Source organism: Nyctibius grandis, chromosome 14 (assembly GCF_013368605.1).
Source record: "Nyctibius grandis isolate bNycGra1 chromosome 14, bNycGra1.pri, whole genome shotgun sequence".
NCBI classification, from domain to species: domain Eukaryota; kingdom Metazoa; phylum Chordata; class Aves; order Nyctibiiformes; family Nyctibiidae; genus Nyctibius; species Nyctibius grandis.
Window position 1 is genome coordinate 10,315,798 of NC_090671.1, and position 288,358 is coordinate 10,604,155.

Below are 288,358 nucleotides of genomic sequence, written 5' to 3' on the forward strand. Positions count from 1 at the left end.
ACAGCAAATTACTACTGGTTTTGTGTAGAGAAAAGCTTACAAAATAGCAGCAATAGGAATTAGTATTACAACTGGGCAATCAAACTGTGGTAGTGGCTCATGCAAGCCCTCACCTGAAAAAGAAGTTCAAAGCAAACAAGAACAATTTATATTAGTCACTTGATTGGCTATCTTTAGCTTAACACTTTGTACAGAAGACTTAAATAGCTGTATCAAGGAATTTCCTGATGCTTCAGAGTATGCATGATCAGTGATTTTGTCACTTAGACAATCACAACAGGAAGGACACTGGTTAGTTTTCTTCTTAGATATTATTGACCACAACCTTACAAGCTTCCTGTTTATGACTGCCTACTCCACACTTAAGAGCTTTTGTTGTAGCTGCCCTTTTCAGTCCTTATTAATGAAGGGTCAACATGAACATAGGCAGAGTAAACCAAGCTCACTGCCTCCTAGTAACCTGGGACTATATTGATGAATTTCGATTTTGAATGTTTGCATTGAATATATTAAAACCATGACTTCAGAGATAGTGTATTGAACATAAAACTTTTGCTAATGTTATATAACATATGAAATTCTGTTTATAACATTATTTGGGGAAATTCATCTTCGTATTTTAAATTTTTTTTTTCCCCTCAAGCAAGTAGTAGAAATACAGCAATGTGATTCTTTTAATCACAGAATTCCAGGATCACAGAAAGACAGACATCAACTATGACTACACAAAATAAAAATCAAACAACCTATTCCTATACTGAACTAGTGCCCTAATACAAACATGGGCCCATTTCAGTGATGCAGCTTGTAGAACAGTAAAATTCTGGGGAAGTGTCATTCACTCATTGAACAACCTGTTCACTTTGTGAACTAGAAGAGAAAATTAACCACATGATTCAACTAAAAGTATTTGCCTTGTACACTCAAATCTGTAACCTAAGATGATTTAGGCTCTGCGCTAGAGCCTTAGTATAAATAACATGCCTTACACTTCAACATTCCAACAATTATTCAATAATTAGATATATAAAAAGACTATTTGGCTGATCAGTAAGTCTCACTAAGTCCGTTAAACAGGTTATCATAGTAAGCCTTCTCTTCAAGCATAAAATTCTTTCCAGTTTAACTTTACATTATTTATCAGGCAGCGAGTGAGCTCTAAATCAGAGAGAGGCATCAGTCTTTTTTTGTCCTCTTTGCCAGAAAGGCAATAGCTTGCACCAGAAGGATGGGTACAAACAAGCCACAGAGCAATAAAGACTCGGAATCACTACAGTTCTTTCCAGTGTTATGACCCGGGTGCTGTCTGAAAAAGCTACTGGCCTACAACAGCACAGTTACTGATCTTCTCCCAACGCAAGTCCCCAGCTGAAAATGTTTCCCAATTTTGGCCGCTTCCAGAGATGATTAAAAGCATTACAGGACACATGCAATGAAGAACTCCTTGACATGTAGCAGCTTGTGCTAGGAAAAAGATTCTTAAAGGGAAGCTTTTCAACTCAGCGCAAAAATCAACACACACAAACAAAACCAGCCTATAAATTAATGCACCCATACAAAAACAAACTGACCAAAGCAGCAGCAGATTTAGCTTTTCAGTTACTTGTAAGACGTTGCTACCAATCATGGTTTAAGTGGGCCCAATCAACTGTTGGCAAAACTCAGGTGAGAGAAAGTGACCAGTACTACAGTCCAGGTCAGGAAAACAACTGGCTTCAATCAGACCTTGTATTTCTGTTTTAGGAAGGTGAAGGCAGAAAAACAATTTGTCTCCACTAGCTTAGACTAAGGCTGTATTAGCAACACAACAGAACCATTTCTAAAGGAAAAAGATAAAATTTATCATACTGTAAGTTGCAGGTACAAGAGGGGCAGACTTCAGCCTTCTTGAAATGCAAATTCCCAGGTGTTGCAGAGAAGTGTTCCCCAATGTTTCTAAAAAGATTCTCTGTTAAAATCCTGAGAGATTCAAGTGCAACCCTAGCTTTCCGAAGGGGGCCTTTACCACTCCCTCAATATAAAGCTTCAGTGAGAAGTAGCAAAATATTTCCTCTGCCAGGTTCTTTAACTATTGCTTTTGCCTTATCTATTTAGCACATGCACTAGCTCAACCACTAATACAACCCTCTGGGCTTGGACACTTAAAAACTTACAGCTTTATCAAGGAACTAGGAACAGTAAATGGCCTAGCACGTTGTCCTGCCTTTGAAAGTTAAAGCTGAGCATGGTCTGTAATGTACTAAATACCCATCTGATACCAGAGACCTTAGAGTGGGAAAACTCACCAGTGTGTAGGGAACACAAGAACTCCTATAATTAATCTGATCTACATCATACAGCAGTCAAGCAAGTAGAACAAAGTAGGTATTGCAAGGAAGGATTTCAGTCTCATCAATTGTCCTGATAATGGTAGAGCTAATACAGACTGATGTGACTATTTAGTACAGAGGTTCTTAGAACACAAGTTTTATTTTGTTCATTACTTGACTAAATAGATAAAATTTTATTTTGCCTAAACCCAACTAGTGAAAGCCTCCTTAGAGAAGTGTTATAGTTTAGGAACTTCCAACTGAGGAATTTGCACATGCATATTAAGGCTACCTGCATTATTTATAATCATCAATTAACAGGGCCTAAGTGTGATAAAGCAAGTATAATGCTGCAACAAGTGGACTTAATCCCACTCCCAAAACATTTCAAGTTAAAGAGATTACAGGAGGACTGGTATTACTGCCTAATTCAAGGACGAGTTTTTTGTTGACTTGAAGTAACACTGAAGATTACAAAGCCAAGATCACAGCAGTTGTACTAGCCTTTAAACAGCTACTTCACTTTTTATAAATCTTTTCAGCTGTTTTGTAGGAGTTCACACTAAGGCTAGTACCTGTGTGCAGCAGGCAAGTTGTAAAGATGACACCATACACACACTGTGAAACAATACAAATGCAACTTCAGTGCTGCTGTTTTTTCTTCTTAAGGCATACCAATACTGCAGAACTATTGGAAGTTTTCTGTATCAATTTGTGTTTTTTAAGCAGTGCATCTTCAGAAGCAAGACAGCTTGAAGGCCAAAAAAAAAAGCTACTACACCTAGTAAAGCAGCAGCAGATAGTCAAGCTAGAGTATTAACCAAGATATGCACAGGTAAATTAGTAAACACTACAGGCAAGAATCTTACACTATGGGGTTAAAGCAAGATGATGGGAGAGCAAGAAGATTCAATGGAATATTAGGTGGGAGTTTTGTCTTTTTTACAAACTAAGTGCATGATATTCCTTATTTTCATTAAGGAGTTCCAGATCCTAAATACCACAACTCAGCTTCTCATTGACTAGCTAAAAACAAACACACACCAAACAAAAACCACAGAACTCCAACTTGCACTAACTTAAAAATGATTCCTTTACAACAGTATTTCAGAAGTAACAATCATAGCCCACTTTTTTTGCTATCATGTACCAGAACAGTTGAATAGTTAAATATTCAAGTAGGAGTTATGTACACAAACATGCAAGTTAAAAGGAATAAATGAAATGCTCCACTTTATTAAGAAACCAAAAATACAAAACTGAAAAGTTCAAGGCTCCATGTACTCAAACACTACTGAAAAACGGCATCTTCAACTTAGTTTTGTTTACTAGCAGTACTAATATTGACCAAAATTAACCTCTACAGGATAGTGTTAAGAGTTGACATTTTCCACCATTTGTGCTCTAATTAAAGCTAGAGTTTCAAATTAAGAACTTGGTGCAGTTAAAAGTCTAGATATTTAAATAAATGTGGTTTTAGTTAATAGCTGTTTTGTAGCCAAGAGCTTTTTAGCTCAAACTACAGCTGTTTTTAGTTAGTGAATTTTAAGATGCTTGAGAGTTTGTTTAATCAGCTATAGCTCTACTGAATGATGTTCCATGCAAAGATACAGCTTTTAAGTCACCCAACAGACCTAAATGCCATTTATTTCTGGCTACTAAAAATAAAGAGCTCTGTGAAGGTATATTGTAGAACATATGAAGTTAGAGAGTTGAGAGACCGTATCTAATGGTAGCATATACAAGCTGAACTACACACTTTTCTCTCAAGACACCCTGTAGACCATAAACATTCCCATTTGCATGGGAATGTTGATCCAGTCACACTTACCAGTCAAGTGTTCACTGCTTTAGTTTCACCTGACAGTTAGTTCAGCTTTCCTCAGGTGCTTTAATTATATGCTTCAGGAAATCGAGGGAAGGTTAACTGTTAGCTCTGACTTAGCAAGAGGAGCATAACATGAGAAGCAGGAGGGAAAAGAACAGAGAAATGCAAGATGCAGTAGACAACCAAGTATTAGCCTCAATTGAAGAGCAGAAGACACTTTGAAGAGTTTTCCTAACAATGCATGAAAGTTGACTTACTTAAAGATACTTGAAATACAACTTTATTATCTAAACAAAAAAGAACAGGAATGACAGAAACAAGATTTACCACTTAACACTCTGATGTGACTGCAGCAGTCTTATATTTGAAACTCAAAAGGGGAAGTAATTGCAGTCCAAAAAACAATTCCAAAACATGAAGTTTTTTGTTTTGTGTTTTTTTTTCATTTTGTTTTGCTGCTTCTTTTTTTTTTTATTTTTAAACTGCCACATTCACTCCGAAGCCCATTCATCTCTTTCAGCATCCCAAAGATTAAGCACATGTTCTGCTCAGCTAGATAATAAAGTGGCAAACACGCTGCACCACTGACATCACAGGACAGTTGCCTATAAAACTAGACTTCTGACGCTGGGCTCCAGCTTCATCCCTTACAGGTCATCATCTTCATCTGGCAGTGCAGTGGTTTGAGCAATCTGGAACAAAGAAGTTACACTTAAGAACTGTTCTTCAGTTACTTGCCCCAGGAGTCCAAATACTAGTTATCAGGCAATCATTTGACCTTCGTGCCCTTTCTCACTTACCTGTAAGTCTTGCTCATACTGTGCTGCCAGTGCTGGGTCCATAACAACTTCAGGTGGTGCAAGAGCAGGCATGGCAACAAACTCCAAGTTAGGATCACCAATTAGCTTCCTAGCAAGCCAGAGGAAAGGCTTCTCAAAGTTGTAGTTACTCTTAGCTGAAATGTCATAATACTGCAAAAAAATACATATTATACATTATTAAAAACAAAGACATCTCTAACTGATATTTAGGGCATACCAAGATTAACATGCACATAATCAACTCTACTTTTACCTTCGTATTCTTTTTGACCATGACTTCTGTTTATGCTCTCAGAAACAGTTACAATTTAAGCGTCTAGAAACGTACAGTTTCAAGCAAACAGACAGAAACTGATAACTGAAAAGGAAGGTATCTAATCTGATCAAAGATGGAACTTTCAGGAGGCAATCATGCATCTATCTTTCCTGTGACTTGATCTACTTTAGTCTCACTTCTCTGTCATCGGATGAGATTCTGAGCAGTGAAAGCCAAATGCACACAAGCTCTTTAAGAACTTATCATAGCTTCTGCTGAAGACCACAATGGTCATCTTTAACATTACCACTTCCCCCTTCCCTGAAGTTAGGTTCAAACGGCCAATAGGATGTAAAGTTGAAATATTATAGCCCGTAGTGACAAAGGCAGAACACTCAATTACTGCATAGAACCCAACAGCAGTCAACAGATACAACAAATTCGATTCCTACCAACTCATGCCAACACACCTGGAGATTCTTCTTCCTGTGGAAGACAATGGATTTTGCCTTGACTTTTCTGTCCTTAATATCCACTTTGTTGCCACACAACACTATAGGGATGTTTTCACATACTCGTACCAGATCTCTGTGCCAATTCGGTACATTCTTGTAAGTAACTCTTGATGTTACATCAAACATTATGATGGCACACTGAGCTGCAAGAAAAGAACAGTCAAGTTACATCAGGAAGAGTAAGCACTTGCTTACAAGATCGGAGAGAGGAGGTACCCATAGAAATCCCACATGAAGGTTAAGCATCTGCATTAACTTTTCCCTTTCGGCTTCACAGCTGAGAGCCCACGTTCTGTTAACCAGTTCAATGCATGAGGCCACAGAACTCAGCCCATAACCATGCCCTCTCGCATCTTTAGTGCCAAATCTTAAACACCAGCTAGTTTTATCAATGCAACTGTCCCACTGAGTAACATGGTGCTGCACGGTACGAGAATATACAAGGATTACAAAAGTCAACTTTGATTTACACAAATATTTGACAGAAATTAGTTAACGCCTATTCAATTAATCTTGGACATCCTATTGAGGCTTTCAGGTAGGTTGAGAGCTTGTAGTCCACACCTCACGATGCTCTTGTCCAGAAGCGTTTTTCAAAGAACACACGCGCTTGACTCAATCCTGATACTTCTAAAGGAAAGGCAACAATGTCAAACTCCAATAATCCCTTGCAAAATTCTAAAGCTATGCAGGTGACTGAAGTACACAGAACAGAGCTTGCCCAAGCAGAAGAAAGGGACTCTAATCTGTACTTCTTTAGAAAGACAACTAGACTCTGGCATGGAGATGTACAGCTTCATCACATGTAAAATTTTACAGTTTGGGTGTTCCAAGCCCTTGCCTCAGCACAATGCGTTAATACAGATATAAATTCATAATAACTGAAGCACATACTTTCACCTTGTAATCACTGAATTTCATCAGCAATATCTTGTCATTTAAGGTGCACCCTTACTCTTCATTAAGAGCAAAGCCTGCAATAGCATACTGAAACACAATCTTAGAATATTCCTACATAAGCACAAGTTGCCTAGCAAAGGAAATGATTGTATCTACATAAAGAGTTTGAAGACCCAGAAACCAGTTCACGACTGCAAGCCACACTGACGGCTTTCAGAGTGACCAACACGAATAGAATGAAGGATTGAACTGCAAGAGGTACAGAATATTCCCAAATATACAAGCATCTTACCTTGGATGTAATAGCCATCTCGCAGGCCACCAAATTTCTCTTGGCCAGCTGTGTCCCATACGTTAAATTTAATAGGGCCTCTGTTAGTATGGAACACCAGAGGATGAACTTCAACACCCAGCGTTGCTACAGTAATAAGAAAAAGCAGTACATTTAGCAAGTCATGAATTGCAATTCTAATTGTAACATATTAAATCTCAAACGTTTCTTCAGACATACCTACATACTTCTTTTCAAATTCACCAGTCAAGTGACGTTTTACAAATGTTGTTTTACCAGTGCCACCATCACCAACCAGAACAAGCTGTTGACAGATAAAGGCAAAAAAGTCAAAGCAATACACTTCTAGAGACATTTATTAGTCATTTTAACATAAATACTAATTATTACTACAAAGACCTTAGTCCTACAAGATACTGCAAATGAAAGACTGAATTCCACATGAAGCAACTCACTGTACTAGGACCCCCCTATCACGCTGTAACTCTAGTCAGACTTATCTAGTTCCTGTAGCTGAAAACTACAATACACTGTGAATATGGTTCTACTAAACTATAAGTGACTGAATTAAGATTATTTGGGGGTTTCAACCTGAATGTGACTGTATTTGGAGAGGAATTCATTTAAGCACCCAAACTGGAGAAACTCACCATAATCTTACAATTTAAAAAAAAAAAAAAATACACCCCAAACAACTGCATTACTACCAACTGGAATACTCTAGACAAATACTGTAAGAAACACAAGTAACAGTCTTTCATAAGGTGGTCTTAAGGACTTCTGGCTGTTAACATAGCAACAAAAAAAAAAAACCCCACACAAACCACCAGAAACAGTTCTGAAACATTTAAAGTTTTCTTCCCTTAGCAATTAATACACAACAGAAACCAGACTATTCTAATTCACTCTACACACTATTTGCTGTGAACTTCACTTCTGAAATTTAAAAAACATTCTATAGGCAAAGCATCACTAAATTTTATTACACTAAATTACAAAGAGCATCAGATTGACACAACGCAACAGAATCTTTCTGTACAAGTTATATGCACTACTACAATAAACTAATTGCACCATTAAGGAGAGACCAGCACTTCAAAACCAAACGTACCAGCCACACCGGCACTCGACAGTCGCTCGTGCTACTTTCCTACTGAAGGGAAAAGAAAAAAAGAAAAAAACACGCAAACCACTCCCTTACCTTAAACTGCACTTGGGGCTCTACTTGGCTGGCCATGTTGGGTCTGCAGGGGAAATGGAAGCGTGTGAGCTCACAACAGGCGAGCCGACTCAAGGCCCAGCCGGAAGGGGCCGGGCGCCCTTTTCAGTTCCCAAACCGCCTCCCCAGGCGCGTGCTCTGCGCGCCCGTCAGCACGGCCGGCGGCGGGGCGGAGGCTGGGCCCACGCCGCACCCCCCCCGCCATCTCCGGCATTAGGGCGCGCGTGGTCCCGGGCCCATTCATGGGGCAGGAAGCGCCTCCTCGTCTCCCCACATGCGGCGGCAGGGCGCGCGGTAATGGCGGCGGCGCCTCCCCGCCCACCCCCGTAACGGTAGGCTGCCGCCGCACCCCTCCGGCTTTCGGGCTGGAAAGGGGAGAGACTGAGCCGCGGCCGCCGAAGGACACCTCAGCGAAGGCCGACCTCCGCCGCGCTCCACAGAAAGTCCTCCCCAGCCCACCCAGAATCAGTATCCCATCCCTCACGAGAAGCCCCCTTCTATTCGGGAGAGCCCAGAGCGAGTCCTCTGGGGCTCCCGGGCGGGGCCTGCCCCTGGCCGGGCCCCAGCCTCCCCCCAGCCCCCACCAGCGGGCCTAGCGCGCTCTCCCCGCCATGAGCCACCATGACTGAGCAGCGCGCGCCGCCTCCCCTCCCCCCCGCAGGCTCAGGCCGTTGGGGGCCCCGCTCTCTTTCTCCCCCTGAGTTCCGCCCGCCCTTTTATCGGGGATGGAGCAGCGCACAGCTCCTACCCGTCTACCTCTCCCGGTCCGAGGGGCGGGGGAGGAAGGACACCACACAAGTCAGGTACCACAGCTACAACGCTCACTCAGGCCTAGCCTTACTGCAACCCAACCCGTCTCCTACCCCCGCTCCTAGGCGGTAGCTAACGGTGACCGCCATCTCCACCACTCACACTTTTTAAAGCGGCCACACTTCCTCCCACCCACCTCTAGAAAGAAGAAGAGGCCGTCCCGACCCCGTTACCTTTCCCGAGGCTTCTCGCCGCGTCGCTCCCCCTAGTCACTGGGCGCTGGGAAGATGGCGGAAGCGCGGTTCAAATACCCGGAGAGCGACGCCGCGCGGCCACAGGCAGAGGGAGGGGTCGGCCGTCACGTGGTATGGGCCGGGCGGGAGGGAGCCGGCCGCGCGGCTTTTCGGAGGCGCTGCCGGCGGCTGTGGGTGCCGGCGCTGAGGGGGCCTGTGCTCCGCCCGCCGGGCCCCTCCGCCCGGAACGGGGCGAGCAGCTCGGTCCTGCCCCTCCGCGGGTGACAGTGGCCTAGCAACATTAGCCCTTTGGATAACCAGGAGCGGGGGGGGAGCGGTGCCTTTGTGACGCGGGCAGCAGGGCGCGCACGCACCGCGCCCGGCGGCGGCGAGTTTCCAGCCCGCTGGATTGCCCGGCGCCAGCCCTGCGTAGCCCCCGGCTGTTAGCGAGGGGACTGACCCGTGGTTCTAAGTAGCACCTTCTGTAAAGCCCGAGGTGTGCTGGTGAGGGTTGAGGCAGAGCCTCTGTGCCAGGCGGAGCTGCTCGGGGCGCTCGGCAGCCTCACGGTTTAATCATTAAAATCGCATCAGAAAGTGTTTTAGTCAGCTGATTATACTCCTTTCTGCGGACAAAGTTTAAAAACTGCATGTAGTTACTCAGAAAACCTACTAAACTGCCTCCAGCACGGTTTAATAAAGTGGTCTTTAAAAGCAACAGGAGAATTTAATTCAACAGCTTTCAGGTAAAAACTGCTGTGTTCAAAAGGACTTTCCTTAAATGTACCTCATTATTTTCAGTTCTTACACACAAACTGATCTACATTCACTAGAGAGTGCATTAATGAAAATAAAAGTTGTTTTGTAAGCCCTGGATTTAGAATAGTTCTCTAAGCTCTCAAGTCCAAACTTCAGTAGAAGTTGTTGAAAAACTGACTTTCAAAGAACATAAGTGTTTTGCATAGGTCTATAAATATCGAGTTCATGGGTTCACACTGATTTTTAAGATCTCTCATTTTTTTTACTCCAGTATACTTAAACAACTTTTATATGGTCTGCATAATGTTGGTTGGTGCACCCCATAATCTAGAATAAATGATTTTTTAAAAATATCTCTGGATTGAATTAACACAGAAAATATTTCATGGTGGGTGATATATACAAACATGGCTTATTTCTTGTTCATTCTCTACAGACATAGAGGCAATGTACACAGAAAGTGTTACAAGAGTTGTTGCACTCTGTTGCAATTTTTGCTTATTTGATAGTGTAACGCCAATACAAATGTTGCATAAGATTTTCTTTGTTGGAAAAATCACTGGCTTGTTGATCTTGCTTTCCCTTTTTTGGATGAGTTGGGTTTGTGGGTTTTCGAGCATTTTTGCTGCTCGCCTCTAGGTGTCAGGAAGGACATTTCTGAGAATATGTAACTCATCTTAAATTTTTCTCAGCACAATGCTATCTTTATAAAACCCTTGTGAATTGCACCTCTCTTTATAAACAGGCATGCATTTATAAATAGGAGCCCATAAAGCCGAATTAGTGGAGCAATCTGTAACTGTGTATAGAACACTCAGTGTGCTTTAGAAACTTTTCAATATTGTTACAAATCTATCAGTAAACTACTTTTTTCCTGCAAACAATACGGTAATACTATCTCATACTTTAATTTGGAATAGTTAAAATAGATTTCTAATTACAAAGTCCCCTATCATAGCATGTGAGCTCCTGACAAATATTTCGTTGTTATGAAGATAAATTACTACATGGAATCTAGTTTTTGTCATCTGTTTTAACATTATGTAAAAGTAAGTGTTCAGTTCAGAGGATCCACAAAACATCTGCTCCAGATAACCTCATTCAGCAAAGGCAACAAAACACTTCCAAGCACTCATCAGCAGTGTTAGATCACTATCTAGAAGATTAGAGTCCATAACATCACCAAGTAATCAGCAGAACAATTACTTTTAAAAGATCTTTACATTTCCTATATCTTGACTTAAGTCAACTGTGAACAAACGTAGCAACGCACTGATGCAGATAAAAGCACAGAGTAAAAGGCAGCCCTTACTAAGTAAGTGTCTGAGATGTGAATGAGGAATGGTACAAAAGGCAGTACTGGAGACTGACAGAGTCACAGAGCCAAACTGTGTATTTGAATATAACTGCTATATTAGTAGGAAACAAAATCATTTTGTAAACTGTAAACAAAGGCAACAATATATGCAGGCAAGCAATGAAAAGGAACATAAATGTACTTGCCAGTTAAAGCAGAGTTGCGGAAGCGTCTCTGGAATATGAGCTCAAGCAGGAATGGAGGTCTGCACACTGGTGTTCAAGGCGACAGGAAATTACACTAAAAGGTTTGAAGAGGAAATTAGTCACTTTCAGCATGGATAGGTAAAATGGATCATACAGTAGCAAAATTCAATCAAAATAATTATTCAAAAGACATACTTTATTCATTTTTTCACTAAGTAAAACATGTCTGACTGAAGGCTTCATTGAGAGACTACACTCTTAGAAGATAAGCATTGACTAGGTTAATGATGAAGGGCAGATGTAGATCTAAATTTTTTCAGAAAACAAAAATTAAGCAATTTACTCTCATTAAAGCGGTTTACATTGCTAATTCAGGATCTTTAAATTCCTGATCTAGCACTGGAATAAAATTCTTTAAATACATGAGGAAAATTACGAATTGGATTATTATGCTCAGTATCCAAAAGTAACATTTTTAGAATTTACAGTTGCTGAACATGTAATCTAGGAGATAAAGTCTGTATATGATAGAACTGAGATGCTAATAATTGCAGGTAATTGACTGTAGTCTGAGGCAGTACTTTTTAGCAAGCACTTTTTAGCAAGCAAGAACACATCACCACTGAGGACTTTCTGCCTTCCAGGGTATGTGTATGCTCCATTTCCTAGAAACTCCCAGGCCTTTAAGACATACCTGTTATTGTATACGTTTAGGACTTTGGCAAAGTTTTGGTCTTTTACTAGAGCCCTAAATATCACTTAACAGGCAACGTGTGTCAACACATTTTAGCTGAAGAGTTAAAGTAAGTCGATGGGTCACCTGCTCCATGGAGTGAGAGTGTGCAGCTTTCTTTTATTTTCTAGTCATGATACGGATCACTCTTAGCAGTTCTGTGGGTGAAGAGCAGACTGCAAAGGCATAGCTTAGTATAAAACGGCAAAGGGATGTGTCTGTGGCCTGTGATGAGCAAAGTGTCAGCGAGAAGAGGACACAGTCTGTACATTTTGGACTAAACATGAATTACATGAGGTTGATTGCAGCTTACCCACATCACGTACCACAAAAGAATAAAATTCAACTAAAAAATAATCCTATCACGACTTTTTACAACTCCTTCTCTCATGACAGTCTCCCAAAATTGCGTGTGTTGTAATTTCTTGTTGGGATGCGTCTAGCTGCGCCACTTCCTTGGGATGGGAACTCCCTTGCAGGGCCCCGTTCAGACACCTCAGTTCTCCAAGTATTTCTGTCTTTTGAGGAGCCTCTTTTAAGGATTTATGTGGCAACACTCTGCTCAGTCATACCTTCCTGACCGCTCTCGCATGCCGCCTCCCACAGACTAGGGCGGCCGCCTGCTCCCTCACGGCCTCTTCCCGCCGCCGCTGAGCGCGGAAGCTGAGGCGCAGCTGAGGAATTACCTCAGGACGGCGGCACAGCTGCGCCCGCCCGAGCAGCCGCCTCGCCGTGACGTCAGCAGCGCGAGGCGGGCTCCCAACGGGGATGGTTGCCGCGCCCGCCCTCTCCGCGCCCTCGTCCCTGCCCGCTTCCCCGCATGCGCGGCGCGGCCCGCCGTTGCCATGAGATTGGGCGGGGGTGGGGGCGTGGGCGGGCGCGGGGGTGGGGGCGTGGGCGGGCGCGGGGGGCCCTCGGCAGCGGGCGAGGAGTAGCCGGGGAAGCCTTGGGGAGGCGCTGAGCCGCTGCGGGGATGAAGGACCGTCTGGCCGACCTGGCAGAGGTGAGGGCGAGGGCTCGGGGCGGGTCAGGAGCGGCGGGGCGAGCGCGGAGAGCGGGGAGGCTCCCGGGGAAGCGGGGCGGCGGGCTGAGGCGTGGGGCGGGCGGGAGGGGACAATGGCAGCGGAGCGCGGGGGGCCGAGGGCCGTGCGGGCCGTTATCGCCGCCTGAGGAGGTGGCCAGCGGCGGGAAGGTCGATGCTCCGCCGTGGGCTCCGCGGAGCCAACGCCTCGGCCGCGTCCCTGGGGGCGGGCGGGTCTGCGGCTGCCGCACGCCGGGTTCCAGCTCCCTTCTCGGGGAGCGGGGCGGCTTCCTCCCGAGGGCCGACGGGCCGCGTCGGAGCCTGGGCATCTGGCAGCGAAGTTCGAGCTTCTCCGGTTTTTATAGATCACCTTGCCCCGCTTCCTCCTGACCTCCAGCCCGTTTCAGGCGTTAACGTTTTGAATGGCAGATAATCTGGGTAATAATTTCGTTTTCGAACTGCCCGTGCTGTAGTGGGATAGATTTTTCTGCTTGGGAACTGTTTAAGCAGTAATGCGTCAATAAAGCTGTCCGCAGGTTTTATTTTCTGCGTGTTTACAAAATGGTAGCTGGTTATGTTTATACGGTCTTTTCCTTTCCCTTATTTGTGCTTTGAAAGCAGTATCCTAAAAAAGAAGGGAGAGTTGGAGGGAGGTACCATCATGTCTGTCTTCAGCAGGATATGGCTTGGTTAAAATAAAAGGATATTCGACGTTTTTTTTTTTTTTTTTCCTGAAAAGAAGTGGAAATGGAGAATACACAGGAGTTCCTGTGCTAGTTCTAGGACTCCACATATATGTAGAAGTTGGCCTGTGTGAGCTGCATGCAGGTTTGGGGGTCGTTTGTCATAAAATTAAGTTCGTATCTTCTGGATCACACAATACATTTTAGAAGCTCCATCTCTAAGTGATGGAATCACCAGGCTTTTTATCTTCTCCTCCAAGAGGATGAATTGGCATCTGAAAAGTTTTCGCATTATTAGATTACAGTATCTTTACCAGGAAAGATGTTTTGGAATCATGCCAAAGAAATGTGTAATTTCTTTCAGGTATATTTCTTCCCTTTTCTGTTTCTAAACATGTCCAGGTTGTAGGAATACATGCCAGATTTCAGTGATGGTACATGCTTCCCAGAAGGTGGAGGCAGCAAACAGTGATCACAACTTGCTTTTTATTTTATTATCCTAAACACATAGGCTTCATTCTGACTGAGGGGAAGCAGCAGTGGTCTATTGTATGGGGTTTTTTAATTTAAAAAAAAAAATAACCAAACCGTAGCCACCCCCTTAAATATTGTTAAAAGTTTTTAAAGCAACTGTACATAGGGGTTTTTAAGCTAGATTTAGTATTTGACATCTGAAAACATTACTGTACTGCAGCAAGTTACTACTTTAACTGAAACATTACTGCAGCAAGCTGATACTTTAAACACAATAGTCAGTATTGCTGAAGTGCTTCGTATGTTCATCTACATAATTTTCACTGCCTGTAGAATTAACAGATAGCTTAGAGACTTAAAACTGAAGTTTTCTTCTAAACATCAAATGAAGGTAGAAGTTATTCTATTGTGTTACATGATGGTGGTCAGTTATTATCCTTGCAGCCTGCTACAGGGACATGTGTGAGCTGGACTGAGAAAAAAATAACCTTGATTGGAATTTCAAAGACAAGTAATAGTTGTGTTTTTAGGTCAAAAGCTGTTTTCAACTTCAAAGTTCAGTAATTAATTTGGTAAGACATCTCAGGCTAGCCTTATTTCTACGATTCTATAAGGTATGGGGAATGTCAGAAGTTTCGTAAGCCATCAGGATAGCTCCTACTTGGAGCTGAGAAATTATATTTCTGTGAATAGCTGGATTGTGTCATATAAACAAACTTTTGAGGGAACTTGATATAAGTCTGTGAATGTTTATGGAGTTGTATGGCCCGGAATTTCAGTCGCAAGGTCAAGGTATGAGCTGCAGACAGACTTCACTGGATTGCTCTTGGCATTGATGTGAAACTTATTTTCAGTTTTTTGTGATACTGCTTGTACTGAGGAGGGAAAGTCTAGGAGAAACAATATGTTTCTGCTAAACTCGATGAGAAAAGTGAGTTCTTGGTTGAATTGTGTGCTTGTCAAAAGAAGGTGCATCTCTTAAGTTGAAAAGAGTTAGCAAATAAGCTGTATTTTAGGTAAGTGGTGATTTAAGAATGTAGAGAATAGAGGTTGACAAGTCATCAGGTGTCTTTCAAGTGCTATTGTTCAAGGAAGGCTGTCCATAAATCCTTCAACAAATTGTAGACAGCAAATTGATCTGTCATTGCTGTTGTTGCAACCAAATGTGAAAGTGAAATGAGCGTGGAAGTGACTGCAGGGTGGGTAATCACAATTGCTTCCTTCCAGCCTGGCATCCACAAACAGGGCTTCTGAGTAAGATTTTTGTATCTTTCATTTGTTTAAGATTCACTCAGAGGTTCAATGTTTTACTAAGATCATCTGACCAAACTACAGGCTGACATGTTGAATCTCTTAGCTGATACTATTTTCATTGTTTTTAGTTCAATTAACTAAATACAGTATGTGGTTGTAAACAATTAGAAAGATTATTCTTTACTTAGTAAATGTAAGTAGAAGGTGTTCTTTTACATAGATAATGAAATTAAATGTCTTTAAAGTGTAGCTCATTCTTAAATATTAACTTATAACTGGTAGCTTTGTAGCAGTGCAGTCTCTGGTATGGGTAAAAGTTGGGTAACTTCATTGAGGCACAGACTTCCTTGCTTATTTGTATTAAGCAAGACTGTTGAGTACATTCCCTAAGGACAGATTCTTTAATATTGAGTTCTAGCAACCATCTTCCCCAAATGACAAAAAGTCTTTAATGGCACACAGCATTATGAGTGATTGGAGAGTGGTCCAGGAGAGCAGTAACATCTGAATTTCTTTTATTTCAGTTGAGGCATTATGGTTCTGCTGAGCATGAAAACCAGATGATTTCTGACAAACATATTGTCACAGGGCTTTATGCAGTCCCTGAATTTGCAGGAAAGGAACTGTCACAAAGTATAAGTAATAACTTTCCTTGAAGATTTGGGGCAGTCTTAGTAGATTTTGGTGCATAGATCATAATTGAGTATAACCTTTATTAGATAATAGCAGTGTTTGACATTGGATTAAATTGCAGAATTGTCGTGCAAATAATACACATTTCACGTAATTTAATAAAACCAGAAACAAAGGGCTTATTGGGTAATAGGGTCAGGGTTTAGGAGCAGAAAGTGGGTGTTAGAAGATCAAAGGCAGAGGGGCTTTTAATAAAAAGGAGTCTTGGACATGGAAATCCCTTAATGATACCTATCTTGTAGTTGTTTTTTTCTAACAGATAACCCATTGACTATATGGTAGAATAATATTGTATTCTAATTTTGGTTCAATGCAATTCAAACAGTCTGTGCTCTACAGAGGGACCTAGAGAACAGGGAAGGTGGAACTCTTTACCTTTATATGATGCATGTTAATTCTCTCTTGCTTTGGTAACATTTGAATCTCAGATAATGTCAAGATCCATATATTCTGCTGGACTGGCTCAAGGGTTAGGGAAGTGTGACTCGGGGAACATATTGGGCTGTGTGCCCTGGAGATCTGTGAGAGCCTGTCAACTTGAGCTTCTGCCTCCTTGGCTGCAATTCTAAGGGTTTATCAATTACATAATGCATGTATAGTAGTGTAGCATAATTATGTCTAAATTGGTGTGGAATGGCAGCCTTGAAAACACCCAAGGGCAAAACTAGTAAGCAGATGTTGATAGCTTTTTGTTCTAGTTTTCATTAGATGTTTACCTTATTGCATCACAAGTCAGTAGTCAGCACCCCTCTTAGTATTTCTTTGAGAGGGTTTGATTTACTGTCTCAGTAAACCAAATATTATTTTCAGTTCATGTAGGAATCACTGGGGAAGTATCTTTATGCTGTGAGAGAACATTTATATGCAAAATGGTGTTTTAGTAATGTTTATGACAGGTAATGAAAACTGTGACATCACTTACAGACTGGCTCTGTCCTGAATTTGTTTACAGAGGAGTACATGCCTTAGCATTCACAGCTTGTGGTATTTGGGTGACTTTCTTTGACCTCTCTGCTTATTTGTCCTCAAAAGAGGAAAACTAATTTTTTGACTTTGCAGACTATTGACAAAAATGCGTATGCAGTAGCAATGTGGAAGAAGTCATAATTGTTTCTGAACAGTATCCTGAGTTTTATTTCATAGATATGTTTTGTTGTCCTTTACAGGGTAAAGGAAATGAAGATGGGGAGACAGTTGTTGTTGAAAAGGACCATTTTATGGATGACTTCTTCCAACAGGTGAATGAATAGTTTTCACTGTACATTAAAGACTTACAGTTTTCTCTCCATGCCTTTTAATTTCTGTAATTAGGATTAACAATTCATCTATACCCCCCCCCAATATGCTTTGTTAATGGTATGTCAAATGTTGGTAACACATTTGCTTGTTTATTTCGGGGTATATTCTGTCTTTACTGCATAGAAGTGTTTTTAAACTACCTGTTGACAAGGAAATTGCTTATAGAATTTTAAAATCTTTTTTATTAAGAATAGTAGCACTTGAGTTTTTGGCCATACAGAATATATTTGCTATTAAGAATAGCATTTTTTCTTTAAAAAAAAAAAAAAAAAAGAGAGGCAAGCTGTTTAAATGTCAGCATTTCTGCTGGGACTTCTGTCAGATACTTACAAATGTTGCAATGAAGTACTTTGATTTTTATTACCAACAATTTTTTTTTCCCAAAAATCTTTGCCCTGAATTATTCTAATGTTTTCTTTGCCATATTTCTCTTCCTCTAGGTTGAGGAACTTAGAAATAATATAGCAAAAATAGCACAAAATGTGGAAGAAGTGAAGAAGCAGCACAGCATTATACTGTCAGCACCAAATCCTGAAGGAAGTGAGTATCATTTCTTTAGATTTCACGTATATGTGGCTAGATACTCTGAAATAATTCTTTTTGTTTGTTTTAGCTATCTATAGGAATAGAACTTCAAGTGTTCAGAATGCAAAATGTATCACAACTTGTTTCTTTACATATTTCCATATTTAATATTGAATTAATATTTTCATTTGCTTATTTTTACCTTTTTTAACTCTCATTTGAATAAATACATTTTCAGAATATTTGTTGCATCATTCAAACCTTTGCTAGACCAAAACTCGGTTTAATATGGTATCTTGAAATTGATACCATATTAATTCATTAAGTCTTCAGAAACTTAGAGGCTACTTGCATTTCTTTTAATTAGTGAAAATGTTGAAGTTGTCAACTGAAGCTCACACAGTAGAGCCATAGTCTTCCCTATATTCTTCAGCAGGGGCAAGATCCTGTCTAGCACTAACTTTAGCAGCTGCTTCAGTGGTAGTAAGAGTTCCATGCTGGCGCCCTGTCTTTAGCAGCTGTAACCCCAAAGCTGAAAGTGAAGATGTGCTTTCTGAACAGAGAACTCGAAAGTTTAGGGAACTTACCCAGAAACATGGAACCTTCTATGTTCTCAACACTTCTTTATTCAAGGCATGCCTGGGTTTGTGGGCAGGGTCTAAAGAAAAGGGAAGAAAGGATGCTGGGGTATTTTTGTGGAATGTTGCAATGCTAACTTAACATTTACTGTCTTGTTTATGAAAGCTTTGATGTTAGTTTTTCTTTTCCCCCTATTTTCTTTGTTTGTAGATGGGCATAAGTTTGTATTCTTATAAATGATTTTGCAGACTGCTTTTTGTCTTAACAATCGTATACAGTCAATGACACTCAGGTTTAATAACAGTTCATTTGAATGTTTAAATCTGTGGTCTCGGCTCACTTATCTTGTGTTTGTGCTAAAAATTGTGCTCATTAGTGCATCTGAACTGTGTAGGAACATGATATTGCTTGTAAGTAATGTACGCTCTTGTGAATCTAGTGTCTTCAGTAAACCCAATAAAAGAGATCTAGCTGAGTTCTTAATGAACACTCTATATAATATTCTTCAAAAAATGTAGGTAGTGCATGGTACGGTTATGTTAATAAGGGTAAAAGCAAGGACTCCATGGGGAAAAAAAAAAAAAAGAGAAATCTGTATTTTCACTTGATAGACTTCAGTGAACTTTCATTTTGACCAGCAAATGAGTATTACCCTAAAAGTGTTACGTTAAGAAAAAACATGGAATATTTTATCGCCTGGTTTAGTTGGTAATTTGGCAATAACATTTCCCAAGTGTAAGGGCCTGTCATAAGAAGCAGGAACCTGATAGTATGCTGTTGCAAAAATTGTATTTAAAATATTTAAGAGTATAATAAACCACTTCTCTGCATGGTTGTACTGAATACAATTATGAAATTGCAAGGTAGAGTTGTAGATCGTTGCTGGCTAGCTATTATCAATCATTAACAGTTCTTTAAAAAAAAAATTTTTTTTTCAAGGAACAAAGGAAGAACTTGAAGAATTAAATGAGGAAATAAAGAAGATTGCTAATAAAATCCGAGCCAGGTTAAAGGGTAAGTTGTGAGGAGAAATAAAACTACTGATGCTTATAATGGTTTGGGATGGTAGCAGTGTTACAAACTTAAATGCGTTGCACCTGAACTCCTAAACTTTAAAAGCTCCATTTTGTATGTGTAAATTGTATTGTACAGCTCTTTTTTTTTTTTAAAAAAAAAAAAAGTGAACCACCTCCCTGCCAACTAGTTTACAGCCCATGTCAGTGACAGTATCATCCTCTACTTTATTGCTCGTTGGCAAGCTCCACTGCTGATAAATACCAGGTCTCAGCACGGCCTAGTTTGTGGAACAGCACAAAGAGCTTGCTTGCTTTCGGAAACAACCTAGAGAATTACAATGCAAAGTAATTCCTCTGTGTAGAAATGTATTCTGCAACTGAAATGCTGGTTTTTGGTCATGATCTTTTGAAAGATTAACTGCAAAAAGACAGTCTCCATGGTATATATGTGTATATAGGGAATTGCTCTAGAGCACCTATTGTATTTTAAATTCAGACTAGCTAGTTTTGCTGTGGCTTTCCACTGTGAGTATGTATTAATTGTTTAGCATAGGTTTTGAAATATATTGAGTGTTTTAATTTTACTGTGTTATAATTACTATATGCTTTTGTTCTTCCATAAACACTAGGGTATGGTGTTTATTGTTTAAACTGTAAGAGCAGCCCATTTTTTTATACCCTTTGAAATTTTTCCAGAGTAGTAGACAGTAGTGTAACTCTGTGAAGAGTATTGAAGTAGTTACTGTGTTTTAAGATCTGTACCAACTATAAAAATTGTTTTCAATTTTTATATGTGTGTATATGTATATATATCACTGCCACCCCTTCCTCCCCCTGAAATGTTAAGCATGTCTGTGGGGATCTTGTACGTGAAAAAAGTAATAATAGTATTTACAAAGTAACTGAGCTACACTGTTAAATAATTATACTAAATATTGACTCATAATATTCTTGTGTTGTTCTTAGCTATTGAACAAAGTTTTAATCAGGGTGAAAACGCTAATCGGACATCAGTGGACCTCAGGATAAGAAAGACACAGGTATGATCACTTTCTAAGTTTATAGAAGACAAAAGGATTCTAGTAAGTCAGAGAATGAGTTTCACTTTTCTGAAATAGTTTCAAAACTTAATGTTCTGTTTTGTTGGAATGTAAATAGTACTTTCAGTTGTCGTGCCAGTAGTATTTGCTGTATCAAAAAAAATAAATTTTTTTGTTCCACATTTTTAAATCCTCAAAAAACAGCACTCTGTATTAGCTCACAAGTTTGTGGAGGTCATGACGGAATACAACGAGACCCAAACTCTTTTTCGAGAGCGCAGCAAAGGTCGGATACAGAGACAATTAGAGATAAGTAAGTGACTGAATACACTTTTTTTAAAAAGTTGAATTGTATTGTTAGTACCTCCCTTGTTTGTGTTTATTTAAAGATGGTACAAAGCATCACACATCTTGGACATCTTCTTGAATCATGTGAGGGAAAAGAAACAATTTTGCCATATGGCAAGAACTCTTTGATGCTACTCTTCAGAACAGCTGTAAAGCAAATAGAGAAAACTCCCTAAATTTTTTCTTCTATCTTGAAAATTATTAAGGAAAATATCTTTTTCCTTTGTTTCATTTATTTCCGGTGTTGCCACTTTTAAACAAAACATTAAGAAAAGCTGCATTCTGAATATAGCAAGTGCCAGTAAAAGCCATTCCAAAATTAACATGCTAAAAAGGACAGCATCTCTTTTTTTATGCTATGCTATTTTTGCCAATAAGAACATTTGTTAAATTCAGCTGACAAAATCAGTGCTGCTGTTAAATGTACTCTTAATCATTTATTGACTGACTCACACTTGACTTATTTAATCATTGATTGTTACAAGGAATATCCAGAAAGGTACCTGACTCTGAAATACAGTGTCTGAGGTGTCTAAAAAAAATCCATGACATCTTGTACCCAAAATTAGCCTTTTTTAATATCTCCTGTAAAAGCAAATATATTGTTGAAATAGGAAATGCAAACAGAAGAGTTTGCAAATTATAAGAAGACTGCTTTTCACATGCTTCTCAAATTTCTCATTAGCCTCTTATGCTAATGGTTCATTTCAGCATTTCAGTGAAGTTTATCAGGCAACTTAAATTCTTCTTACCTGTATGTTTGAGGGGAGGCACCCTAATACCTCAGGACATGGTTCTAAAGGTTTTAAGTTAATGATTTTATGACCCAATTAGAGCCTTCAGCTTTTCCTCAGCACTAAAAATTTTCAAGCAGATTTTGCAGCATCTTGTATTAACTTTGGAAAGTAATATTCAAACTGTAACTTTCATCTGATAGGACGGGATCATGTAAGTTATTACAGATATTCAACTTATTTTATTTTGGAAGAACGGGGCTTGATACGTAAGTTTTAAAACTGTACAATACAAATCACTTGAATGTGTTGTGTAACTCATAACATACCTGTGTCATCAATAAGATTCAGTTTGCTTAAATATGCAATGATAAACTACATAAATTGTTAGATGTATTATGAAAGTAGAAGTGAATATACTCTGTAAGTAATCATCTTCTCTGTGTGGAATATGAATGTAATCCTGTGTTGGTAAAATCAAATTTATGTAAAGATTTTATTGCCCACACAGTGGTGGGGAGTGGGCAAATTAGGTGCCAGTGTGACATGACTGAAAAGGTAAATATTGAATGTTACATAAATACTCTGTATCTCAAGTTCTTCCTTCTGAAGAACACTCCACTTAACAAGGTTGGTATGTACATTGTAAATGTTTCTGATCAAACTCTTCAATTGGACCAAAAAAACCCCAAAACCAACCAACAAAAAAAACCCTCACCAACCAGGAATTCTTCACTGCAGCTTTGAATCTACATTTGTTTTGACTATTACTTGATATTTTCTCTTTTTCATATGCAAAATGACAGTAATGGCTAAACACTGCATTGTTTTATCCTGAAAAATGTTCAATACAAGAATTTTCTTTGGATTGTCATCCTTCTGGTATGGTAAAATTTTATGTTCCATAATGAGTAAGTGATGTTATGTGAAGTACTGTTGTTTTTATCCTAGCTGGAAAGACGACCACTGATGAGGAACTGGAAGAAATGTTAGAGAGTGGTAATCCTTCAATTTTCACTTCTGATGTATGTATTTCTGGTCCAGTTATGTCTCTTCTATTCTGCTGCTTCTGCTATTTAGAAGTGTGTCAGTACATACTTATTTATGTCCATATCTTTTTTTCGTTCTCCTGAAGATTATATCAGACTCTCAAATAACTAGGCAAGCTCTGAATGAAATTGAGTCACGTCACAAGGATATTATGAAACTGGAATCTAGCATACGGGAACTCCATGAAATGTTTATGGACATGGCAATGTTTGTTGAGACTCAGGTAAATTGAACCAATTCAAACACATTTACGTAAGTGGGATTTTTTTTTTTCCCCAGTCGTCCTCTTTGAAAAGTGCAGAAACAATTGCTTGTATTCAGATAGTACAGACTTTCAGTGGTTTTTGACTGTGATTAGAATATATGAAAGTTAATCACTAAAGATTTTTCGTTTTGTTTTAAACAAATGTACAGTCTAGATGTACTTGTATGCTATGAATAACTAAGCATAGACTTTCTTTTCAGTTGATATACTTAATGTTTCTTCAATATGCTTATATTGCAATATGCTTGACCACTTTGTGCATGTTTAAGAACAACTCTCTCCTGGAATGTTGGCTAATATCTTAGGAATTTAGGATTCTCACAGATGTGGTAAAGGCCTACTGTGGTAGAATAAAATGAGCGTTAGCAAGGATGTACGCAACTTGCACATAGTACAGAGGTACGATTATTGTTGTAACTAACATGAATGTAAAGGGATTGACAAGTCATTCAGGTAGTCTCTTATATTCATAAGCTTTGGCTTGACATGTATGTAAATTCATTCTATTTGTAGTCTTTATATACAATTATCTGACAAAAATATTTTTAACTTCTGTTCTTAAAATCCTTTGAATTATGCAGGAAAGCGAAAAGAATAATGTTCAAGGGAGAAACTTTCCTGAAAAGGACTGTGTGTTTTGTTGGGGTTTTTTTTGTTGGGTTTTGTTCTCAAAGCCCTGTGTTGCTTTGATATTAAATATACAGCCAAGGCAAATTAGTAGCAGTTTTCTTTTGAATTAGAAATGAACAAAAGTTACTTGTGCATCATTCTTTAATGCTTTGCTGTTTACTGCTGCTGATTATTTCTTCTGATGGACAGAAACACAGGTAATAGACTTACTGTAATTTTTCACCAATCCTCCATTTCATTACCAAATTTCATTCATCATAATTAATTTGAATGTTATGTATTGGCATTTTAAACCCTCAATTCTGAGGAACTTTTGAAGTTGCTATTATGTGTGTGTGTTTTCTTAGACAGCTGTTGAACCTTGTGTCAAAATAGTCAATATCCTTTCCCACTTCCAGGCACATCAGGGATTTCTGATCTCTTTAGTATGTCAGTTTTAGTTTTGGCTGTTAAAACATACCTCACATTCAAAAGTATGTTTTCAGGTGTTCAGTATTTGTTCCTGCAAAGGGAGAAATATGCCTGCCCTGCCCATGAGTGTTCCTTGTTTAGTTAGAACTTTGAGCCCTTGCTTCTCATTCCCTTTTTCCTTTACACATCAAAGAAGAAAAAATGTCAGCCACTAATATGTACATTACTCACTTGTTTAAAATAATTGTTGATGTTCACTAGCCTTTCTTCTCTTAGGTTCATTAAACAAGGATCTCTGGATTCCAATAATAAAATTTTTTCTTCAAAATTTCATTTTAAGGGTGAAATGATCAACAACATAGAAAAGAACGTGATGAATGCTTCAGATTACGTGGAACATGCAAAAGAGGAGACAAAAAAGGCAGTTAAATATCAGAGTAAAGCACGAAGGGTATGCTATCTTTCCGTAATTGTGCTAGTCAGTGTATTAACTTAGCACACTGTGAAGTGACCTTCAATTTGATTTTTTGTTGTTGTAGTCAGTCCTTCAAGGCAGAATTAATACATGCATTTTACTTTTTTGTAGTTGTGATATTTAAAATTAGATTAGAAAACGTAGTTATAAATTAGTATATGACAGAGGAAGATTTACCAAAGGATTTTAGAAATAAACAAAAAAAACCCATAAACCAGAAGAAATCAGAACATTTCCAGTGTGAATTAGTTTGTTAATATTAAAAATTGATATTACCAGTAGAGGACAGAAACTTCTTGTACTACAAAAACAGAGAAGCAATTCATGCACAGCTAAGGCTATGTTCACAATTTTCTACTTTAAAAGCTGTTGTTACAGAGTGTAAAAACCCCAAAAGAATTTAATATATTATGCTAGTAGATAAATTCACAGGTTCTTCTTATCAACTACCATGATACCTTAAATTATTCAGACTCTAAATAAGCCTAAAGGTTTTTTGGATCTTTATCACTGGTAAACTTACCTGGATTTATAGCTATATCACCATGTTAGCAGGAAAAATAAAATTACTGGTTTTGCTGAAGCACACTTACCCCCTTAGAATTCCATCTGTAATTACTCTTTTTACAGATAACTACTTTTGTCCTCTTGTAAATGTACTGTATTAGGGGGATCTTCCCTCTGGAAAGGGTGATGTTAAAGCATGACATTCAGTTTTGTGGAGGAATTGAGTTCAAAGTAATGTTCAGGCATTTTCCATTGGCATGGAAACTTGTTTTGTGTTGTAATATCTTTCTTCCCCTCAGAAAGCCATATAATGTATTCTGAAATCAAACTAAATAATTTATTTATATATTTTGTAACTGTATTATTGCAAAGGGAATGAAGTGTTCCTCTGACATTATAATTTCCCCTTTTGAGATGCTGTGCAATTTTGTGAGGCTTTTTATGGCGAGTTTGATTTGAGGGAATAATATATCTTTATATAGACAGATATCTACATATAGATAATATGCCTGTTACATTTAAAAAATTATTTTAAGAAGTGTCAAAAGAGCCCACTTAATGTATTTGTAAATGGTGGTCTTCTCATCTTTGATAACTATGTAGGTATTAATCACACTAGTTTACCTGTAAACACTGTTGTAAAATGTTTATTATGCATGCAAGAGTATACAGATAAATTTATCTCAATTTGAGAATACTGCAGGCTTTAGTAAAAATGAGTGTGGGTCTAAAAACTGACTATTTTAAAAATTCTGAAAATAAATGCAAGTCTTAATGTTTTTAATATTAAAATAATAATGCCTTGTTTTTTGACAGAAAATGTGGATAATTATCATTGTGTCATTGGTGTTGATTGCCATAGTTGGTCTAATTATTGGTTTGTCTGTTGGTATTCGGTGATGCTTGGATAACCTCAGCATGCATGACTTCCTGCCAGTGTGGCAGTAAGTAACTAATCAACTAATTTTGCTCTTTTTTTGCTCTGGTCACTTGTACTGTTCTACTAACCCTAATCTCTGCATACTATAAAAGTGCTAAGCCTGTGAATATTGAAAATGGACATCTAGTGGTATGCTGCTAAATTTACAGAGTGCAATCACTATGTAAGACTTGTAAACACAGAAGGAAATAAGACCAAAAAGTCCAATTACTGTCTCGCAGTCCTTTAAAATTTTTTTTAATACTGAAAGTTCACATCAGCAAACAATCTGCACTAGGATATGGAATACTAGTTGCACTTGGAACTTCATCAAGTGGGGTTTTCTATGGTTTTAAGTAGAGCTTTCATAAAAGTAGATGTCTACAACCATGAAGCTAAAAATTTCCTAAAATTTCTTACTTCAGATCTGTTTATGAATACTAGACTAAATGAAACATTGGGAAGTAACAATGTATTTGTAAAAGGAAGTCTGTAAAGATTCTGACTGGAGTTTTAGGACATAAATTTGAGATTTCTTTCAATCTTCAGATTTTTGCTGTACTAATCTACCATTTCTTGTGCAGATAACACCTATTTAGGCTAAGTAGAAAATAACAGTTAACTCTTCTGAGTGCAATAGAAACTCAACTTTCTTCAAACTATATAAGTATCTTCAGACTATATATGAAGCGCTGTGAGCAGGGTGTCATTTCAGACAGCTAATCAGGAATTCGGTTTTCTGTACTAACACTTCTTATATTGAAGTTTTTAGTTCTGATGTTAGTTTCTTCTCAGCTTTGATTTATGGGTAGATAACAGGATTTACTGTATTATTGCGTGTAGTCAGAAATACCGGACCTAACGGCAGACTTTGATGCATTTGCATAGAACCCATTTCTTTTTTTTGCTTGCAGCTCTTCTGAGCTATTACCTACACAGTGTTTTCAGTGACGTTTTATTGAGTTCCATTAAGTGTACAATTGTAAAGGTTTGAGCAGGCTACAAATATTTATCCAAGGAGGGTGGCAGTAAGCAATGTTACTGTACTTAGACTTGACCTTGATAAGTAAATGTTCCCTATTGCATCTGTTTCTGTACGTAATGATGTTTACAGAAGTTGGGTATGAGTAATAACAATTCTGTGAAGCAAAATACAGAAATGTTACACAGATAGCTCTGTCTTGTAACTATGGTTACATGTATGTTAGAAAAGAAAGATCAACAACAGGAAATCATAGCAGTAAGTATTCTTTAGAAAGAAAATCCAAACACTCAGGTATCAGTATTATTAATTTTCTGTGGCTATGCATGTATTTAAACAGTTCTGTATCTGACAAGGTATTTCAATCTCAACTTTTCTCTCTTTTTTTTTTTTTTTTTTTCCAGAAATTGTTGTTCATAATTATATGTGTAACTGTACTGATTCTGATACTTGGAATTATCCTAGCAACAACACTATCATAGCAAGCACATTCCAAGAGTTACGAACCTTCAGGAACTCCAAAATACATCGTCAGTAAAACCAAACCTTTTTAATAAATGATGCCTTACGCTGTTCCGTGATGATGACCTATCACTAATGGTTAAAAATGAAAACAAAATCACTCTTAATGTTTACTCATAAATGAAGATCAGAATGTATTAAGATATGTATAGATTTTCATCATAAACTATACATTTGTAAGACTTAAACTTACTCTTAATTGTTTTGAACTAAAGTAACTTAGGATTTTTTTAATGTCTCAGTGTTACAAACAATTTAAATAGGGAGTTGAGAGACTATTGAGTTTTGCCTGTTTGGCGCTTTTTCCTATTGCTAATATAATTCTAATCATGTATTTTAGTACCTTACCAGTGCTGCTTTTGTTAGCACTCTTGTGAACATTTTTGAGATGTAGCCTTGTCTTTAAGTGTATTAATTATTTAGTCACCTTAACCTATGTAAGCTTTATACTTAAATTTTTTTCTCCAACAAGTGCTAAAATATTTTATCCTGAAAAGACTACTTATTTAACTTGTCTGCCTGTTGCATTACACTTGAGAAGAAAAAAAAAAAAAAGCAGCTTTTTTGCTCTTTCCAGGTTTATTTTTTTCTTTCAATGTGACTAAGGTTAATTGCTTTAAATACTTCCTTGCCTTTATAATAAAAAGTTAGTTCCAACATTTCTGGTAAAAGAATGCAGTAATGAAACACACCAAATTTGAACTTGAGCAGATAATTTTACAAGTAACCCTTGTGCAAAGAAAAGTGATGGATCAGTTTAGCCTTATTGTTCATGTGACTATGACAAAAAACACACTTTTTCTCTATAAAGTCAAGTCAAGATTTCTTATTCAGAAGCTTGCTCATGCTGATGTGTGAATATAGCACATAGGGAAAAACTCCCTCAGAAAAGTCTGAAACATAGTACAAACTAAGACACTGATTTGTTATGGAATTTGTGGTATATAACATATATGAAGTGTTTTAGTATACATGTATCTGTTGTAATGCTAGCTTGCAAGACTTGAAAGCTTGAAAGACTTCAAATGTAACCAAATAACCGCATTTAATGTTATAGGTTATTTTTGTATTTTGTGTGTAAAATATTTGTAACTTGAATTTTTGACTTATTGTTTAAGGATATTCATGTAGATATGTAGATATATTTACACTGTAAGAGAATTAGAGGAAAGTGTAATATGTGCCTTTTTAAACACAGCCTAAAATTTTACTTGTCAATGTTTGCAAATACTCTGCTGCAATGTTTAACTGCAATAACTCGGTCCTGAAAGGTTAGAATCCTTAAACTTCTGTTTTGTGGAAATATCTGAGATCAGAGTTACTCAGTAAACTATAGTTCAGTCTGTTGACGTAATGAACTTCAGCAAAGTTTACAGTTTATATTGTATGTATGAATATTATTGCTTTGCTGTCCAAATATACTGTGAATGTGCTGGAGCTATTCAGATGTCAAACATGTTTAAAAAAGAAAAAATATTATTGGTCCTTTTGCAAGTCAGCCATAAAGAAGTTGCTTGAAAAATGTTGTCTTTATTAATGAACAAATTTCTTTACCTCTAAATCCAGAACACTCACTGATGTTTGTGAGGAAGTTTACATGCAAAGTAAGGAAAGACTGGTTGCCTTACTACTTGTTCTAGGTAAAATATATTTTTATTCTATAGTTCTCTAGATTTTTATCAGTAAATATTATTTATACAGATACACAAATTAGATTGGGGGGGAAAAAAATCAGTTCTGCTGTTTAACAGCTGGTTACCTAAAATGACCCCCAAAATCCTGTCATGTTGAATTTTTTTATTTATAATGCAATAATTTGCCCATCAAGACCGGAAATTTGAATAGGCCACTCCATACTTTTTACTTGTTATATAGCTGCCTCAGTGAGTTTGTTTTAAAACAAAACTTGTTTTTCGCATGAACCTCTTTTCTGTTAACATTGGAGGGGAGTAAATCTCTAACCTATGCACTAATAAATTTATCTAAGCAAGTATCTTGTGGCTATTTTTATATTCATGATGTTATTGTGACCTTGGTGAATATTTCCAGTAAGTGTTTGAATAAGGCTGGTAGGTTTTTGCAAGGACATAGGTCAAACAACTGATACCTGGGTCTTAGAGTAAAGGTCTTAATAGTGTATTTCCTGAAACTTTTTACAAAAAAAGCTGTAGAGATGATCGAAGTATGTGTAGAGATAATTATGAAGACATTAATGAGATTTATTAGTTTAAGCTGTGCCCATGGAATTTTGCTTTAATATTCAACTTGAAGAATATGGGAATTATTTATTTGGATAAAGGTATTCATGTATTCTCAAAAATTCCTCACACAAGTGCATCTTTCACAATGCAGAATTAAAATAACTTCCTCTTACCTGCCTACCCTGGAACTGGAAGTTCTGGAATAGATTCTGAGTTAGATACAGGCGGTAACCGGAGTCATTCCCCCTGTGCTGATGTTTAAACTTAGATTGTCACTCTCACAGCTTTTTGCCGGCGTGGTGTTGAGCGGTGTAACCCAAGTGGTGATGCTGTACCTGTCTTCTCTTGGTCACCTCACTGCTTTCAGCTGCAGCCAGCTCCCTGCAGCACTGCTGCCTGTCACCTGTGCTCCGATCTCCTGCAGCGGTGAACAGGAGCGAGCAGCCTGCTCGGAGCTGACGTGAGCCTTTCATGTGGTTGGTGCTCTAGCAGATATAATACAAGTGTCAGTGTAGCGCTGTGCAAGGGGAAAGGTTTGTGCGCTCTTCTTTTTGCGTGGGGGCTTTTTCAGAGAAATTTGGAGAAAGAATGCCCAAGGTTTCATTTGCTTTCATTTGAGTCAGTGCTATCTTTGTACAGAAATAAATTGTCATTATAACTTTTGTAACAGTCTAACACTGATGAGGATATGCATGCAGAGCTAATACCAAATCACTTAGTAGTTGGGAATTGGTCAACTTATGACTAACTGTAAGATAATTGAACAGTTATGCTTAGTTCAGTATTTCTTTGTGGTATTGGGAAAATCAGATAGGAGTTGGGAATATTGAACTTAGCAATTAATAAAGCAAACTTGTCCATAAAGGCAAACCAAGAAAGTAAAATCCTAGCGTAGGGAAAATGCTAAATGGCTGTTCTTACAAAGATCTGTCCAACCAAAATGCTCAGGTAAGTGTGGGTATCTGCTGCTTCTCACAGTGGTGCCATAGCACCTGTGGAAGAAGCACCAAATCTGAACATAAACGAATTCAGTAAAATGGACTAAAGCTGTTTCAAAAATTAATCTGGCTTTATTTTGCTTCTTTGCTCTCTAGTGTAAAACACAGAACAGACATTGCTAGGCAATGCAGGATTTGTTTAGTGTGGCACTGCATGAGTTTAGAGGAATACAAGCCTGAGAAATAAAAATTAGAAGACAAAGGGAGATGAGGGAACTGCTGCCTATGAGGAAGGATGTTTTTCTGTATAAAAATGGTATTTTTTAAAAAAACCCACCCTTCCAGGCAGATGTGCTTAGCGTAGCTTTGAGAGAACAGGTTGGATGGGGGGCAGGGGTGAATAGGGGTTTAAAGCCTTATGTTACCTAATGTTAAATTTGTTTTGATGTGTTCATGTGGGTTGTATGCAACTTCTGAAAATAACCGTGGCATTCTGCCTCATCCTGCAGTCTGTGGGACAGCCTTTGCACCTGTGAATCGGCTCACTCTTCCCTGTCATGTACAGTAATTGGCTGCTCAGTGATGTAGTGCCATTTGCAGCCTCTTTTAGCTACCTCTGTCAAACACACACAGTCCTTTTTCAGTAGTAAAGCACTTAAAAATGAGCATTTTGGAATAAAAAAGAGCATTTTATAAGCACTTTTAACTAGGTTCTGGAGAACAGAAGTACTTCTGGAATAAAGGTTTTTACAAAGGGAAATATATAGAAATGGTAAGTAATTCCAAAATAATTGTGTTTGTGTTGTAAAGAATGATTGCTTTTATTGACTGCATTTGAATCTGTTTTACTGCAAAGAGGGGGAAAGAAGGATTTTGATGTTCAGGAGCAAATAGTTCTTAGAAAATGACTAAGTTGTGATACAAATAGCTAACAATATATAGCAGACTTTGAATTGGGAAGAAAACAAGGATTATTTTGCATACAAAATTATATTTCCTATATCCATACTTTAGAGAGAACATGAGACTGTTGGGTCAGCACATGCCAGTTACTGTCAACTGAAAGTAAACTGAGCTGGGCAACATTAAAGTAACACAGAGTGCAGCTTGGTTTAGGGAATACATCAGGATGAATACGGACTCACCAGGGGTGCTGTTTATGTAACAGCTCACTTTATAGTCCTTTTGTGTAACCTTACAGAAAACGGAGAGGCAACTTCAATACATATTTGACAAAGTTATTTGGTACTATTGCACAGAACTGTTAACTTTCTGTAGTTACAGGTTTTTACTTTACAAACATTGCTGAAGATTATATAATAGTATCGGATAAGTCTGTTAATTTTTGAAATGAGATTTGGAGGTTGTAGATGAGAAGGCATACAAGAATTAATGTGTGTATCACAGTATTTACAGTTTGTTGTAAATAAATCTTTGGCTTCTTTTTTTAAGCTTCCTCTTTTCTTGAATTGTGACATGAGCCTATGGTGAACATTTATAGAGCATAGAATCAGAGAATTACTCAGGTTGGAAGCGATCTCTGCAGGTCATCTGGTGCAATGTCCTGCTCAAAGCAGTGTCATTGGTGAGATCAGACCAGGTTCTCATATTGTGCTACATCATGCAATGAAACACCTTTGATTTTGATTAACTGAATCTTTTAAATATAAGCATGAATTTATTTTTAAAAAAAAATCATGATTTTTCTGTCATGACTTCCTATAGTAGAACAGTATCTATAGCTTTTTCTATAGGAAGTCCATCAAACAAAATAACATTTTGCTAGTCTAAAAATTCATAAGAAGAGAATCTGGCCTTGAGAAGAATTTTTTCCTTGGCCTGCTTGTGGAACAAATTTCTGTTAATTAAACTATACAAATGGTTATTTTGAAGGGCAGACTCTAGACTAAATGTAAAATATATGAGCTTTAGACAAGGGGCAGAGGGTGACTGGCTATGGTATTTCACGACAAACATAACTAGACAGTGGTTTCTTCATTGTGAGTAGTTTCATACTACCTGAAATTCGTCTTCCTCCAGTCAGATATTGCTCAGTAGGAGGGAAGGAATTGCAACTGTTTGAAAGCCTGGTTGAGGCTTTACTTGGCTCCCATTTGTAGGTCACTGTAGAATCAAACACTCATCGGAGTTGTTCTGCTTGCATGTAGAATTGGAAGATTAAGTCCTAGTTCGTCCAAGTCACTGAAATGACTTCTCTGAGATCAGACAAGATCTGTGTGGCCATGCACAGTATTTGTACTCAGGTGCCCATTTCAGCCTACGAGACTCTGTCTTTGGTGTGTGCATGAGAGAGTATTAAAAGAAATACTCCTAGGAAACTTTTAAAAGTTCATGCTATTTGTTTACTGTTACTGTAAAAATTTTTAAATGGGATTTATGTTTTGCCGTCTTTTTAGACAGTGAAACTTCATAAACTTTTTATTTGAAAAATGCATTTTTTTTTTTGAGATTATTTTAGCCAGAGGAGGAAGCTACCTGTAAGATTTTGTAAGATCAGTGAGTAACTCTGCTACAGCTGAGAATTTTTTTCAGCTATTTGGCAGTGTTGAATTGCCTAGTTCTTATCTAGAGCATGGTTAAGTAGTGGATGTCCAAATTGGTGAAGACAGCTTTAAAATCTCAGGTTTCAAACTGCCTTACAGAAATTCACAACACTATTGTGGAAAACATCGTTTGCACTTTATAGATGTGGGAAGTGATTCAGGGAAGAAAGTTGAACTGAAAGAACTAGTATTGACACCTCAATTTTCTGCACATTTTGTTCTTTCAATATTAAAAACTTCGGACCATGTATAACCCTTTGCAGTCATGAGTTACACCCACTGCTCTAAGTGAGGCTTAAATTTGGTTCCTCATTAAAAGTGACAAAGGATTCCTACAGAAGAAGAGAAACTGCCATTGCAGCCTTGCACTCCAGCATTTGAAGTAGCTTGGGAGTAAGAGATGCCCCATCCTGTGGGAACGTAGGGATGCAGGAGGGAGTCTTTTTTGCTCAGTAGTTGTAATCCTGCATCGATGCATTCAAAAGTGACAAAACCCTCTACTTTTAGTCCCATTCATTCAGTGGTATGGAAGAATGCTATTTCACTTCACAGTTCATCTTCTAAACAATTTTATACGATTAGTTTAATCATCTTAATCAGCATTTCTCTCTGCAGACCTTTTCATGAGAGTTTTCCAGTAGTTGGTATTCACACGCACCTCCGGGAATTTGGCCACAATATAGATGCTGTGCGTTGGCTCAGATACTGACTGACTTGGCAGGTTGACTTGTGTTCTGTCACTGTTCCAAAACAGCGGGCTCCTGGTCATGAAAGGTGCTATCATTTAAAAGTATGACTAAACCCTGTTTTGTTTTTAATTTATTGCTAGGTTTTATATTGGTAGAGTGGAAAGCAAATCCTTTGAACGCTGACAATGGGGTAGACAAAACCATTTCATTTAGAGCTCCCTCACAACCTTGTTTATTTAACACTGTAAATTTCAGCTGGATAGAAATGCTCTCAGAAAACACTATTAACTCCAGTTTTATTCTTCCAGGCTGTTCCCTGGGTTTTCTGATTTAAGCACAGCCAGCAATCTGGACCCAAGTCTAGGGAAAAGATCTGATACCTGGAATCTATTTAGTGTGAGTACTGAAGCTACACTACCCTCTGCAGAATCAAGTTGAAGCTTGAAAAAAAATATTCCAAACAACTGCCTTGGCAGACGCAGGTCTCTTGCCTCATTGCTCTGACTTATCTGAGAGCTTTATGGTAAACTTTGGATGAGTAGGGGAGTAGTTTGGAGAATGGTGCTCTTGAAATTGTTGGGTGCTACACCAGGCCTGCTTGAGTTGATGCCTACTGTGCATCTTATTTTTCTAACTCCCTTTTCTTCTAAAGTGTCACAGGCAGCAGCACAGGTACCTCACTGAAACACCCCTGCTGCAGCCATGTGTGGGGATGGTCAGGTGACAGATCTTGCAGATCTGCATCACATCTGTGAGAAGAATTGGAAGTTTTGAGGGAAAGGAGTTTAAGCCTAAGGAGAAAACCCCGTGTCTTCTACATTTACAGCAAATATCACGGGACCTGTGACATCTGCTGAAGCAAGACATGACCTTATTACTATAGTCATTTTATTAAAAAAAAAAAAAACAAAAAAAACCCAAAAAAAACCCAACCAAACCTTTGTACAAGGGTTTTGTTTTGTGGGTTTTTTTAATTAATTCTGAATGTGAAAAGTTTAGTTACTGAAAAATGCATGGGAAACATCAACAAGAAACAGATACAAACCAATGAAAGCAGTATTAGTCAGCAATGAGGATGGTTTATTTTAATTAAGTTTACTAATGTGAACTACCTAGGTCAGATCTTCAAAAAATGAGCAAATTAAGTCACCTATGTAGGTGTGGGATGCAAGGAAACATTTTCAAGGTTTAAATCCATATGTACTTGATAAGGTTAATTCTGCTTAGCCCATTTTGTAATGGGCTAATGCCTCCTGTTGACATGAAAATGAATTGTGTTGCTTAGGTTTAAAAGAAAGGACCAATTTGCACACAGGTGTATAAAAATTCAAAACAATTTGAATTCAGTATTGGTTTGTTATACATGCATCTTTATTGGAGTAGTAGACTGACTTGCTTAGAAATTTAGTCTGTTGTTGCTGTAAATCTAAGCGAAGCTCAAGCTCTCAGGCTGAAGCATTCAAGTTTTGTGATTAGCTAAATACAAGGGGGAAATAGGGGTTTGTTGTCCCAGTGTATTATATTTCAAGCTGTGAAGTTCTGACAGCTGAAGGTACCACATGAAGATGCATCTGCAGGTAGACAACTTTGAAGTAATTTTACTTCACAAACAAGGAAGCCAGTGGGGAGTTAGGAGTCAAATCATCTTGTTATAACTGAAAGAGCATTATATATTAGCTTTAAACTGTAATCATTAGAGTATGGTTTAACAAAGACAACATGATGTCTTATGCATTGACTGCAGGAGTACCATAGCCTCTTATTAGGCGGTCGATTCCGTAGTAAAGCGGGAAGGGAAGACAACTGGAAACTGCAGGAAAACAAGTCGGCATTTACCAGCCTCCCGTAATGATGGGCTCTTGCAGGGTTACTGCTCAATCCGGAATTCGCCACCGTGTGGAAACTGCTTGTAAATGCTGACATGGCAGAAAAAGTGGGTAGTGTAGAGGAATGCTTCATTGGATTTGCGGTTTGTGGGGGTTTTTTTATGTAGCCTGACTAGCAGTGCTCAGCTTCTGACAGTGACTGAAAGACTGGAGAAAGAAGTAAGATCCCCTTCCCCTATACTATTCACTTTTTCTTTTTTTTTTTTCTTAAAAAAGTTTTACCAATTACTCTCAGGTTTGGAAACCAATTTCTGGGATGCATTTTTTTCTAGTCTTTTGGTGGTGATTGATTTATGCCTAGTAACAGCTTTAGGATAGCCTGCTGCATATTGCAATAATATAATCTATTTAATGCTTATTACTTCAATCTTTATACACCACAGCATTGTATCAGGGCACATATCAGTCTAGTCATGCATATTTACCTAATGTTAGCTTTCTAGCCTCAAATAATATCTATATAATGTCCGTTAACGTAAATAACTTCAGTTTCTCTGGGTTGCCTCTTTGAAGAGGAAATTGTGTCCTAAAACTTGCTTCTTGCTTCTTCTAACACCAGCATGAGTTTATTTAAAAAAAAAAAAAAAAAAAAAAGCATCTCTGCAAATAGGCTTTTTGGTTGCTGCTGATCTCCCTTTTCAAAATTTCAGTGACCACCTTTGTGAAAATTGATTCTCTTGGTTTCAAATATTGATGATTTGTTGACACTGCCTTTTCTATGTAAAGGACTGGATGATTGCTAACGTGCTCTGCAGACTTAGCATTTTCCTCTTGCTACTTAATTTCTTTAATGGACTTTTGGCCAAGGTTTTTTAAAATACCATGACTGGTAAGTATCAGCCCTCTGCGGTGCTATAGATTGACTTGGGACCTGACCAGGAAAATATTTGCCACTTTTTCATGCCATTACTTCAATTTCTGGCAGTACTCACAGGATGATGTTGAAACAAGATACTCGTTTTTCCAAATGCAGACTTCCTTAGCTACTGAGCCACCTAATTGCAGGTCTTAGATCTTCTGCCCATTTCTTCTCTTGGTCTTTTGCTTTCCTTTTGTTTACGCTGTTGCTTTTAGAGGCATAGCCTCTTCTATTGTTGAATCTGCTTCATGGTATTTGTAGTGAAGGAAAATGGCAATAAGTATGTTTAGTTAAGAAGGACAGTCATCCATGATATAGGCTAATCTGGGTTCTATCCACACTGCTGTCAACCATCCTTAAATGGATAAATGTAGCTGCTAGAAAATGAATCTAACTGCATCAGAAAGCAATCTGAAGAAAAAAAAATACATACATTAAAAAAACCAAACTGCTTTTAACCTTCTGAAAACTTGCAAAAAACATTTACAACGTCCTGGGTTTCAATCAGTTCATACAAGTATGCATTGCACTTCCAGCTCATGTGCTTGCTCTGCTTTTGATTTTCCCTTTTGGCAATTTATTCAGAGTAGAGTTAGTGGATGGAATCTCAGAGGAGAATAAAAGCCAGTGTTTTGAGAACTAATGAAGTAATTATCTAAAGCATTATTTACAATGATTATTTAGAAGATAATGAGACCCTTTAATTATGTTTGTTCTGCATAGCTAGCCTTTCAATAATTCGGGGTATTGCTGTACAATTTACTCTATATTTACTTTGCACATTTTTCTTTAGAAAAATGTCACAGCTGTCTGTAATGCACAAATATGGGCCCTCATTCAGGATATCATTTCTCACATGAGAATCACCTCATTCTGGCTGGAGTAGGAGGCCTTTAGGTTTGGGCTTCTTCAATGTGATGTGGAAGAAAATAAATTATGGGTGAAATAGAGCTGAGCCTATTAAAGGCTGTTATGGCTTTATAGGAGCACTACTGTAGTATTAACATATTAGTCTAGTGATGTTTCTGTTAGCATTTTTCTCAGTAGAGGTGAAGTTTGACTCTCAGTTTATTTTCATTTTGTGAGTCATGATAATTTGGTTTCAAATGTAAGTTTTTTAGAAGAGTCTTACTCATTTATGTGTAAGAAAATCAGAGCATCATTAGCATTTTAGTAGCTAATAAAAATTTCACCAGTATTTTCATAAGCATCTGTGAACTTGCTGCTAAAATAGACAATTCTACTTAAGCACATCATTAGCAATGCCTAAATAGTATATAGTCCCTGAGGAGATGCATCTTTTGTCACAGGCTAGATCTTCATTTGGTACACCAATGAAGCATTGCTTCGCTGACTGCAGTGATGCTACTCCAGGTTACAATGGCTGATGATGTAGTCCTTGATGATTAGAAGTAGATAAGGAAAACCTTAATCTCAGAGAGAGTCTGAAGGCTTGGAGTTTCTGTTCCAGTATGGCTGGCCATTTTTTTAGAATCAAATCATTTCCTGTAGGAATCTTTCCACTGACTTCAAGAGATGCTGCAAAGGGCAGCTGATCTCCTACATACCTTCTGTTCCTTCGAGGCAAGTAGACAGCATGAGGAGGAGTATACTTTAATTTTACTGGAGTATATTTAAAATATATAATATAGGACCATTCTAGAATATGGTAGAAGTTAAAAAGGCTTATTAAGCAATATAGTCCTGGATTTCACATGGTTGCAATGAAATAAAATCTAGAAGTAATGCATTTAAATAGTGGGGAAGACTACAAGTACTTTTGAATAAAGAGACAGCTAAGTGAGCTTCTGAATTACCTGTACATGTACAAATGAGCTGCTTCAATCTAGTTGCTCTGCTGGCCTCTGTCTGCAGAAAGGACTTGAACAGCCTCTGTTATTGAAATTCACAGCAATGCTTCTGTTAGCTTCAAAGGTACTTGCTTCAGGGCTACATATGAAATAGATTTAAACCTGTGATTCCTGAGATGAATAATTTGTGCATTAATCTATTGTGCTAATAAGCACAATTCTAATTTAAATCACCTCATTCCCCCCAAACTTTTTCCTTCTGTTAACCACAGAAAGCACATCTTTTGCCCTTCTGAGTTGTGTAATACAAGTACAGACTGCAGATGAATGCCAGCAAGGGTATTCACACCATCATTAAACGAGCAACACGGGCATTAGCGAACTTGCATCTTCAGTATGAATCTTTTAATTTGTATCCTGTAGACACCAGCTTTTCAGTCCCAGCGGGACACCCCAGAATACATGAGACAGAAAGCTCTGTGTGGCGCTCAGTAGGAGCAGTCACGCTTCTGATGGCTTTCTCTGTTCAGCTGAGGCAGGAAGCTCAGATGGAATTCCTCTGTACAAGTGTTGCAAGAATAACTTCTCTTAACGTGGGTTTAGATGTTACTTAAATATTAGGGTCATAAATGGACATACACAGCTAAGTGGCTTGGTGCCCAACCCATGATTTTAGATAAGGGAAGTGATTTTTCTTTTAGAACCGAATCATTGATTCTGTACTGAATTGCTGGAATGTATAGCTGTTTTTGTTCCCAGGAAAGAGACCTTGTTTCTTTCCTATTTTTCAACTGTCAATTTTCCTGTGCACTTTCCGTTTTATTTTTGGTTATATTTTCACAATAAAATAACACTGAATTTCAAAACTCAGTGAGTTTTGTATGTTTTACATGTCATTTGCAGATACATGTTCCTTTTAATTACTTTTTGATGGATTTTTAAATAGTCATTTGAAAAATGTTGTTGAAACTAAGTAGTCTATGAACTGACTGCGGTGAAAGCTAGATACTATCTTGTCAGGATATAAATGCATCCCAGCTGATTGGGCGCTGCATATTGTATTCTGACTCTTGAGCTCTTTCTTAATCGTGGAGAAATGTGATGTTCTGTCTGTAGAGAGATTTCTCCTGAAATCTGTTCTAGGCTTTTTCATCCTAAATTGGGTCACCGTGCCCGCGGTTCAGAACAAAGCAGAGGGGCAGGTGGAAAGCAACATCTCCTTTTGAGGGCAAAACTTGCAGCCATCAGACTACCCCATTCTGAAACTGTTTGAAATATCAAGTGTATGTTTTCAGTAGAAATTTACCTTTAATTTTTAAATACGATTAAAGAAAACTCCAGAATATGTTGCTAGGTGTTGATGTACAGCATTTTGTTTTGCCTGATATGAATCTTTTGGATTGCTGTCCTAAGAATATGTTATTTACCTCTGTCCCAATTCTGGATGGGAGGAAAATTACTCTTTCTAAAACACTACCGAAACTGTAAGATTCACTCCATCTATGACTATGCCTTTAGCTGCCACACACAGCTATGTTGTATGGACATTACACTCAGCTGTTATAAATACCCAGGTAAGAACAATCTGTTAATACTGGATATAAAACACTTCACTGTTCCCATTGGGTGGAGAATCTCCCGCGTGCTGTCAGGAAGCTACTTGCTCTCTGAAAGGAAAGGCACAGTGCTGCTGCTTTTAAGGGGTTTGACTGTTGTCTCGCAATGCCTCCCAAACACATGGGAGGCTGTCTTACTGAAAGCACTAGCTTCCAAGGTTCAAAAGCACTTTGGCTGCTCATCTGCAATAAAGCTCCTTAGAGGAAAAGGGAAACTTTGAGCCATGCTTATTTCTCCTGTGACTAAATATCTTGGTTGTTTTTTGAAAAGCCCTGGGAGGAGAAAGGGAAAGGCAATTTCCTTTACAGGAGTGTCAGAATACCCACCCAGCATCTCCAAACCTTGAATGAAAGATGCAAGACAGGTCATGAATGTTTTGGAAGGGAAGGAGAAAACAAAGGCATATAGAAAGGAAAGAAGAAATATCCCAAGTAATATGTTTGTTACCTTGAAGTTGTAACTAGGGAAATGGTGCTGGCTGACTTTTAATAAAGAAGTCAGAAGTCCTATAAGCCAATTTAGGCTTATCTCTGGAGAGTTTAAACGCTGTCAAGCTACTTTTCCCTCTGTTACAGGAGAAGGCTATTAGTTGCATTCCGGATCATGGCTATTCTGTACTGGATTCCCCCAAGGCAAATCAATCATTTTCAAAAGTGGATAAGCCCTTGACTAAAGAACAAGAGGAAGACAGAGTGGTGAGTAACAATTTCCAATCCAGGACGTGCCAGAATTTGTCTGAAAACTTGCCTGGGTTGTTTTTTTTTTTTTGAGGGGTGGGGTTATAAGCAAGTGTTTAAAATAAGCATTTTTTAAAATCTTGTCATATAGAGGAAATACATAAAGCCTTGTTAATAAAAAGCTTTATATTGTAGGATATGCCTCTAGTATGCAAAATAATTAAAAAGCAAAAATGCTACTCTTTGGTAGACAGCTCAGAAAGTGGAGATGTTTTTTTAAGCAGAAGGTACGTGGATGTTAAGCACAACCAGAATGCAGCTTCTTTGTGAGCTCTAACATTTACACACCTCCTTTGGCTACAAAAATGGGGTATTTTGGTTATGCTGTGGCTGTAATCATGATGCCAATTCTATCAAAGAAGAGTTGCTCTAGAGCTTGTGAAACTTCTGATAGCAGGTAAATTTTGGTGGCCTGGTAAATCTGAAGTAAGTTGTAGATCCAGGTTTTTGAAAACCAAGCTCGTAGTCCCAGGAGGCCATGGCTGCTCTTTCAATCTGTTTCTATTTCTTGCAGTTCTGTTGAGGAAATATTTTTATCCCCACAACAAATAATTCACATTAATAATTCTAGTTCAGTATGTGCCTCTATCTCTCCTGGGTTTGCCGCAAGGAAACATAATAATGATTTCTACAAAATGCTTGCCTGGTCTGTCTTAACTATATTACCCACATGTGATATCACCGTTTGTGGTGAACTGATGTTATTGTCCCAGATGCATACATTTTAGGCATTCATTTTTAAAATAATTGCAGCTCCTTTTCATGTTCCCCACATAAAAAAGTCTCTGCTTCCTAAGCCGCCTACCAAGTGGTACATTTATTTTTAAAGAAATTAATTTGCATTGTAGAAGAGTACATTTAGTCTACTCCTACAATATAAAGCTATTTTTCACCACGTATTTACACAGTTCCTTAATAGTTACTGATGGCAATATTTTAAAAAAAGTTCACCTAAAATTAGGTTCAGAACCCTTATAAGAACTATAGCAAGTTTCTACAAAAGTCTTTCAAAGTTCTTAGCAGAATATTGTGCGATCGGCATTTCTGAAATGCACTTGGATAGTTTACAGCCTATGTATGAATTTAGGAGGCTAATTTTAGGTTACAGTAATCTTGCCCTGTGCCTGAAGACTTGATCGACCCCAGAGAGTCACCCACTCTGTCTGCCAGGACAAACTGGAGGAAAAGCTCTGATGTTCTGCTCAGACCCAAAGCATGACAGCTGGGCACACTTGCGCTCACTTGACTTTGAAGCTATTTATAAGGCTTTTGTCAGAGTTCCCATTTATACAGTTTCCCCTAGTGTATTTTTGGGTCTGATTTTCCTTCCAATATGAGGCAAATAAAACCATGGAACAAATCAGTCTTAGAAAGAAAACAGATAAAATCACAAGATGATAAAATTCAGGAAGTGTTGAAATGTATTTTTAATTACAGCTGATATAATATTGCTTTTCAGTCCTTAGAAATAACAGAAATTACTGTGAACTTCAAATGAATTTGAAGAAAATAAAGGCAACGTCTCTGTTTCCCTGTAATCCAACTGGATTCACATATCCATAAACAAGAGTTGGGTTTAGATGACATATTTGCTCTCTACACTTTTTCTGATCTCAGTTGGTTCGTTGCTAAGCTATAGGCAAGCATGTGCTGTGCAGAATGACTCAGGCTTGTAGGTCAGGATGCTTTTCTTGGTTTTCCATTGAGCATTCTTTATATCCTACGCAGATATAAATAAGTGCCCTCATTGACTTCCCTATCATTTAGTACTAGGAAAGTAAATCTGAAATTATTGTAATTGCATTAAAATGTTTTCTATGATTACAGTGTGATTAAAGAACTGTTTCATTACCATCTGTTATAAAAGTTCTGTGCTTACATATTGATATACGTATCTCCACAACACAATATAGTAACATACAGAAGAAAAATAAAAACTGAACTGAATTGCGGTAAAATAGTGGTTATTTAAAGTAAAAAAAAGAATATGTATGTAATGCTCTTATTAAAATGAATGATTTTATTGCAGTTTGAGAGAAATCTGACAGCTTTAGGAGGAGGCAGTGAGGTTTCACAGACCTCACTGGTTTGGAAATGAGAGCTTGGAAGGGAAAATGGTTTTCCCATTTCTTCCTCTACTCTTGGGAGGTGAGATAGGCGATAGGAACAGAAAGGGAAAAAGGTGTGAGCAAGGCCGGGAAATAGAAGGGCTGTTTGAGCAAGCCTTCACTTCTGTTTTTCCTAGGAGTGGTAGTCTATGGCGTCAGTGCCAGCCGCTGCTGCTCTGAAAATTGCTCCTGTTAGTATTAGCAGTATCTCCCTTCTGCCCTCACCATCATCAGTCGCAATGAGCTGTGCCAACTTTATATACACCTGGGGCCAGCTCTGGTTCCAGCCAAGAGCTCATTCAGTTTTATTTCTTTTTTACTCTGGTTTTATTGTCCAGGTACAGTGGTGAACTAAAGAAAAGGTATTCATACTTGTCTGCTGTACCAACTGGGCTTATACAGATGATCTTATTCAGGGTCCAGCCACGACTTTTTTTTTTTTTTAAACGTCTAATTCATATCAAAACACTTTGGAAGATTATTTCACATGCAGTAAGTTTCTTTGCTTACAGCACCCTCTGCTCTTCCCTCTTGAGTATGTTTGCATTTGTTACGTGTATTTGCTAACCCTCCAGTTTCAGTGGCTTCTTAGATGTGGTGGGTTCCCACCAGTGGAGCATCAGGTGAAAACAGGAAAAACTTAAAGAATGTGAGGGAGGGGACATTGCTTTAATTTTTCAGAAAAGACTTCTGGATTCCTCCCAAGCATTCTGGCCTATAGCAGAAATCATAACAGCTAAAACAGCGACAGATGGTTGGTGTTTGTAGTATAAGCAGTTCTAATGACCACCTTTGGTTCACAGACAGTGGCTGCAGAACAGCTACATAAATAAAAGGTTTCTTTTCCATTCCAAGCAGCTATCTGCTTTATTAGAACCAATTGTCTTTTTCTTTCTATTTGGTTTGTTTTGTTGCTTCTTCCTTGTACCATCTTCTGCTGGTGGATAATTAGATAATTTTGAGGGCTGATTGGAGAAAAGAATAGACTCTGAACTTCCTTTTCCAAATACATCTCCTCGCTTGGTATTGCAAGGTTCAACTTTTTCTCAAATATGAAATCCACACCTCAAATAATACAAAATGCCAATTCATGCTGGCCCTGACTAACCATCAGCAGAGAAAGGATGAAAATAAGGGTAGTGGTGTTTGGAAAAACAGAGATCTCAGTCACTTTGTTTACCCTCTGGGAGTGGTCTTGGTTATCCAAGATTAAATGTTACGTAAAGTAAAAAAAAAAAACCAGCTGTTTTGCCGGTGCTTATAGACAGCACACAGAGTGGGGGACAACAGGAAACTCCATTATGAAATTGCCCTTAAACATCCATGAACAGAGGAAAGAGGGATCAACCTTCCTAAAAGAAAGAGTACCAAACTACCTTGAAATGAGCAATATGGTGTGAGGCCCATTCCCTAGCTGCTTTATGTTGGTTATTTAGGTTTGTAAGTTCTAGGATTGCAGTGGTATCTAGTCTCTCATTCTGTAGCATCAGCACAGTTCACACCATGCTCAGCACCGCACAGACACGGGACTAGTAACTGAGCTCTGCCACGGAGATGTTATGTCCTCTGCTGTTGACTGAATGCCACATCTAATTTGTTCCATTAGCCCTCTTGAGCTTCAGTTCTATGTGCTTTACCATGCAAGAACAAATTGATTTAAGACCAACACAATCACTGAGACATTTTAGATGTGTTGTAATATATTTTAATGAGCTATCGATGAATTTTGTTCCACAGTCCAAAAAGGGCAACAAGAAAGCAAAACAAACATCTGAAAAGCCTCCACACTGCAGATCTGAGGGCAGAAGCAAACAGAAAAGTAGCTCAATAACTGTTAAGAAGAGCAAGGTGAGTGTTACATGTTCTAAAATCTTCCCGTGGCTTTACTGCCAATTGCTGAAACAGCTGTCACAGCGTTGGCCCGAATCAGAAGTGACTGCACATCGGGTGAAACGACCGTCTGCACCCTCCCCATCACCGGACGCACTGACATTTATCTCACGTCTCGCTTCCCTGATATGTATGTTTTGGTTTTATGGTCCACCACAAATTACTTAACTCTGCAGTTTTAGGAGTTATGCTATGAATGTTAACCAGTTACAGGACTACACCACCATGATTTTTTTTTATTTTAACTCTTCTAATTACAGTTATTTACTGCTTTCATTGTCAGATACCCAATTGAAAATATTGGTCAATTTGAAGTAATCCCCCAATAAAAAAATTACACACTGATTTCCAATTCCTTTTGTCTTGATTCCGGCATATTAGTTTGCACACGAGGCTTGCAAAAGAGGGGGATCAACACCTTTCCAAAAAGCACTGAGTCTGAGATTGGCATAGAAAAAGGAAGTGGTGAGGATAACCTGAGGATGCCCTTGTGATCGAGACAGAGTACCCTGTTTATCTACACAGAAACTGCTTTTCCAGTGACATTGGGGGTACATTAGAGATAGGGAACTTTATCTGATATTTACTCTGATTCATCTTTTCTGTTTGCTAATGGATTTGCTCTCCAGAGCTTTCACTGCTTCTCCCTTCAGTAGATACAAACACGATAAAAATTGCTTTAAAAAAATCAATAAACACTTAAGTGTTTGGCAACTCAGACTTCTTACTGTATCATTTACTCAACAGTTTAATCCTTAATAGAAGAAACTTGCTTGTTAAATATTCATGTGCAGATTTAGCAGATATAACACACCACAGTTTGATTCAGTTTTTTTAGCTCTTCATTCATGACAAAATTAATTGTTTCAGAGCACAGAAATGGCATTTGCTGGAGAGTAACACCTGATGTACTTGTTCGAGGTCAGTGTCAGGATCTATTTGTGAGAATCTGCCAGTATTCCAGTTTGGGGCTGTAAAGTTTTCATCACTCAAAGTTTGGAGCCTTTTTGGCTTTAAAAATGAAAAGTCAGTTCCAGTTGACCCAGTTTACACAGCTGTATCTCGTTTATGTCATGCACTGCCTCCCTCACCCCAGAGACTGGTTGCTGTGCTGGGGATCGGCTTTGATAGGGGAGATGAAGAGTGCTGCCCGCTTCAGCAGGGGTTGTCGCACGTACCAGACGTCCATGCCCAGAAGCTGGTGGCGGGAGCTGCAGGGGCCTCTGTGAGGAGAGGCCGGGGCTGCCCTGCACCAGACACAGCCGGTTCCAGCCCCCCCAGCGCAGGGCACGGCTGAGCCCTCAGCCAGGCTGGGGGGGCCTCTGGGAAAATACACTTAAGAAAGGGCAAAATCTGCACAGAGTGAGGGGAAAAGTGTGAGAAAGAGCCCTGTGAGCACCCACGTGCGAGCAGGGGGAGAAGGAGGAGGTGCTGCAGGTGCCAGGCAGAAAGTGCCCTGCAGCCATGATGGAAGGACCACGGGGGAGCAGATATGGACACTGCAGCCCAGGCCAGAGCAGATTTTTCCTGAAGGGGAAGGTAGAGAAGTTGGGAATGGAAGTGTGAAGTTGAGCCTGGGAAAGGCAAGGGGAGAAGTCGTCGTTTTAGTTTTGTCTTTTGTTTCTCACTACCTAAACCTATTTTAATTGGTAATAAATGAAATTAATTTTCCCCAAGTCAAGTCTGCTTTGCCTGTGACAGTAAATGGTGATTTCCCTGTCTCATCTCAACCCATGAGCTTTCTAATCTTATTTTCTCCTCCAATCTGTTGAGGAGTGAGAGCAAAAGAGCAGCTGGGTGGGCATCTGGCAGCCAGCCAAGGTAAAAACATCACACTGTAGTAGAAAGAATTAATATAAATTACAATCATGCTGACTTCTAGGAATGCCTTTTCTTTTAGCAAAATGGCGGCCTATTCAGCAGCAGAACTTCAGTGAATGTCTGGAGGACTGTGAGGCTTTTACACTGAAGCACTTAATATCTGTTTGTTTTAACACTACAGGTGGATCCTCCTAATAAAACTAAATTTAGAATCATAGAATCATAGAATGGTTTGGGTTGGAAGGGACCTTAAAGATCATCTAGTTCTTAATTATCTGTGTGATACAATGCTAAGTGAAGGACCAGAAGCAGTGGCTGAGCAGCAGAACTATGTTGCCATCAAGTGGTAAATACATCGATATCTACATAGTCAGAGTGATCATGGCTGTCTGGCATCCACTGAATGAAGAAAAAAAAAATATGAAAAGAAATTGTCTGCTTTTCATTTCTTTGTGTTATCCTTATCTCTTTACTGGTGATTGATCAAGTGAGATTGTCTCTTGCTCACTTACTGTTTGAACAAAAGGTCTGAAGAAGGAAATTTTCAAATAATGCACTTATGGAATGACTTTTGAAAGAATTTGAATTATATGCTTTCCCTCAGACACAGCTTTAGCAAAAATGACATGAAAAATGTATTTTCTCTTTACTAGGATGTCAGCCCTTCAACTTCATTGACATTGTCATCCAATAACACTGCTGTCATCACAAAAACAATTACCAGAACACTTCCTCTAAAGCAGAAAATGCATTTTGTCAATGTTAAGGCCCAGCATCTGCAAAATATCAACAAACAATCCAAAAGTATAAAAGATCTGGAAATCCAACTGCTGCAAGTGGAGTGCGAAGAACTCAAAAATCAGCTGGGATGCCTGAGGGTAGGTAAAAATCCAGTTCTGTTCTTAATATCTAACTCTCCTGGTAAGCAGTCACATTGAAAATAGTTTATTCATAGAGGTGTTAAAACCAAGTAGGAAAAAAAATGTTTTTCTGCTCAGTTTTCATCCAAACAGGTAGATTATTGATATTAAATATTTTGTAAATTGTCATGTGTAGAAGAGAGTTTGGGTCTGAATTCACAATACTACTGGTTTAGCTTCAAGTTAAGACTTTCACTAAGGATATAGACTTGTACTTTGGATTACTGAGTGGCATTCCTATACTTTTTAATTACTAGCATCAAGGTCTTCTCAGCATTATCTTCTACTAGTTTTGTGCCCTACCGGCAGCATCACTGAGCCCTTTGTTACAGCAACATATCATGTAAGAGGAACTTCTTTCAGTTCCCAAAGGGTGGAATTGCCCATGTTGTTTTCTACCTCAACCTAATCTGGCTTGATTAATACCCAGAGGAAGTTTACTAAGCATGAAACATTAGGGTATTCAAAGTGTAGGATGATGTGCTGCTGATGCTATGAAGAGACATCTTGCTTTTTGGGTGGCAGAGGATTATTAAATTAAGCACAAGATGTCACATGAATAAATATAGATACATTGCTATAGCAGATATTCTTGTTTAGTTAGAAATTCAGCTATGACAAATCATATGTTACTATCATCATATATTTGAGAAAACAGAAACTAAAAATTTCTTGTCATGCAGGAAGGGCTGATGGGGCAGAAGCCAGGTGACACAGAGGAGTTACTGAAACAATCTCAGAAAGAGCTGTTGTGGCTTCAGAGGCAGCTGTCCTTTATCTCCCCAGGAGGCCCTGTGTGTGTTTTGGCAGCTAGCAAGGTAAGCTCCTTTATTAGTTTTTCAGTCTATCTAATGTACAAAGTGGAACTGGGAAAGGAAGTGTTTATCATCATTTTGGCTTGTTTTATTGAAACAATGCACTGCATGATTTATTTTTCATACTAAGGGTCCTAAGAGGAAAATTCATCTTTTAGGATGTATTTTAAATAATTGTTTCATGTAACTCAGAAAGACTGGAAAGAACATGAAATTCATTGTGGCCTGTGAAAGGTTACATAGTTAAAATCGCATTTCATAGAGCCCTATCGTATACAGAAAGATGTCTTATGTTCTTTCTCTTTTTCTAAGGAAAACTGTCTATCAGAAGGTAGGATCATTATATTGGGATTGTTATTCGGGGTGGATTTCCTGTCCAGGCATACAGAACTGTAACTCCCTTTGTTCTCTCAGCAGCACTATTATATATGCATTCCTAGTTGCCAGCAGCCCATCACCAGCATAACTGTACACAGCCCTGAACAGGCAAAAATTACTATCAAGCTATATACTTGATGCTGGTATTTGGCCATATAAACTACCAAATTAATAATCAACTGTTTATGTTAACAATGTCCTAACATCTTGCAGTTCCAGTAAAATGTGAGTTCTCATCTGCTGTGGCATAACGTGTTGAATATGGCAAGTTTTGATGACTCAAGTTTCTGAACGTTTACTTGAGATAAAGAATACGTTTTAAAACCTTCATAGCAGTGAATCTGTGCTGATATTTTAAAAAATCAGTTGCTATTTTATTTTCAGACTGACTTAAATTTATTCAAATAATTTTCTATATTTTTAAAACAAGATTTCCAGAAAGTTTATGATAATTTACGTATTTTATACATATACCCACATACACCTGTGTACAGCTATACATGTTATAAATCCGCCTATGAGAAGGAATGAGAAGAGTTGGTTTGGTTCAGTGTAACACATTAATAATGCCATTTTACAGTGATCTGACTTATTTTCAAGTATTGAGTTGGCTTAGCAAATTTTTGTCCTGTTTGTACAAATGTGCATAAAGCAACAGATATGTTCATCTAATCTTCAGCCTGGACAAGATAGATTTCTAAAATGTGTCACCTGTAATCTTCTGGTATCACTTTGTGTCATATGTTGCAGTTCTGCTTTTGTTGCTGAAGCACAGTATGGTAAGTGCTGATATAGTCATAGTCAGAAGGAACGTTTGGATTTGAAGCTTGCACGTAGCTTAACTGAGAAAAAAAAATCTAAGTTGCCAAAATTAGACTTTTTTTTAAAAAAATGAAAAAAACCTTATGCCACAAACTGGTTATAAAAGTAAGAGTTCACTTGCCTTATGATCGAAGCCATAATCTAATCTGGGAAGGAACATATGATCCTGAGTAGGAACAGCTTTTCTCTCCTAAAATACCAGAGTTTTGTTGTTCCCCCTACAGTCATGAGTAATCTCAGGGAAGGACATTTGGGGCTGAGATTTGCACAAAAGAGTGGTTTTGGATACCTTTAGATGTTGGACTTCCCAGTCAGAAAACTGTAGTCTTTCTAGAATGTGCCAAGGTAGAACTTCAGGGAAGAAAGCACACATTGTCTTACAACTCTATTCCTCTTTTTTTTTTTTTTTATTTTTGCAATATCACAGAAACAAGGATCGGATTTTTAGCTGTTTCATTTGTATAATGAGGGACAGATTTTTCAGAAGCAAGCAGTTACTTTGAAGATCACACTGTCATACTCTCTACCATACTTTAATTCTAAACCTCTAAAAAGAAATGCTTTTCATCCAAGTGAGAGTGGTGGTACTCAGTGTTGCTAGAAGCTTTGGGGTTAATGATCTTAATTAGGTGCACAAATAGATTGATGCTTGGGAACTGGAATATCCAGAAATATAGGCAAAGCCATTTTGGAAGGATTCCTTAGTTTGTTAGTAAACATCATGGTTCAAGGTTCACATTCATCATGGACTGGAAACCCAGATAAGACAAAACTTGAGAAAGAGATCATCTGATGAGTCCCGCTTCCATGGCCCTTAATACCTTCCAGTGAAGCATCTGGTGCTGACAGTTTCTGGAGATCAGGGTGCTCTCCATGTGTTTCAACTTCATAAAGAAGTATTAGGCTTTGGGGGAAATCTGGCTCCATTTGTTAATGGCAAACTTTTCTGAAAATTCTCCTCCTTTTCCTCATTATGCCTGTTAGTAAAACTGTGGGGGGAAGACTGATATTTGAAAAGGAACTGTAAATTCATATAGCCCGTTTCAGTTGAATGGACACTTAATTTTGGGGATAAAGAGGAGACATCAGTAAATGGAGAAACATATTTCTGCAGATACTTTAACAGTATTCAATAAAATAGTGCCTTGAGAGTGCAATATTTCCTTCCCCTGTTTAATACTGAAAGGAAAATACAGAAGTTCCACTCAACATAACTTCTTAAGTTTTCTTGATAATTTAAGCTTTATCAGCCTTGAGAATTCAGTTATGTTATAGTCAATGAGCTCCCAAAATGGTCAGATTCTGTGAGTCAGATCATCTGTGCTGGGGGGAATAATAAAAAAAAAAAAAAAGAGGGGGGGAAAGAAGATTAAAGCTAGATTTTTTAAAAAATTATTTATTTAAAATCTTTCCCTGTATCCCCTTACAGTGTCTCCCTCTAGTTGCTGGGGAGATGGTCGTTGCATACTTAGAAGTTTTGTATGAATATACTGTATACAGTTTTCTTGAGAAGAGGAAAGACAGAATGGTTAGGATGCTCCAGGTAATCTGTCTTAATACCCTTCTGCATTTGAGTTTCTAAGCCTTCCATTGGGCAGGCTTGGGAGTGAAAAAAAAAATTGCGGCTCACATTTACAGTTCATTGGTTCGTGCCAGTAGGCCACAGATGACCTACTGAGAAGATCCTGTGACAGCATTACTTGGAGGTAAAATAAAATCTCCCAACACCCGCCTACTCCCCTGCCCCTCCTCACTGAAGCACACCCTTGCTGCGATCCCACTTGCTGCTTGTCAGCTCCTGTCCGTGCTCCCTGCTGCTGTGTCGGGGTTAATACTATGTGAAAGAGAAACTGGCAAATAGGGAAAGCCATCTTTGTGTGCGTATGTGTGTGCGAGCACTGCTGTTTCATAGGCTCTGGCAGCTGCTGCATGGCCGATGATGCTTGCTCTCTCTTTTTCACCCTGCCTCTCTGCAGACAGCTAATGAATCATTTCTAGCCTGAATGCTAGCAGTGCAAACACACCAATGCTACTGCTGCCGACGCTGCCGCCTTCCTCTACAAGGCTGTAATTTGACACAGTAGACTGCAGTTCTCTCTCGGCAATGATTTTGCTGAACATCGGAAGCACTTGATTTGAAGGTATGCTGAGATTTCACCCTTTCTAAAAATAGCTATTTCTGTTAAATGCTTTACAGGCCAAATGAGGGTGGGAGGGCTGAAGATTTGTAGGCGTTTGTGGGGGAGAATCCTCTTTTTAGTTAGCAGTAATGCAGCAGTAACTCTTATTGGAGGCAGACAAACTTTATTATTCTGCTGCAATTTGCTGATGCCCTTCACTGGATCTTTTCTCCTAGGTGCTGCTTAGAATAATAAAATGTGTTAGTATCGTGCACGAGCACTAGGTAAAGGGATTAAACTCTTGCTAGATTATTCCATGCTCCCTCCTATTGATGTTTAATCTGATGTCATTTTCCAGTCACTTTTAAGGTTTCCAATAAAATAAATACTATCTTGACAGGTTTGATGGTGCCATGTTTCTTTTCTGTGTTGGTGTCTGTGGGCAAAGTTAGTAATCATGCCGTCTAGCAGCTCTCCCGCCCCCCAAGCCCCCAAGCACGGTGCATATTCACAGTATCTGTTTGCTTTGCAGATGTGTATTGTCGTGTCACAGCAAAGTCATCAATGTGACAATTCTTCCATACAGACATTGTTAATGAAATTATATGTGGCATTTGTCTGGCATCTAATGCTAAATTAGACCAATTGCAAGTAAATATCTCATGCTTTTTTGGTAGAAGGGAGAGATCTTCTGCAGCTATATATATATATGGACACACTGTACGTAGCAGTATTTGTGGGAAGTATGTTATGTATATGAGTATGTCAAACACAATAATAACATTTTATTATAGCATATGCATATAAATACTAGATAATTAGTTAGCAAGTACCAGTATGCTGTGCTCAGTATTATAGGGGATACTGCAGGTTTTTTTATCAACCTCTTTTCAAAATCGGCTGTTGCCTATAACGTTAGGCAGAGAAGGTATGCCTTTCCATGAGTGATGTGGTGGTCGACATTACAGTTGTACATGGTCTTAGTACAATTTTAACTGAGGAAAATGTAAGTGCATATGAAGGCTTTGGTTTTTCTTTTTAAACTGTCTGTTATTTTAGTGGTAAAACACTGACTGGGCTTTTTTGTCCAGGGCAGGTAGTGATGCAGAGTTTATATATAAAATAACTCAGCAGAATAACTTATTAATGAGTCTTGTCACCGCATCTAGTAAATACAGAGTCTGCTTCTTAAGTGATTGGATATATTTTGAAGAAATACCTACAGTCAAAGCCATTGATCTTAGCATTAAGAATTGCACCAGGTATGCTGAGACAGGGAAAGAATACTATGATTGCCATCATCAAAATACAAATAAGGACTATTGCTTAGTAAGATAGAAGAGCTGCCTTAAGAAAACAGCATGAAATACTAAAACACAGACCAAGTGGTACAGTGGAAATTAAAGCATCTCTATAAATTCAATACAATAAAACACAGCAGTATACATGAGCTGATATGAAAGTTACCGTAGTCACTTTAAATTTCAGCTTTTTCGATCAGGAGGTGTTACATTTTTATTAGAGGAGGGCTTTCAAGTCTACCCAGCTGACAAATGAGGAAGGCAATTCAGATCAAATCTTAACAGATATCAGCCACGATTCACCACTGTAGACATCCTTTGAAATGCATATGCATTACTTCTAGTACCTTAAAGGAGGGTGTTGGGTCTTTTTTAGGTGACTATGATTTTTGTTAAAGAGATCTGGTGGTCCTGAACAGTGGTTTTGTGTGTACTACTTTCTTTTTAATAGGAACAAGACCTACTATAAATGAAACTAGTGAAGTGGTCATGCTGCCTGCAGACTAGAGAGCAACACTGATTTTTCGTAGCTATATATCTGAATGGGTTCCAGCCTGCTAACATACAGCACGACTGTATACTTGAGGCAGTGAACAGAGGTGCAGTGTTATTACATACAACTTTATATATTTGAGTGTACCTGGAGCACCTTTTTGAGAAATTTAATGTGTTGAATTTTCTAGAATTATAACCAAACTACAGCTTTAAAATGGCACATGGTTTTTAGGGGTAGGAAAAGTGAGATGGAACAAAATATGGGACAGTGCAGTGCCACAGATTTCTGCATGAAAATGATCTGAATAGCTGATACATGCTGCTTTAGTTAACTGACAATTACAAGCTCAGAAATCTTAAGCATCTCTATATGTGGCCAGTCTTGTACTGATATAAGCTAGGTATGTGCTAGGTATATACAAAATATGTACCTCTGAATGTCAACTCGTTCTATTTTAGATATGTGTTAGATGTGCGTACTCATTGTAGTTTAGATAGGTGTGTGATATTGAGTATGAAATGAATGTATAAGCACAACAATGTTCATTCTGGTAACAGCTCGTTACAAAAGTCCGAGCCTTTCTGGATTGCCAGGAGTGGAAATAAGATGCCTGTGATCACTGGATAATTTTCCTTTATGTGTGTCAAATGTCCCACCATGTATCAAAATTAAATATCCAAAATCACACTGACTTTATTCTGAAATAAGAAACTAGTTGGTCATGCACCGCTGTCCTGTCCTTTCAATGTTTGTGTTGAATGATGTATGGTTTGAGAGTCAAGGCTGTTTTTTCATTTAATTGAAATTGTTATAGGCCCTTGTCACTACTACAAAATACGTCAGAGTAGCTGACTGTTGATGTTCTAAGCTGACTGTCCACCACAGATGAGAATTATCATGAAGCATTGCTGACAGTAACATTTGCTCATTACCATTAGAATTGAAAGATATATACCAATATCATGACTAAAAATAGAATTGGAATGTAGCCACGGTGCTGGAAAAATGCAGCTCCTTCAAAGCAACGTGTCATGAAACCAGTTTCTGTTCACCGGTGAAAAAGAGGGCTTTTGTCGGGCTTATTTGCACAGAGTGGGCTCTTGGGCAATGGTGGTGAGAACATTAGCCTGGGAGAACAGTTAATGATCTTCTTCAGCAGCTGGTTGAGACTAAAGTTTGAATGTGGTCATTGAGGGTTTCTTTGCTGACTGTAACCATCCTGTTGAATAACATGTTGGAGTCATGTTCATTCTGTAAGGTATGATTGTAAAGCTATCTGTGGTTAGCATTTTGGTGAGGAAATTAGAGTGGCTTATAGGCTTGTGGCTCAACACTTTGGCTTGTGATTGTGACGTGACACTTAATAAGGAAATCAGAGTGTGACTTCCAGCTCTGCTATAGATTCTGGGAGTGTCCCTGGGCAAAGCACTTAGTATCTCTTGGGCTCTGTTCTCTTTCTGTAAATTGGAATAATAATGAACCCTTTTCACTACATTCTACTTATTTTATCTGCTTAGAAAATGAGATCTTCAGATCAAAGATTGTTTTCTCCATCGGGATGCTAAATCCCAAAGGAGACTTCTAGATGCTACTGTAAATCACTTGACAGTCTGCATTGTATGTTGTTGATCTATAGAAAAATATTTCCAAGTGTCAGAAGAATCTGAATTGATTCCAAGCTTTTTAGAATAACAACTGATTTGCTAAACTTTCAGTTGTGCTCATGGGTATGTTCAGTTTGAAGTGAAGAGTCTAGTTTCCCTGATGATGGCAGCGGTTTGGTAGAAACATTTACAGTGCAAAAGTCAGGACAGAGGAAGTGGGACTGTAGGTCCTATGTTGGTTTCTTTTTTTGATTGTCATAAAGTCTTGTATTTTCTATGTTACAAACAGTATAACACTTGGTATCTAAGGCAATAAGTATTACTATGCCAAATGTTTGATGTTGATTAGCAAGCAGCAGCAGTGCATCATATTACTGTGAAGAATCAAGGGGAAGGCATTGTGGATATAATAGTATGGCACAGTCTCTGTTCTCATCCGATGACAATTGGAAACTATTTTCCATTTTTTCTTTCAAGATCATCCTCTAGCAAGATCTTCAGTGTGAGACCTTCCTTAAGGCCTGATCTGAGGACTGATTTTTTTTTTTTTTTTTTTGCTGAGGAGCATAAATATTTTTTAAATTAAGTATTTACAGTGGATATGTGGAGGAAAAAAATGATAATAATACCCCCTCTTGCCAATTTTGGAAGGAAAATAAGCCCTTTTTGAGCCAGGTTAACTTGTTTAGGGTTGACTTACAAAAATCCTCCATTGAGACTAAATTCCTTCAGAATCAGGAATTTACTTTGTGGCTTCACCATTTCAGCTCCTGCTGAATATTTCTGTACCTCCTTTGAATACAGTTGGAAAATATTATTTGCTACTTCTGTTTGGAATATCATGGTGCCTTTTCACTGACATGGGAAGTGCATTTTTGGTAAGAACATTGTCCAACTGACTTAAAAATATTCTCTGATATTAATCAGCAGGGACTTTTATAGATCTGTGCCAGTTTACACCAGGAGGGATAGCTCAGCACAGTATCTCTGGGAGTGTGCTAATGGGCTAAACTCTTACTGAAGATGGGTAGAGTTGATGGTGCTTAGAATCCAGCTCAATGAAGCTCACAGTTGTCACTATAACAAGCAGTAAGTGGTTGGATCTGTCCCGTTTACTGCATTTTCCCTCTTCTGTGACAGTCACTGTTTTACCTATTCGTTAAATCCTCATTTCTGTTCTCCTCACTTCCCTGCCCTCGATTCTGCATATCGTTTAGAACATTAACAATATTCTCTGTCAATTCCAGGAGTGTATTTCTTCCTTTCTCTCTTGTTTACTGCTTGCTAATTGAATTTTGTAGGTGGCAGTTTGAAATCTTAGTGGGACGTGTCATGTGACTGCTAATGCTCTGCAGATCTCTATTACATAACCTTTAAGTAGTTTGGGAAAATGTGCTTGTGTCATACTGGGCCTGACATAAGGCTCTGTCTGAAGCCAACAGCCTGATCAGGTTTTTTCTGTACAATGACTGTAGAAATCTTGTGGATGGTTTGTTCTGGCACAAGATTTGTGCCCTTGGTTGTCAGGCCAATTGTCTTATTTCCCTGAAATGCTTTGCAGTCTGCACTGTCTGCCTTCCCTGCAGGGCAGAAGAGGGGAGGGGTTAGATTTAAACACTCTGACATGCCAGGTAATGATCAAATGAATATTAAATGCAGTATGCCAGGATCCCTTCTGGTTTTCTGATAGGTTTGTTCATTTTAGTTTTGAAGTGACCAGAGCACAGAACAAACGTAGAAAACCTCTCAGTCTGTCCCCCCACCCCTTCAACTCCTACGGGTCTTAATTGGGCTCTGGTGCATTATGCAAAATGAAAACGTAAATCAATACAGCAGTTTAAAAAATGCGATATAGGGACGATCAATTTTTAATGCATAGTAATTCATTAGGTTGCTGATTTGCAAAAGGACCACTTTTGTAAGTGACAGCAATGTATCCACTCACAGAATAATAGCTCCTCTTGCTTTTCTGAAGCAGCACTATCTTTTGGTCCTACTTCACATACAGTTTCACATTTTTGTTGCCTAAAACATATTTATACACTATCCAGTGCAGCTTAAGCACTCCATTGTTGATGGATCAGTTCTGTGCGCTGAAGAAAGTAAGTCTCATTTTGGTTTCCTGGCCAGGATATGGGCCTTGGAGGCTAGGTCTTGTCTGTGGCTCTGACATTTGACATGCTGTGTGTTCTCAACTACATCACAGGAGATCTTTTCGCCTCAGTTTCTTTATTTGCAGGTAAGGCTCAGTGGCAATGAGCTGCTGTAACCTTGCAACAGAAGTTGCAGTTAGAAACTAGGAACAACTAGATGAAATCTTGGGTGTTTGTTTTTTGTTTTTTTTTAATGAAGTCAGATTTTCAAGATTATAATTTCTTACTGAAATCTGTGACTATGTGAACCTGCATTTTGTTCTAGAGTAGCCCTTAGTTTGTAATAGCAATTTTCAGTAAAAGCTCTTTACAAAGTGCTTAAGAATGATGGTTGGTATCATTCTATCCATTTTGCAGAAGACAAATTTTCAGTGTGCTTCAGGTTTATTTGCCCAAGATCATTCAGCGGGGTCAATGCAAATCTATGGATATTGTTTGCAGAGTCCTGTCCAACATGTTATCCATTGTATTGCTTCTTCTAATTAAATGTTGTATAAGAAGAGAGGAGGGGGAAGTAGTGATCTTCTAAAAACAGGCTTTCTTTTGTTTTACTTTAAATTAACTGACTGCATATGTGCTACTCATAGCAAAGAGTTTGTGACTGTATAAATTATTTTTAAAATTGCTACTACCATAAATCATTGTGGCTATAGTCAGTTTGTCTATTCTTCTAATGGCTGCCTGCTTACTTACTGGGTATACCGAAACGACAAATGTTTCATTGCTGGCAAGGGTCTCTGCTGCTCAACAGTCTTAAATCACCTATACAAATGTATGTACCATACATTCCCTGCGATTCAGTAGATTTGACTTATTTTGAGATTAAGTAGGTACAGTTAACATTGCTGTGTTATCATGATTGTTGGCTGCTGGATGAATTAGGATGAGAACAAAGAAGCAACTGTAAAGCAGTTTCATGTTTGTGTGGTAGGGCAGATGGTAGAGCTAATGCTTTTGTGTTTTAAATGAAACTTGTCATTAAGGCAGTTGTTTCTGTTAATAATGTGCATAGATGAGCTCTTTAGTATCTGGACCTCTTCCAGTTAATGTGCTTTACAGTCACAGAGTGAGAAGAGAGCTGTCACCCTGGCAAGCTCCATCCTGAATTGTTTCAGGATGCAACAAGTGGCTGACCCAAACAAATGAAGGTATGAAACATGAAGACTTACAATAGAAGATATTTTCTTGCACTATCAATTAGCAATAATCCAATGTCTGTCTTATCTGCACTGTCTGTGCTCTGTGGTACCTTGACAGTGATGAGTGTAAGGGAGCAGCAGCTGTGACGGTCTTTTGTTCAGGATTCCTACCAGGGAGGAAATACAAGAGTCACATTCTGTATAAACACTGTCAATAAGGGAGAGGGGATATGGAAGGAAGGGTAGATCCTTCATGTCATAGCAACTGTCATAACTCTGATGGCTCAAATGAACTTAAGCTTGTTTCCTGCAGTGGTGCTAGGTCACCCCTTTTTTTATAGTTCCGAAAGGTGAAGTATCTCATGCAGCCAGAGTAAAACAGCCCTGCTCAGTGACTTCTTTGTAGATTTATTGATCCCAGCCGTTAGATGCAAATGAGAGTTTTGGCAGCTTTGATATTGATAAGTACTAATTATCATAAACCATAAACCTTATACTTAGCTTGCAACCTTTCTAGCTTTCCTTTTGGAAAATTTCTATTTAATTTCAGTAAATACTGTTAAAAGGAAATGAAGTATAAAGAGCTCCAAGCTGCTGATATTTCTGTGATCTAATGATAGAAGTTTTGTAAATACATAATTTTTTCTTGATATATGGATTATGGAAATTGTCTTAAAATAAGACAGAACAATTTAGAAAACAGGACAAGACAGGAAGAAAAGCTGTCTATGATGATAAGAGCTAAAAGAATCAAATAGTGAATGAGGTCATTGTACGCTGACACCGATGGTGCAACACTCGTGTCTATGGGGCTCAGGTGGTTTTATTGATTCTTTGTGAAAAACTGCTCTGAGCACAGAGCAGTAAACATTACTGTAAGCATAATATTTGTGTACTATAAATAAATACCCACATTACATTAAACATAACTGTCAACATCGATGCAACAAGTGTGTGACACTGAAGAACTGAAGCATTTTGTATTTCTGATCTGCAGGAAGAGCTGCTGGCCAGGTTCTGACTACCAGCCTCATTGAACAAGGCACTGAACACGTATGAAAGGGCTGTCAGTCCAAATATACAATTGGACATAGCAGAGTGATGCAGCATTTGAGGGAGCACAAAGGAGAAACCTCCTTCTCCTTCCCCCTTACCCCACTTTCTAGCCACTTTCTGATGTGTCTTCTTTCCCCCTCTCTCCTCATATTCTGGTTTGTGTAACTAAGATTTAGTCTGTTAGGTAAAAAGTTACCAGCATATTTAGACAAACAATGCTGTTGATTTTTAATACCATTTTATTTAATAGCATTTAAGAGACTGTGCTGCTGTTGATAAGGATATTTTCTCAGCTCTGTTTTCCTGTAACTAAGTAACAGGAAATTTTTCCTAACATGACTGAGTTATATACTGTAATGTGTGGATGGAACTGGACTGTAGTTGAATTGGAGGGAATGTTAAGCCCTGTGTACTTTGGTGTTTTGTTAGTATTTATCATATCTTATTCCAGGCCCTGTAGAAGACTAGGGATTATACTACAGGAATTTACTGTGGTTTTCTTGTGCCTTATTCTGAAGGATCTAATATCCAGTTTTGCCTGGACTGCATGGGTCTGGAACCTGATCTAGTATGGCCGTTTCTGTCCCTTTTCCTTACAAACTCAAAGAATGACTTTTAGAAAAGAATCTTGCTCTACATTACTGTTTGAACAGAGTTTGTAAATTTTTTTTTAAATGGAAGAAATTATTTAGCCACAATAAGGAAAAATCAAAATAAGAGATTAATTTTTCATTTTACTTTGTTTCAGGAGCTGAAGGTAATGGATTTGTGGTTCTGGAGAGGTTATAATGCCATGGATAGTTTTTAGTCTTCTCACCTAAAAGAAATTACTGCTTGAAGGATAAAATGCCATGCAACCCCTTAGGAGAAATCGTTACTAATATATGTGTTTTGTTCTGCAAAGGAGAGAGGTCTTTTGTACACAAGGAAAGGTGTCTGGAGCAAAGCATTTACATGCACTGGTGTTCTTTTGGGTTTGAACCAGCTTTGTTTGCCTGCTTTGTAGCTCTGTGTACTAGTTCTTTGTAGAAGTTAGATCAGATGCTGTAGGATTTCCCAGGCAATTGAATGAGGAAGGAAGAAGTGGAGAGGCTTAAAAAAAAAAACACAGAGAGAAGGTAGGGTGGAAAATTAAGGAAGTGAGGTAAATAAGAATCTTGATGATAAACCTACAGAATTAAAAGGTAATATCCATTTGTTTTTCAAATGCATGAAGAGTTTCTCCTGGTGCCTGTCCAGACTTGCATATTATAATCATTTCATATACATGATACCTTGGTCAATTTAATACTGAGTTCAGAAATTATTTTTATTAAATACTGATGAATGACAGTATCCTCCTTAATTCCTTGTCATTGGTCCTGTCTTTGTCCTCAGTAATACACTACAATTTATCTTTTTGCAAGCTTATAATTTGTGGACGACTGCCCCTTCAAAACTAAAATCCACAAGTGAGGAAAATGGGACTGTCCTTGACATCAAACCTGCCTTGAGGATAAAACTTATGTTTTGTTTGTGGTGTGTAATAATTGCCAAGAGGGCAGAATTTTCATAGCAATCATGACTCTTAGAGAAATACAGATTTGAGGCATGTAGCACTATGTAATTTGTTTTGATTATCTGCAACATTTATTAAAAGTATAATTGCTGGCATTAACTAGGAAGAATAATGCATGCCTGTGAGCTGCAGTGCTTTTAAAGGTCCATGTTGTTCCTGTTATCAGAATCTCTTAATTTATTGGAATAACTTCAGGGTTGAAAAGTTTTTCTTTCGTAATGGGTCGGTGCAGTATATCTTTTCAGGTAAGTGGTAAATCTTCTCACGTGCATGAATCCCACTGTTGTAATCCAGTACAAGCGTGCATGGGAAGAAATACATTTGGATTTTTGTAGTCCCATCAAACCTGCTTTATGGAAGAAGGCCTGCGAAGTCCCACAAGAACATTTAACTATCACTATCCATCAGTATTAGATTGATAATAGACTACTATTACATAAATAATACAAACATCAAGTAAATACTTCAGGGGAATCATCACAACATCCTACTCTGTATTGCATGTCTCTTAAAATTACCATACACATTCAGAAGGAAAGGAGAGCAATGTAGGAAACAAGGCCTATTATTTCCATCATGAATAACCGAAACAATTTACATATACTGTGAAATACTTAAAACACATTTTAAAGCTCTACCTTTTTGTGTCAGTGTAGGGTTTATGTTCAAGAAAGATGAACTGGAACAAGCAAGAAGAAAGGGCCATATGAATAAATCAGGAATTTGGACAGCTTACAAAAGAACACTAAAAGAACTTATTCTTTGTAGTCTAATAGTGACAAAACAACTAGATAATAGTCTGTTTTCATCACTAATTCTGCCTCTTACAATTTTTAAAGTTAAGCATATACTTAGCACTTAGTGCTCCCGTTAAAGCACCAAAAGATTGTCAAGATGATAGAAGTGTTCAAAAATGTTATAAAGCTGTTCATTTTTAGTGTAATTTGTCAGTAGCATCTGTCTGTTTAAGGTTTAACCTAGCTTCTGTTTTTACCTTATATAAGTGCTTCATGGACTTATTTGCTGTCTGAATTCAGTAATTCTCAATGAACCCTTTCTTCAAAGTGCTACATGAATGCTATTTATGTAAGAAAAACCCTTTTACTTTTGCAATCTTTACATGGTACCTGTGGTATTTTTCTCAGTGTAGGTGGCTGAATATTTTAAAATGCAGAGTTCCTAACTAAAAGATATGTCTGCTCTGGAAGCTCTGGGTTTTTCCTAATTTCTCACTGCCATAATATTTGCTGTATTGTGAATAGTTTTGCTGTTCACTTTGGGGGTTTTCCCAAAGGTGTTCCTGGGAAAAGCAGATTCTTATTTCAAATTGTTATTGCTGTGGGGTCAAATATACTGGTTTATTATTTATACTATCTGAAGAATACCTGCTCTATGTTTATGCCACATGAAAGCCAATCATGAAGATAATTGGGGCAAGGCGGGGAGTATCCAGGGAAATTTAACACCTTAATAGCAAACCCAGAGGGGAACATCTGTTATTAAATTGAAAGGATGAGGAAGTGATTTAAAGAACATGGCAGCTGATAGAACTCACTAATAGCCATGTAAGTGTAATTTAAAATGTGATGTGTCTTCATGCCAACCAAATGCAAGGCATCAGCAGTCTCTGCACGAAAGGCAATGAATAACTGGCTAGTGCAATTCTCCACATACCTTAAGCTCACAGAGCTCCTTTTTCTGGAAGTGTAGCAACAAGGGCAGCAGAGGTTGTGCTCTGACCTGGATGGCTTACCCATTGGCTCTGTCTTAAATTCAGGCCAGTTCTTGGAGGGCCACATAAGCAAAACTCCTGATGAGTTGATGCACACAGATTTTTTGCCTCTGCTTTTTCATCATTGTGGTGGGTTGTGTCTGGCATGGGGCAGCCCCAGCCTCTCCTCACAGAGGCCCCCTCAGACCAGGAATTTTTTTTTCGTATTGGTAGTATTTAAATGATTCCACCTCAGTGAGGTGAAAGAAGGTTTGAAGGCACAGAGTCCCTAGTTTTATTGGCTTCTGGCTCTATGTATGCAAGTCTGTTTAGAAAGGGATGGCAGTAGTTTGCCTTTGACAAGCACAGGATTAATGGTTAAGAAGTGTTGAATGCATTGTTCCATAGATACATTATTGTATGTTTTATGGATTCATATGATGCACTTTGTGTTTCATCTTGGGATTTTGAAGTACTTACAGACATTAATTAACAGTGTCTTACGGCGTATCTGTTTGGTAAGAATTATTATTATCCCCATTTTGTTTAGAAGGGCACATGATTTCCCCAAGTTTCTGCAATGAGTCAGTGACAGAGCTGAGAATGAAATCTGGGTGTTCCGCCCACACCGAAGCCCTGCTCCACTGAGTAAACTTACTGGTAAATGTGTAGATTTCTGTAAAATATATATGAAACTTTTTCAGTTTTCAGTCATTTCCTGATACAGAAATTTAACAAAACAAGCAAGCAAACAAAAAAATACAGGAGTTGTATAAGCAGTATACAACTAGTAGTCATAGAGGGTGAAGTGACAAAACCTCATTTTGTGAAAAGACACAGATACTTTTATTGACTGCTTAACAGGTGCTTGTAGTTCCCTACAGGAAGATAGTAACTATGGCTGACTCACTCTGCAAATACTCCTTTTATTGCCTTTCTGGATACAGTGGAAGCGAAGTGAAGATTTAGGGCTAGCAGGGAGCTGTTCCTGTCGCAGAAAAGTAAACTGCATTTATTACAGTTGCTGAAAGAGGTATTCATTGTTGTTGGTTCAGAGAGACTGGTGAAGCAATGTGGCTTGTAATACATTGCTTAAAATTCTCCCTTTGTGTTGCTAGCAACCATTTTTGCCTGTTTTCCAAATATGAAGGTATTCTTATTTGTTTGTTACATAACAGAATTCAATTATTCCCCATCCTTATTTGATAATGCAGTAGTTTGTAAGATATACTCGGGGTTGTGTGCAACTCAATCTGATCACTTAGGGTTCTGTTTATTTTGGAGTTGACCTGAAGATTTCTGGACTGACCTAGGATGAGCTAAATATGTCTCAGATTGTAAATCATTGCTGATGACTTATTCTCTTAGCTTGAATAGTACAGGTGTATGCTTTTGGCCTTAAAGTCTTCAAACTGTAATTTGTAGGGATACTATGACTGGGATCTGAATTATGCAGATTGATAATGGATAGGAATGTTAGATCTGCTGCTACAACCTTACAAATAAAGGAAAAAAAATTCTTTCTTTGGCTGTTAGGGGGTTCTCCTGGTTCTAAAAATCCTGCTGAGAATTAAAAGGTTGCTGGAGGTTTCTGAGGAATGGTTCTTCCTGAGAAAATCAGACCAGAATTTGCCTTTTTATTTAGAAATTAAAAGAGAAAGTGTATTTAAACACTTCCATCCTCTTCCTATATGAACAGTGGCTAGAGTTTAGCATGCTGTCTGCACTAGAAGTTTATTAATGTAATCACTCAAGATGCAGATAGTTAAAACATTGAAGGAATCAGGCTGGCAGCAAGCCTAATCACTGTGCAAAAACAAGCCATACCACAGCAATATTAACCTTTACCATCTGGAGCATTCTTAGTTTCCCTCTAGTGTGCTTATCTAAGCTTGCCAGCAGAACATGCAAGGTAAAGACTTAAAAAGAGATGTGATGTGGGTTTTTTGTTTGTTTATTTTTATTCATGTATTCCAATCTTGGCAGTAATGGCTTTTAGGCAGAATTAAAATAGAATGTGCACTAATCTGCTCTGCGGAAGGTAGAGAGGTGGAGGTCAGTGGAAAGATTGTACTCTGATTCCTCTGGTTGTATTGTTCTTTTACTCCAGGAAGGAAATGGCAGTACAAGGCTCAGCAGCAAGTCACTTGGAGATAATGTAGTGCTCCTTTTAACATACCAGAATTCTGTCCAAACAAGGGCTTCACAACCTATTTACAGATCTCTCAAATCTGTCACAATGGAAGTGAGACTTTCACAAGCTAACTTAACCTCATTCTTTTCTCTCACCTATGGCTGTTTCTCTGTTGTTTACAGCATGACATGGTGTGTTTCATTGATGTCATAAACTAAGTGCATCTTATCAGCCTGACCTGCTTCTTACTTCCTGCATTCTTGAGTGTCATGAATGGGACTATGGAGCAGAGGAGGGTCCACGGGCAAAAAGACAACTAGGAATGTGCTAGCTAGGAAGACCTTTTTCAGAGGAATCACACAGATATACATTAGCCAGCAGCAGCCTTGGACTTTGGCCTTTCCTGTTATGTGCCCTGGTTATCTTGCTCTTCTCGCTAACTCTTGGAGAGAAGCAGCATCTTTCTCCTTATGTACACGTGTATGGTCATGTCATGACTGTGGATTCCATGTTCTGGTAGAGGAAGGATAGTGTCCTGAACTGCTTCGGTATTGACCTACTAGATGAACCATTAACTTGATGAAGACTCCTTTTCATCTGTTTTAGCATGTATGAGGTCATAGTTTAAATGCTACCCCAGTACTTGCACCAGTAGTTAGAAATACATGATACTTGGGTAAGAGAGAGAGAAAGCAAAAAACTTTTCAACAAAAGTTTCTATACAAATTCAAGCCGGAATTTAAGTTTGTGGAGCTCAGTCAGTCTAGATTGCTTTAGACAGAAGACTTATATTGACAAGTTATACAGGCAGTGATAAAGAAATAAGATATCCAGGAGAAAAAGAATCTGATTGTGTGAAAAAATATTGTAAGCTTCAAGGAATCTTCAAAGTAACCACATTCCTTGAACGATGGAAAGGAGAAAATTGGAATGAATCTCAATTTCATTAACTGGATCAAAGAGGAAGATAGATGTGACCTGCATATCATCAGTTCTATCCTTTCACTTATACAGGATGCAGATGGAGCCTGGAGAAAAAGAAAATCCTTTAATTAATCTTCATATAACTTAATAGGGAAGTCAAAGTAAATTGATTCTCACTTCCTGGGCTTAATTCTGGACCTGTGATAATTTAGTTATTTAACTTGCCTTTATTCAAAGAGCTCCCCTGAAAAAGGGCAAGTGTCAGCAGCTATTATAGGCACAGTTTCATTTGAAATGAAGGTGTAAGCACAGATGTATATGGCGTTCAGGTGATCTGTTAAATGACTCATAAGAAAAGCAAGTGGGAGGTCAAGGTAAATTGGCTGTAAGTCTAGCCAGAGAAAGGACCAGTTATAGCACTGTCACAGAGAGACCATGACGAATGACTAGTGCTTGGGCAGTGCTTTAGTAATAGGTTATAAAAATCAGATAGAGAAGGAAAGCTTTCTATTTTTAGTACGTCTTAGAGTGGAGATAAATTACATCTTAGAAGTGCCCATTTTTCCATTGACTGTAAGAGGGCCCAGACAACTAGATCAAGTGTAGGTGTTTAGATACCTCTAATGACAAATAAAATCATCCCAAGAAGATTTACATATTCAATTTTGTATTAAAATGTGATTAATTTTTAATATTAAACACCTTTAATCTCTGTAATTGGAATAAATTTTGAAAAATGTTTAGTTCTGGTAGACATTGGTGCATCATTCATAATTTCTATGTAGATGATCCAAAATTCTTACAATCTGAAAAAACAGTTGTGTTTCTTATACTAAGTGGTGGCTGAGACCTGAAGGCTCGAGTCTGATGTTGATGCATCTCTCTCTGATTTCAGAGTGAAGCAGTCCCATTTTATACTCCACAGGCTGAAAATCTCTTTTGATTAGCCCATTAGTGCATGGCCAGAATGACAGATTATTCACCTGTAGAGCTAAAGCTGTGGACTGCAGTGTTTTTGGAACGCGGGGGGAAGCCTGCAGTGCTCAGGTGGCTGTGCTGTAGGGCTAGTCTGTTTGCTAATGTTTTTGGCTGCATATGTAGGCACAGATCCAGCAAGGCTTATGTCAAAGGCTTGCATTGGAAAAAAATGCTTTCTCTCTGCAGGTTCAATTTCTGATTTGGCAGGTACATTTAAACTTGGTCATGAAATCATTTGTAATTATCAACAGAGCCCTGATACAAGGTGATCAGAGAATTAGCAGTGGTACTGCTGTTTACCACAGAAGTCATATACGAGAGGATAGAAAAATCGTGGACTTTACAGTACAGGTTCAAGATGCTGTTTGTCTAGTGATGGGATATTCTGTTTTTGCCAAAAGGATACATTTGCTATTGCCAAAATAGGAATGTCAAACTCAGATGGTTTGGCTATCGAAAGATACCAGCTGTTATCTGATGCCTTCTGGCTTTTGTTTGGGTTTCAGAATTCTTTATAGAGATGAATCTTTAGCTCTTGTCCTGTTGTTTATGTCAAAGGGAGATGGTTTTCCTGACTGTCATTTTCTCATAAAAAGCCACCCCAAATCCTTTTTAAAGGATTTACATTTTATGTTGATAATACTTAGGGCTTAAAGGCCTGATTCTCCTTAGACTTCTGGTAGTATCACTCAGGCGTAATGCCAGTGAGAAAGATATTAGTTACATGACTGCAAATGAAAGAAAAATTGGTCTGGCTGATACATAACTAATTTAAATAAAAATTAACAGCCCCTTGGAAAAGATAGGTATTATTTTTGCCAGTGTGAGGTTTCTGCAGAGTGATAAAGTAGCTTGTGCATGCATGTTGCCAAAAATTGAGGTTTAAATGCTTTGCTGAATGGGGATATAGCTGTGACAGCTCTGATCTGTTGTTCATCTCTTAACATGTGGACCATGGAATCCTTTGTACTTTTATAAAACCTGAATGTGAAGTATGTATTAATGCATGATGTTGTGAATTTTCATATTAAAACAAATATTTTAGAAGTTTTAACATTGATGGATATCTGGTTTTCATAAAGACATTTTTTTTTCTTCTGAGTTAGTCAGGAGATTTATACAGATTTGAGTTGATAGCTAATGCAGATCTTCCTTATAGTCTGTGAAAAATAGTTACGGGCACATTTATCACAAGAGTGATTTCTTATACCAGTTTTCCAGTACACAAAAGTTGTCCATATTTGTAGCATGAATAAACTGGAGAAATCATTCAGCCTAATGCTAAGTAAGCTTTTTCTAATCTGTACATTAGGTAAATTATTTGATAGTCATACTTCATTAAAGAAATGCTTGGTAGTATAGAGATGTTACTTGCTTATTTATCTTAGTTTATACTTGTAATTTTTATCTCAGAATGTTAAAAAAAAAAAAAGCTAAAATTTCATCTACATAGCCAGATTGGTATTTTTCCCAAGAATCACATTTCTTGCTCTTGCCAGTATTTACTGACATGCTCTGTGATGCTGTGGTTTTTGAGACATATAGTTAGGAGTGCTTTTTAGATGTAAGACACAAATACATGAATTGTTTCCATCAGGACCTCATGTCCAGAAGGTACTGAAGGAAAATGGCTTTGAATTTGTCGTAAAAACATTGACAGCAGAATCTCGCATTGAATTTAGAATAGATTTCTGCAGTTAGGTGTTTAACTAATTAAATTCAGAGCAATTTGGTACAGTAGCTAAAAATACAAGAACCCTCAAGACTGTCGTGCTTTGGAGAATTGATGTCAGCTAAAGCAAGAGCCATTAAGAAAATTAGAGTGATTGAGAATGTTTTAAGCTAAAGGGCAAACCAATGTAATATTGAATGCATAAAGAAGAGTAAAATTAAAGCAAGAATATGAGAAGTCATAAGACACTTTTGTAAATATGAATTTGCTCAGTGCATCTCCCACCAGTGCTAGTTTTTGTGAATAGTTACCAGTTTGATGGAGGAAGTGTATGTGTTCTAAGGTTTCAAATATCTGCTTCAAAAAGTGAAGAGGGAGCACAAAGTGATCGTAATCACTGATAGAAAGAAGTGTGGAAGAGTGGTCTGGAAATTGCTTTAACATAGTTGTTGAAGACTGTACTGCTAATGGAGCAGTAACTTCAGATTTGTCAGCTTCTTAGGGAAACAGTTGGCTTGTTTAAAATGGTCATTGCAATATAAACTATTGAAAAGGCAGCCTGCATAGTTGTTGGGCTTGAGATGCACAGTGGACTGGGAAATAGTACCAAAGTCAAAGTGGAAATGTGCAAAGATTTTTTGCATCTGATGATCCTGGTTCTGCAAGCTGGGATGCATCATGTTCTAGGAAGAGTTTTTCAGGGAACACACAAACTCAAATCTTCAAAGGTCTTCAAGGATATGTGTTTCAGGTGGCTAAATGTCTACAGTTTGGCATTGCTTTCCTCTTCAGGAACCTAAATGAAAGTTAGATTTTTTCCAAAAGCACTGAGCAGGTATCATGGCTTCAGTGTACTGGGCTTTTAGAAAACAGGGCCACAAATGATCACTGAATTACACTCTGGAGGGCGATATTACACAAGGGGAATATTTCAGCCCTTGCAAATACATATTATGATCCCAATCAAATGCAAGTCTCTGCTTATTGGCTGAGACAGAAGATGCTAGTATTTTCCCCAGGGTAATATAAAGCTGGAACCCTTCAGTGAGGATAATGTTATACAGTGAATGCACTGATAGTGCTCTATGTGGGAGGTGAACTAACTGGGTGGAAATGTAGACCAATTCCATACCATTGTATCTCCCACACACCTTTCCGTATAACAGCTGCACGTGCTGGAAAGCATACGTACTGTCTTAGCTGCCCAGTGTCCTATTTGGGAGAGGAGGGTCAAGCTAGGTTTGTCACAAACATGACCAATGTGTGATTGCGTAGATTACTGTTACTTAACTGCCATGTACCAGATAAATGGGACAAGAGTAACCCAATTCTTATAGTTCCTATGTTTATTGATTGTTAAAATACAGCTTTGGGGCTGTGGTTCAACTTTTTGAAACAGTTGAATGGAAAAGGGATGTCACTTACCTGTGTTATAGGAAGGGTAAGTAAGTAAGGTAGGAATAGATCCTAGGGCTCCTCCAATGCTATACCTGGTGTCCTAAACTGTGCTATCTCTCTGTTAAAGTTGTGTGGTAGCTGTAGGGTTTTATTTTTTTAATATTTATTATTCTTATTTTAAAAAAAGCTCAAGCTTTAGCTTTTTGTTATGTTCATTTGGAAGGAAGTAGTTCACTTTGCCAGGTAGTTCAGTTATCAAATCAAAATAAATAATAAATTTTTCTACAATTTTTCCCATTGGTTGGGGTGTGCATTCTATTGCTTATCAAATGTTTTCTTGTGTCAGCTGTCTGTTTTTGTTTTATCATTCTGGTGATGTAGACTATGGGGTGTTTCTGTTCCAGTGCTGTGATCGCATGCCTGGATAGCCTCCAGTACAGCCTATTGTTCTTTCTTACTTTGAGTTGCAAGTGACAAGTGAGCTCTAATTTTTAAATTTATTTATTAAAAACTCTGAACAACAATCTTCCCATTCACAATCAAGATCACCATTCATCCAAAGCTGGATCTGTATAATTACCCTCAAGCTAAACTTAGCATTTTCAGTAGTGTTTCCTATTTCCTGTCATAATGGGAATTGTTCAATCTAGCTAAAATTGGAAAGATATTTGAACAGAGATATAAGGAATCAAGCACCATCAGTGATGCTTTTACTGATATGGACAATTAGGAATCACTTTTCCAACTTATGTATCATGCCCGAGTTCTTTTACCTACTGAGATACTGTGGTTCCATGTCAATAATATAGTTTATTCCCAAACTGCTTGGCTTGAACAATTTTTTTCCCTTTTACAAAGAGACTGAATGAATTATCCAAGGTCAGAGGCTGAGTCTCTGGAGCTGGGTAGTAGATCTGCATCTGCTGAATCCCATTCTTGTGCTCTGATGACAAACATTTCTTACTCATTTATTCTTGATCCTATGGAAGAGGTGACAAAGTCACCAAAGTACTTTTCATTAGCAGCCCAAGCTAGCGGAGGAAGCAATATTATTAAAGGTCACAACCTTGCCACAGCTAGGCCAGAAAATGAGTCTGTGATCACATTTTAAGCTAGATTGTTTTGCATCTCACCAGAGCTCATTTTCAAAAGCAAGAAGTGTGGGGTTTTTCAGCTGAAATCAACAGGGTCTTCATGTTGTCAGCTTCTTGAAAAATTCAGGTTACCTTATTGCCACCAGTTTGTTGTCACACTGCTCGTCTTTATTGCATGACAAGCATAAAAATAAAATGCAAGAACACTACCTTGAAAATAAAAATCAAGAGCTGTAGAGTAGTTGCCAGTTTCCTGATAACCCAGGAGAGTAGGAACAGACGTCTGTCCCGTTCTTATCGCATCCAGAAGAGGGCAGTGGTAATACACCAGTCAGTTCGTGTTACTCTTACAAAAAAAATGCATGAGGGTTTCTTTCAAGATGGCAGACCTTGTGGAAGACCTGTCTAAAATATCGAGTACTCAGATGGATTTTATAACTGAGTTAAAGTGTGTTGATAGGAGGTAGGGTAGATGTATTGTTACCAAAATCTGAGCCAATCAGGAGCCCAGTAATTCATGGGAAATGCAGATCCTAACGGGGAACCTAACCTTAAAACTTCTCTGGCACTAGCATCTCCCCACGTAGAAAAAGAGTTCACTATATCATCTAATTAGAGCTAGGTAAAATATTGTTTTTTTCCTTCAATCTCATTTTACCTCATTCTCACTGCAAAAATATTATTTACAAAAAAAAAAATGTAGATAATCAGTTCTTTACTTCACTAATATTCCAAACTCCTTTTTGTTTGCTTTGAATGACTAATGACATAGGTAGTTTTATTGAAAGAAATGCTGACATAAAAGGAAGGTTTTATATGGCCTTACATGAATAGGCTTTGAATGGATGTTCCAGCTAGGAATGCTGAAATGGCAATCTTGAAATACTCTCATGCTTCACAACCCCAAACTGGAAACAGAAACACTGAATAGAATAATGAATGTTCAAGTAATCACAGTTTTTAAAGCTAACAAATGGTATGAGTGGTAATGATGGGTGTAGTAATATAAGGAGCATGATATAACATAATTCTAAGAACATAAAATTACTTCAGAAGAAAGGTCCGCTTAGTTCAGTATACTTTCTTCAGCTGAGATCAGCAGTCTGCTTGGACAAAAGCAAGAGCAAGACAAATGCATAGTTATATTATGTGTGCATATTCTTCCAGTCTCCAACAATTTGCTGGTGAGGAAACTTTCTGAACAAGAGGTGGTGCCCATAATAGCTCTTAGTGGGTATTGCATATAGCACATGCTAAGTAACTTCACACAGCAATCTTTTTCTTAAGCAGTCTCTTCACACACAAAAAAATTGCTTATATGAACAGATGTGAACCCACTAATTGGGATGCTATAAATATTTACCTCAATTTTTGTCCTGGCTGACACTCCAAATATTAGTGAAGTGTGAGATCTTAACACTTTTTGATGAGCTTGCTCATGGATCAAATGTTTAAGTTTATTTACTCTGGATCAATAACTTTGCTTGGTAATGATGCCTTGCATCTTCCTAACTATGTTCTAGAATTTAATTTATTCTTTTTTGCCACTACACCAAGAAGTGAGATTTGCCTGTCTGAATCCTGTGGCACACAAACATTTTCCTTTGAAAGGCCATGAACACAAAATGGAATTAAAGATTTCATACTGAATTCAATGTGTAATGTGGATCCTCACATGACCTGTTGTCTTAAAGATTGATAACCTGGTTGCCTGTAGTCTGAAATGTATTCAGAACGCCGGTGGAAATCACTGTGCAACTCCACCAGGTGTCATCAGTGGAATATTTTGGGATGTTGGCTTGTTTAACCAATGAACACATATGCTCAAAAAAAGTTATTTAAGAAGTTGTGATTCTTTCTTTTGAAACCCATTGTATGTTTTTCAAAGACAGTTTGGTTTCAAAACTTTCAGTATCACAGAGATAATTAGTTAGAGACTATGCAGGTAGTCATCCTTTCTAAAAAGTGGTGAAATGAGCAGGACCAACAACAGAATATGTTTGATCTCAGCCTGGTGCTCATGAGACTGCTTGTTTCTTAAGTCTAAGCTAAATACTCATTCTCTTCAGATGTTTTAAGAAGTAATCCTATCAAGCTTACTCTATATATTTTTGATAGAAATAGTTTATATATTATTTATCTTGCAATTTACATCCATTTCGAACATCCAGTTTATTGCAAGATCTTTAAGCATCTTTGTCTCAAAATATGATCTCACCTGCGTATGCATTTGATACTCTGTCTTTTAGTTGCTGTGGTCTGCAGAACCTCTTTTTGGAGTAATACTGGGGCTGGGGCTTCATGTGCCTGGAAGGTAATTTACTAAATGACCAAAACGGAAATATTCTCCATCGTGTGTTTGGAGCACATTTGGGCTTGTGAAAAGAAAGGGAGCACAGATAAAGGATGGCAGAGTGGACCATAGGCATAGTGCATCTTGCTGGTATGTTGTAGGCTGGTCACCTTGATTCATATTGTCTGGGGTTTTGTACAGGAAGAATTGACTGTGAATTCTCTGAGCTTTCTTGTTTTTCTTGTGGTGCCAAACAGAACAAATTGCTTGAAAAGAATTTTCAATAAACTGGATTTCAAACGAGAGGGACAAGTGTAAATTTAGTTTAATTAAAGGCACTAAAATCATGCAGGAAGGGAGATTATCTAGCAAGAACCCTTAATCTGTTGGGAGATAGCTCTGTTGCTAGTAGCAAGCCCAGTTAATAGATGCAGCAGAGGCTGGAACGTTTTCATTTGCTCTCTCTACTTTGTCATATATGCAGCTGTTTCTTCTCCCTTTTTTTTTCTTTTTCTTTATTTAATTAAAAAATAATCACAAAAATGAAATGTGATTCCATCTACTGCTGGTTGTGCTGTCATCATTTGCAACTTTTTTTTTTCACCAGTTTTCAGTGGCTAGTAAGAGTCTGAATTTCTCTTCTGTGTCTGTGTCCCATGACAGACCCCAAAAGTAACAGGTTTCAGGTCACCTTCTTATGTGATTAAAATGCCACGTTAGTACTCTTTTCCTTCACCCAAATTTTCCTTTGGTGGAATATCTCCCATGTCATGAATATTTTCAGTTTCCTGTATTGTACATGCAGAGCTGTCTCACAGCTCTCAACCTGCAATTACAGCTCTCCCTTATAAATATTTAAATGGCAGTTCAGCTTTCAGACAGAATACACCAGTGACAAAGATCAAGCTTTCTGACCTTTTGTTAATCTGCTCAGTGAAACAGGATTCTCTTGGTCTCATTTTTTGTATTTAAGAGGAGAAATTTGCATGCAGAGAGGGTGTTGGCATTTCTCATTTTTGTTGCTAGTTTACTTTTGGTGCACTTATTCTGGTAAGTCTTAAAGAAAAACGTTGCTAGAAAGTTTTACCAGTTATGCATGAGAATATGAAATATAGAATTTAAATAAAATAACATTTAGGCTCTTTATCAAGAAATGACAAGAAATTTTTGTTATACCATGATGGAAAAGTTCAGCAAACAAAGCAAAAGTGGAAATGTGTCTAGACCAATAGGAAAATTCGCTACTCCAAAATTATTTGGTATTTCATAGCCCTTTGTATAGGGCTGTTTGGTGTTTCATAGCCCTTCCTGGGAGTTCAATTCCTGCTTAGCACATCAGAAAAGTCAAAAGTAATTTACAAGCAAAGAGTACAGTAACAATAGCTGCTTACTTCACAGATGGAAAAGGGCAAATTGTGTGTTTGGGATGGCAAGGATTTTGCCTTAATCAAGAAACAGTCTGATGAGAGCCTGGCAACAAGTTTTGGGAATCACAGAGATTTGAAGGGACAGGGGGCAGGTTAAAAAAGAAGGACTCACTGTGTGTGATGCAAAGTAGAAAGAAACGGCAAAAATAGCTCTCAAGTTGTAGGATCTAATGACTGGGAGGATACAGCTGTGTTATCTGCAACATTGCAATAAGGAAAGAACATAGATTAGCTTTTAGCTCTCTGAGAAAAAAAAAAAGATTTGGGTAGAGCTAGGTAAAGATAACAGAAGGACAGAGGCTATTCCTAGTCATTCAACTCTCCTCTTTCACTGAAGGTCACTGAAGACCAGCACCTTTCCCTTATGCCCAGTTTAAAAGTGTCAAATACTTAAAAGTGCGTCTTAGAAACACCTTAGGAGACAGAGCCTCTCATGTCTCTGATCACATGCCCAGCATATAAGAAAGATTCTGCAGGTTAATGGAGAATATTTTAATTTTTTCTTGAAATAGTACCATTGTTGCAAAAGGATTATTAATATTTTCTATTAAAATACCAAACAGTAAAAAATTAAATTATTTGATTGTTAATTATGGTATTAGATATTGATATTGAGCAATTCTGTATTGAAACGCTTCTCTTTAGATCCCGTAAGTATTTCTTACCATGAGAATGCTTATGTGTTAGTATATTTATGGAGTGAATATTTAGCTAGCAACTCCACTGATACTCATTCAGAGATAATGCTTTTTCTTGAAAAGAAGGCTCTTATTTGCTGCATATGTGCCTTCAAGAGAAGTGAGTTTGCAAGTATTAGCAGAGAGCTGATTTTAAGAAAATTATATCTGATTTGAGAAGTATGAGCAACGGTTTTGTATGAATCAGAATACTGTTCTTTTTATTTGAAACAGTAATTTGTTAAAAAAGAATACATCTCCTTGTGCAGATGTTACAGAGATATGAGGGTGTGCAAAAAATGAGACTAAATTTGGGCTTTCCTGGTCAAAGGATTGAGGTCGGGATTTACATAGAGCAGCGTGAATTTCAGAATGCGTCTGTAATAGGTTTGAAATGGCAAGAACATTAGGGATGGCAAGTATTCTTTAAGCCAATGTGTTCTGGAAAATGTAAATGTTTAGGTCTTCACACCTGATGTAGACAAAGGCATATACAGTGCCAAATCCATCTGAACTTCAAGGAATGTTCAGAATCCTATTGAACAGAAATTAATGTAAGATATATGATGGAATCTTTTCAACCTCATGGGATCAGTCAGTGGCTCAAACACTTACTCCTAAAAATTGGAATTGCATTTTACTGCAAACTGTGTAAAGGGAAAGTATATCTTTTCATTCATTAATGAAAAGCACTTAGAGATATATATATTGGAACTTTAATAATATTAACAGAAAAAAATTGTCAATACAAATATGTACATGTATCTATATAGAATATGTTAATAAGTGGGGTGAATGAATCTGAACGACCTCCACATCTTCTCAGTACAGAATGGTTTAAAAGGGCAGCTTTCAAAGAAAGCAGCATATTAATTTCATGCCATAAATTGCAAAGCACTTTGCTCCGGAAAGAACCACAAACTCTTTATGATAATAGTAAAGCATGAAGTAGGAAAATCTCAATTATTGTTTTGGAAATTAATTTATCTATTCTGAAAAATATAGCACCTGCATACCCTGAAAAGTTAATGTTTCAATTATGAAATAGAAAATTTGTGCAGAAATACAGGATGGACTTTCTGCACCCATTGAAACAAATCAGTGAAAATTCCTACAAGTATTTGTGTATATAGATGCAGCTCTCTCAGTGAGAAACAGAGGCTTATGTAAATCCTTTTTATATAGGAGTAAAGGGAGACTTAATATATCTGCAGGATTTTTTTTGCCAAACAGCCCCTACTGATTGTTTCAGATTCAGATGTCATAGATTTGTACAACTGAATTTGAACTTGCAGACATCGTGAAAATAGTTTTGCCAACCTAGCTGTACCTCTCCGATCAGTTTACCTTGAGCAGCTAAGCTTCCTATAATACATTATCTATTCTGCAACTGACACTCCTTTTCTCAATATTGATTCGTGTTTTCTGTGTCAGGACAGAATATCTAAGTGTATGATATATGTGATGTAAAAATCCCGATGCACCCTCACAGTATATAGATAAAGGACCTGCCATCTAAACTTAGCTTTTGGGGTAACTAGAAAACTGTGACCAAGCTACAGATACTTAAAATTGACAGAAAACTAAACAATGGAGTATGTAACTATAATCTCTAATGAATTGGATTTTCAAAAATGTATCAGTCATGGTTTTGTAAAACCTAGCTAAAATTTTTGTTTTCTTTGTATTTGTTATGAATTTATTATAGATATTTAAAAGCAAGAAATGCTTGCAATTCTTGGAGCAGAGGTTAAGGCCAGCAAATACTGTGAAACCTCCTGTGCTGGCCGTATAATTTTGCAAGTTGCTCTTTGTTTCTTATTTTATATACAGCTATAAATGAATGGACATGGCTATAAAGTTGATTAAAGGAGGGACTTAATTAAGGGTTGTAATTAAACTAGTGGAGGAAATTACAATGGAATTCAAAATTCAAAATGAGCCTGTGTGATGTAAAGGCTAATGGTGTTAAGGCAGTAATCTCTATGAAATAATTGATTGTGTAGCCATTAGTCTTTTCTAATGAGATTAAGGACGAGGTGGCATGATCTTGCTAATTAATTTGTTTTGTGACTTTGAAATATGAAGTAATAGTACAAAACTGGAGATTGTTTAATACACCAGAAAGCTCTCAAATCATAGGACAAATATCATCAATGTATTTCCATATTCTCAGTTGTAATCAGGATGGAGGATAATATTTGACTTAATACTAGAAAATTAAAACAAACATATATTGCATGGTTTAGCCCTACTGATGGAGAGATATCAGGAGATGGATTCTCCAGATGGCATTTGAGATGTTTTGTGAGGACTTTATACTAACCATTACTGGCACCAAGCCTGGTGTGTGGACCATTTCTAAGAACATTAGTGTAGCACCTTTTAAAATTTTATTTTTATATTAAAATGAGCCCTTGCCTGTTAGGTGAGTATCACCTTTGAGCTAAAAAGAAAAAAAAAAGAAAAGAAAGAAATGCAAGAATATGGAAATAAAATTGTTTTCATTTCTTCTTAAAGAAACATCAGTTGTTTCTATCACAGTGATGCAGAGGTTCTTGTATTTAAAGACATTGCTTTCTCAGGCAAGACACTTCATATCTCTTTCCTCCCTCTCAGATTTCTCCATGACAGCTCCATGTTTTCAGTGAACTTTATACTGACACTTCTCACCTATGCAAGAGCTATTGGAGCACCTGTGTCACGTTTCCCTGATATATTCTAATCTGACAGAAAACATCCCCTCTTTTCTTGCAGTCAAGTCCTGGTCTTAGAGTGCAAGATCAGGGGAGTCATGCAACAGAAGAGCAAAATACATTCAGAGTAGAAAAATTAGGTCTGCAGTGTTGTTTTTTCTTCCTTGAACAGTAATTTTCATGATTCCTCAAGGCTTGCTTCTTAGGAGGTACTACTATTTGAAAAGCTTTTTGGTGTTGTAGAAAGCTTGTTACCTCTTCTCCAATCTCTCCCCTGTTCCTGTATATGTAATTTCCAGTTAACCTCAGCCATATTCCTGTGTCAGTGGCTGTGCAGCTTGGATAGCTGATTTGGATAAGATTTGGTGGTAAAGCAGAATTGTAATGATTTTTTTTTTCTGTGAAAAAGTAAAACATGAAGTAAGATTGCAAAGCACATGAAGTGTTTTTTCTGCTGTCAAGGCTGTGTGAAGAGTAAAGTGTGTGTTTATGTGTGTCATTCGTAAAGGTGGTTGCCTGCAGCCTAATCACTACACTGTGACCCTTTCAGATGTTGTAAGCTACACAAGGTCAGGCATGGGCCAGTGACATGGTAGGAAACTAAGGAACCATCCCTGGAAGCTTCAGGCAGTTGTGCTGACAAAAAAAAAAAAGCATTTTATGTTCCCTTAGGGTTTGATTTTTTGAACAGTTCTTTGTTCTAGATGTAAGAGGAACAGTGGGGGCATTCTGGAAGTAGTGATGGTGCTGTCTTTTAGGTAAGATGCAGTACCCTGTCATTTTTTTTTATGGTCATAAAGATCACATTAGTTTTTGCACATAATGTAGTGCTATTTCAATGTCACAATGGTTTCAGTTTTTCTTGTTGGTGAAAATATGCAGGCAAATGTAAAATTTCAGTTTTTCATTTTTTAACACGGATGCCATGTGTGAACTACTATGGACAAATAGAGATTGTAAGCTTGTTGGGGCATGCAATATTTTTCTGTACTGTGAGTAGTACAGTGTGCCATGTCCCATCACTGACAATCTGCAATATTGTATTGCATTACAGCAATACAGATAACAAATTTGTTCTCTATGGTATTTTTAATTTAAAAAATTAAGAGCCATTTCCACAGTGCTGCTAGTCCAAGGTTTGCCTCATTGTTACCTACTTAGACTTAATAAGACAGTCATAAATTGTAATAAATTAATTATAGACGGTCAATACATTGTCTTGCTTAGCATGTGTATTAAATATATCTTTCTCTGCACACATGCATGCACCCACACAGAGAGTAGAGCTGCATAATTATTATACATTGTAATACTACTGATTATTTCACTAATACTGAATATTTCTCTGATAGAGGCAGAAGAAAAAGGGCATGTATTAAAAGCAGAGGCAGGTCAGGGTAATCCTTTCAATTTAAGAGGAAAGATTGAAACGCATTTTGTGAAGGATTTATTGAAGTATCTTACATTACAAACACAACATTTAAGAACTGCTTCAGCAGACTGATAACTTTATACTTGTTGACACTTTGCCTTCTATGTTGAATATTATTGTATTTCATGTAACTTGGCTACTGATTCTTCAATCACAATGCATTTGTCATTTGCAATATAAGATCAAAGTCGATTGCTGAATTATTTTTAATGTACAGTTAGAGATTTTGAATATATGACACGATGACAACATCTCTCAAATTAATTTCCAAAACACTGTTTCACAACCCTGTCAAGTAAGGAATATTAATGTAATTTGGGTGTGTAGCTATATTGTTTTATCTTCAAAACTGATAAAGTATTTGTACTTCACCAATCAGAAAAAGTTTAGCTGTCATAAAATACATTGGATATTGTCATCTGCATGAAATACTGTTTTAGACTCCAATGTTACAGAGTTTTAAGGAAACTTTAATGAAGGTGTGACTTTATAGATGCTCCTCAGAATGTCAGTACTCAGATTTAGACCTCTACCTTTTGCTGACATTTGCGTTTTGCTGATTTCAGCTTGAAAAGAAATATGTGAACTGATAAAGACTTAGATCTCCAATTGACCATGACAAAAAGTCTCATTATATGCTGCACTTTTATGTATCAATACTTTATATCGCTGTATTATGAAATAGCATAATACCTAAGTAATGTTAAAGTTTAAGTTACCCCAATGCAGTTTTTGAGACTTGCATATTTCTTTTGCTTCTTACTCCTTTTTGGAGGTCAGTCACCCTAAAATTCAGAACTGTTGCTTATGGTAATGTCTGCTTTCATTTAACAGCCACTAATGAACCATATGTATTTAATCCCTTTTAGAATACATGATGAATAAGTATAAGCAAAAGGTTTTGCATAGGGATGGGGTGAGGAAGAGGATTAAATTAGTTAAGATCGCTGGAATACTTGCAGAAAGATTAGCTATAAAAGCAACACCAAGAAAGAGTTTTAAATTGATATAATAAAGGACAGGAAATGTTGGAAGGCAAAATCTCTAAGAAAGTGTTTGTCAGGAAAGTGTCCATGGCCAGTCAGCTGAACACAAGGAGAGAGTCTATTTAGATTTATTTAAGTAGAGTGAATGTATTTTCATCTCCGCACTCATGTTTTGTAACCATCAGTTTTCATGTTGTCTGTTCCAGTGGTCTTCAAAAGTTCATTTAGTGGGAACTTCCTGGTGTTGTAGCTGTAATATTATGTGCAAGGCCATGCCTAGCACACTTTTCCTGTGAACTGAAGTGATACCTATCCTCAAAAATTGATACCTCCCAAGGGCCTAGAGGGAAAGAGGAATCATTATTTGTGAAATAATTTCTGTTTCAAACTGCTGTCAAGTGCAAACAGAACAGTAAACTAGATAACCGCATATCCAATTGAGGATCATGTTATAAATTGCAGGGCTTCACACCAGTGGGACAGAGAAAGAGCTGGAATGTCTTTTCTCCTCCTTCCTATGACGGAGATAAGTCTTAGTTTTAAATTACAATGAAGATCCCAAAATATCAAAGCCCTAAATCAAAGGATGAAACTTAAAAGCAGCCATTCTCCAGGGTTCAGAAAACCCTGAGGGAATGCACACATCCCAGCTCACCTGTTTTTTTGTATTTGTTCCGTATTTATAGTGGAGGTGATGTGAAAATGAATGTAAAAACAGACTTATTTGCCATTATGAGCATAACTCCTCTGTATTCTGCTTCCTTTGTAAACCATTACTGTGCTCTTTTGGCTCCAAACAGAGCTCTTAAGCAGTGGCCAGCAGTAACTTCAGTCTATCACTTGACCTCCTGTGCTCTGCCTCCTAAGTGATTTTTCTGGAACCACTCTTCCAGTTCTTGAGCTGACTTTTATATAGTGTATGCTATAGCAGTGATCTCTGGAAAAGATCTGTTTGTAAAGCGACAACTGTTCTTGCTGTTTCTGTTACCTGAAACTTTCCTGAGTGAAAACTCTCGAGTATTATCATAAGCCTATAGCTTTAAGAGGTCATTTTTTACCTGCATTTATAGTAATACTGTAGATACTAGAGCTGTAGACTTGCAAAACTCCAGTGGACTCCTTGTCGTTTATACTCAGCCCTTTGGAAAGACTAGAATTACTGAGGAATGGTAACAGCCCTGTTTGAAAAGGTGAGTGCAAATCCTGTGCTTGAATATCAAACCTTGAGCACTTTAGACCTGTTCCAGTGTTCCTGCAGCTGTAAGCTTACATTTTCAAAGCCTGTGCCTGTAAAACATCCTATTGCCCATAGACATAGTCCTTGCAGCAAAATGTTACTGTTACAGGTATGAATGTGCTTCACTTTGTTTATGTTTATAAGAAATAATGCTCTGTCTAAAAAGTGAACTTTGGTAAACTCCTACTGCATAAAGTGACTTCCCAAAACATACCTTCCCCTAACAAAAGGCTTTGTTATTATGAAACAGAGTTCTTTAGCAGTCAGCTTGCACCTTAATGAGTCATTCAGATAAACAGGTTCCAGTGAAGATTGAATTACGATCCTATTCAGCTGACACAAAGCAACCAGTAGTTCTTCTCAGGAAACTCATGAATAAATAAAAATCCTGTGCTTCCAGGCCCAAGCCCAACAGTAATGTAAGGATGTATGCTTTTCAGTGTGATTTCCCATGTCCTCCAAATACAGCCTTGATGTTGCTATCAGAATTAGATTGGTGCTGATGAAGACATCAAACATTATGTAAGTAAAGACATTTAAAAATAGATGGAAATGTGGGGGTATGAGTGGAAGTATCTCTCATTAACTCTGAACAATCTGTTAGTCAATAACCTCTGATATTTAGCTTGTGTATATAGGATGCAATTCATATGCCTTGCCATTTTCTGTGTGGAGGGACACCATCCAAAGTTTTTTTTTAGAATTTCATTTTAGTGAAAAATATGAGTTTTAAAGTCTGTGGAAAAACTTAATCATGCTTATCATCTACGAAGGCCAATAAACATGTCAGCTCTTCTCTGTTGTTACATTATGGTTTTTAGCACAAATTCAGACTCCAGAGAGTGTTGTGCCACATACATGTAACAACAAGTATGATTTCTCTGAGATATTCACAGTTTAGCAGGTGTTATAAGATCAATAAGACAGAAAAAAGGAGTGGGAGGAAGTCATGGAACAACACTGGCGGGGATGAGAGTAACCTTAGTGTGGCACCTGGCTGAGTGTTACTTAGTTTTCATAGGTGCAGAAGCAACCCAGAATTTTAACAACAGCTGGATACCTTTGACAGATGCTCACAGGGAAGTTTTTCTTGAGCATAAGGAAGAAGCACAGAGATGCTTATGTGGAAATGTGGCTATTGAGGGATAAGAGGTGGAACTGTTGGCTGAAAAGAGGAGGGAACTGATACCTTGATAGTTTTTAACAGGGTGTAGACAGGACAAGATCTAAGTGCTGTTTACTGGGTGGAAGGAAGCTGCTGTCGTATTTCCTCTACTGACTGCACAGTTTGGTATGTTGGATCCTGAGCACACTACACCATGTGGGCTGCATTTGAGCATTTCTGAAATTCTTTCCTACCCTCTCCCAGTGTAGCTGAAATGAAGCCATCTCTGCAAAGATGGGGGCTCATCTGAATTTAATTTGCTGAACTTAATCAGCAAATCTTTCTACTCACTTTTTTTATTTACTAGTTTTTGAAATGCAACCCAAATCAAATATTATGGAGAGGTGCCTTACTGCTTCACAGCTGTGGTTGCAACACCATTTTTTTCTAAAACTGTTCTTTCAAGAGCTCTAACATCATTGCACACGGTTATTTCGACCTGAATACTGCAAAAAGAGGAATGTGAAGATAAAGCATGTGTTTCAGAGTTGTGAAGACTTTGTGCAAAACTGAGGACACAGTGAAATTTCTTACAGAAATTAACTGCAAAACACCCTCTGTTTTCTGCAGGAGTATGTCTGATACTGGTTTCAGTTTACAGAATCTTCCAACTAGAAAAATACTAGAGGAAGATTAAATTACTGCCTATCAGATGTGCCATGGTAAAATTTAGTAAAAACATAGTTATGGAAAGGTCAACAAGGGTGCTGAGGACCTCAGATTGGTAAATCTTTTATTTGTGGGCATAAACAAATCTAATGGATTAGAGGATTGATCTCCATGAAATACTTGATTTAAATACATGACTCCCTTCAGAGGAAGTTATAAAGTTTTCTGTTGAGAGTAATGTTTATATGAGGAAATAAACATAAACATAATACTCTGTATTATTAAATACTTACAGGCGTGCTGTAGCTATACAATTTATTTATTTATTTTCTTTCATTTTTTTGCTATAGTCCTGCCTAGAAATCTCATTCAAAAATCAGGTACTCAGTGAACAGATTAGAGTCCTGACTTAGTGACAAGATACAATATAAAAGCACAGATGAGCAAATGAGTGTCTCAGCATATGTTAGCTTTTGTATTTAGTCTTAAAAGTGAGAAATTCTGAAAAAGAAATTATCTTTACACTTGTATTTCTTCTGTTCTTTTAATCAATGCACCTAATACTGTTGAATAATCAGTCTTTCCAATGTATGTATGTGACGAGTAATGCACTGTACATGTTTTAATTCAAGGGGTAGCTTGTACATAGGCATATAAATCTACTGGGCCCATGCACTGCTCAAATGCTTTATATTGTGCATCTTTTGGAAGTTTTGAGTTGGAGTTTTAGAGGGAATTTAACCACACCAGTAGAATTTTATTTCTTGCACACATTTGCATCCTGTCTTTCTAGTCAATTCATTCTATGACTTGAATTATAGCCTGGTAAATTAAGTCTTAACATTTGCAGGTTTTTGTGACAGACCTACATCTGATTCTTATGTAGTGGAAACAGCCACCTACTCATTTCTGTCCATGAAGTGGACAGTCACATAGGTATCTTTATATGTAATCATGGTGATTTGCTAAGCTGCTTCTGGGAACAGGAAGAAGTTAATTGCATTTCATGCTAGACTTTATATCAAACTTTGATTCATTTAAAGCTGTCACAATGCTGATGCTATGTTACATTATTTTTAAATAATTTTTTATTTTTAAAAAACTTTTTCACCATTTTTCCTGTTTCCTGACGAAGCAATTTAAAATGCATATGATTCTTACTTGCTGTAGGTGGTATTAAAATTGGTTGACTTATGGTGTAAGGAAGGGAAGCTAATTTTGCCTGAAGGGAGAACTGCTTCATTGGATCTTTTCTTTGGTTATGAAGCGAAATTATAAACAATTAGGATCTTACTCAGTGAGAGTTTTTCTGTTGGTTTCAGTGACTTTGGCTTGTGCCTATCTCAATAATTTATGGTCTCTATTGAGTCATTTTGCAAATGGTGTTTGGTTTTTGGCCAGAACAGAAAAGCCTAAGCAAAGGATTAAGTAATTTTGAACTATTCCAAATTCAGGATCTTTTAAGGTTCCTCAGAAACATGTGCATTTCAAATTATATTTACATGAAAATGTAGTGTATTTAAGGTGGTTGTTCCTGAACCTTCTTTAAAAAGGAATTTGAGAGTGTTGACTTCGCTGACTCCATCCAAAAAAATGTGCAATATCAAAACTAATGATCCCTCTTAAGCTAGGGAGCACTGTGAGTTGTGTGGGTGAACTGGCAGAAAAACCCCAGGATTTCTAGTGGTACTTTGTGTAAGCTTTGCTGGAACTTTGTTGTTAGTATAAAGAGATATTCTGACAAACTTGCAGACTCTAATGATAAATATTAGTCAGAATTTTACTGCTTGGTTATATGTCTCTACATTTTATAGAGAAAATATTGAAACTGATTTTTTTCATTTACCCTCTGAAATTAATTCCCTGCAAAGGACCATTGGCCACACTATTTAAGTCTTATTTTGGAGGTCTATGTTGGACTTCAGTCTTGTTGCCTGCCCTGACAAAACGTTTATTCAGCAAGGCTGAGTTTATTAGTTTAGATTGGCTTCTATTGTATGTAATGTATATTTAACCATCACTTTCAAGCAGCTGTTGGGGGCACATGCAATGAAAAAGCTGTTAATGAAACATGCTGTGTTGTAGGAAGAGTAAGTGCTAGTCAGTTAGTATAAATGCGGTGTTAACAAACTGGTCACTTGACTTGTTTTGTTTTATTCTACACAGTTTGGAAATGATCCATCATGTCTGCAGCCTGCAACATCTCAGAAAATATTTGATAAGACCCAGTTTTTAGAAGAGACCCAGGTTTCTAAGTCTCATGTCACCACCTTAAATCAAGAGCATCATCACTGGCAGTTTTTAGTAAGTCCTGTCTTTGTTTCTACTATTTTATGGCAACTGATGAATTTAAAGACAAGTCTAGTTTTGCAGTCCATGCTGCTTCTTTTGTTTGGATGGGTTTTTTTGTTTGCATGTGCACTAACATCAGGGGATTGGGGTTTTCTGAGGGGGAGTGTTTGGGAGAAGGAGCATTGGTGAATTTAGCTCCATAAGATACTGTGATTTATTTTTCAATGATGAGTTCTGAGGAGCATTATGTTGGTCAGTTATTTGATCCACATCTCTCGGTGACTGAGTTATAAGATGTAGTTCATATATCACCTTTGATCTTCAAAGCACTTTGCACCCAATAACTAACAGAATAATTTAAAGAAAATTCATAAAATGATGCCATTTTTAAACCTAATGTTCTCACTATTCTTACACTGTACTTCACTGAACTGAAAGTAAAGGCTTAAAGCTTTGCTTTCAGAGCCTGATACTTGAAGCTTGAGGTTCTAAATTTGGTACTGGATTTGTCCATTTGAATGATATGAATTTGATTGCATCAGAAGTAATTATATTTAATACGGCAAGAGAAAAGTGCATAAATGTGATATTTTGAACGGCTGTTAATGCCTTCTTTGCATCTCTGCTTCTGAAAAGAATAATTACATAGCTGTGATGTGAACTGAATATTAAGGTCTGGTGAAAGATGTTTCTGGTAAAAAAAGTGAAGTCAATCTTCTAACGTTGTGTGTAGAAGTTTCCTTAACAGATGGTATTTGAGAAGTTGGGTAGTTGTTTGTAGACCCAGACCCAGTACACTTACAAAAAAACAACATGAGGCAAAAATGGGATGCCATTGAAATTAGTGGGAATTTCAACACAAATAATTCATGCTTTCAAGAAGCATAAAGTTGTGTTGTGAAACAAAATGCAGTGATTTGGATTAGGGTCTTGAGAATAGAATTGAGAAATGATTATTTGCAGCAGCCTGTTTCTGTCCAGCATAGACTGTATCTTTGCTCGGTTTGTCAGTATTTAAGGGGAACACAAGAAATCTAAATGGTTGCTGGGCTGTAGTGGCCTTCTGGATAAAGGGTAAACTTTGGACACCCAAACCAGCCTCTATTTAAAACACTATTGTTTACATAGTATTGCAGTACGGATAGTGAGAGAGCTAGATACTCTGATGCCAGCATTAAAATTTCCTAACAAAATATTAAATATTGTTTCTTTCATACAGTAGTTACGCTACTTGGGGTCTAAATTTTAACTTGCTGTTCATTCCTATTTAATTTTTAATGAATTGCCACAGCTATTTGGGTAACAATAACTTTTTATCGTTTATACTGAAGATCAGAAGAAATAAGTGCATTTTTTCATTCTGGTGCTGTATGTTTCAGCAGTGGTTTCACTGCAAGAGGAAAATCCTGGGGTTTAGTAAACAGAGACCAAATTTTTTATCTACAGACAAATGTTCCCTTCGCCTTCTGTCATTAGCTTTCCATGTACATAAATACAAGACTTGCACCAGTTACCTGTTAGTTACCAGGCAACAGCAGCATTTGACACTGCCTGCAGCTGCAGTGAATGACGTGCAGCACCCTGATTGTAAATTAAAGTGCACTGAATTTTGAACTGAGGTTGATAAAAAGGATATTAGTGTGAGTATAATGCCACTTTCACCGTAGTAACAACATGTCAGCAGAGTTTCTATAACAACAGCAGTTTGCTGAGATATAGCCCTCTATCACATGTTCACGATGGAAAAATTGTAATTGCTTTAGTCTTTTGCGATACATAGTTTTCTCTAAAATACACACTACTCCATTTAAGCCTTTTTGCCTCTGTGCAAAGCACAAATCTGTCATGCTTCCCAAACATTCGCCTGGATTCTTTGTTTACTGAGGTCAGAGCACTAGATGTTTATAATAGGCAAAAACTGGGCCGACATTAAAAAAAAATTATTTTTAAATTTGTAAATATTTTGAGTATTGCTTGCTATTCAGAGATGGTTTGCAGTGTCTTGATGATGGCAGAACAATGAGGCTGGATATTAGTATAATGATCAAAAATGTGAATGCTTCTGATATAATACTTACTGTTTAGCCTAGATAGCTGGCTCTATGAAAGGAACTTTTTAAGGTTACCTGTCTTTCCTGTGCTCTGTATATGTGTGAGATTTTTAGCAATGAAAGCAGCAATATCTATGGCCAAAACGAGTATCTGGATTTTGATAAATGCTGAAGTTAATAATAATATATTTAAATTTTTATCATTTGGGATCTCTTTTGAGCGTTTATAAACATATGGCACTGAGTGCTAATGAGCTATTTTAATAGTTTATTTCCCTTTACCATTCCATCATCAGTTTTCTTCTCCATATCAATGGAATGACTTATATGCCCTTCCATTTCTAGTGATATTTACTAGATTAATTATTGCCTGTGCAAATGCAGAATTCTGTTTTTATTTTGTTGATATAGTGCCAATATAATAAAAGCCTTTCCTATCTGCAGGCTGTGAAGAGAACTTCCACCAAAAATAGATCTTCATGTGGTTTTAAAAAGCATTTTTTTCTAACCAGAGTTCAAGCAGGTTGTTGCATTCCTGAATAAGTGAAAGCAGTAAAAGATATTTAAAGGCTCAAACAATGAGACATGTCCACTATAAGACTGGATTAAATTAGTAGCCATGAAAGCAGGCTGACCTTTTTTCTTTCTTCCCCAGGACATAATATTCTTACTCCCTCCGTTTAAAAAGATTGTTGACTCAAATATGACATTTTAATAAAAACACTCTTGTGACACAGTTTCTGTCTTTTTTCTTTTTGGCAGACTAGTCAGAGCCATAGTCAGGATAGGTCAAGAGGGGCACCAGCTAGGAGCAGCTACTCGCAAGCACTCTTGCTGCCTGGGATTGAGCGGTTTACACGCATGATGGTGGCTGTTAAGGGAGCTCTGGAGAGATGAGGCGTGCTCAGATGTTCAAACGAGCATAGGTGAGTCAGGCCTTTACCAGACTCAGAGCAGTTTTACCTGTGCTGGATGCAATACTGCCTTGTTATAATTCTGGAAAAAATATGCTACGTATTTTTCAAGTTACAGGTCTGTAGTTCTGATTTCTCTCATGAATGCATCCATTAATCCTGCTGGATTATAAAATTCAAATGTAAGGCCTTCTGATAACCTTTGTCGTATATGATATATTCAAACCATGCAGATTCTTATACTAAAAACTAGGCTTTCATGACTGCAGATTTAGGAGACATCCCAAAATGATCTCAGTACAACTGAGATAACTGAGCAGTGAATCCAGTCTAAACAGACAACAGCAATGAAACATTCTTATCTCTAGTCATCTATAAGGAGCAGAACAAATGAGCTAATTGATATCTAAAGAAAGCCAAAGATAGATTTAGGAACTGAGGGCAGATTTTCTCATTCACAGGTAGTGCTTGCAGGGCATGATTTTTCTTTTTGCTTTTTGTACTCTGTCATTTAAATACATCCAGCCAACAGCCAGTGATGCAAACCTTCAAAGATTCCACCTCCCCTAAAACAATTATTTTCTCAACCTGGGATGTGAGTTGGGATTCTGTTTAAGAGACAGTGTATATATTTTTTTTAATTTTGATTTTGTGTTTATGGATGCAGTCTATATTTTCATAAATCTCGCTACTCAGTGTTCTGTTCATTGCTCACTAAAAGGGCACCATGTGCATAAGCCTAGCTGTATGTATTATCTTTCTGCTAAATGTACTGTCTGTTGTCACAGTCCCAGCTTCCTTCTAAATTGACTCAACAAATCTAATACTTGTATCAGACAAGAAAGCTAAAGAATCTCAATGCATTATCAGTTACAGCAAAACAAAAGGCTCACGGAGCAAGGTGATTTATTACTTCATTTTTCTGAAACACATTATAAGATTACTTTTTTTGCTTATACTTTTTCCTATCTGAATTACATTTGCATCTTGTTTAATCATCTTTAAGACAAAACAGTACATCTGAGGAGAGAACATGATTTAATTAACTTTTGTCCTAATGAATCAGAGTGCAGAATTTTGTACTAGCTTCATTTGCAAGGCTTCTTGTTCAGTAAATTGGTTGGAGACAAAGTATTCAGCTGATAGTAAAAAATATAAGCCTTAAATTTAAACCCTATACTAAAATCTTTAGGCTCAATAGTGTTACTACAGAATTCAGAGGCGAATTAGGTGACGGCTCTCTGATTTTGGCTTGAGATTTAATTTACAAATAATTTAAGGGACTGATTGACTCTTTTTAAAGGATGTATGAGCATTTATATTTTACCTTCAAATAGTTATTATGTCAAAGCCAGATGACGAAAATGATAGTGCATATCAAAGCTTTCTCCAGTAGGAACAACAGTAACACCTCTGTTGTTAGTTGTTTCGTATTCAGGTGTAGAGCTGTTTCAGACTCTCTGCTGAGGCTTCCAAATAACCAACCATTTAATACTAATTTTGCTGCTGGGTTTTACATTATGCAACAACTGGTTCTTCAACTTCTAGTTGTCTTCTAGTTCTTGAACTGAACTAGACTGAATCCTTTAGTGCATTTCTAAGAGACTATTTAGCAACCTTCATATGGCCGAAGATTGCAATCAGTACTCAAATGAGCGCCTGCGTGGCAAAAAAACCTCTGTTCTGTTAGGACTGACGACCTAAAGCCAGAAGAGTCTGTATTTCATTTCTAAATATCTGGAAGTCTTTTTGCTAGTGTTGATGTTCATTTTTTTTCACATAGGCCAAATTCTGATTACCAGTACTACCACTGAAGTCAGCAAGGCTAGTAATGAGTAGTGCGAGCAATATACAGCCTTATCTGTATGAATTATCAAATTGTTCTCTAACAGCATATAAACGTAGACTGGATCATTATTTGAACAAACTTTTCACTCTGTTTCCTGGAGAAGTACCGTTGATTAGATCTGCAGCAAGAAGGCAGCTCAAAGCTACCAGACTTGCTTTTTACTGGCTAAAAACTACCAGAAGCGTTGGAACAAAAATCCCATTTATATAAATGCTGTACAAAGTGTATAGCACTTTGTAAAGCCAGCACAGCTGGGAGAAAGACATTTTAAATGAAATCCGTTTCTGAATACGGATATTAGAGCCTATGATGAGCCCACGGCTTGGTGATGTGCATCAGAGATAAAAGGCGTATTGGGGAAAAGTGTATTGAAGGTCAAAAAGATATATAAAAGTGTATTTCTGAGCTGTCCTCTTTCATCAGACATAACCAGAAAAACTGAGGTATGTGAACAAGAGCATATTAGTGTGTGTTGAAGTTTACAAATTCCTGTCGTAACCTGTGCTTAGCACTCATGCATATTTTATATGCACAGATTCTGTATTTGCATCTATGTTTGGGGATCTTAGTACAGATTCCAAATGCAAAAGACACTTTACTGACAAATGTTGGCTTAAAAAAAAAAAAAAGAAATAAATCCTCCTATGGAGAGTTTAACACTGACAGGGTAAGTCATGGAGAATGTTTGTGTTTTGATCAAAAGTAACTACATAACTTCAAACTACAGTCCCAGAATTTTTAATTGTTATGGTAAATTAACCTGAATTTAAAATTGAAAGTACTGTAGTCCTCAGCATTGTCCTTCAGCAAACACTCCTGCACCTTGGAACTTTTGCTTTCTATTGGGAAACAGTGCAAGTTACTTTCTCAGTGTGAAGCACCATGTTGAGAATAGAATGAATTTGAGAGTTGGACAAGACCAGTTTACTAAAGGCATAGAAACTTCTGCTTGTCTGTTTAAATGGTTTTGAGACTGCATCTCTGAAGATGCATGTGCTGGCCTAAGAGTGATGTGTGCTGCTGGATTTAGATGTGTGCTACAAAGCAGCTCATGGGCAGCAGTCCAATCCCAGAAATGCCTTCCTTTCTTTGATTACTTTCTCTGCTAGTAAAAATAAGAAACAAGGCCAAGGATATGAGCAGACAGAGTCAGACTGTGACTTAGAGATGTGATGTTGAGTTTTTTTCTTTTTCTGTTACGGATTTAAATGGAGATGTACTGGAGGGAAGCTGGCCCAGCTACTGCCCTGACAGTGCCTTGTTTTCTTTGTGGATTAAAAGGGAACTCCAATCTCCAAGGCTGTCAATCTGGCCCCTTTCATCAGCACTGAATCACTTTAAAGAGAAAAACAGTGCATGTGATTATCAAAAGCATTTCCATTTATAACACACTGTGGCAATTCAGCTCAGACGCCAGAAAATAAGAACATTATATATTAAAAGGATGTTGAATGTGGAAATTTATGAAGTATATAATGTAGCAATAAAATATACATATTACTGTCACTTTATGGAGTTGTGAATACCTATTGACACTTTAAATGACGGTGTTCCCTTTGCTTAGCCTGTCTGTGGTATGTACACGTCAGGAAAGACATTAGAGACTGGAGTCCAAAGAAACAGTGATTAGCATATTTTAAAGTTTCCTGCACTGACTGCTTAAATATATCTGCATTAATAGAAAGATGATACTCTTCATGATGTTCTCTGTGTGACAAAGGCTAAAAATAGTTTTATTAGAACTTCGGCTGCAGTTCTACTAAATTTTAATGGTTTGGGGGAAAGGAAAACACTTTTGAAAGGTTATAATTAATGAGTTATGTATGGTTGGTTTTTTTAAAGCATACCAAAATAACATGAAGAAATTGGGACAAGCATGCTATTTTGTGCCTTTGGCATTTTGATGGTGTGCAGCCTAGCTTCCCACCTGCGATGGGGATGGGCTTTGCTGTTGCCTGCTCTTAGCAGCTAGCCCTCTGCAGCTGGTTAGAAAGGAGTTCGGTGTGTAAATGTGAAGGTGATTGCACAGAAAGAAAATCCTGCCCTGAATTTACAAAGCAAAGCATTATTCGTACCACTCTGTCATGTTTAAAGGAAATCCAGCATAGTGTAACTTTATTTGAGAGCGCATAAATTGTGTTTAAATAGTTGACAGTTTAAAAATTTAGATCAAGGTCCAGAAAAATGTAAGGTTTGAAAACATCCAGTTTCCTGTTGTGATGGGATCAAAAAAAGTCACCTGTGGCAATACAGCATGCATGTAATGCCAGGCATACTGTTGTGGAGAGAAGAGAAACAAAACAGGCTGCTGATGTGTAAGTAAGTGAAGAAACCAGCATGAGGTCATGCACTGAAGTTGTGATGTGTGGAGTGAATTTTTAGGCCTGCTAGTTCCATTAAGTGCTGTCTGGGATGAGAAACGGGAGTTTAGAAAGTAGGAGCTGCTCTTTTCTATTCACTGCTGTAATTGTAAATGGTATCGTAATGGGCAGGGAGATGATTATCAGAACAACTGTAACAACTGGAACCCAATGGTATTGTCACTGCCATCGTTGCTGCATGCGCTAAGATCTGTACATGTGCTCTGGTAATTTGCCGTTTCTGGATGAGCATGACCACCCTAGCACATGCACTGTGTGGACAGAGGAAAGATATAATGCTGTAAAAGAGAATTTTCCATGTTTTTTATGAATGAACATTCTGCTTTTCTGATGAAGTATACACTTATTTGTTAAGATGCTGAAGAGTTTAACAACTATATTCTCAGCCATCTCTGGAGGCAAGCCCATTTGTTCAGAGAACAAATGCTATAATACTTCATAACATATGCTTGTAATACACAAACTATAGAACTTAAAACAGATTGTGCAGGAACCCTCTAGAACTAGAGTAAAAAAGTAGAGTTTTCTTGCTTCTGAAGAAGTTTTCATGGTATGAGAAACATGTCCTTGCAGAAAACTAAACAAAGCAGTGTTGTCAAATATATAGGAACAATGCATTTGTTAAGAAAACGATGTATCAGAAGTTCAGTGATCTATGCAGATGTTAAGGAATATTATTAGCTGGTAACTCAGTTGAGTGGATGCGAGGCTAGAGGATTAAAGGTCAATCTTACAAATAAAACCTAATTAGTGTTTTTAATTAAGGTACAGACACTTACAGTAATTTTCTCATAATTTTCTCCTTTGAGAATGGATGTGGTCAAATGCTTAATGAGACGTTTCTGGATGTCTGACTCCATGTTGCAGTACTCTCAACACGCTCATTAAAGGACTTACTGTCAAGTTATATATTGTATGTAAACTCAACTGAGAAATACTTACTACAGGAGGGACTTCTTAGGAATGACAAGCTATGATTTAAGGCTTTGGCTTTTTTTCTTTATGGAGATGCATCCCTCCTCTCTTTAGCTTGCCTCCTGTATTTAAAGAATTACACTATACAAGTGATCACTACTCAAACATCCATCCACAGTATTACGTTTAACATGTAGTTCATCATGTCTGTGCATTTTGGGGTTTTTTGGGAGGCTGGTTTGGTGTTTCAGAATTCTGATTGTTTTACCTTTGGTGCATGCTTGAGTTCTGACAACACCATATTCATTAACCTAAATACTACTACAAGAGTTTGCTATTAGCTAAGATTTTTCTTGATATAAGCAATTCAATGAACTTAAGCTTGGTATTTTCTAGACTTGTACTAGATCTTCACTTACACATAAGTGTCATCATTTGCAACCCATGAGTTTCATTTAACCATAAATAGGGAGTGTACTCTTTCACCACATGTGCACGTCAGCTTTTGGTGAAGGACTGCAGAATGGTCCTGTCTGTACAATTCTGAATGTATCCATGTTCATTTTCATACTTAGGAGTTAAGAACCAAAACTTCTGCATCCATGTTTGTTAAATTCAGTATATAAAGTACCATTCCACATGGTGATGTAATGCTTCTTTAGAAGTATTGTATATTACTCTGTTTTGAGAATAAATGAGGCGGAAAAGCTTTGAGGTTATTTTTTAAAAAGGGGAAAATGAAAAAAATGGGAAAAAAAGGAGAGAAAAAAAGGAGAAAAAAGAAAAAAAATAAAGAAATTTTAAAAAGCAGTCCTCAGTGCTGCAAAAACAAGCATTTAGATGTACTAATAGCATTATGCCAGATGTGCTGTAAATTTGGATGGGTGACAGAATGGGAGATAATAGGATGACTCATAATCTTAGCAAGGAAAAAGTAGTAAAATAGGTAAGTTGCTGTGATGGTGTGGTGTTCAAAGCACTTCTAGGAGTTTCTCCCAGGATATTTTGACAACCGATGATAATTTGCAGAGAGTTTGGAATATTTCAGCCCAGTTAAATACCCCATGTGAGAAGCTTATTCATATTTTTTTAAAGGTTGGAGCCTCTGAGATCATTAAAATTTGGCCTTGAAAGCTCAAGAGAATAGATTTTATCCTCCTATTACTGGCATAACATTTTCTATTTCAGCGCTTAGACTTTTATTATTCTATCAGCTGGCTTCTAGCAGAAAATGCGGATTGATTTTGTTTTTAAAGATAATCAAGCTCTTTTAAATTTCAAAATTTTAACAAACAAAAGGCTCAGTTCAGAGCTAATTTTATCTCAACTGTGATTTTCAAAGTCTTAATCTCTTATTTCTATCTTCAGCTATGCTCCTATAGAAAGAACTCTAATCATACTGGCCACTGTAGGGAGAATTCTGAATAGAGCGAAAAGAAGTGTTTATGTGTTAAAACCTTTTGTCTTTTTTTATTAACAGTTTTCTATACTTGCATTATGATTTGAAAAGACAAGAGAGAATGTGTTAGTCACACACTGGCCTGTATTTACATGCTAATCTTGGTATTCATGCAAGTACGGTTTCTTTGGGAGATTTAGCTGGAAGAGGAGGAAAGAGTCAAATATATGCACTGAACTTCAAACCCATGAGCTATAACTTTTTAATGTGAGTAGTAAGCTTGCTGCAGGCAGTTCCTGATTATATGAGAGAGATGTTGGATTTGCTAGCTGATGATTATGTTATGGATCTCTGAAACCTGTCTTTAGATGCAGCAGGCTCTGGGGCAATATTAGGCTCCAGAGCTCCCTACCAATTTCATAGCAAACTTGATTAAGCCATTAAATTGTAGATTATTGCTGACAGCAAATTAATTCTTAATCCGAGTCCTATTCTGCACTACATTGGGAGACTTTTGCCAGGAGGCCAGTGGCTTGAAAATGGGTAATTAAATTCTGCTGTAAATACATTTTTATCTACCCTTCTGCTTCCAGGAGCCAGCAAACAAGCGAGAGCCATTAATTAATACCTGTAATTTGGTTTAGTGGAATAAGCCCTGCTCCTGTCAGATTCTGAAATGTAAACCAAGGCTACGAAGGGGAGAGTAAGTAAAAGATAAAGAAAGCTGACAAAAATGTGTTCATAAGAGAATCTATTCTTATTTCTCTCTGTAAAAACTGTTGGCTAGTTTGCAAATTTGGCAATACTTTGGTCTGAAGTCAATGTAGAAAAGAAAAGTTAAAAAACCCATAAATATAGGAAAAGTAACAATAGTGGCAAGACGTATTCTGAGCATTTCTCAATTATGTAATTAATCCCTTATGACCCAAATTTACAACTTCAGGAAGTAATTTTAGCAGGTTGATCATCCCTGGTGCACATGGAGTTGTGCATTGGTTGTCACACAAGGTTTTTTTTATTGTTTGGATTTGAATCAAGAAGTATTGTTTGCAGGTTTTATTCAGAAGTATCAGAAGGAAACTAGAACCTTGTTTGCTAGCACTGTATTAATGCTATTCTCTTTCCATTCCTCTAAAACAAACTGTTTTCCTAGTTTTCTTGCATAGTTTTCCCATTTCCTTAATGTCCTGAAAGTTGGACAATTATGAGACTCAATTCTTTGTTAAGGAAAGATGCCTCCTAATTCTTGTTAAGGAGAGAAGCAACCTTCTCCACATTATTTGCCTATGATAAATAACTTCTAATGTCTGAAGAGTTCAGAGGTACTAGCTCTCCAAACTGGGTTAAGTCTTTCATAGGGAGTCTGACTTTCATTTACGTACTCCTAAGATTACTATCAGAGGATTGAGGTTCATCCAGGGCTCAAATGGAAAGTAACATAGCAAGAGGGAGGTCAAAATTGTGACACATCCTTTTGAAAGGATGGTGTGAGTGACCAGGGGGAAAAGATGCCTGAGAAAGGATTGAGCATGAGCGGTTGGGTGTGTCCGTATCTGAATAGTGGAGGGAACTATCTTCATTGCTTTCTAGAACTCTTCTTAAAATTGTTTCAACTATTTTGTAATTGTGTGAATCATTTCTAGAAAAGAAGGAACAAGAAGCCTGTGGGGATGTTTTAACAGCATTACTGGCTGGCTGTCTTTAGCTGTGAGTCAATCTGAATTATAATCAAGGTGTCTCTTGGCAACCTAATGACATTAGCAATGTTGTGGCTCATTTACTCTTTTGTGGTTAACATTGAAGACAGACCTGGTTTTGAAAATAGATGTTTGGAAACTTCAGAAGGTAAAAGTTTTGCTTGGCAGCAAAGATGTCTATAAACTTTATCTCAAATGAGCAGGTCACATAAAATGGAAGATATCTGATAGTCACACCACCAGGAAAATTTCGTTTTTGTGGCAAAAATCATAAGAGAAAGAACTGTAGGTCAATAAAAAATAATGTTGCTATACTTAACCTCCCTCTGCTTTCTAAGGTTAATAAACCCAGAACAAAGGTAGAATTAATTTTAAGATCTAGCATATAAAGTTGGGTAAGTTGTTAAAATGCAAGTTGGGAAAAAGTCCTAAGAGAGCACCACAGAGAGACAAGGAGAGAGCATAGGTGCAGCTTATCTGTTTTGGGCAATAAATGTTATATTTAATGATCTCCAGTGCCAACTAAAACCGTAGAATTGCAAGGTATTGACATTTGAGAGTGTAGTAAAAAAAAAAATGCAAACTGGTTGTTTGGCAAGAAATGCTTTTAGTTGGACAAGGTTATGCTGGCCTTTTACATGAATAAAATAGTTTACTTCATATGAGGTTTTTTTTGTAATGAGTGCTTTCCATTAGAACTATGAAATAGGTAGCGAGCAAGCCTGTTACACCACGATCTCTAGTAGCCTCACCATTCTCCAAACTGACAAAATTCCACAAATTAAAGATATGGTAAAACAGGCTCTTTAGGGGTCTGTGTAATCATTTTTGTTCAAGCCTGTGGAACCATAAAGCCTTCTGAGCTTAATCTCTTTTTTTGCCTTCTGAACAGCGTGATCATGAGATTTCATTAAGGATATATGAATGAAAACATATATATATGTTTTTATGTTTTATATATTTTCTATATATAGAGAGAGAATTTCATACATATTTATATATACTGTATCTATAAACACACATGCATATAACAATGTCTACATTTAAAATCCACAGTCTGAGATTTGTTGCTTTGCTTTCCAGTGTTATTAAAAATTCAACCATGTCTCCAGCTGAGACACTTTGTCATTTTGAGAGCAATGTAAATGTTAATAATTAAAAGCAATTAAAAAGTGTGTTAAAAGTCATGTAATTTTTATAGTTTGGCTGACTGAATAATGGATGCCTCCTAGATTTTCTAGAGTGCCAAAGCATTATTAAACAAAGACTTCTCCCATCCTAGAAGTCCTGTAGGAATGAAATAACTTATTTTGTCAATTTGGGAATCCAGCTGAGGTTTTGGAGCGAAATTTAAGCATAGGCCTTGTGTAAGTCTTAGATATGTAATCTTTTTACATTTCCCTGAAATCCCTGTATGAAGGGTACAACACAGGATGTAAGTGCTTCTTACTGCTTGTCCGTTACATCACTGTCTGGCACCACTGTCTCTTACAATGAATCTGTGCCCAAGAAACATTGAGTTAAGCCATGTTCCAAAGAGAAACTCTTAGCTATCACAACAGGTTCTTCCCTAAAACCTTTCTGTCTCACAGTGCTGCATATTTACTACAGTTGCTTCGTTCAGAGCTGAACAGGACAGGAGGCTGCAATACCACCCATACTAAGGGTAGCACTTTAATCCCGGATTTCCCGTAGTGTAAACATTCTCCAAGCACACTGACATCAGTTCCAGAATCAACATGCAGGCTGCCACTGCACTGGGTCCAAAGTTTTATAGAAACATGAATTTTACTTTATTTACTACTTTATTTACTACTGCAGATATTTTCTAAAACTTCAGATTCTTGAAGCAGTTTTTGAGTAAGAATAAGAGAACTTCTGCAGGACAGAAGGAAATTGGGCTTCTCTGATAAGGAAGAACAGGTGACCTGATGCATGGCTTATGCATTTCTGTTGTATGTGAGTTCATATAGCTGTGGAAGAGTCTTCCTCAGTTAGGTTTGTGAGCAGGAATGTTGTCACAATTGTTAATGGCAAAGCACTGACTCTTTAACCATTTCCAGAAAGTGATGTTAAATAGCAGCACTGATCAATCAGTAAGAGTAGTTTCACTGAGCATACAGATGGATGATTTACCATATTCTTGTTTTACATGGCCACTGTCTTATGCATTATCACTGGAGTTGGATTGTTCCAGGCTGTAATTGCTTCTATTATTCCTAATGGATAAAAAAATCCCTTGGTAGTCACCAGTTGCGGAATGCAACTGGAAAAGAAAGAGCATTTACTCTGATTTTCTGAACAGAATTGTTTAAAAGAGTTCTGTGGCCCATTCTCCTCTACTGCTCCTAAAAAGTCCTTGGTGTTGGAGGTTATACACTGGGGATGGTCCTTTGAGCTCATACCTTTTGATGTACTTTGTGCTGGTGGGAGAGGACTCAAAAATCTCTTCTGGTCTGAGCAGTATTTTGAAAAAACAGAATTAATATAAAGGGAAGAGTTGTTTGTTTCTGAGTTATTTCAGGCCTCTGAACAAACCACATATTTATTCAATTGAAACCTCATCTCGTTAATTTAGTAGGATAGTTTATATTTTGCAATGCAGCTAAGCATTACCTTGAAAGAGAAAAATGTTCTTTTAGCTCTTCACTTACCAAAGGGAAATGATGGAAATTAGTTCAGAATTCTGCCTGGGTTTCTTCATGTCCTTGCAATGTCTGCATGCCATGTAAACTCTGTCTGCTTTTATGTCTGCAATGAAACCATTGCCAGCCTCAGAGGTAGAGACGTGTAGATCATGATTTAGAGAACACAAAAATATGGTGAATCAAATGCTTGACTTTGCTAGTTATTTTCTGTGAACTGCAATTGATGTATTTCTCCTTGGCAGAAAACTGAGGCGAGAAACCTACTTTTGCAAAATATCACCAATAGAGAAAATCGTTGCATTTTCCCCACCCTACTCCCCTTTCCTGCTGTATCAGTGGCGTTTTTTTGTTTGTTTTGTGGGCTTTTTTAACTTTAGTTTTGGAATTTAGTTTCAGTTCTGTTTCTTGGATTCTAGCCTTGTGAGTGCACCTCCTCGTCACAGGAACCAAATTAGACTGACAGATGAGCGGGGACATACTCTTTACAAGATCTCAACTATTCAGATTCTGGAAATAATTTTCCTGAAATAGGACTGCCTCCTTATCTACAAAATGAATAAGACTTCAGTCCTCCCATGTAACAGCATTTTTAGCACATTGCCATATAATTAAGTTTAAAGCCAAGACAAAACCCTCAAGTGTGACTGGGAATTCTCTGCCTCTGGGAAAAAGTAGCACCATCTTTAGTAAGCTAAAAAGAATGGTTGGGAAGGCACTGTAAAAATTTTGTTAAACCAAGTAGCTGAACACCATGGGCTGTTAGCTAGGTGTGGTATTTTACCTAATATTATAGGGACTGAAGCCCTTTTTCTTCAGAGTCAGTATTAACCATTTGAAACCACTCAGGATGTTAATCTTGCTACTTTGGGTGATGCATAATGTCCTGGTTTGGCCTAAACCAGGCCGATTTTCCTTTCAGTGATTTTTCCTTTCAGCTAAGTCTCCTCTAAGTAACTGCACTTTCTGAAACTAACTGCATGTTTTTGCAGACAGTGTCTGCTTCCAGGACTGATAACACTCGAAGTTTGTAGTTATCACTGAGGCACTGGTAGGGATGTTGTGCAGAAAGGCTCTTGCTGTACTTATTCTTGAGAGAAACCAAGGTCACTGCTGAATTCCTCACTGCTTACGAGTGAAAAGCCGAAGGGGGGTCGCAGCTGCAGGGGGGAGCGGACAGGGCAGGTGACCCAAAATTGACCAACAAGGGTATTCCATCCCATACACATCATTCTCAGTATAAAGCGGGGGGATCAAGAGGGTCTCGCTCTCTTTCTGCTATGGCCGGTGTCCAAGGAGGACTCCGTCTGTTTTCCTGCTGCCCCCGATCCCGATCTGTGCGTTCCTGAATCCAGCTCTCGACCATCGCTAGGCCCAGCCTGGGCCTTCCCGGAGCCTGCCCTGCAGTGCCGGTGGTGACGTGGCTGACTTCAGGGGAGCTCAATCTTGGTTTTGTATATATATTTGTATATATTTGATTATTTCTGTTATTGTTATTATACTCTTTTTTTTTTTCATTATTATAGTTTATTAAAACTGTTTTAATTTTCCAACCCAGAAGTCTCTCTCCCTTTTCCCTTTCCCTTTCCCTCTGGGGGGAGGGGGGGGGATAACAGAGAGCATCTGCCGCAGGTTTAATAGCCAGCCCAGCTTTAAACTGTGACACATAAGAAAGTCACCTGTGCTTTAGCAGTCTAGGTATATTTTGGACTGCAATTCCTCTTACAGAAAGCATAGATTGGGTAATGTCAGAATTTTCTGTGAATTCTTGTCAGAAGGAGGAGTTTGATAGAGCTAACATTTAAAAAAAAAAATTTAAAAATGTTTAGTCATGTCAAGTTGACAATGTTTAGTGAAATTTGATGATGTTTGAGTTCAGTGCCAAATTTCATTTGCAGATTCTGATTTATACACTTCTGATTTGTTTAAAGTAATAGATATACAATGGTCAATACTGAAGAAAAATAGGATGATGACTTTGAAGAAAAGCAGAAGTTTTTTCAAATTTTAATTTTGGCAAATTCAAAATAACTGTTTCAACTTGAATAATAATTTTTAAAATATCCTGAGCTATCTAAAAATGTATTTAAAGGTCTTAATTTTGCTTCTATACTGCAAATAGTACACGTGGTGTTTTGGGAACCCTGTGTTAATGGATACTTGGTACAAAAATGAAATTTATTAAAAAAAAGAGTTCCATAGTTTTGAAATGCTGATGAAATAGGAAGCTACAGAAGCCCTATAATAATGTGTTTATTATAATTTTCCAAGGCCAAGTTGCCAACTGTGATCTGTGAATCATTAGAAGTCCTCTGGGCGTGTTGCTGATTTCTCCATCTGGTTTCCATCAGTCATGTTCTTCTCCAAACTTCATAGTTCTAAAAGCATCTGTCAATGAAGGAGAAGGGAGCTTGTGTCCCAGTCAGCAGTTGCAGAGATCTGATCCAACTGTGAATTGGATGATCATGAAGAAGCCAGGGGGTAGGGGTGGGGTGTTCCATGCAATAGCAAATGAATTAGTAGGGTTCTGCAAGAGAATGATGGTTCACCCTATGTGAAAGTGTTGCTTGCCCATAGTCTCAGCCCATTAATGGAATGAAAGATACAGACATTTGATAGGAATGACTACTATGTATAACTAGATTGCACTTTAAGTGGTGCCTTAGAAGAAATGGAGAGTGTTCATTTTTTTTTCAGTTGCAAACGTCAAGTTAGTGAATAAAAGTGAGATGGTTATTTCTGCTAGTGAACAAGAGCTTTAATATTTTTCTTTCCCATTTTCTTCCCCCACGGTTCCTGTTTTGAATCTTTTCTTTAAAATATGGCAATAAAAATTCTCAGGCAGGTTTGATTCAAGTGACATTAATGTCTCCCACCCTGCAAATGCCTCTTCTGGATCCTAAACAGGCTGAAAAATCAAAGGCTGGGTTGAGCTGTTAGAACACATGCAGAGATCTGTGAAGAAAAATTAGCCTTCTCACAGACTGCAAGAATAGCGAAAAGAAGAATAATGACGAAAGCTATTGCTGAACAAAACAAATTATTTTTAGAAGCCCTGTTCTCTTAGCTCACTCAGTTGAAAAGAGAAGCCATTCTGTGCCTATGTGTCTGCCTGTCACTGTATAGTGTAGACACACTGAGTACGTGTAATAAAGCTTTTTCAGAAGAATAGGAAAATCCCTCTATTACTCTTACACTATCTGTTCTTTTGAAGAGTCACTGATTAAAGAGCAGTGAATTTTAGGTCACAGTAACCTACCCTTCTTCATATGTTTAGAAAAGGTCGTTTCTGTGTTACAAGAGTGTATCAGCACTTTGTTTCTTTGTTCATGTTTTTGAAAATCTAAGAGATTTTGTATTTTATTTAATTTGGAAGTTGGGGCTGTATTTAAAATGTAACCTCTCTTTTGCATAGTCTTCAAAAATCCATCGCTATTGTCATCTTTAAATTTTTAGCGTACAGGAGGTTTTAAAGATCATGAACATTCTCATTTCTGAGGATTCAGGTAAAGTCCCATGGAAAAATTTCCAAGAACAAAGATGGATGTTTCACTTCTTTCAATACTGATTTCCTGTGTAGTTTCACTTATGGACTCCTCTGCAGTGTCACAGTACAGCAGTATATCAGAGTTCTAATGCTATGGAAATTAAGTTATTAGATCCCAGGCTACCAGAGATTAGTGAGAGCAGTAGTGAGACTTCAGGCTCCGGATTAAACCTCATGGGAGCTATGCGATGTACCTTGACTTGCCGGCAAACCGTGAAGTTATACCAAATCAGACTGAGAATCCATCTCAGTGCCAAATTCGGTCTATAGGAGGAATCTGCTTTGAATCAGAGAAAGGTTGTCTCATGGATGATTAAGGTGCAGTCGGTTCCCTGTATGACAGCAATGACCTCTGGTTAGCTGCCTCTTCTATCCAGAATTACTAAATCTGCAAATGCTTTTGTCACTTTAATCCTTCATGTGTTGCCTCTCAAACACTTTGTATGCAGTAACAGCTTTCTAATTCTGCTGGTTTTGTGATTATTTGCCCTGAGTGAGGCAATATTTGTTACTCTGTTATTCTTTCCCCTCCTCTCTCTCTATATATATTTTAGAGTGAATTTCAGTCAGATAAGATTAGAGCCATCCCCCAAAACTAAGGAAAAAAAGAAGTGATTGCATTCATCTGGTAAAAGGTTTCAGGTACATACTAATGACCCAATTAAAGATCTTAAATTTTCAGGATTTACTATGTGTAGTGGACTGGGGTTAATGCCGGTAAATGACACTTGAACGGTCCTCAGGTAGATCCTAATATAAAAACTTTTTAGTATAGTTAAAAGAAACTCAGGAGCTAAAAAAGCCCCAACCAAACAAACAAAAAAAGCCAAACCCCAGAAGTCCAGCAGATCCTAAACCGCAATGGTCTAATACAGTTCCAACTACTTTATTTATTACAGGATTTTCATATCTAAAATTAACCCTTTATATATCCCAGCACTGAACAGGAATGTGATAGGTTAACAGTTTTGCATAGCTATTGTAGTTATGATAGGCACAACATGATTATGTGGCCTTGGGTTGTTTGTTCATACTGATCCTCTAGTCTACAGTCAGATAATATTGGTAAATTTTGAAAACAGTGAGGACTAAACCAGAGAGCTTACTTTAAGCTCCACAGGTATTAGCCATTTTTTAAACTGAGGAAAAGAGAAAGATTCAGAGGAGGAGCGTTAGGGGTTTCTGTCAAGTTGGTGGCCTGAAGTTTGCAGTGTACTGAATGATTTCCACTTGCTCTTCTCCACGAAAATGTATGAAAAAAAGTGGATAGTTTGGCAAATGAGATGAAATCAACTGCATGCTTCTTTTGGGGGTGCTAATGAAGAGAGATGTACTTAACATGAAGTGGAAGTGTAATCATATCTCCTTTTGTTGAACATGTTTTCTTGTATTTATTTGTGACACTGTTGAACTCCCTAACACAAAATTACTGTGTATAGTGGGGTTTATTTTGATTTGCTCTATGGACCATTTTGGTAATACTCATATTTACATTGGCTGATACTTTCTTAAAATCAGGAAGGATACTAATTAGCTGGTTGGGGATTTGGCAGTGTATTGGAAATCCACATTATAGGGCTACTGAAAGAGTAATTTAAATTGGCAGATGGCAAACTATTCTTGTTGCCAGCTTGTGTGCTTGGTTGTTCACTCTAGTCACTTTCAGATTTTAGAAGCTAAGAGTGCAGTCCTCTGAAATTCCTGAAATCAAAGACTTAGGGCTCGCGAGATTCAAGCTGGCAAGGAACTGCTCTAGGGCAGTGTCAGCTAGATTGTATTTTAAACAAGAACCTTTCCTTCCTTTCATTTGCACAAAGAAGTTTGAAATGTCAAGTTTTTGTTCAGAATTCTAATAAAACCACAACTGTGAAATTCAGAATCCTCCACGAAAAGGAATATTACCCAAGAGAACAGTGTAGTTTTATTTGCAAAGCACTTTGTAACGATGTACTGGATGACATCTAAGCACTGATTACGGTTATTTTGATCGTGTTGTGATACAGAGCAACACTGATGAAAACAGTGAACTGCAACAATGGAATTGTACAGCTTCAGTTTTTCCAAAGGTTTAGTGCTTGTGTTCACTGAAGTCTGAATTGGTGTTTAAAATGAGGACTTGCCTAGAGGAGATTATTTTTTTAGTGTACATTTCACTGGACAGCAAGGCAATTACTTCCTAAATTTAGAAATTATTCTCTACCACATTATAGCAGGATTAGACATATCTTGGCATTTGAGCAACTTTCAACACACATTTTGCACATAAGAACAAATCATGCCATTTGACAGTCTGACAGAGAAAAAATGTTCAAAATTTGGATTGTTTTCCAACCTGCCCAGGGAACAGGACAGGGATTTTCAGGTTTTCTATGGCAGAGATGTAGATTGCCCTAACATTCACTTTGCCATCTTCACTCTGCAGAGGCGTATCACTTCATTGTGGGCAACTTGGGGCCCTCAGAGAAAACTTCTCTTTCATTTTCAACATGTAGTTCAGCTAGCAATGGTTGAGTTAAGAGACTGAGTTAAGGAGACAGTATTAGCTGAAATCCAGTCATTCTCAAAGAAAGAGTAAAGTGATGTTAAGTCATTTGGTTAATTATGCAGTTAAAGCCCATTTAAGGTGATATAGTCTTGGCAGCACCAAGACTGAATCATGCTGAATTATGCTGAAAACAGTAAAGGCCCAGATTCTGATCCTCTGAATCAGGCACAAAAACTGAATACAAAACATGCTGGCAGTGAGTTTCCTCTGGGTAAATAAAGCATCATCTGAGTGTTTGACAGCCACAGTCGTTTGCATTTGGTCACGCTCCTAATCAAGTGGCAGTTTCCATTTTGACAGGGACAGAAACAGAATCATAAGTTTGAAGAAATGGAGTTAACAAGCTTCCTTCAGCTGCTGCCTTTTCAGCAGAAAATAAAAGGAGAAAGGTAACATGGATTCTCTAGCTACAGTGTCAACAAAAGATGTAACTCAAAATTTCCCCCTTGTAGTTCAATTTCACTACCCTTTTTTTTTTTTTTTAAACCACCCTAAGGCTGTATATTTTTTGTCCTGACTCATTTTCTGCTTTGTGAAGAGCTTCACAGGTCTGTTAAGCAGAACTAAACTTTGCATAGCTGCATGAAATCTGAAATGCTTGAGTGAAAGAAATGGATTAAGCAGATAATCTCCTATCATGCTTCAAACAATTTGAAGCATAGAGGTTTAAAAAGCAATAATTTTATATGGAGAAATTTTTTTTAAAAAAAAAAAGGTTATATTCATGGTATACTGCCAATAAATAATAATTTTCTGTTCTTAAAAGAATTTTAGACACTTTAAAAGAGTAAAGGAATGTCTTTATACGTAGGCTTGGCCATAGGTAGATTGCTTGTCCATAATGAGAATAATTAATTCTACATCTAGTTCAAATGACTGATACTGATTTATTTCTAGTTCTTCTGTCTGTTCTTCACCATTTGCTAGTATTATTTGGGAAAGAAGGAAACATGTGAGGACTTTGTGCCTTCTGCCACATGCTGGGTGTAGTACTGTAAAGGGGAAGTAGAAAGGAAAAGAAATCATCTTTTGTGTAAATGTCAATTCTGGCCTTCACAAGTTGTTCCAGATCAAATTTTTTCTTTGAGAATTAGCCAAAGACAGACAGGAAGAATAATCCTCTGAACTATAATAAGCATAATCATCAGAAATCAATCTTAAAAATAATTTCCACCATTAAATGTAGTGTAAATTGAAGGAGAAGAAAATGTGATTAAATCAGGCATGGAAGAGAAAGCCTGTAACATCTTTTTCTATGGAATTCAATTTAGTGTTAATTTGCTGGAAGCTTACAAAATAGAACCACAGTAAACCACTGATAGAGGGAAAGGATCGCTAATGAGGGGATGTGCAAATTTCAGAGTAAGTCAAAACTCTGTCATTGCTGTTGAGGTAAATGAAAAATTAAATGCTAGGTTCTGTATTCACACCCTGCACTCTAGAAAGTTTCATGGGGGCTTTCATGGAGGGAGAGAGAAAGCATATGTCTTTCATCTTGCAGGTAGAGACAGGTGTCATTCTTCAGTAGATAGTTGGAAAGAAGAGTCAGTGATATGAAATTTATGTTTTAGAAAACTTCATAAATGTGCAGCCGTCTGAGGCTATATTTAATTTTCAGTTTCATTCTTCAATTTGCTGATAGCCATATCAGAGAAGATTCAGTGATGCTCAACTTCATTTAAACCTAGTGTCAGTATGATGAGATTTCATCTAGATCTTAAGAAGAGAAGCAGCTTGGCATCATTTGCATTTGACGTCCTTACACTATAACATTTAAAATGCATGCATAACTATTATGACAGTCTATTTGAAAAATGCAGAGGGTAGCTAGCTGCTTTTACTTTGTGTTAAAGTGACAAATGAAACGCCATGCAGTGTCCCTTGGAAGCACAGGGGCAGAGTTGATCTTCAGCTAATATTATTGATACTTTTGAATTAATATGTTCAGAAATGCAGCTAAGCTATGTTCTTTTGAATATTCCCTGCTATCTTGCGGTCTACTTTTATTTTTCATGAGGTTTTCTGGTAGCCATCATATGAACACATGCATTTCATTGTCTTTTTCAGTTCTTCATGTACCTAGAAATGCTGCCTCATTTCAAAAACATAATTCATTTGATCAACCCTCTGTTTTGAAATTCAGCCCTTTGCAAATCAGAAGCATCACTTAAATTTGTTATCAGTTAATATTTAACTAAAACTAACTTATTTTGGCTTTATTAGAGCTAAGTACTTTGCTCTAGGTCTGAAGTTCTCTCAGCATTCCTTGTTACAAATAAATACATCAGGAAAAAAAAAGACAATAATTAAAATTTACTTCAATATGAACAAAAAAAAGTTAATGAAATTCATAATAGACAGGTAGAAATAGAGTTGACAGTATCTGGTCTCAAGTGTCTGAAGTGCTGGAAAATTTAGTGTAGTTTTTAAATGTTCTCCCAGGATTGGTTTTGTGTAGAGAATTATAATTACTTTGCGAGAGATCTATTTCTGGTATTGATTGCAATCCTAACACATTAGGTTTTACACCAAATCATCCTTTATTAAACAGACTAATGATTTCATTAATCTATTTCTCAAACTGGTCTTTTACTTGCTTAAAACTTGGAATAAACCAGATACCAGCCTTTTGGTCCAATCTGTACAGGCTTTGAATTATTTTAAAAGCTCTCCAGTGATTCAAACCAGATCAGAGATATGTACTGCATCAGTTATTTACAACTCTAAATTATTTTTAAAAATACATTATCAATTTAATAATTAAAAATATATTATCAATTAAACTTTCTTTGATCAGTTGGTCAATGTTGATACAGTCTCCTGAAAAAACTTTGGCATTTTGAGGTTTCTAGACCAAAGCGGAATGATAGCTGAATGATACCTGAATGATAGCTGAATGATAGCTGAATGATAGCTGAATGATAGCTGAATGAAGGTATTGTTCAGATGAAGAGCCAATCAAATGCAGGTATGGAGAATATTACCATTAAAAGCATCCTAATTTCTGTTGCAAAAGGAAGCCCAGAAACTAGTATTTGAACTGTATTTGTTAGCGTATACGAGTTGGCAAGATCTTTCAGTTAGGTTACTGTGAGAATAAAGTCATAATTCATTTAGAAGTAAATTTTAAAATGCATAACTATAGGATCAATTTTTTTACATTGTTTTGGTGAGTAGCAATTTGAAATAGCGAAATTAAAACATTCTTTTTGACTAGTGTTTTATGTTTTTCATTATTCCTCTTTCTCTTTCTTTTTTTTTTTCTTCCTCCTGCCCCCATCCTCAGAGCCTTCCTGGGAACTTCCACAAAGCTTTAAATTTGTATCTGCCACAACAATTGATTTTTATGAACTGAAAAAATTAAATACAACAAGCCTTGAAGCTAAATATTATTAGCATTGGAATTACTTTCTTTTTGATCTTTAATTCAACATGAGAAATTTTCAACACTTAATTTTGTAAAGTGGAATACTATATTCCAGTAGTAGTAGTAGCAGTAGTAGTAGTAGTAGCAGCAGCAGCAGCAGCAGCAGCAGCAGTAATGCTTTACATTGTCCCACCATTTTCAGAGATTTACTTGAGTACGGTTATTTCCACTGTCCAGAGTTTATTTTTTTTTTTGTATTTTCCTGTATATATCATTTGAGTCAAGATTTCTTTTCAGTCAGTTCACAAATCAGAAATATTTTGCATCATTATTCCTCCCCTTTCCGTGTCTCTCCTTCAGTAAGATTATTTGCTAATCAGCTGGTATTTTATACAGAAGATGAAGTCTGTGCTCTGATTAAACTCTTTCTGGTTGGTTGCCCTAATGATCTTCAGACTTATGAGCTGTTTTCAGGTTATTTATATTTTAAATATAAAACTTTCATTAAATATCAGCAAATGTACATATCACAACAACAAAGATTGTATATGTTTTTAAGGAGGACATAAAATAATGTGAATTTTGTACAAAGTGAGAGCGAGAAAGAGATTTTAAAAGCTGTATTCAGGATATGAGTAATGCATGCTTATATTAAAAAGGTTTTATGGGCAAAGAGAAATTGAATTTCCTAGTGCTTAGATTGTTTTGAGTGACAGAATGTAAAATCCTTTTGCAGTTTCTGTAACTATTTTACACATCTCATTTAATAAATAAGCAAGTAACAAAAACATAAACTCTGTGCTTCCCATGCGTCAAGGTTTTATCTTGGAATCAACTACAAATAAACTTCAGTTTTTTAAATGAATAGAAATGCCTTAAGTCCCAGAATGTCCTAGTCTAGTTCAGGGATATAGTAATAGCAAGCTGGATACAGAAACTGAGTGAAGGCTTACAGAATCTTTGTGTTCAGCCTCAAGCAGTTAATTACGTATTTTTAAAGAATAAACAAAAATGTAAATATTTACTGATGTTACAGATCACAAAAAGCTTCCCTGCCTCAGGTACTTAAGGAAGCAAGAAGCTGGGCATGGCTTGCCAGCCGTCCTTGTATAAATAATATTAATCATATCTTACCAAATTACCCATTTTAATGTGCTTTTGCCTCAGCTCATCTGGTGGCTGAGAGGTGTCAGGCACAAGAAGGCCCTCCCCTTGAACAGCCCCCGGGGCAGTGATGTTCTCTTTCCAGGCAGTGGCTAAAAGGTCAGCCTCAGCGAGTAAGGAAGATTAAAATTAATTTAACAGTATGATGTGGTACAGCTTGAATGAGCAGAAAGAAACGCTGTCTCTTTCTGTTTGCCTGTGTCATTGAGGAGGGAAGATGGATGCAATTGCATATATACAGGATTGCTTTCCAAGTAAGTGAGGGTAAAATACATTTTGCTGCTACCACATGTAACTCTAAGTAATGAAATGATTAATGGTTTAAGACTGAGGGTAATATATACCTAATTAGTCATGTTGAAGGAAATTTAAGATTAATTGGAGATGCCAAATAATATGTTTGCTAAGACTTGGAAATAGCAAAGAAATAAGTCTGATTGCAACTTTAATGCAGATTTCCAGCTGATGATTTTCTACCCTGTTGAAAGCAGTCAGGACTCTGGATTCGTGTCAGAGTTTAATGAAGGGGAAAATACTAGGGCGCTTGGATAAATTGCTTCAAAATTCCACTGCTCTTAAGCAGTTAGTTCCTTGCCTGAATTGGGGCCTTGATGATTTAGTTTTCTTTTGATTTTATACTAAGCAGAATAGTATGTAAATATCTTCCTGGCACCATTAATTAGATTTAGGAAAGAAAAGATAAGGAAAAGTGAAATGGCAAATATATTGTTTAGATTATGTGTTGTTTCTTACAATACGTTAAAACAAAGTATTTTGTCTGTGTTCTGGTCTCCTCAAAAATGCCTAGAAATTGTCCTAGACTACATAGATGCAGAGCAGATTTATTACAGCAAAATAAGAAGTTGTGGTAGTTCTTAAAGGCTTAAGGTCTTGTATGTTTTTGTATAGTGTAATATACAGGAGGATTGTTGTGTCAGTATCTGTCTCTGACTCTGCTTTCATGTTGCTGTTCAGTGCCAGTCGAATCACCTAAGACCACATTTCCAAAGTGTTTGTTGCTGGTGACTGCCCGGGTTTATCAGGGATGTCTACAATCAGCAGAGGAATCCAAAATCAACATACATTTTTTGGTCTTAATTACTGAGTTTCTCTTTGTGAAAAACAGGTATCATGTATTTCTCCCAGATTTACTGTACAAACTATTGACATCCTCAGCATGTACGTATATCAATATATATAAGTATTACTCTCACGGAGATACTGCTCTCATCCTCTTCATTTGCACTCTGTAAAATAACCTTTCTTGATATCATTTTTGCAACTCCAAGCTGCAAAATGTCTTCAAACAGCTGCTGTTTAAAAACTGTGAAGCTACTTTCCTTTTTCCATATGCAGAGAATTTCTTGCCTCCAAAATTATGTATTAGTTAGACTTGATTCTAGCCCCTATTTTGTCTTATGCTTTAAAAAATAAAACATAATATATTTAGGCAGGGACTTGCTTATAACTGGGTAGTGCCTAATAACAAGTTTGGTACATTACTGACATTCAAGGCTGGACTGAAGTTCAAGTAATAAAACAATGGCATATTATTAGAAAAAAAAAATATTGGTGAATTCTAGTATTTACTAGCTATTGTATTTCTCCTTAATGTCCTTGTGACAGGACTTCAGATGATATTGAGTAGAAGGATAAGAAACAGCATTGCTGTTAAGGAAGATTTGGTTGGACCATAAAAGGACCAACGTACAGTTTTTTACAGCTTTTCTTAAAAATTCACACAGGGAAAGCAGTGGCCCATAATACTTTGTTCAGGTTAACTCACAAATTTGTCTAGTGGTTATATATACCATCTTAGCTTAACAGAAGATGAAAAATTGATTGTACAGTCTTACTTGAAGGCTGTAATATTATCTGTTCTGAAAACAGAACTTTTGGAGCATGAAGAGCTGGTTTTGAACGATGCTTCTGGCATCTAACACTTAAAATTATTCAGCATATTTTTCTTGTCTGTCTTGAAATGAAAAATTATCTTCTGTTTTCAAGTCACTTATAATTTTTAAAAACTGTGCTAAATTTTCAATTGAGATTTCAAAATTATGCAACATATCAACATAAATTTCTGCCTAATAAAATTACTCTGAGACAATTGAATAATTCCTAGTGTCACCAGAGTTCACATTTTTTTTCACATTTGCCTCTCTGAGTGTCTTGCTTAAAAATATGCCAATCTATGAAAAAACATTTAGCTTCTTGAGCTTTAGTTGATGTTATGCTTAGGTTCAGTACATTTCATCCTTTTTTAGTGCCACAGGACTGAGTTTTTCACCTGCTGGGGCATGACGTTACCATGACAACAGTTGATCTTGTTTGCTAGTCTCTGTTTTGTGCATGACAAAAAGGAAAGCTTTTTGAGAAATATTTGTGAAAGCTGATCTGACTAATTGCATTTTAATGATCAGTGAAATAGGACAAGAAATGGCTTGCTCTATTTCAGTAAGAATAAGAAATTTCTATTATAAGAAATAGCACAAAGAACTTCACAATTTAATCAAAGTTGACAAGATCTCTCCATGAGCTATTCCTATATAAAAGCATCTGCAACTGGTTGTGTTAGCAGAATACTAACGTACCTGGTCTTTAGAAGATCCTATAAGGTATTCTACTGACCGATCTCCAAGTTCACATTGCTGCTCACCAGTCTTCTGTGTATGTTCTGTTGATCAGCAAATGGAAACCTTGACGCCTTAGCAGATAATTGAATAGATGATTTTTGTTGCAGCCTTATCCCTAATGAGCTCCAGTGGTGATCAAAACAACTTTGTTCATGTTTTTTAGCTGATGTATTTTATTTGTTCTGCCACTAGTGAAATCGAAGTAAGTGGAAAATGTGGATAGCAAGTTCCTTATGAATTGTCACAAAGTGTGAGTGGAAATTCATGCATGTGCAGAAACCACTAAAACCACACTAAGCATTTTAATTATTTTTAAATATTTGGTGGCATTTGGATTGATCTACATAAATAAGTTAGATCTTTGACACACGCACTGGACTCAAGACAAACGAACAATTTACTACCAGTTGGAGATGTGAAATAAAAAATATGTAGTATGATGGTAAAATAAAAAGAAAAGATTTGTTAAGGGGGCAGTAGGGAATGTCCCCTTCAGACAGTGCCAGCTTCATACCAGCATTCAAATGGGGTTAATGTTTAAGCCATGCTGTGTTTCCTTTGTGCCTTAATACAAGACCAGGAACCTTGTTCATTCCTTTCTCCCTTAGCAGTGGATAATTTAAGATTATTTTTTTCTTTCCCTCAGGTATAAGTTGTACCTGAGGGAACTAGAACTGTGCCATGGCAAATGAGAATTAGACCCTCTGCTTCTCAGATACATGAAATAATTCATTGCATTGAGGAGTGAGTGTAAAATAACTGAAATAAAAACCCCTGAATAAATATTGATTTTGCTTCAGCCCACAAATCAAATTGATTACCTTTCTAATACTGTCTGAGGGAAAACACTGCTGTAATAGTAAGTTTAAGATTAATTCACTATTAAAGGCTGCAGAAATCTATTTTTACTGTATCTTTGGCTGTTTGTGTTTCCAGAAGCTGGATGTTATTTGAAAGGTGGAACACAAATGTGCTTGTTTTTTAAAGGAAATACTAAGTAGTAGTTTGGCTAACTTGAGGTGAGGGGGTATCTTCAGGAGGGTAGCTGGAACAAAAGCTGAAGCACATTGTACAGGTGCTCTGGGTGGCTAAATTAGGAACAGTTGTGTTATCAATGGTAAAATTACTTTGGTACAAAGCTTATATTAAAACATGCCTATCAAAATAATTTTTATATGGTCACTGATGAAAGCATTATCAATATTGCATAATTTTAGTTATTGGAACAGCCTTAAACTAAAAGTATTACAGTTTTAACATACATAAGTAACTCATTATTGATGGGAATTTACCTCTCCCTTACCCCTTGTTTTTCTTTGAAGTTGATAGGCCAAAAATTACCTTGAATTGATTCTTCAGTTAGCAGCTATACATTTGTGTACTACTTTTCCACAACAAGATGATGTATTATTTTGTCATTAAGGAATTAACCAGCTATCCAATAATAACATTTCATTGCAAATGCTGAAAATGTTTTAAAAATTATACTGAAAAAGTAAGTTATACAATTGCTGTCTTTGCTTGTTGGGATAGTGTTTGATACTTTCTGCAGAAGTTAAGGAGAAAAAGAGTAATGCCACCTACTGCCAGTTAGAGGCTTCATTCCATCTGTGTTGTGAACTGGAAGTATGCAAAGACATTTGGTCTTTTGCTTTTGAGTATAGAGTCTAGTTGATGCATTCCACATACCTCATGGAAGAAGCAAGGCATCATAAAATACAAACGTAACAGCAAATACTAAATAATGTTATTGTGGGGAATGTCTGCTTTTTTACTGTCTTCATGACTACTTTCTTCAGCCACTGTAGGTATAAAGTCCCAAAGTAATGTCTTGAAGAGAACTTGTGTATTTGGTAATTCATTATAAACAGCTGCAGCTAGAATGTCTGCTGTGTTATTTAGTCACGAGTATGGATGCTATAATAAAACCATTGCACTTAGATATATCTAAAGTTATCACTTTACCCATTTTCATTATTAAAAGAGATGAGAGGGTCTTGTAATGTTCACATGATGTGCCGTAGGTGAATTAGATGGAGAGTGTCATGAAAAATTTTCAGTGATGGACATAGTCTGAGCAGCAGCAAATCAAAGATGGTTACATGTGATTCTAAAAGAAAGGAATCTTCCAGAAGTTCAGGTGAATCTGATGTTGATCTGTCCTTTTCCTGTCTGATCCTGCAAAACATTGCAGTGAGTACCTTATCGTGTAAATCAGTGTTCTTTTAGGGGGGACGGATTTGAAGTGGTAGAAAAGATTGTGCGGACAAGTTATGAGAAACAGTTGCGTGAAAAGCTAATACTCCAAAGGACAAGACAAAAAGAATGTGAATTAAATGAGCTGGTAGTGCAAACTTGTTATCTTAAGAATTTCATTGAAGTGAAAAATAGTACCATGCATTATTTGTTTGTGCTTCCTCCATAACATCTGGTCCTGGTTGCTGTAGTGCCAAGACACTGGTGATTTCCAAGTCCAATAAGCTGCTACAGTTCCTGTGTTCCTTATTTAGTAGTGCTTTTTAAGAAGTGCTATTTTTATATAGTGTTTCTTATGCTAAATTCAGCCTACTGATTAGAGGGGTAAAGCTGCATTTGTTTTCCTTTGTTAGAATAAAGTATAATTTGCATGGAAAAGTTCCGATTTTTAAAATGAAGGAAACTGAATTGTGAAGTGATTTTATTTAAAATACAAGCATTTCTGAGTAGATCTTCCTTTATCTTAAGAGTAGTAGTAGAAAAAACTTATGTATGCCTGTTAATATTGTCTGTAGAAATTCCTTAGTTTTTAAATGTTAACATCATAAAATGTCTGACTACTTTCTTGTACTACTTGCTAACATGTACTTCATCATGACAACTGAGAGGAAGAATCAAATGGAAATATTAAAACACCTCAAAAAAAGTCTTTAGTTTGATTATTTTTCATTGCATTTAATGGTTTTCCACTAACTTGTAATAAGTAATTTATTAAAAGTGCAACTTTCTAACTGTCAAAGTTGTTAACTGTGGAAGCCACTACTGGATAGAACAGTACCCTTCATGGGACAGGGAGGGGACACTCAGCATCTTTCAGTGCTTTCTTTGATCCCACTTTTATCTTACTGGTATGCATCCAAAGCTGTCACATATAGTGCAAGTGGTGTCAGAACATTAACTGACAGTGACAGAACAGCAGCATCTCTTGTGAAAGCCATTTTTTCTCTGCTTGCTTCTGGTTCCACTTTGTTCAGCGCTATATTATATAGCGGTTAGAATTATGCAGGACAACCTTGATTTTTCTTGCATCATCCACATGCTAATTACAAAGAGAAAATCAGAAAGGTTTTAATGGCAGTTTGTTGTACAGGCTGTGCCTAGATCTGTTAGCTTGTCCATGTTGAGGTTCTTAAATAGTTCTGCTGTGTACTATTCAGGATGAGTCAGCTTTGCCTTTAAAATCTAGCTCTTACAAGAAGATAAAAATGAATTGGTGGTGATGAACCTGACCTTAGAAGTGAGTCATTTACAGGGCAAAAATACATGAGAAAAGATCAGAAGATTCTTCATTTTTCTTATTTAAGTACCTGTAGACCTGAGGTTTTCGCTTTTCTCTTAGGTTAACTCTATTCACGTACCATCAAAATAGAGAACTATCGCAGGCGATTATAATCAGAGTGTTCTAATACAGTCATTCCAGGTTACTGGCAAAAATAAGTCTCACAGAAAAAGGGCTACAAATAAATGAATAGTGTATAACATTTTTTTAAACAAAAATAATTGATGGATGAGCAAACTAGCACACAGGGCAACAGATGCCTTTCTCCAGGCAATGTAGAACCTTGTTACCCAGACAGTGGTGTCAGATTGTATTAAATCTACAGAAGTCATCCTCCTACTGTGAATTTTTATAGTCAGTCCTCATATCCGTAGGAGAATTTCTACTTGTGCTCTGTTACGAACACACGTTTTTGCCTTCATTTCTGCACTTAAAAAGATGCAACTTATATATAAGGTAACACAATTTATTTTTAATGTCTTTTATTCTTAATTTTTCATGGATGTTTATTAATTGTATCATGTTTTGTGAAGTATGTACTGGTGTGTGAGCCTTTAAATCCGTGTAGTGCACTGGGCACCCCTTAAAAAATGGCACACTGCAGGACTGCTTGTGTTTGCGTGCATTTGAGAGGGCTGTCAATTTTCTGATTCAGTTTACTTCGCAGATTCTGAAAAGATCATCCTTAGTGTTGTTTTCTTAAATCAAAGCGCCTATCTGAGCTGAGAATGCCTGAAGCATTCCTTACATCCAGCAGGAAATATCCTTGCTGTTTGGAATTTTGTCTGACATGCTAAAGACGTTTCAGATTCTTTTTGCAAATTGTGCTACTTACAGTCCTGGCATGAATACAGCTTGACTGGCATACCACCACATATGTAATATATGTAAGTGTGGTTGATGCTTCTTGTATTTAACTTGGTAAAAATAGCTTAAGCAGGAGCAATCTAAGCTCTGTGCAACTTCTACCTACATACATTAGAAGAAGTTTGGGTTTGGTTTGTTTGTAGCTAGTTGATGCTAATCAATACCTACAGTTTTTTTCTGGGGGAACGTGCAATAGTTCTACACACAGCTTCTATTGTTTCTTTTCTTATCATTAATTTTCCACATTCGTTTCTCTGTAAAATTTTGGGATGCATGCTAGACTAGTAATTAAAATGCTTCAAGCCCTTAATTTTTTTAAAATGGGTATTGTGTAGCAACAATATTAGAAAGAGGGTGACAGACTTCAACTAATAATTGAAACCCAATGTCAAGACTCTGGAGACTAGTAAGAAGCTTGTTTGGAAGTGTGAAGTATTGCTTCCTTTTCACTTGCACATTAGTCTGCTAACATTTAGTCAGCATTTGCCTTTATATGGTGTCTTGGACTATCTGGCTTGATGAGTTCTTAATCTTTACTCTACTTGTCTTTATTAACAACTGCAGTGGATTGATTTGCATAGGTTAAATGGTAGACCTCATTTGACCCTAGTAAAAAGTTGCTTCTTAGACACAATTAAATTGTCAGTATTGTTACATACAGTGAATAAATGAAGAACAGGGGAGATGGCAGCAGGGGAAAAAAGGACAAAATGCTCATTAAATTTGTAAAAAGAAGTCAAAAGCTATTTGTATAAAAAAATAGGATGAAGAAAGAGTGCATGGTAATGCTTTCCATAGGTTTATTTTTTGGACTGGTACTGGTTTATTGTCAAGAAGTTTCAAAATCTGAATCATGTCAAGCTCTGAAATGAATTGCAAAATCCCACAAAATCTTCACTTAGGTCCAAGCAATAACAGAGTGGTGCCTTTTCATGTGCTCCCTTTAGAATTTGGTAGAGTTATTAAATTGAGAGTGGGGAAGGCTGTAGCGGAGAGTCCCTACCGTTCACAGGCAAGCTGGAGGCAAGAAGCACATACCCAGCCTACTGCCAGTAAGCCTGTCATTTGTGATGGCTGCCCTATGTATTTGCTGACCTCTTCTTTCTGTTGACTTGAATGTTCTGTTTGGAATTGGCAGTTGTAAGAGCTGAAGTGAGAAGTGTTGCCCTGTTGTTAATGCATTCAGTGCTAGCTGCCAAGTAAAGGAGAGAGAATGGAAAAATAGTCTATTTAATTCAGTATAGCATCTCAAGGAAGCACAGTCTTCCTGTGCAAGAAGAAATGTAACTGAGATTTTCAAAAGGTGTCTGTCTCCCTTTAAAATGTGTTTGAAGTTTCAAAGCTCTTTCAGGATCCAGCAATAAAATCCTAATGAAGACAGCTCACAAAATAGTGAAATGATAGTCAAATGTGTTGGATTCCCCCCCCAAATGAAAAACACCCCTTTGTGTGCCACTCTGGCCCCAGTCAGATGAGTCTATACACAATGGTGGTATGACAGCTCTTTTGAGAAGAGCAGCCATGAACTGGCAACTTTTAGAGACTGACTGTGGACCAATAAGAATTTATACCAGAAAATTGAGTTTTCTGGTTTGTACATGGAAGAAAGAAGTAAAAATGTCCTTTTCCTCTACATGACTTCAATTCTCTTTTTTAATGTATGAATTACCTGTTGGGTGGAGTTTAGTTCTGGGGTAGCTGTGATTAACTCTGGTCTTTTTTGTTGAAGGTTTATATTTAACTAATCTGGAAAATATTGAGGCATATACTGTTAAGGGACCAAATCACTGAAGTCAATAGATTAGACAGAAAATCACAAACTGCAATGATGTATAACTAGAATTTGCAAAAGTCCAGGTGGTATTTCACAGCCACAAGAGAAGAGGAGATGGTGAGGACATGTATGATGAGTACTGTAAGTGTGTTTCTCCAAGTAACAGTTAGCATCTGGAAACATTCAACACTACAGAAACTAGTCGTGAGGAGTTTTGAGAGATAATATAATTGTTTGTTGAAGTACTATTCATGTATACTACACAGAAACTAGCTTGTGTTCGCCTTTGAGCAGTAGTATGTGCTGCTTCAGTTAACCACGTCACAGGTAACGTTCAGGGACGTGACTGATAATACTATGCAGTAGCTAAACTATCGCAGCTGAATCTACCAGAATTCTATCAGAGCCCCTGTTGTAAGGGTTCATTGCTGTTGACAGATGACTAAAGCCAACAAATGATTGAAACTAATATTGTGGGAATTTCTGAGTTGACAGTAATTATGACTTGGATCATTTCCAGAAGACATAGCCCAATAAAGGAACTCGTCTAAAATTTACAAGACTTTGGTTCAGTTTCTGGCTTTTACTACGTTATTGCTCTGAGACCTTTGAGTCATTTATTCTTTGTGCCTTAATGCTTTCTCTGAGAGCAAGCAATCTAAATATTGTAAGTGTACATGTATTTATGTCACTTCCAAACACCCTGATAATACATACAAATGCATTCTATCCTTATTGCAAATACTGCAAGTGGAAGTTTTGCACCTGAGTTTTAGTTGCTGTGTCTCTACCTGTGCATTTTTTAGGCCAGAAGTGTGCCAGTAATTCCTGCTGCTGTTTCAAGTGATTCTTGATTTTTACAGATTTAGTTGGGATGGGGAATATAAGTGGGCTTTGTCCTGGCAAATTCAAGGGAATACTGAGAGAAATTGTCACTATGATGAACAGAGATATAAGTGAAAAGAAATAGGCTTATAACTAAGGACCAATGAAGCTGGGATAAGTACTGCCCTACTTCTATTCATCCTTGCAAATAACAGGATAAAGTGTATTTTCTTCAGGTAGGACTAACAGCCAGCCCAGTTGCTGTGCCATCTCTCATAAACTGTTTTCTATTCTGGAGAATTTAGTAGGGTGTGAAAGAAGCTGGCCTAGATTGCCATCAATTACTCCTCCTCTCCTCCCCGCCCCCCCCCCCCCCCCTCCTCTTTTCTACTTGAATTCCTTGTAATAACTTTATTAAAACCTGGTAACTCATTGTCACTTGTTCCCCATTAAAGTTAGCTGTGCAGTATTGATTTGTAACGAATGCAAATTGATCCATTAAAGTCAATGTCGAATCTGGCTTGACAAAAGCCTGCAGTTGTGAGGGTTTCAGAGCAGGTAGTGTAGCTTATTTTCACCTTGTGAAATGCAGAATAGACACACAATGCTTTACAAGTGACATTCAGCAATCAATAGGATGCAATGATTTATTTGCATATCCAAGGAACTGTTCTGTGCAGTTTGTTGATATTATAAAAATATTTACTGATTTAATTCACACCTTTGAAAATGCAACGTGAGCTAAAAAATTCTTCTTGTTTTGGCCCTCAGAACTGTCTAGCATCTCACAGAGCCTGACTGCCACTTCTAATTGCACTCTGAACAACAGATTTAACAGACTTGAGACATTATAATTGCTGAGCTCCTTGTGTGCGAGATGATAGGTATATCTGCAATCAGGAGCCTGTGACTATTCTGCAGTTTGTCGTCTTAGTTTAGTTCAGTGCAGTACCACTTAACGCTTAGTCGAGAGAACGGCTTCCCACAGATGATGAGATGTTCTGACATTGTATGATGATGGTGCTGTAAGATGTCATTACTTAAGCTGAACTAATTTTCACTATCCTTTGTTTATGTTCTATTTAACTATCAGACTAGCATTCCAGGTGTGGGCAGAAATGCAGTATCTTCTGCAGAATTAATTGATATGTTAAAATCACTGTTACTCAGAGTGACCTTTTCTGTGTGAAATGTTTTATAAAACTGACATTTTAATCTTATTTTCCATACAAAAAATTATTCACATGATCATACTGTCTGTTTAGCTGACCCTATAAATTTTGAACCCAGTGGTTAATTTCAATCAGATTTCGATGTCACATCTTCTTAGATATTAGTGAAGTAGCCATCGGGCAGAAATCTGTAAGCTTTGCTAGTTCTGATGCTCAGGTAATGAAGCTTAGGGAACAATTTAGATAAGCAGCTTAACAACTTTTGTTCGTTGAAAACGCTATTTTTCTATTCAAAACATGGATCTTGTGTGCAAAGAGTTTTTGAAATTCATCTAAGAAAGGTATGCTTAAAATAGCAAGTTTTTTGGTTCAAGTAGTATGAAGAACATTTAAATATCAGAATTTTTAAATTCCTTTTTTAGGGCTTACATTGGTAAATCAAAAATTGGCATTTAAATTTTTTTTTCATATTGAGAATTTTAAAGAGAAATTGTAACAAGGCATTATTTGAACAGTTTTTCTTAAGACCTCAGCAGAATTAGTAGAGAAATCTGCTGATAGTGTGGATTTTAATGATGCAAAATCATAAATTATTTCAAATCACTCAAAAGTGGGCCCAGTTTTGCCCACCTTAGTATGGTTTCGGCAAATCTAACCAATCTTTTCAGAAGATAATGTATAATGCACACTGTAGGATGCAAAGATTACAGATTGCCCAGCATGACTGATTGCATCTTTCATAAGGAACTGAATTTAAGATTTAATCTCAGACAACCACCTTTGTGAACTTGTACAAAAACCAAATTGTCAGAAATATCAGAGGGTGCTGCTGTTTTTTCATGAGCTGCATGAATTTTGATTTGTGTGACCTGACAAAGCATTTCCACTCCTCTAGTTTGACCTTTGACTGTATATTTGAGTTTTATTTGCTTTTTACTTATAGTGCTGTCTAAATAAATAAAAATACATTCCTTGGGCTGCAGTTAATACCTTGATCTTTAGTCATACGTTACTTACCTTTTGACTTCCATCTGCATTTCTGATTTGCCTGCCACTGTAGTACACAGATGCTCTACCCAGATTCTAAAAATGTTTGTATTAGAATGTGTATCAATACATATGTTTTAAATAGATATACATAGTAAAGTGAAATATGTGAATATAAAAATGCGTACATGAGTATACATTCCCATTGTTCGCTTTTGCCCTCTAAATGCCTTCTGAAGACCTAAGTTTGATAGCATTACTTTTTTCCTGGGAGCCAAGTATCTTTCTCTCCCCAGCTCTGAGTGAGGCAGAGAGGTTTAAGCTCTTCGTTACATCCACAGGCAGTTTTTTTTATTATTATTTTTATAGGCACCAGGCCTGTGAAGTCAAGTCATCTCTCTTTGCCTGCACATCTTTAATCAGATCATCTACTGAAAACATGTGGGTTTACGATAGAGCCAACTGTAATTGCAGACTAATCTGCTGCTTCTGCACCTTCAGTGCCTTTGGCTCTATGCCTGATATTACCCTTAATAGTTTGTTAATACCAAATAATGCAAAAACATTGCTTCCTCAAGCACTTAATAGGATGTACTGTAATGGAGATAAATGGTCTATGACAATGTTTACTTGTGTTTTAGGAAAATGAACTGAAGGATGCTGTGCAAGAAAAGAATCGCCTGAGCCTTCAGTATGCCAGTGTGTCCCACAAAGCACTGCAATATGACCAGGTAACATCATGAGCACAAATCTCATACATTCATTTGTTACAGAAATCAGGCTGCAGAGTGGATAAAAGAGGACTGTATGGTCATTTTTTCTGATTTCCTTGCTTCTACTTGAGAACATAAAATATTTTAATTAAAAATAAATTTAAAACCTTATTTTACCAACAAATGTTATTTTCAAGTGAAAATTTAAGACACACTGATAGACTTTAGAGAGGTACATCATTCCTCTGATGCATATTTTCTTAGTATTGTAAATTGGTATTAGGCTTTGGTAAAAAGAATTTTTTCGGTGATTTTGATGAGACTTGATTGAAAAATTCTCTTCTTTTTCTGAAAAATACTGACAGAAATAGTTGCTATCTAGTACATTTTTTTCGCTGCCCTTCTGCATTTTTTCTTTGCATTTTTAAATTTCTCAATAAAATGTTGAAAAGCTCTTATCCAGCAGCAAATGTCCAAAACTCTATTTAACAATTGTTATTTCCCCTGTAGCATGGCACGTGCCATAGTCTCACCTATTCCAGGTCGTGATATAAAAACTGTTTTAATAGTAAGCATTTTTCTTCAGTTCATTTTTGTGCCTGTTATGGCACAAAAAAATGTCTTTCTGACTACAGTGTCATTATATCTATGGCAAATACTGCATGGCATGACTATCATGGGAGGAGAGGCTGATGTGCCTTACCACATATGCATTCAGTGGAAGAAACATCATGAACCAGCCACTTTACAGGGCTACATTTAGCTAAAAATAAAACTCCAATCTGGGATTTTTACAGGGCTTAAGTGAGTTGCTCGGCAACCTCATTCATATCAGAAGAGCCTCATATAGGCTCTGACGAAAACCCCTCCTCAAAGCTTGCAAAATAGTGGTAGCTGCATGCTTTGATATCTGACGTGCATGTGTCACAGGGTAGCCCACTGGTGAATTTCCAAACCAAAGGAGGTCTGATTAAGTCCCTGAGACAATGCAAATTACTAAAATTCAGAGATGGCTGTGCCTGCACTCTACATTTTGTGTGTAGCACCTGGTATCAAAGCAGACCTGAAATTTCCTGTTGCTGAGGAATTTAAATGTTTTTTATATAAAAAGGCAGTGTAATAACAGTTTATGAGAGGAAGAAGCCATGTGTATCATAGCATCACTTAGTTTTATCCATCCATCTGTCTAGAATTTCTCCCTTTCCTAATGTTTTTCTCTTTATTGTTGTTTACACATTGCCTTTACTCTTTACTTCACGAAGCAGATGATAAAGTCTTACTTAGGCAGTTTTATATTCTAGCTGACACAGGAATAGCATGCAGCATTAATGCAGTGAAGGCTCAGTACACTGGTGACAATAAAAATGTTAGCCCTCTTACTATCAGAAAGTGAAGAACTATGTGGTTAATAATGCTTTATTATAGGTAACATTTGTCTCTTATGATAGTGGAGAGCTTGAGGTACATTGAAAAACCTAGTAAAAGCAATTTCAAATGTAAGGGTAAAATGTCAACCTTTGACATATTATCCACTAAGTAATAAAATTACCTTTTACTATTGTAGTGTTAGAATTTGTTATACTGTGGGTGTTTGTTTCTTCAAATATATTAAATACCGTGAAAGGCACAATGCAACAATTCTGGCTGCCTGGGCTTCTAATTTAACATCACAGCCTCAGTAGGATCAAAGACTTGCTTTAAGTGTGCCCTCTCACTTTTAACAATTTTAACAATATGCAATCTTTGAAGTATACCTTGAATGTTAACAAACCCATGTTTTCCTTCTTGCGTAACAGGTTTTCTGAGGGAATTACTTGGGGTTGTCTGTTTGATTGTTTGTGGGTTTTTTTTTTTACCACACACACTGAGGTTAAGGATAGATTGTGCAGTTTAGATTATATTTTACTATTCAGAAAGTGTGAAACTATACAACTTTGAATGTGGAGGTTGGAGCAAAATTCCAACAGAGTTAGGGCTCAGCCCTGAAGGGGAAAACCTGCCTAAAATAATTTATTCTTTTTCACCCTTGAGAGCTGGCCTGAAAAACAGGCTAGCTTTATCCAAGCAAATGGGGCTGAAGGAGTGTTTATGCATTCTGTTATGTAGCACAGATAAAACTACTGCTCATTTTTGCACAATGTAGTTGCTGAATTTTGACTCTAGAAAGGAGTAGGTACAAGGCTGGCTACCTTTAAATCTGCAAAATAAAGCTAAAATTGTATATAACTTACATGATTTAGTTTTGCTACTCTGCACAAGAGAATCAAAGTTGCATTCCTAGAGTGGAGTACTTGTGAAAATATTTTTGAGTCATTAGGAGTGCTATGAAACTGGCCTCTAACATTTTCCTGCTCATCTGAAAATATATAGGCTAGTGTTTTTATGTAAAAATAGAACAGGCATTATACATTCAGAATTTATTTCCACAACATACCATTTTCATGGTAGTTTCTGAATGATGTTTTCTGAACAATGTAAGTTGTTTCAGAAATTGGCAGGTCGCTAAAGTCTAGAATTAAGGCAGATGGTGGGTTATAAGGCTGATGGAGCTTTTCACCAAGGAAGTAAACTGCTGGTTCGTTTTGGTGTGCTGGTTTTCAATAACTAGCTTCAGTTTAAGTGTTCAGGACGAGGAAGACACTTTAGCAGAATTCTGGCCTTCATAACTGACTCAAATGAGGGCACAGTTAGTAAGCATGAAGGTATGGGATGAAAAATAAATTGGTTGATGCATTGAACAGAGAAACATCACAGATCAAAATGTTCCCTGTTCGTGTCATGAAATTAGAACTGTTTATGATGGCACTCTATTTAAGTCAACTGTTTTTGCCACTGGGAACATTGATGTTTTGATGTGCTCTGTGTGTAATTCAAGTTCATGTATATCCCATATGTTCTTAAACAGTCTGCTTGGAGAGAGCATTAAATTCACATTTAAGAACAGATGTCTAAACAAAGAAAAAAGCAAATTATAGACTCATCAAGTTTTATGATGCTTTATCGGTTATATAAATGTGTATATCACAGCATTCTATGTGATATACAATCCTCAGAGGAGAAAGTTCTGGCAAGAATGCCCTGTAGAAATATTAAAAGTTATCGGTGTTGCTGGAAGTAACAAGAGTAATTATTGGAAGATGGTTGGTAGATTTGGTTGTGTTCTTTCCAACCTACAAAATGAAAACACACACAGAACTTTGTTCTAAAGCTGATCTGCCAAAAGAGAAAGTAGAAATTATCAGAACCATTTGTGTATTCCTAAACTTAAACTAATTTAGGTATGTGCTTTGAGATCCTAAATGAAAGATCCTGAGATGTGTAAAATATCAACAGTTCTACATGTCTCTAATTCATCTCTTTCCAAATTACATTAGCAGCCTGATAGGTACCATTTGTTCTGATAGCCCCTACACTGCCAGCAGGCAAAAACACACAGCAGAAGGGTACCGTGCTCGCTAGCTCCAAAAAATTATTCAGACTATGATGACTAGTAAGTTTTAGAAAATTCTTTACAAAGGTAGTCATTTGGTATCAATTGTTTTAGGGACAGGGAAAACTAAAGTCTTAGTTTTATGAGGAAAATAACCTTTTCTTGAAACTTGTTCAAAATATTGTACTTCATTCATCCTCAGTAAATTAACTGAGAATCACAGATGGCAACAAAATTGCATCGTTGGTGGTGATACCTCATTGCTTCCTTTTTCCACTCCATTATTCTTCAACAATATACATTGACTGATCTGAGCAATGAAATACCATACAAAGGATGCAGGAAGTTAATAGATTCTGAAAATCCATTGTTTAATAGTTTCCTTAGTTATAAAGAAATGAGGGAAGAGGAAAAGAAAAATCTGTGCACAGGAAAAAAAATCTGAGGTTGACAATAGTTGCATCAGTTCTTGTGGAAAACATGATTTGTTCCATTTTCCTCTTTCTTTTTTCTAGTCCACTGCACTCTAAAGAGCCCTCTTACAAAGATGAATACGAGGGCTGGCTGCAACCATTTAGATTGTTTGGTCCATGGCAAAATTTGCAAGTTAACAAACTAGAGCCAGAAGGCAAATAGAAAGGCTGAATAAGTTTCCAAAACATCGCTTTAGAAAATGTCCAGGAGATATCCATGTCAGACATTGCTTAATGCCATTTGTTCTTTAAAAAAACCCAAGAAATTACAGTAATTAAATAATAAAAAAGGTACTTGTCACTTCCTTAACTGAAGTTAGAAGGAAACATGAGCGTCACCAAGATTAAAGCCTGTGCCTTATCCCAGTACTTTGTACTGCTTTGCCTTGCCTTGGTCAGTGATCCTGCCAGCATTGTTTATGCTTCTGCGCTGTGTTGCAGTTAACAAAGGAAAACAGATGCTTCTGGGAACCCTGCTCACTAGAAATATTATGGCTTTTTCTTTTGCTTTCTTGCCTTCTATCAACGTTGCAGGGAAGCGTGCAGGGAAATGTGAACATTATGTATTTTTAACCTAGGTCCTTATTGCTGGTGGGTTCTCATTCTTAATGTAAAAATTGCAGTTTCTGACAGGATACAAGCTGTGACAAACCTATTGTTATACGTCAATACAGGACATAAAGTCATAAAATTATCAGGGATAAGAAATCAAATTTTCAGCTGATCTGAATCGAAGAAAGAACTTTTCCATGACAGGATAAAGTAATGTAATATTATATTTTCATATTTTCTATGGGTGTTTATGAAATAGGCACTATCGCTGATGATTCACAAAATCCTGTATAAAAAGACTCAGTCATAGTGAAATGGTTAATCTAGCACCAAGTAAATTAAATCAGAAAACAAATTCTACTTGATGAGTATCTGATCCTTTAGAAACCTTCTATATGCAAATATTTTAAGGGAGAGCAAGGGTTTTTTTGCAGAAGAATACCTATTTTTGAATTGTAGAGACATTGTTTTCAAATGCTAGCACAGGCTGATCATGTATATTTGAGTTTATTCTGAAGTCAATTTACACTAAAGAATAGTCCAGAAAAATGTACATGTGAGTTGTATTTCAATATATACATTAGATCTCTGTGTCTTTATATAGCACACCCATCTCTGATGCCTCTGAGATCCAGAGAAATTAGGAATTGTTTGTTTGTCATTTATTTTGTGCATTATATAGTATATTTATTTAACTTTGCATAACTTATGCATAACTACAGTTTGGTTGCCAGATTGTAGTCCTCATCAAAAGAAAACGTTTCACACATACATGTATATGAGATGCACACAATTTCCTCACTGAATATTCCCTTCCATTCTACGCTGCTTTCCTATTTTCTTTGAACTTTTTTTTTCCTTTTTCTATTTTAATGTGCAGAAATATTTGTCTCAGATATAGTTTTCATTAATTAGCTGTTTGGGCAATAATCACATTTTCATTCTTCTAGGTAAAATCAGACTATGACCATCTTAGAGAAACCCTTCTCAGAGTGACCAAAGAACGAGATTTGGCTGTAAAGGGAAAACACCAGCTCCAAGCCAAGCTGGAGAACTTAGAGCAGGTCCTAAAGGTATGTGTAATTCCATAAAGTCCAATGACCCACTACTTCTATTGCTTGTTTAATATTCCTGGTGTTCATTCAGTGAGTCACAGAAGTATAAGTGCATTGCAAACTAGGCCCTGAATGCCCCTATTAGTTATGATAAAACATATGGAAAACAGTAGACCAACTACTAGAGAAGCTTAGTACAGTTCCACAGATCTTTGTCACTAATTTGCTATTTGACTGTGAGCTGTGTGCAAGTAGAATCAACACCTAGAAGCTACTTTAACAGATGTGGCTTGCCTGTGCTCTCTATATAATGGTTGTGAGATTCCAGCTTGATTGCTGCAGAAATTCACTTCTTCAAGGAGAACATAGTAGAGAGATAAGAGGAAAAAAGTCTAGAAAATAAATGAACTGTGAATTTGTGTCTCATAAAACAGCTGAGGATTAGACTTTGCTCTAAGTGAATTGGCATTAATTCTCATTTCATCAAATCAAAATACAAATTATTATTGTCTGGACTCCTATGCTGCTAAAAAAACAACACTTTCATGAGCAATAAAACTCTTCTTGTACCCTGTCCAGATACTGGTTTTGCTAGTCTTGTATGTTTTTGAACACTTGAAACTCCTGTAATGATGACTTTCTTAAAACAAATTGAAGAATGTACTTTCTTCTTTGGCCATACCAAACAATGCTCATTTCTCCACTCTTTCATCAGGATATCTACTGGCATTTGACTTAATTATTCCTCCAAATTTCTTCTGTAGAGGAGCTGAATCTGGCTATTTGACTGATTTTGTTTCACTTCTACTGAAATAATACTTCTAATGCATGTGGGAGAAACATTCTGTAAATCTTACTGTTCTGTTGAAGAACTCTTTCAAAAGTTTTCCTTCACTGAAACAAAAATTGTCTGGTGGATATAGAGACCCTGACTTTTCATGTTTAGTAGTTCTCTCCCTTGAGCAGAACACTGCTGAGCTGGCAAAGTACCTGGAACAGACTTGAAACCCTAAATCTCCTTTTTAGTGTTAAACCATGCCCAAGCAGATGCAGTTAATTGTGTATTTCATGTGTGTCCTCATATGATTGGCAAATTAGTAGTTTGAAAAAATGGTTTGCAGCTTTCCAACCATTGGAAAGTTTTGAGAAATATTTAGCCTAGTTTCCCTGTCAAAAGAGAAATTCAGGATGTATCAACAAAGCAGAGAAGGGGAGATGAAGAACTGCTGAATTAGCTAACTTCTGGGAATCTTCACAGTGCCTCTCACATGGAACAGTTCTGATTTTCCGATGTGTTCAGCCAGCTTTTCCCATTCATCCCGCTGTAATGGTGCCCACCCATCTGCAAGTGCAGATAACAAGTCCTTTGATCAGAGCACTTGGGCAAGAATTAAATTTGCTCCCCATTCAGCATCATATATGAGTTCTGTCTCATAAACAAGACTTTAGCACTTGAAAGTCATTTGAGTTTGTTCTAACATTAACCAGATGCACATTTTAGAACTGTAAAAGTCACTGCTGTAGGAAAGAATGGATGTCTTTGTTTTGTTTGCGGCTGTAGGTAATACAGTGCAACCGCTGAAACGGTTGGAGCTAGGATGGGCTATTCATTGTCAAATGCCCCTGCTGCACATGAGGAAGCTGGAAAAAGAACTGTTTGAGCAGATCCCTTAAGTGCTATTTCAGACACAGTTTGTACTATATAGCTGTCTAGCTCTATAGTTTGAAAGAAAACTGAGATATGCACAAAGTCCCCAGTTCATTCTCTGCTGTGTAGCAGGATTCTTGCCTTTGATCTGAAAGACACCCTGAAAAGGTTCCTTCTTCACACTTCTTTGAAGGACAGAGCATTATTTGTCAATTGTTTTGAAATATGAAGTCCTTACTATGTTTTTTCTATGCTCTTGTAAATGTGGATTTGCTTTCTGATGTTAGAGTAACATTACTAGGACCTCTAGAAAGGGTGCAAAAAGGGAAGTGCAAAGTTCTAACCTGCCTCACATTAAGGACAGCGATAGCATGGACAAATGGATTGCCACCACCTATACAAAGCATGGCAATGTGATCATTGTGGAAGTCAGTCCTGAAGAAGATGCAGAAAGAATTCAGCAACTCAGAGCTTTCTCCCTGCTCTTCTTCTAGTGATCTCTGCAGTCCTCCTCCACTGCCCTAACCTATTCCCCTCAGGCTTGGAAGAAGAAATGACAACAGCTGACGTGCAGATAGGAAGCACAAAACAGATTTGCAGACAGAACTGATTTGTGAGCAGAGTGTGAGCAGAGAGGAATTGCTTCTGGTTTTGGGGAGATTTAATTGCTGTGCCAGGGGAGGGACAGATGCTGGGGTGAAGAGATCCTTGCTGCTTTAAATACTAAGTAGATCATGACAATACTAAAATGACTGAGAGATACTTTTAGGTTAACATAGATGACCAAATGGTCTTTTCTGACCTTAAAATCTGTGAACCCTAGATCATTAAATACCTATTTTAGGAAACAGAGAAATGAAAAGCTGAGGAGAATCACAGATCATGTATCACAATCTGTTTCTTCATTATATTTTATAGATTCACTGTATGGTCATGGTATTAATTATTTATCGATCTCTGCCAAGGACTAGAAATGTTCTGTAGTAGCTTTTGTAAAAGTAGTAAGAAGTTCACACTATCAAAATATGCTGTACCAGATCTGGTACTAAATCTTGTGAGAGTGAAGTGAGACCTTTGGTTTTTTTCTGATAATTAAAGGTTTTAATTAACGGTGTGAGAATGGCTTGATGGCCTCACCATTTCTTGACTATAAGAAATGTGCTGATGCTCCATCAGTGTCAAGTTCTACATAATAATTGATGGAAGCTGCTGAGCTCAGTAAGTGTAGCTTCATACTAATTTAAATCCTGAGTAATACTAGTTAGCAAAATAGGTTATGTTCATTTAGATGAGATGAGCATCAGAACCATTATTTTTGGTCATTGTTAAATACTGAGAACAGATATTACCCATGAACTTAAATTAACTTTTGTACAATATGCACAGTTCAGAAATGTCTACAGTCAAAATACTGAATCCTCACAAAAATCCTCACAAAACTCCTAGAAAACAAACCATAGTTGAGAGTCGAAACTGATGAATTGGAAAAATCTTTGATGATTTTTTCTGTTGTTTTTAATCAACACATCAAATTAAAATAAATAAATACCAAGCAGAGGCCAAATGGAGCATTAGAGACATTTCTGCTTTCTTTGCAAACATATCCAGATTGAGAGAAGTCAGCCTCACTGTGCTGTCCCTCTTTGTTATGAGTAACATGTAGCAGACAATAACAGCTCATTAAAGGTTAGCAATATGCTTGATAACATTTTCGCTTGTTCACAGTAAGAGATATTTTGGGCTCTTCTTGTCAATTTTAGCCACGTATTTGTGTTTCCAAGTGCTGATTCCTAATAGGTTTGCATGTAATAACTCATGGTGCTGCAGATAAGACATTGTGCCTCTGCTCTGGGAGTATTATGGGAATAATATGTAATTTGGAAAATAAAAATCTTTAATACCAGTTTCACCAGAGAAGAGATCAGAATCTATAAAGAGATCCTTCTTAACTCCTGTTTATTAAGAGGGTGTTTGGAAGTTATAATGATATTGGGAGAATAATATTAATCTGTAATGAAAAAGATTTCTATCTGCAAAGGGTATCTAGACATTGTTCAACTTGTGCTCTTCCCAAGAACCTTTTTCATGCTGGTTTGAATCATTAGTAGTAACTGTACTTTAAAAGTTGTTTTTGAGGACTCTATAGTCACTTTTGTCCAAATCCACCTGTGTTAGTTTTACTCTGTCTAATTTGCTATAAATAATAGGCAGAGATTAGCAAAGGTAAGCTATTTCTTTTGGGTCATCATTTGCAAAACAAATCACAAAAGTCTATCCTAGATAAAGAGGCATTTAGGGAATTGTCAAGCTAATTTTTTTCCAAGCTTTACTTTTTCAGCACAATGCCACATATAAATGTGTGTCTGATGGATAAAATGGGTACTGTTCACTTGTGCATCACAGAGGCTGCATTGCTGGCAGTGACAGACTCATACATCCTAAAAGAGTTTGCTGTCAAAATGCCTGAGTTTAGCATTGGCAATATGCCCCTAAGTACCGACCGAATTTAAATCCTATCCAGACTCCAGCTTGCCTATCAGTGATACCAGAGAGCTTTTACGTTGAGATGAACATCTGCATGCCTGGGAATGGAAGCATATTTGACTGCAGGTAGAGTGCGTTGAAGTCTCCTGATAGTTTTTCTGCTTCCTTTGAAACAGCATATGCGAGAGGCTGCTGAACGGCGGCAACAGCTGGAGTTGGAGCATGAGCAAGCCTTGGCTGTTCTCAACGCCAAACAGCAGGAAATTGAACTCCTGCAGAAGGTAAGTGGAGAAAAGGAAAGTCGGGTGAAATAGTGAATTGCAGTGACAGCGCACAGGTCATGAAACAGATCTGCTTTAAAGGAACTTAAACCACAACAGCCAAACTGGTTCCTTTTCTGAGTTGTCCTGCATGATTGCTGATGCAGTTGTAACAAGTGGATGTTTACTTTGGATTTACATGACTGTACTAACTGATTTATAAATGTTTATGCCAGTGAAGATTAACCTGGCTGGTATATGTAAGTCCTCATATATTCCAATAGGGAGAAAAGTGATACAAATACATGTATTTCCTTTGTATTTCCATTGCTTCCCTCTATATTGGGCTCAGGAATATTTGTGCATTCCTTAAATGTCAGGAAGGATTCTGGTCTTAATTTCATTATAATCAAAATATGGAGAGTCCACCATTTCCTTGTCAATTTTCTGGAACAGTTAATTATTCTCACTGACATATTAATGTTTGGTTAGGATTTCATTGACTTCCTCTGCCAGACACTGGCAATTCTTTCTATCTTTCTCCACTAAATTAAATTAAAGTAAGTCCTTGTCAAGGTACTTACACATCACAGTTGATCTTTTTCATAAACTAAAGAGTTGTTTAAGTACCTCATTTCCATGCTCATTCTCTAATTCAGAAATCACTTTAAGGCATTTTTTTTTCACACTGCAACTTCCCAGTATTCATTAAAATATAAAAAACATGGTATTGAGTTTCAATCTTACCAAAGTCACTGCAATTGTCTCAATACTAATGTTGGTTTTTCCAATTGCTTGACTAGATCAAAACACAGAAATAATAATGCTATTGATAATTTGATAGAGAATGGGCATGGAGGAACATTCTCAGCAGAATAAAAAGTTGTATCTAAATATAGTTTGCTTGAAATAGAAAGCTTCACTTGACCAAATGAAATCTTCCAGTTAATTTTCTTTTAGCCTTTCGCAATTAATCTATTTAGGCATATTTCAAAATGCCATTTCTAGTTATATTCAGCTGTTATTATTTTAACTTCCACATAAATTTTGCACTTGAATTTCTCAGCAAAGCAAAGAAATCGAAGGAAGGTACAGCTTTTCTTCTTGCTGCTATTTTTTGTTACATTCTTCTAACAAATTCACATTACATGGGTCTTTTTGTTACAGATTGGCAACAGGAGACAAATCTCTGTTAATAGTGTTTTCTCCAGTCATTTTTGCTAAGCTATAACATGATAGACTTCAAGTACAAATGAGGATGTATTGTATTTTGTATTTTACTCAATGTGACTAGCTCAGCATCTGTAGCCAGTGATTAAATTCTTGTTCAGTGGACCTGAAGTAGCATGGAATACAAGATCATTTATGCTAAGAATTATTATCTAATAATCATTTACCACTAAGTTCAACTAGAATTTTAGCTTAGAATTCCTATACTAAAAGCCACCATAACAATTCATCTGTGCATTACTTAGTAGAAGCATTTAAGAAAGAACTCATCCATCTTTTCATTCATTAGCCTGAAATATTCCTCCTAGGACTTTACAGGCACTGATTTTCACCCTGAAACTTCTAATTCTTTATGTGATTAAGTTGTTATTGTGTCTTTTTTAATTATTATTGCCTCTCCTGATAAGGGTCTGTGACAAATGAGCATTCTACCCATCACATCTTCTTGACAAAATCTGCATGTGATATTCATTCTAGATACCACTCAAAAAGAAAAAGGGCTTTTTTTTTTTAATATGTATTTTGATTTTCAGCCCTTCCAAGCTCAGATTCTTTTCCATCGTGACATGTTGGAATCCCAGCTTGGTTGAAATGCTTAGTTGCTTCTGTAATGCTGCTATTAATGCTATTGAATAAGAATGAAGATCAGATTAGTACACTGTATAAGTAGAAGAGGGAAAGTATTCAAAACGTCGAAAGATTTTGGGGGGATGTCTATATTGTGCACGGTTCTACCTTGTAGAGAGATACCCAAGCTACCTGTAGTTCTCTAGGCATGGTAGTGGAGATGAGAACAGACTAATTTGCCCTGCTTTAGCCTCTGCACTGCTGGTATCCAACACTTTTCCTTTTCAACATTATAATGCAGTGTATATTGTCAAAAAACCAATTTAAATAAATCTCTTACGTAAGTAACTATAATACTTCCATCATTAATCAGGAATTGCTGGCTCACATCTTATCCAGAGCTGACTTCCCAATGTACCTAATACATGTGTGTTAAATACTTTCTTCCTTTTTTTTTATTACAGTCACCTAATTGAAAAAGTACCATGAAATGAAAGTAGTAACTCCAGGCAGTAACAGGATGACATTTCACAGCATATCTTGTTACTGTCATAAAGTTGCTGATGAACCACAGAAATGTGCACTTTAAAACAAAGCAAGTTACTGGTACAGTCTGATGCACTTGCTGTCACATTTTGACATTATAAATAAAATTTCATTGTGTTTTTAATATGTGTACAGGCTGATCAGATTTTCAGCCTAAAAGGAAGAGTACAATATTGTTCATCAAGGTTTTATGTTGATAGAGAATCAGATGGTCTTTTTCTCCAAGAAAGCCTTAATACAAGACAGTTTGATGTAAAAGAGAGATAGCTATTGATGCAGGTTTTCTAATCATTTATCAAGAACTCATATTCTGGGTAGATTTTATTAAACTTGTAATGATGGATAGCACAAGGCTTTCTATTACCTGTCATATGTTTGCTAATGTTCATGGAGCCAATATTTTATCAAGTGCTAGCAATAAGACTTTCTACTGTAGTACAGGAAGAAATATGACTATGCTTGCAGGACCAAAGGAGGCTTTATTACCATGCATGACAATGAAGTATAGTTTGTGTATATGTTTTTGGTCGTGACTTTATGGCCTGACCCAGCTTCCATTGAAACCAATAATGGAGTAAGGTAGCCCTCATAGATGAGGAAAATGACGTTAACATAGCTGTGTCAGTGTCCATCATGGGAGTATCTAGCCCATTAAATTAGAAAGTCTGTGGGGTGTTGCCCTCTGCTAAACTGGGTGGTTTTAAGACTTTTCTTTGATGAGGAATGTGCAGAATGTGGTCTTTGGGTTACAGTGATAAGGAGCTAAGAGGCAAAGTTAATGCATCCCACTGCTATCAGCCTGATACGATGGTTAATAAAAAGTTTTGCTTATCTTGGGCAAGCTTCAATAAAGAAGATGGTGAAAATTTAAATGGAAATAAAGTGAGGATAACACAAAGTTACTGAGTGCTATTTTTTTTTGTTTCTAGGGTTTAGACTTTTCCCTAACCAAAATTTAATAACTGAATTTCTGAGCTACTTAAAATACACTTTTCTACTCTTATTGGTTCCCTCTTTTCTTCTTTGACTCAGTTGATTGGACCCTAAGTGTTGCAATCTTGTTTACAGACAACCTTTCTTGTGGATGCCTTGAAGTGTTTTGTGAGCTATTTACTTAGATGATAAATACTGTTGCTGCATGTAAAGAATAAGCTTAATTTTTGTGTTGCTTTCTCCTAGCTGGTATGGTAGGTTTCTACACTATGAATCTCCTGCAACATAGTATAACAAGTTTTATTTTCAGTTTTAATTTAGAGGGTTTCGGAGATACTTCTGATGTGTTCTTGCAGTGTGTTGAGCATGCTTGTCTTGGTCCAACAAAATACTGATGCTATTAAGCTTCAATGAGATTCAGTCTTCTAAAAATAAGCAGTTATTTCAGTGGCTTGGAACCAAAGTGCTATAGTAATATTGACAGAACCACCCCTTCAAGACTGTAATTGGCTTTGGATTTGAGTATACAGTATGCTAATTTATGTGGTTAGAGCATACTGTATGTGGCATCACTAATTGATTTTTCTCTTCTCTTCTCTTCTCTTCTCTTCTCTTCTCTTCTCTTCTCTCTTATAAAAACAAGGCTCAGGTTGAAGCTAAGAAGGAACATGAAGGAGCAGTTCAGTTGCTAGAGGTAAGAAGATATCCTTTGTGTTACCTTTGCTTGTGGGAGGTTCCATTCTGAATGTGGTAACTTTACACTTTTGAAAGTTTCAAGTAGTATGTAGGTAAATAGGGTTTTTTTTCCTCTTCTAATGTAATTGCATTCTTTAAAGATTATAATTAAGTCAGGAGTGCATTAAGCTGAGCTGTTGGAAGTGATGTGTGTACCTCAGTTTCTCTTTGTATAGAATGGAAATTTTTGTACCATTTTTTGTAAAATACTATCAGATACATAAAAAGGAAGTGATTACTTGTGAGAATTATTATCATTTAGCCTGGAAATACAGCTGCAAATACCAATGAATTACCTAAGGTTCCTAATTAAATACTGTCTAGTAAACATAAAGCAACATGCTGAAGAGCCAAAATTTTTAAACCTAATGAAAGAATTCGGATACTTCGAAAAAACTTTAAAGGCTGTGGTAGAGAGAGAACACTTCATTCTTTTTATTGGAAAACTATATCTTTTCAAGGTAGTCTAACTGGGCATTTGAAAATCAAGGTCACCAGAAATATTCAGATTTTTAATTAGAAACATAGAATGATTCAGTTTGGAAGGGAGCTCTGGCTCTCTGATTCAACTCCCTGCTCAAAGAAAGGCCCTCTTCAAAATTACTGTATGCTGCTCAAGGCTTTGCCTGGTCCATTTTTAAATATCTCTGGGAATGGAGTTATGACAACCTCCATGGGCAACCTCTTTCAGTCTTTGAGCACTTTCATTATGGAGAATATTATTCTTGTATCCCGTCAGAATTTTCCTTTGGATGTTACCCATGTCCATTGCCTCTAATCCTATTGCTGTGTATCACCAGCAGGGCCCTTTGTTAGCATTTCCCAGCTACACTGCAATATGTTTTTAGAATTTGTCAGTGACTATTTGATTTAGTGAGTAAACACTGTTAAATAAATTAAATTTTGAGACATGATTCAGATGATCTGATTTACTAATTTTTGAGGCACTAAACACCTGCACATACTGACATCATCCATAAAGGCAACATCATCCATAAAGATACAACAAAAAATCTTAGTATTTCATTAGCAATTGCTCATAGCAATTATGACCTTGGCACAGAGTATTATCTGTAAATTCATTAGTAGTTGTGTTTATGGACTTTGCATCACATTTCAAGCCTTCCTTCAAGTCATTAATCCTAAAAAAAAAAAAAATTCTAGTAATTGAGTCTTCTGTGCCTAAGGATACAGAATTGCTTGTGTCTTGTATAGAAGTGACATGAAGAATAGGAGCAAATTCTTACTCCCGTTCAAAAACCATGAGCTTTGCTGTCAATTTTAGTTGGAATAGGGCAAGGTTTGCAAAACCTCTTTGTCTTAGGCTAGAGTGAAATTTTTAGAGATTTTAAACTGAGAGTCTTAGAATAATGGAACCTTTATAATGGATACACACATTTACAGTTAAATTATGTATGAAAACACAAAAAATCAAAGGACAATTGAAATAAATTAATACACTTGAATATCTGCCTGGTGCTGACAAAATCTTTTATTCCCCTTGCTGTCTGCTATTTAGAAATGCAGGCTGACCCAGAATGTTGTGTAAGACAGGACAAATGACAACAACATGTAGCAGCAATTAGAACTCCTGTAACAAGGTTCCTAAAACAAACAATTCCTCCCCAGTTTTTCAGAACTAGGCTCAACAGATTCTTTAAGTTTCAATCATATCGTTTGATATACTTGGGTAAGGTAAAGTGTCTGAAAATATAGACGCACAAGTAAATACCATGCTAACTGCATCCAGATGTCCTTTTGTTCTTTTTTGTTCTTAGTTTTTTCATGCAAAATAGGTTTTCACTGATAACTACCAGACTAGTTTTTCTGTCTGAGGAAAAGAAAAGGCGTTAAATGGTTATTAAGTCTTAGCATACCATACATATCATAAAGAACATACAATACCATAGACTGATTATAACAAGTGTGTTGTCAACATTTCACTTAGAAATCTGTTTTCAGCAGAATGTAACTTCTAGTCTGTTTACCTTCTCACAGCAGTTTTTCTGTCTGTGTACAATGGTCATGTATGATGGTTTTTCTGGTGTATTGATCATTTTAAAAAAAAATTTTTTTCAATGTGTTTATTTATATCTATAAAAGTTAATATTTGCACAGAAAGAGTTTTACTCCTATGCTTTCATTATCATCATATACATTATTTTGCTTTAAGCATATAAATTTAAATTATTAGTTAATGCCTGGTGGAAAGTATATGATGCAGGTAAACATAAGTAGAAACGAAACAGGCAAGAGATTATTTAACCCCCTCAAGCTAATCAAAATTCCTATTTAGCTGATTTGTCTGTGACCTCCGATTTGCATAACCCCATAAAGGTTTCCTAAGCTTTTGCTTTTTATTGCCATAAAGCCATTAAGTTTTAGCATTTTATTTAATCTGCCTTTTGCAGTAAGATCAGAAGTGGTATTGATTTCTGAAACATGCTACAGTGTGGTTTGTGTTAATGCATGTTTTTACATGTGTTAACTGTTCTAATATATTTTGCTTTAAAATGTAAAAAAAGTGTTCAAAGCTGTTTTTATTTCTTTGTTTATTTCACGTCTCTTTGTTTACTGTGTCTTGTTTGGAATTTATTGCTTTGCACTTCATCCAGAACACCTTGGACAGCATGCAGGTATTTTAGGGCATAAATTCTCCTTTGCCTGTCCTGAATCCAGCACTTTTCCCTTTAAAATGAGTACGATAGTCCTGCCTAACCTTGCATGGAATGTGTGCTAGAACCATTGTTATGCAAGCATGCTTGGCATTTATTGGCCTAATACCAAATCACCAAAATCAGAATTTTTTTCTACAAGAGATTAATCTTCAAATATGGCATGATTTAATGGGAACTCAGACACTGGTTTTGAAATTTGATTTCTTATGAGCATGCCCAGTAAGAATGGTTTGGTAGTTCATTCAAGATTGTAGCTTTCTGACTGTGTGGATTTTGTCTGAATTCAGATTGTTTCTTTGTTAATACAAAGATAATTTTATGTGATATTTTCACCTGAGGTTGATTTATTGAGCCACCTACTGAAAGCCATTGCTGCTACGTAAACAATTAAACTGTGAAATAGTATTTCTGTAGCAGAACATGTGAGCTAATTACTAGTCTGAATTCAAACCTGTCCACCTGGAAAGTTGCTCATCATCTCATCTGTCTTGTGCGAACAGTATCTGTCTTGTAATGGATGAAGTCTGCTTCATTTTCAATTTAAGAAGCTGTTTAAGTTTTAGAAATAGCACTATGTATTGTATGAGAAACTTGGCCAGTCCCAAGTGACATACATTCAATATGGTCTGCAGTAGAGAATGTCTTTTCAGACAACACTGCTATAGGCAGATCCAGTTTTAGGGAGATCTGGTAGATTCGGCACTTTTGTGCTGTCGTTATTAGGACAGGCTGTATGGGCAGAACCGTGATACAGAATAAAAATTCAGTGCTTCTGAGAGTGTAAGCACATGCCTCGCTCTGCAGTGACACACATGAAAACATAGATTTTCTACAGTGAGGTGAGTCTGGCTGGCTAACAACGAACCAAGCATCTGCCTGAAGTCAAGAAACAAAGGTGGGTATGGGGACACCTTCTGTTAGTACTATTGTGGAACTTATGGCAATTTTTTCTTTACATAGTGCCAACTTTGTGCTCACTTCTAACTCACAATCTTGATTAAAAAAAAGTAGTAAAGGCATTTTTCTTCCAGGCTTCGTACTGTCGTGAGAGAACAACTTGAAGATTCTAGATACTCAAAAGAAAAGTCAAAGGTGGCATATACTGAAATGCAAATAAGTTTTTAATTAATAAATAATAATAATACATTAAATTAATATTTTTTCCAAAATATTTTTAAGTCAGCCTTAGCATCTTGTTGGGGTCTGGATTGTGATGTTTTTATTTTTTGTTTTATGCTAGAGTTTCCATAACTGCATGTGGAAAGGTCAGTATATATTCTTAGAGAGTCGAATAGCTCATCCTTAAACTTTCCATTGGAAAGAGGGGATCTCAAAACCCAAACCACTTTACTGCTTTGTTTGTTTAATGTTCTTTTAAAATTGTACATAGATGCCTTACTTATGCAGCAAATTAACAAGTAGCAAAGGCTCACACTTCAGTTGCTCAAAACCACAGTGAAAAGATGAAAGTCAAAAAAACAAAAATCAAAGCATTTAATGTTTGTGTAAAATTCCTGCAACATCTCTGCATATTATTGTTTTCTGTTTCATAATGGATCAGATAGATAGATACCCTGAGACTTCTTTAGCAGAACCGAATTAATTTGTGTTTTATGAATACAAAGAAATTATATCCTCAAAATTCACTGTAGCTTTAAATATGTATTTGTCACAAAAAAGGAACAAACAGTACCACCTTCTATAGTAGGAAATTTGGATTTTTGTGTGCTTCTGGGGACTGTAAGTCTTTTGTTTCTCTTTAGCTGTGCTAAAATCTTTGTATAGGTGGTATGTCATATATGGCATTTTCTTGATATGTAATATGCGCAGTTTTTCTTATATGAACTGAGAACATTTTTCTTGTTCAAGAAGAAACCTTTAGTATAGTTGAATGGATCTAATTGAAATCCAGACTTCCTTTGTTAGTACAGTTGTTTAACTAGACATATACTATAAAGGCATTTTTAATGAAGGAAAGTGATGTTTGTTCATCATAAAGCATCAGATTAAGATATAATGCATTAGTTTTTCATGTAAGGAGCCTATTACTGCCTCTGTTGAGCTACTTCTGCTTGCAGCGTTTGGGTCACAGCACATAAGACATGAGTGCTCCCTAGGTCTCAAATGGCAGTCGTTCTCTGGCACATTTCCAGAGTACAGACCAACTGTTTGCCCCTATGTGAAAATCAGACCTCACAAATGAAATTCTCAGGAGCTTTGCTGATTCTTCAATCTTTGCAACAGGTGCTAATATGCTCTTTCCTAACTCTCTGGGCATTCTAAATTTGTGTTTTTTCTCTTCAGGAACATCTGATAGTATATGCAAACAGATAAGCAGGCTGTTTATAAATACAGATTGAAATTTAAATGCATTATATTGAAAACATTATTATATCCTTAATTTAGCTGGTACAATTAATATGCAGATTTGGATAAAAGGGTTTTTCATGCTTTAGTGTCTTCACTACTCTTATATAAGTTCTGACTAAAAGTTGTAGAAGAAATACTTAATTCCCATGCCCTTTGTTATTCCTTTCAGCCAGGGAATCTTTCCTTTCCATCACCTCATCCCCTTTTTCACATCAGGAATTCATAAACTCTATGTAGGCAAATTTCCCAAGTCAGTACAGAAGCTTATCTTTTAAGTTCTATTTTGTTAAAGCCTGATGCCTCAAAATTACAACAAAAATGTTTGCCAACAATGACATTTTGGTACTTCTCACAAGCTTACAAACAAGCTTCTCTTGATGGTGTCTGGATTAATTCTGTGTGGATTGGCACCTATAGTAAGGAGCATTATTTTTGAAAGGGAATTGAGCCAGTAGATAGGCCCACATTCTGCATGAACCGTAGTGTGGGGGGGGTTTTGGTGGCATTTTTTAGTACATAAATCTTAATCTTACACTTCAGGAGGCTTCAACTTAATAGCCAAGGATGGGCAAACCTCAGAAATACACCTGAGTTTTAGAAAAAGATGGAAAAGTGCACAAAAGTGACGTTCAGATGTGTGCAGAAGTCACAAAGCTGTAGGATCTGTTTGCAGATGTTTCTGGCAGTGATTTTTTTAGCACTGCCAAGAAATATGATGAGGAATTTCCCCTTTGGAAATTGAGGATGAAAGGAGTACTTACCTCAATATTACAGGGATATTAAAAAGTTTAGTTCTAAATATGGCTGAGAATTTAGGGGAGAAAGGTTTGGTTGTGGGCCTGTTTATCCCAAATAGTTTGCCTATCCTGGCTTCCTGGTACTTAAGAAAAATCTGACACAGTTATAGCTCGCTCTGATCTCAGTCAAATGTCTGTGTTATGTCTTGCTTGTGCAGGCCAAAGTCCGAGAGCTAGAGGAGAAATGCCGGACACAGAGCGAACAATTTAACCTCTTGTCCAGAGAACTGGAAAAGTTTCGACAGCAAGCAGGGAAGATTGATCTCCTGAGCAGTAACTCGGTGGCATCCTCAGATATCCCTGGTTCTCCCGGTAAATCTCTATCCCAGTTAATGAATGGTATAGCCACTTCCATAGGCAAAGGTAAGGACCAGCATTTTATTTGTCGGTATCTGTTCTGCCCTGTAGGTTTCAAGATGCAACTCAATGATCTAAACAGATTTTGGTTGTACAAATGAAGAATTCGCTCCTGTTCCTGTTTTGTGACTTGTTTAAATGTCAGAGTACCTCCTAAGCCTTCACTGAGGTTGTTCCAGTTTTATTTGGGCACTGCTGTGAGCAGAATTCTCTCTAATTGTTGTTGGGTATAGTTGTGAGAAACCTGTTCAGTGTTAAAAGGAGGTATTCCTTACGTAAATATCTACTTCCATTTCCTCAGTATCACCCATGCTAGAATTACTTTAACTACTTGTTCTGCAAAGGAACATTTGTCAGGTAATTTCCATTACTTACAGATTCCCCCAAAGTTGTTTTAAAATAAGTATGAAGAGCAACTGGAAAAATGAAATAGTCTTGACTATTTTAATTTCATCTTCCTAAGCTTCTAGAAAAATCCTGAGGCATAGGGCCTAGAAATCACAAATAATTTCCCTATCGTTACAGATGAGCAGTTATTTTCAGTGAAGGGTGCTAAACTCAATGTGAAACCAAGTCAAAAGGAACCAAGGTGACATCCTTCTTTCATTTCAATTCAGTAACTTTGTACTTTGTATGCCTTGGGTTTTTGAACACAAAATTTGAGCTGTTTGCACTTTTGCCCACTGTGGTGCATATAAGTTTATAGGCTTTTCTGGAGCTTCAAGTCTTACCTAAGTGGCTATTAAAGTGCACTAAATGGAGAATTGAGAAGGCGTTACCTGATAGCTGTAAGAATTTAGTAGAAATTTCCTTAACATCAACAGGATTAGTTCTTCATGTCTCTAAGGACAGGATTTTCAAAGCAACAATTAATTTTAAAGGAAAGGTAATTAGCTATTGAAATATCCTTTAGGCAGCTAGTAAAGGTCCAGTCTGTATCTCTGGAATTGATCTAAATAGGCCCCAATCCTCAAACAAAAAACAACTAAACTTTTTAAGGTCCTCAAACTCTCCAAACTAAAGTATATTTTTTCTTGAAATAGTAATGGGAACAGCTTTTGAAAAAAGCTTCAAAACATAACAAACAGAAATCTTCCAAGAAATTCCTGACCAAAAACACAGAAAACACAGCTACGTCTGTACTGAAGTCACTACAAGGCCTTGCTCTGTAAACCTTTGCTCATAACCTATTGATTTTTATGCGACTTAGAATTCAGGACCTGCAGCACTGATGTAAAAACATCAGAAATCCTTGGACAATATTAATTCTCAGTATGAATGCGCTCATAACAATAAAGTAATGTTTAAGCAAGTGGGCAGGATTTCTAATTATTGAAATCAACCATTTCATAATAATGATGGTAATGCTACAGCAAGTTCTTCAGAAGTGTAATTATTTTTATTATGTGTGAGGAAGAAAGAACACAAGAGGGAACACAAGGACAGCTTTCAAAGCAAAGCAAATGACGGAAATGAGATCAGTTTATGACCAGCTGCTTTGCCTTAATTGGTGATGTTTGAATGTATCAGGAAATGAAATAAACCTAGCCAGAATGGATCAGAACATAAAAAGTTCACTCTAAACGTATAATAATGTCACAATCAGATACAGAAACCCTGAGATTTATTACTCGTCAGATAAAAGGCTCATTTAAATGGCCTTTCTTGATAATTTATGTAGGCTGTAATGAATCAGCAGTTCCAATAAATAAAATGGAAGAGTCTAATTGTATTACAAGTCTGGCTAGCTTTAGTTCTGCTGAGACATTTAAATTAAGTCTGGTGCTCTTCCTTGGCTCTTTCCTTGAAAGGGTGTTCTTCAGACTTCCTTAACAGATATTTGCCAGTTATGGGAAAATAAAGGCCCTTTTGAGTGTATATGGATTTTACGAGACCTTACGGACAAAAACCCTGTGGTTTTGTAAGGTTCTTCTCTAGTATTTAGAGAAAAAAGAGACATTTCTAGAAGCTGCTGTGTATTCTTATGAACTGACCTCTTGTATTTTTCATTCTTTGACTCTAAGTTTTTTCCAGAGTGCAAATATAAAATGAAAAGTGCATTTTTTTTCTTAGTTTCGAGTGAGTTAACAAGTTTTAAAAGAGCCTTTACAGGTCTGATTCCTCCACATTCTGTTGTTCAAACCCAGGGACATCAGTGAAATTGCCTTGGATGAACAAGAGAACCCAGTTTGAAATTGTTTCTTATTTTGGAGGTAAAGTTAGGCCAGTTTTTAAACGCAGCCATTTTTGTCTGTACTCATGTATTCACAATCCACAAAAGTAGACATCCTCTATAGAAAATATCAGGAGATTACACAGATTCAGGAAGCTTCAGGAGGAATGTGCTTCATGCACATTGAATCTTGATTTCACTTTTTCCAAAGGCATTGTTTGATGATGCTTGTGTTTATTTTTTTTAATGCAGCTGTGGCTCTATATACATAGAATCAGCATGAAATTACATACGTTATTTAAGCATCTCATGACCTTTTAAAAAAGTCTCCTTTACAGAATACAGAGGAAGTAACTGTTAATGTTATATGATATAGCTTGCCCAAAAATCTGTTCTTTCCAGTTTATTGCAGACATTGGAATACCTTGAAAATGCAGTCATTTTTAAGATGCTTTAAGAAATAGATCACATTGTGGTCCCAGAGAAAAGCAGTCCCACAGCATGAGAAAGAGCCCTAGAGGATCAGCTGCTGTTATTTCACACACTTTTTCATAAAGAGACAGGAGTTGGTGGCACCCAGTGCAGATTTTACTGAGCAAGGAGATGTTACATTGCACAAGTAGCAAAATGAATAGAGAAACAGGGGACACTGAAGGCGGCAATAAGTCCAGTTAGGAAGACAGATCCATTTTGCATAGCTAGATTTAGAGCAGAAGCTATATTTCCATATACATTGATGGATATGGGTATAGAATTACTCGGATGGGAAGTGAGGTATCTGAGTAGGCTGTATCTAGTTATTAGCACCATCTGGAGCCATAGATGTGTCCAGTCACATGATGCAATTACAACTACCACACAGTTTTCTCTCCTATGTATTAAGGACTCAAGGTAAATTTTATGTATCCTATTTTACAAGGGGAAAAAAATAAGACAGTTGAATATCTTCCAGCGTCTTGATATTCCTGGAGTTCTTGATAATATGTGTTCCTATCCTGGTTATCATCCTATATGTATGCAAAGCAAGGGCTATTTTGTCCAAGAATCTTTCTCCACATTTTGTATGTAGTACAACTGATTTAATAACAAAGCCTGAGAAATCCAGGAGGTATGAGACCAAACAGCAGTTTCCTTTGAATGAATAATCACAGTTGGAGCAATTATTTATAGGCTTGGCGCTGACAGGCTGATATGGCAAGCGCATTAACAGCAAACAGAAGGAGCTAAATTGGCTAAAGGTTTCTGAATGGGGATGACTTTTCTGTTATACATGTGAGAAAGGTTCCAAGAATAAAAAATGTGCCCTTTTCCAGCCTGGGGACTGCTGTAAGCAGGCTGGTTGTAATTAATCTTTTGTGTGATGACTTGTATATTTCCCTGCTGTCAATGTGCTTAAGCTGTCCTGCTGTAAATTACAGTGATGCAGAGAAAATTAATCATGTTGGACCAAGGAGCACACCAGAAAAACCCTCTGATGATATGTTTTGGAGCTTATTCTCCTCTGCAATACGAATAAAGAGGTTCCACTGATAATTCCTGGTGACATGTGTCTGGGAAGCTTGCAATTGAGTAGCAAAACATTGCTGTCCAGGCTGCTGGGAGAACTGGAGAGGAAATGCTGAACCTACACATATCCAGGGTCTGAAAAATTAGAGCATAGGCTCATTATGTTAATGAGAGAGAGAGAAAGGAGAAGGAGAATGATATCTGATTGTGTCAGCAACACCCTAGACTCTGTGCTTTGCTGTAGCTTCTGCTGATGCTGCAAATATAATTAGGCTCAGTTTACAATTTCCTGCTTGTTTTCATGTGGTTTGGGGACTAAACTAACAGTAAAAGGGGAAAAATGTAGAAGTATTTTATATTATGCTTTATTAGTCTCTCTTCCAACCTTGATGAAGTTGTTCGTTTTACTTGTCTCCCCTCACCATTAGGCCTTAGAGTCAATAGGAGATAAGTGTTCAGCCTCTTGTAAGGCTGCCTCCTTAGGTCCTTTAAATGTGCAGTATAGACTGTCTCTTCCTTTTTATTTTTAAGTGCTTTTAAAAAGCACAATAAAAATATTCAAAAAGCATTTCTGGAGATTTTTCCTTTTTCATAGTCTATGTTTTCTGGTTTTTAGAAACCAGAGAGATGGCACTGTGATCGAATTATGTGTTTTAGTACTGATGTTAATGAGGAGCTCTTAAGAAACACGAATCTTGGAGCTTACTGCCCTGCAAAAAGTCAAACCTCTTCCCTTCATTTCAACATTAATATCCTGCTAACCAAATTATTAGCATTTTAGTCGCTTTCTTAGAAGATAAATGCATGACTTGATTATACTTTCCAGTGTATGACAGAGTCCCTGAAAGGAATAGAAGGGTTCCAACAGCAGCTTTTTAGTGCTGGGCATGTTAAGCAGCATGTCAGATAACTTCTCCAAAGATACCAAGATGCTGAGAACAAAGGTGGACTTTTTTTCATTAAGGGAAGTTTTAACTTAGATTTTTTCGAGTTAAAATACATTCACTTTCTACATTATGTACTATTACATATTGTTGACTTATGTAATTTACTGACAGGCAGGGAACTAGTAGCTTTAGCTACTTTCACGCTCTGCATTCTGCTTACCTTAGTCTTTTTCTAGAATGGTTTCTAACGGGAGGAGAAAATCACTCACTGCTGCTTATTAGCTGGCAGTGTTTCTGCTTGAGAACAATTACTTATTCTCATATGTGTTTTCTTCACTTGCCAGGTCATGAAAGTCCTTCTGGAAGTCGTTGTGTGATTTCAGAGTTTATACGACCCCTTCAAATATCTGGAGACAAACCAGAACAATTGTCTGTCAAACCTACATTCCTGTCCAAGTCAAGGTCTGGTACCCCAAGATGCAGATTTGATTCAGACGTGAGTCTTTTTAAATTTGTTACTGAAAACGTATGTTATGGTACCAAGACTTCTCTTCTCAGGGGACTGATGCAGGTTGATCCACCTGCTTTTAAAAAGGCAAGACATGAATGTTCTCATTTTCTGAGACAACTTGGGAACATGACCAGTGGGAATTTAACTGATATTTTCAAAGAAGTCTCAGCTGATACCCTAGTTACACAGCATAAAAAATGGGTGTGTGAGAACCTCAAGCTTCTATGAAAACCTCAGCCTTCAGTGATGCATTCAGAGTGTTGTACTGCTTCTGTGCATAAGAGGTGTAAGGCAGCATTTCTGTCTGTGTCTGTTTCGGCACATATCTGTGTTATGTGGGTTTATTATTATTTTATGACATATACCAAAAGGTGTGGCTGTGATACAGTCAGGGCAAATGGAAGAGAAATTCCATGCAGTGCCCTGTCCAGGCAGGTATGCTTGGACAAAGAAGTAGCTCATTCTGCAAGACTTGTTCTTTGCCTGGTTTTTGTGACGTGTGAATCTTCGCACTACAACTAGGCTGATACCACCCACTAACAGCAGTTTCCAGCACGCTCTCCTAAACTGATTTTGAGCCTGTAACCTGGAAGTGGAAGTTGCAGGATGTCGTCATTAAACTCTTCCACAAACTTTACCGCTTGTATTTAATTATACTTTTGAAAGGTTCTGTTCTTCCTTTCTTAGAAAGGTTTTCTGGCTTGCAGTAGCATTCTAATAGAAAGCCAATGGGAAGCTCAGAAGAGCTTTACAAAGGTGCTAGAGCAAGTTGGTTGTTGATATTTAGGACAACTGTTAAATATAAGGAGGTATAGGACACATTTTGAAAACATTATAGAAGGGTATTATTTTCTGTTAAATGTTGTAAACCTGTTTTGTATGGGCAAACAGCCATGAGGAAAGGGTCTTTAGATTTTACCCCTTGTCTCACAGTCCTGAATCCCATTCTTAGTCTTTACAGAAGCAAATAAATTGAAACTGTGCATATTTTCTATTTGTTTTATATTTATTGCTACTGAACCCAGGAAAGTTCAGAATCAAAATGTTTTTAAATGGATCACAAGCTTGAGTATAGTGTAGGATATTCAACGAAATATTAGATTCTTGTATAGTAGGAATTCCATGGGCATATCAAAGGATTATCCACAAACAAATATATGTGTATATTTATGTGTAGCAGCATTACTGAAAAGTAAGACCATTCACTGCTTTTTGAAGAGGCCACAGAAAAAGCAGCTCGAAGTAGTCAAACCAGAAAAAGCAGCTTAGCAACAAGACTTAGGGAAGCAGAACTAACAGCAAGGAACAGAAGAAGTGCACGTCAAATTTCATTCCCTTTTTCTATTATTTTTGAGTTATCTCTCGCTGAGAATGTCAAGCCCTCTTTTGCAGAATTGTTTGTTGCGTGCCTTCTAGAGTATAATTATGTGATGCATACTTACATTACGCAAGCTCACAGAAATTAAAGTCCATTCTTTTTTAGAGGAATCCAGACCCAGGGGGAGAGTGTATAAATAAAATCTAAAAATGGACCATAATGCTGAAGCCTGAAATAAAAAAATTTTACTCTGCAAAAATATATCTGCATCTTCCCTGACTGTTACTAGTAACAGAGTCTTCTAGAATAAGCATTATTGGGTTAGTTATGAGCCTTGTGACACGCATCAGGATGATAACTTGAAAATTTACCTGTGACCCCAGAGCCTACACAGGGGAAAATACCTGTTCGCTGATTATTACTGTCCTCCTCACTGGAACTGGAGTGTTGGCAGAACAGTGTGTGTTGTGCTAACCCAACAAGCTGACCCACCTCTTAAGAGTTAATTCAGATGAAAAGTGACTTGACTCAGTGCTATTCTGGTGCACTTTTGTTCCATACTGGGAACCAAGCAGTGACCAGTCTAGGCCTGAAAGTTGCAGTTCAATATTCACTCTGTCCTGATTGTAAAATTTCAGTCAATTTTTGGACAACTTATGTTATTTGATCCCACTGTTAAACCTAGTATTTGTAACTTAATTAAATTTCTCTCAAGCTCAGGTAAGAAGTTGTTCATTTTTCTTAAATGGACTCACAACATACTGTAAAATCAGTGGAGGAAAGCAGTGCATCTCTCACTTTAAAAACTCTACTAGGCTTGAAGCATAACAGAAAGAATTACTATTTTACCAGTGAGATACCTAGCACAGAGCTGAAATAGGTGGAGTCTGTGTTGATTCAGCACCACAATTTAATCTCCAGGTTTTGTAGGTCAGCTTTGTAATGGAATAAACGTGTGGCTTTGCAGAATTTAATTAAATATTATGGTAAATTCAGAGGAAATATATGATTTCTATCAGTTAGTGGAAAGGGTGGAATTCAACAGATGCTGCTGCTGTGGATTGAATTGGCAAGGGGGTATGTTTTATGATACTCATTGTTTCCAAGTGTTTGGAAGTTGACACTTGCATCAGCTCTAAACTCAGTATTTATCTTAAGTACTTAGTCACTGATATCAGGTTTCTACTATTGTTTTCTGATTAAAACATTAGGGTATCACGCTAGGTTGTGTGATCATATAGCTGTAGTATGTCCAGAAACACTAGGCATATCACTTACAACAGGTCATCTTGGAGTAACTGAGTTTACCGTACTTTAACAAAGACTTTAGTAAAAGCTTAGTCAGGAGGATGAGGTGGTCAGTGAGTATGGTTAAGTCATGCCTGTTTCTTTAGTCAGCAGCATGGAAGGGAATGGTGTGGTTAATATCACGTCTCCTTCAGCCATCTTCACTGACCAAAGGACAAAGCACCAACCTACTGGTGCTTTGTCAATTTTGCAAGCTTTTGAGTAAAACTGACATCTGGTCTCAGAAAGGTGATCTGAATCTCAAGCAAGACGTCAAGGAGTTAGCTCAATTTCATTGCCCTGTTAGAATCTGTATTGCAGTTCTTTTTTAGCCTAAGCCATTCTAAGTAAAATTAACCAGTTCTGTTCCATATTAGAATTCAATGGTTTTTTTTAAATGTGGCATGTTCACTGTCTGATTCATATCGCTTGTCAGAAAAATGGTGCATACATCTTTTTGCAATCACATTGTCTTTTTTTTTTTGTCTTCTACAGATGGATAATGATCAGAATTCCAATACCTCAAAGCAGAGATATTCTGGGAAAGTCCATCTTTGCATTGCCCGTTATAGGTAACAAAACCAGATCATTCCATATATGATATATATTTGTAATATTCAACATTTTGTTTTGCTTTGCTTTTATTTATGCCATGAGTTATTGCCTGGAACTAATGTTATGGATATCAGACCCCTTTCCTGTTTGCACTGGCTGCAAAATCATGCCATTTCCATGTGCTTTAATTGTCAGAGAAAGTTTAACATGGCATGGTATTTTTAGCCTTCAATGTCTACATGAGATGAGAATGGGTACTTCCTGCTTTATAGAGGATGTCTCAATTTGTTCTTATAAATTGCTTTTTCATCAATGCAAGAAAGATTTAAAAGTTCCTTACATCTTTACTTTGCACATAAAAATTTCAGATATAAAGTACTGTCACGATAAAAATTTCTGTGGCTAACAATTTCTTTCAGGACAGATATGGACTTAAATACTTTCTAAGAAATTTTTGTCTATGAGTAGGTCGTTTTAGCTGGTTTTGTCTTTATTTAACTTGTCTCTTTTGGAGTTAATAAACTTGTGTAGAGGACTGACATATAAAATAAACGAAATATGGGTACTGGAAAAGACCCCTACAAATGACTTTAAAAAACGAAGAAGATTTTGGCCAGCGTATTCAAAGAGACCTAAGTGAGAAATGTGTAAGTAAATTCTACAGGAAAGGATGTGGTTTTAAGCGTACAGCGCTTAAGCAAATAGGTTGCGTTTCATGGCAGCCTGTTGGTGATGCAGTTCACAACAACAAAGTCACCTGGACTCCACTCAGAATGTATGTTTCAGAAGATAAGCAAAAAGACTGAACTGAGGAATTACCTTCCTGTGCAGCCTTAGAATTATACACGTTTTTCTGATCCGTGTTCAGTTGGGTGTGTGTTGTAAGTGAACACCGTTTTCCATCCGTACTCCACTGCAGTTACAACCCTTTCGATGGACCGAACGAAAATCCAGAAGCGGAGCTCCCCCTTACGGCAGGAAAGTACCTCTATGTGTATGGAGATATGGATGAAGATGGCTTTTATGAAGGTATTTTTTTAAAAAATCTGTGAATTCATGCTAATTCATGCAGATTCAAATCAGTTCGTCTGTCAAACATGCTTCCAGTTCTTTCCTTCATCTAATACCAAATCAGTTGCTAAAATTACCCCTATCATCATTGTGTTAATTAACAGAGTTTCTGCACCAGCAAAGCCACTCCTTGCAGGCATAGCTAATTATAAGATATTTTATATGGTCAGCTTTTCCTACGGGCAAGATTTAAGATGACAAGAAAGCTTACTGGCAGTTCTGGTTTTTGCCTCACTGAACATTCTCAAACTGTGAATGTTGTTTATGTACAGTTTTCACTTATATCTTCTTCCTTATCTTGTCCACTTGCAAGGCATTGACATGCAAGAAATATGCTCCTTCAAGGATTTTAATGGCATTGTTCTTTCTCACCAGGGGAACTTCTAGATGGACAAAGAGGACTAGTCCCTTCAAATTTTGTGGATTTTGTTCAAGACAATGAGACCCGGTTATCGAGCACATTAAGCAGTGAACAAGATCAGAACATTATCAACCATTCGGGTCCTACTTTGGAAGGAGATCTCCTGGAGATAAGTCCACCAACTCATATAGACTCTAGTGTAATCAGCAATGGCGCAGGGACTCTGGATGTGAACATTGATGAAATTGGAGAAGACATTGTGCCTTATCCTAGAAAAATCACCCTTATTAAACAACTAGCCAAAAGTGTCATTGTGGGCTGGGAGCCACCGGTAGTGCCACCCGGATGGGGAACCATTAGCAGCTACAATGTTCTGGTTGACAAAGAAGTACGGATGAACGTAGCCTTGGGAAGCAGAACAAAAGCCCTTATTGAAAAGCTTAACATTTCTACTTGTACATACCGCATATCAATCCAGAGCATTACAAACAAGGGTAACTCAGATGAACTGCAGTGCACTTTGTTAGTTGGGAAGGATGTCATAGTAGCCCCCTCTAGTCTTAAAGTGGACAATATAACCCAGATTTCTGCTGAGCTGTCCTGGCTCCCTACAAATAGTAATTACAGTCATGTGATCTTTCTTAATGAAGAAGAATTTGACATTGTCAAGGCTGCTAGCTACAAGTACCGTTTTTTTAATTTGAAGCCCAATATGGCCTACAAGGTAAAGGTCATGGCAAAGCCCCATCAGATGCCCTGGCAGCTTCCCCTGGAACAACGAGAAAAAAAGGAAGCCTTTGTGGAATTTTCTACGTTGCCAGCAGGTTTGATATTTTTCTCCCTACTCCAAAACTGTCCAGTTAAGTTTCTCTGAAAATTCTAGATAAATTAATCCAACCTTTAGCTTTATACCGTAATCCTTGTCACATTCATGAGTAGACTGGGGATTATTAGATTGCTTTACAGTATCTAAAATTAATTCCTCTCCTGCATTATTCTCCTCTTTGTTCCTGGGTAAGGACTGAAGCATTTTTGGGAGATAAACAAGGGAAAACCATGCTTATCATCATCACAGTTCACATGCTAAGTGTTTTATCAGATTAATCTCCATTTGTATTTAATGTGTCCAGTCATAGTATTTCTGGTAGTAATTTATTTTTATTGGTGTGAACAACACTGGTTAAAAAACAGTTTATTACTTCTGACATGTTATTTGTACGTTATTTGTGTGTCTTAAAGCACTTTTTATAGGGATGATACAGCCCTTTTCTGTAATGAAAAACAACACAGACATTTTAGAGGACCTCACAGTCATTTAGGGGATGTAAATGCATTTTGGTTGTAAAGTTGTAATCATACTGTACAATTTGACTTTGTAAAGCTAACAAATTGGTCGTATTTTGGGAAGTCCCAGGTTTTTTCCCACCTTGCTTTTACATTAGGTATGTTGATAAGTGTTACCAGTCATTTCCCAGTGTTTAAGAACAGTGAAGTAATGTTGAAAACTAGAGCTGAAATAATGTAGTGCATTTAAAGGATAATCTCTTAATTTTGGGGTGTATGGCAGTACTTGAAAAATTTGAACATCTAACCAAGGTCATCTAATCAAGGACAAGTAGAAGACTCCTTATACATTCAGACTTTCAGAGCACTGAATGCCTCTGAAGCAGGCACAGTCAAGTACAAGTAACTCCTGGCGAGTGAAATTTCAATAGCATGTACTGTGCTATGGCTTAATTGACTCCCTGCTGGGAACTGATTCTAGCAAAGGGGCAGGAATGAGTTCTGGTCTCTTCCTTGGCTTGCGTGACAAGGATGTAAGGAGAGATGTAGGACAGTAGTACTGGTTGAGTAGAGAGGGAGTTAAGCTTATATGTCTGCTGTTTTTCACGCTGTTGATTTATAGTTTCAGTAAAAATGTCCTCAGCTCAGGCATTTATTCTTTTGTCTTAAATCATTTCAGTGAGATAAGTGGTGGTGCTATTACAGAATCTGCTAGGAGGGGGAGCATTTTAAACTTTGTATATGTTCTGTGGGAGTCGGGAGATACTGCCTAGATGGTGGCTTGAACTTATTAGAGATGTTGACTTCTTTGTTATTTGGGAAAAGCCTTTCGAATGAGTTTTTTTCAGGCCAAACACTTCACATGCTGTATCTCCCTCTAGTTGCTGAAGTATGCTAAAGCAGTAAATGAGCTGTTCTCCGTTGAGGAGCTACAATGCAGAGAAGCGTCTGCTGTTAGATCCAGAGATCCCAGAATCTTCCCCACCACTTCAGTTCACAGAGATCATTTTTACAAAAGCACATCAACTTTTCACTGTTATATAGCTGTCCTGGTTTGGCAGCAACTGTTGAAGTGATTAGAGGCTGATGCTTGTAATTCAGAAGTCAACAACAAAGGGAAAAGGATGCCCATGAAATCAGAGTCAGCAATGGGAGTTAACATCATAGTGTGTCATGTTTTTCTCTTGCAGATATTACTGGCTTTGAGTAATCACATCTCTCTTCTTCCAAACTACAGTTAAAAAAAAATAGAGAAAGTGTCTTTAATGCGACTAATACTGGCTTTTCTCTCAGACTCCATATTCTTTTTCCACCCTAAATACCTTTGGTTGATCTACATTGTCAGGGTCATGTTTCAAAGATTATTTTAGCATATGCTGAGAGAGCAATACAGATATTCTGTGTGAAGGGAATCTGTTATCATGCTTCTCTAGAAGATGCATGGGGGTGAGTGATGTCACATAAACCTTTCGTTGTGGTGAACGTCAGATTTAGCAGACAGTGCAGCATGAACCGCAACATAACTGGCCACAGGCAGCTGCTAATGTTTGTACTGACATTTTTCCAAGGGCTTCAGAAATTTTTACAAATGAATTCATGTGCTCGCTTTATTTGAAGCTGAGAAGCTCTGCTCTTTACTAGTGGGTTCACTGATACCCTTAGAGAAAAGGATACCACCGCCACTTATACCAAAAAGGGCATGGGGATCAGTGAATATTTTAAAATTTTCACACTGTATCAATCTAAGTGTTTTTTTAGGAGTACGTTAAGCAAAAATGAACTTGAGATAACTGCTCGCATTTCAAAGCTAGAGAGTGCAGTTGCCTGAAAAGTAGGGGACAATTAGAGGTCACTTTTTCATTTTTCTCTTTGCATAGATATATCACATTTTACATGATATGTACTTGAAAGCACATTGCTTCCTGTCAGACCAAAGCTGGGTGACAGCTCTTTAGTAGCTGAGCAATGGAATTCCTCTTCTTGATTCATCAAAGCATTAGAATTGCTTAAGTTAAAATAGAAGTAGTTCTCTTTTGGGTGCTCAGATCTGAAAATAGACCTAAGTATGCATAGGATCAGGGCCAATGGGACTGTTACAGGTTTTGAGCTAATTTAGGTAATAAACTCATGAAGACCAAACTGTAGCAGAATTCTGAAGCAAACATTTATGTTGATGATGAAGACCATCAAGAGTCATCACGAGTAATTTCCCACTTAATGATGGGGAAAATAGAAACCATACTAAGCCTTGGGCATTACGGTTTATTAAACCTATCTCTGTTACAGCCTGTGAAGGTTGAGAGAGACTCTCTGGGGATTGTTAGGTTTTGGGAGAATGGAAGGAAGGTGACATCTCCTGCAGGAGAAGATTAATGTCATTGTCAGACAAGATACTGGACTAGATCAGATGCATTCTTTCTTGTAAGCTGAGGAGCTTTGCTGGGTTGGGAGTGCTGGCTATCAATAAAATAGGATGGTCAGGGAAGCTGAAATTCAATCCTAAATTAAAATCTACGTCTGCCCAAGAATAGCATTAGGTCAGGCCTTGCAAGTTAAAAATACATTGTAGGTGCAAGGGATGGTATAGGCAAAAATGTTATGTTGTGCCTGTAATGTCCTGAACATGACCTTAATTTAATTTCCAGGCCCACTGGAGGATGAAATTTAGTGACACCAAACTACCGAAATGCATTGATGGTTTGCCAGCGTATCTGGAGGCTGAGGCTTGTGTGATATTTACACTTGTATCATGATCTGTTTGGTAGCAATGAATATACACAGTTAAAATATTTGTAGCTTTTTTGGTAGATGAACAGAAATTGGTTGTGCTTAGTTTGCTGGCAAAAGCAAACCCACAGCAACCAAGGTTTGTATTCTCCCAGCTATTACCCAGAGATGGCTACAGCTGAACCCTGCTTCTGAAATGTTTCAGCATGAAACACTTCTCAGGGTTTGACTGTTAAAGTAGCGCAACAGGATGCCTGAAATATTCATGAACTAATAATCTCGATGATATTTTTACTTTGGCTTTCTGTCCCAAATAGAGCTATTTATAGTAGCGTAATAATGTCTTTTAATTAAGGATGTACTTGGTGTGCTATTACACTAACATACTGTAAATGCCTTAAAAGGTTAGTAGGCGTATTTTTTTCTTCAGTGCAGAGAAAAGTGATTTCTGAGTATGCAGTGTGCATTCAGTGCAGAAATATATACCAAAGTCACTTGCTGTCACCTGCAGCAGTTTTCCACTAAGTGCCACTCCTGTGCCTTTTTCTCCCTGCATTTTTCTGTTAACTACGTCTGCATTCAGAGTAAATAGCAGTTATGCAGCATGGAGGGATAAAAATAGGTCCAGAGCAAGTTGAAAGTACAGACCATCTTGGAAAGAAATATAGCTTAGTTACGGGCTGTAAGCTGAGGGTCAGTTTCTGGCTCCATGACCTGCTGAGTGTATGCTTCTGTTTTTACATAACTGCAATAAGGATATTTTGTCTTCTTTAAAAAAAAATGTTTTGAGCTCTGTAGTTTCCAACTTGCAAGAATATCAGTTCATGTACATACTTCTGATCTAAGGCTCAACAGTGACCAGTCTTGTCTTTCTTAGGACCTCCAGCTCCACCTCAAGATGTTACTGTACGGGCTGGGTCCAGCCCGGCAACCATACAGGTGTCCTGGAAACCACCAACTCTGACAGCAACAGGGACCTCCCATGGCGCCAATGTCACAGGCTATGGTGTTTATGCGAAAGGTCAACGGGTGAGTTCTTCTTCCAGCGTTACAGTGACCATCTACATTAGGTGAATTTCAACTGACGCGTAAAGGCAACAATAAACATGCGACAGCGCTTGAATGTGTGCAGGGTTTTCTCAGCTTTCAGTAGAACCTACTCTTTTGTTTGTGCATAACTTGCTCATTAGCTTCCTTTCTATAAGCACTTAAGGTTTTGAACAAATGGGTTGAAAGGTTTAAAGACAACTGGTGCTAACTGGTGTGGAGCCCTAATGTGGGCTCTTGCATCCCACTCTGTGTTGGCAATAATTCGCTCCATGTTAAGACTTCGAAGGTTGTACTTTAGTGGGGTAGAGGGGAGGGAAACAGATGTCTTCATGCTAGTAAGTTGTTTGTTTGTGTACTCAGGTGGCGGAGGTGATCTTTCCAACAGCAGAGAACACATTGGTGGAGCTAATGAGACTAAGGAGTTTGGACGCAAAGGAAGTTACAGTTCGAACACTCTCTGCACAAGGGGAATCAGTGGACTCTTCTGTTGCTGCCATTCCATCTGACCTACTGGTGCCTCCAACCCCTCACCCCAGAACTGCTCCCAAATCTAAGCCATTAGCAAGTGCCGGAGCCCCAGAAACCAAAGAAGAACATTTAGGTCCACATTTAAAAATGGATGAGTCATGGGAGCAGACTCGTTCGGCATCCCCTGTTCACGGACACATGCTCGAGCCACCTGCCCCTAATTTTCACAGCCCGCTTCAGGGGAGGAGGTCTCCATCGCCTAACCGAATACTTCCTCAACCTCAAGGCACACCTGTCCCAAATACTGTCGCAAAAGCCATGGCGAGAGAAGCTGCACAACGAGTTGCAGAGAGTAATAGGGTAAAGGCAAACTTTTTCTTAAGGTTTTTTTGAGCTGGCTTTATTCATTGTGATGCTTTCCATCAAAGAAGTTTTTCATTATATGCTTTAAGGAGCAGCTAATCATTCCTAAACCCTGAAGATCTGTAGTTTGAGAAGGAGCAGTGTGCTAAAATTCTGTGCCATCTTCCACAAATATCCTTGTAAGCATAAAGACCATTGATCAGCCTTTGATCAGCATAGAAACCCCATAACATCACTAGAAATGTTGTCTCCAAAAATACAGAGCCTTACTTCTGAAAAAATAAGTAGTAATCATCAAAGTTTGTGCTTGGATCTTGCAGGAGTCGAAAGGGAGGCTTGTGCCTATGTGAGAAAAGTCAACCAAGTACTGAAGTCCTTTAAAAGATACCAAAACAATAAAGGGCAGTTTAAAAATGGGACCAGAAATAGGCAGATAGACAAAAGCCCTGAGCAGACTTACTGCGAGAGCTGATCTTTTTAACAGTTTACAACATGAGGACAGAGTCTCATTTCTATAAGGGAATCTAACTAGCAGTCAGATAAGAGACATGTTTCTATTCTAAAGCCATCTGCTTTTTCAAAGTAGCAAATAGCAGTTTAGATGCAAGTAAAGCACTATTATTTTACGCTGTCATGGATCTACAGGCAATTGTACAGATTTGCCCCTCAAGAGTGCCCCTTTCTCAGCACTACACCTTCACAGATGTTTACAAATGCTTCAACATAGCTTCTACCTGAAAGCTTTTCATTACAGCTCCTTTTGTAGCTGCTAGAAGCATCGCTGCCCAAAGGAGACTCCCTGGTTTTGAGACCATTATGACCCATGGCTGCTGTAGTGACTCAGATATTTGCTAGTTAATTTAAATCCCATATTTGAGGCTCTTGGGTCAGCATAGCTGACGTGTATGCATCCTGACAACGTGCTCTGGGTTTCCTACCCAAGCATACAGTATGTAAATACTCCCAGTGCCCTGGGCAGTTACTTTCTCGTCACAAGCTGCTCACCACTGTCTGTGACTTGTTTCAAGCTCTGGTGTCACTTTTTTCATACATTGTCTTGGTCCTTCATCTGGCAGTCATCAGTTATGTCCAGTCTTTTGTATCCCATTGTATCTCCAAAATAACTCCATTAATTTTGACAGTTCACACATGTCTTAACAGCCCCAGCTTATTGACTGTCCCTGTGAGCGAGTGGGTGATGAATAATTCTGAATCTATAAGGTCTGGTTAAATATATATATACACGTGTATATTTCTTCCTTTTCTTTATAATTAAAGCAAACTGGAATAAATGTAATGGAGGGAGAAAAGGCAATTAGTTTCTTTGGCACTCTGAGGTGAAAGTTGATTTAACAACCATATAGGGAAAGAGAACTGAAATACTTTTTCTGGTTTTGAAAATTGCTGACATAACATATGCTCTGAACCATGTTTAATTACATTAATTTTAGTGATGCTTGAAATGTTTAATTAAGGGATCTGGACAGAAGTTTACAGATGGATTCACTCTAAATTGAATCAAATTCTGCCAATGATATTTGTCGTATTTAGTCCCCAGTAGTAGAAATTCTTCCCTTGTGGTAGACTACTGCAGAAGCAGCTGTGTCTTCTCCCTGCCCTTCCTCCAGCCTGTTAGATGGCTGAAGGTTATTGTCATAACCTTCATTTATGAGTAAGCAGCAGGATTCAGTAGCTGGAGGGTAAGAGTCACCTTAGAGCAGAGGAAGAGCATAAAGTCTCATTCTATAGCTTTTTTGTGCTCAGGTCCAAAATGCTGTAGTGGCTAGGTCTTCCACTAACCCTCTGCCAAGAGGAAATTAGTGTCTTCATTAGCAGCCTCTGACTGTAGAATACTGAGAATTTTGACATAAGTGGTACTGGGAAGAAAGCTAGCCACTGAGTTGATGGTCACATAAAAGCATATAATCTTTTATGAGCAAGAGTAGTATGACAAGCAAAAAATTCTTGAAAACTCCTAAAAGGTTACAGTCAGGGGAGACTACATTGCTTTTTTAGTATATTTAAATGTTGTGTTCTTGAGTCCTTATGTCTTATATTTGCCATTTCTTCCATTGGTTGCAGGAACAAGTCTGCTTCACAATTTTCCATTTTTTGTTGCTTTGCTAGATGGAGAGGAGGAGTGTTTTTAGTGAAAGGAGTAATGCAGCCCAGTATGCTAACTCAGATGATGAGGAAGATGGCTATGATTCTCCTAATGTCAAAAGAAGAGGGGCTTCAGTTGATGATTTCCTGAAAGGGTCAGAACTTGGAAAGCAAGTAAGTAGCCTGGTCTTGTTAAAGTGTCAGGTGTCCAACATGAAACAAGTATTTTATGAAGCTCAGCAGGCTACCCAGGTCACCATCTGATTATTGTAGCCATATTGGTAAACTATACAGACAAGCAGCTAAATTGTGGGGAGGTACATGAATATCCCCTTACTGGAGCATAACACTGTCTAATGGGAACTGAATGCTTGGCACCATGCATCTACAGATCGTTATCCCAAGCAAGAGTCTTAAGCACTGGAAACTGAAAAAACTGAAGCTGAAAAAATTGAGGTAGCAAATGTAACTGGAATGTCATGTTTGGGCTCTGGGCTTTTTCTGTATAATGTGTTACTACTGCATATGAAAAATGCTGTGAAAAAAGGGAAAGGGGGAAGGATTTTTGTGTTCCATAAAAGCCATAACCTGTAATCCTAACAAGCAGAAACCTTACACCGTATATACTTGGCATGCTGGGATGAATAGAAAGATGTTGCCAGAAGAATTTTGCACATCTGTGCAGCTTTTAGTCTGATCCCACTGAAAAATATAAAGTAATTTATTAAATTACTTTCAAGAGAGATGTAAATTCTGGCAAAGAGATATTTTCTTATGTCTTAGCATGGTCAAATAATCTTGTTAGCCAAACATCTGACCTCCCATGTTGAAGGGTCCAAGCAACAGCATTCCTTCTCACACCAATTCTGAGACTTCCTGGAATTTTGATTCTGTTTATCATAGAAATTCAAGCATTTGTAAATGTATAAATATTGCTCCAAATTTCCAGTGTTCTAAACATGTGACTTCAGGATTTGATTTGGTTCCATCTTCACATACAGTGGTTCCCATTTTTAGAATACATGCAATCATGTTGTGCTTACAAAATGTGCTTGTGGGTGAGATGCATCTGTACCTCTGTATACAATTAAAAGCGTATTAAGTGTAAATTGGTTATTAAATGTTTAATTTGTAGCTTCAGAGATATATCTATTTGTAGTTTTATTGCTCATTTGCTTAATTATTGCTTATATAATATCTCCTATTTATGTGCACTCAGTTGGGTAAGTTACGTAGTACTGTGCCAGTGTAACCCCCGAGTCTGTTTGAATACAGCTGAGACTAATGAAAAAGAGGACCAAGATTCTGCTGGAATGGAACTGATAAAATATAAAACTTATTATAAGAGCCACAAAGTTTAGATGTGAAAAATGAAGCAAAAGAATGTAGTCTGATCTTTTAACTTCAAAAAGAAACCAAAAACATTGTGCAACTGCAGTCACGTTTTTTCTAAGATGATCCTAATATAATGCATCTGAAGGATCTGAAAACATTTATGGGCTTGGCACCAAGAATTACTGCTAAAGGCTTCACCCTACAATCTTTTTAGCTCCAGAACAAAAAATTAAAAGAGGAGAAATTCTCTCTTGCATTTGGAGGGCAAATCCGTCTTTACTTTGCAGTAATCGCTTATTGTAGACATTTTCTTCTCATTGCTGGGATTGATTGATATCAGCCTGTTACATAGCTATGGGAATTGATCTGGTAGCACAGAAATTTTTTCTTCATTAATATTGCTGGGGGAAGGAATGTAGTAATTTCTAGCATTCTAGTACTTCTAAAATATTTGATTCTTCAAATATTCTACCACAATCTGACAGTCAGATGACTCCATTTGAAAATTTGTCCTTGGAAATACAATGACTTTGGTTTATGATCTGATTTGTTACATGTAATGTTTAACAGAGGCCACTCCTATTTAACATTAGCAGTTCAGTAGGACATACTTTTTCCTCCTTATCTTCCAACTAATTGGAAACTTACAGGAACTTGAAATATTTGACCTGATTTTAAAAGACAATTAAGGTTTTAGCCAGTCTATTCCTACAATGTTTAAGAGAATGAAAGCTTCAAATTCCATCAGCTAGCTATATCATACAGTGATGGTAACATCCTGCAAGAATTAAATGCTGATCACTTTTAAATTACAATGTGATGTAACAAACAGATGTGAAGAACAGATGATACGTGAATTATCCTAGGGCTTTTACAATTTGGTCAGCAAGTCCACTGATGCATGAAGGACCTCTTTAAATCAAGGGAATTTAATCAAGACTAAAACTAGATTTGGTGCTGTGAATGCAGGCATCCTTTTGTGTATCACCTATGGGATTAAGATTGGATTTCTTGAATTGGGAGGATAAATGGGCAAAACCAGTTGGTATATGATGTCTCCACTAGAACACAGCAGCAAACCATGTGATGTAATTTATATGTGGTTATTAGTGTGATATTCAAACCTAGGAAGTGCTGTAGTACTCATTGGTGTTATACAAGGATTTTTGGCTTTGCAGTCAGTAAAGATTTTTCTCTCTCACCCTGTCAATTAGCCTCACTATTGCCATGGGGAAGAGTACCATACAGAGAGCAGCAGAGGTTCTGACTTGTCTGATATTATGGAAGAAGATGAGGAAGAGCTGTACTCTGAAATGCAGCTGGAGGATGGAGGAAGGCGGCGAGTCAGTGTGACTTCACATAATGCACTTAAGGTAAGTGTGTCTGCAGAGAAGCCTTAGGAGTACCTCCATATTTCGATTCTTCCTTCAAAGCATTTCTTTTAGTCAATTATGAATTTTGCAGACCATTAAAACTCATGCTATCGTATTGACCTGGAACTGGAATGAACATTGTTTATGATGCCAAGGCCACTTTAATACATATATTACTTTTTTTTTTGCATTATTTGATAGCTAACCTTTTAACTAATTTACTATTTTCCTATATGTAATTGTTGAAGATGCAATTTCTGTTCTGTATCTGGGGACCTTTCCCATGTCTATATAACAATATACTACATGTGCTATCCAGATAATGAGTTGTTTCTGAGCAAGGAGATTTATATAAACATACATACATATAGACAAAAAACAACTTACGTTTTTCATGTCTGAGTAATTTTTCCCTGTTTCCAGTGCTAGTCCCTTCTCTTCCACAGGCTTTAAAGCGTGCTTATAAGAAAGGGAATTGGGTCAGCTTTGTTTGATAAATGCGTTATCAGAAATCCTTGTGCTCTGATCATTATGGAATCACCAGAGAGAGTAGGACATACCTATCAGAAATATTGCTTTAACACTACACAGGGATATTCGTCATGAAAGACAGCTTTAGTATAACAATTAAAGGATACGTAGAATGTTGTCCTTACCCAATACAGAATATGTATTTCCCATAGTGTATTTGTACTTGTAAATTGTATTTGCTTTTTATGTCTCTAGCAATCATACTAAATTGTGTTTTCTTAGAAAGTCGGATTTTTCTTCCAATATGCTGTTATTTCACTAAAAAACAATACTATCTTCTCATGCATACAAGAATTTTGACCATTCTTATAACTGCTTTTATGTACTATAAACTCAGTCCTTTTATTCTGATACTGTCTGGAATGAGCTAGATACTTTTTCAAAAGAAAAAATATTCAGTGTTTCTATTATTCTGCTAACATAAAGGTTGAAACTGAAATTCTTCTGCATGCTGCTTCTGTCCCTTTCCTCTGGGAAAAAGTGAATTATCCCTAGACTGTTCTTGTTCTTTATGCATCAGAAAGTATATTTACTTCTTGGTTTTAAATTAGTATTGCCAATGTTGATATTCAAAAAGAACGGTCCAGACCCCTAATTGGTGTAGTGAATCGTTTTAGGCCTGTTAAAGTCTGCAGGCATACTATTCCTGATGGAGTAGTGTATGTGAAGCGTACGGTTCGTTGACTCATTCTGCAGAAGTGGAATTCAGTATATGAATACTTCCTGGTGAAGGACTCATGGGTGTCTGAGTCTCATTTGAAGAGTATGGCCCACCAGGTTGATAGATTTTCTGGTACAAAATGCAGGTCAGATTCTGATCCCAAAGTGCACAATAATTTCCGCCTCTTTCACCAGATCCAGTTTCACTCTGCAATATCAGTAATTAACAAAACTATGAAAAACATGTTTCCTGACTTTTCCATAACGTAATCAGATTCCTGTTCCTCTTGCATCTGAAAGTATTCCAACCATGCCCTTGCAGCTGTAACTGAGTATTCTCTCCCGAGTTAATAGATGCCCCCAAGTAACAAGAAAACATTTTCCATGCAGGTATCTATTTGGAGATTATTATTCCCTCCAATGGTTCCCTAAACCAGAGGCTGACATGGGTGATCAAGGGAAGATTCAACTCACTTGCCTGATCTGAGCATTCTAAAATGTGGGATATTTTAGAGCTCCAATCAAAACTGTCCTTGTTCATATTAATTGACTTTTTTCCACTTCTGTGGCAGTTTGTCTCAAAAGTTTCAGAAGTATGACACACATTTTTTAAATGAATGAAAACAGGTGAAACAAATATACTTATAAAGTAACTTGGAAAGTTCCTAATGCCTGAAAGGGGGGAAGACATCCAAAACCCGGTTAAGTTTAACATGCTCAGAAAGAGAGGTATCGCTGAAGTCTCCAAGATGATCCTGTCGTTATTTATGGGTGCTGTTGTGTCCAGAGACCTACCTGGTCTGGGCATTGACTAAAGTACAAGGAGAGGTGATCTCCATGGTGTAGAATCTATAAACCATGTCAATCAAAACCCATACCTCCTGCATCATTATTCTCTTGTTTCTCCTCAGAGTCTAACAAAGATACTGCACAGGATTCTTCTGTCACACCAACCCGTGTTTTGTGTAAATGTAATAGAAAAATTACAAAATGTATCTGTCATGTTCAGAATGCTTATTTTATTCAAGCTGGGATAGTTTTTACCTACTTCTGGTATAAACAGAGACTTTTACTTACTTCTGCTAACAGGCTGATTTTCAAATATTGGTTTCATCAAGCAGGTACAAGATTAAGATGAGAGATTTTATGACAGTGCAGACCAAGTGACATCAGAGAGCAGCCTGCTTCTCAGGGTCTTTCTGTGGAAGCCAAGCTTTAAAAATGGTGCAGGTTTTTTTTACAATTTTACGAAGGAAAATAGAACTCTTAACAATGTCTGCAGAATAGCTCTCCTCTGGCAGGAGATTTGGGAGTATTTGCTGCTCATACAGGATGCTTTAACAGATGCAAAGCAAGAAAGCTTGCTAGAACAGAATTGTCATTCTCAGATATGGGTTCTGGTTACAAAGAAAAATTAAATAGCAATTTGGCATGGGGCAAGGAACATACTAAGCATTAGTGCTATGTTTTAATGCCATTGTCATTCACCATGCTGGAACCTGTATGCAGCTTTTATTGCTTTGTTTTAAATGCATGGGTTTATTCTTGTTCAAGAGCACCACTCAGTTGTCTGTACGGACCTCTCATGTTGTATCTGACACCCAGCAACTTCTTAATCATGTCTTTATTTTTCACAGATTCTCATTCAAAGCATGACATCCTTTTCACTAAATAAGCTGCATGTCTTACGTTTGCCATTGCTCTAAAACTAATTCTGTCTTTATTTTTCTTTCCTTCTCCCTTTTCCCTCCCATTTTATTTTTGTCACACACTATTTGTTCCCTATCTGGTTTTTAACATTACATAATCTTAAGGAGTGCGATAAGAATAAGACCACTGAAGCCACTTTTTTGGAACAGCCTGACTTTTCACAGCAGATACATCACAGTAAAAAGCTTTTCAGTATTCCAGAAGTAGCTGAAGAGGATGGTGAATACTCTGAACTGCTGTACAAGCAGGGTTTAGGTATGCCCTATAAAAAGAATCCCACACTAGCTAGAGACTCTAGACCACCTAGGCCCTACAATCAAGACCAGCAGCACAACTTCTGGTACCCAGCCAAGCACAGAATTTCAGGCATGGAGGATTTTGCTGCAGACGACAAAGGATGTAAATATAGCCGATCCTTATCGAGAAGCCCAGACAGTGGACTAGACTGTGGAAGTGAAGAAGAAGAATCTCGTTTTAATTTCAGATATACTTGCGATTCAGTTTCTGCCAATGTTGCATCTAGCTGTTGTGCAGAGACTGGTAACTGTTCCTGCAGGAAAAGCATGAGGCCATTGCTTGCTCGCAGGAAAACTTTAACCAGACAAACCAGCATCGAAGAAGATTTTGGTGACCTGGGTCCTTCTTTTGTGGAGCCCAGGAGTGAACAGGTCAAGCCCAGTTATGAGAAAAAGTATGAGACTCAGAAATGTAATAGAACAGATAATTTGTCTAATGAAGATGTTCAGGGAGGCTGGAAGACCGACTTAAAAATGGCTGACTCTAGGGCAGCTGGTCTACTTGCAAAGCCATCCCACAGAGATGCAGAAGACTCTCTGGTGTGTGAAATAAATCTTCCTTCTAACATCTGCTTGCCAAATCAGTCTATTTTCTTTCTTTTGTTCTTTTTTTTTTCTTTTTTTTTCCCCTGGATTAATTTTTAGAGTCCATCTTTTGGACTTACCTGCTACATTTTTCCCCCTTTTTTTTTTCCTCCCCATTCATTTTTGTTTATTATTCTGCATTTTCCTTTACAGTCCTCTTTTGTGTCACACTGAAATCAGTTTAATTTGCTTTACAATGATTTTCCCACAGAATGAATTACAATAATGGCTGCTTTTATTAAAGGACAACTGAATCTAAATTTTAATTAAGGGTTAGCTGAACTATAATTTTTCCAAAAGATTGTTTTTCTTTATTTTGCCCATCTAAATGTTGCTTTAAAAAAAAAGCTGCATTTTAACTGGAAAAATATTTCATTATTAATTTTTTTTTTTTAGATGTTGAATTCATTTCATCATGTTGTTTTTATTCACCTCATTCACAGAGTTTTCAGGATATAGTCTTTATCATGAAACATCTTCAGACAAGAATCAAGAATCTCCCCAAGTGTGACAGTGACCCAGATTTATGGAGTCACAAGTTTCATCATGTTTCCATTTTCTACCTTATCCTGCACGGTCACTACTTTGCCTTCCTTTTTAGACCATCTCTTCTTGCCTTTGAAGTTGCAGACTGCATCTCTGCATGAGAATGCAGCAAACAGCTTCTTCCAAAGGGAGAGGCCAGGGCCATTCCATATCTTTCAAGGATGCCTCTGCGTGATCTTGCCTATTTGCATTTCTGACCATTAATCTATAGCAGAGTCTCCACACTTTGATAGATGCATCCGTAGGCTTCCCTGCTCCCTAGAGACCAAAGCAAGTTCTTTACTCTCTCAGTCTGCAACAGTCCAGAGTGGAAACCTCAAATCTAATGTGCAGAAATCAGCTGCCTGCTCTTCTAGCCTAGCAGTTTATGCTGAAATGATCCTTAAAAATTTCTCCCATTAAAATTGGTGCCCAAGCTGTATTAATCTCAATGACTGCATGACAAACTCCGGAGAGCATTAAAGTAGTACCATTTAGTTATTAAAATAGCAACATTTTCTGCAAGGGTAGTGAACAGAGACAGCTGTGATGTGAGACGAAGTGTGTCTACATTCCCTTCTACGTGTTTCAATGACCTTTAAAAGGCTTTAACCTCCAAAGGCCATTATAGAAAAGCAGGGTGCTCAAAGGCAGAAGGATGTACACTTGTTCACATGCTGCAAACTGGACAAAGCTATACAGCTGAATACAAAAAAAGCTTGCCTTTTCAGTGCAGTCCAATCTCCACAGCTCTCGTGACTGGTTGTACTACTCTTCAGGAGATTATAATGTCATCTTAGCAGCAACAACAAAGGCAAAAGAATATTTCAGAAATTATTCTTTTCTTTTCTTTTTGTTCTGACGTGTGACTGCTGGTTACAAAGCTCTGCCATAAATCAGGGAACCATTTTTCCTTTTGCAGGTTTGCCAGACAACAGTATTTACTTTTCAGCTAACCTTTCAGTTAAAAACTAAGTTTAGTTGCCTTTAGAGCTTATGCTTCCAAATGTGATTGACCTGATTAATGTCCAACCATATAACCATAATGTTACCATGCATGTAAACTTACAAACCTGTTTTTTCTGTTGTTGTTTTTAGCTTTTAGGTAATCCATCATCTGCAGGACGGCCTGAAAGGGTGGAGCATGCAGGGCGAAGGTCCTCTCATGGCAGTGCAGTGCCACAAAGGTCTCGACCAATGTTGGTCCCTTCCATTGGTTAGTTGGACAGATTGGTGCATTTCTGTTCTTTGCAGCCTCAGAGTTGGGAAGGTGGTCCTTAAAAAAGAAACCACAGATACTTGTCTTGAACCATGGTTACTCTTAGTTTAAATGGGATGAAATGGAACTAAAAACATTTCCATCTAAATATGAGTGTACTGGGGTTTCACAGGGGGCTGAATCAGTAGTCATTGACATCACTGGGAGTCTTTTCATTAAATTTAGTGGGTGTTGGAGCTTTTCTAAGCTTGGTTAAGCTTAGATACTGTCAGATCTTACCTAAGAAGAAATTATAATACAGGCAGGCTGCTATATAATCAGTAAAATAAATGTACCCATTCAGCCATCCATCTTTCCATTCATCAACCATCATTTTGCACTCACTTTCCATTTTCTTGACTACTTTTTGGAATTTAGCAGGAAAAATTGAAGCTGTTAAATGTAACAAGTTAGTAGAACTTGCATATATTTACTGCATTTGATACTTCTTACAGAATCATCCCTATTCTGGTTTACTTATGACTTAAACTATATGCTGGTGTATACCAGAAAATCCAAAAAGTAGTGCAGAAAAGATAATGGAATCAAGACACTATGGACAAATACATATCTGTTAAAACTTGCACTCTGTACTGACGAATAAGAAACATTCACACTGAAAATCAAGAAACACACGCAAAACAAAAGCAGAAAGAGTTCTGTGAGCTATTACCAGAACTTTAGTCCATGAAGACGTAAAGTCGGTCCGGTTCCTGTCCCTAACCTGGATTTTAATTTGTGGATACTGTAGACATCACCAGGAGGAGAAGGTAGCAGTGTCAGGCAATTCTCACCTGACATTTATGTGAATAAGAGACATCATAAATGGGGATTATCAGAAGGGAAGAGACTGATCAATATTTTATTTTTAAATATTAAATATTTTTCCCTTCTCATAGACTCACACTAAAATGCCTGTACTCTAAATTAAAAGCAAAATCCCCTTAGTGGGCACAATTATTTTGATATCTAGTAGATAGTAATTCTTATTATTGAAACCATAGACTAGAAAACACACACAGCTGTAATGTGTGAAACTTTCTTAGTGTCTTCAATATAGCCTGGCTGTTCAGAGGCTGATTCTTGTCCCACATCCTGGTGTAAACCAGGATAATCTTCACAGATGTCAATGGAATTACACTGGTATGAAAATGGTATGGGGCAGAAGCAGCTCCAGGGAGGCTCTTGTGCTTCTGTTGACAGTTATTGTTAACTGAATCAAATAGGTTTCCGATGATGGTGTGAAGACTGTTAGATTTTAATCTTTTTTTCTTTTTCTCTGAAAGCAGCCTTTTTTTCTCAGGAGTAAAGATTTCTTGTTTATGTTTGGACTACTTAAAGCAAGTTTTGTATCTAAGTTCTTTCTTTTATATTATCTGCTAAAACATATTTTTATAAATATCAAGACAGTAGACAGGTTTGTTTGAATTAATCCTTTGGGTTTCCTTTTAGTTTTTATTTTAATTAAAAAATAAGGGAAGTGATTAAATTTATCAGATCTCACTTTCTGTCAACAAAGTTAGGACACGGAAGCCACAAAGTAATGACTTCCCTGTTTAGCAGTTCAATAGCAACAGCTTGGGAATCAGATAAAGAAATTAATTTTGATAGTCAATCTGTGCTCAAACAGATAATTAAACAGAAAATAAAATCTCAGATTTTATTTCTTTCAATGTAAATTAAAGAATGAATTAGTGTATTTTGTATTAGGTGCAATCCACAAATACTCTTTGGGTAAGTTCCATTAGGAATAAATTACAATACTGTGTAATGCTGGTAACAAGCAAACTGCTGAGCATTATATACAGTATCTAACAAAAAACAATTATTTGCTGTGAAGCTTTGAAAGGCCTTATGTGGCTCAGAGATCAAGAGTTCTGAGTTCTGACTAAAAGACTAGTGATTAAAATTGTTGAAAGATATGTATGCATTGTTTCTCACTTTCAGCATCATACTGTAATAAATCACTCTGAGGATAGGTGAAGCAAATATAAACACTTAATAAAACTCTGCACAAAAGTTGCTTCTTGTAAGCCTGCTGGAAAAAATCTAGAAAATATTAAATGTATCAAGAGGTCAGATAAATGAAATGTGGTAAAAGTAGGGCATCCAAAAGCATATAGTAGAGCACTGTATAAACTTGAACCCACTGCTCACAATTCCCACTGACAGAGGAAGTTCCCCATAAGGGCTGCAAATACGGTTTTTGAAGAGGAAGTTGTTAGAGTTGTGTCATTATAACATGTAGTTCCACAAAGTGAAAAGCAGAGTAAAATAAAAGGAAAGAAGAAAGGAAATAGGATTGAGCCAAAGTTTAGACTGCTTGCATACATGAAACTGTTGTTGGCCTCAGCATATAGCTCAAAAATGTGGATTCCAAATTTTTTGGCAGCAGCTTATTCGTTTACATGTATGCCTGGAGTTTTTACTGAGCTATTCAACTAAAGGGTCACTTTAGTGATGGAAAGTTCTTAAGACAGCTCTGGGAGGATAAATTAGTGGGAAAGACCTTCAAAATTGTAATGTTCTTAGGATTCCAATGATACAAACTTTCTCCAAAATGTTCCAGAATTTAAATTCTTAGATGTATTTTCTCCATTAATCTATAAATACTTTGGATTAGTATCTTCTTGCAGGTAGGATTTAAGTAAATTAATTAATTTTTGTTTTTAGGTTGATACTTTAGAAGGTGAAACACAGTTTACAGTGCTCTTGACCTTGCAGATCTGGCAGGTAGGATTGTTTAAACCTCATAATAAAAGATGATTCCTATCCAAAGATCTCACAAATAATATTTACGCTGTATGAATTTTAAGAAGCACAAAAGTCAGATGCTTTAAAAAAAAAAGAAGATATACACATTTCTGTGATTCCCCTGCTGAAAAAGGATTTCTAGAGGCTGAGACATTCTGGCAAAGCTTATGCAGTGTTCAGCCTTCCCACTATATGCAAGTCAGAAAAAAAGGTAGGCAAAGCCTGCCTGCAGGAGCCTCCGCAAAGGCAACTATACAATATGTTTTAATAGATCATTCCCTTTTTCTCCATAGAAATTACAATGGACAGTAACAGTGAAGGCGGTCGGTCTCGGTCAGGTAGTGAGGGAAATATTTCACCTGTAAAAGAAGAAGCTTATTATCGCAGCATTGGTGGACACAAGAAATGGCCTCAGCAGCGTACCATGGCCTCTGAATATAGATACGGTATGCCGAACATTATTCATCCTTTATGACAGACACATTTTAGAGCTGCGTGTTAACAAGCGTGGTTTCGGTATGACAACATTGCATGCAATGCAGAATGCCAGGGGAACTAGCTCTTGAGTCCTGTCTGCTCTCAGGTAAGTTTCTCCAGCTCAGCTGTAAGGGACAAACAGCCCTTAGTCCTCTGTCCTGAAACTGCTGTGCAGCCACTTTTCCATACTCGACTGAGTCCCAGCACACTGCATTGCATGTACCGCTGTGAAGCTATGCTGCTACTAATGCCAGTCAGTATCTACTGTACACACCTGAACAACCATTCATCAACATGACCACATTTCCACTCGATTCATATAGACGGGACAGGGGCAAACAGTAGCTGGTATATCACAACCCAATGTCCTATAACAGGAAGCAGATACTAAACATTATTCTGATTTATGGCTTGGGCTAAACAAAGATTTAGGATCTTTTCAATGACCACACAGGACTTTGGCTGTGTCACTTGGTGAAGACAAAAATTATTGTTAATTTTAGGCATAATTGCATCATAATGACAAACTTGTATTACATGAGTAAGGCGATTGTACCCACTACTGATAGTATTTGTTGCTTCATCAACATAGAAATCATTACATGATCAACAACTCAGTTTTCACAGTTCATAAACACAATGAACTGAAGTGTCTAACACAACCCATAAAAGCAGCCCAGGCCATATATAGAGCTAAGAATGACATTAGGGTTCTGTTGATATCTGAAATGAAACAAAAGGGGCCTTGAAAGTTTACGTAAATAATAATTTAATGCTGGGTTTCCAAGTAAACATATCTGACTGACTTACAACCAGATCATCAGCTTGGGTATATCAGTGTATATCTCATTAATCCAATGCAACTGTGGTTGCTGCTATGGGTCTGTTGGGAATCTGGCTGGCTGCACCCAAAGACGAAGATTTTACATGCACAATCATGTGTGTGTGTATATGTAAGATATATGTATATACCTCTTGAAAGAATAAGATAAGTGGGTAATGAGCTAATCAAGAGATTATTTGCTCTCTGGTTCACTGAAGCAAACATGACTATTCTGAATCAGATTGTTACAGGCCAATGCTTTTAACACAGATACTTTTGGCTATAATTCATGTTTGCACCTAACCCCCATTAACTGCAGCTGGAGGTGGATGCAAAAATCGGTATTTTTTTTTAATTTAAAAAACAAAACACCCTTTAACCCACCAGTTTTACATTGCCTGGTGGGCCTGAGTGTGACCCGCAGAATGACTGCAACCTGACTGTGGGAGGAGAACAGAACAGAGAAGAATCCCATCCTTTGTGTCCCATTGCTTTCTGTCCCACATGTGCCCTTCTGCCACACTTCCTTTCTGTGCTTTGTACCTGCCTAAAGCTTCTTGGCTGGAATTTTTCCCTCTTCTTTTGCTGTTCTGCATTTTTCCCTATTCACACTCTTTCTTGCGCTCTGGACCCAAGAGATTAGTAGCTCTTCCCTTAAAGCTGTGACCCTCTGAAATTTTTTTCTGGTAGTTTAAAAATATCAAATGTTGAATAAAATCCATCTGATGTTGAGGCAAGAAGAGGAATTTTGTCTAAAATGGTCCATATTGAATGTTCAAACTATTACCAAAAATGGGAGTCTTTAATTTGTAAGAGGTGATTACAGTAAAAATTGTATTAATATGAAAATTGTTCGGAAAAGTTTTGATATAGTTGAACTACATTTTCATTGTAATTTATAACATCGTTTCCTCAGTTTATTCATTGTGAGGGATCTTGTAAACTGGCTGATAAGCGTTGATTCAGCAAAGAACAAAAGTACATGACTCCCACTGACTTTGCAGGACTTGCACAATAAGCCAAGTTTTTTCGAAGTGGCTTGTGAGTTTGAGGGCTTTATTTTGGGGGATTTCAACTTCATATGTCTTGAAAGAGCCTATGTTTTGGGAAAGTGCTGCCACATGCTCTTTCAAAACAAAATTAAAAGCTTTTGAAACCTGTCAATCAAAACACGCTTTGTTAGCCATTTTGGCCTAATTTTCTAATTCAGTTTTACTGAAGTCCATCCTTAAGTATGTCATTGAATCATGGACTATACGCGTTCTCTAGGTCATTTGAAAAGTCTGAAAGATGTGAGACAAAATGTCAGTTCTTTTTTATGTCCTAATTGATTTGGTACCCTGCAGTGGACAGAGTTCAGTGCAGTGTCAAGTGTTGTGATACTCATGGATGATCTTTCCTAATGAGCTTATGGTTAAATGCAGTCACAACTAACTATTCCTCCTGGATTTTAACACATCTTGTTAGTGTTTGGGTTGGTTTGGGGCACTGCTGGCTATGTTAACTATTGACTGTGTTTAAACAAAATCATAGGCAGTGTAGTTCCAACCCTGGCATAACTAACACTACTGAAATATATTTCTTCTTGCCTGTCTGGAGAGAAGAGGTTATAACCATGTTTTAAACCTGGTACCTAAAACATGGTATGTCAACACAGCTGGGATGTGCTTTCTTGTGTCCATGAAGAGCAGAAGCAGCTGTGCTGGAAAACAGGTGGATCCAAAGCATGGTTATTTTTGCAGTAATGATAAAGCCTGTCAGACTCATCATTATGTCACTCTTAACATGCTTCATTAATTTATGGCAAACTCTAGTAAGCCTAACAAAAATTGCTTTCTTACCTGAGCTGTATTCACATGTGTATGTCAGTGTGATGTAGGAGATCAACACGACATTCAGTGCATGCAGATTGTATATGCTTTTTAAAAAAATAACAACTTGCCAATTAAAAAAAAACCAAACCACCAAGTTTAATAGGACATGCATTAAGTTATTGGGTTTTTTTCACTGAAATGCCAAGCATTTTTCAAATATTAACTGGAATAGTTGAAAGATGAGGTCAACTTGTATTACTGAATTGTTCTTTTCTGAATTTACTTTCATAGATGGCTATGGTGGTCATGACCATCTTTCTCCAGATATTTATGAAGAATCAGAAACAGATCCTGGCACAGATGATATTTCTACTCGAATATTTGTTGCACTCTTTGACTACGATCCGCTGACAATGTCCCCAAATCCTGATGCTGCAGAAGAAGAGCTGCCATTTAAAGAAGGACAGATCATTAAGGTGGGATCTAAAAACAAAGCAAACAAAGGACCCAGTTGTACAAACACAGTCTCCTTTGTTCTCCATGGAGAAAGCAACTTGTGTGACTAGAGTCCAAGGTGTTTTTTTTCCTCCAGAGGTTCAGGCTGTAAATCTCACTGCATCTGGAACCTAATATCTAGTGCTTATGGCTTAAAAATAATTAGGTAATGGGCAAAAATCTCGAAGTTGCTATAGATAGGGCCAGAGTCAAATAGAGATTTAGGTGCTAAGGCCAAAATTGTGACTCTGAAGCCCGCTATGCCCATTGCCACAAACCCTGCAGGAAAAACTGCTTCAGAGAGGATGTCTTTCCTGCAAAGGTACTACAAATATGTACACATTTGGCACTGAAAAGTCTAGAGAGATCCCACATCAGATATTTCTTCTCAGTGATGTTTATTTTATGTTTGGGACCATGGTGATTACTATGTGATCTGCTGCTTTGAATTTCTCATCAAAATGTTGTGAAGATGGATTAGTTTGCATTTTCAAAATACTTTTCATACATTACCTGAGCAGTGGGATGGTGGAGGGTCAGTTCCACCACGAGCTGTATGAGATCTGTCCCGTACATGTGTTACGGTGACATATGCTGTACTGTGTGAAGTAGTAGTGGTGCCAGGTAAGTCATGGATATACAGTGATTAAAACTGAAAAATGTTCCTGCTCTAGAAAGTTGAAGCTATTCAAAGGGCATTTTTAATGAACTCTGATTTGAACTGAAGGCATTGCTCTGGGGTTTTTTGTTTGTTTTTAAAGAAAAAACAATTGATTGAGCCTAAACAAGGAACAATCTAAACTCAGTCATCAGTTTGGCCTTGAGAACATCATTTTTGTTTTATACAATCCTTGATCTAGGCCTTTGTATCATTAGTAGCCTGTATGAATTGACTGCATTTTTAGAATTTAAGAGAAATTTTGGATTTACCTGTTCTCACTGATGAAAATTCATGCTATTTTTATACCTTAATTAACGTTTTCTGGAAAGACAATAGCAGAGCCTAAGTAAGCACATATATCAAGTGTATTAAGTATTAGATAGGCATTTTTGATCATATACAAGTTGTTCTGTTCAAAGTAACAAGACTTGGCACAGTTTTGCAAATGCTTATGTTGAATATAGTACATATGACATCAAAATGGTGCCATGTGAATTTCATAAACATGAGTGTAAAACATTAAGTGTACTTTTGGCTCAGCAGAGGGAGAAACTGATGACTTTTAATGGTGTCTCTCACTTTTTGTGCATTTCACTGCTAACAAAAACAGTCCACATTCTGCTTATGTATCTGAAGTCATAATTCAAATTGACATGACAATTCCAGTTTTGTAACATGTCAGAGTAGTCAAAAACTAATATAATTCTACATCCAAACTGTAGTCGTCTGTCTATGCTTTAGTAACCATTTAGCCTGTATTAAAATTCCTAAATGCTAAAACCTTCATTGACCAACATCACTCTGAATAACAGGTTTATGGGGACAAAGATGCTGATGGATTCTATCGTGGAGAAACCTGTACAAGAATTGGCCTTATCCCATGTAATATGGTCTCTGAAATCCAAGCAGATGATGAAGAGATGATGGATCAGCTTCTAAAACAAGGGTTTCTTCCTTTGAACACACCAATTGAGAAAATTGGTAAGGAAAAATATATGTGCTTCACTTCGCCTAACTTTTGGGTGCTATTAACTTGGCTGGATCAGCTTTGCCTTTTGTTTTTACTATATGCAGATGCATCTAAAGTTTACAGCAATTTACTACACCATGGGATACATTCTGTGTCAGTATCTGGATGACTTTATTCAACTAATATTTAAACTTGGTCACATCTTTTGCTGCAAATGAGGACTTGTATCTTCGCCACTCCACTCATTACTTTATTTTCTTATTTAAAAAAAATGGGTTTTGTCACCTGAAAGATTTCTAGACACAGAACATGATCCCTGTGCTTTGGAGTGTGCTGTGCTGAGGTGCTTTGTGATACGCTCACTGCTGCAAAGCATAAAAAGAATCACTTATTTGTTGTTATTTTTACTCTTCTACATTTTCCTACTTTACCAATAATTTAAAGGGATGGTGGCAAAGGGTTATGTGTAATCTCATTTGGGATGGATAGCACTACGTATTATGAGATTTTTATGGATATTGCAGTAACAAACCCTTTAAAAAGCAGAGTTTGGCCAAACAATTCTGTGTTATGAACCGCTTGTGTTACATCATTGGTTTGATGTTGTACACAGATACATAAAGCAAGTATCTTTACTTAGATTTCTTTCTAAAAATAAATTTCATACAACTATCTCAATATATTTTAAAATTCTCAACATGATTCAGAGAGTTTAAAGGGCTGGAATTGGTTCAGTCCTGTTTAAAAGTGAACTGTAAAAGTGGTTGCTAAAAAACCCAAAGAAATCTTCCACAATTGTTTTCTTAGACTGAATAAAACCTTACTGCTTCCAAAATCATATTAGTAAATGTGAGACAAATTAATTTTTGTTGTTTTTATTTAAGATATTGAGATATTTTTAAATTCTCCGTTGTCCATGAAAGGGAAGGATGATCTAAGCTCTTAAATGCTTATCTGAGTTCTTAATTCAAATCTGTGTATTTATTTACTTATGCCACAACAAATACTCCACCCACATGCACTTGTAAACCCCACTGCCCATCTGCCCCTGTAGGTATAGCACATACACCTGCGCATGCATTTATAGGACAAACCCATGGGGCAGGCACACAGCGGGACCTAGAGCCGTGCCTGCACAGGTTGGCTGCCTACAGCCTTATTCTGCACAAGCAGTCGCTTGGGCATGGCTCTACGTCATTTGAGGTCTATTGGGATGAGACACCTAACCTGCTTCAGGTGCATCTGTAAACACCACTGGGGGCCTGGGGGATGAAGAAGTGTCTCAGTATATTTCTACTTTTAGCAATGAGGTCTCATGTGGGTACAGAAAATACCTTCCTGAACAGCTACGACTGAAACTTCCTGCTTTAAGTCCTGCTCGGTGCTCTCAGTTCTTATCAAAGTCAGCAAGTTGTTGATACAGAACACCTGTGAAAATGAAACCACTGGTCTGCATAGCTCCCCGTAACGTGAATATTTTAGCTGCCTAAGGGTCGTATTTTGCAAGTATAATTGGATTTTTCTGTTGTGCTCAACTGGCAGTGTCTGCTGAAATAGCTGAGAAATCAGAAAGTCTTTCTCTGGGAAAGAGGGAGAGGCAATGTGTTACAGAAATGTTGCCCTGCCTTACATTTTTAAGCAATTCTTTTTATTCTGGGATGTTTCTGAGCAAGCTGTTAGCAACCTACCCCCAGCAGTTCACCTTTAAATATTTTAGCACTTTAAAAGCATCATGTATTTTCTCTTTAATATGGATGTAAATTGTTAGCCATTTAAAAAATAAAATAAAAAAAAAAAACAAACACAAACAACAAACACTCTTACCAATGGATTTGTAAAGAATAGTTAGTTTGGCTTAATTTTAAACTAAATACAAGTTCTGAATAGCAGAGATCCACGTGCTCAGACCCTCGCTGTCACAGAGGCTGCCCACGTGGATTTTCGGCAGAAGCAGGCTCAAATTGCCAGTCTGTCTCGTATTGGTGCTCATACTTTTAATGTCATATCAGACACTTTACATGCTTTGTTCATATGACTATATTTTTTCTTAATCCTTTGCCCACATTAAATCCTTAAAAACAGAACTTTGAACAGCTTCATATCTTTTCTTCTTTTATTTGTATGCATTCCTTTCCTGAAGTCAACTGTGACCGTTTCAAAGAGAGCACACGCTCTGTACACCGCAGATCCAGAAAGTCTAAAAGAGGTCTGTGCTAAGAACCAATCATTTGATTCAAGCTGTAAATTAGCTGAAATGATTTGAGCTGTCTAGATTTATTTTTTTTTTTATGCCTTTGAACTTTTGGAAACCAGAAGTTGGAAAATATTGTCACATAGCAATTATGTATAGGGTCCCTTTTGGATTCTTTTCTCAGTGGTAGAGGGGCCCTTGACCCTGAACAGCGGGCAATGGCTTGCTCCAGAGAAGTACTTCAAAATGGAAAGTGGGACTCTGAGACAATCATTTAGGTGTGGGTTGATCCAGGCTTTGGGGAACCAGGGGATCGGGTCCCGTGTCTGTTAGAGTCCGTGCCTTCATTTTGGATCTCTCCTTGTGTTCTGTGTAAATCCCTTGCATTGGTAGCTGGGAAAATAACTCCAAACCACCCACTGCAAAAGTAAGTGATCTCCTCTGACTGAGCGCTTCAGTGTCAGCTGGTGGGGATGTGACAGCTGTGAGCGCATGCTACTCTCAGTATTTGCTCCTACATCAGCCGAACCTTTAATGTTCACCCTCCTGCCGGAACACCCATAGGGTGCCTCCTAACCCCAGGTCTCCTCTGTCACACTGCATAATGCTCATCAGACCTGCCCTCAATGCCTGTCTGTAAGTAGCACTAACAAGCATGTTTCTCTTGCTACAGCAATCATCTGCAAGACTCATGCTAGTATCATTCAAATTTAAAATGAAGCCCATTTTGGACTTCTCTGTAAATGTTTAATGTCAATCAATAAACATTTCATGTGGTTCCTGGAAACTACAAATTTTACTCCTTTCCTTCTGTTCCCCACAAAGGAAACTTGTAAAATTAAACAGTACTTGAGAAAGAATGTGTTTTTGTAGTCAGAGTCTTGAAAGTATTGCAAACCACTTGCACAAGGGATAACCTCTTGTCTTGGGGCAGATGAGCGTCCGTTTCTCCTTCCAGTCTCCCAGCAGAAAGTTGAAGAATAAGCCCAGGCACAAAATTCCGTGTGATTGGTGGAGGGGCAGGGAACAGACAGTAAATGTGGAAGTTTGAATAACATGAAACAAACATGAATTTTGACTGTTTGGCTTTGTATACCCTGGTCACCTCTGATTCTTACAGCCAAGAATGGCTGAAAATTTCAGAACATTAGTTTTGTGGCTAAATACTGTTCAGAGGCTTAGAATAAAGAGAGCAAGCCAAATGTTAAAAAAAATTATCTGTGAAACATACACGCTGTTTTGAAACCTTTGTTAATAGCTTTGCTAATGTGACCTTTTATCACTATGCTAGAGAAATATCAATGTTGTTACTGCACTGTTGTGAAAATGACATGGGGGAAAGTTGTACCTTGTTTTTCTTTTCAAAATAACTTTGATAGCTTTCCTTCCCTTCCTCTCCTTGTGATTGGAACAGAAAGAAACAGGCGGAGCGGCCGACAACAGCCAGTGTCTACAAGAAGGATGGTGGCGCTGTACGATTATGATCCGAGAGAAAGTTCTCCTAACGTTGATGTAGAGGTACTGACATAAGCGTTTACTGCCTTCACCATTTCTGGAGCCATAGTTAGATTAACAAGCATGAGTATAAATGTACAGCGTTGTGCACAAAAAAAAATCATAGTTCAGAATTATAAACATTGGTCAAGTGTTTTGGGGCAGATGTATATGACAAGCTTATGTACAAATAGATTTACAGTTCTTGTTCAAAGTAAATTGAGGAATATCCTTTGTAGGATTTATTTACTACGGCTCAACACATTATACAGTCAGCTGTTGACATATGGTTGTGCAATATATGTGTACACATATATATGTAATAGAAGTCTACAAGCATGGAGTTACAAATAATAGGGGTTGATTATTTTCCATTTATTGTTTTCAAACTTCCTTTGTATGTTTCCACATAAGAACAGGATTATTTTTGAGAAGCGTCCTAGCTTATCCCAACAAGCTGACAGTGACACGTGCTTTCAAATCTCTGTAACCTGCAATTCCTCCAGAAATCAACCCTCCTTTGCAACCCACGCCAGAACAATGTAGCACAGGAGAACAGCATTCATAATATATTGTATTGCTTTAACTGATGCTTCTGACCTTCTGTGGCTGTATGCCTTGTCTGTAATCTTTTTTTTTTAACAACAGTGTAAGGACATTTTAACAACTGAGCATTAGCTAGAGCTCCATTTAAAAAAAAACAGCTGACCATTAGCTAGAACTTCATTATGGGTTTACCTCCCATTTACCTACATCCAGTTTCCCATGTCTCCATATTTGTCATCAGCAACAATGGAATAAATTTTACATTGTCTTTGATGTTACATGGTAAGTCCCTCAATCAAGATTTGATGCAATTTTCATTTATATATGTATTGTGGTAAGAATGTCAGAGTACACCCAAAGCTCTCAAAAAACAACAGTTTCACCAAAGGTGTCTTAACATAAAGGAGAGGGAAAAATATTAATGGATTTACTATTAGCAAATAAAATGTTAACCTTTGCCTAACCAAACACCCGCTGTCATGTGTTCTGTTTTCTGCAGGCTGAGCTCACGTTCTGCACAGGGGACATTATCACTGTCTTCGGTGAAATCGATGAAGATGGATTTTACTATGTAAGTTGGCTTCTGTTTGCTCACTTCAAACTGCTACAAACTGTTAGAGCAGGCTTCACTACCATGAACTATTCAACAGCGGTCTGGGGGGATTTCAGGTCACAATTCCAGCTTGTGGTGGTGTGGGAACAGCTGTGATCTGAATTTAACAAGGCCAACCTGCGATGGTATGCCTGGAAGCACTGTCAAAACAGGGGTAGCGTCACCACACCCATTTCCAACCTGGGAGACTGAGGTCACAACCAGCCCAGTTAGAGATATAATATCTGCTTCATTTATTTTGCTGGAAAATGAGTGTTTTAATCATACATGTATCTATGCGAACATGTGACTGACTTCTAATGGGTAAGGCATTTCGTGTGGGAGGAAAAAACTAGATACAGGCTGTCCCTATGATAAAGGGTTATTTGATGAAAACAAATCAAGAAGATACTTCAGTAGTCCTTTAAGCACTAGTTAACTGATCATACTGCTATCATTCCTATAAGAAGAGGAAGAGTTTAATCATGGGAGACAATATTCCAGCATCGCTTGCCCAGCTGAACTGTCTCCATGTTGATAGGAGCTGCCAGTCTGCACCTTGAGCTTGTGTTTTTCCATTTCCACAGTGTACTGGCTGCAGAAAACAGGCCCCGCTGTCTCTTCCAGATGCAGTTTAGAACTGACCCTTGTTGAGACCCAAAGGAATAATCTGATCACCTCAGAAGTGCCTTCACATTGTGCAGCCTAGCACCACACCGATCTGCGGTGTTGCAGTCCTAAGGACCCAAGTCTAGAAACTGTGTGGGAATTCAGTTCCTCCTTCTCCGTTGCACATAGCTAAAGCCCACAGGGGTGCATTTGCTCTCCATTACACCCACTAGCTCTTGTGATCTTCAAAACTGTATAAGCTCTTAAGGTCTCACGTGACCTTAGACGGGTATTTCCTCTTCCTCACTGGCCTTGAAATAGTCAAAAGTATTTCCTTACCTTCTTGGGAACCTACATTTGTTTTAATTAAAACATTCACTGAAATTTTCATCATGTTGCAGGGTGAACTTAATGGACAAAAGGGGCTGGTTCCTTCCAACTTTCTTGAAGAAGTGCCTGACGATGTTGAAGTCTTTCTATCTGATGCACCCTCGCGATATGTTCACGATACACCGATGCGTACAAAAGCAAAAAGGGTAAGCAACCAAATAACTTAAATTTTAATTTTCCATTCCATTCTTTCTCATATATGATTTAGACATTACTTTTAACATTTTTAAATCCATTTGCCCATTTAAAATTAACTTTCAAATATATAGAACATAACAAAAAATGACTTGACTTAGCCTTCTGCTAGCTCGTTACATTTGTAAATGAAGAAATTAAATTGACCATTTGATTGCAGTCATTACAACACCTTCAATTATAATTTGAGTTTAAGCAGCTTTTCCCTGGTGAAAGTAGTTACTTCCTAATGCTTCTAAGCTACTCTTACTACGTGCAGTATCTAGATAAAAGCAAATGGTTTTGTGGACGACAGACTGGTACAAGCATTCCTTTAAATACAGATTGTCAATGCGCTGATTGACACATGTCCGTCTCTTAATCCTCATGACTTTCTATTCCAACTGTTGTTAATTAATTGCCCAGAGACTGCTCTTTTATGAAAGACTAACCATGTTTAGAGTATCTCATTTTTGGTTTTGTTTCATCACTGCAATACTTTTATATATTATATATTTTATATATATTTTTATTTCTTTGCTCATCTGCTTGGAAACAGAAGAAGAGTGTTCATTTCACACCTTAATAAGGCAATGTAGCCTTCACGTAAGTGAGCAACTGAAGATACCAATAGAGATTTCAATTAAAGCTACCTGGCTATCTAATGCAAGTCTTGAAACTTAATTGTGGGGGAAAAAAAAAAAAGAAAGAAATATGTCTCCAAAATCCTTGGCCACAGAAGAATAGGCTGTATGCTTGTACTGTATCTAGTCAAGTCAATTTAGGTTTCTTAGGAGACACATCCTTTAAAAAGGAATCCTTAGAAATAAGTCAATTGGCCCTCACTTTATGAAGGTCAACGTTTGGAACATATTTCTTCATGAGCTAAGTGTTTATGTTTACATAGAAAGGAGAGTTTGATGTCTAACTACCCTACAAACAACAGCTGCATATTGCATTGTTAGCCAACCTGGGACGTAAAAATTCCAAGCTCCTGTATCAAGAGAAAAGCACAACACCCCCAACCCCGAAAGAACATACAAATGAACTGTAAGCTGATATGTACCGCAGTTTACAAGGGTATAGTTGGTTTTGAAACTCATTACACTCAAATATAGCTACAAATTGTCTGCCTTAAAATGTGTTTTCCATAATCGATTATACCCCGGTTTGCCTAAGACCATTCTGAACAATCCCTTCATGTGGTACGATTTACGGGGATTTTCCTAGAAAGTGCACATTTGAAATATTAGCAACTGTTTGGTTTACCAATGCAATAGAAGTCTCAGTATGACACATGCAGCTCACGGAATGAATGCATTAGACTAAAGATACGGTATCTTCAGGTGTACGTTGGGGTGCTTTACCAAGTTGGTTTTTTTTTTTTCATTAGAATTAGACCTTGATTTAAAATCAAAGTAGGCTTGAAGCCCCTTTGCTTAACTCACTGTTGCAAAACAAGCCAGTAAATTGCTAATGTTTGAACTCAAACTACAAGATAACAGGGGTCCCGAAGGCACGGACTCCACTATGAAAAATATCATCTTAATGGATAGTTACCACCTTTTGTCAGCTGGGCACTGTAGTTAGGATAGGCCAAGTAGTAGTAGTTTTAGCATTTTCATTCAAGTGCTTCTGATGATTGAATAAAAATAGCTGTTTAAAATATTTAGGAATGCTGTCATCTAACTATTGTACAAGTATTCACCTTCATTCAGCAACCTCATAGCTACAGCATACACATCAAGCAGTCAGGGTCTTTAAGCTTTCTTTGATTGCAATTAAGGTTCATTTTAGCTTTTTCTTTTTCCTTTATTTTTTTTTTTAAGCCAGTGTGCCATCTTCTCAAATATGTATATAAAGTTTGCTAGCCAATTTTAAAGAAAAGGCATTTAAAGGACATTAAAAAATAAATTATTTTAAGGAATTTCTTCCAAAAACAGTTTGGCTTCTAGAGATTGCTAATCTGTAATAATTTAACGCATTTATTTTTCTTAAATCTATAGCTAAAATTATCCCTCTTCATTTTCGTACTGTCAGAGTACTGAAATGCAAAACCAAAACGAGTTTTGTGGCTTTTGTGGCCAGAACTATGGCAAAACAAGTGTTTCCAACTCTTTCTTCAAAAAAAGTATAACCAAACCAGGGCTCTATTGGAGTGTTTTCCATTGTCTAGACCTTTTCTCAAAATTTATGTATTTTTCCATAAGCCCATATGGTATTTTAAGCCACAAAGAAAGGAACCAGCCCTTTTGTTTAAGTGGGTAATGGGACAAGTGATGTTACCAACGTTCTTGATGATAATAGCTTTTCAGCTTTCAAACATTCAATAAATTATAACAATGTACCTAATAGGTTCCTCCTGAGAATACAGGTACATCACGGAGAGCACCATCCCCCACAGTTCATCTCCATCCTGGGTCACCTACGTCACCTATGGGTTCTGGTAGTCCCGGGAGAGGCAGGGATATGTCCTCGAAAAAGAAAAAGGGGCTGCTTTCCAAAGGCAAGAAACTGCTGAAAAAGCTTGGTGCAGTGAAATGATTCATGTACTCCTGGACAACTCGTAACGCTTCCAGTCTGTGTATTTTTTTTTAAACGTCAAAACTAGGGCTTTCATGACTATGCAGTACAACTTTACCAAACCTTTGCATTTTTAACTCTGACATCAATAGAATCATGTGAATTGCTTAATCAAAACAGCAAGCAAAAAAGGAAGCGGATTTCTTGTCGCAAATATTTTTTTCTTTAAAAAAAATAGTTTTTGTGGTATTAAGACCAGAAGAACATGGTTTTATTTGAAGTCAACTCAACACCTGCAACTCCATTGGACAAATCTCAGCCTTTAGTCTCCTTTAACCATGAGCGGGGGGAACAAAACTCTATTCATTGATTCCTGGTTCAGAGAGATCACCCCACCGTATCTGGTCTTTATCATAAACAAAAATGGTCTTGAAACTCCTAGTTTAATCAGCCTTGATGTTCTGCCTTATTAATGCACAATGATTTGTACTGTCTAATAAATATACAGCGTATACTTTGTATGTACTGTGTATTCAACTGTCTTCATCTTCCCTCCAACATGGTAATTTAAGATCAAGTACTATGTTACTGACTCCATGCAATGTCTGATGTAACTCCTGGGAGTTTGAAGTGCTGTGCAAAACGCTTTCTTTTTGGTTTTTGCTTTTTTTTTTTTTTTTTTTTCCCCCAAACCAAACCCTTTGTATTGATTTCTTTTGTCAACATTTTCACTACACTGAAATCAAATGCAGTATAAGTTATTCAGAGACTCACCCAGTTTCAACCATACAACCTCCAGTTTTGGAGGTCCTGGTTCACTGTTCTCAATTACCAGGAAAGAAAACAAAACAAAACAAACACTCCACACCAAAACCCCTTTACTCCCCAACTTTTTTCCCTGCAGAGGTATAGTCCTAAATTAAAAGGCCTTTTCATATTGATGTCAGACTCAAGATAAAATGCATGTCTAAAGTAAAAAGTGAAAAACTGTGTTACATACACAAGCCGTAGCCGGTAAAAAGGCTGCAACAGGTGATAATCAAATATTAATTGCAATATTGGCATCTCAAGAAAAACAATCTTACACATTGATGGCAGTCATTGGCTGTTACTATTTTGTAATTCTTGTCCATTTGTAAATTGTTTTTACTGTTTATACATACTTTTCAGACTGCCTTTCTTTTTGTAATTTATGGAAGGTTTATAAATGAATGATCAAAGCTTCCCCATTGTGTCTTCAGATAATAATGTAAATTACTGTAAGATACCGTGTGCTAGGTTATAACATTTAATTAAAGAAAATAACTGGCCTAAATTTGTGGTAAAGTACTGTGTGGGTGTGTGCATGTGTACAACTGTTGTGTATTATATTTTATATAAATAAATAATTTGATATTTTGTAGAGTGCAGTATGTTTCATGAATCTACTGTATCAGATGCTTGATTACTGCGTTAGCCTTCTCTCCCTTCCTCAAGGATCAGATGGAAATGGTAAGATCCATGCCCCGGGAGCAGTGATTAAGCATGCAAGTACTGGTGCAAGCTACAAGTTCGAACGCTGCACCCACATGGAGAAGGAACAGCCCGCAGTGACCATTTCCTACCTTTCCAGAGCTGACTAAGGAAGCAGCTCCACTCACTCCTTTTCTATTGACCTCAAATGATAGAAACCAGATCAGAATGAACACCTGTCATGGGTATAAATAAGTGATATGTAACTAGGAAGAAATACAAAATACTAAAAGTAGTGAATAGGGAAAGCCACCACTGTATGACATCAGAAAGACCAAAATATTTGCCAAAAACCCCTACGCCTCTCTTCATGACAAATGTCATGTAGAAGAAGCTGGTACCATCCTCTCAGCCTAGGAAAGAAAAAAAACCTGAACTGAATACAAGTGACAGAGCTCCCTCATTTTTCAGAACTGTCGACAGCTGCTGAAGTTTACTGTAGAACAAAGGCTCATCTGAATGCAAGACTCCAGACGTAAAGAACGGTTAGAAAGTTACTCTAGCATGTCACATGTATGCCCAAAGCCCAGTCTTGAAGTATGCACGCAAACACATCTAAGAGGATCAAACGAGCAAGGATTACAGCAACAACTTTATTTAAATCTTGCAAAGAAAAGGAACAAGGTTCACAACAAGTTAGTTAGAAAAACCAGCACTAATACAAATTCTTCCATATGCACCAGTTTGACTCTGTGCCTGGTAATGCCAAAATCTGAAATCAACTTCCACCAACACAACTCCTATCTGCTTTGCAAATCAATCTAATCCTGCTGAACAGTTACCAATTGAAGTCTTAGAAGTACAATACAAACCAAAATTCTGCCTCTGTTCCCCAACTGCGCATGCTCATTATCCCATGCATATGTCTCTTAGACAACAACCAACAACAAAACCAACAAAAAACCACACAAAACCCCAGGTAATTCTACATTCCCTAGAAAGGAACTGCACAATTTTTTATCTGGTACTCAACTTCAAAGATAGTAAAGTCTGTCTGAAAGCAACAGGTTTGGTTCTTTGTGAATGCTCTGACCGACAAGGAAAGCCAGTTTATGAGCATACTGGCAAGGAGCCGGTACTCTGATAACACCCTGCAGAAGAAGAGGAAAAAAAAAATAATTATTTTCAAGTATTTAAAGAAGCATGCATTCACTGTAACAAAGAAAGTCCTGGAATTCAAATGTTTGGATACATGTAAAATTTGTATTTCCTGTATTTATGCAATTTGTGAAAACAACATTACATACACTCAACATATTATAAAAAACGTGCTTTATGGAAGAATAGGTGCAAAAACCTCCCAGTTCCATTTCCCTCCTCACCCCAAAAAGGCCTCTTACGTAGATTTATATTTGATGCTGGATATCACAGAAGATGTGACATGGGAAGTCATGTGAAATATTTATCATCGCTAAACCGACAAATCTAAAGCACGCCTCAGGCATGAGCTGACTGTGTGCTGGTCTTGGTATGCAACAGAAGCCTTAAGGGAAATGGAGGAACACGGTTCCACCTCCATACAGAGAAGTTAGTATTTCTGCAGGTAAGAAATAATCATTTCAGTTTTGCTTTTGACATAGAATTTGGGAATAATACTCAAAACAACAAGTATTTTCCAGTGAGAATAAAGATGATTTTAGTCTTCAGACAGATCATGTAATTATAAAGCGTCTAGTTCTCAAACCACCACTCCAGGAAAAGAGGCATACTTGCAGGCTTTTTGGATTGGCATGGGTAGAAAAGGATACCTTTTTCTACCTTCTTGTGTGTTGTTACTGCAGAGATGCACAACCTTAGAAAACAAATACTATCACTTCCCAGAGGAAATACTTACCGACCAGTTATAGTACATGTGGCAAAGTTTGTAGGTTAAACGTTGTAGATGATCTGGTTTCAGTTTGCTAGTGTCATAAACTACGTTATAATGAGTGGGCGAAACACTACCACTTCTCACTGCCTGACTCACGATAAAGAAATCATACCTGTAATAGAAGAAACAAAACCCCAGGAGTCTGATACAGAAAGGGCTGCTTTTCTTAGAAAAATGCAAATCCCCACAAATTTGTCTTACTTATTTTCTTCACGTCACTTTAAGCATATTAAGTAAACCCCTAAAGTATGCCTATGCTTTGGTCACAAAATAATCCGTTTCCTCTATTTCTGAAAGTCTGGGAGATCTGGAAGAATGCAAATAATCTTATCACAAGCAACAGGTCTGAAGACCATGAAGGTCTTAACCATTCATCATATACAGTTTTCCCCTGATAACCACCCTGCACACATACTTAGCTTATGCTCATTTACTTTAGCACCTCGAGCCATGTTTGGCTGTTTGTCATCTATCACAACACTTGGAGCACCTGCAGCGAGTTGGTAAAATACAAAACAAGAAAGGCAAAAGTACCTATCGGAACTGAGCTCTGCCACAGAAGACGGCACTGTTCCCTCATGCTCCAGCATCCCTTGACTAAAGCCAAACCTTTCATCATGAACTGAACAAGCTTTGCATTTCCCACACACACGACCCGAGTTTCATGGAGTGTGACTTGCAAAACCGCTCAATACTAAGTGTACGTGTTACCTACACTCGTAATCGTACAATTCTGAGTCTTCTTCTAGCAACATTCCAACCACCAAAGAATACTTCCAACACTTGCTCATAAAATGCACCCTTTCAAAGTAACAAAACTTAGGTGCAATGTCAAAACTACAGCCAGACAGAATTTCATTTCAGTTAAGAACAGCTGGCCAATCCTATTAGTAGTCACTCATTCAGTACTAAACCTTTAAAAAAAAGAAACACCAACAAGTGAAACACACAGACACTTAAAGTATCTCTAATACTCCGATGTATACAAATGCTACATATTGGAAACCATGAAATAATTGCATATTGAATTCATAAAATTTAAGCTTCTCCATTTCTTTTATCTACACATTCACTCTGATTTCTTTTCAAAAGGACAGAAGTGTGGAAAGTATTCATCTACCTGATCCCACAGTCAGTTTAGTATCGGATATACTTCCTTTACGATCAGGTTGCCAGCAAACAGAAGTGTTACGTCTGTACTAACTTACCATTCTGGTCTGGTAACCTCCACATCAACAACAGTACCAGGGGGTGGGTTTTTAAGTGCTCCACCAGAATGCGCGAAGAACCTGGTACTCACTCGTTTCTTCACAACTATCACAGTAAGTCTTGGACTAAAATAAATGAAAATAAAATTAAAAAAAAACCCAACAAACTACGCAGGAAACAGCACTGAAACTATTTCAAGGCAGATTCTCTAGAGCTTCAAATTAAAAGCAATTTTAGAGTTCTCCAGGGCATTAATTTCACATATAAGTCTTCACTAATTCATTGATTTAAGTTAAATAGGACATTGTTCATAACTTTAGATTTTTAGTTTCAGGTGCAACTTTGGTACTATTTCTCACCAATCCAGCTTATATTTAACTTCACAGGGAGACACAAAACAGACCACAAAGGGATCTTCTAAACACAGATCTGATTTCTGCTACCTCTCTACCTCATCTTTTCATACAGAAAACACCGTGTTTTAACAGTATTTTTGGTAAAGAGCAAGCCCTTAACAGAAGCTAAACAGAAGTAAGCACTTCAATTCCTACTAGCTGTTACTTGTTCTGTGCTCCGCTCGCCTGCGGTGTCAGGAAATATTTTCATTTTTCAGAGCAGATTAAGAAACCAAGTCACTGCAGTTGGTAAGTTTTAAAGCAGAATGTTGAAAACTGCACAACATAAGTGACTGGACAATAGCTAGTCCTTTCAGGAGTGGAAAGGAAAAAATGGACCTACTGGACACACGTGATAGTAATCAGGCTATGATCAACCAGTTGGAAAAAAGTATTAATTACCATACGCATCAAGAATGCCTCAAGAGTATATTGGTATACATGTGTATTGAACAGGCATGTGGTGTGTGTACTAAAAACTTTTCCTATTATATTACAAGTTAGGTATCTCAAATCACATAAATCATCATCAGAAAAGCAGTAATCTGAGCTCAAGTAAAAATAAATGATGAAAAGACAACACAATCTTCATTTCTAACCACTTTTTGTATCCCAGTGTATTTTTCTTACAGTATAAAAAAGAGGGTTGGTGGAAACAGACTTACTTGTAGTCTTTACCAAAGCTCTTCAAGCAATCCAGAAATTGAGGCACTTCATAATTAACCAAAGTATGTAGTTGTCCATCTCCCACACCATCACGATACACAATAATACGAGAGGGCAAATACTTATTCCACTTGAACCAGTCTCTTAGAGCAGCTTAAAAAAAAAAAATTAAAAAGAGTAAAAGCTGTTAGTTTTGATGACAATTCATTCCAAGAGAAAAATGGATTTTTATTACTGGAAAAACAGCAGTAAGTCTTGAAACCTAAGGTCCTCAACCCTTCAGTAACCTGAAACAGGTATGCATCATGATACACAAAAGCAAAGGGAATTCTGGTTTACCTGTGTATCGACACAAAAAGACAGACCCTAAGGAGATCATTTACTCTGCTGGCCTCTCTCACAGCAAGGAGCTGTCATCCTTTAAATCCATCTCCTTTAAAGCATTCTTTGAAGCACATTGATAAGTAGTATTTAATTATTGTCAAGAAATACGGGAATCAATGAAAGAATGTAGACAAAATGCTATTAATTTTCAGCAATATTTACAACTGTATTTTTAATCTGGTTTTATCTAAGTGCAAGCTGGTGACGCCTGCCCTCAAGGCAGCTGAGGACGTGTGTTTTGAGAAAGCTAAATTGTCTTTCCTACATCCGACTCAACAAGAGCAGAAAGCCTTCCCTTACTTTGCAAGCAGACTTTGAGCCCATCCACAAGTTCTTGCCCACGACTTTGAACTGCACAGCGGGAGAACCACCTGTGAAGAACAAAATAAAAGATGACCTTCAAAGCATTTCCCAGGTTTACTTCAATGAAGTTACGTTTAAAATAGCTATGACCACTTAGTCTTTATGGGTATTGTGGGTCAATGCAGTCAAGCAAGAGTTAGCGTACTATGAGAATATTTCCCCTCACAAAGCCCCCAGCCCCTGTGGCAGACAAACGCCTTATCACCACGTGCAATTCCTCTCCTTCAAAAAACTCTCACACAAGTCAACTCAGAAGGCAGAAGAGCCTGTCACACCGATGCCCTCTATTCATCCCAGCCCTTGCCCCACCATTTTCCCCCTCTCACAAGCACTGTGGAAGGACAAGGCTACTCCTCAAGGGATGCAGTGGAAAAAATAATTCACAATATATAGTTCTTATTAACAATGTACAGTAACAACTTGGACACTTTCATGAGGGCCCACCACATTCAAGCTACTTTTCAGTTAAGGGAAAGATAACTATTCTTTTTTTTTAATTTGGCATTCAAATCTTACCTTGTCATTGTTTGATTCAGGCTAGCGACAAATCCTGCAATTGACCGCTTTCCAGACACAGTGTCATGGTAACAATCAATTCCCACAATCATCACCTGCTTCAGCTTAAAAGGAATCAATACAGAACATGCATTAGTAAGTGAAGACATGCCAAAGCACCTATCGTCTCCACCCTATAGTGTAACAAGATCATGACATAAGCTGTATGGTTTCAGGACACTTAAGTAAACCACGGGCACTGAATTCTTAATTAAATGTCTCCTTATGTCACATTTAACTTCATGCCTCTTCTCACAGACACAAAACCAACTACACAAAGAATACTCAATTTTCTTTTTTGGGGAAAAAGGCTTGCTTTTTAAATAAGGCTCAATAAAGAAAACAGTTACCATTTAAGAAAAAAAATACTTACTGGGATCTCAACACTCCAAAGTTCTCCACCCATTTTACAGTTCATTTGTAAGGCAATTTTTGCTGCTACAGACACAGCAGTCTGAGGCTTGCTTAAAGTGCGAGCAATCACACACTGACTTGGAATGGGACAATCTGTACATAAGTATTTCTTGATAGCATCATACTTATCCTTTCGGGAACTAGACAAAATACAAACTGCCTTTAAAGAAAAAAAAAAAACATGTTTTTAAGAAGCTGCATTCTCAGATTTATGTAATAGTTGTAGTTCTTGAGCAAAAGTTTCTTGAGCTCAAGAGAAATATTCAAACGTTCACAATGAAAGAAAGACCTGTTAAGTTTCAGTGTTTGTATTTCAGAGCCAAGTACAAATGCTCTTTTCCAGAAGGATACACATAGTTTGGGGTTTGAACAGGAGTATCAGCAGGCATGTAGTAGATACTCAGGAGCCAAGAGTTTTATTTCTGAGAATGAATCCCACTAGTCTTGAAACAACAATTACAGAGATTAACATGATTTGGAATTACAGATTCAAATACATACTATGTTCGTGTCAGGGGTAATACTTCGCTGTAAAGCCCTTAAATAAGCTTCCGTTCTATCTTCTACTTCAATCCTGAAAAGGAAGAGAAAAAATGCTTACAGAAAAAAACAACCAACAGCTATTGAAACTTCAGCAAAGCTAAATGCTCATTATGCATCAGTACTATATGAAGTGTCACATTTATAGCTATTAATAAACGTACAATATTCACATATTTGGAAGATTAACAGGAATCATCCCCAACTCAGGCTTCCAAGAGCAATGAAATTCAAACTTAAAAGCAAGCACAGGTACTCAAAGGAACATATTTGCAATGAGAACAAATCAGAATACACCCAAAGTCAGCAAAAAAAACATATATTCCTTTGTGCATTACATATAGCTCTACTTGAGAAGGTTTTGCTCAATGACTATATGTCTAACACTGTTTGGTTTTGGCATGCTTTAAGCCCCAGTCAAAGCTCTCACAAATAAAAGCATGAGTAAAAAAATCAGTGACTAGAGAAAACTGAACAATTTGCATACTGAAAGCAACTTTGTTTTATTAAAAAAATCTCACAGAAGTCAGTAGTGTGACATACTATACTAGCTCCTCATTTAACAGCCTAAGCATGCTAACAGATATACCTCAGTAAGTATAAAAGGATTCTTCCATGAGCTTTCTAAAGACACTTACATGGTTGCCTTGTTCATTCGGATACCCATAGATGGTGTGACTTTAAACAGATTTTGAAGCAATGTATTAGCAACATCATAGTTGCGCCGTGTGTATATTAATAACCAGTTGTCCAGAGGCTTTGCACAGATTAAGGGGACTCCCCTACTTTCCTTTGACCAATCAGCAAACTGAGGATTGTAATCAAACTGTAAATAAGAGATGGGAGAGGAAGAAAAATCAACACCCTATGAAACAAGCTATACCACAACTACTTCCTGATACATTTCAAGAACAGACTGTAACACTTCTGCCTGGAACAAATGACTTGATTTTTATCTGTTCTTTTACTGCTATTGTCACTAATATAAAATAAGCTTTATCTAGAAAAAGATATCTATTTCCCTTTCAAGAAATCCTATACTCTTCAAACGTTTCATTTATAATTATGCAAAGACACTTACGATTTGTAGCCCAGATAAGCACAGTTTTTGTGCTACAAAAGACTACAAAGCTGTAGCTGTTTATGCATTGACTTATTTTTCTCCCATTTTTCTTTTTAATAAGGTAACTGCTTGAGGAAAAAAACCATTATAAAGAAGATATCAGATGTTTTCAATAACAAAAATAAAAAAAGCCTTACCAAATACACAGATACACAGAACAAGACACTGTAAAATGCCCTCCTCCATCTAGCATCCATTCAAAACAAAAGACCGACCTCTACTATGACTTAATTGAAATCCTAGGCATTCATACTGGAGAGTCACCCCACCTTTGAGTGAAAAGATAGGGCATGTGTTCTATCTACTGGACCGAAATAATTAGTGGCTTTTCATTTGAAAGCCTTGGTATTTTAATAAATGGAAACTAGTTAGAAACATCTCTAGTCTCCTTGTTTGTGTATCTGAAATTACTTTGTTTAGACAGACACTTTTGCAAGGAAGACACTACTGTAATGCAAGCCAGAAAAATCTTCAGGGGTTTCTAAACAGAATTTATGAACAATTTCAAGAAGTCTGCAAGTCTCCTGTTTGGACAAAGACTTGTGTATAACGTTTTCACTCATAATCCTTCACTTATAAACAAACAAGTAGTATTTCTTTCCTTAAGAACTTGCTTCACCAGTGAGAGACACAGAAGATTATAGAAGCTGTTTTATTTACCACATTTCCTGATTGAAAGATCTTTTCTCCTCGAACAACTCTTCCCGTAAAGGATAATAAATTAGAATCAAAGCTTAAACCCCAGTCTCGGAGTTCCTTCTGAACGTTGTCATCTCTGTTTAAAAACAAGATTTAAATTAAAACATAAAGAAATTTGTTCTTGCTGAGAGTTTTCTTTTTTTAAAAGGAGTAAGATTTCCAAAGTTTGTTGCAAAAAAGAAGTTTATTCTACAACTTTTTCAGGAAAAAAGTACAGAAGATACTAAGGTAGCATACTTTTGGATGTAGCCAATAAGTCTTCCAATCTCACGTTGCCTTTGCTCAGGTGGCAGTCGTGTATGAATAGCCAAGTCTTTCATCACATTAAAATCATTACGCATCTTCTCAGTTAATCCTGTTAACAGCAAAATCTTTTTCTGAGTAAAAGTTAGACTAAGGACTAAGAAAAGTAAACTTGCAAGTCATGCAGATTAACTATGCATGTACTGCAGACACGTATACTGGTGTCAGTAGTAATCAAGGTTTTCAGTTGCTCCCTGTGCATATATTCCCATCTGCACAGAAAAAAAAATTTCCGTATTTTTGCACTTGAGAGGAAACCACACAAGACATGTGGCTCTTTATTTACATTTCCAAAGCAAAACAAAACATTGCTGAGATGGACAGGCACTGCTGGCGCAAAGTAAGTATCTCAGAGAAAACTACATATTTATGTCTCTTACAAAATTATCAATTTATAGTAAATTTCTCTTTTTCAACAGAAGTTCTACTGCCAAAAAACTACAAGTTATCAGTGGGTCAATGCTGAACACCATACGTAAAGACTATGCAACTTCAAAATCCCTCAAACTTTTTGGCCTCATTTAAATATCTAATCTTTCAGCTACAAAACTTTTTTCTAAACTCACATTTATACAAACAAAACATTACTACTTAACTTGGCAGGAGGCTGCTGTCAAACCACCAGTTCCAGTAGGCCATTATGGTTTGACAGATGCTTTGATATGAACAAATGCTACAGTACCTGTTAAGAAGCATAGCTCTGGAATTAGAACCACAGATACTGGCATCATGGTTCCTGTCTTCCTCCTAGACTGACTGATCAAGACAGGCTGGTTCAAGTCAGTAATTTCTTGATTATATTGCTGCATTAGAAATATATATTGTATGTTAGTTTATTCATAACAAACACTCAGTTTTCTTCATCATAACGCTCACTTTAGAAAATTAGTATTTTTCCTAAAACAAACAAAAGCAAAACAATTCAACCCTCCTGCAACCTTTCCTTCCATCTGGCAAGAGCTGGTCTGTCTAGCAGTCACTAATTTAGTCTAGAAAAACAAACACCACCCCCTCCCCCCCAAAAAAGGCAACACAAGCTGACATTCAACAAAAATACTTCATAGTTTAACTTTTTCTTAAAGAGAACCACACCTCAGCCCATCCAAAGGATAACATTTAAAAACAAAAAAGTGAGATCACAGCAAAGGCAAGAAGGCAGGAAAATTTATCCTTTATAAAGTCTATTCTGACCTAGAATGGATAACATAAATTTTGCTTCTAGCTTATTAAATCCCATCCATTTTACAGTGGAAACTGACGTGCAAAGATTTCACAAAGACAGTGGCAGCCCTCAATGGTAGAGAAGGTTAAGCTATGAAAGACATACATAAACTTTGTTTCAAAGAACCAAAAGTATTGAAGAGTGATTTCTCTTAAGATGGCTGTCCATATGTTCTACCTCCAGTAAACTATCAGCAAACTTGCTGAGGGTACACTCTGCCCCATCATGCAGATCATTAATAAAGACGTTAAACAGGACTGGACCCAGTACTGGCCCCTAGGGTACACTGGCCTCGAATGATACATCGTGCCACCAATCACCATCCTCTGGGCCGGGCCATTCAGCCAGCTGTCAATCCACTTCACCCTCTGCTCATCCAGCCCACACTTCATCAGCTTCTCTACAAGGTTCTTATGGGAGACAGCATTGAAAGCCTTACTGAAGTGCAGGTAGACAATATCCACTGCTCTCCCCTCATCTACCAAGCCAGTCTTTTCATCATAGAAGTTTACCAAGTTGCTCAAGCATGACTTTCCCTTGGTGAAGCCATGCTGACTACTCCTGATGACTTTTGTCATTCATATGCCTGGAAATGGTTTCCAGGATTAGCTGCTCCATCACCTACCCATGGATCAACGTGAGGCTGACTGGTCTGTAGTTCCCTGTGTTGTCATCCTTCTCGAACTTCAAGATAGGAGTGACATTTTACTTCCTCCAGTCCTCAGGCACTTTTCCCTATCACCACCATTTTTCAAAGATTATTGACAGTGGCCTCATAATGACATGAGCCAGCTGTCTCAGGGACTTGTAGGTGCAACCCATCAGGGCCCACGGACTCAGCTATGTCTAAGTTGCTTAAGTATTCCCTGACCCGATTTTCTTCCACCAATGGTACGTCTTCCTGGCTACAGACTTTTCCCTGGCCTCTGGGGCCTGGGAATCCTGAATGGCAGCCTTGCTAGTAAAGACTGAGGCGAAGGCAGTGTTCAGTACCTCATCTTTCTCCACATCCTCTGTCATCAGGGGCCCTGCCTCATTCACAGCAGTGGGGTCAAATTTTCCCTAGTTTTCCTTTTGTCACTTACGTACAGAAGCCCTTCCTGTTACCTTTAACGTTCTTGGCCAGATTTAATTCCAGTTGGGCTCTGGCTTTCCAAACCTCATTCCTGCCTGCTGGGCCAATGTCTCCGTATTCCTCCCAGATTACCTGTCCCTGCTTCCACCTTCTGTATGCTTCCTTTTTGAGTTTTCCCAGGAGCTCCTTGTTCATCCATGCAAGTCTCCTGGCATTTCTGCCTGACCAACTGCTCATTGGGATGGACTACTCATGCCGAATCACACTGCGTAGGTTACTTACTGCTCTCAGATTACACAGTATCCATTAAAAATAAAATTCTATTAAAGAAAATTATGAACTACAAACCCATGCACCATAAGAAACCTCTAACAGGGCTCTAACTTTTCAAGTTAAAAGCACAATGCACACACTGACAGTTAAGTTTCCATACCTTTTTGTAGTAGTCCACGTAGCTGATCTCGGAACCATCTGCTTTTCTAAAGGTACACTGTGGATTGGCATCCCAGTCGATGTCATCAACTCTGTATGTTCTGTTATTGTACCTAAATAAACAATTTCATCAGTTTTTTTTTAAAAATCTTAACTCAAATAGAAAAGAAATAAAACTGTAGGATGAAAAAGTTAACAGCAATACTCATGTAAGTTGAAAGTTTTGATCCTATCAGCAGCAGTAACTTCAAGTTTTCAATTGTAACAGGCTATCAATTCTACTAAAAGCTAAACTGCAATAAAACCCCACGAAAACAGAACTAATCCAGTATGTACTTCCTGCTTTTGTAAATGCTGTCACCTTGATTAGTTTGCTAGCTTGACAATGATATCATTTTCATGCTTTCTGTTGCTTCATTGTATACTTCAGGACATGGAACATCCAAAAAATAAATAGATCTCTAAGATAACAGGAGTCCAAAGAGACTTACTTTGTAAGAACAACTAAACCTATCAGCTCTTTAGCACAGGCATCTCTAAATCTTTGCTCTTCAACCTGGTTATACAGCCTGTACATAAAATCCAACACTGTTTCACTGCGAAGAACCTTATGGCTCACATCTACACATAACATAATACTTTCCTCAGACTGGAGAATAGAACTTGTGAAGCCCGGCCAAATCATCAACCTGCCAAAAGAGAACACACAGAATCTCAACATGCTTTAAAGTATCTCTATTCTCACCCCTTGAGTTATTTCTGTCCACTTTCCCAGACACTAGAAAGCAGTCAAGACAAAAAGAAACCATTATCCAAATATCAACAAGCTCCTGAAAGTTAAGAAAACCAAAAGTATTTTAAATCCACGTATCTTTAGTCAAGACAAAAACATTAATTTAATGATGTAGCAATATAACGGAACTGAAAGAGAGGCTGCCTGAAACCCTAAGAAATCCATTTCATGCTATTAGTCTTAAATATCTTAAACACAAAGTGTGTGGGTATTCCAGACACTTTAAAGAGAAAAAGATCAGTAGTTTGTCTAGTAGAACACTGTCCAGTTTCTTCCATCAACCAGGTTATGTAGGCTAGGTTAAGCAAGGAGTACACCACAGCCGTGTGATGGGGCTTCCAGTCAAATTCAAGCTTACTAACTTGTGCAATAGGCCCAGGGCTAGCCAGAAGCATCAGTCACATTGTAGGGGATCCCAGCAGGGAACAGGTACAAGACAAGACATGACGGCTAGCAATAGGTGAGTTCCAGAACTACCCATCCAGCGGGGTATGGACAGATACGAATTTACATTGCAGATTAAAAGGCCTTCAGAATGAAGGCTGGATGCTCCTCAGCTTTAGAATTAACATATTCAGAGATCTCAGCCGTACAGACATTTAAGCAAGGTTTCTGACATTGGAGTAAAATGTAATAGAAGAACACACACCGGTAAAGAGTAATGAGATCTTACACATAGAAGAAAGCAAGTTAGGAGAACGAGGTCTCACGCTTCCCGCGAATACCAGTTTTTAAGTCCATGGTTTATTACAAGATAAACCACCAGAGCAGAATCAAAATATCATCCTTTCTCCCTGCACCCCTCCTAAACCTGAGTACCCCTTTTGCCAAACCTGTGATTAGGGATGCTGATTGGGTCACTGGGGTTGTAATAATTGCGTCCAATCTGCTGCAAATTCAACATCTTCAAAAGCCTAGAAGTTGAAATATGGATGTAATTCACCATTATTATTCAGTTTATCAAACTCTACATGGTCCCATCCCTCTGCACAACCTCATTTTTTGTTCATCTGACTAGATGGAATAGTCATGAACGTCAACTTTTCATTAAACTCAATTTAGAAAGGCCATAGACACTTATTAATGACAATTAATCAGTTGAGAATAACTTAGCATACAACCCAACCCTTCACCAACCAGCTGAAGGTAGCAGTCTAAACAAGCTACATTTCAGATGAACCAGGTAGCCCAGGTACCAAGGTTAAGTGGACAGACTACAGCAAAAAACGTAATTTGCCAGGTTAAGGTCCTGCACTACTATTTGCTTTAAGAGGCAAATCCACAGACACAAAAGGAGGGCAGAGATAGGACTAACCGCCTACAACAGTTAGCACTCCAGTGCGAATTTGCTTTCTCAAGGAAATGGTATAAACTCTTTTCACACTAACATGCACCAGAAACATGCATGTAACTGCACATTAAAATATTGCCAGATGCGGTTGGGCACATCTTAATGGTAGCTACAAAGGCTTAAAAATTTATATTTGTGATATTGATTTGTAGTCCATTCTTCAGAAAGAAAAATCTTGAGGCAGATATTTTTAGAATGACTTCTTATAAAGACATAACTTGGAAAGCAAACCTTCTAAAAATGATGTTGTAAAATTGCAGACATGTAGGTGAAGTAGGTGGCAACTCATTAGTCAACGTGATTGTTATCTTCACACCATCTCCATTTCGAGTCCTAGTAAATACTTCAGTAACCTGAGAAAGTGAAGTCAGGTTAATAAAACTAGAGTCAATCGGGGCTATATCTGGACTTCGCTCCATTAATATTGAATTGGACTTGTACATTAAGATTCTAAGTAATAATTCAAGACTTAGCTGAAACAGGTATTTGATTTGCTACTATGGCTGTAAAACACAACCTAAAATGCTTGTTTCATTTGGGTGAAGACGACTAATGGAGTAGAATGGAGGCTATCCCCAAAGCAGCTGAATTCAAGATGAAGACAGGGAGATCACTTACCAATTACCATCATGGAAAAACGACTCAACTTGAGAAAACAAACTTAATATATTGCTAATTAATATATATTTAATTACTGATTCAGGTACTGGCAGGCAAAAAGACAAACATTAAAACACATAGTGAAACCATCTTCCCCTTCTCCCTTTTCCAGGCTCAACTTCACTCTGGACTCCTCTGCCCCCTCTGTTAACACCACTGGTTACACTCAGTCCCTTCAGTGAGGCAGTGAGTGGCACAAGGGGCGGAGGGCAGGGATTACCATCAGTACATGGCATTTTCCCTCTACCACTCCTTTCTTCTCAGATTTTTGTTCTGTTCTGGCATTTTTTCCCCGTTTTTAAATACACAGAGGTGCCATCAAATTTGCTGATGAGCTCAGCTTTGGTCTGTGGTGCGTCCACTGTGAAGCTGGCTGGAAATGGCTGTGTACAGCACAGGGCAGCCCCTAACCTCTTCCCACACATGCAAGGCCGGGCCCCTCCAGCTACCAAAACCATGCCACATACACCCAATACATCCACCCTTTCAGTTATGTTGGATGTTAAAATATAGAAGCTATTAAAAGATCTAAGCAGAAAGAAAACGAAAGGAAAAATACTGTCTGTACTATCCACTCCTGTGCAGAGGATTATTCTAGCCTGCAGAACCTAAGCATTAGAACCAGACGTTTATTACCAAATTTCTCTACACAAGCAAATTAGCTGGTACTAATATATCCAATCCAACTAAATGTTGCTCATGGGACATCAATTCTCTACCTTCACCCAGACCAGTAAGCAACAAGAAGCATCACAAAATGCAACTCAAAATAAAAAATAAAATAGCATTCTCATATCACACCTTGTTCCCTAGTTTTTTTGGCAATAATAATATTGATCCATCAAATGCATGTGTCTTTCCAATTATCTCTTCATGCCGAAAAAGCAAAGCTGATCGAAGACGGCGTGCTTCCATCTCAGGACTATAGCCAACATGGTACTGATATAAAGCCCACTGGGGTCGGGACGTCAAAAGAAAGTAATTTGCAGTTAATTTTATCATATCGCCTGAAGAACCTAAAATGAGAGGCAAACATCTTAGCAGTTACAAGATTTTACGAGTATATAGTAATTCAACAGCTTTGAGAAATTTTAAAAAACTAAGGCACTCAGACAAAGATTATAGAGGTCAGTTGTGTTCTGCACCTGTTTTAGCTCAGTAAGCTACAGGAAATGCTCACACAGGCATAGTGTTACCATAGACACTCACCCAATTATTAAAGCTTTTTATAATTCCTTCAGTTGTCAGGAAAATTCTCACATCAAATGAGGTAAGCATTTAGATCAGTAACCTGTCTCCCAAAGGATTAGTACCAGGTACTAGAGAGACGAATTTCCACCAAAACACAAACCACCTTTGGGGACAAATTAATCTTTCTTTACATGAATCATAAACATAGCAAAAAAGCTAACAGAGTATCAGTAACTAGAGAGATCCACATTCCCATTCGTATGTGACAAGATGACATTTCTTTTGGTGTTCCAAGAGTTTTCAAACAAACAAAACAAGCAAACAAAAAGACCATAACAGTAAGAACTAGCCCTAGATCACTTACTTATTTAAAGTATTTCTACCTATTTCTTCATGTCTCATTTCAATTTATTTTAAAGACATGAGTCTAATAAAAAAAATACATTGCAGACAATTATGGATCATTCATTTAATCTGGTTTTCATTACCCACTTTTTCCCATCTGAAATATAACACCTCAGATGAAAACAAAAACATCCTACCACTCACAAAGCATGTATATTATATTGAAAACTGTACAAAGCTATAAAGAGAAAACAAGAGGCCAGCAATACAGCTGCCTACTAAGTGCAGCAATTCATGGTCTACCATCAGCACAGCTCTAGATCAAAAATCTAGGTGAGAAAGAAACAACTTTACTGCTTCTGGCCCAAAGTGATTTGAGAAGAACTAAGCCCTACTATTCCTGGGCCCATGGCACGTTCCAGTTATCATTCAATTAAGCAAAAGTGGACTACAGTTGCTGCTATATTGTTGTGATGTCTCACAGAGTCATTTGCAATACAAAACTATTATCATCATAGAACCTGCACTGTTGAACATTAACAACTGCATTCTAGCAAGAAGGCAGGACCATCATGGCTGCTTCCTTTTACCTCTTTTCATATGCATGATGTCATCTCAAGGAAAGAAGCATATCACCTTTTATTTAAACGAAAAAGTTCCTTCAGAAGAGGTCTCAAATTCCACATTTACTAGAAGATCTTTACAAATGTGGTTAGGTCTATGTGTTACAAACTTCTAGAAGCAAACCTACAGAGTCCTGAAGAGTCCTGCTTGCAGAAGTGGACATCAGGAACATACACAGATCATCACTTATGTCTAAATAGTTGCAATTTAAAACACTACACATCTTCTGTCTGAAGCACTTTGCTATCAGACATGTCATTTTACTGTTCCTCTTCAGATTTTTTTTTTTTTTTTAATTTGGCTCTCTAGGGGATACTAAAAGCAGAAACAAAGCAAAACTATTTTTCATTTCAACTTGCTTATATGTCTATAGTTTAATCTGAACATATGAGTTTTTGATTCTCGAACATGCTCTATGGCTTGCCGAGTGGTTACCCCGAGGTCATGGAAACCTCTACGACGTCCACCCCATTCTGCTACAGACAAATCCTGAAATCCTGACGAAATCTGTAATCCTATTGTTTTGAAATTTGAGGAAGAGGAAGAATTACAATCAAGTTTTATATACAAATAAGAATTAAATACAATTCAATTTTGAAAGTCAGATATAACATTTCATGATTTCTCTTGTTTTTAAGTTTCAACTTTTGCTATGTAGTAAATTCATTTTAAAATAGCATTCAGGTAACACATTAGCTTCATAAGATTTACAGACAGTTAACTAGTAAGCAAATAGAACCGCTCACTAGCCAGATGGAATAAAGATGTAAACCCTCCAAATTAATAATCTCTTCTGCAGACACAGGGAGGACAGATCTTTCATTTCAGCTCCAGCTGGAACCAAAATGTTTAAATACACTGTGATGTGAAATAGCTAAGAAAGTTTAATTTCCTTATTAGGATTCAAGAAAAGCAATGAAATATCAAAATGAAATTTACTATTGGTATTCACACAACTAATTGTGACAACTGCTTTCTAATTTCTTTTTTAAACTATTTTGATAGAGGAGATGGTACAGACGGAGAACAAACTTAAGGTAGCTTCCACATTTCCTGGTTCAGTTATACTGCACCTTAAAATGACAATACTATCATCACAAGGCATGTACAGTGAACTTTTCCAAATCTTAGCAATAAATCTCATTTTGAAGAGAAAAAATAGAAATACAGTCTAAAGAATGCCTTAATTGCATTCTCTTCAAAACACTTGGTCTTGTGGGCAATGAACTTTTTCACCCCCTCTGACCTTCTGGCCTTCCCCCTTTCTGCCCTTGTGGAACACTCTGAGGGCCACTCTGTCGTCCACAGCTACCAGGTTCTTCTGATACTGATGGACGAACATATGGCTGCTGAGGTTGCTGATGGCTGGGCAGCTGACTTGGCAAAGTCTGTTCTATGTGCAATAGTTGGGAACAACTTTTTTCTACTGCAACTGAAGAAACAGCATACTTCCAAGAGTACAGCAAAACAAAGTCACCAACCAAGTACAGAATACTGAAATACCCAACTGTAACAGTTACATAAGGTTAAATCTTTTTTTTCCTATATAAGTAGCAGACTTTTTACTCTGTACTTCAAACTCCAAAATAATGGGGTTCAGGAAATATTTTTCTAAATTAATATTCATTTAACTAGTAGTAAATGCAAATCTTCTCTTTCCAAGCTCTAACTAAAACTTCTGGACTTGTCATTTTTAACAACCCCTCTGAAACTTCAAGCAGCTGACTACTTATTTTATAAAAATATCTTTTGTAATTTTAGTGTCTAGTGAATAAATAACATTAAAAAGTGTCATGCCTGGAAGGACTGCAACACACAACCTTCAGCCACGAGCAATCCCACAATTCAAAGTTTCACATTACTGGATTGCAGTCTGCCCCACAAGTTAGTCCCTCCAGGAGTAATCAAGTTCTCTAAGTGTAAGCAAGCAAGAGGCCAATATCAAGGATGATCATGAAACATGAGCTAGAAGGCCAGCCTGGCGCTAGCAGCAAGAACCCCCTGAAACAGTGTCACACAACCTGCCAGCAATCCGTCCTGGAATTCCTCTATTCCTTTGCTCTCAGAGCTCTTGCTACAAGTCTTGTGATTCCCATATGCATGTTCTGACACTGAACACAAGATCAGTAACTAAGCAGGCCTCTCTGTTTTTATACTCCCCACCTTATTTTTACACGTTATAAGAGTTGTCAAAAGTATACCCTCTAAGAAGTCTGTAAATACCCATAAGCATTACTGCAAAGACTGAATGTACCCAACCCTAAAGAGTATATGTGAAAATCATCAGAGTCCAGTACTACCACAGTAACAGCATATTATCACAAGTTTTGTGCTCCCTGTAGTATTCATAAAAGTAGTTCAGAAAAGATGAGTTCTGCTTTGCCGTTCTCACCTATATTCCATACTGGTCCCTGAAAGAAATGGCAATGTCACCTACACGGATTCTCTAGACCAACAGCTAGGCACTGAGCCCTGCTATCCTGAGCTGACTACACTCCTTTCCCAGACATTAATGGATTAGAGCAGAGCTTCATATCAAGTCAAACTGCAGGGAGAGATTATGCTGGGGTAGGGTTCACTGTATGGGTGTGGGGAAGGGGGTTTTCAACAATCCTATCCTTCATAGAACTACAAGATAACTCAGGCTGGAAGAAACCTCAGGAGGTCTCTAGTCCAACCTCCTGCTCAAAGCAAGGTCAACCATGAGACTGCAGAACCTCAGTGGGCAACCCTTTTCAATGCCTGACTGTCCTCCTCATGAAAACATTGTTCTTTATGTCCACTCGAAACAACTCTTGCTTCAATTCGTGCCCATTGTGTCTTGTCCTCCCATCATGCACCATTATGAAGAGCCAAGCTCCAACTTCTTGGTGTCATCCTTAGAGGCTTAAGTCTCCATGTTGGGAAGACACATTTCACTATTTGAGAAACAGAATCATAAACTACCTTCTATCACGATTTTAACTCATTTGACACTGGCAAAAAATGGACTAAGAATATTCCTCCAGTCTAATCACATTCTCAAATGAAAGACAGTTATTTATAACTGACAAATTTGAGGAAATGCTTTAAAAAAACTCCACGTATGTGGCAGTGGCTGCAAATAAAGAAGTTATCAGCCATTTTCAAGCTACAGTTCAAACAGGGCACATATGCAGAAAACAAGCCCTAAAACTAGTTCAAATGCAGAGGCAGAAAGCCCTTGATATTAAAATTAAAACCAACAGGACCACCTGCCAGACCCAGGTTGTGCTCAAATATGCATCAACAGCAGCACCAGCCTAATATATTCTGCTTCTCTGCAGAGTATCACAGTGGACAAAGCAGAGTATGAAAACATCTGTATGCTATGACATACAGCTCTGTTACGACAACTGTAATATAAAAGAGTACTTGTTTGTATGCATACAAAAATTTCCTTAACAAAAAGGAGTTCATACAACTATACACCTGACGTAATAGATACATGCACAGATATATCATCTAACATATATACCTGATATTAAAATAGGAAGTAGTTGAACTATGACATTTCAAAGCCTAGCTGTGCTAATTAAAAAGAGAACCAACTTACAGCTGCAGCTCCTACAGAAGGAATAGCAGTCTCCTGTCCTGGACGTCTTCCTCTTGCTCTGGCTCTAGCTCTTCCTGTCATCTTCTCTTCTAAGATAAACCACCCTCAGCATTAGTGTTCAATCTTCTCCTTCCCCATCCTTATTTCGATAAATATTACAAGCAACACTATTGCATTTGCCCTTGTCTGGTTTCAACTAGTTCAGTAAAATAGAACCTCCTCTGCAAACTTCCCTGCTCTTGGATCTCCACACTAACACAGCCACAACAGGTAGCATGGGGAAGATACCGCTTCTTATAGCCAAGTTAGAACCGACTAGTACAGGCCACCACAAATTCTGAGGCTGTGAAGAAAGTCAAATAAATCGGAGAACACTGCAGGATCTGCAACCTCTGCCAAGTATAACTCAGGGCCTACTGTTGTTACTTTCAAATTACACTTGAGACTCAATTCAGATTAATTTGTTATGTTACTCTAGGAGCAGCACACACTTCACCCAAAGCACACGCTAACCCTTACCACCTGGTCAGCTCCCCAATGATGAAAACTGGCCCCAGACACCTGTCCATCCTCTCCCTCCACAGTGACCCTTCCCTTCCACGTGGACACAGCCCTAACTTCTCCGCCAGCCTTGAGCACTTCGCGGGTCAAAACCCGCTCCCAGAAGCGCCCCCCCCCCTCCACCACCAGCCCTGTCGGGCCCTTGGCCTTACCTCAGCCTCCCACACCAGCGATACACAAGAGGCCGTCCTCTTCATGCCGCCATACGACGTTGTTCACGCTACGGTCAACAGCCAGCCACTCTCGCAGCTGAGGGTGCCCGCAAGCAGGTCCCCGGGGCCCAGGTACCGCCGCGCCGCTCGCCACGTGGCTGCTGGCCACCCGCGCTCCACCCCCCGCCCTCAGGCCTCCCGCCCCGGGTATAGGCGCCAGCCCTCTACACGGCACGCGCGAACGAACGGCGCATGGTGGGAACTCACGCTCTCCCCCCGATTGGCTCCTGAGGCCCGAGCGCTGCCGAAGAGTCCCGAAGGGCGCAGCCGAAGGCGGCCCGAGCGCAGCGCCTCTTCCTGCCCGGGCGCTCGGGCGGCGGCCGGGCAGGCTGTGGCGCGGGGGCGCGGCGCCCCTGGCAGAAAAGGGCCCCTGGGGCACCGCCAGCCCGCTGCGGGCCTTCGTGCCCCGGGGTCGCGCCCCTTGGCAAAACCGGGCTGCTGAGTGGTGTTTGTCACCTTTGTGAGGGGAGAATTTTCCCGCTAGAAATTATTTCCTCCTCATCCCGCTTCTTGCTTGAAAAATAAATTTAAGTTAACCAGAAGGTGGAGCAATAAAACAAGAAATAAAACTCTAGTTTCGGTGAAGGACTGCGTTTGTCAGCCACATGTACAACAATGTCGCTTAAACTTCTTGCTCTTTTCCAGAGATGGGCAGAATAAAGACAGAATTGTTGGCAGTGGACACAGTGTGCACAGAATGGAGACTGTCGCAGGAATGACTTGACATAATCCAGTTAAAACACATGAGCAACCATCCTTCTACTGAGATAGGTTCTTCAGCAGACTAGCAATCAAATAGAAGGAAAAAAAGCACTTTTTTTCTAAGTACCAAGGCTGGTTCAATTGCTATGATTGTTACAGAGAATCACAACTTGTATTTAGATACTTCACAACAGAACTAGCAAATCTTACGACTTGGAAGTAAGCGGCATTAAGTGGGAATTAACTCTGCATGCAAGTTTCTCCATGTTTCCGTGGAAAGACAGGGTGTCTAGACAGCACCAAGGCTTAAGTGCACGTTTCTGTTGCTTCTGAGTGTGCCTTTGCTTAAAGATTAGATGGCTGTGATGCATCCGGAGACACTGACTTCAAGGGACAGGAGATATCATTATCTAATTAAAACCTTACCTTTATAAAAGACCAGTCTGATCTCATGAGGTCATTTACAATTTTTCAGGTACCCGCAGTGAATAGAGGACAAGGTTCCTTTTCCTTGTTCTCTGTTATTCCAGGTAGAAATGGGTGCCTAGCGTTAACAATACTTAGCATACATAATACAATACCACTTTTTGTTTGATTTACATTGTCAGTTTGTGCTTAAAGCTAGTTTTGTTATGCTTCTCACTGGTGTCAGCATAGCAAGCCACTTAGGAAGCCAGATTCTCTTTTACAAGTTAAAAAGAAGAACTTTCGAACTGTGGAAGTGTGGATATTGCTGCTTAAAGATAGCTGAAGTACTTTTAGCATGTGATTTTTGTTATTCACATTTAAATATTTAACAAACTTAATACATAACACTTAGATGGGGCATGTTCAGTGCTTTTAAGAGCACTGATTACTGCTTGCCAAGGGCTCTTCACCCACAGTGGGAACTTTTATTGCTCTGTAGCCTGCAGAACTCTCCAGTGGGTCAGAGGGTTAAAGCTACAGAAACACAATATGCAATTTTCTTGGCTCAGCAGTATTTAAAGATGAACAGAATATAAAGATGTTGTCAAAGTCATTTACGTTATGTAAATCATGAGAAAGCAGAATGTGTGTGTTGGAAATAGTTGTTTGTTTATTCATTTAAAATATCTGCTGTACTTAATGTTTATTTTTTTATGCCAAATTCCTTACATTTCACTGCAGAACTTAATTATCTTTAGATGGGAGTTGTTAAAAGTACTTAATCAGGCTGGCTACCTACAGCAATTCCTTATAAAGTGAAAATAAACATCAACAATAAGCACCCTCATTTTTATACGTGGGTTGTCAGACAGTTAATTAGTACTTAATGAAAGATAGGTTCCGATTTTGTTTTCACAGTCTTTCAGACTTGCTTTTTTTGACAATTCAAGCCCAGTTAAAACTGTGACTCTACAGGTAGGCTTAATGAATTTGTACAGTCAGAGGGGATGTGGAAATGGCAATGCACCATTGCAACAGGTGCGTCATGTCTTTAGTCCTGGCTGGTTACTCATAAACACTGAGAAAAACAAGATTTTGAAAATGGTAACTGTGTGCATTTTATTTTTTCTGTGTTGCCAAAAAAACTACCAATGCTGGACTTCAACACATCGAAATATCACATATGAAATATTTTTTTCACAGCTACTTGGCTTGCACTTTACTTTGATGTTTGTTTTACCCATGATGCAATTGTTTTTGCCTTCTGTCTCCTGTTGCTACAATAAGCCATTTCCCATACATGTCATCTCCAAAGGGGAAAAGACAGCATGGAAACAGAACAAAGAAAACAGAACAAAAGAAAATCAGGGATTTTTCCAAAGGCCCATTTGATGTACAAGTATAAACAGGAAAAAGATGCCTGAGGAGGTAGGAGCCAGGAACTGTACTCACAGACAGCTGTTAACTTGTGTAGTTAGCAGCACTTTGGGATTCTGAATGGTAAATAAATATGTAATTTCAATGCACACAGTGAATACTCACTTCAATGCTTTCAGAGTAATGTTTAAGTGTATTGCAAACTCATAGCAATGTAAGTTGAACTCTTACCTTCATGTCTGTCTTGTAACACCAAGTCCAGGTATCAATAGCTCTTTTGGTTCCAGAAAAGGCAATACCTCAAGATATCAGAAGAAAAAGTGTTGTCTGCTGTGATACAGCAAGAGAAAATAAGGAACAGTTCACAACAGAACTCAGCAACTCATACGTGCGACTAGATTTTTAAAAGCCCAACATGTTGCTCCTGAATCTTATTAAATATTTGATAAAAAATTTCAAATGGGAATTGCTCAAAAATAAACTTTAAAATTCCAGTTCCTGTGGTAGATATTAAGTATTCACAAATCTGGACCACAGTGTTTTTACATTCTTAATTAGTTTTTTTTCTAAAGTGAGAGAGGCAAGGTTTTAAAGACTGACTTACTATCTGAAATAATATCTATCTCATGAGTTAACAGTCTTGCTTCTTCCCAATGCAAGTTTTTAATGTCACATTTAATTTACTATAATTATGCTTGGGATAGAGGAACCGATCTGCCTACACAATGGAGCCTGGTTTACTTACTACCTTGGGTAGAGTATAGGATGCAGGGAAACTAGTATTTACATACCAAAACAGAAAGCAAAGGGCATGTTAGGGAAAAAAATTGCTACTAAGGAGACAATACCCAACTCACAGCATAACAAATATAATGCAAGTATTTTCTCACAGGAAGAGGGAAAACATATTTTTCATCTTTGTATTTCCTCTGCTATTCTCTAGTCTACTTTTTTTCATCCCTAGTTTCTGTTTTTCCTTCAGATCCTTACTTCTTTTGTCTGAGACTTTACCCTTTGTAACTCTTCTCTTAAAACATCACTCACTCTATTCCTGGAATCTGTGTAGGGCTCTCTCCTGTTCTCCTTGACAACCAGTGTTTTGCTTCAACAGAAGCAAACTGTTTTTCTGTTTCATGTGTTCCCTGTTTACCAGGGTATCTAATCACTGCAGTTATCATCACAGCTCATTCCAAGCCCTGTTTTGTCAGACTGTGCCCTGAACCCTCTTTTCCTGAAGAGAAAATGGCCTCTTATTTACAAATCATCATATCTCTGCCAAAATTTCCTGTGCTGTATCAACTTAACTCCATTTTCTGTTAATTTCTGCCCATTACAAATTCACATCAGTCCTAGCTGACATTATATTTGCATCCAAATCCTGAGCGAAGTGAGCAAGAAGTTATTTGACATGAGTTCTCAATAGCCACATTAAACAGAGAGGTCACACTAAATAGACAGGAACAAGGCCTCCAGAAGTTAATACTATAATTAGATTTGTAAAGCATATTGTATAAGTAAGTACGAAATTCTGCAAGATGTGGTCCTATCCTTTATTATCTTTATTTTTTAAGTAATAAGAGAAGACAGAGAATTAGTGTGTGGAGTATGTTAGAACAGAAATGAAACAGTCTTTTGATTCAGGTATTATATAGTAAAATATTGTATTATTCCGAAAAGCAATGGGACATATATCAGGAAAGAGACTAGCAACAGTTCCCCCATTGAGATAGATTGATTTCAGCTCGTTTAGCAACCTGGTTTGATCTAATTGTCTTTTTATTGCTCTGAACATTCCTGAATTATGCAGAGAATTTGGGTTATGTGATTTAGCGTTGGATTAAAAAACGTCACAGCTTAACTTTCTTTAAAATAGTGTAGAACTTTGTTCACAGTCAACGAAGTTCATTATTTTTTTGTTCAAAGCCCAGCTGCAGGCCTGGAGCATTTCTCATAAATATCAGGAAGTACCCGAAGCCACAGTCAGGATTAAAGAGTTGATCTGAACCTTAGATCTCAGCTTTAAAGCTGTAATGTACAGTGAATTTAGTTTCATGGTAAAGGAAATGGTAATTGCTGAAGTATGTTTTCTTAAGTTGCAAAATCATTTTTGAAATGTTTTCACTGAAACCTCTGTCAGCGCTCTGCATGAGAACGAGTGGACTTGCAGCGCAGCATTTATGCATGGCCAGAGCACTGAGTTTGTGTATTGCTGTCAGTGATAGAGAGATGGAGGCTAGTGTGGCTGCTCCTTTGTGCACAATATCAGATCCACAGTCACAATCTAGAGGACTATCTAAGCAAGTGAATTTACAATTTCAGTACACTATTCTAAGAATTTCTTCTGAAAGATGGGTCAAGTTCCTGGTTATCTAGCAAATATACTCTCATGAGAACCAAGAACACAAATCCACAAGTGATATACTTAGTTACATAAGTGCCGAGTAAATTCCTCAGTATAGTAGTAAGGTATTGGAAAAAACACTTTGTTCCCAGCTCCCTGCAAATACAGAGTCTGGTCTGCAGGGCTGAAATGAGTGGAAGAGCACAAGTATCAAACACGTTTCTACATGTCTTCTACACCTGGGTAGCTGCATCAACCAAACCACACACCCTGTATTCTGTTTCCATAGCAGTCTATTTAATGCGAACATATATTGCATGAAGGTGACTGTCTTTATTGTATTTACAAGGAAAATAAAATGTGAACACTTGGTGCTCCCTGACCTTTTTCAAGGGATATTGCATTTAAACATGTACTGCTTTCCACAAGTGGCAGTATTTACTCATATTCTACTGCTTCATTCATGGAAGTGATCCAGATAAATATAATTCTTAAGACTGACTGCTGCACTCTTGAAAACTTGGCTTTCTTGGGTGCTTCATATAGCGGGTATAGAAGGTATACTCCATATAGCACTTGCACAAATAGGAAGCATCAGCAAAAGTATTATTTACAGTCTACAGAAGCAGACACGTGTCTGTTTCCACAGTTTCAGTGAATCTATCACAAGCTGCCTATAAAGGCAGTAGGCTTTAGTTAGGGTGCTTGTGAATTCAGTGTTGGAATGATATCAAAACATAAATGAACATTTAAGCCTCTATTGACCCACCTCAGCTCTGTGGGATTCCCTATAGATGGATGCTTTAAGATCCTGGCCAGCAGTTGTAGACTTTCTTCAAGGATTCATAGTTTTCAGAAACTTTGCTAGATTACAACAAAAACATTAATAAGAGTTTTCTCTCTTTTCTTCCTATTGTCAAGATTGTCAAGACTTGAAGTCACTTTTGTCATCTTGTATTGCACCCTCTCTATGACAACGTGAATATGTCAGTGGTGTCTTAGCACTCAACTTCACTCCTGATGCAGTCTAGTAAGTACCTTGGAAATTAAATGAAGTGCTCCATATTTAAGGCTATCATTTTAAATTATTGAACAGCAAAGTAATGAAGGCTTAATCTCAATTTTAAACGTTTTCCTTAAATCTGATTTTAGCATCTCTCATTTAGAATTAATCAATCACAATGATCTGATATATAATACAGTAAGTTAAAATTATTAGGGCTCAATCTCCACTACTACATATTTAAAGGAAGCACATTTGTCACTATGGAAAGATATTTCTCCTACATGTAAAATGAATTAAAAATGAGCACCACGTAATAAAGTAGTGCAAAGATTGCATGAGAAAGAAAAATGAGTGCATTGTTTCATTTTGAAATGTTTCAGCCTAGACCTTCCTCTCAGGGCACACAAGTGAGTCAATCTGCTAAACCAGAGCTATTAAGGAATTGGGAGCAGAAGGTACGAAGACATGTTAACAGAGGCTGCACTGGTGTGCTGATCCCTCTACAGGAATGGCATCTGATTTCCTTGGTCATGGTTGTTATTATCTGATTAAGGCCAGGAAATAATTTTTGAGAGTGGTGGAAAACAGGGCTGTGGTCTCCTCCATGGCATGTGCTAGTGCATGCGCTTCAGGCAATGTGATGAGGGAACTACTGTTACTCTGAGGAGCTTTCCTTACTGAATCAAGCCTGCATCCATCTATAAATACAATGAAGGCGACAGAAGGATTCAAGTCCAGCATGCAGATGTTAGGCTGGCTCAACGTGCTGGCTATTTGGGACTCCCCCTGAGTCGTATTTACTATGCAGGGGAACTCTGGCCAACAGCCTCTTCATTACATTGAGTCCCTAGTTTCTAAACTCAGGTGCAAAGTTTGTAATTCTTCTGTCATTCCTACTGTAGCTATAAACAGCTTGAAGTGGGTCTTTTCAGCGACAGAAAGATTATACAACACCCAAATCTGCAGGACCATCTCTGAGATGGTCTGGGAACCTCTGTAACCAGCTCTGAAGGGTGTTGGGAATGTACAAATCCCTGCCCGCCAGCACGCAGCGAGAACACAGACAGCGGTTTGCTATGTGTTGTGTACACACAGACAGGCAATAGTCAGCTCCCAAAAACGTAGGCCAGAAATGCCCACGACACTCAGACTTCTGTCAAGGGAAACAAAACCCCATCCAGAACACAGAAAGATGTTTTGAAAACAGGTTCTCTTTCACATTGCTTTGTTTTGTTTTTCTCATTCTCAAACATACAGTTAGCTCCTGCCTGACACTGTGCTATGCAAAGGAGACTGGCAGCTGCTATGAAAACACGGCTGTGAAATCTTCCTGCCTCCCAGTAACATCAGAAGCACCAGCTTTCAGCCCTTAGAATTCATTAAGTACATTTTTAAAGAAGAGAGTTTCTTAGGACACAAAATTTTTCTAAACTTGAAGAGTTTTTAATGGCTCCCACCAACTCCAGGTTTATGGTCTTATGGTGACAAATAGAACATCTGGTTGTACAGAGCAAGAAATACAAATCAGTCCTAATACCAAAATATAAAAATCTCTGAAACATTGGTATTTTTTGTATACTGCTAGTGGCAAACAGAGAGTGAAAGATAAACAGTGACACTAAAAGATTGATCAGCATTAATTTGAAAACTAATTATTAAGATTCATCCTTTATGATAAATGAATAAAATTCATGCTGAATTCTACTTTATATCATCTTACATTATCTCTGGCCCAATCAATGAATCTCATGAGTGCATTTGCCCCTATTTCAGCCTGTGACACTAGTCTTAACTACTGTCCTTGTGACAGCTCCCTAATCAAAATCAGTTTTTTGCACTAATTTTTTAGCCTGTGGTTTCCTTATTTCTGTCTGACTCATCTTCTCTGATAGATGCTACAAAGAAAAGTTATTTTAAGCAAAATTTGTACAGGAAGGATGCTTTTCCTGAAACAAAGATGATCAATTTTACCTTGGACCTGTCAGCAACAGACTTCGAGAAAAAATAAAACAACAATCATCTTGTTTATTACCTGGTCTCCATCGACTGCTGTTGTTGCACTCAGGACTTTCACACTGCAAATTTGCTCTACTCAGTTAGACTGTGTTGTTATTTCATCATTGTCACTGCTAACCTTTTAATTTCCACAGATTTTCATCTCTAAGTATCTTAATTAAGCAGAAATAATGAGCTAGTGAATTCACTTGGTAGCACCTCCTGAACTAAATACAAGATGGGTGATGCTAAAACTGCTTACTCCATGCATTTTAGATAGGAATCATGAGCTAAATTTCATTGCTACTGTTCAGGGAAGTAAAAAAGAAAAAAATATACACAGATCAACTTCCATTTTTCCTTTCCCCTTGGCTTCCTTTTTACCCTTCTTTCCACTGGAGGGCTAGCATGGACCATTGTTTTTGGACCAGATAACTACCTAGATGCTACCTAGATAATTAGAACTGTAGTTGTTTTTTTCCTTAAATCTGTTTAGCAGGTTCGTTATAATGGCTATATTGATATTGCCGCATAATCTGTTTTATTATAGCCTAAACAAATGCTAATCCTTTATTTAATTAAGAAGATCTATAGATTAAGGCAGATGCAATGTCTTTTTGTAACAAAGGACCTGCCCAGTGTTTTTGGAAGCAGACAAAAAATAAGACATGTCACATCTCAGCTACATAAAAAAATGCAAGTAGGGCATTAGTCCAACGCTTTTGTATTGTGCATTTCAAAGTTTGCACCCAGTGGGTGGGGCAAAAATAAATCAGGGCCTCCTATGGTGAAAATGTATTTGGGATTCAAGCATCAAGAATCTGACCCTATCTTCTGCTCCCTGGGATTGTCAGCTGCTTCAGGGGTCGTCTGATATATACCTCTTTTTCTCACTTCTGAGAATTTTTAGCTGGGAGTGTGTTTGAAAACACTTCAGAAAAAGGGTAGAAAACACAGAGTGCCTTCTTTGAAATACACTCCTTTGTTAAATTCCTTTCCCAAGGGTAAAGAGACTCTCAAACACCTGAGGGCAACAAATGACTCTATTCAACGTTCTCACAAATGACCTAATAAACTCCCAAAGGGTTACAATAGCTTATTTGTCATCATTTCTTGTCAGTTATTTATAGCACCAATGTAAATTGAAGCAAAACAATAAATACCTGAGTTATTTTCTTTATTTTGAAGATTCTTTAAAGCCCAAATGGTGCTTTGCAATTTCAAAACCCCAATACTTCATTTTGCAATTGAATTTAAATCATTCTCACACATTTTATGTTATGTTAAACAAAGTTTGTATCTACTTACATGCAAAACATCTGTCACCATTTCACTCACTTCCCTTGGAACATTTGCAGATAATGACTTTATAAAATTCTCTTTTGGTTAACTTTTAAAATGTCAAATCATAGCCTGATGGACCATGTTACAACTGATCCTGCTGAATGGGTTTCCACATGGACTTTGGTGAGAAAGCATGGTGATCAATACAGTAATAAAGATCCTGATCTCAGTAACAGTAATTTGAAGATGTAATAACTCTGTTGTATTTAAAATCTGTTCTGGACTGAATTCTGATCCATGCTGCTACCCATTGCATTGCTCTCACATGTATCAAATGGAGATATACTATCAAATATATTTAATATTATATTTAACCCATCAAGCAGATGATGTACTTATGTACGTGTCTTCACTGACTTGAACTGAGTTGGGCAGATACCTGTTAAATGAGTCTAGTACAAATGGCTTTACCACTATCACTAATACTTCGTAAGCAATACTTCTGAAGTACCACCATGCCTCTACACACAACTGAATAAAATGACTGAGGGCTCATTAGGTTTTCTTTTGGTGTCTCTTTTGTTGCAGTTTATTTGCCCAAATCACTTCAAGTCAGTGGAGCTGTGCCAATTTACACTGAAGTGGCCCTAAGAAATCTAGCCCCATAGTATATTCTCTGAGTTCTCTCTAGAGTATTTTATGTGGACTGCATCATTTGTAATGCAGCACAGTATGTAAAATATGTCTTTCCATCTCTTGCAACATCTTTTGCAATAACGTTTGACATATCAGCTTCATTGTCATCCCCACCTCCTTGATATGTATTTCTTTTGATGTCTGTGATGAAAACACCCATCTCCTGGCTGCAGGAGTCAAATATCTTGGTTACTAGTTTCACTGGTCCATATACATATGCATATATGTATATATATCTATGTATGTATTTACATTTTTGTAGTTATTACATTGATTCCTCCTGGGAAAAAGAAGAAAGAGACAGAATTCACATGAGGCAATTATGAATGATGCTCAGATACTGCTGTGGTCACGGCTGCAGCAGACACAAAACTGAGAAGAGTAAGGAAGCATTAAGGGTTGTCAAAAGAAACATTCATATGTCCAAAACAAGTTTTAGAGAGATTTAGGCACCTAAATCCTCAACTTCAGTCTGCATAATTTCTTTAGCATATGTGTAACCCTGGATAGACCTAAAGTCATTCTTTGACCACTTAGTTACCAGATCCTCACAGTTCTGTCTTCTGGACATAGGTGGTTGAGCAGCTGGGTACAACTCCTGCCTGAGCTCTCCTGGAATACAAGACCTAGAGGGAGTTTCAAAGGACCAAGTCCCGTAGGGTCATGCCAGATATATATCCATAGCCCTGAGCTTGGCACAATGTGCAGTGGTGGTGGCCATTCATATTTTAAAATAAGGCATCTGACTTTTACATGCAGTGGTTTCATGGTGTGAGAGCTCAGCCAGGAGGTATAAGTTCAAAACCAAAAAACAGGGTAATGAAGAAAGAAAATGTATCATTAGTTTATATTCACTAGGAAGGGGGAACTGTGGTTGCCCATATGGGTGTAAAGACGTTCTTGTTTTCAAAGTCTGCATAGTGCTGTGCTGTGTCTCTTACTCCTACTAACCTCCTTGTAAGCAGATTAAAGATGTCCTGAAGGAGAAATGTAGTTCACTAAAAGTACCAAAGAAGATAAATCTTTTTTTCAGGGTTTTCAGAGATGACAGTAGGAAACCAAAGGGAAAATTCAGCTCATGGTGGCTGTTAATTTTAAGAAGAGTTAGTGATTGTGAGCATTATGGTTGGACTAGATGATCCCAGAGGTCTCTTCCAACCTGATTGATTCTGTGATTGCACGAAATCATCCTGTGTCTTAGTAAGCGTGAATCATCTCACCGAGTCTCTGCTATCTACACGTTAGGAGTTTGATCCAAACTAGTTATCTGGACTCCATCAGTGGGGATAATATATGCCATATCTAGACAATATTCTTTGCCATCGTAAGTATTGATATGATGGTCACATTCTGCAGGTGCTGGTTTCCTTCCACCAGCAATAGATTCTTCTAAACTAATCATCAAGGTTCATGCCTGGTTTAGATGGCTAAAGCTAAAAGAAAGTAATTCTGCCTTTTCGTAGACATTATAATTTCATGTGTAGTCACTATGTTCAAGGAAGGATGAATGCCTTTAAGCAGCTGGAAACAAGGAGCAAAGGAAAATATATATTCTCACTAATGTCTGGAAAATCTCTTCATGTTTCAATTGTATTCCTGTATCCAAAATGGCTTATGGGACTGAGAGACTCCAGGTTTGTAGGGAACTCATCTTTTGTGAAATCAGATGACACAAAAGTGAGCTAGATTTCAGGCACACAAAATTGTCTGCTCTGTTTTTGTTCTGCACAAGGAGAACTCCTTTCATTGGTTCTGAAGCATTATCTCAGTAGGTATGATTAATAATAATAATCAAATATTACAAACCTACACAGGTAGGTAATGTCAAATAACAATTTTGTAAAAGCCTGTTCAGAGCTGGATTAGACTTGGTACTCAAAATGCTGACAGCAACGATGATAAATGTTATTGAAATGTAGTTAATATAGACACATCCTAACATGTCCTCTACATAATTTCTAACTTAATAGATGGTAAACAAAACATCAATCAAACCTCAGGAAAAAGGAAAAAATGAGATGCTATAATAGGGCCATAATATAGTGATAAAATCGAGTGCCTCTCCAAATTTCAATTTATGTATTTAAATGATCTTTGCCTTAAACAATGGTTGCAACCAGACAGACATATGGTAAATACGTCCCGATCCATTATGTGCTATTCAGACCAAGAAAGCTGGTTGGGGAGGGGGAGGTTTGGTATTAAAAGTGATCTGGTGTTATGTACACTCAAGTAACCCCTTCATGGGGAAGAAGGGGGGAAAAAAAAAAACTTTGTGAAAAGGGAAAAAAAATCTTAAAAAGCAAAGCTGAACACTTTGCTGCTGTGCAGTGAAAGTGAGAAACGGTCCCTCCTGCCGGGGAAGTTGATGAATAATCCGCAGATCTCAAGCTGAGCCTTGGGCTCAGAGCGGCTGGTATCCCATACTAACACTAATCAGCCAGTATGAAACATCCATTTTAAACGCAAATGAGGGGGGCCTTTTCAAAGGAGACCCAAAGAGGGGAGGGTGGGGGAGTTCAAAGCTCAAAATGGTTCTTTCTTTCTCGCTCTTTTTTTTTTTCTGAAGAAGACAGAAATATGGTTGGTTATTATCTAAGTTATTGCTACAAAGAATTTTGAAATTAAAAGATAAGCTTTCAGAGGAAGATCAGTAATTTTCATAAAGAAGGACTTAAAACAGATGTGCCCTCTTTAATCGGGGTGTGCTTGAAAAAATATAAATGCATTTTTAACATAGCAGGGGGAAAAATCATATGGTTACACATTTGTCTCCTGGGCAAAAATAATTAAAAAAAAAGTCTCACTGCATTAAGTATCTCACCAATAGCCGCCATTAGAACTTTCTTATCTAGCAAAAAGTCGGGTGAATGATTAGCCAGTGTTTAGAAAGCAGAAAAATATCTTACGTTGTTTGCTCTATTTTTCTTTTTTTTCACTCTGGCTTTTTACTAGTCAAATAACCACTAAAGTGAGTTAACATCTTCATCAGGGTCAGTATGTGACTGCTAGTAAACCCCTAATATTTACTGATACATTATTGGTTGTTTTTCATCTCAGTAAACTTTTTCTTACAATTTCTGTCTCCAGTAGCATGCTGTGGCAAATAAATTCTCTATCCAAAACTCTGGTCTCTTACCTTTTGGCAATATGGGACTGCCCTTATAGATTCTTCCCAGGAAAAAAGGTGCCACTGATACCAGAGAAGGTTTCCTTGAATAAAGGCTAGGGATCGAGATGTTAAGGCTTCAATGTTTTCTGAATGTTCTTCCTGAACACTACTAGCTTTGAATGAGCTATTTTTGCCTTGTTTTCCTAAGTCCGTGCTGAAGGAGGATGCATTTTCAAGAGGAAGTTATTGCTAGAATATGGAATAGCAAGGAGCTAATTTGATTTTCTGGAATGAAGTAACACAACAATCCTCATAACAATCCTCTCCCCAAGAAAACCACATGTCCTGACCGGTTGCTCAACTACAGCTTATAACAAGTCTGACAGCTGCCACGGGAAAGTTTTTGTACAGAGCATTACTGACATGTTTTGTTAAGTACACAAAGAGCTAATAATCCTGCAGCATTAAACTTGTGTACCTTTTGGCTGGAGTAGCAAGAAGTTGTAACTTCTTCCTTTTCAAGAATGCCTCTTGAAGAGGGCTAATTCTGAGACCCCACCCTTACCCCATCTCAGCCTGGGCTTTCACAGCGTGCAGGAAAGCTCCCACTAGCGTCAGAGGGAACAGCGGCTCCTACAGCTACGCTTTCTTCTTGCTGCTCTCCAGACTGGCTCAGGCTACATGAGAGATGTCTAGAAAGATCATCACTGTGTGCCACTCCATGCCTGCTTGCTTGGGGGAACACAGACCTGTGTCCTTGCAGTACACCTTGTGAAGAGTCACCTTGAGCCGGGCAGCTCCTGGTGCAGCCCACGCTACGGCACCACTCTGTCGATAAGGCCTCATTCCCACAGGGTCCCTTCACCCAGAAAATAACCATGGCACAGCAAGCTTTTCTAGCAGGCACTGAACTGGCGTTGCTACCTGGAGCCTTCAAAGAAGAGGTATGCCAGGGTGGGAAGGTCCTCCCTCATTAGTTATCAGACCCAACAGAAATTTTTTGTCCTGCCAAGTATCACAGGAGTCTATAGAGAAAGTCTGAAAAAGGATGGTGGGATGGTAAAACACCTTTCAAACAGCAGCAAGACAGGCAAGGCATAAATGGCTGTTGTGTTTTCCCCTGGGCAAATACGAATCGGAGCCCTCTGTCTACACATGGATATGCTCCCAACAACCTTTGCAGTTGCTTTTTTTTTTTAACTTGTTTTTTAGCAAGTTGCTCAATTATGTTAGTGGTTTACTGCTCCAGACATCTATTGTGGTGGCTGGGGACCACGGGGGTACTCTTTCCACGGGGCTTCTTTCCCCTTTTCTTGTGCTCTCCAGGACGTGTGTGAGGGAAGGAGCTGGGGCCAGTGCAGCAGTGTTACGCCATGGGGTGGTTCTGGGGAAGGGAGAGTTCCCAGCTGGGCAGTGAAGCTGCTTGGCCATTCTGAAACAGCGCAAGGCACACTCATAGCTGGATGGAAGGTTTGTTCCTCCTTATTTTGTATGACTATAAATATTTGTTGTTAAATACATGCATTTAACAGTACAGTCGTATAGTTTCAGATATTATTTTGCTGTGCACAGCTATAGCCTGGAACCTGATACTGCAAATCTGATGGCTGTAAATATGCCATGAATTTTGAAGGGAGTTGTCTAGCTATGAGGAATGTGGCCCTTTCCATTACCAGTTATGTCAGCTGACAGCTGTACTCACAACTGAGCCACAGAACAATAAAACAGCACCTAATTATTAGAGGGAGTCAGGCACAGCAGGAGACCTGCTTTGACATTTGCCCATTTATGACTTAAATATTATGGCCACCCAGCAGTAGGAGAAAAGCAATACAACCTTTTGACATGAAAAGCACCTATTATCTAGTTTTTCTTTTGTATAAGCAAAATAATGTTCTCGACACACACTACAGCTCTTTTATGAAAAAGTCAGAGGAAAGAAATACACTGAAGAAAAATGAGATGCCAAATGCAAATGTTTCTGTCCTCAGCATACAGAAATCATAAGCTGGAGGTATGGCAGTAGCTTCAAGAACTGTGTTCACTTTTCTGTAAACTATACATATATTTCTATAAAAATATTTTGGTTTGGAATTCTTAATTTAACTTAATAGTGGCATAGTTTTAGCACAACAGAAATATAATGTTCCTTCTGCTCCTGTGTTCCAGAGCCCGCTTTCAAGGCTGAATGATGACTTCTAATCTCTGTACTAACACTTCACATGTTTACATAAAAGCAGCTGCTTCCCATAAATTGTTTGTGGATCATAAAGCCAGTCGTCTTTATGTCCCACATTAGACCTCATTCATGACCACTAGCCTAAGAATGGACCAAAATAAAAAAAATCCTGAACATAAATAGCAAGGAGTTGACTATGATCACCCTGTGGGTAAGGCAGGCAAAGAGGGGGACAAAACTAGAGTGCCCATAAAATGGACTGTTGTCACCTCTCAGACCACTGGTTCTCTACCCTGGTCCGTAGGGAAGTAAGTTCTACCGTGCTTTAATAATAACATTTTTAAAATGCTTTGAAATGCTGATGATAAATGAAAACTCACTGGGTTTTTGGTTTTGGTTTCGATTCAGAAGTCTTCTAAGTGGTTCTTTGACCTTCATACAATATTTCACTTAATACCTTGCCTAACTGATGACATTTTGCTTCTATATTAGTGCTGTTACAATGGCACATACTCAATATAGATACAGTATGTCAATCAAGCATGATTTACAACTAAACATAGGAACTTAAGAGTTGGTGTTACTGATTTACCTCTACATTAAGAATTCTAATGATGTAATGTGCTCATTTTAGTTATGCAAATTTCTCTTATATAGACAGGAATTTATTATAGCTTTGCACTTGTAGCCCATTGCAATATTTACTTTTTACCATTCTGGAAAAAAGGCCAAATCTTGTTTGCCATACTCCCATGAGATGTCTCATTGAGTGAGAAAGTAGAACAGCATGTGGGCCAAAATCCAACATATTTCAAAACAATCTGCTGTTCTGTGTGCCTCTCAAATGTCTTTGGAATTCTTTTAATTCAAAATTCTTTTGGCTTCTTCAGCTACAGCACAAGTTAATCCTATAATAGAACAACACTCATTAAAATTAAGAAAATGTTAGTTACACTGCAGCTGTAATTAAAGCCAGTCCTTGATGTTATAAGAGCTGTACACTATTTTCAAGATATAATTGATACCCGTGATGATTTATTCAATCTATGCTCACATTTTGCTAAATCTTTTAAACACTTTACATTTTCTTTTTAGGGAACAGATCATTTAAATGGAGTGATTTCTGCAGTTTAGATTATACACATTTTATGGTCAACTTCATTTCAAGTTCTGTTATGTAGCATATTAAATGTCTCTTGATTCTATTTATGCATTGGTTTGAGTTTATATAAGCTGTATAGTTCTAAAGTGCCATTGATCGCCTCTACAGAACAATAGTCTATTCCTTGGATGTCCTACATTTGTAAAATAAATCAGTGCATTTAAGCTGTATTTGGTTTCTCGTCAGTACAGTATTTGTAGCATTCACATTTTTGATCTGTCATATCAGTTGTAAAAGAAAACAAGTATGAAGTCGCCTTGGTGATTTGCTTTTAAAATGTAATTGAATTCTACAGCCAAGTGCATTAATCATGGCTGGTTATTTAATAGAAGTTTTCAGATTTATGAAGTACTTTCTGAAGTTGATGTTACCACTCTGTTTTTAAGAATGATTATTTACAGCCAGTTTGGATGGGGCTACCAAAGCAGTGGGGTTTTATCCTCAAGGTAGAGAGAAGTGGGTCAGCTGGTCTCTTGATTTCTGTAGCATTTGTCTGACGTGCAGTCCCTTGAGAATCCAAGTCAAATCAGAACTCACAATTCGTGCTGAAATGAATAAATTAGTTAAAGTTTGCTTTCATATGGTGTTTTGCAATTTCTCTGCATGCAGGCACCTTCTTTGGTATTTTTCCCGTATGCAAATGATGTTACTGTAAAATCTTCAGGCTTAGACAAAGTACTTTTCTTATTTTTTGTATTTCAGCACTCAAGGAGGACCTTCTGCTTCTGAATCCAGAATTATATTTTCCCCCTTGCTGACTCCACTTCATGCTGGAGATGTCACTATTTCTGTGGTCTTAACTCCTTCCCTAAATGGAAAACTCCCTCCTGGGTTAAGATTTAGCTGCAGAGAGGAAGTATAAACTGAAGGAAGTGGGGAAAGGAGTAGCAACTTCATTTTGGTTGGAAAAAAGCTTGAGACATACCTATCTCTCACATGAAGTAGAGATTAAACAGAAAAGGCAACACAATATAGGGATGAAATAATTTTCTCAGAGTGCTCTCTCAGCATAAAGGAATTTAAAGGAAATTATATCTGTAGGATTCTGTGGAACAGAGGCAGAGCTGTGCAGCTGTGGCAGAAAAAAAGCAGCAGTGGGTTCAGAGCAAATTTTGGTGGGTACATGGCCTGTACGGAGGCAGCCTCTTCTTGATTTGAAGAATCTGGTGGGTTCACTTCCCAAACTCTTTCATTAGAACATAAACCTTGAATTCAGAGGAAAAACTCATAGAAGCTCAGTGAGAAGATACTTTCAGTGTTTTTCTTCTGATTTTTTCCTCTTTTTAGTTCTCTCTTTTTTAGTTCTGGTGATCTAAACAGTGATACAATCCTGAGGCAACTGAGAGAGGTGACTTTCCATGTAACCTACAAACATCCTCATTCTGGTTTGTCTATGTTAGCACAACTGGTGGTTCTTCTTTTGTTTGCCTTGCACTGGAGCCAAAGGAAATATTCACTCTTATCTAAGACAGAGGTATGGAGCAAAAGGAAAAAGCAGCATTTGAATAACCAGAATAACGGCCAAATATATGCAGGTTGATCAGTGTGGTGGAGATCTGTAAAAGTGGGGAAGGGAATGATAGGTCTGCAAAATCACCAGCTTCAGCTCTCTCTTTCTAATAATGGAACTATTTATTACTAGAAAATGCATTTTAGTCTCTTGCATCAGTATTAATTTTATTCAAAGAAACAAAACTTACTCAACAAGCTTATAAGTGTGGGTAGGAATGATGATCTTTTCCAAAAATATGCCTGTATTGTCAAGACCTGAGTCCCCTAGTGCCAAAAATGTGTATTGCTGTGTGCCTGTGGCCGTAATTCTTTATGTATGAGAAGGTAATAGATTGTGCTTCTAATAGGAAAAAATGAAACAATATTAAATGATTCTCCAGCTGAATTAAAAGCATAATTATTAAAGGGACTTGCATACAACTAGACTGAGAATCCAGACTGAGAAGAAAAGTTCATAGATGTTTTGCATGTCCTGTCCTCCGTTCAGACATCAGATCCTCGCTGAGCAGCAATGGTACTACACTGGAACCTGTGCCAGGTTACAGCAATAATTGCAAGCCCCCCAGGATCCAAGCTCAGAAATTTTTGTATGTTCTCAGGAGACAAAGATGAGTGATCATCAAAGGCAGAGGAACACAGCATGACTGTCATAAGCCTGAAGTTACAACTTAGACATGCAATAGAAAATATCATTGGTACCTCTCCAGTGCATAGCCTGTAGTAATTAAAAACTTGATCCCTGCTGTTTTATCATCTCATTAGCAATGGGGGCACAAGACTTTTATCCTTGTTTGTCAGGAATCAAACATACCAGAGGAACTCTGATTATAAATTGATGAAAGTAAAGTTAAACTTTTAAATAAGAGCAGTTTCAGTTCACAATGTTTTTAAAGCTGATTAAAGAGATCTCATTTCAGTAAAAAATAATACCTAAGTCCAGCACAGATAGTAGAGGTCATCACTGGAAATAGGATGTGAAATAGCATTTGAAAAAGTGCACATACTTCTAAAATGTACTGGTTGAGAAGTAAATACAAGCCCTTTCTGATAGTTTTAATACAACAGTTTTCAAACTTTTGATGACTTTTAACTCTTCAAACATTTCAAAAATCTGAAGTTTGTGATGGTTTTCATTGCACAAAGTCATTGGACCGAGAGGTATTGTTACCACATCAGTGAATATTGTGTGGTATTTTGTTTATTAATGATAAATTCTGTTAATAACAGTAGCAGTGTCTTCCCTCAAATACCTTGCCAACAACCAGTTCAGCATTTGTTTCAACGATTAGGATTATGGTATAATTGAAAGCCTCTTGAAATCAATGCAAAAGATCCTATGGGGGTTTGGATCAGTCCCTTTAAGAAGAATTCTCCAAGTAGTTCCAGGATGGTTCCAGGTTTCCAGAAATATTGTCACTTTATTGCATTTTAATAAATCTCTGACCTGAGCAGTGGTACCAACATTGAACTGGGCAGAGGCAAATTTGGTGGGAGAGAACTGACGGTAACATTCTTTTCTTTTGTTCTATACCATCTGAAATCACATTTCCCCCCCTTTTTTTCTCCCATGAACCTCTGTTTCTCCTTCCCTTTTTTCTTCTTCTTCTTAAGATCTGTGACTTTCCTGTCGGAGGTCTAACAGGCTAACATACCTGAACCACTGTGCTGATTTTATTAGCAAGTTTTTTATCCCAATGAAAAGCTGGCCCTATGTCTTTCCATAGTGAGTAGGAAGCCACCCTTGACGTTTTGGGTCATTAAAAGAGAGGATACCATTCATTATTTCAGAGCAATGGTGAATCAAAAGCAAAGAATCTGAATAATTTTTTTTCTTTCAACCTGGCAGAAGCCAAGTCCTTTAAGTCAAGAAGAGTAATCAAGAACTCAAGGGCTTTTTTCAAGTGAAAAAGGCAAGCAATGAGAAACAAAGCAAAAATGATGATACAGTAACTGATTATTTTACTGGGATTTACTGAGAAATAAAGTTATCAGATTCAGCAGAATTCATTATATCTGAGCAAATGATCCATCAAAGACAGACAAGAATTACATGTTGAACTAGCTTCTTTCACAGGAAATTGCATCTTTAAAATATTGTTTCTACAGCAGATAAGCGAGATGGTTGCTTAAACAGTCTCTCATCAGTGTAAAAACTCAGAATCATTCCAAATGAAAAATAAAGAACTAGATAGGCTATTTTCTGAAAAGTTACAATGACGGATTTATTTTTCAAGATGGAAAAAATAGACTTGAAATTTTGTCCATTTAATTAAATTGAAAAGGATCAAACAGAAAAGTGACAGAAAGGAAATCTATTTCATAACTGAGCATAATTGGCTTATTGAACTCATTGTCACTGTACAAACCATGGAGGCGAGAACTTAATGGGACTCTATGAGGAAATAGATACTTACAAAAATTTTTGTGAAATTATGATAGCTGTTTTTCAAAATGGCAGTTTTTGAAAGGATATAAAACTTTGTACTTCAAGGCATAACTCAGTCTCAAACTGTCGTGGCTTGAGGAGAAATCTTTCCCACAGGCAGGTTACCCCTGGGTTACTAACTGAAGCATTCCTTTCCCATTCCTATGCAGCATCTGTTACTAGCTTTTCTTAAAGACAGGATACTGGGCTAACTACACCACTAGTCTGATCAAGTATGGAATTTTGACTATGCATCTAAATGAAAACAGAACTCAGCAAAGTAAAAAATTTTTGAACAGTGGGATATTCTTTCTCTACAGGGATGGTTAGTCAGAATTGTGTAGCTCCCAAATGGACAAAAGAATAAGGGGAAACATATTACCAAAAAAAAGATATTTACACTGATTCCTGAAAACATAGTTAAGAACATATGTTAAAAGCTTGAAGACAATGAGCCTAGATAGTTGGATAGATAGTAATGTAGGCCTGAGGTTTCTATTACAAAAGCAAAAGCCAAAGTAATCTTTCTAAAATCTTAAGTGTCTGGATACAGATATTTTCCTGTAGCACATGGCAAAGCTGAAATCTGCATGATTTCTTCTTAGCACAATTTAACATTATTCATTGTGAAATACAAATTACAGTGTTCTCACACAGTGCAATCTCACAAACAGAAAAGATTTTACTTTCCATCTACACATGTCTGAAAACTCCTCATTTCTTTATGATCTAAGGTATGAATTCTTTTTCATAATACTGCTAATAATCTGCTGCACAGAACTCTAGTAATAAATCTTGGTCCTCTTGATTTTCAGGTTAAAGAGAAATAGTAGAGAGCAAAAAGCAAATGAGAGTCTCCCACCAAGTCACTTTGAATCCTCAAACTGAAAACACAGATACCTCAGACTAAGTTAACCCACATGCACCAGCATGACATTTCCAGAATCTCCTTTTTTCAGCCTCAAACCCTTTAAATTAACAACAGTTGAGGAATGCATCATGGTATGTATGCAGCAAGTAAAGAAAGAAAATGGTCTGACAAGATTGCTATTCAATTCTACGTTTAACCTTTCATAATGTTCAGTATCAGCATGAATGTTTCATTACGCTGGATTTGGTCGCATGTCTGTGTGAGGGGAGCATTGTTAGAAGAAGGAATAGGAAGCCTGTTTATTCATGTATGTCATTTTTTCAGGGTGGCTAGCAATCTTCATATTACATTGAGTGGTTTGCTTCATTAACTTTCTATTTGTTTTCCCAGGTTGATAAGAATAGGATGTGCACATGCGTTAGGGGTTCCTTAAACAAAATAGCAAACGATAAACTATTTCTGCTTCTTCCATTCCTTTCTTTAACCCATCAATCCACTAAACATTATTCCAAGACAGCTATGAGGAAAAGTCTTATTGTCTATGCATATGTGCTCTGCTCAGGGCTATGTGCTTCTGTAAGCAGATTTGAACACAGGATGGTCAAATGAAAGGAGAGCACGAAAAAGAGACATCAGCTAAATAGTCCAGATCCTATCTGAAAGCACTCTAAAGCCCAAGAGAGAAGGATAAAAGAATTAATTCTCAAATCCGTAGTCTTTTTCTACCCATCAGTTTCACTGGAAATTGCATGACACACAGGTTATCATTTAGTCATGCTAGTCCTTCCCCTTCTAAATGAACCCTGTTTCCTCCCATACTCCATTCACATGTATGTAGCTTGAAAGCTAGCACTCCAGGAGAGTAGGGAAATGGATCTTCTGCAGAAGCCATGCAGCAACACGATCTGAGAGAAAATAATCTCAAAGCAGTATAGCGAGTGGCTGGCTTCCATGACGCTTTCAGAAATACAAAATCACTGACAAGTCTACAAGAGACTGGAGTACAAGGTAGCGGCAATTGGATCAACATCCTTTTCAACATCTGACAAGTCAGAGGTGGAACCACTCTCAGCACAGACAGTAAAAAGCAGTGCTATTGCAAGGTGAAGCTATACTTGCTAGCATCATACTCTTTTAATTTATTTTTTTTATCAGTACTGTGGAATTTCCTGTCCCTTTGTCCAAATTTCCCATCCAAGGAGAGTTAAGAATTTTGCAAATAGCAGCTACTATGGTCACCCTTTCCCTTCAGCCTGGATAATGTTCTCTGTGCCAGCACTGATCTCCGCTTCATGCTTTTCTTATCATGAAACTGAGGTTAGTGCACATGGGAAAACATGCAGAGTTTCCATTAAATTAGTAAAACTAATTGTTTAGTTAGGCAACATTCAGTGTGAAGGCAGGCGAAGTGGTCCGGTAGAGTGGTTCTCTGAATTGGTGTAAATTGCAACAGTTCAATGGAAATAAATGAAACAACAGCAGTTTGCACCTGCTGAATATCTGGCCTTCTGTATTTAGCCATTACTGTCCATACTGATGTAGTTTTAAACAATTTTAAACAGTAATATTTCTACTACAAGCCAAGATGCAGTATGACCACCATTTTAATATGATTCTCTTAGGATATAGGTTTTTTTCCAAGGGACATAAATTACCGATCACCTCAGTAAATCAAAACATTTTTAGTGATGATAAAACCAAGCTATAATTATATGCTGTTAGTACAAAAACATTCATCTAGCTAATTCAAGTTTGGGTGGATATATGACATATCTGCATTCAGCTCCAAGCTGTTCAGAAGTGGACTTACTTAAATCAAGCTATCAACCCAGTATGTCCTCCTACTAGAATTCTAGTTAAATGATACTCCATTGCTGGACAGAATAGGTATTTATATCCAATTTTGCAAGTAGCAAATAATGAATTCTTTAAAGAAAAACATTGTACAGAACTTCTACACTGTAGATATTCCAGTAATGCAGGTCCTATATATCCTTACTGCTTGCACAGAATGATAGGTTTGCACATACAATAGCTTCTCCCTGTGGTTGCATACGCGAGCTGCTTGTCCACTGGTCCCTTTTTTTTGTACAACCTAATTTCTCCCCATGGGTTCATTTTCCAAAAGGATCGTCCAGTGAAAAGGAATATCGTAGTAACATTGGAGTGAATATACCTTGCAGAAATGCAGTAATTGCAACACTGCAATTAGGATTTGCAATAAAGAAATGAAAAGATTCCCTCCATGAATTACTAGAAGAACTTTCTAATTCCCTGATCTACCCAGACGCAACTGGATAAATAACAGAAAAAGCAAGTTTCACTTCCAACCTGAACACAATATAACAATAATACTGAGTTCTCCAATCTGCCACAAGTACATCTGAATTGTTTTGTTGTGTCAGGTGATTCAGAGTAACCTGAAACTACATATCCAATCTTCTTGTTTGTGTTTGTAGAACTAGCAGGGTACTTGCTAGGCCCTTGTCATGAACGTAGTGTAAAAACCTTGTGGCTAACTCTCAGAGATGTTGAGCATCCACAGCTGCAATTGACTTCACTTGAAATTGCAGTGATCTACAGCCTTGGGATTTGGTTTCTCACTCAATAAATTAGGCAAAAAATTCAAAGTGCAGAATACAGTTTGCCCTTAATCACATCATCACTTGGTTTGAATAAAATTAAGGTAACAAAGATCTCAAGGGTCTTAAAAAAACAAAATATAGAGAAAATGATTACTGAAAGGACACACCCAATTGTATTGCATAAGTACAATCTCATTACTGCTAAATATATTGTAGCCTGCTTATAGTGATTGCACCTTCTGATCTGTTGCTGAGTAAGGAAAGAGGAAAATGTTATTTCTGTTCTGAATGGTGGATTCTTCCCAGCTAGTATTCCGTATTGCTGTTTTTTTTGTACAAGATTCAAAGAGCAACTGCACGTTGATGTTACAGACCACTGCGTATATTCTCCATCTGCTCCAAGACCCTCTTCTTTCAAATTGTGCATTTGCTTATAATAAGTAAATTAAAGGTCACAGCAGTGTTTCTAAAGTATATTTAACTTGAAATTTATTCTTTCTAGTTTGGCCATACTATAGCCTAAGAAAAAATGGAGAGTTCAAATAGTAAAGAAAGATGAAGCAAATACTACTTGCTCTGAGATTCAGAATGTTATGACTTTCTTACCAGAGACTACCATACACACCATGCAAGATAAGAGAGCCTGGCATTGGTGATACCAGCCATACTTACAATCCAGTTGCTATGGGTACAGCAACAGAAGACCACAGAAGCCAAGAATATCACAAAGACTCTTGTCAGGATGTCTAATACTCACAAAGGACTATAGCCAAGAATAGCATATGCTTGCTCCTAACTATGCACAGCCCTCTGAACAGATAGGCAGCTGCACTGATGGCATGTACTCCTGCCCAAGGGCATAAACTATGAGGACAAAAGAACTCAGTCTTGAAGACAGTGGAGATAACCTGTTAGAGTCTGAGAACCAACGTGTTTCCAGGGTTTTCAGGCTTCCAAGCAGTTTTGTTTCCACCAAAACTGCAGAAGTCAGGAAAAAGATGTACAGATCAAACCATGCAAAATCTCAGTTTATTCTTGATACGCATTCCCATTGGGATGAGCACTGCATTTGCCTTTTCCCTTGGGCCATCAACAGCAAAGCCTCATTGGCCCATCTTAAACTGGGGATTTCAAAGCTGCCTACAGCATTTGCAGGCCTGCTGAGCTCTCCCTAAAACCCCTGTATGGTTTTTCAAGAGGATTGCTCCCTGAATTGGTTTTTCCCTTTCACTACCCGACAAGTGGTCCAGATTAAGGCTTGAGTGCTTCCTGCAACTATGGAATGCCTGCAAAAATAAAACACATCTTAAACAGGGTGAGTACTAGGTCAAGTGTATCTGCTGTAACAACTGTCTGAGTTGAGCAGAGTTTAGAACAAAATCTGGAGTACAGATCTCTTTCTATAAACAAACTATAAACATTGCCACAGAGAAACTAAAGAAGTCTCTTAAAATCGTATATGTACCAGCAACATATAAATCAGGCCTACTATATAGCAGGTCAAACAAACAGCTATTATTACCTTTTCTTTTCTTTTTTTTTGGCACTGCTATTATTTAAAATATGTCTCTTTCTTCTGAGATGAGGAGAAACACTTCATTCCCAGGCACAGACGGAGAACTTCAGAGATAAATATGTTTCTGACTCACTCAAATCAAAGCTGACCCTGTGGTTGAAGTTGGTTATTAAAAAAAAAAAAAAAAAGAAAGTAAAAGAAAACTGTTCCCCATCACTATAAGCGGAAAAGAAACTTCAGCAAAGATAGTGTAAAAAAAGGAAAGAAAAAGATTGCTCACCCTCAACTGGCTCTTTTAGGATCTTATCATTAATATAACATTTAACAGACAGCCGTCTCAAGCGTGAACCAGCCATTCCCCCTCTTGAAAAGTCTTTTTGCTTAGCCAAGCTTAAAAACCTTCTTTTCAAGATAAACATTACACAAAGTGAAGCATAAATTCAGTAAAAGTCACAAAGATGTAGCGTGCAACCAGACTATATAAGATGTGAAAATACAATCTTTCCTTCTGCTTACGTCCATGGCTCATGCCCAAGGCCTGATCCAAAGTCTGTTGAGGTCCACCGAGTGCATCCTTTGTCCGTCTGCAAGAGGGAAGCTTGCTGACAAAAAATCAGCATAATGTCCCTGCTGACGGGATTGCACAGATCCCATGGCCAGGAAGGACACGCAGGTGATGTTCTTGTTTGTGCATCCCTCTTCAGGTTCTGGCAGAGACATTTTGTAGGATTTATTCCCTGTCCTATCCAACCGGGAACCCCGCCAGAAAATTTGAGGGATGGAGAAAATTAATTTTTCAGGGAAGGAATCCCTTTTGTTATGTAGGAGCCATTCTACCCAAAATAGATGCAATTCATGCAGCTGCTCAAATAAAATAATTGCATTTTGGATTGTTTGCATTAATCTCTTGTATTTATTACACATACAGAGAAACAAGTTAAATGAAAATTATGCAGGTCAAACCCAAGCACTTAAAAATAAGAAAATGCCAGGAGTTGAGATGCTCATGGAGCAGTTCTAGCCTCCTGCTGTTTATACATTATGGCAGAGTTCTTAATTACATAATTACTTGTTTTTTCCAGAGAACTCATGCCTCATTCAGCACATGGAGACAGATCCGTGCTGTTCAGTGCTTCCCTTTACCTCCAGTGTTCGGTGTGTACCTCCCTATGTTATGTACAGCACACTAACTGGCTTTGAGACAGAGTTAGTAACTTCCTAATGGGCCTTCCTGTAGCACTTATCACTGAAGTATCAGTATTTTAAAAACATAACTTATGCTTTCAGGCTCTGTGAAGACAACTAACAACATTATTGCCACTTTGTTTGCCAGAATTTTTTAACACAAAAACACAACAAATTTACCCTTCATCTTACTCCCAGAAATGACTGAGGCAGTCAACTGAGATCACACATTTCAGGACAAACAGATACAGTTTGGTAGAAATATGAGCAACTGAAAGGTGTCTTGTAATAGGAAGCATTGGGCAACCTGCCTCACAAACAGCACGCCTGGCTCCATTTGCTATTTTGTGCAGGAAATGTATGCTTCCTCTTGAAAAAAACCAAAAAGGATAATGGTCATGCCCTTTCCTCCTGCCCCAAAGAATTTATAGGCTAACTCAGACAAATAAAATACATAGTTTATTAGAAGTCAGGGAGACATTATTCATCATAGCAACAGTATAATAGACTTTCCCTGAAAAGGGTTTTAAAGAAGGAATTTAAGATATCTGTCATATTTGGCATATGCAAGAATGTATATACGCCTTATGCAAACACTGTTGCATTAAATGTAAGTTTTTTGATGAATGTTGAATCTGGCCCAGAGGGAATAGTTAGATAATGGATACGGGCATGACGGGGAGACGTTGGGTGAAATACATTTTGGGGAAAGTAGCCAAATTTATTTGCAGTTGTTATGCATTAATAGCCTGGTGTAAGTAGAAAAAGAACTTCACAGGGACAAATGGGATATATCTGCTTTAATGGATTCAAAAGGGCAGATCCAGTAGTGCTGCCTTAGGGGGATGAATCACAACAGATCAAATAAAATAGATACTTCCAATTACCCTATGTTTATATAGTTTATATTTTTAAAATATCTACTCCCATTGTGTGCAGAATATTTCCATAAACTGCACTGAAATTCTCAGCTGGTACTTTCTCACCCCATTTTATACCCCAGACAGTTACAGCAGGTAAGCAGAAGTCTAGAGTCCAGTGCCCATCTGTTAGAAGTTAGCATCATAACCATTACTAGCGAGAGCTGATGCTGGAAGTGCTGTGCCTTTGCAGGAATAAAACACTTTCAGCTACTATAGGACAGACCACTTGCAAATTTTAACTCCAGGGTTTGGCTTTCCATTTGATCTGTGTAGAAGCACATGTGGGTTTTTTTGTCCTCCCAGTTGTGCACAGCCAGTAACCCTGGCTGCTACACTGGCGAGCAGAGCCAAGCTTCTCCAGTTCCCAGTGCCCTGCACCAGGAAGGTCATCTTGTCTGCTTGCAGCTCACCAGCCTGACATCGCCACTTACACATGCAGCGTCTGGCACAGCAGCTATTTTGTGTGGATATAGGAAGGTTCCTTGGGCCTTCCAATTACTCTGCCCAAGACGAGTCACACTGAAACCCAGGGAATTAAGGTGCCCAGACCCTGAGGAGGCCTCACTTCGCATGGTCACGCCTGTATTTCCTCACTATCCACCTAAGGGAAAAGGCTGAAGGCTGTCTGTGCAATGGAGACTGAGCTATTTCTTTCTCTGAAGAAGAGAGCAAAATATATTGAAGGTTTTCTCCCTTTGCCACACATGCACACCAAGCAACATGGATTTACATGAGCCTGCACCGCACAGCTCAGCCAAGCACATTAAGCTATCAGCACATCATCAAACCATCACAAACACTTCCTGCCTTCCTTTTCCCTGCTTCTTGTTATTTACCCTTTGCCAGGCAGCAGCAACCACAATCTGCAGCTTAACAGCTTGCACTACACAGAAAAGAAACCCCCTGCACAAAGAAATGTAACCACAAAATTATGTCACTCAGTAGCAATTAGCTTTGTTTTCAATATACACAAACTTTGGGGCTGGGGAGGAATTAAAATGTAATAGCAATTGTGCAGGGAAGCAGGTGAGTGACTTTGTGGCTTATGGGGGATCTATTACTTCTCTTGGGATGGATAAAGCCCATATGTCACCGAAGCTATTGCAAGTCCAAACACTCTGGCGTACAGGGAAAACCAGTGATTTGTATCTGATCTGAAGCCACAGAACAAACAGGAGCAATGTTACAGACTTTTGCCCTCGTGCAGTGACTGACACGATTTTTTGAACAGCTATTACATGTCTGAAAATTGACATATTACTGGTAGCAGCACAAAAGGCACCCTCTTTCAATAGCTGTTACTCAGCAATCAGTGTCCAACCCTTAATGTTTTCTTTTGTTGAAAAAAAAATCAGAAAAACTAAAGTAAACCACAATCTGGTTCTGTGCCAACAATATTAACCAGCTTCTTTTGGAGCCTTTGAAGTTAGCAGGGGGCATCCAATCTTGTGGTGCAAGTAAAGAATGATACTTTAAGCGATTCCTTTTCATCCCTTTAACTTAATGAAAGATTAATAGCCTTGTTATTTTTGTTTCTTCTTTATTTTTTATATTCGGGGGGGGGGAAGAATTTTTGGCACTTGTTGAAACTGAAATGCTGCCTATAATGATTTTATGGATCAGTGAAGCACTGAGTTGTTTGGGTGCTGGAATTTTTTTTCCCCTGTCTGTAAATCCTGTTTAACAATGCAAAGCGCAAACAAAGTTACGGTTCTGTAAGTCCAAAAAAATAGCCATGCATATACTTTTGGGAAGTAGGTGGAAGAAGGTGGAAGGAAGCTTTGAGAGTGCACAGACCTAAAAGAAAAGTAGTGAGGGGAGGCTTAGCAAATCTTTTCAGTCAAAGAGCTCCGGATTAGTTATAAAAATGTAATCCACTTCCTAGCTGAAGAAAGCAGCTTTATGTCGCTGCTGGCTGTGAAGATACAATGTGGGGTTTATATCCACCATTTATTTATATATTTTCAACCAAAGCCAACAAGGCAGCATTCCTGGCTTGTCCTTGCTGTTCAGGGCATAGGAGATAGGTAGCTTTTATTTTGTCTTTCTGTTTTCATTGCATATCAAATTTAGGGGTTGAAGGGAGACCGTAAGTCTCACAAATTTCTCCCAAAAATATTATTGCAGCCATCTATTCCCTCTGCTTCTGTATTCGTATTTTCTGGGCTACATTGTGTAGTTATGTGTTACCGTGTGTGCAACCCCATATAAAAACCATAGTGAACCACGGGAGAAGATGGTGTAACATCAGGTGACCTGTGAGAGTTTCATTTTGCCAGTGGAGCGTCTGGCCAAACACCTCTCCTGAGCTTCCACAGCAATTGTATGTGGAAGTGTAGTTGTTATTTTTAATATTATACCTCAGACATTTGATTTTGAGCACAGGTAGGACAAATGCAATGTGGCCCATGGCAATTGGACAAGACACCTAATAGTGCTCTAAATAAATCCATTATAATCACTACTTACAATGTGTTTATTAACTTTGGATCTTGTATTCAAAAGCTCTTTACACATAATAAACCTAGGGCAGAGTGCGCACGTTCACTCCACCTTAAGCAAACCAGAAGAAGAATATGTATTTTTACTTCCATTTTATGAAAGCAAAGTCATTAGTGTTTCACTTCCACCACCAAGGGTGCGGCAGCTTTACCCTGAGTAGACCTTTACTGTAATATATTTATATATTTTTATGTAATATAAATTATAGTACTATAATTATAGTATATGTTTATATATTTATAATATACTAAATTACTATATTAAATAAATTACTCTCTTAGAATCATACAGAGATTTGTGATGGAGCCAGGACCTGATTCCAGATTTCTCATCTCCTAAGCCAAGGTTTTATCCATTTATTCAGCATAAAGTTTCATTCAGAATTTCCTATTAGCATTACAGTTAATGAGATCCCTGCAGCATCTCATAGCCAATATTTACAACATTGCTAAATTTTGTTATAATTCTTTGGTGGTCTGTTTTTCCTCAAATTTCCTGTTCGACCTGGTACTAAATTTTGCATCTGATGTCCACTTTAATTCTTCAGGTAATTGCAAAAAAGAGGGACTCAAATACATCACTCGCAAGCAGTGAGTGAACTCCTTTCATCATAAATTGTCCCTCAGTGTCTGACAGAGAAAAAGGATGGGATCCAGCATTTCGAAGGGGGAGAAGTACTAAGCATTGCGATGTACGTTAGCAAAGATATTGCAGAAATGCAGTAGTGGATATCATGTGCACAACTTCACTGAGCTTGCAATCCAAGTTATTTCTATGAGCTAGCCTTAAGCTTGGCAATTCCACTGAGCCAGCCTACCTCCCTGACATGTAACTGTCCTGACAGGCAGAGCATTACATGCTTTCAAAGTTGTCTTCATCAGAATTCAGAGGAAAGATGGTCCCAATGTACAAAATAAAACACATCGCTGCTCTTGATAACTAGTCTGTTTCAAATGAGAAATCACAGTAGTGTAATACTGTAAAAATTAAACAGACTTTTTCTGCTATTATACCAAACAGCCTACTTAATAAATGGGTAATGAAAAAGAATAATTTATTACAGCTTTTGAATTTTGACAGTTCTAAAAAGATGTTCTTAGAGTTTCCCCAAAGGGAGAAGAAGGATGTTTCTTCCTTAACACACTGGCGTTAGATGTAATTTCTCTGTCTGTAGAATTTTGCTCCTGCCTAGTAGAAGGGATTAGATTTTTTTTTCTTACATCATAACCTATTTTAAGCAATTATAATCTATGAGTAATAAATCATTTTCATTCACCTCTCATGGGGAGAGAAAAGATGTGAGAGAGAGTTCTGGAGTTTTAATTTATATCAATGTTTGCATTACTATTAAATGAATTAAATGGGTTCTACAAATGTTCTTTCATAGATCAGCAATAAATTATGGAGCATCTCAACCTAAGACATTTAATTGTCTCTTTTACCAGCTTTTTGTTTTGTTTTGTTTATTTTTAAAACTAGATAGCACAAACAGTTATAAAACACACTGAAAAACTCAAAAGACTCTCGAGTACTGCAATATAGGACATAACTTCAATCATTATAAACATTGCATGTCCATTTGAATTGCAGGAATTTGCAGAGACCCAGGTTCTGCCTCGGAAGCAGTATAACCTCTGCAAGTACTGACACAGGTACAAGCAGTTCCAAAGGAGATATAATGAAACACTGACCTTGGCAAAGTCAACTGGGATTTTTCATCTGTGGTTTATTCCTAGCTTATCTTTTGATGGCATGGCGTAATTATTATGAAGGCATATCTTTTAAAAGGTAAAAGAGAATAACTAAACTAATCTGACTAAACATATGAAGGTAGAGCTGGGGCAAAACATACATGAAGGGGAATAAATATTTGAATTTACATTTCACACTTTCCTGTTGGGCTTTTGAAGGAACCTCGAATACATATACAGGGGTTCCACAAGAGCTCCAAAATTTTACTTAGAACACACTGAATAGTGCTGAATTCCATGTGACAGGTCAGGGGAGAAAAGATGAAAATTGCTAAGGTAATAAGAAATGACAACCTTAATTCCGACACTTTATAACTTCTGAAGGTTTAACTTTTCAACCAGAACGTTCTTCTGATTTCTTAGTTTATTGTTACGGGTAGCTCTGGTTGGGAAGCTGTATTACACAGTAGGGATGCTCACCTATGGCTTGTTCAAAAATGGACACATCCTTGTCAACCTTAACTTCTTTTGAGATTTTGAGATCAATCAACTTTACAGGGACATGAACCATTTTTATAAGATATTGGCAGCAAAAGTGTTTATGGACAAAGTTAGTGGACAAAAAAAGCCCTTCTGTATTCAATCGAAGTTATGAACAGAAGTATGCATGGTTTTTTGGATAGCTCCATCTTTATCGCACACAGGCTGTAGCTGGAAGTTTTAAGTTTCACAATGTCTCCAGCTCTAACTCACCCATTTAAGATAATTGCCCATTTGTCACTGTGTCTTTGCCAGAGATAACTGACCCCTCCACTGAGCTGACAAAGTAGTTCCCTACGTAGCTTCAGCCCAATTAGCCAAAAGAGTTTAGGCAGCTTAAACAGGGGGCTGAGGTTATCTGCCTGGAACAGGTATTGCCTGTACAATGAGTAGCTCACAAAACATGGCCAGCATAATGGTAGGATCAGCTTACGCTACATAAGATTTTGAACTGGTACAGTTGTATCGGGAAACTACTTCTGAGGACTATGTATGACTAGAGGACCACTTATAACTTGTAGGTCTTGCACATAACAGGAGGATCCATGAAGAGGAAGACTGCAGATCTTAATTTCCTTGTCTCTAGCATTGATAGAAAAAACTCTGTGCATTCTATATCCTGTCTTGCCATATAAATTTCTGGCATGGGTCTTCAATTAGCACTAATTATGTATTCAAAGGAAGAGTAAGGATGTTCCTGTTTGTCTAGAGGGAGTGAAAAATCATGTTTCTCTGAGCCTAGCTTTAATATCTCTGCATCCTCATTCTCTATTTCAAAAGCAAAGCTGATGCCATGAGGCACTGCAGGAATTTGGAAAATATGCTTTGCTTTTGAAACAGAAGCTTCAAATCCACTTTAAATCCCATATAAAACTTACTCCAAGAAAGTCAATGAATGGATCATGATCAAAGTCTCTTTATTGAATTTTCTAACAGCTTCCAACAAAATATGTTTCAAAAGGAACTGACTGCATCAAGTGCTTTCCAGAAAGCTGAAATGATAACTCTCAGTTCATGATAGCGGAGAGAAGAGATGAAACCTCAGTGCCTACATAGCGTATGGGTTGTTTTATAGGTGCTGCGAAACAGTTCTGAATTCCAAAATACTCTGTGGGAAATTTTTATCATTTCAACTTTCAACAAAGAAATGGAAACGTTGTGTGTCTTAAGGACTACTGCCAAACAAAAATACTCACAATGCATGGTACTGTATTCTGGGAGTACCTTTGACTTACCTCTGCCGTGCTTTCACTAAGCAACTCTTCACTTATGAAAAAAGGTACTGGTCCTTAAATTTATTGAATCTTATTTCTCATTTTAAACATTTTACATGTGATCCCTCATTGCTTCTTTCCTTCTGCACGGCAGGACACAGTTAATACAAAATGCTTAGAATGATCAGGATGGAAGTATCTAACAACTAGATTGCTCCACAGTGATTGCTTAATGTACAAAGCAAAAGAGAATCAACTGTGATGCTACAAGTAGCCAAATGCATAGCTGGTTACTGAACAATCATTTTAGTCTAAAATATTGCTGAAAAACCTTAGGATAAAATACTTCTGTGGTATGTGGACTTTGTAAGCCATTCAACAGGGCTCTGTACCTTTTACAGAACTCTACAGGACAGCTGAAAAAAAACCCCAAACAATAAAAAGCCCAGATAAAAAGTTTCACCTGTTGAATTTTGCAGATTCAAGTCCAATGATAGAATATCGGTTTCATGCATATTTTTTCAGGACTTGTTAACAGCAAAGAAAAAAGGATTTATTCCTGAAAGTTTCCATGCAGAGAACTATCAGTTTAAATTGGAATTAGGTTCATGAAAGGCTTGTGGAGTCAGATACGTTTAGTTTAATAATTGTAGTTTCATGAGGTTTCTTTATTTAGTAGGAGACTTGCACATGGCTGATTATACTTGTTTCTTTTTTTGTTGCCTTTGTATTGATGTGGGAAGGGGTAAATTTTGTATTTTGAGACAACTTTGAACCTGTGAGTAATAAGGCAAAACACTGTAGTCTACTAAAGAGGTTGTGCTGATCAATAAGCCTCAGGAAACAATTCCAAAAACTGCTGTCATGACAGGGCAGACAAGCATTGCTAACATCATTACAATCTAAACCACCTCAGAAGACAGAGCCACGGGTTAAAGCAATGGTGTGGAATACATAGACTTCACTGTAAAATGACAGATATTTCTATTTACCTGTACAGAAACTGAAAATGGTAAGATAAAATAAATCAGTGAGATGGTTGAGGTTGTTCTTTAAGGCCCCTCCTAAGGTATTGGGTTGAGAAATTCAAGGGCCAGGTACCGTTTTCCAGTACCTGGAATCTGGCTGTGCATCACTGTAAAGCGGGTAATGCTCCACAGCTCCCACTGTGACATAAATCTGTGGGTTGCCTGTCAAATGAGTTTTCAACAATTTTTTGTACTGTAACTATGAACACAAATAGATACCTTTTTTCATATAGAGTTGTACTACCTTGAATAATGCTTTTGTAGCATTCAACAGGACTGTTCATAATGCTAACCAATAACAGCAAGGGTGCCAGAATCCAGCCTATCATCTTTTGCTAACTGAGTCATTGCTGAGATGAATAATTTACTATGAGGACAGAAAGTTGAGCAGTGATAGAAGGAATTTGCTGAATTATGCTTTCTGGTTCCTTTCTACAAGTCTCTGCCAATAAAAATTCTAAATGCTGAGTTAGACAAAGTTAGGTTCAATTTATTGTTTCAAGCCTGTTGTGCCCACAGCATTTTCCTGCATTTAAATCCCAATCTAGGAATTGTACTGCACAACAAATCTCATAATAAGTATTCACAAAAAAATTCACCTTCAGATGGTATGGCCCAATGTATGTGAAAGTTTCCCTGTGTTTAAATCATGTCTGGGACTTCACAGGGAATTGAAAATACTCCTCACTTCTTAAATGGCACTTAACAATTCTTGGTGTTTAACAGTAATGCCTCAGTTTCTCTGCCTGTTGCCTATCTGTTCCCTAAAGACACCAGAAAACAGATAACTCTATTTGTGAAGTGCAATATTGTGCTAAAATGGAAGATGTTGTAGAAATGTGAAACATTTTTAGCACTAGATTCAGAGACAAGCTATTTGCTAGGCTCAGATGTACCTCCGTTGTTTTGTCTTGGGCAATCTGGCCCCACTTGTATGACATAACACCTAGAGCGAAGGTGTGAGAGTTGGAGGGGCAGATGGATACCACTGAGGAAGGGAGAAGTATGTTGGGGGAGAAAGGCTGGCTAAGGGAAAGTGTTTATGGAAAATTCATTAGAGATTGGTATTGGTGCCCTAGCAGGAGAACATGCTGGGGAAGAAAGAAAACACAGAGAAAGAGAGGGAGAGAGAAAGACTAGAGGGGCAGGAATGGTCTTCCAGTATAAATTCCAACCAGTATGAATATTCTTGACCACACTTTGAACAAGTTTTAATTTCAGATTTTTTCAGCAATTGAGTTTATGTCCCATTTAGTTTTCTATTGTCCCTAGATTTATATCCTGTTCTGTGTACAATCATCTATCTGTTCCTTGGTTTTTGGAACTCTAACAAAATTTGATAGATAAAATAATGTTTACCTTTAAATCATTTTCCATGTAGCCTTCTCTTCTTCTAGGTATTTTGTGTTAACTTCAATAGCTGAGCGCCCTGCATTTTTAGCTACCACCTCATAGCCCTGACCTATAGCATTCCCCACATTGTATATAACCACAGAGAGGACTGTGATGTTAAATACAAAAGAGAAATAGGAGTGTTGTAAGGTCATATGCTTCTTGCATAAGGGATTTCAAAGGAAGCAATTGTTTAAAGGACTGGAAGATGACAGAAAATAATCTGTGTAATCCAACAATCAAAACCTGTATTCATTAGTACAGGGAACTTTGTTGGGTGCCTCAGAAAATGGAAAGGTGAGTAGTCAAACTGAGAGCAGCTCTTTAATTTCCAACATTTCAAGGCGCAAAGAATAGGCTCTGTGTGTTTGGACTATTGTAGTTTTGACTTTCATATTTCTAAACCTCAGGATTTAGATCTGAATCTTGAAAGTGATTCAGACTTTCGCCAGTTCTCCTGTCCTCAGCTGAAATACAATGTCGAGTTTTTTTGAAATAATTGTGCAGCTATGACCATTCCTTCAATAAGGCATTTTCTACATGAGCAGAATTCTTTGAAGTGTGGAGCCATGAAGATGGTAAAGGCCAAAGGTGAAAGCTGTGCAATAGAAGTTTACATTCCAGTCAGAGAACGGGTTGGAGGGGTGAAGGAATTAGTCTATTGATATTCAGTGCTTTGACCTGCTAACAATAACTGTGGCACAGGGGTTGTAACAGCGGCACATCCCTACATTGTGTATCAGTGGAGAGAGACAGACCCTATCTGCTTTAGTTTGCTTCGGAGGAAAAATCAGCAGGGCTTTTGCCATGTGGTCACCAGTCACTGCTACTGGCGAGAATGGGAAAAAATTGTTCATAATTCATCCATCATTGCCTTGGTTCTAATAATAAGTCAGCTACAGATCTGCAATATGACAGGCATTTTTCAAAATGTGATGCTGGGAAAGAGAAAATAAATTAATAGAGTATTCTGTGCTGGATTTTAAAGGGCATATAGACTAAGGAAAGCAACTCCCTGCTGCTTTTTTCCCCTTTAAGATAAAAAGAAAAATCCTCTTTTTCACTTTGAAAGTATTTTTTCTAAAAAATAATCAAAGCAACACCAACAATTTTTTGACACCAGAGAATACTTTTCCCTTGGTATATAGCACATTTATAACACAGCTCAGCTAGCCCTGCGGGTAAAATTTTGTGCTGAGGATCTGCAATTTTACTAACACAAACCCAACAAGATTTAGCCCATACAGTGGAAAAGGCACTAGCCAGTTGACATTTAGCTAGCAAGGCACGCTGGGCTCTGGCTCTGGCTCTGCCTCCAACCTCTACCTCTAGTAGTCACTTCCCAAATCTCTGGTTTTGTCCCCTGCCATTTGTCACTACCTTGGCAAGCATGGCATATCAGCTAGACGCTAGCATAATGCATATCATAAACTAGTAAAATATTATGTAACATCAAGCACAAATCAGTGAACAGTTTAGATTCTGTTTGTTCTTAGGATTGCAAAATTCAGACATGTAGGTGACTTGATTACATCACCTAGTTCAATTTTTTGGTGAGTGTAGGACTGTTTTCAGGGTCTGGTCTGGCTTTTTTCTGAATTTAGACTGGAAACTTTTTTTTCCCCCATATAAAATAAATCTTGAGCTTAGTATTCTACCCTACCTAATAAACCCTCCTCCAGAGCTGCCAGCCCACAGAAGTCACAGGCCTGAGATCAATGGGCTGTCTGGACTGCTCACTCCTCAGAGGCAGAAGAGCTCAGTTGGTACTGGCCAGGGGTCCCAGGTATGGCAGTTAAATAACCTGCCGTTTTATTACAGGGCAGAGAGACTGCAGCATAGCGCTATAAAACATAATCTGGTGAATGCAAATTATACTCATTCCCAAGGATTTTGAAAAGAAGATGAAAAAGGGCTTTTCACTTGGCAACAAGATGCCAACAGTTTGGAAAAACATTTTAGTTCTGTGGCAGAGCTCCCAAGGCAAGCCGGGGAGATGAACTCCTGTTATTTCTTAAGAATAAATAGTATCCTCTGTCTCGAGAAGCTGGTCAGAGATGAAGCAGTGACTCAGAGACCTGGTCAGTACTTTATCTATTGAGTCAATCTGCACTTTATTAACATGGTCATCTCCAAATGCCTTGGCTTGCTTCTCAACAAATGTCTGAAAACACCAGACCAGAAAACTGCGTAGTGTCTTTTGTTTAACATACTCAAGAAGCAGCTTAATAATGCAGACCCAAAGACAGAGAGGTCACCTTTAATTTTATATGTGCTTATTCAAAGGCTGCTTCAGTCAGAAGGACAGGTATTTGAGTAAGAATAGCATTCAGCGTGGCTGTAATTGCAGGTGAGGTGCCATCTGGGCAGTAACCAGCCTAATCTCTAATGCAAAGCCAACTGCAATGCCGACCGCAAAGCTACTGTCAAAACCTACTCCCAAGCAAATAAGAACCAATAACAGGTTTTCTTTCCAAATGGAGATTTTAATCCTGCCAGTGTTGATTTGAATCATACATTAAAATAAAGCAAGCCTTACAAGCCCCTCATTAATAATTCCTAAACATAACACTGAGTGAACTAATATGCTGAGCTGGCAAACTGTGAGCTGTTTGAATGGCTGGTGTGGAGCATTCAGCCCAGCCTGTACAAACAGTTTTCTTCAGAAGATCATAAACCCAATCATTTCAATAATCATTTTGATATATTGCTGCAACCACATCTCTCCTTGCAGGGCCACTGACAGAGTGGAAGTTAGCTACAGGCACTGGTGGCTCTTCAGCATGCCACGCTGCGGGAGTGCTCACAAAAAATCACAGGCTTTGCCCAATGTGGCATTCTGTTACTGTACCCTGAGGTGAACTTCAGAGAGGTAATTTAGGAGACGAAACACTCCTGAACTGTTTGAGTAGGGCTCTGATATGCCAAAGGCTGTCTCCAGTAAGTTAGGTAGACTGTGCTTTACAAAATACTAGAGTTGATTCAATTCTTGTTAGCATTTAAAATTTCAAGCCTAATTACAGATTTTGAATAGATTTATATATATATTATTTTTAATAAAAACAAAGTTGATGTAGTGGTCAATATATTAGCCCTGGAATTGTAAAAGCTATATTTACATACCTACTCTGCCCACACTTTTTGTGTGACCCTGGGTAAGTCATTTCACACTTCCTTGCCTCAGTTTCCCATTTGTGTAATGGAGATAAAATTACTTCTCTAACTCCTAGGGACATAGTGAACATGACGGTCTGACAAATCTCAGACTATTTGGATTGTTATCTTTTGCATTACCATAGTGCTGAGGATGTGTCGTCAGGATTCCACGGAGGGAGGTCTTACAGAAAACATGAGAAAATGAGAGACTTGTCTTAGAGAGCTGCCATTTGAAATAAGAAATGGGTACAGACAGATGGGAGAGTCCAGCAAAATAATGAAACAATATTAATCATTATGACAGGTTGTTATCTTCAAAAACCAGCAGCCAAATAGTTAAAAATGAAAGTTTTCAGTGGTGTAATGTAAGGCTGTAGCATGAATATTTAAGAGATGCCTCTCTCAAGAATGAGGGCCAGTGTGGGAGATAACCTAAAGGTGTTTGTTTGAAATTGAACAATTAGGTTGATTAGTTAAAGCTTAGGTATTTTTCTGCATATGCAGAATAAACAAGAGTGAACAGAACACATAAGTTAAATGTGGCTTATAACAGTCATGTTTTTGGCTCTGCTATTATCCTTTCATTAAAGTTATTAACAGAGATTTGTTCCAAAGCTACTGTTGTGAGCACTGTCCAGCACAGCCTGCTCAGCTAGGGGTCAGCTAATGGTGTGAATGAAGTGTGAGAGGAGAAGCCACATCTTTTTCTCAGCTGCCCTTATTTTACTTCCCCCTCCCAACCCTGTACTGAATTTCTAGTGGTTTTCTTTAATTTCACATGTTGAAAAGACTGAGTGATCCTTTTCCTCAGATGGTCTTTCTAGAACCCCCAACAGAGTGTGAATAATTATTCCCACTCTGTTGGGGCTTTGATAAGACTCTTATGGCTGCCTTTTGCTCAGCCTCTCAGCCTTTGTTCTTGCTAAAGTTATTTTCTTTCTTAGGAAATGAAAAAAAAAAAGGTAAAAACTGTAACATGATCAAGCAAAACTGTAATTTTAATAATAATAGTGACAATAAAAATATTGACTTGAAAACTATAAATGCTTGGTCAAATCCCTCTGGTAAGTGGGTAATCATCATATGTTTACTTCTATTTTTAAAGAGAGCATAATTTTAGAAAAAGAATTGGCTGGAAAGGCATTTGAGAGCTGTCTGAATATGAACTTTTACTTCTGTCTGGAAGCGGTGTCCTGGCCATCTAGTTTAGACTGAATACAATCTGTAATATTTAATAGATGCCACAGGTTTGAAAGTTTTTATAGCTTTGTTGCGAGTATTGAGAAACAAGCATATTTAGAAACATATGTGAATAAACTGGGAGGCCCTGTGATACAGGAACCAAAGCACATAGCTGCTTTCTCTTCCCCATTGAAACAGGCATAGAAGGTATTACTGTTGACTAAACAAAAAGCTTTGTCTGAACGTATGTATGCTCTGATGCTCACAGGACTCAGGAAAGAGGTTAATCCTAAATTCAAACATCCCTTCAAACACTGATTAGCTATCTTAATACAAAGGACCACACATCACAAAGGAGACTATTTTAACCTTTCTACCTCAGTTCATGTGCTACCAAACAAACAGGCCAAACTCTGTTCACTGTTACTGTAACTGCAGTCTGAGGTAATTCAATAAGGCTTATCCAGGTGTAACTGTAGGCACATTGCGGCCGAATGCACACACACACAACGACGGAAGGATAAAAGGAGCAATAGCTTCGAGAAAATAGGTTATTCCAGACTTTTCAAAAACAACCTGTAGTTGATGTTTGGGTCTATTATTAAAATTAAATATACCTGAAGCCAATAGGTTTCCACAGCCATCTTATTTTAGGCATTGCAGTGCTGAGTAGCGGCATGAGATCAAAGTAATGGTGCATACAGATATATTGGCGTTTTGAGATTGGAAGATAAATAATTCATACATTGAAAACAGAGTTGGGTTGGGGATATTATAGATTAATTCCATCTCACACTTTTTTCCCTCTCTCTCCCCCTCCTTTTTTTTTGCTAGTGGGAGACCTACTGCCCTTGTCCCTTTCTTCTGATTTCTGAATCTGCCACAGGCACTGTTAGAATTACAGCAGTGATAAGAAAAAATCAGGCGTGGGATTTGAATTAATGCTTTTAGACAAATCTCCATTCCATCTCTAATTCTAATGCTAATTACATTTGCAGATCAAAGCCTGTTCGTTAAAGTTTTGCTTTTGAATACATATAAAGATTTTACTTTTTTGTTTGATTTTTTTTTCCATTTTTGGAGAAATGCTTCTTCCAGTAGGGACCAGATGTTCCTAAAATGTCCCTTTGGAACAGCACAGCTTTGGTTCTCTGTTTTCCTTTCTTTGAATCTTTTGTATGCCTTGGGTACAGCATTGTTCTGTTACTGTATAGGCAATCCATCTTTCTGACTTATTTGGTTTCTGTTTAGAAAAAGCCAGTGATAACTTAATAAGTGAGTGCAAATAATTGCAAATATGTTTAACTGCATGCTCAGCATTGCCAGTTGCAGGTATTCAAAATTTGTACTGGCTTCAATAATAAGATCATGAGATTACAATGAAGATATTTAAAATATTGACAACAGAGTTATTTTTATCTTCCCTCTGACTCTCAGGTTTCTATGATTTACACTTACCATCTGCTTCTACAAACTAGGAGGACTAGAAGTTATTTCTTCTCTTCCTTTTTTATTTTTTTTTCCCCTAGGTGAGGAAGAACCTTTCTAACATGGACTCCTCATATTTGGGCTTTCAGAAACAGAAACATAAATATCATGCAACTCACGATAAAACCATAAAAGCTGGCAACACAGGCACAAGTCTCATTACACTCAAATTTAAGCTTGGCATGTCCATACATGTTTGTAGGATCAGAGCCTGTTTTGCAAGTGTCAGATAATGAAAGTCAGGGAAAGTCAGAAATTTTTAACACCACAACATAAGTCAGAGATTTTTAACACCAGAGCCTCAGGGGTTGTAGCAAAAGACTATGAGCTCATTTCGGGAGGAAATAAAAAGAAGGAAAAAGAGAATGGTGGAATCGAAGTGTGAAAAGAGGGGATTAGGTGCTGAAAGGGTCTGGGTTGCATGCAGGAGGAAGCAGAAAAGGTTCAGAGGGTGAAAAAGCCAATTAGGGGAGTATAAATCTAAAAAAGCCAATTTCTGAAATAAAGAGGTGTTAACTTAAGGCAGCTAGAGAGAGGATTAGTCAAGGAAGTGACAGGCTGCAGTTAGGAAAGAGTGGGATTCTCAAAGCTGATCAGGACTGAAAACAACTACACTATATTACATATATTTATAAGGTCTTTAAACCGTATAATGAAAGCTGGTCCCTTTTCTAGGCACAATGCAGGCTCCTTCCATCATGTTCCCCCCAAGAGGTGTGCTGCAGATAGCCGAATTCTGGCTCATGTCTTCTATCTGCAGGCAGCAGCAAAGGGCCTGCTGACTCAGGCGAATTGCTTGTGGAATCTCCTTAGATGTCAGGCACAGTGTGACTCTTCCTATCTTTGCAGCAACAGGAAAACAGTCAACAAGAATCATTACCTCCGCTACGACAGAGCTGTTCAGTGGCCTCCATTCCGTCAGATCTGACAGTCACAGAGTACAAAAGGTCCCTGCTCAGCACGGGGCAGCTTTTCTGTACCTTTTCCCAAACACCTAGGAGTATTTCAGACTTGATCCTCGTATAGTAGCTAAAATCCTCCTGCATACATGATAGTTATAGCATTACAAATGCCCATTGCCCCTCCAAAAAGCTTTGGGTTCCCATTCAAGAGGAATCCTTTCCTCAGATTTTTTTCTCCAACATGTGTATTAAGTTAAAGCATCTTGGTTTTCTCCCATGGCAGAGCCTGTCGGTATCTCCCTGCCACTACTGCAGAAACCTGCAGCTCATCTACTCGGGCAGGCATGATGTTGTTATTCATACCTGTGTAAAGAAAAAGAGTAACAGACATTGCTTCTTGTCCATTTGATATGGACATATTTTTTTGCAATGGGAAACTGAAAAGTCTGGAGGGGGAAAATCAAACCAGAATCAACTTCTGCTCACATGCATCCACATGTATTTGCAGCCAAGTCAGTAATTTCCAATTTTAGTCAATGCATGCAGAGACTTTTGGATATAAATTGGCAACCCTGAAAAATCTCTCCCAAAATACTGTGTATTTGGCAGGAAGCATGCAATTACCTGGGTGTTAAGAGATCACGTAAAGTGCTGCCAGAAAAAGCTGCTTTCGATATACAACTAGTTCTACTGATATACAATCCCCAGGACTTATAGTATTTATTTTTGAATACCATTTGCAGCTCTTATCTATTCCCTAGAAGTTTATATACATAGACATAGAGATCACACTTGCAACTACGGGGATTTCCCATTGACACAAGATTACTGGAAAATACCTAACTAGAAGAAATTGTCTTCCCTTCTGTTTTCTACAGTGCTGCAGGATGGAAGAAGATATGTTAGCTACATTCAATCTGCCATCGTAAAACTTATGGTTAGGAAGCATCAGCATACAGTTGGAAGATACAGTTCCATATGGAAAAAGAATAAATAAAAACATGAAATATAACAGGCCAAGCTTTCAGCTGGGTAAATCAGCATTTCTCCCTTAAACTCACTGGAACCGTGCTTATTTATATCATCTAAGAATCTACACAGTTATCTGGGCTTGCCAGCTCACTGCAGGGATAAACATAGCTTTAATCAATTAAATGTTCATTAGGGGCAAGACGGAAAGGATAGCAGAAGCCAAAACTCAGAACCAGTCAGCACTTATGCTCTTGTTCTTTTATCAAATGAAACATTAACATTTTGTGGAACATCGTTTTCTGCATGGGTAAGCGTAAAGCCTACTGTAAATACTGGTTTAGATCTACTGGGGAGTTATTTTATCTGTGAGTTTGGGGGGGGGGTTTTGACTTACTGGTATGTCAGCCTTCTTAGCATAGCACAGTTATCTCAGTATAAAAGTACTTTACACTTATCACCAAACTTACAGGAGTCATAGATATGATATGGATACCTTAATCTGTAAAACTACTTCATAATAGTTTCAAACTAACATACTGTGATACAAAAGCACAAGTATTCAAGACCTAACCTGCAGCCTACCTCTAACGTTAATCTGAGAGTGAACACCTGGAAATCAGAAAAGGACAGGAGCAGTTAGCCCAAAATGTAATTTCCACGTTATGCCTAGGAGACTGAAATTTACCCTAGTATAAAGAAATAGCAAAAAGACTCATACGCCATGGATATCTCATTTAAATCACAGACAGATTCAGTACCATCTGGCCCTCCACAGTCGCCCTTGATTCATGCCCTGCAACTTAATGGTGGATTCTTGCTACAAGGAATATAAACCAATCTGCGCGTGAAGTGTCAGCAATCCCTGACATTTACCCTTTTGTTGGTTTTATCACTTGAGGTAGTCTCTCCTTGCGTTGGAGCACTGCCATGATGACTCACACACAATCGTATTTGCAAACTTGGACATGCACATGTTACACGCTGTTCTTTAAAGGAGGGTAAGAAGGCGTCTCATAATCCTGAAGCAAAACTCTTTCAAAAGGTGTAAAGCCAGAATGTGTTGGCTGTTTTTTTCAAAGGTTTTAGAAGAAGTGATAGAAAGTAATAAGAGCTGATAAATCAAAATAAACAGAAAAAGAAAAGAACTAGGCAAATATCTTAAATACAAACCCTTTTTTAAGTTTCGTGCTCTCTTTTACCCATATGATGTCTGGTTTAGCTGTTGATTAGCTTTTTCCTAATGCTGTGGCTCTAAAGCTTTTTTTTACTGTGACCACCCAGCCTTCTCTCCTGTGAGGATGGATATGGCAGGCTGCTCATAACTCTGTGACACTTAATTGTAGTCATCACCCTAGGGCATGGTTCTCACATTCACAATGCCTGTCCTAATAAATTTCTCACATTTCTGGTTCGAAGTTCTACTTCCAGATTTTCAAATATTTTGGGGTTGGAGGAAGACAGAGATTGTTTTTGTAAGCATCATGTTTCCGAAGGCATGAAGAAACTCAGCCAATAAAGAAGGTATTACAGCATTTCTTGAAGATGGGTGAACTGAGAAGAATCTCTCTCTGGCTGAGGAATGAAGAAGGAAACCTAAGAGGACTTGTCAAGTCTTTAAGTCATTAATTTCTGTGGTTTCTTATCTAATAATGAAGTCTCATTATCAGCATATTTTGATCCAGTTATGCAGTCTCTCTGAAATGATGACACAGTATTGTGGACCATTGCTATAGCAATGGCTATCCCAATCTTGAGCAATAGTACATAGAAGATGTAAAAGTTGTGCAGCAGGAACCAGCAGTACTGCCTCCAACAGTACACATCGGGGTGTGTCTGCAGGTGTGTTCTCCTCTATTGCAACAGGATCAAAGTAGCAGCATCACTATTGAATGATAAGGGGCTTTTATAGAGCCCTCACTGCACCATTAATAGCCGTTGTTACAATGTGAGGCCTATTTTTCCTTGCATATCTTATTTTTTCCTATGATCTTTGTCATTCAATACATAGGATGAATTATTTTTACAATACGTCGTTGAGATGAGAGAATATTATCCTTTTTAACAGATGGAGAATTGCACAGAGGTCTTAAGTCTGGAAGTGTACATTAATTTAAGCTTGACATGGAAGGCCTGATTTTTTTCAGATTAGTTTTTATAAACTAAGTCGTTAAGTTATTATAAAGTGTAAATTGCTCTACACTTCTGCAAATCAGACTTAAGACCTCTCTGGTTAGATGTGAACTGGGAACAACATAAATTAATTAACTTTTCTGAAACACATGGTTTAAATGTTTGCACTGGCATTATGTTCTGCAGCTGAATTTAGTTTCCCGGGACAGCTTCCTTAACTAAGAAACCATCTTCCCTCTTTCTGTGAGCTTGTGATTAAACACACTTTAAATTCTTCATGAATTCTTCTTCCCCTGGTCCCATTGACTCCAAGTGCCAGTCTCCTTATCCTGATAATTCCAGTCTTATCAGATCTTTATGCAATTAAAATTCCCCAGGGTCTTCAGTCTCCCTCTCACCTTGACACTTTGGCTTTCTCCTGACACTCTGTACCCACTTCCTCCTCTAGTTTTCAGTATTCTCTTTGTCCAGTCAGTCTCAGGGATGGAGCAGGTGAAAGGATAGTTCAGTCAAATCCAGATTCAGTGAGAGATTCAGATATTCATACTGCTCATAAATCTTTAGAGCCTTTGGATTATAAACTCTAGCAAAGTTTCTGCTGCATGTGTGTGAACTGCAATAGCTCTAGTGTTTTTATCTCCAATAACGTGAGTTTTCAAAGGAAAAGCAAAAAGTCCACACACAATGCAAAGAACATCCTCCTGCCAAATTTCAAGTCCTCACTCCAAAGTATAAAGTCTCTAGAGTGTTTTAAAGTACATCTTATCAGATTTCTTAGCACAGCATCAAATTATGGCTCTTGTTGGTCACCTTTAATAATAGGTTGCAATACCAGCCCTGCCTATGATGCAAGCCTTTGAATCCATAGACTAAGTTATATTCCTGGAGGCATATCTGCAGCTTTTATCCACATATGTGGCTGCCTCATGTATGCATCTAAAGACAATTTTTTTCTTTCAAATCGAAGTCAGGATTCTAGTTGGCTTTCACTTAACTTTGTAATGGAGCTCTAACATCCCCAAATAGTATTTCCCCACATTATCAATGAGGTCTGATCAGCTCATGGCAGCTGCAATACAATTGTGACAGAGAAAATCTTTGTCTTTTGAAGTGTCTGTCCTTTCTGCTTTGCTCATTTTCCGCTTGCAGTAATTTCCTCCACCATTCAAGCACCATGGAAGTTGTAATTGACAAATGGGAAAACTAATCTGGTTATTAGCTGAAGCACGGGCTTTTCAGCAGCTTCCCAGGGTGAGCTGTACAAAGAGCTTTCTTACTAGGGAAAATACTGACCTGGGCATTGTCAAATCTCTTGCAGAGACAGGTCAGGTGAGTCTCTAATCACATATTAAACAAAAGCAATTATTTTAATCCAAAACAGTTTAAAGGAGAGAGAAAAAAAGACTCCCTACCGAAGATTTAATAGCAGAATTCATATTAAGGGCTTTAAATGTGGACTTAAGTTCACTAAGGTGGAAAATTATTACATGAAACGTGCATGAAACTTTAAGTTGCTCACAAACAAGGGCAGTTTACTGTTAAGCTTTCCAATCTAGGCAGTTAAGGAACAGTTTAAATGTCTGGGATTTCCAGAAAAGTGTGAGTTTATAAAGAGCAGAAAACCAGGCCAAGTTCTGTTCTCAGGGTGAAATTCACAGCTGTAAAATGTCTATGTATCTCCTGAAATAAATCTAGGCTGGCATATGCAGGCTTGGCTTGGAGTCTACATAATGACCAACTTCTCTTTCAGTGGGGCTCGGAAGCAAAATCTGCAGCAGAATAAACGCCAGTACATGTTGCTGTAGATTTCCTGTATATGTATTTTCATGCACCCTTTCAACTTGCTGGTGGTCCAAATATACTGTAAAATCCAGAATGAAGTGTAAGTACATTAGTTTAGAAAGTCATTACAAATGGACTAATTTCTGCAGTACAAACAACATCTAGTAATCTCTAATATCTTCTAATCTAAATCTTAATTTCCTTATTGACCATTCTAATTCATATAGTTCAGTCCTGCAAATACAAGTATCACTCAACAGCCAAGTGCCTTGTTCTGTCTTTTGTAACAACCAGCAATGGTGTTTTGAATCTGGACCTGACAATACCAGGTTTCATCTCAATCCCTCTATTACTACAGGAGAAATAAGAAAATTATTTTCAAGGAGAAAAATGAATTGTTTAAAGTTGATGAATGTGTACGTAATGAAAGACAGCTGAGCTTACACTGACCCAAAGAAAGGATGTTTCCAGAAAACTGACAAGCCTGCATAGCTCCCATTAGTATTACAAGTTATGCACATGTAGAGTGAGGAAAATGGACTCCAATTAACGTGTTTATAGAGGAAAATGCTGCTCCCAGTGTACTGTTCCCCAGCTGAGCTGAGAGTGACTTCCCAAGATAAGACCCTGCTGTTACTTAACTTCTAAATAAGGTAAGAGAAGATTGGGCGATGGGAGGTTCAGATGGCAAAGTGAATTTGCCGTGGTGAATTTGAAGTGCTTACATTGCAGTCTGCAGTTCAGCCGTTTACCTGGTTTCTGGGTGCTTTTTTATTTACTGTCAATTTAACAAACCTTGTCCTCTGTTGATAAGGAGTCTTAGTGCTCAGCTTAGTCCACCAGTTTCCCCTCTACTGCCCCAGACTTTTATAATGTCACATTTATTTTGGTGACTACAGTATATTTGTTTGTAAACCCTCACAGTGGGCAGCAGTGCATGTTAATTCATTAAGCCTGACAGAATGTAAAATTACAACACAACAATAAGAATGTTGTCCCTATACTGAGGTATAATTAAAGCACGGTCATCCAGGGAAACTTGAGTTCCTTTCTTCAGGGAAACCTTTTGTAATACCGAGCAGTTAAAACCACTAGTTATTCAAGTAGGTTAATTTTCTCTCCAGTATCTTCTCTTAGATAGGTATCTTGTGAAGGATCTCTAATGTGGGCAAATAGTATGATCTGCATCTATTCCACCTCAGGCTCTGATTTCACAAGCTTAACAAAGCTGGATTGACTCCATACTGGATTAACAGACTTCTAGCAAAAACAACTTGTGCTACAGGAAATGCGGTGACATAGCAAGTTCAGCTTGGTCCTGATCACATACGATCATCAGAGGATTCATTGGCACTTTCAGTAGGAACAGAGGTGCTGTGCACTCTCTTCTGAGTGAATCTTTTTGGATTCTCTTCATAAAATGGATGAAGTTACAATGTGCCTGCTTAAAGCTTCCTTGTAGCTTCACTTAGATAAAATGTTCTTTTTCATTTCCTATCCTGGGTTGCTATGGCTGGCTAAACTTAAGTAGCTGTCATGCCTTATCTAAAGTACAGATTAAGAAGTATACGAAATGATCTGTAATAGATAAATAAGAAAAGTATATTAACAAATTTAAATTTGTCTCATTCTTTATTTCTAAAAGCAAATCACATAATTCACAAAGAAATCAAAACAAATACGAATGGGATAGGTCCCTTCTTTCAGAATGATGGTATGAGTCAGTGGTAAAGGTGTGGGCTTTTGTTAGCCAAAAGCACATTTTGTTACATCTCACTTCCACTGCAGGGTTGTCGAAGGCATGGGGCCAACAGTCAGAAGGGTAAAGTCCCACTGAGTATCTGCAGGTGATTTCAGCAGTAGCAGCACAGACAGTTTGCAGCCACCTCACCTTCTAGCAAGAAACTATGCTTCATTTATGAAATTCACTTCATGTACACATGAAGCACAAAGGATATATACTACTTAAATTCCAGCATCCATGATGTATATTAGGGCTTGTCCCAGCATGCTGCAAAAGAGGTAAAAGTCTGCAGGAGTACTTTGCTGACACGGGTTAGGAATTCACGGAGTGATTAGAAATGGCTAATTTTTTCTTTCAGCAAGACAAACTCAATTGTAATCTTATGGCAACAGAATCCCATTGTAGAAGGAATCTACTGCTCCCAGCCTCTACTTGTCACAGTTCTGGCCCATCTTCTTGGAGACCTGTGTTTGCTGACCATAATTACTTTGGCTGCACAAGCCCATACAAAGCTGTGGAAGCAGGCAGAAGTGGCTGCATGAAGCAGAGGTGCAATGCCACATATCCTCTCTTGTGATATGCCTGGAGACTAGGGGGACAAACGGTTCAAGGGAAAAATAGCCCTCTCCCCCTTCCATTTTTTTATAGCTTAGTATTCCCTTTGTTTTAATTGGACAGTAATCTGGCTAAAGATCTTACCTGGTATGAATACAGTGACTGATTTACACTTGTGGAGCACCAGGTTATAACAATGAAGTTTCAGGGAGTAAAGAATGAGAAACCAGAAGTAGTTCATGGGGTATCACACATTTTAGAAAAACAGAAACTTCCTAAAGTGTCAGAACTGCTCCCCTTTCTTTGCTCTGACTCTTCAAATTTTTTCTCTTGCACCAAAATAGACTATTTGTTTATTACAGCAGGAACTAATATTTTCCCTGTAGCCAGTTAAAAGAAATACATCCTCTTTGTGGCTTTGAAAATCCCTACAGGATTACGAATGAATACTTCAAGAGTGTATTATAAATTCAGACATGTCTATTGGGCTTTCAAGTATCACAGCGGGAGCTTCTTACTGAGGCAACCTGAGGGTAAAGGCTTTCCCACCTTTCCAAAGTGACTCCTCCCACAAAATTTTCTTAGGCTGAAGTTAAAAAAAACCCCACCACCCTACCTAGTTGAGCTTCTTAGAGCTACTTCATTCTAAGCAGTACTGAATATAGATATAATTTAGTACAATACATACCCAGACATTGCTCTGTAGCCTGCTCAGTTTTCCTGCCACATGCAATATCTTGCACAGTCTTTAATGGTAAGTTGTTGTTCGAAACCAATGTGCTTTTTATTTTAAAGTCTAAGCAGGTTAGTTAAAAAACTTGTTTTCCAGCACGTGCTGTCGTAAATGTGCTATGAACACCTGTCATTATCTCCCCCAAATTCCACTGTTGCTCCTACTTGCCAACTGGCAGCGTCACAGCATTGTGACAGCAATTACAAAGTAGGATTAGACATAGCCCATTTCTCCCAACCCCTGCTGCGAGTGCTGAACCAGCAACTTTGCCATGTTTTGATCAGATGCACTCAGCACTGACATATAAATCAGGGACAGTACTAAAGGGAAAGGGGAGGAATCAACAACAAAGAGGCAAAATCAAGGGCAACTTGGAAGGAAAAAAAAGGACTAAAGAGAGTTTTAAAAGCACATAGCTTTGAATGTGTATGCTATATGTACTTACTTCTAAAGGGGATGAGGGGTGTTGCTACTCTCAAAAGAATTCACACATTTTCAGGTTTTTGAATGCACATCACCCCAGTAAAAAACCTCCAGTGGGCTGAGCCTCAGAATGAACTGCAAGATGAAAATGAGTTTTAGCTGGAAATTGAAGAGCAGTTGTTAAGAAGTCCTGTCAGACAGTCTTTGAAATTTAAGAACCACCTGCAGCAACTGGTGTAGGTGGTATTTGTAACACTATGCATGATGCTGACTTAATGGCTCAGCAGATGTTGTGCATGGGTGTAACTTCTTCATAAAGATTAGCAGAAAGGCTTAAAGACATAAGTACATTATCTGCATGGATGTCAGCTAAAAATACAAGACAGTAGCAAGAAAAAAGTCAAAGAGGATGGTGATCTTCCAAGGATTTTTCTTGATCTGTTAGGTACCAGAAAAGAAAAGCTGGTGTCAAGGTGCTCCAACGTTGTAGCAATGGAGGAAGACTTGGCATTGGCAACTATTCTTACAACATACAGGACACAGAGCATGAAGATGAGGAAACATGTTGTATTTGATCATGTCTAGTGCCTAAGTGTGTATTCCCAACACTTCACTAGCATTTTTGTGAAAGTAGCTGCTACTAAAGCAATTAGCTTTTGAAAGAAACATTTGGAGTAAGAGGCATGAAGAAAACTTCCAAAACAAGACCTACTAATTCTTGCACTATACTGCTGTGCCATTTGCCATACTGCAATTGTAGTTAAGAATCTACCTGTAGAAGTGTTGACTGTCTGAACCCTCACTTTACAACGCAAAATCCCATGGGTATAGAAGAAAAACACATGTATGACAAATAATACACACACACTTCTAAATTCTTGCACATATACTCAACTTTAAACATGTAAGAAATTTCTCTCAAGTCTCTTGAAGAACTGTTTAAATCTTGAATATATAACATATGCAGGCACTTTTGCAGGACAGTGGTGTAAGACACAGTCACTCCTCAAATACTGTACAGTACAATCTGTAACTGAACTTTGGAAAGGTATCAGAGAGGAACCATGCATATCATCTGACATGCATCTATGTGATTTCAAATCAGCATAATGAAATAACAACAAAAACCTCTGATTTCATCCAAGCTTAACTAGTAGGCAAAAGCCTTCTCTCAGTTATTCCATTTCATAGTGAACTCCTTGGTCTGAATGCAAGAATTCTACATTTCCACTGTGAAACTGAAGAACAGCATTGTCCTTTGCTCTCTGTCTGGCTTATTAAACCTGCTAATTTGTATTTATAACTTTAAATACAGAGATCATACCCCAAGTCAAGCATTTTCTAAAATTCTCTGGTGTAGACTCACCCGGTACAATATATCCCTTAGTTTTAGTTAGCAAATGCAACAGAACAAGAATGAAAGCAAAAAGACCTTATGCACTTGAAAAACCAAGATTGTTATCCCAATTTTTCAATTGCTATTAGTGAGAAAAGTAGCCAGCAATATGTAGGTCATCATCAGTAGCTGCTTTGGTAGTCTGGGAACAGTTTAAAGGAAGGAAGAGGTTTCTCTTTGTGTTTGAATAAGTTACTCTATATCCATGAAGTAGCTGTGTCTCACCCCCAAAGGGAGAAGCATTATCAGCAAATGAATGAACAGGGCATTCTGTGTTATGCCAGTAGCACTGTCTTTGAAAACAAGAGAGACAAGAAAAGTAGATTCAGTGTGTCTTTTATTTTCCTGTCTACCATTGTAATGGAGCTCCTCCATTAACTCATTCTTGTCAGGTTGAATTGAAAGTGACAGTTAATAACTTACACCAGCATCTGCTTGCACTCAATGCAATAGCAAGAGAGCTCTGCAGTGTCCTCATAGTGTGTGGGGAGACCTGCTTCATGGGAAGAGGTAGTATCTAACACTGTTGGAGTACTAGATACAACTGGAGGAAAAATATGGATGTACTGTTGGGTCAACAAGCTCTCCTTTAGGTAACCTGGAGACTCCAGTTCCTACTGATGTACCGGTAACATCTGGTGAATACAAATATTCTGCTTCAACTAAGTTATCAGAAGTTCAGTTCCTTACTGACACCACTCCACTCACTTGATTAAGCTGCACTGAGTTTTCCCAGCAGACAGGAGCTGGATCTGAGCTAGAAAAATAACGAATATTTTTATTTTACAGCCATATGCAATGATGGATCCAGATGAGAGCCTCTTCTGCAATGTAGGAATTCTGCAACTCAAATCAGTGACAGGGAAAACTCCACTTCAGCCCATGTGGTGGTACTATTACTACAGGGTGACTGCACCAAACAGCGATGCACCGGGTGGAGACCCACATTACACTGTCCTAACAGTCTGTGAAGGATCGGGTCCTGGGCAGGCATGCCAGCTGGCAGTGCGTGTTTTTTCAATCTTGTCCTAATTATCTTTCTAATCCCTTAGACAATTTATATCATTACCACTGTATATTATACTATCTCCTTGAATGTGTTCTAACCTAGAAAAAATTACATTAGCCAGTACATTGCTCTACCTGACCTAGCTGTGCAAGCAAAATTTTTGCATCACTCTAAAATTTGCACTTGGGCTTTTCCATGAGACCTTTTAGTGCTCAAGTCAAAGTAACAGATCTGTAATTTGTTTCAAAGCATGCTTGGATTAAGTTTTTACCTACCATTGTGTAATGAGATGTATCACACCCCTCAGTCAAGTTGTTCAGGCGTTCCTTAACATTTGCACTTATCGTTACACTTTCAGTAATTTTCAAACATCAGAGACTGTTGGTGCCAAATTTTGTTTTGTCCTCCCATCATTGTGTAGGAGAGCAGGATTTGGTGCACTCACTTTATTTGCTCTGTCAGCTAGGGCAAATTCTGCCTTTAATTCTACTCTACTCTAAATGAACACTTATGTCCGAAGTGCTGACGTCTCCCAGTATTGCTACAGCCATTGTCTCACAAACCATTTGGCTGAGTTTTTTCACATTGTCATGTTGCCATTTTTTGTGATGTGATTTATAGTATTTCCTTTTCATCTTCACCTGTGCCCTTTTCTGAATGGAGTACATGGAAAAAAACCTCAAAAGTGGGACATATTTTCCCAGTGATAATCTTTACTGTTTCACTTTCTTTCCTTCCTTTTCCATCGCTCCCCTTATTTCACTAGATTCTTTTGCAGTGGCCTAGATTTAACATCCTTTTACAGCTGATTCTTGTAGCTGCAAAGCCCTGCTAACATCACATTGTACTAGTCAGAAAAAGTTACTTAGGGCAGGGACAGTCTTTTTGGTCTATGTTAGCACACAGATATCCTGAGCCAGAACTGAAACTCAGAGGTACTGTTAGAATATGAATGGTAGCAGGAGAGCTAAATATATCCGTATCTATACAACTGTAACTGTATAGAGATGAGGGAAAGTAAATTTATCTAAAATTTGAATGAAAGCTTACTCACTTTATTTCTGATCCATAATGACCCTACTCCCCTTTATTTTTTCAGAGGTCATCTACTTCCTTACTTGCCCTTCTACAAGCCTATCCTCAACCTTTTTATTTCCTTAAGATTCTTGCTCCTGAATTATTGGCCTATTGTTCACAGCTACTCACCGTAGCAGAAGGTAACAATGGTAATGATCCATTGAAACAAGTCTTAAAATTATTAGCTAAAAATTCTAGTGTACCAAAGTAGCCCAAAGGGGACAATTCACAAACATGTCAGTATATGGCCATGTATTAGTCTGTATTACTAGTCCACTGGCCACAAATCCAGCAAAAGAGATTCCTGGTTTCCCTTCCAACAGCCACTCATTTCTGCATGTTCGTCACAGATTACCATTTGTTCATTTTGCTGATTCAGTGTTTGGATGGTTGTGCTCTGTACCAGACCTTGTATCAGCTTTGAAAACAAAACCAGCAAAAAAAAGAACTTCGCTTCTACTTTTTCCTCAGTTACTATTTTTAAACCAGAGAATGTCACAGTTCTGCTTTGGGACACAACCAAAATAAGGCACTGGTTCAGAAGAAAAGAATAAAGGGCCAAGAATAAACAGGAATGAGAACTTCTTCAAACTGTTCTAACAGGACATGGAACCACAGGCTAACAGTATGCTAAGGCGAAAAAAAAAGCAAGCCTTGTTTGAAGAACTTGCAAGTAACTCAAGAGCTGCTGTTCCCTTCCCCTCAATCGAGTGACTGTATCATCAAAGGGCTTTTTGAATCCAAACTAGCTTGAAAGTCTCAGGAATTTAGATACCATCCTCTTCTTGGATTTTGAATGAGGCCTGCTGGATGCGATACTAAGCTTTGTTCCCTGGTAAGCTGAAGATCCTTTTCTCTGTGTAAGTGCGTGTGTGTGAAACAAGAGTGGCCGTGTCAGAACAGATGATCTCAGCTTCTTGAGTGGCTTTAATTGTATAGGCAAATCATCCCATACAGTCGGATTTCATTTATTCTGTCTGTGACACAGTAAGCCTCTATGTAGCACAAACAACCCAAGAATAAATAAACCCAAATATTAATCATTCCTGGCATCGTAACTGTTGAGTGTTGCAGGGGACCCATGTGAAAATGCTGACAAGCAATGCAGGGAGGGTTGGAAAGAGGCGTATGTCTCCATTGGTATCACTTCTCTATGCTAAATGATTTTGGACAAAGGAACATTTAATCCTTAGAGCTCATATATCTGAAAAGTATCTGATTCATATTCAAAATGGGATGGACTGGACAAGCGCTCAGTACTTTCAGAGTATTTTGCAAGGAGTGAATAGTCCTGTCCTGGTTTCAGAGTATGATCAGAAAACCTAAGATTAATCCCCCTGGGGACTCAAGACTTCCTGTATCAGAGCAGGTAAGTCATTAATTACTTTCCAAGTACTTTACAGTGTTACAAGCAGAAACCTCTGCTCTCAGAACGGTCCGTTCGCTTGTTCTCTCACCCAGGCTGCACCTGTGAAATACGTGTTTGTGCATGACAGCCAGGACTTTTTGGCAGGTATATCACACATACCTTAATATGTAAATTGCTAACTATTATTAGAATGATTTAGGAAACAGATTAATCAAAACAGTTGAAAGTTATGTTTGCCAGTAAAGATCAGAAGCCTGTTAAACGATCCATACAAACACAGCCATTTTGAGCCTCTGCCATTTACTGTCTGGCTCCGTCTCCAGACTCCTCTCCTCTCCAAGCACTCAAGAAACTTATTCTCCCCCCTCTCAAGGCACAACCCCGATATGTAGCTTCTCTTCCTGGGCAGCAAGAGGAGGTAGGGCTCAAATACATTTGTGTTCAGTGGTATCCCACTGCATTTACGGTTTGCTTGCTTGCACTTGTCCCTCTAGATGTATAGCTGAACAGAGACTGTTCTACCTCGGTTGAGACAGGGGAGGTTAATAATACAACTTCTTCCACAAACAGAAACATATTTTACCTGTTTACATATTTAGCTGGAACTACCCTGTCTCCTGCAGAATTGCATGAAAAGAGAGCTATCTCAAAAGCAATCCTTTTTCCTCCAACAGTGAAGCAAAGCTTGAGAGTTCATAGCGTATATTATGGTAACTCTAGGATTTTTTAACTCAGAGGCTGAATTAATAGAATTTCTTTGCATTAATAAACTCATTTTAACTAAAGGAAAAAATGAAATTAAATTGTATGTGCTTGATCATGTTACTACTTAAATTGTCCTAATTGGACTTTGAAGCTCATGTATAACTTAGGTGAAAGGGATAAAAGACGGCCATGTCTCCATTTTTGTGGGTTTTCTTCTTCTAATTCTTTAATGTAGACCATGGCCAGGCTAACACAGAAGCAGGTGTGTTTACATTGTAACAGCTGCTCTTTGGTAACAAAGCTAACTTTAGAGTTAATGAGAGCTTGGAATTTGTTGAATATTGAAAAATACAGATAAAATATCAAATTACTCTAAAGATCTACAATATCTGTCCCATTTTGATTATTATCCTTCTTGATTTTTTCTTCTGATGTTCATGCTCTCACAGAAAAAAAAGCAGCAAAAACCAAACCCCAAAAATTACAATTTTCTGTCTTATGTTTCCCCCTTTTTTCCAGAATGAACAAAAAGCAAGCCCTACGCCTGTCTCCATAGTGCCTTCCTCCGTCACCAGGGACAATATCTCTAGGTAAAAACAACTTCAACCCTTGCAATACCTCCAGTGATCCTCCCATTACCGAACCAAGCCATGCCTTAAATCCTTTTCTAGAATACATCTTGTTTTCTCTCATTGCCTTTATGATTCCCCACAACAGCTTTCTCCCACATTCCCCAGCTACTTTTGTTTGCCCTCCTGGATGCACAAGAAATAGGAAAAGCTCTGACAGGCATAAATCTATATTTGCACTGGTTCACCAACTGGTATGTATGTACTGCTAGGCCATGAGATATGCCTGCGCTACTAGGCTGCCTAAACTGAGTGTAGGAGAGCAGAGCCTTCCCTGCCTTCTACTCTCTGACTGCTGAACTCCTGAAACGTGTGGGAATTTAAGTTCTTCAGATCTCCACCCTTCTTTTAAGGTTAGTGGAAATTAGCTGATAGAGTGAGCCAAAATATAAGGAGGGAACAGATCAACATTGTGAATGTATCAGCCTTACTTCCTTAGTATAACAAGTCAAAAATGGGTCTGAAACCCCATCTACAGTTTTGTCTACCCTTTAACACTTACAATTAGAATGGCTGACTTCTTACCATATAATAGTTTTTCTGTCTCTGCTGTGTATTTATACAGTCTGCTGTGTATTTATATAGGATCCTCGCATCCTTTAACGAATGTGATTCCCCCTGTCTTCCTCCAATGAAGACGAACAGTACTGTCATCCCAACTTTAAGTATAGGAATTGAGTCAGAGAGAAACTAAGGCCTTAGCGTAGAAAGTAAGGTCTGTGCAAAGGGCATATGCATTGCAGCACACAGCACTATAGCACTATAGCACTTCATTGTGTGTAAAACCTTAAAAACCTGTCTTGTCCTGTGGTTCCCCTCAGCAACCACCATCTCAAAAAGAACATCACTTTCTGCTGGGCCAAATTGATGCTGAAGAGCAAATGCAGAGCAAAACTGTAAGGCTAATCAGATCAGGTCCTGGTTTTGGTTTCTTGTTCCCCTTCTCACTCTCCTTTCTTTCCTGTTCCATTTCTATATTTTTCTGCTCTTTTCTCTATTTTTCCCCTTCTCTTATTAAACGTGCCGTTAAAAAGAGGTATTTCCTATCTATAGCACTTGAGAAAGAGCTTGTTTCAATAGAGCTTTTCTCAGAGCCTTCCAGCTCACATCTGTGGCTCCACACAGGCAGGAAATACTTCCTATTAGCTGTTTTCTTGAATTGTTTTATGCTCGCAGTAAATTAGTGGCTCTCCCTTGACTGTGGAGCTCTTTACTCAGAAAGCCTAGCCTTCCACCTTAAGAGGCTGTATTGACCATGCTCTGTAAAAATTTTATACCTTGAAAAACCAAAAAGGCATCCAATTTTGATTAAGTAGGTGAAGGCTTTCATTGTAATCTCTCCACATGCTTCTGATGCACCTGACTGTTATTGCAGATATAGATAAGTAAACAAAATATCTTTCTTCTGTTAAAAGAGGTTTAGCTGTGTAATCAAAAGTAATTCAGTACCTGTTTAGCCTTGGTACTGGCTAACAAGAGGCAGATTCCACACCCTAGTGGAAGAAAGATCAAAGGCTCTTTTGGCATTAATGAATGCTAAGCAAAAACCCCAAATATTTAATCAAGAGGGAACAAAACCTTAAGACTCATGCAGCTGCGAGCATTTTTACAAATTTTCATAGTTTATACTTGAATCATATCTAAGGACTTGTTACCATCTAGATGAACAGGATTAAAGTCAGGTGACAAAGGGTAGGATTTTCAAAGGGTTTTTAAAACTGCCATGGAGTTGAATGGGGCCTAGGTTGGGTCAATAGGGGAAGAGCTATTACAGGCTGTAACTTCTGAAAAAGCATTTAATGTGATGGAGTGTGATTATGACTCAGAAACACAACAAAAGCTTTAGAGGGAGGCAGAAAGAAAAGGATGCACCTGACTGGTTTCGTAAGGCTGCTTACAAGTGATACAATAATTCTTTCCCAACCAAAGTGGCAATCAGATGATATCCTGAAGCAGAAGATTTGACTACCCAGCTTAACGAACACAATGCCAATTGTCACACAATTACCCTAAATAATCATAATAATGTATTCTTTTCATTGCAGTTCTGCTAGGGAGCCTTGGTGATGGATCAGAATCCACTTTGCAATGCCCCAACGCATACAAAAGAACCAGGACTTCCTTCCCCAAACAGTTTATGGAAGATGATGAGCAGGAAAAACACATGGAATCTGGCCACTGATATTTGTCAGGACAACAAGAAGCAATCATATTACTCCAGATGTTTAACCAATGCTATTTTGTATAGACGTCACAGCAGAGTAGACATTTTAAAAGGTATTACAGGCATTACAATGCAATTACTTAGGAGATGTTTAAGAGTTGCTCCACCTGTACACAGAGGTAATACAAAAAAAGTGAAGGGGCTTAACTGAAAAATAATAATTAAGTGATAAAGGTGACATCAAAAGGGTAGTTGTGGATATGACACGTAGCTAGTGTGTGAAAGATGTTACGTAAAGAAATCCACAAAGAGCCTTGTAAGTATTTGAAGTGGCAGAGAAGGGGCATCTTGTAAAGGCAAGTCACAAGCAGATCATGCCACAACACAATCCAACCAAGAAATCAGGAAGATAATCTCTGCAGTAATGTGTTGATGATAAAATTGAGATAATATGGAATTCATTGGTGTGGGTAAAAAGAGATTATACCTACTAAGATACAATATGAGGAATCTGCATTTCACCCATGTATGTAGGGAAGAAAAGAACTTTAGATGTGTTTTGCAAGCAGAAAATTAAGCCTTTCCATGCAGCTTGGATGTGAAGATCTATGGAGAAAATAACAAGGCAAAAACAGAGTTCAGGTTGCACACCTAAATGTTGGTGAGGGTGACAAAAAAAAAGGAAGCATCAAAGTTTACAGGCAAACTGTTATCAGAAAGCAGTGTTGAGATTTTAACTTGGATAGGAGGGGAGTTTCCTTTGTTAAGAGTTAAAAAGAAAAACAAAAACAAAAATTAGCATTCTAGTTTAAGAAAATAAAACAACAAAATGAAATCAATATTCCAGTAAAAAAAAAAAAAAAAGAAATTAAATCAGTTAGCTCATAATTTCTGTTTTGGCCACTCTGCCTAAGTAAGGTGAGAGTTGTCATCTTTCTGTCCGTCACAGGACAAATGTTTATGCCTGAGCAAAATCATTAATTACAAAAGAACCTTTCAAGTGTTGATGAGATCAATGTAATACACGGCTACTACTAAAAGTATAATCTTGCATATGAGACTTTAATTACAGTGATGATATACAAAATGGAAAGAATCCTGCTTAGCTCTTACAATCCAAGTTGAATGCGGAGGACTGGCAGTTTAAAAAGCATTATTTAACTCTGCAACTGGTGCATTTACTGCAGAAATCAATGAGCCAGAAAAAAAGCAGAAGATTCTATGCAATTTGTAAGTGTCTACTTTCAAAGTAAAACACATGAAAAATTAATTTAAATATTTTGGAGTGAAATGTTCAGGTGATGAAAATGGGGGAATCTCCTACAAAATCAATGAAGCTTTTCATCAGTTGAATACGCTTTGGTTACCTCTCTACCTTTTTTTTAAAAAAAAAATATGGTTGAAAACCAATATTATTTATGTGGACTACATAATGCTACATTAATTGAGAAATCACTTGGCAGATGAAATTTTAATGCGGATAAAACCAACAAAAAGTGAACTGCTAGAAAAATCTTATTTACCAAACACTTCTGTGAAGTACTCAGATTCTTAGAGCAGAACACAAATGATGTTGAGTATTTTTATTATTCATTATTAAGAAAAATGAAAAGAAGAGACATTGCTCTCTTAATCCATCAAAGCCCAAAAGGAATCTACGGCGTACAGGACGTGAATAGAAAAAAATAAGTGATATTCCCTAGAATAAGGTCAATGTTCATTCTTGGAGATTCAGAAAATGTGTTTTAAAGCACATAATTCTGTGCAGAAAATGACCTATAAAATTGCAGAAGCAGAAAAAATCTCATGGAAGACAGAACATGTGCCAAGGTTTCACCAGTACTTTGGGTATCTGTAGGATTGTACAGAGAGTTCAAAATTTTCAAAGAAAAGAAATGTAAATATTCTTCTTGCATCTACAAATGCTTGCATCTGAATTTGGGACAATTACCAACTAAACTACCTACCTGCATTTGCAGCTAGGTAATATACGTACTTCAATTTGCATTTTTGAGGTGCTGACAGCATTCGTAATTCTGTCCTGTACGTTCACTGAGATCTAGTAATTAAATCAGAGGGACAGAGGGCCTAGAGGTTTCTGGATCCTTACATAGGCTGAGTCACCTGTTGATTCTGTTGTGTCACACGGTAACCTGAGTAGGTAGTTAAATGGCATTCGTCATTCTCACTTGGGATCTAGTCATCTGCAGAAACAGATATTGCCATGTTTACCAATATCAGAAAGGATGGAATTTTGAGGATTTCTACTGTAGGACAAAACTTAGTACTGTCCCAGAATCTCTCCCCCTCTCTATTAAATTCTAGATCATCTGAGTTTAAAAACAACAGATTATATCTACAAAATACCTCTTTTCAATCCAAAGATAAACAGATCAATTGTTTAGTTTCATAGTGGTAAAAATACCAGCATTTGTTTCCAACAGTTTTTTCTTTCTCATAGGAGCTTGTTACTAGAAAAGAGCACCTGAATCATCAAGTCCGGGATCCCTCAGTCAGAGACAACCATGCAATAGATGCTCATCCAGAAAAGTCCACAAAATTGCTACTCCCTACCTTTCACAGCCATGTCCCACCATCACATACTGAAGTTTAGACCTGAAGAAAAAGACTGAGGGACACAGTAATAATTACTATTAGAAACAGAACAGAAAAGATGAAGTATATTACCAGTGATTTACACCTCTGCTAAGCACTGTATCTGTTAGATGACTCTAGCAAGTGTGTGTTGCACACCACGGGAGAAAAAAAAAAAGCAATCTAAAAAACTCAATTATCTCTGCCAGTCTGACCTGAGAGAAAATTCCTTCTTTCCTGACCCCAAATCAGACAATCAGCCTAACTCTGGGTGTGTGAGCAAGACTCATCAGCCAGGCATTTGTCAGAGTTTAATACCACTTGCCAAATCCACCCTCAAGCTGTGGCCAACCTCCAGTGCTTCAGAGAAAGACAGAAAAGGGGGTTTAGAAGCATGAAGCAAAAAGAAATTCTAGGCTTTCCAAAGAGCTTGGTTGTGATGAACTAGAGAGAAAAAAAAAGTGAAAAATAGAGTTCACATTGTACACCCTGAGGATGACAATATTTCCACTCCATTCTGTTTTCAGAAAAAGAAAGGACCAGAGCTTTTAGGCAGACTATTGTCAGAAAGATGTGATGAGATTTTGGTTTGAATAGGAGGACGTTTGAATTTCTTTTGTAAGAGCTAAAAAGAATTAGCAAAACAACAAAATTTAATACCCATGGTTTTAAAATAGTCAGAACAGCACAAATTAAAAAGTAATAATAACCAAATAATGTGTTTTTCAGTGAGTTTTGATTACCTCTGAGGAAAAAAGGTAGTCAAATTATACATCAAATTGGAAAAGATCCCTTCTGTGTCTTACAGTTAGCTAACAAGAATCCATACACCATGGTGTTTGTAAAAAATAAACATGAAACGAAGCAGCGTTCAAGCAGCTTTTCAAATCCATTGGGGATACTTGTAAATCAAATACTCATGACTTAAAACACCAGGTGAAATATCTGCCTTAAGATTCCCTCCTAAGCTATGATCTCTTCCATACACTTACTGAGCTCATTTCATTTTACCTCTTCTTTAGCTTCAGAGCTTCACAATGGAAAACAATGCCTGCTTTTTAACAGCATCTAACTAGGAAAAGAAGTTAAGAGAAAGGGCACATACATAGTTTAGGAGAGTACTTTCAAAGGCCATTCTCAGCTCTCTATGCATCTATGTACCTTGTTGAAGCTCATGGCATTACTTCTCAATGATGCTGCTATCAGAAAACAGAATCTGTCCCACCAACTTGAAAATGTATGATCATTCTGTATGGTCCATTATTGATTAAAGCTTTGCCAAGAGCTGATTGGCCTTGATTTACTGAGGCTGATGCATTTAATCTCAAAAACTGGGTATTCAAAGTAGAAATCTGCACTCACTTCTGATAAATGGTACAGCCCACCTAAATCTGGAATTGCTCTCTTAAAGCCTGTAGCTCACCAGAGGAACCCTTTAGCAGTTGAGTTCCTAGTTTAGCTAGGAATCCAGCCTCGTGTCTTCTATGGCACTCTCCTTTTTTTGACTTGTTCATTAGTAAGCACAATGTACTGGAAAAAGAAAAGGCAGATGAGTGGAGTATTACTGAACAAATGCTGATTCCACAGGAATGGATTTTGATGGCTTCAAGTTATATGTTCTTCTGAGCATGATGTGGATATTCATGTCATAAACCAGTCACATTTATTCTGCCCTCTGTAACAGGATCGGCATGAAATCATCTCAGTGTAGGAGATAGGAGCTGAGGCCCATGTTTCCTCACTAATAATATGCCTATTTCTTTTGGCTTAGCTCACCTTGTATCATGTACTTGTAGCCTGGCTTCTATCCTACCTGCATATATATTATGGTCAGTTGTTAATAGATAAGAATATTGATTATGGCTGATATTGATTTAATCAGTGTTTGGTAACTTTACGATTTTGGTCATTATGCATACAGCAGTGCCATGATGAATGGACCAGTTATTATTCTGGAGCAAAGGCAACAGAAAGTAGGAGGCTGTTTCGGCCGGCATGGAAAGATAGCACAAAAGTCATGAGTGGGTGAAGGAAACCAAAGCTTGGGTGGAGCAAAAAGAAAGGGGTAGGGTGTGAATTGAGATGATGGTGAAGCTGCAGGCAAGGGTGACACATTCTGTACAGTTATTACAATGCTTTTAATTATCTCTCATGCCTAACATTCCATTAGCACCATGCTGCCATGGGTGGAGACTGATGGGTGGAAAGGGATATCGTTCCCCTCCTACCCTTATGCAATTCAAACCACAGTGATAACTGGTAAATCCCTAGAGAGAAAGCCCTTTTATTTACTCATTCATCCCAAATACAAGTTGAACTTTCTCTAGGTGTTCTACATTTCCTGTTGTTCTACATTTCCTGTTGTTGTTATTCATCTGATGAAGCCAAAGTATGATAGACATACTGGTTTTTGCAGTTATTAAGATCACCGAGGCCAGTTTGTCTTGTCCATACTATGCTCACTGAGGGTGTGTAGCCTAATTAATAGGTGGAGCAGTTTAAAGGAAAAATAGAAACATAGGCCATTTTTTCCTTTTCCTCACTGACAAAATCCCTAACTGACATGAAAAGATGCTTTTCCAGTAATTGCACCAGCTCTGTTTCTCATTGGCCCAGGCACTCCCAAAGCGTAGTGACCAATCCCAGACTCTGCCAGCATCATAAACAAAGAGAACTTAGTTTAAAAAAGAACTCAAATAACACATAGCATTTTTACAGGCACTGCAATAAAATAGACTGTGGTCACATCATTTTCAACATGTGTTAAAGATTCCTATTTGGGGAACAAGAGCTACAACAGAATTTGTAAACTTGTCTCATAATTTATTCTTTTCTTTACACGAACGATTCACTGTGCTGATGGCATCAGCTGCCTCAAATGTGTTTTGTACTTACCTGACTTTTACGAGCTGGACAGAGCACAGACTCTATCACAGCATATCTCAGCTATCTTCACCAGCTGTGAAATGGCTCTGAAAACAAGATGTCCTCTTCTTGCGATGAAGACTATTTGTTCACCATCTCTGTTTTTCACCACTTTTTCTGCAAAAAAATTCAGAGAATGCTTGATTCCTGTCTGCCGTGACAACTGTGATAGGTCCAGTCTGCTCCAATATTTTGGAAATAATCCTATGTCTTTTCTTTCCCACCCTTTCTCAGAAATGTTCTAGAAGCTTTTTCTGAAGTGATGGCATGATACTTTGCCTGTCTTTTTGCAGTTCTGAACTCGGTTCTAGAGCTAGCTTCATACCTATATATAGAAAATGAACTAATGAAAATTAAGTCTTAAATCGACGAGGGAGATTTCTTGCATAATCTGTGGAAACTGCTAGATTTTGGCAGATGAATCAAACTTCTCCAGCAAAAAGGAGTGACTGTACATTGTATTTTATAAAATATGAGAATTCAGTAAGTCACCAGGCATTCACATATCTTCAATATACCAAGCTCCACTCTCTTCCAACCTTTCACCGTTCAAACTCTCCTTCAAAAGCCATATCCCTTCTCTTGCTCTGCTTTAGCTTCACTCCTACCGTTTAGACTGGTAATTCAAGGTTTTGTTCTCACTGAATTTATGAAGATGAAAGAGCCAGCACAGAGGCGAGATATCAGTCTTGCCCTTATACAAATAAACTGGTTCCTCATTACCCACAGGAATCCAGGAGGATATGGGAGCCCTGCCAAGATATCAGTTTGCTCCATGAGACACAAGTCTAGTGGCTTCATGAATTTTCTGGAACTGGGAGCACACTGGCCAGGTATCATCAGTCAGCTCTATCTTGTTCCTGAAAGACCACGATGTTCTGCCTCTGCTGTGTTCCCAAAGCACCTCTTCCACAGCACCTGTGGGAACCACTGCTTCATGCAGATGCAAGATATTGTTGATGCTGTATCTAAAAACTGTGGCTCCCAGCTCAGCTGACTGGGGGTAATTTACCCCTCCATCCTTGTGTGAGTCAGCTGCTGCGCAGTGCCTGCAGCAATTCAGCTGTGCCTCCCTTCTAACATGTTCATGCCTCACTAGCTGGGAACGACTTGTCTACACTTCGTTGCATTTCAGTTTACTATCTGTAATAGGATGATATAGCTTTGGTGTTCATATTTAGATTAACAAGCGTTATAGTTTGAGGTGATCAGATATTACACTAACTAAAGCCATATAAAAATCTAAGATAGCAGACTCAAATTCATGAAATTCTGAGCATTCATTTTAGTTACTGCTTCATGTTTCTGGGCCCTACTCAAGGGCCTAGCTTGTTATGTTCTGTGCTATAGAGTGCCACAATATATTTTAAGGTATTACTGTCACTTTTACTGTACTAGCATTTATTTTTCATCAGAGGTCTGAGATATACCAATAACACATTAATCATGTGTCACTCATCCCATGGGAAACACAGAAAACAAATAGAAACCAACCATTCTCCTAACATGAACTGATCTCATTAACTTGGGAATTTGCTTTGCTGATTGCTTTTGTTGTTTTCAGAAATTACTTCTGCAAATAATCAGAATGAAAATGAGATAATTTAGGGAGGCCTTCTTTGCAAACAAAAAGAAAAAGACTCACTACATAGTTTCTTGAAGTGCTGCTTGTACATTTGAAGTACAAATCCAAAGGATTAAACCTGCCTTGAAATATTGGGTCCCTTCGATAGCTCAGCTGGTAGAGCGGAGGACTGTAGAGGTGTTACTCCATGGGAATCCTTAGGTCGCTGGTTTGATTCCGGCTCGAAGGAGATAGTTGTTTTCGTTCTCTTTCCTAGGGAAAAGATTTGATTGATTCCCCCTCTACTCTGCCCTGGTGAGGCCGCATCTGGAATATTGTGCCCAGTTCTGGGCCCCTCAGTTCAAGAAGGACAGGGAACTGCTAGAGAGAGTCCAGCGCAGAGCCACGAAGATGATTAAGGGAGTGGAACATCTCCCTTATGAGGAGAGGCTGAGGGAGCTGGGTCTCTTTAGCTTGGAGAAGAGGAGACTGAGGGGTGACCTCATTAATGTTTATAAATATGTAAAGGGCAAGTGTCAAGAGGATGGAGCCAGGCTCTTCTCAGTGACATCCATTGACAGGACAAGGGGCAATGGGTGCAAGCTGGAGCACAGGAGGTTCCACTTAAATATGAGGAAAAACTTCTTTACGGTAAGGGTGACCGAACACTGGAACAGGCTGCCCAGAGAGGTTGTGGAGTCTCCTTCTCTGGAGACATTCAAAACCCGCCTGGACGCGTTCCTGTGTGATATGGTCTAGGCAATCCTGCCCCGGCAGGGGGATTGGACTAGATGATCTTTTGAGGTCCCTTCCAATCCCTAACATTCTGTGATTCTGTGATTCTGTGATATTATTTACTGATTTGAAATATCAACGTTCTCAATATTCTCATGACGAGAGTTTTATGTATTGTCAGATTGTGATGATAGAAAGGGATATTTTGTCATATACATTTACTAAACTACTCACAGACTACAACTATTTGAGTACTGTATGTTTTTGAACAGATATAACGAAAAAACAAGTCATGAGTCACTCATTGTAGTGACCTTGGGTTATTACTGGAACCATATTATGAACTGTAGCCTTCTACATGAGTCACAAGCTGATTCTGTACTTGTTAAAATCAGCTGCAAAGCTTGCACTGGATCAGTGCTTTAAAAAGACTACTTTAGGAAACATATAACGCTAGAGCCCCGCAGTTCTGGTTTTGTTCTGTTTTTTTAAATGCCCTGGCATGTGGAAGAAATAGATTTCGTTTACTGAAATTTTGCCTTTTGGTGTGTGTAGGAAACAAGAGGTTGAGTTCCAGACTAGACAGATCCCTCTCCCATCAGGGAGAGAAACAATTGTGCATTTCAAAGGAACCTCCCTGCAAGTCCAAGGAACTTTTTGTTATGTAAATGAAACTAACTTGTTTGTTTTTGTTGATGTTTTTAAATGCCAAGTTGTAGATATGTCTGTTGTGTTAAACATATCAAACAAGGAACTAGAACTTCAGTCTCCTGCATTCTGAGTTCTGCTGTAGTTTGCTTAAGGTTGCATTTCAAACAGCAGCTCTTTGATGCTTTAAATACCCAGCTGAACAGTGATCATTAACACCAGAAGGTGGGAACATGCAGTCAAATGGAGATTACTTGCAGGAGAGGGGCATTAACAGGGGTTGCCAAACTGAAACAGCTTCTACCTCAAAATTACTTCAAACTAGTACAAAAGCATACACAAAACCAAAAACTGTCACTGCCAGTGTTGATATTTAAAACCTCCACTGCTACTGTGAGTGATAAACGGGAGAAAAACGTTCTGCTTCTCTTCGGTCTGGAAACAGAAATTCTTCCAAGGACGTGGACTGTGGATTAGGTACCATAGGACTGGAAATCACAGGACCTGAGCTGTGTTCCTGGCTGGCACTGAAGTGAGTCTGGGCATGTCTACATTGCACAATGGGGATCTTCAGTCTGCACAGGTTGCAGGGCAGAGATGAAAGCTGCAAACCCATGTCACAACATTTCAGTAAGTTTCACGAAATGGTCACTATGATGTTTTCAGCCCTTCTGAGCCTTGTGATTCCCAAGTTAAAAAGAAAACCATTGGTTTGCCTTCTGGGCTCCAGAGACACATGGAAGTTTCAGCAAGCAGAGATCTGAGTGCAGAATTTGTACAATGGAAACAGAAGCTTGAGTTCTCAAAATAACTTCTGAATTATTGCTTTCAGAATTTTGTTTTTCTAGGAAACACATAATATTCTTAGATAAATTGAATCTGCTTTTTTTGTCAGAGAGTATATGATCCACTGAGTACTCTGGCTATGATTCTGCTTTGGTGTTATTTGTGTCATGCCTGAAACCCTGTGGATGATGGCAGTCAGAGGAGGGGAAGACAAACTCACAATTGTTCCATTTCATCATATTTCCAATATGTGCGTACGCAGAAGAGGGCGGCTTCTGATTATCAAGGGCTCAAATAAACAAACACTTGGACCCAGTCCAGTCATTCTTAGGCTGATCTCTACTTTATTCTTTAAATGTGACATCGCCCAATCTCATTGGTGTTTCCTGTACTACTTAATAAACGTAGAATCTGGTTCATTAAGTACCTTGTTCAGAGGTCACTAACCATCAACAGTTCATATGAAGCCAAATGTGGATGTTAAAAAAAGGAGTAAAGAACATACCTTTTTCTGCCTTTAAAATTTTGGGTTTAACATATCCTGCAAATGAAGGGCTTTCTCAAAACTGATCAAAGAGCTGCATAATACACCCCTTCAGAGTTCAAACTATGTGGGCTTTAAGGGTGGAAATTTCAAAGGAACATGCAGGAGAACCTGTTGCCCCAGATAAGTTAATTAACAAAGCCAGTAATGACTGGAGTTCTGAATTTGATTATTCTTCAAATCTTCTCTTGTCACTGCATTGTGATTTGTTTCAAAAAACATATGTTGGCAACTTCAGTTTATCAAAAGATGTAACACTGTAATACTCTTCCCTTCTAATTGTGTAAAATACTGTGCATAAAATTAGATAATCAGATTCCACTGTAAAGATTGCTACACTTATACACAGTAACCAGGGAATCAAAATCTGTGAATGTCATTTCTGTATCTGTGAAGAGAGTAGTGGGTCAGAGCAGTATGATGGAAACCAAAGCTCCTGGGAACCAGATTATATTAATGTGCAAAAACCAAGCAGTTGAGTTTGTGTATCTCTAGCTTTAGGACTTACATAATGACAACTCCCTTGAGGCAGTTTGTGCCTTCCTTCTTCCTCTCCCATGGTTCTGTTCTCAGTATCTTTAGCCTACTTACTATCTATGCTCAATTTTCTTCTTTCTTTTTTGGAGAAACTCACAATTTGCAAAGTTTCAACTCACTCCATATAGATACACTCAGTCAGTGTTTACTTTATTGTGAAATTTGCTATCAAAGACAACCCTACAGCATTCAAGACTCAGAAGTCTTTCACACAGTTCTCCTTGTTAGGTAAACAAAGGAGGTTCTTGAAGAGCTATTACAGAGTGTGAAAAGAAACACAAAATTTGGTCCACTCTTTATGTTCCTATCTCAGTAGCAAGACTGAAACAAAGCAAAAAATACTACCCAGGATTGCAGCTACTTCTTTGTAAGACACTTCCCAAATGCTGTGTAGCAGTATAGTTTGCACTCTCTAAGGATGGTGTTACAAGTAGTGGTCAGTACACTTCAAAAGTTTTGGATATGTGTTTCAACAAAGATTTCAAGCACTTCAGTACCGCTCCAGACTAGCTAAGCTGAAAGTTAGCTGAACCATAGGCTCACCCTTGCTAATTAAATTTTCTGGATGATTGTTTGGTTATGATGGGCCCAGAACTAACAAAATCTATCTGCTGGTCTGTCCCATGCCACCTGCAATTCAGAGCTGAGCTGTACAAAGATATAAAAGAGCACAGAGGAAAGAGCAACCTACGTTTTAGCCCTCAAAAAACACTGTCTTGAGCTGAAAAGAAAAGGTAGAAAAGGTTTTTGTCTGTCCCTTCTTAACCGTGACAGTGTTTGTAACAGACACTTTTGTGCAAAGTAACTTTACTGCTATCATAAAGAAGGCATAAAGCTTAGATAATTTGGGAGCTGTGGCTGTGAATAAAAATCCAAACTCAGCAGTAGTGCTGTTCCATAAATGGGCAGCACCTATTACCTTAAATTGTCATAAAGATACAGTAGAATGGTACTATTGCATTATGCTTACAGTCCTCACATTATGCTTCAATTCAACTGCCAAAATTTCTAAGAGGGAAATTACTAAAAACAACTAAAAAGATTTGCAAGCTCAAAACCATCTGAAGTGAGACTTGATCTTCCAAATCCCACGGTTCAGATTTACTCTACTTGGTCCAGTGCTCTGTCCTTAAAATTACCTTTATACTTATCACTGTGCCTACACTGGGAATTGCATCAACTTAATTAAATAGGTTTTTTAATCTGGTTTCAAATTGATCAAGTTAAGTTAGCATAAAAATCATATGTAGACACATAGCTTGGTTTTTATTCTCTACTAATTGTCAATGAATAACTTATGAAAATGTTAGCAACATGTCTTCTTATGTCAAACACGAAAGGCTTATTGAAGAAACTAAAAGGCTGCATTGAGATTGATGCAAAAGGATGAGAAGTCTAGGGAAACTGTCGTATCTCATTACTAAAATCTGTTTCCTAAAGAACAAAAAGGTTCTTTTATATAATTTTAAAAAGAAAGATGACAGGATTCAAAAAAACCCAACACCTACAGTAACTAAAAAGCCCAAAACCTCAATAGAAATCTGTCTTTTCTTTAAAAATAAATTTACAAGACACAATGCTGACAATATGAAATAAAAATATTTTGACCAGATTCACTAAAATCTTAAAAAGAAGAAAAATAGTATAACTGAAAGAATATCAAAGGTCCAGATTTCAATACCGTGCCTTCTAATGTTATCAAATTATTGTAGTGATCATACTCCAGTTTTAAAATCTGTTTAAAGAACCATGAAGGTCAAAATCAGTCTCATCATTGGTATTTGTAATGTAAAGTGTAGCATTGCTATAGCTGTGAGGAGCTAAGGATATGAGAAAGATAGGCTGAAGGCAGATAGAATGTTTCTATGAGACTAGCTGGGTACAACTGGGAAAAACTTGCAAGCTTTGAGGCACACAAACCTCTCCTCAGGCTAAAAGCTTTTGAGTGCAAGGTGGTTTCTTTTTCCTGTTTTATCAATCGATCAAATGTTCTTTCTCCCTTTCCTGTTTATTATTTCACACAGATAGATATTAGTCTCAGATAAAGGAAATATAAAACGACAAATACACAAGACAGAACCAAACAATGCTTGTTTTCAACAAAAGAGTATTTTCAAGTTTAAGGCACCTGCTCAGAACTGGCAGTCTCTTCTTGACAGTCTCCTGTGTTCATCAGCACCTTTGGTAGCTCAGAACTTTGAACTTCTGTTTCTTACCACAGTCCTTATCCAAAAAGAAAGATAAAACACAAGTTTTGAAATATCTTTTCGTTTATGTCGAACAAAAAAGCTCAAAGCAGTCATAGCTACTGGCCAGTACCACAGAAAGCTGTGTGTGGGCAGATTAGAGACTAAAAGGATGGGATCACTTGAGAGGAGGGTAAGAGAAGCAAGTCACATGCAGATGATGAAAGACTGATCAGCAGTGGAAGAGAGGGGAAGGGGAACAGAAGTGCTGATCTGTGAAGAAAGGAGGAAACAAGGAGCACATTGGGGGCTCAACTCAAAATCGTTAGCTCCCGTGGATATTATAGGTCTAAGCCCCTTAGAAAAGGTAGAGTCATGAACAGAGATGTAAATTGACTGAATTATTTTTGATGGGGTATCCTGCCAGCAGGAAATGCAGATTTATTAATATTGAGCATTCTGCAATAAATATAAGTGCAGGGTTCTCAAAAAGCCTAAATAAACTTACAAAAAAAATTCCACTCCATTCCAACATTATCAACATCCAATATTTCTGAATTTCATTTTGAAATTACACTTGTTCTGCAACATACTATACTTTGTCCATTCTAACATAGTAGCACATTTTGAAAATATAATTGAAATAATTTCACTCACTGATTTTTTTCCATATTGTGAATTTATGTCATATCAAGACTTTCAAAAAAAATGCTCTAATGTGGAAAAAAAAAAGACAAAAATAATGACCTTTCATGTAGCACATGCTTTCCCTGAGATAGGAAGTTTGATTGAAAGCATACACTGAAATTAGTTGGACACCCATTGATATCAGTGGAGCAGATCTATGAGGAGATCACGAAGAATAGAAGGAAGAAACTAGTGACAACAAATTGAAGGAATTCCTTTTTAAACAATGCCTTACAAATATACACAATAATCACTCAGTCCTGCCTTTGATGTACAACTCCCCAAAGCTTTAACTTTGCTGCTACAGGAAAAGCAGAACTGGGCTCCCAAAGCAGGCAGGCGTGAACCACATCTGTTCTCAGACAGAGTAGAACTAACCGCTGACTGCAGTGTGTACTTGCAACAAGATTGGCAAGCCCATACCAAAGTCCTGCATATAAAACTTTAAATAATCAGTGGAAAATCATTTCTGTGATTTGTCATATGGCCTTTCATGAAGTCAAAGCCTTGTTTTGTGCTATTTTGTAGAAATATCCATCATACTTCACAACTAAGACAAAGCTACTTGGAACAGCATTTATTAAGCTAAAATCTGACCCACCAAATCAGGACCTGTTTGTTTCACAAACCTGGTCATATGTCTCTCTGGACAAACATGTAGAGATACAGAGAGCTCAAGCTGAACAGACTCAAGGGCAACACATACTATTGTTTGGACAAAAAAAATGAAACCAGGTTAATATTAGCACCCAGGCTGATTTTAACTTGTAGCTCACTGAAAATAAAGATTTTGTAATGGGAATGTTGGTACAACCTTAACTGTAACAGCACAAACACTGCTACTGAAATACAGGTTTGAGAAAGCTCCATCAAGGAGTGTTTTGTAAATGAATAATGACTTTGCTTAAAGCCAATCAACATCAAGTGTGTTAAAAAAGATGAAATAGTGCTGGAAGGCAGTGGGAGGTAGAGGAGCCTCAAAGTGCAAACAGGTGCTGATCTCCCTTCAGGGGGGATTGAGTGGCACAGACCTTACAGGCCTGTCACTTCTGATCAAAGCAAGCTCCAAGACCACATAATCACCATCACCCACCTTTAAAGGATGCCCTGATTTATCATCTGTCAGTGTTAATAACTTGGCTACTCTGTCTAAAATACTTAAGAACATTACACAAGGGTAACATTTCAAATTTTTTTAAAGAAATGTGTAAATGTTTTAAACCGAAATGCACTGAAGTTCCTCCTTTGAGGCCATCTGTTCTTGGAGACCACCTGTCATCAAAAGACCACCTGAGCACATAATATCCCATCATTACAGAACTATCCCCTTGAAGCCATGGATTTTAAGTGTTAGAAAAGAAGGGTGTATGTTACAGACATTGTTGTTACTGTGCTTTTCATACAGTTTGAAGCCATGGGATGACAGCCATATGTGAGTAATGGCTTCATAATAACATACATATGAAATGCTACTTTGGGAAAAATCTGATAACAGATCTGAACATTCCTTGACTGAGCTCCTCACATCCTTTCAACCATGGTGCTTGCACTGTACTCTTCAAAGTGTCCTAATACGTCATACCTAAAACTAAACCTTGAAACTATTGAGCTTAATTTTATTTCTATTTATAAGAAGCATTGGCATTTCACTGAGAAAAAAGAGTCATATTATTGTAAATAGAATTCTGTGGGTTTTTTCCTGAATCCCATTTTTCCCTGCTGATCTCATACCCTTACCTCATTAATCTCTCTTTAGTAAACAAAAGTACTCTACCAAGCTACCCTTGCCAAAAAAAAAAGGAACTTTTTGCCTTTCTTCTACCTGGCCCTAACATATGAATCTCTACCTGAATGTTGAGACATAATCTGCATCATCACAACCTACAAAGTTTGAGACAACTTCTACCTCACGGGTAACCTACAGCTCCAACAGGAGAGAACAGACCACTCGTACACAAGCCTGTGGCAAACATCTGATTCTCCATTTACAGTGTATGTATACACTAACAGAATGAATTTTTTGAGATATTTTTTATCTGATAAATGCCACTGGACTGTGATAAAAGATCCTTTCCAGAAGGACATTCTGGACTTGCATTCCTTCCTCGACAAGCTTGCTACGGAGTGACTGAATTGTTAATATATACACATATAGATACTTTTCTTAAAAGTCTAATGATAAGCAAATACCCAATAACCTTGATAGTACTTAGAGAAAAATCCTATAAAATTCACAAATAAAAATATGAACATGATTTTACTAAAATATGAAATCACTGTGAAATGTAGTTTAATATAGAATATTTTTGTGATATTTTAGTGATATTTTCTTAAAGACTTTTGTTTTATTATCATTATCAATTGACTAATGTGCAAAGACAAGAATAAAATTCTCTGTTAAATTATTAATAGTGTTACATTAAATCACTGAAATGTTGTGAAAATAAGTATACAGCTTTCCCTTAACCGTTGTAAGTTTCCAATTCCTTTAGTAGTAATTTCAATATTAAACTGTTGAGACGGTTAGGAGTTATGGGACAGTAAGAATTACGATTTCTAAATTAATTCATTCTTAAGATGCCCTTAAAGACAATCATTATACTCTGCTGCATTTATAGTACATTAGTTCCAACGTAATGAAATCAGCATCATTATATACTTGAAGAATCTAGTTTGCTTACCACTAAAAAAAAAAATAAAAAATTCCTGAAAAACTGCAAAGCTGAAATAAAATCTAAATAATTAGTTTACAGTTTAGCAAGAATCTATTTGTAACATGATGCATCTAGCCAAGCATTCATATTTCACATTTTCATAGAAGAACTTGCAGTTCTGCCCTGGTGACAATGAAGGGCCTAAGCTGACAACTGATTAAACTCAGAATGGCAGCAGGAATTCAGCCACTGCTGAACATCTATCCACATTTTTTTTCTCTTCCAGAATCCTAGCAGCAGACTGTGAAAATACATGATCAACAATGAAAGCAAATAATTTTCTATAGTCTACAAAAATAGTGAGATGTTTAGTTCAGTGGCTAATGTATTTTAGAGTGAAGCCTGGAACCATTCTCTAAACAAATCTGTCACTAGTAAAACCAGCACCAACCTTTACATCAGAGATGAAATTTGTGTGAAGCAGATACATTACTGGCAAGGTGACACGCATAACAAAACACACATTTGAAAGATTCCTGTAGCAATTTGCAACACACAGGTTATTTTTAAACTTTATATTTCTTAGGATCTAATGTAATTGATCTCAACTAGAATGTACACAGAGGCACAGGCATTAATTCAGTAGTTTCAGCAGTGGATTTGTTTACTTGATGTCCTTCTTTGGCTCCAGCAGGGTGTGCTCTGGCAGGATTAACTTCCAGGGCATCTAAGAGCTGTGTATCAAACAGTGGCACGTAGGCACAAAGGAGGAAAAATAATTTCCTCTTCCCCAAAAAGATAAATTTTATATTGAAAGCTGCTTTGCATAGGTGCATTTTGGACATAAAGATTATGAATAATACCTGCAACATCATTTTTGTCATTCAAGTTCCTAGTGATTGCTAGAAACATTTAAAAAGACTACAAGAAGACAAAAATTCATCTGTAGCACTGCACAGATGAATTAAAAAAACAGGCTACTAAAAAAGATCCTTTTGTTATAAAGTTCCTAGCCACAAGATGACTGTCACAGGGATCCTCACTCTACCAAAGTCCATTAAGACGTCTCTTCTTTCTATGATGAGATACCTGATAAAGGGTTTTCTAGGACAGCCCGTGTGAGAAAGTGAGGTTATATTACTACCTCACCAGGCGAGCACACAGCCTGTTAGTCAACTGCACGGAAAACTTCAGGTTCATACAAAATCATGCTCCACTAAAAACTTTTTGAAAATGTATTTACAATTTTAACTTTATTGGATAGCTTTCCTAAAGTAGTATTCAAATTCTGTGTTTGTATTTCCCCTCTTCTTTCTCCCGATCTTCCTGAAGTCTTTGCCAAATAATAGTGATACTTTCAGTAATGTTAGAAGGGAAAAAAAAAAACCAAACAGAAAAGTAGAGACCGAATTGTAGTCAAACTGTGCTGAAGTGAGCCAGCTATCTTTAACACGCTGAACATACCCTATGCAAATTTTAAAGGGGTGTTAACCAAGGATCATTGTTGTAATCTCAGTGCTTTGTAAACATGGTACTACTCTACATCACTGCAGCTTTTTTACATCACTAAAGCTTCTTCCCATACAGTTTTCTCAGTTGCAGGGTTCCCAGAAAGATGTAACTTCAAAATCCATTTATTTAATTCCAGCTTGCAGTTTCTTTTGAGTAAATTATTGTTCCATGTGCTTATACTTGCAGGCAGGTATAACAACTATTATATTCAAAGCGTGCTTTTATCAAATAATTGAGAAAACAAGTTTATTAACAACAAAGCACATGAGAGAAAGTTTAGAACACAAAATTATCAAACTAAAGAACATATTTTATTTTTAATAAAATAGTGGAGCATGAAAAATAATTGTATATTACAAATATATACAGCACAAAACTGTGCACCCCAGCACAGTAAAGAGCATCCCTCTATACAAAGCTTCCCTTTGCAGAATCTAGTGCTTCTTGATCTATTCATAGTGGAATTTGTTTAACAATAGAAAGAGTCAATAAGCCCTTTGGGTCTCTTTGAATTGATCCCCCCCTTTTTTTTTTTGCACAAATCAGTCCAAACGTGTATAACATTGGCTTGATTTCCATTAAAAAGCCACAAAATGTAACACTAAAGGGTTTCTGAGGACTAGACCTCTTAGTTCTTTTGTTAAGAGATTTCTTTTGTTGCCTTTATGTACAGCAAAATACTTGTTTCTCTTTTCATGTCATGGTAAGAAAAAAAATGTATTGCACATTATTCTTATTCACAAAGTTTGTGTCTGGTGCAGGAAGTTTCTCTTTTAGTGAAAGAATATTGTTGAGCATTATAGATTGAACCTGTTTTTAGGCACTCCAAAGCCACTAGGCTGAGATGAGTTGTAAAGGATTTCTCTCTATTTTTCTGTTTTTTTAAAAGTTAGCACGGAAGTTTCTTTCACAGATAGCATACTTCCTGAGGACAGGCCTCTTTGGGACCTTAGTTTCCCCAAAGAGACAATGCTCACTTGGGCACCTTTAAAATAAAATCATTGCTCCATAAAACTTAACTATACCTTGTTACTCAGAAACCTGTAGGAAATCCAGCTCAGCTACATGAAAAAGTTAAATAGAGTGGTTTTTTAATTAAAAAAAAAAAATATCTGAGGGCTGGATGAAATACTTAACTACAAATTAGTAACAGAAGAGACTGTTTTAATCACAATATTTCTTTCACTGAAAACCTTTCCGTAAGTACATTTACCTTCAGTTTTTCACCAAGTTCTGGATTCAGCGTAATACATTTTTTGCCTTGAGTTATTAAACTGTTCTCTGGCAAAAAAAAAGCACCATTTATTTTTTAATTTCTGACTGCTACTGTAGACACTTGTAAGTCTGTAAGGTGAGATATAGTCTTTTCTAAAACCTCGTCACACGCAAGTGGGTGGTTGTAATGTTGTTTCATATTTTGCAAGGTGAGTTTTCTGTGGATGTTGAGGTTTTTTGTAGATTCCGCTACTTGTAATAACACTTGCAGGTTTTCTCCTACTTCTCTTCTTTAATCTTCGACTACAAACATTTTGCCAGGACTGAAGAGTCTTGGAAGTCCAGATCCACATACCACTAGTAATGCCCACCACTAATAACATAAAAATTTTGACCATAAAAATTTCTACTGCTGGAATAGAGTTATTCATCATGCAGTCTAAATTTTTAGTCTGATTGTTCATCTTGCATTTCTGCTGAGTTGCCACAATTTTCCAATAATCCATATTAAGTCTTTCATAAAAATAGCAAGCTATCACACAAGTTGCAGGCACTGTATACAAGACTGAGAAGACACCAATCCTGACCATAAGTTTCTCCAACTTGTCAGTATTTTCTCCACCTGTTTTCATCACCCTCCTGATATGAAAAAGGGCCACAAAACCAGAAAGAATAAAAGAAGTGCCAATGATTAGATAACAAGCCAAAGGAATGAGTACAAACCCCGTCAAGGCATTCACATCCATGCTTCCAACATAGCACAACCCTGTCAACTCATCTCCAGCCACCCTTCTCATAACTAGGATCATTATGGTCTTCACAGCCGGGATGGCCCATGCTGCCAAATGAAAGTAGCTACTGTTTGCTTCAATTGCTTCATGCCCCCATTTTTTCCCAGCTGCTAGAAACCAAGTTAAAGTCAAGATTACCCACCATAAGGAGCTTGCCATACCAAAGTAATACAGAACCAGGAACACAATGGTGCAGCCAGTGCTCTCCAGTCCTTCCTGGATGACATAGAGTTGGCCGCTGTCCCTATCACAGGCGATACTTTCAGCACCTGAAAAGAGGCGAATAATGTACCCCACTGAGTAGACACAGTAGCACATTGAGAGGAAGATAATGGGCCTCTCGGGGTACTTGAAACGCTGAGGATCTATCAGAAAAGTGAGTACAGTAAAAGCACTGGAGAAGAAGCACAGAATGGACCAGATGGCAATCCAAATGACAGCAAATTGTTTGTCATCCTTGCTCCAGTAAACATCAACCCCCGGAGTGCAGAGCGGTGCGCAGGAAGCACTCTTTTCCACATGGTGGAACTTGCCAGGATTTTCACAAGAGGTTCTGCTGAGGCTGTCCTTGTGCTGCTGCAGATCGTGGCCACTGCTGGGCCGCTGTGGACGAAACATGGGAGGCAGCATGCTGGATCCTCTGGGTGGTTCATCTGATCCGTTGTTGGGGGCTTCCATGCACAGGTAATTGGGGTCATTCTTGTTGGGCAGTTTGCTGCAGTCTAAGGAGTCTGGCCATTTGAAATTGAACTGCTCCATAATAGGAGAGCATTTCAGCCTCGCCTGCTCACACATAACCCTGCAGGCTGGGATTGGTGTAGAAACCTGCTCTGTGCACATAGGGGCATAGAGGGAGCAGAGGAAAAATTTCAGATGGCTGTGGCAACCATACTCCACCAAGGGGGCAAACTCGTGCAGCTGAATGGCAGCTTCCCTTTGGTTTTCATGTCCCATCAGGTTAGGCATCCTCGTCATGTTGTACCCTATATCCTTGCACATGGGGATTTCTATCGGCTGGCACCTCCCGTCACCGGGGCGGTCAATGTCTATGGAGCTTATCCCCGCGCAGAAGCAGGTCAGCCAGCAGAGCACCAGCAGAGTCCGGACGAAGTTCCTCGTCGCTGGCCCCATTGTGGCGGCCGCAGCGGCGCAGGCACCACGCGTGCGGCCGGAGCGCGGCTCCCCGGCGCTGGGGGCGTGCGGGGAGGGGGGCGAGGGGGGGCGGGAGTCACTTCAGCGGCCGCCCGGCTCCCGCCTGGGACCGCATCGCCCCCGGCCTTGGCGAGGGAGCTGGGCGGCGGGGGCCGGCGGCACGCAGGGCAGCATAGCCCGGGCCGCGGCCGCGGGCAGCGCCCGCCCCGCTCAGCGCCCCGCGCCGCTCAGCATCGGCCCCGCGGCAGGGCAGGGCGGCGGGCAGGCAACTTCGCAAACAACCAGGGAAAGAAGAAGTACCCCCAATCCACAGATGCGCAAAACTTACTGCGGGGAGCCCGGCAACTTTCTTTCCCCCGGGCTTCCACTTTTGCGATCCGTCTTTCCACCACCCTTCTTCCAACTCTTCCTCCTCCCTGCTGCTGCTTCCCGAAGCACAGGCAGAGCGATGCCGGAACAGTTTGGGTCTGGGCAGATCCGAGCGGTCACTGCTTCAACTTGCACATGTCCCGGGCGGCTTTTTGGTGCAGCGGGTTTCTCCAGGGATTTTCCTCTTCCTAGAACGGGTCACGGCTCCGTACTTGCTTGCCGAGAGGTGGGGATTGGTTTATCCGAGTGTAGAATAAAGGAGGAGGAGGAAATATCTAAGCCATTGAAGAAGGGGGCCTGAAGAATCCCCCCCCTCCCGCCCCTTCTCGCCGCCCTCTGGTCGGGGTCTGCAATAGGTCGGCTCTTCTGCGCTTTGCGGAGCGGGGCTGGCTGGTGTGTATGTGCTGTCCGTGTGCCTGCTCCGCTCCCCCCGCATTAGCAGGAACTCCTGGGGCTGGAGCAGCTGGGGCTTTTAGGGGGCGGTTGAGTCCAGGGATGAAATAAAAAAAACCAAACCAACAACTAAAAACCTGTGCAGGATCCGCCTTGCATACGACATCCACTTTGCATGAGAAAGGTGAAGCTGACACGGTGATTACTTTCCAATCACTCGGAACGCCTTGAAACCTCCTTAAGGACCCCTACAGGTCTTCCTTGATCAGCACAGATTAGAAAAAAACCCATTTGTTTCTCTCTCCTTCTGTCTTTCTTTCCTTCCTTTCTCCTTTCCCTCCCGTTGCCCTCCCTTGAAAGTTTAACAAGATCTTTTCTCTAGAAGGCGTCAGCCTCACCTCCCTCGCTCAGGTAGGAAGCCAGGGAGAGCGAGTGCTTCAGACTTCGTGTCTCCTAATAAGAGGGTTGAAGGTGGTGCCTCCTTGACTGCCTTTATTGGAGGGGGGGCAATGCTTTAGCGGGGAGGATGTGGGGAGGAGGATGCATTTTATGGCGAGTGCTATAAACTCTTCGCTGCCAGGGTCATAAAATATGGTCGCTTTCAGCCTGGAATCTCAGCTGTTTTCAAATGT

The 288,358-nt window shown here is 37.9% G+C and overlaps 5 protein-coding genes and 1 non-coding gene across 10 annotated transcripts; 3 read left to right on the plus strand and 3 right to left on the minus strand.

Annotated features, from left to right (window-relative positions):
- Positions 1 to 3,515: 3,515 nt before the first annotated feature.
- Positions 3,516 to 9,364, minus strand: RAN (RAN, member RAS oncogene family). 2 transcript variants are annotated; one of them, XM_068412549.1, is made up of 7 exons: positions 9,087 to 9,364; positions 8,123 to 8,165; positions 7,141 to 7,225; positions 6,922 to 7,047; positions 5,685 to 5,872; positions 4,938 to 5,108; positions 3,516 to 4,829 (listed from the first exon to the last, which is right to left on the minus strand). In XM_068412549.1, the coding sequence occupies exons 2-7, from the start codon at positions 8,156 to 8,158 to the stop codon at positions 4,785 to 4,787; spliced, it is 651 nt and encodes a 216-aa protein (XP_068268650.1). In that variant the 5' UTR covers positions 8,159 to 8,165; positions 9,087 to 9,364; the 3' UTR covers positions 3,516 to 4,784. The 2 variants fall into 2 exon arrangements, with proteins under 2 accessions (XP_068268650.1, XP_068268649.1); XM_068412548.1 differs by having other exon boundaries at positions 9,124 to 9,362.
- A 3,661-nt stretch (positions 9,365 to 13,025) lies between these two features.
- STX2 (syntaxin 2) lies at positions 13,026 to 29,535 on the plus strand. 2 transcript variants are annotated; one of them, XM_068412256.1, is made up of 11 exons: positions 13,026 to 13,118; positions 17,407 to 17,478; positions 17,980 to 18,079; positions 19,583 to 19,657; positions 20,626 to 20,699; positions 20,904 to 21,012; positions 22,733 to 22,806; positions 22,917 to 23,054; positions 24,478 to 24,588; positions 25,936 to 25,984; positions 27,425 to 29,535. In XM_068412256.1, the coding sequence occupies exons 1-11, from the start codon at positions 13,089 to 13,091 to the stop codon at positions 27,556 to 27,558; spliced, it is 966 nt and encodes a 321-aa protein (XP_068268357.1). In that variant the 5' UTR covers positions 13,026 to 13,088; the 3' UTR covers positions 27,559 to 29,535. The 2 variants fall into 2 exon arrangements, with proteins under 2 accessions (XP_068268357.1, XP_068268356.1); XM_068412255.1 differs by lacking the exon at positions 25,936 to 25,984.
- Positions 29,536 to 48,315: 18,780 nt separating this feature from the next.
- RIMBP2 (RIMS binding protein 2) lies at positions 48,316 to 186,700 on the plus strand. Of its 2 annotated transcripts, XM_068412599.1 has the most exons (23): positions 48,316 to 48,401; positions 85,625 to 85,762; positions 122,662 to 122,751; positions 128,139 to 128,261; positions 132,552 to 132,656; positions 136,555 to 136,605; positions 142,650 to 142,854; positions 147,759 to 147,910; positions 151,026 to 151,102; positions 152,005 to 152,114; positions 152,532 to 153,341; positions 157,406 to 157,557; positions 157,939 to 158,406; positions 160,537 to 160,686; positions 163,062 to 163,220; positions 168,626 to 168,743; positions 171,833 to 171,985; positions 174,945 to 175,129; positions 176,622 to 176,790; positions 180,385 to 180,488; positions 181,510 to 181,581; positions 182,613 to 182,747; positions 185,131 to 186,700. In XM_068412599.1, the coding sequence occupies exons 5-23, from the start codon at positions 132,555 to 132,557 to the stop codon at positions 185,317 to 185,319; spliced, it is 3,561 nt and encodes a 1,186-aa protein (XP_068268700.1). In that variant the 5' UTR covers positions 48,316 to 48,401; positions 85,625 to 85,762; positions 122,662 to 122,751; positions 128,139 to 128,261; positions 132,552 to 132,554; the 3' UTR covers positions 185,320 to 186,700. The 2 variants fall into 2 exon arrangements, with proteins under 2 accessions (XP_068268700.1, XP_068268701.1); XM_068412600.1 differs by lacking the exons at positions 48,316 to 48,401; positions 85,625 to 85,762; positions 122,662 to 122,751; positions 185,131 to 186,700 and adding an exon at positions 183,335 to 185,057 and having other exon boundaries at positions 128,192 to 128,261.
- Positions 186,701 to 187,784: 1,084 nt separating this feature from the next.
- PIWIL1 (piwi like RNA-mediated gene silencing 1) lies at positions 187,785 to 206,679 on the minus strand. Of its 2 annotated transcripts, none has more exons than XM_068412811.1 (20): positions 206,595 to 206,679; positions 204,300 to 204,417; positions 203,410 to 203,550; positions 201,666 to 201,900; positions 200,436 to 200,557; positions 199,687 to 199,767; positions 198,552 to 198,749; positions 198,062 to 198,173; positions 196,014 to 196,134; positions 195,266 to 195,383; positions 194,990 to 195,104; positions 193,845 to 194,032; positions 193,168 to 193,240; positions 192,626 to 192,826; positions 192,214 to 192,317; positions 191,635 to 191,705; positions 190,950 to 191,103; positions 189,889 to 190,014; positions 188,645 to 188,792; positions 187,785 to 187,901 (listed from the first exon to the last, which is right to left on the minus strand). In XM_068412811.1, the coding sequence occupies exons 1-20, from the start codon at positions 206,677 to 206,679 to the stop codon at positions 187,785 to 187,787; spliced, it is 2,628 nt and encodes an 875-aa protein (XP_068268912.1). The 2 variants fall into 2 exon arrangements, with proteins under 2 accessions (XP_068268912.1, XP_068268911.1); XM_068412810.1 differs by having other exon boundaries at positions 203,410 to 203,539; positions 204,271 to 204,417.
- A 66,997-nt stretch (positions 206,680 to 273,676) lies between these two features.
- On the plus strand, positions 273,677 to 273,767 carry TRNAY-GUA (transfer RNA tyrosine (anticodon GUA)). The gene is given in 2 exon segments: positions 273,677 to 273,713; positions 273,732 to 273,767. It is a non-coding gene; the product is annotated as a tRNA-Tyr (tRNA).
- An 11,418-nt stretch (positions 273,768 to 285,185) lies between these two features.
- On the minus strand, positions 285,186 to 286,943 carry FZD10 (frizzled class receptor 10). The gene has a single exon (XM_068412616.1). It carries the CDS (start codon positions 286,941 to 286,943, stop codon positions 285,186 to 285,188), a length of 1,758 nt encoding a protein of 585 aa, XP_068268717.1.
- Positions 286,944 to 288,358: the final 1,415 nt, after the last annotated feature.

Bases quoted from the DNA above. Each gene is read 5' to 3' on its own strand.
- RAN (XM_068412549.1), bottom strand. From the start codon at position 8,158: ATGGCCAGCCAAGTAGAGCCCCAAGTGCAGTTTAAG. The intron at 5,109-5,684 runs GTGTGTTGGCAT...ATTTTTTTGCAG, and splicing joins ACAGGAAGAAGAATCTCCAG to TATTATGACATTTCAGCTAA. The intron at 4,830-4,937 runs GTAAGTGAGAAA...TCTTTGTTCCAG, and splicing joins AGTATGAGCAAGACTTACAG to ATTGCTCAAACCACTGCACT.
- STX2 (XM_068412256.1), top strand. From the start codon at position 13,089: ATGAAGGACCGTCTGGCCGACCTGGCAGAG. The intron at 17,479-17,979 runs GTGAATGAATAG...CTCTTCCTCTAG, and splicing joins TGGATGACTTCTTCCAACAG to GTTGAGGAACTTAGAAATAA. The intron at 24,589-25,935 runs GTATGCTATCTT...GTTTTTTGACAG, and splicing joins ATCAGAGTAAAGCACGAAGG to AAAATGTGGATAATTATCAT.
- RIMBP2 (XM_068412599.1), top strand. From the start codon at position 132,555: ATGCGAGAGGCTGCTGAACGGCGGCAACAGCTGGAGTTGGAGCATGAG. The intron at 181,582-182,612 runs GTAAGTTGGCTT...ATCATGTTGCAG, and splicing joins ATGAAGATGGATTTTACTAT to GGTGAACTTAATGGACAAAA. The intron at 182,748-185,130 runs GTAAGCAACCAA...TGTACCTAATAG, and splicing joins TGCGTACAAAAGCAAAAAGG to GTTCCTCCTGAGAATACAGG.
- PIWIL1 (XM_068412810.1), bottom strand. From the start codon at position 206,679: ATGACAGGAAGAGCTAGAGCCAGAGCAAGAGGAAGACGTCCAGGACAG. The intron at 200,558-201,665 runs GTGTGATATGAG...TCACTTTCTCAG, and splicing joins CAAAAAAACTAGGGAACAAG to GTTACTGAAGTATTTACTAG. The intron at 188,793-189,888 runs GTAAGTTAGTAC...CTTCTATTACAG, and splicing joins GAGGTTACCAGACCAGAATG to GTATGATTTCTTTATCGTGA.
- FZD10 (XM_068412616.1), bottom strand. From the start codon at position 286,943: ATGGGGCCAGCGACGAGGAACTTCGTCCGGACTCTGCTGGTGCTCTGC.